The sequence below is a fragment of the Lissotriton helveticus genome, chromosome 7 (genome assembly GCF_964261635.1).
Source record: "Lissotriton helveticus chromosome 7, aLisHel1.1, whole genome shotgun sequence".
NCBI classification, from domain to species: domain Eukaryota; kingdom Metazoa; phylum Chordata; class Amphibia; order Caudata; family Salamandridae; genus Lissotriton; species Lissotriton helveticus.
This window is the reverse complement of record NC_136068.1, coordinates 1,820,672,840-1,820,940,676: the sequence shown is the minus strand read 5'-3', so window position 1 is coordinate 1,820,940,676 and position 267,837 is coordinate 1,820,672,840. Positions and strand designations below refer to the sequence as shown.

The 267,837-nt window shown below is 47.3% G+C and overlaps 1 protein-coding gene across 4 annotated transcripts; it reads right to left on the bottom strand.

Moving 5' to 3' along the window:
* Positions 1–32,172: 32,172 nt before the first annotated feature.
* Positions 32,173–188,720, bottom strand: LOC144770807 (uncharacterized). Of its 4 annotated transcripts, none has more exons than XM_078655573.1 (5): positions 188,595–188,720; positions 76,895–77,018; positions 64,308–64,394; positions 37,729–42,489; positions 32,173–36,300 (listed from the first exon to the last, which is right to left on the bottom strand). In XM_078655573.1, exons 2-5 carry the CDS (start codon positions 76,905–76,907, stop codon positions 36,269–36,271), a joined length of 4,893 nt encoding a protein of 1,630 aa, XP_078511699.1. In that variant the 5' UTR covers positions 76,908–77,018; positions 188,595–188,720; the 3' UTR covers positions 32,173–36,268. The 4 variants fall into 4 exon arrangements, with proteins under 4 accessions (XP_078511699.1, XP_078511700.1, XP_078511698.1 ...); XM_078655574.1 differs by lacking the exon at positions 188,595–188,720 and adding an exon at positions 188,268–188,336; XM_078655572.1 differs by lacking the exon at positions 188,595–188,720 and adding an exon at positions 158,049–158,205.
* Positions 188,721–267,837: the final 79,117 nt, after the last annotated feature.

Here is a 267,837-nt window from a genome sequence, read left to right as displayed (position 1 = left end):
GGAGACTCCCGCGGCTCCTCTAGAATCTTCAAGGTCGTGGAGGACTACGGTGGTGGAGTCAACCAGTGACCGGGCCATTTCTTTATGTTGGGCCCGCTCTTGCCAGGTCGACCGCCATTTTGAGAGTTCGGCAGCTACCGGCGATCGCGGGGTCACATGAGCGGACGGGCTCCACCCTGCCGGGCGAGACGTTGCAGCATGGCCACAGTGGAAGAACCGTTATCTAGGTCGTTCCGAAACTGTGCAGCACTGTAGTTAGGATGCCACCGCCTGGAGCGCTGAGGGTGCAGCTGGGAAGCCTCCACCTGGGGAGGCGGGAGAGGCCTGTTCGCACCGTCTCTCCCTCCCAGTGCACCCCACGGCGTCTCGCTTGAGATTTGTTATGGCCGGACCAGGCGATGAGGACGAGGGGGGGGTCGGAGGCATGTGCAAGACATCCCCCTCCAGTGTTGTCGCAGCCATTATAAAAGAAAGAAGTGTCCCGTCCGTCTTCGGGCCGGGCTTCCGGTGGATGTCGGCCGGACGCCCCTGGCTCTGGCCCCATGAACGGGTTTCTTGGTTTATCGGCTGCAGCCGGATCCCGTCGGCCTCGGCCCCCCGACCGTTGGTGGTCGGACCGGAAGAGCATGTGGCGGGACTACCTGCAACTCTCAAGGGCCACCGCGGCCGGACTGGGAGAGAGAGGGGAGGGTCTAGGAGACATTCCCCCCCCCTGCAACTGTTCAGCGTTGTAAAGGCAATCCCCTGGCCGGGTCCCGCTGGTCTCGGCCTCTCCTCCGGCTACACCCTACGTTAGGATCTCCTGGCCGAGGCGTGGCAGCAGGACCTGCCTTATATGGGCTGCTCCCGGCTGGGCGTAGCCGGAACCCTGCCCCACCTTGGAAGTTTCCAGAGTGGGGGTGGATGTTCTACTGACTTGCATTTTCCCTAGTCTATCGATTTTTTTGGCGTGGCAGGCGGTGGGACAGCGAGGGGTGATTTGGTTTCTCTTACTGTTTTTCTGGTCTCTCACCACTGGCATATTTTAACGTTTTCTTGTTTCTAGGACATTAATAGGTTTTATCATTACGTTATGTTATCGTTTCTTTGTTCGTTGTTTAATAAAAGTTCATGTTCATCAGTGGCCTACTGATTTTCGTTTTCCTATTTTTTTCTTTCCAGGTTGTTTCATGGTAAAGTTTCTGTTAACAGGATACAGTGATCACTTCGTTATTATTGCATATGTCCTTTTCACTAGGGGTGCTCTCTGGTCGGGCCAGATGACGTATCTCTAGTAAATGGTCCGGGTGAAAAAGGTGCATCAATCAGTGGGGAGTAGATAGGCATGACAGATTACAACGGGGGAGAACGGTCCGCATTACGTACCCTTTCACTACTTGCAAAGATTTTCCTACGTTTATTTGCAAACAGGGAATACCTCCAAAAAGAACTAATTCCCAAACAGTCAATGTTCGGACAATCAATCAATCAATGAGGAATGAAATAGGTACGACGTGTTAAAGGCTTGCGTTACCTACCCTTCACTATCTGCAAAGGGAGATAGAATATTCCTATTCTTCCTCGTTTGCAGGTAGAGAAGATCGTTAAGAGAATTAACTTCGAACAATTCAATGCTCGATTGAAACAATCAACAAGGGGTACTGTGAACACAAATGAACGCCGCTTATATACATACGCATTGCTATTTTCAACAGGTTGTTCCTAATGTTTCTATTTTAGCGAGGTCAAAAGAGATCCCATTAGTGGCCTACTGATTTTGCTCGATTCCTTTTGTTTTTTTACACGATTTTTCGCTATCTGCAAAGACTAAACAGAGTATTGCGACTCTGTGCTTGTTTGTAAATAGAGAATGAACCAAAGAGAACAATCAATCAAATGGAGAGAGAAGCAGGCACGACGGATTACAAAGGGGGAAAGGGCTGCGTTAACTACCCTTCACTATCTGCAAAGAGAGAGTACTCCTAATAGAAATGAGGGGTGGGGGGCAGCAATCAAAGCAGATCAGTGTGCATAAACACGAAAAAAAAAATTCTTACCACGTACTTGACATTCGACAGCTTATGATATTTGCTATTAAAAAACCATTGAAATTCACTGAAAAAACCATAGGTTATAGACCATATATAGTTAGGAATTAGCATTTACAAAACCTTGAAAATTCACTGAAAAAACCATAGGTTATAGACCATATATAGTTAGGAATTAGCATTTAAAAAACCTTATTTTACTCACACAAAACCATTGAAATTCCATATATAGTTAGTTGCACTAACTATATATTGCGCACCCGCAATCCACTGCTGATGATGTCACATATTACATCATTCATGACATGGTCAGTGACATCACTGATGACATCACTGATGACATCTCAAATGACATCACTGATGACATCTCACTTGACATCAATGATCACATCACTGATGATATCATTCATGTGACAATACAATGCATCTCCTCACATTTTAATATAACCTCTGTTTCACCCAGTGTTAAAAACAGAGTATAATTTTTGAAACCATTGACACACCAATACTAGTTACTACATACGTACTCACTGATTCCTACGTCTACACACACATTCACTCATTCACCCATACAATCATTCATACATACAATCACTCATGTTTACAACACAATCATATGCACTCATACACCTATACAGACACTCACACTCTGCCACTCATCCATGGAGTTACTCACACACCTAGTCAGTCCTGTAAAGAATCAATCACACTTCCATTTTCTACTCTATACAGTTAAACATAGAGCACCTTACGTTTTCAACCATATACTAACACATACTTACTCTCTTATACAATCATTGATACAAGTACACATTGATCTGTACAGAGTCACACACCTCCCATCCAGCCACACACACACTCAGTCTCCCATGCAAATACTTGGGCAATCAATCAATAACCCATATAGTTACTCATATAGCTACTGATCAACACATGCAGCAGTTTACAGAACAACAGACATAATGATGCACAAATTAAGACAGTTTAGTCACTAACCCATGCACTCAGTGAGACACATTTAATCACTCACTCATACATTCAGTCATGCACCTACTAAATCCTTCGTCCAGACACTTATACATCCACTCATTCTTCAATATGTAAGACATATTTTAACTTTACAGAAACATAGTCACTGGATGTTGTCATCAGTGATGTCATCAGTGATGTCATTTGAGATGTCATCAGTGATGTCATCAGTGATGTCACTGACCATGTCATGAATGATGTAATATGTGACATCATCAGCAGTGGATTGCGGGTGCGCAATATATAGTTAGTGCAACTAACTATATATGGAATTTCAATGGTTTTGTGTGAGTAAAATAAGGTTTTTTAAATGCTAATTCCTAACTATATATGGTCTATAACCTATGGTTTTTTCAGTGAATTTTCAAGGTTTTGTAAATGCTAATTCCTAACTATATATGGTCTATAACCTATGGTTTTTTCAGTGAATATATATATATATATATATATATATATATATATATATATGTGAAACAGTCCCTGCCACTCTCGCCTGGAGCCCAATCCTGGATACCGCAGCGCAGAAGAAGAGAGGAGACCCAAGTGCAGGTGAGCAGTGTATTTTATTTCGTCGGGGAGACGGCACACCTCAGCATGACGTTTCGGCCTTCACAGAGGCCTTGATCACATGACGCATGCTCGGGAGGAGGCAATTTTTAAAGTGCTAGTGCTAATTTGGATGTACACCCATTGGTGAAACATGGTCACGTGTAAAATGAATAATCTCTCATAGACATAGACAACATATCAATGCACAGTTCATCTCGGGATAATCCCGGATGCAAGCCTGTGTGGAAATGTGCAAACAACAGTAAATAAAGTGCTAATGCCATATTTGTCATTTTAAGCCATACACTAAAAGAACCACTGGATAGTCCAAGATTTTAAAGGATACAAAATGCAGTGCAAAATTGGCAATGTGCAACACGTCAATAAAGTGCAAATAGTGTTTTGTAAACCAACGTCATAGTAGTAGATATCAGTAATATACTTGATTTGTAATATCATATTAAAATCAGATGTAAAAAAATATATATGTAGACTATGAGTTATTCATATATAACTATATGTATAAAAACACGAATGTACAAACATATACACAATAAATATATATACACCAAATTTACACTATTTAAGCAGGATGAGAACTCAGGTGATATGGAATCATGGCTGCATGAATGCATTTTAAGCCTATACACCGAGGTCGCAGCATCCTGACTATTTTCAACGCACTAGCCAATCATGTGTCTATGTACTGCCAGAGGGTTGGGAGGAGAGGAGATGCTAACCAACCGATAGGTTTGGAGAACATCGCAGCCTCACCTCCCATACCTCCATACTACAACAAGTGACCATGAATTTAACAACACCATACCAGTGATAGGCATAACAGTGAGCAGTGCAGAAAGAAGTTTATGTGCTCATATTTATGGGTTTTTCTAAGATTTTTCCTTTCTAAAGATCTTTTTATTTTTTATTAAGACATGCTTTATCATTATCGATGTTGTACTTAGCATTTGATACATCGTGCAGCCTAAGCCTAGGCTGCACTGCACTCTGAAACCATCCGCACATCTAGACATGTACTGGTCAATGGATAAAAATTATCAGAAAACCACTGCCAGTTGGAACCTAGACTAAAAACCTGGGTGGATGATATGTTACTAGAAAGTATAGAGCCTCAAGTTACACTTCTGTGAATCATTTAAAGACAAGTGTAAAAGTCTTCTGTGGAATTTAATCCCCCTGGGGCTCGACTATCCATTTCAAGTATGTACCTCGTCTCCAATTTTCTAAGGGCACCATCCCTGTCACCACCTCTTCTTAATGGACCCACACAATCTACAGCATAGTAACGTAGAAGAGTGCTGTCATTGTTGTGGTGCTCCCTAAAATGGCGGGCCACCGGGTATGCCGGGTCGTTGGTGTTTATCGCCCTTATGTGCTGGAGTATCCGCTTGTGCACCTGTAGCTTGGTACTACCCACATACCGCAGGGCACACGGACACTCCAGCACATAGACCACATATTCACTTTTGCAAGTCAGCTGTTTTTTGATCTTGCGCGCACAGGGGGTGAATGGTACTACATATTCGGTTTTGTTCAACCCATGCTGGCATGCCTTACAGGAAGAGCACTTCCTGAAGCCTTTGCTCTTATCCAGCCAATTCTTCCGTGTAGAAACTTCTGGGCTGGATTTCACCAGGGCATTTTGCATAGAATATGCTCTCCTGTAGGTGATTGATGGCCTAGTTGGAATTTTGTCACCTATCACGGGGTCACATTTGATTAGGCCCCAGTGTTTAGAGATGATTTTACCAAGCGCCTCATGCTGCCTATTGTACGCCCAGATCAGTCTCACTGTTTGATCCTGGGAAGCAGCAGGCGCAACCGCGACCTTGCGTTGCAAGGCCTGACTGCGCGACAGGGCATTTGCCTTGGTTATGGCCTTATCAACCACCGCAGCCTTGTACCCTCTTGCCAAAAATCTAGACCTACTAGCTTGCTGAGCTAGATGGCATTGGGCTTCAGTACTGCTCAAACGTCTTATACGCAGCATCTCGCCATACGGGATGCTGCGTATGAGGTGAGCAGGGTGATGACTACTGGCATGAAGCCGTGGGCTTTCGGTACAACCTGGTTTCAAGTTTCTCTCTTCCTGGAGTCACTATCATGTCTAGAAAATGTACCTGGTCTCTACTGATTGTTGAGGTAAACTTCAAGTTGTAATCATTACAATTCAACATATCTACAAATTGTTCAGCTTCTAGACGAGTGCCCTTCCAAATTAGGAACACGTCGTCTATATAACGATACCACCGTGTAATGGACCGCCTTGCAATGTCGGAATGTTCGCCAAAGAGGACCTGTCTCTCCCAATAGCCCATGTGGAGACAGGCATAACTGGGAGAGAAGCAGGCCCCCATGGCTACACCCCTGACTTGCTGGTAGTATCTGTTATTAAACATAAAGAAATTATGGTGTAAACAGAATGAGATCATAGACAGTAACATACGGTTATGGTCAGCCATGATTATTGGTCTCAAACCTAAATAGAATTCTATGGCTCTCAGTCCGTCCTGATGGTTGATACTAGTGTATAAAGACGTAACGTCTAATGTAATGAGCCATGAATCCGAATCCCATTTGATGTCTTCAATTTTCCTCACAAAGTCATTAGAGTCCTGAACGTAGGATGGTAAACTCTGTACGAACTCCTGTAAGAATGAGTCCACATAGACAGTTGTCTTTTCAAGTAAGCCCCCACAAGCTGCTATTATTGGTCTGCCAGGGTTTTTTTTCGGGTTCTTGTGGACCTTCGGGATTAGGTATAGCACAGGCATGACAGGATTGTTATTTTTTAGATACTTAAGCTCATCCATACTCAGCAACCCAAAAGATCTCCACCCCATCAGTAAGGAATAAAAATCTTCTTGGGCTTTCTTAATCAAAGTGATGTCACTGTGTCTATAGCAGTCTGAATCATTCAATTGAGAGAGGGCTTCCTCCAAATATAGTTTCCGCGGCCATAAAACTATATTCCCTCCCTTGTCAGATTGCCTGACAATGACATTCTCATTTGATTGGATCTTATGGATGAGTCGCAGGTACTGATCATTCTGTGTGTATTTCTTCCGTTTAGAACTGAGCACTTTTGAATGCAACAACTTGATGTCTTTAACAGCAGCATCATGAAAGATGTCAAGGTTGTCGTATAGCATCACAGGAGTATAGGTGGAGCGTGGTTTAAACGATGTTAACCCCCCTACCTTATTTGGCTCACATCCTGATGCTTCTTGGGATGTTGATTGTTCCATTCTTAGGGATTCCAAAGCCTCCAGACCAGGAGCATCACGAACTTGCAGCCCCTCATATTATATATATATATATATATATATATATATATATATATATATATATATATATATATATATATATATATATACACATACAAATATATATATATAAATAATCATTACTGTTTGGTTTGTTACGAACATTAACATTTTGATAAAGATACAAATTTAAAATGACATAGCAAATGGGAATACAAGAGGATCTTTGTGCAAGGATAGGCCCACCAACTCGGAGAAAGAAACAATAACAAGAGCCTTTCGGTCATATCAAATTAACACCTGGAATCCATGATGTCATCAGTGATGTCACTAACAATGTCATTGGTGATGTAATATGCGAGGGCAAAAGCAATGCATTGCTGGGGCGTAAGTTATAGCCGAACTATAACGTCCTTGCAACCTTCAGTTTCTTCAGTGTGTGTGTATATATTACATTATACTTACCTGCAAAATACTTACATTTTCGTTTTAAAGGCATGAGTGGTAAAGGCATATTTGTTGTCAAAGTTAGCGTGGTAAAATCATGTGTATTTCCAATCGTGTTATAAAGGCTGTTCTCATTCCCAAGCGTGATGGTTTGAAAAGGGGGAGGGAGGTGATACCACGGTAATCCTATGAGCGATTCAGGAATCACGGTCGGCCCTCTAAACTAAAATTGGCACGGTCTGGGTGGATGTAGCCCTACTATCTCAAGACCTGCAGAATACCAGGCCATACCCACAGGGCCGGACTGGCTACCGGGCAGTTGTGTGCGCTGCCGAGCTAGGGACTAATTTCTCTGTGGTGGGGGCTTATTTAGTTGATGGGGCCTGCGTGCGATTTGAAATAAAAAAAGCAAAGCAGGTCCCCATCAACGAAATTAGCCCCCAGCACGGCAGCACACACAACTGCCCGGTAGCCAGTCCGGCCATGCATACCCACCATCAAGCCTAAGGAGTCAGGATATTCCTACCCTACCTCCTATGTCATTTATTATGCATTTTTGTTAGGACTCAGGACTGAGTCCCAAGTAGGCTGTTAACACTTCCTGGTTGATGTGGTGGCAGCCAATCAAATCTCAGCATGAGATCAGCCATTTTCGTTGATCCTCCGCAGCCTGATGTATACAATTTTTTTAACTTTAATATCTCCAAAACTACTGAACCGATCTACACCGAAACACAAAGCACCCTTTCTGTACCAACATCTTGCTTTCTGCCTAATTTGGTGTAAATCCGTCCCAGCAGTTTTAGGCAGTAATTGATTTAGGACACCCCTTTGTCTTAGTCCCCGCTTGAGTTCAGTAGAGATTCGTCAAACGGCGCCAAAGTTATTAGCAACACAAAAAATCATTCCTTATGAAAACATGATCCTAACTATAACTATCCAGTGGTATACACCTCTATGTAGCTACAAATTCCTCACCTGTTAAATATATTCCAAGGCTTCCGTCTGGATCCAGAAACTTTCATAGCTTTCCCTTGCCAGTAGGAGGTACAGGGTCCCTCTCGGCGACGGAAGCGATACCTTGGCGACATCACTGGAGCCATATACCGGCCACCCCAGTGCACGCACAACAGTTCCCCCATACGTTTTTTTCTGTGTCCGCAGAGGTAGAGATGAGGAATGACATAAGTAGAATGTGGTGCAGCATCTGAATTGTAAACCTTTTATTGTAGCCTCTGACCTTCCTTCAGAATGGGGAGGTGGGTATGATTGGTGAGCATTTTGCAGGTAGAGTATCCAACCAGAAAGAGCTTACCTTAGGTAAGTAGGGGTCCAGCCAATAAAGTCTCTCCTTCTCTAGTTTGGGTTGTGATGGCAGGTAGATGTGAGAATAATGGATTGCCCCAGCTGGTAAGGGGCCATCACCATGGGAATGAAATCCGCTTTAGTTCGAAGAACCAGTTCAAAAAGAAGCATGTGTATAGAGAGCAGACGCTCAGTGACAATCAACTGACAAATTAAAAGACTCAAAGGGAGAATCCATCAGAAAAGTCAAAACAGGGTTCAAGTACCATTGGGGTATGAGAAAAGGATTTTGTGGAAATATATTTGTCAGTCCCTTTAAAAGCCTCATAATGAACAGGGATTTGTACAGGGACGGCTGGTCTGGAAGGCAGACGAAAGCCAGCAGAGTCGCAATGTAACTCTTGATCGTGACTACTAGAACAGCGAAAGCACAAATCGGAAGACCTCAGATAGACGGGCCCTTAAGGGATCCACCTCATTCTCCACATGACACATCAATTTCACCTTCCAGAATAAACTATTCTGTGGAGGGGTGATAAGCAGAAAGGATCACATGACCAACCCCAGTTGGAAGGAGCTCAGATGCCCCCACTCAATCTCCAGGCATGAAGGTGGAGACTCTGGAGACTGAGGCACAGAACCTCTCTCTCTCTGACTGGGAGTGGAGGTCAGCCCAGAGTGGAAGGCAGAGTGGTAGATGCAGGGAGAAGCGCAGAAGGTCTGTGTACAACTCTGTGGCAATAAGGACTCGATCCTAGAGAATCTTACTCTGCACCAAGGAATCAAGGGGATGGGATCTGTACAGTCTGACTGAGAAGGGAGGGGAGAATTCAGCACAAGCCAAATTGCCCACAGTTCGAGCAATTTGGTGTGCAGAACATGCGCTTCTGGATACCAAAGGTATCAGATCTCCAGTCCCTGCAGATAAGCACCCCATCCAAAGTTGGAGGCATCTGTCAGCATTCGCCACCGCCATGGCCATGGCCATGGCTGGCGGGGCATACACGGATATCCCTTGAGATAGGTGTTTCTCCACCTTAAACAGGTGCTGCTGAGAGAGTTCCAGGTGAGACTTGGGTATGTTGGAGAAAACGTTTCGGTTTAAACCGCAGTGACGCTGTTCCTGCAAGTGGTGCTGCACCATCTGTTACACAATAGCTTTGAGCAGCCTGTTGTCTGGGTACAAAAATACTGAGATCCTGCACTTCTTGAGATGAGCCGCAACCACCACCGTCACCTTTGTGAAGTCTCAAGGTGCTGCTTTAAATCCAGATGGTAGAACAGTGCAGAGGTAGAGAGAGCACCCTACACCATGCAGGTACCGCCTGTGTAGCTGCAGAACAGGTATACTGAAATATGCATCCTGCAAGTAAATGCACACCATCCAGTCTTCCACCTTCAGGGCCAGAAGGGAGGAACTGCATTCTAAAATTCTCCTTGCAGAGGTAAAAACTCAAAAGCCAGAGGTCTATAAGAGGACGAATATGGTAATCCTTCTTTGGAACCAGGAAGTACCGAAAGTAGCACCCCCGCTCAATTTCCTGCTCTGGCACCAACTTCATTGCTTCTTTAGGCAGCAGGACTGCCACCACCTCCAGCAGGACTGCCACCACCTCCAGCAGGACTGCCACCCCCCCCCCCCAGCAGGACTGCCACCACCTCCAGCAGGACTGCCACCACCTCCAGCAGGACTGCCACCACCTCCAGCAGGACTGCCACCCCCCCCCAGCAGGACTGCCATCACCTACAGCAGGACTGCCACCAGCTGCAGCAGGACTGAGACCAACTCCAGCAGGACTGCCACCAACTCCAGCAGGCCTGCCACCAACTCCAGCAGGCCTGCCACCACCCGCAGCAGGACTGCCACCACCTCCAGCAGGACTGCCACCACCTCCAGCAGGACTGCCACCACCTCCAGCAGGACTGCCACCAACTCCAGCAGGACTGCCACCACCTCCAGCACCACCTCCAGCACCACCTCCAGCAGCACTGCCACCACCTCCAGCAGGACTGCCACCACCTCCAGCAGGACTGCCACCACCTCCAGCAGGACTGCCACCACCTCCAGCAGGACTGCCACCACCCCCAGCAGGACTGCCACCACCTCCAGCAGGACTGCCACCACCCCCAGCAGGACTGCCACCACCTCCAGCAGGACTGCCACGACCTCCAGCAGGACTGCCACGACCTCCAGCAGGACTGCCACCACCTCCAGCAAGACTGCCACCACCTCCAGCAGGACTGCCACCACCCCCAGCAGGACTGCCACCACCTCCAGCAGGACTGCCACCACCTCCAGCAGGACTGCCACCACCCCCAGCAGGACTGCCACCACCTCCAGCAGGACTGCCATCACCTCCAGCAGGACTGCCACGACCTCCAGCAGGACTGCCACCATCTCCAGCAGGACTGCCATCACCTCCAGCAGGACTGCCACCACCTCCTTTTGTAGTATTCAAAGAAGGTCTTTGACAGAAGGGCCTGCGGGATGGGGGAATGTGGTGAGGGACCTGTTGGAAGGGTTAGTCATACCTCCTTTCTACATTCTCAGTGGACGCATTGGTCTGATGTTATGCTCTCCTGGGTCTATTGAAAGGGGATACCCATCGTCTCACAAGCTGCACAAGCATCTTTCCAGGTGGTGCAGGAGAAGCGGATAAGAAGGAGAAGAGGGCGGGTGTCTGGTGGCCTATGCACGTTTTGCTTCAGGAGAGGTTTCTCTTGCTGGCAGCGCTGAGAAGGCTGATGCTACAATAATTTATGAAACTTGAGAACCCCCAAAATTTGAGACAGTAATGGTAGTCTATCAATGGGAATTGAAGACCTCCAGGGGCTGGTGCGGTGCACCTGGCGATCAAACAATTTACTGCTGGGGCAGACAAGGGCTTTTACCAGTCAGTCATCGCTGGGTCCAGGTGTCCCTCACTGAATGGCAGCAAGATTTCAGAGGTCCTGGCTGAAGATTTAATTGATTTTGATTTTTGGATTCATGGTGTCACGGTGCTGCCTGCAGAAAAGAAGCTGCCAACAGGTGGAACAGTATTGGGAGAGAATATAGCCATGCCTTCAAAATCCTATGGAAAGCCAAGTGAGAAGTTAGGCTAGCAATGTGTGTTCTTCTCATCAAAAAGAGGGAGGTAGAAAGCTGATCCATTCAGTTTCCAAAGTAGAATTCAATAATCAAAAGAGAAAGGATCACTTGTCCTGCACAACCTTAGGTTTCTTGCAAGAGCGGGGGGTGTGTGTGTCCCAAATAGAAGACCCTCATGCACGTGATGGGTAGGGTGGAGTTGGAGCGGTGTATCTTGATTCTCCGCTTTTTTATTCACGTGTGTGCATAATCATCAGGTCGATCAAGTTATGCAACCTCCACCAAGAGGTGTTAACCCAAGGTTGAAACAGTAGTGAGCCAGTGATAAGGGAATATTAAAAAGCCCGGATAACCAGAAAAGGAAATTTTTAATAAGTCTGGGTTCGGGTCTTGTTAACTCTGGTATAGTGCATCATGGGATACTTATTAGGAGTAGTTGATGCACTCAAAGTTTCCTTAAAAACATTGCGTGAAGGGAATAGGTCGACATGTTTCTGCCTTCTGCGCCTTAGTAGGACTTACAGGCATTCATCAGGACCGTTATGTGAAATAACGTGAGGGTAATGTGGACAAAGTGCTCAAAATGGAGTGATAAGAAAAAGGTATAATGACCTGTCTCTTGTTTCAAATGAGGTCGCAATGTACCTGTTGGAGAAAGAATATATACACGTACGTTTTCAACACAAAGGGGAGAGGGTACATGGGGAGACACCAAACAGAAAACTGTATCTCGAGTCTATCATTGATAGACTAAAGCAACAACTAAAAAATGGCAATACTTCATTCATGGCTGCTATCAATGGCAATGTCAACTCTCTCATCAAACTCTCCATGCTCTGACAGAGGGTCATGGCATGCTCAGAGGTGGATACAACATGCAGATAGAATCAGAGTTAATGCCTGTGCAATGTATCAAATTGTAAAACGAGCTTAACGTTATAAGAACCGTGTTGTGCTCGATGATATATCATTGTGAGATATTACACACACTCAGTTCAACATGTAATTCTATGTTTATCCGAAGTTCCAAAAGAAACATGTGTAGTGCCGTGCTTAAACACACGTGTTCTTTTCAAAGCGTGCTTATGGTATCTAACATGCTCGTTGTGGCATACTGGTATATTTACCTCGCGCATGTAAATACAGCGCTCCAGTCAGGTTTAAAAGGCTAGAGGGGGACTAAACAAAGGGGAAAGGTGTTATTTTTAAAAAAGGTTAGCAGCAATACTTGCGGTTGTTGGATTGTCTGGTTACCGTCGCGCTACCTATTTTGTCCTGCCCTGGCGTCTTCTGCGAGCGCGCTGCCTTCGTTAACCCGGAAACTGAACTATCTGTTTCCTGTCTGGTAATGACTATGGGCGTCAAATCTGATTGGTTGTGTAGCGCGTCGCCATGACGACCTGTAGTGACGCGTATGTTGTCCTCAAAATTGTTCGTGTTAGTAAATATTTTTGCGGGTTTGTTAATTTTATCCACAAGCCTGTGGTCGGAGTGGGGGCTCCGTTTACATTTAGGAACTGGTTAAAGAAGAAATGATCTTAGTCTGTGTCCAGAAAGTCGGTCGAGGCAGATACTTCATTATTAAGCCGGCAGCGAGGGAACAATACCTTACAACCAATTAATGGTGATGATATTTGTTTATGTCCCAAAATATGTAAGGGGCAAAGGCTTCATTGTGAGCCAGCATAGAGGAAGAAAAATGGGAGGATCTTAAAGCACGATATATTGATCTTTTTTTATGTCCCGAATGTTGGGTGGAGGCAGAGAATTCATTGTAAACCGCCAGAGAGGTGGAATGGGTTGGGGGAATCACTGAACCTTGTTGAGGTAATGTTCAAATAGGTACTTATTTTATTATCTGTTGAGACTGAGCCAGGGTATATTGTCATTCAGCTCCCGTTCGGTTCCCAGTCGATGTACCCACCTCTGCTCTTTTTCAAAGAGGATTTTTTCAGCGTTCCTGTCTTTCTTAGATAAGGTTTCTAGGATGACCCAGTTGAGATCTTGAGTTGTATGGCCCATCTCAAGGAAATGGTTGGCCATTTTTGTGGTGCTCTTCTTACATTTCACGTTGCTCTTATGTTCGCACAGTCGCTGCTTGGCTTTTCTACATGTCATGCCTATGTATCTGAGGTTACATGGGCAAGTGATCATGTATATCACGTGGGTGGTGTTACAGTTGGTATGATGGCGTATAGTCCATTTGAAATCCGGTAGTAATTGGAGTTCTTTAGTGGGTCTTGTCAAACTGCAAACCGAGCATGAGCCACATGGGTAGTGTCCTGTTACTTGGGGGTTACCCCATGGGTCAACTAATCCTCTTTTGGGTTTAGGTGGAGGTCTGGTATGGACAAGGATGTCTCTCAAATTGCGGCTCCTTTTGTTTGCAAACCTCGGCTTTGGCCATGGGAGATTCCCTGATGTTAAGATGCGCCAGTTTTTGTTAATGATTTTCTTGACACTGTTTGTCACTGGGCTATATGTGGTTACGCAGGTGACTTCTTCCGAGGGTGTTTTTGGTGTGGTCTCAAAAAGTGCTTCCCTATTTTGATTTCTTGCGCGTTTTTTACATTTTTTGATCACTCTTTGTGGGTAATCTCGTGCCTCTAGTTTTTTGCATAGATCATTGGCCTATGACTTATATTCATTGATGTTGCTGCAATTACGTTTAAGCCTGAGAAATTGGCTATATGGCAAGTTCTCCTTCAGAGGGCGAGGGTGGAAGCTTTTTAAAGAGAGTAAGCTGTTTTTAGCAGTTGTCTTGAAGAACGTCCGGGTCTGGAGAGTTCCTTCTGCCGCATAGATTGTTAGGTCCAGAAAGTCTATGCTTTTCCGGTTCATGCAGTAAGTAAATTTTAGACAGTCATCTCTCTGGTTGAGCCAGATGTGGAACTCACTTAGGCTGGTTTCGTCCCCTAGCCAGATGACGAAAATGTCGTCTATATACCGTTTCCAGAACAGTATATGACGATGATAAGGGTTGTTATTCTCATTCAGGATGTGTAGGTCCTCAAAGGTACTGACGTAAAGCCCGGCCACGCTTGGGGCAAAGGTGCTGCCCATTGATGTCCCGTGGCACTGTAGGTATAGGTCGTCTTTGTATTGGAAGAAATTTTCCATGAGCGCCAGCCGGCAGCATTCCAGTACAAAGTGTCTTGGCGTTTTATGATTCCAGGTTGAGTTGAAAAGTATGCTCTCAAGAGTATCCATTGTTTTGTTTTGTGGGAGGCTCGTATACAAGCTCTCAACATCGAATCCGACCAAGAGCATGGTGTCAGGAGAGTATTCAATGTCTTGTAACTTGGTTAATAAGTCTCTTGTGTCTCGTAAATACGTCGGTGTCTTTTGGACCAGAGGTCTAAGGTATTGGTCTGCGAACTGTGACAGGGGTTCTAACAAAGAACCTATACCTGACACAATCGGACGGCCAGGTGGTGGTACTCGTCCTTTGTGTGTTTTCGGTAACAAGTAGAAGTAGGGAGTACGAGGTGTGTGGGTCCTGAGATAGTCCCCTTCTTTTCTTGAGATCCAGTCATTGGTCTCAGCCTCTTCTATCATCATCGCGATGGTTCTCTGTAATCTCGATGTTGGATCTAGGGTCAGAACTTTATAAAATTTCTCATCCTTGAGAAGGTCCAAACATTGTTGGTCATAGCCCTCGGCTGTGAGGAGGACCACTCCTCCGCCTTTATCGGCCGGTTTTATGACTATGTTATGATCATCTCTGAGGGCATTGAGAGCGGTTTGTTCTGTCCTGGAGAGATTTTGAAAGGGTTTTGGAGGTTCGTCTGCTAGTCCATCTATGGCTTTGAAGATGGCCTGCTCGAAGGTCAGTATTTCGACTGGAATTTGAGAATTCAGAGGACAGAAAGATGACTTGTTCTTCAAGGTGGTATCTCCTTCCCTGTTGGGAATTTGGTCTCCTTTGAAAAATGCTTTTAACTTCAATTTGCGGCAGAACTCTGCCACTTCACATTTGGTTTTAAAAAGATCAAGCTTCGGAGTCGGGACATAACCAAGTCCTTTGTTGAGTACGAGTTCTTCATCCTGGGTTAGAACCTTCTCAGTGAGATTCACGATGAGGGATTCGTGGTTGTACCGGTTTTGGCTTTGGTTACACTCCTCGTCTGTACTTGCCTGGATTGGTCGGACCAAGTTACTCCTCTTCGCCGGGTTCTTTGGGGCGCTGGACCATTCCCTAAAAAAGGCATATTTTGTTGGAAATTCTGACCTGTTTGTATTGGTATCTGATGGTTCATTTTCTGGGGGCCTTGGAAATATGGGTTCATCCACCCCTGGAAGTGAGGGTTGAAAGGTTGGAAAGGCATCCCTTGAGGGTTCGTTTGAAAGAATGGGGGCCGCCACGAATTGCGTCCTCGGCGGTTACCTCTCCTATTCTGGAAGTATGTTTTGTTAGGATTGTTGTGTTGGTCTGATCCTTGATCGGAACCTGTGCTAGAAGCACCGCTGTGTGATCCATAATTAGAGGCATTGTCATCTGCATTATAATAGCAATGTGTGTTGGCAGAGAATTTCACAATTTGGCAGCTGCTACTGCAAAGGTGAGCCATTCCATCTCACCTCCTGAAACCTCTTAACAATTACTTTCTTGAAAGAAGGCGACTTCAGCTGCCTGTTAGGCAGATGCCATTGAATGCTAGCTTAAAAGGCGGTGGTCTCTGATGGCACAGTGTCTGATGTGCCTTACACAATGCTTTGAAAGACACCCTCTTACTCACAGGTAGCCAGTCTAGAGAGCGAAAGCTCTCCCTCACTGACTGGTGTTTGGGAATGTTAAAAATCAGACGTGCAGCCGCGTTTTGAATTACGTGAAGTTTATTTAGTGAGGATTTATTGATGTTCAGGTAGAGCGCATTGCCGTTGTCAAGAAGGCAGCAGGACCTAGGTTAAGATAATTGACATGGCTCCAAGAGTTGGGTAAGTTCAAGGATATCAGCAGCCTTCTTGAAATGGAATGAAGCCACATCTGGATGAGGTGGCCCTGGTTGGCAGTCCACTTCTACCTCAGGAGTGGTATTGAGTCCACTAACGTGACCAAGTAGACTGCCATATCAGAAGATAAGCGAGGGGGGTGGAAGCAGATTACCTGCCTTGCTATTATCACCTGTAGCGTCCATCTCTGCCCGGGAGTATGTAAAAGGCTACGCCACACACACAGCTCTAGTTTGCACATCGTTTTTTCTGCAGCATGCAACCGTTAACTGAATGCACTGTGTTACAAACTTAATTAACCGCACCCATCAGATCACATAATACATGTAAGGAGTTTGCAGATGACCACTAGAGAATTCATGCACATCAGCACACAACACATCACCATCCATTAAAGCTGGGGTGGATCAGGCATTTGAATTTGCTCTCAATACAAGCCAAATATATCATGCATTCTTTGCCTGCAGCACTGGCAAATATGGCCACGCTTTTCTTCGTGTCCCTTTCCTGCTCCACGATTAACTCGTTGGGCCTCCCTCCTGGATTTCTGTAGGTGTGACAGAGGCTCAGCTGTTGGGTGCGGTGTGGCTGGTGGCTTCTGAATCAGTGCCAAGGGGTGGTCAACTGGTGAAGGTCTTGACAGCAGGAGAGATCTTGACAAAGTCAGAGATGTTCCATGTGGGGTAGAGGGGACAAATCGTGCCTCCGGAGGGCACACTGGCAGAAATTCAAATGGGCCCACAGGTGCCCCGAGGGGACAATTGCATCTGGGAGAGGAGTTGGCCTAACGGCTAGGGCGCTCGACCTCGGAGATCTGCGTTCGAGTCTCGGTAACGACGCCAAAAACCTCCTGTGATTCTGGGCAAATCACTTAATCTCCCCATGTCCTCATGTAACATAACTGGTGCTATGTAAAGCGCTCTGATACCTGATTCAGTTCTGGTCTAGTTCGCACTATATAAAACTTTGCAAAAAAAAATAAAAAAATATCTAAACAGGTTTTAAGAGCGTACACTGAATGCGACAAAGAACGAGAAGCCCTCCTTAAAATATTAGGATGGCGGGGAGCCTCAAGACTTCCTTATTATTTTGCAGGTAGGCACCACCACGTCTCCTAAAAGGGTCATCAGAACAAAAAAAAACCTAGTTGCAGGTATAAGCAAGTGTGTCTGCTATACTGAGCACCATTGCCATCATTACCAACATATCAAAACCTGCTATGAATCAATAAAGATTCAATAAACCTGCAGTTCCAAAGGGTACAGTGAAAACATGTATTCCCATATATTTGCAAAGGGTCTGGTGGCTTCTTTGTCCCTGGCTAGTCTCAACCCCTCCTACTCTGAGCTCTGCTAAGCAGGCTTCAACAGGTGGAAACTCTGCTGCCTCCTCTCTCTGTACACCTGAAGCTCTGGCTAAACTAACGCTGGTGCTGTACCAGTTCTTCACTCTGTTCTACAGCACCTCCCTTGCTGCACTGAATCAACACTGGTGAAGGACCAGTTTTTTTACACTCTGTACTCCTGGGTCTCCCTTGCTGTGCTGCACTAATGCTGGTGCTGTACCGGTCCTTCTACACTCTGTACTACTACACCTCCCTTGCTGTGCTGCACTAACGCTGGTGCAGTACCAGTTCATTTACAGTGTGTACTCCTGTGCCTCCCTTGCTGCGCTACACTAATGTAAGGACTGTACCAGTCCTTCTTTGTTGGACCCGGCCTCATGGCGTGGTCCTACTCCTTCCGCATGGCGAGCCCAGGACGACATCGGCCCTCCACCCAGCATCGGGCAGCCCTTTTGCCCAACACTGCACGCCCCAACATTGCTGGTCCGGCCACCATCCCGGACCCCCACTGCCGACCTGGCTCCATCGTGGGCCCCTCACGACCTAAGCATGAGGCCGCGCCCGACTCCATCTTGGGCCCACCACGTCACGACCACGTGGCCTCTGCTCCGGCCCAGGCCCCAGCGAAGCCCAGACATCGAGGCACCAAGATCCACCCAGGTGGTTGAGTGGCTACTCGACAGATCCCGGAGAAAAGGGTGTTTCGATGGCCCTCCAGCCGTCCCCGGACGCCTGGTTTCGATCGCCCTCCGGCCTCCCTGGGCGCTGGATCCACCCCCCTGCGGGGTGTCTGGACACCATCATCCTGGCCCTTCTGACCCCCAGGCGCGAGGGTCCGGACATCAAAGGACTCCAGTCCTATATCTGGGCCAGCCCTGGATTAGGACGTCAGTTGTATCCTGGACTGGAAGCCCTGCTGACGCTGTCACGGCCGACAACAGACGAACTCATCTCCGGTAACCTGAACCATCTGAGAGCCTGCTGGCGCTGCCGCGGCCTACCTTGCTGAACCATCTGAGAGCCTGCTGGCGCTGCCTACCTTGCTGAACCATCTGAGAGCCTGCTGGCGCTGCCGCGGCCTACCTTGCTGAACCATCTGAGAGCCTGCTGGCACTGCCGCGGCCTACCTTGCTGAACCATCTGAGAGCCTGCTGGCGCTGCCGCGGCCTACCTTGCTGAACCATCTGAGAGCCTGCTGGCGCTGCCGCGGCCTACCTTGCTGAACCATCTGAGAGCCTGCTGGCGCTGCCGCGGCCTACCTTGCTGAACCATCTGAGAGCCTGCTGGCGCTGCCGCGGCTCGAACCCCTCGGAACCCCCCAGCTCGAGGATTGAGAGCTGTGCGTAGGGTATCCCTTCCTCCACCCAGAGCTAGACTGTCCCGCTACCTACCCCCCTTTCCGAGACTTTACGGATCCTTCGATCCATCTGTATATACTGCCAAGAACCAGCAACCTTTATTACTTATAAAAACTTAAGAACTTGATCTCTTGCGTGGTGTCCGTTTGTAGTGTTGTGATTAATCGGGTCTACGATTCTCGGAGAGGGCCCTCATTCAGGAGGCCCCTCCGTAACGCTCGGCTACTTCTCGAAGGAGAGCTGGACCTAGGGGTGGTCAGTCAGACCTCTTCTGCCTCCCCCGGGGTCGCCTTTCTAACATTGGTGGCAAGCGCCGGGACCCGAGCCCACGCAGATCGTACAGAGAGTAATTCACTCACTACCAAGAAAAACCCACTACGACCATGAGCACAGAATTCCAGAAAGAGAAAATGGAAGACTACAGTCACATGGAGCTAAAGCAATTCTGCAAAGAGCTAGGCATCGCTACCACTGGCTTAAGCACCAAAGAAGACTTTAAATCGGCCCTGCAGGCCTGGGTGGACGCCGGCGAGGCGCCACCCCCGAGTGAAGATAACCCGGGCCCGAACGGAGGCCCGGAGGCCGAGACGAACCCAGCGGGAGGGAGACCCGCAAACCCAGACACGGGCCTCTCCCACGAAGACGCCCGAGAACGAGAGAGGAACCGGCTCCACGAGTTGGCTCTTGCTCGACTCAGACAAGAAGGAGAAATCCAACTGGCAGAAAGGAAGTTAGCCCTCGAGGAGAAAAAACTCATGCTCGAGCACGAGCGCGTCCTCAAAGAAATGGAACTTAAAGCCAAGGCAAACGAGTCTGCCATCGCCGGGGGTAAGACCTCACCCCCGCCGGTGGACACGAAGGTGCACATACCCAAGGATGTCGTCAAAGAGTACTATAAGAACGACGACATCCAACAGTGGTTCAAAGCCTACGAGGTCGCCATGGCCGCCCATCGAGTACCCCTCAAGGACTGGGGCGCCGGCCTGTGGGGGAAGTTTATCAACGAAGGGAGGGACGCCCTGCTGGAGCTCCCTGATACTGAGATGACCTCGTACGAGCACATGAAGACCGCCCTCCTCACTCGCTACGGACTCACCCCCGAGATGTACCGGCAGCGATTCAGAGACTGCAAGAAAATCCCCGGTACCACATGGGTGGAGTACGTGAACTTTTACAGCAGAGCCTTCGAGGGGTGGGTCAGAGGCTGCCAGGCCACCACCTACCAGCAGTTGATCGACCTCATTCTATGGGAACATCTGTCCAATAACTGCTTCATCGAACTTCGGCAACACCTCCTCGACAGCAAATTGACTGAGCCACGAAAACTCGCTGTCGAGGCGGATAGATGGGTGAGCACCCGAGTTCCCCGGAGTCCACTGGGAGACTACGGCCGGGGATCCCCGGGGAACCACCGACCCGGAGGCGGCGGAGTAGGCCCCCAGGGGTCCTCCCCCACCTCCAAGTCGCCATCCCTGGGCCAGAGAGGGGGCCCCCCAGCCAGACCGGGGCCCCGCCCGAACGTTACGTGCCACAGATGTCAGCGACTGGGTCATTATGCGAATGACCCCCTCTGCCCAATGAATCAGCGACCCGGCACCACCGGTCCCCCAACCCGCCAGATCGCAGCCGCTGCCCTGGGTGAAGAAAGGAGTGAGGAGGAGGACGACAACCCCGAGCAAGCCGAGTGGGAGTCCGCCGCCATGACCTTAGCATGCCTGGGTACTCACGACCTGATCCCCCGAGGCCCGATCCCCGGCAACACCCAGAAATACCGCCAGTGGGTCACCATCAATGGACGCAGGACCGAAGCCCTCCGTGACACTGGGGCCAGCGTGACAGCGGTCCGCTGCCATCTAGTGACCCCGGAGCAGATCCTTCCTAACGTCCTGTGTCCAGTCCGGTCCGCAGATAACTCAGAGACTTTGTGCCAGATGGCCCGCATCCCCTTCGAGTGGGGGGGAGTGTCGGGCGTGCTGAAAGTGACTGTCCGCGACGATGCCCCCGTGGACTGCCTCCTTGGGAACGACCTAGAAAGTTCCCCCTGGGCTAACGTCGAACGGAGAGATCACCTGGGGATGCTAGGCCTTCCCGAGTGGGTCTGTGCGACCACCCGCTCCATGACCGCCCGAGCCTCCACCCCAGCGGGGGAAGCTTCCACCGAAGAGCCGGAGTGGCCCGCCCCTCCGCCGCCCATCGTCCCCGAGGACGCCGACCCCGAACACGGCCCCCAAGGGCCCGACCAAGAAGATCTCACCGAGCTCGACCACCTCCCAGAACTCGCCCAATGGCGCCAAGAAGGTGGCCCCACCCGCGAACAATTCCGGCAGGAACAGAAAACCTGCCCCTCCCTCGAAGGGATTCGACAGCAAGCCGCTACCCAAGCAGCTGGAGACCCCGCGGGGTCCCACTGGATCTATTGGGACAACAACCTTCTCTACAGTGAGCAAAAGATTGCTGAACTAGGGGCCGGCCGGGTACTGGTCGTACCCCTCCGATTCAGAGACTTCCTCCTGAACTTAGCACATGATGTGCCCCTCGCCGGGCACCTGGGGCAGGACAAAACTTACAGCCGCCTGGTGACCCATTTCTTCTGGCCAAAAATGAGCACCGATGTGCTTAACCACTGCAGGACCTGCCCGACCTGTCAAGCCAGCGGGAAGAGCGGGGGGAAAGTCAAAGCCCCGCTCCAGCCATTCCCCGTGGTGACTACCCCCTTTGAGCGAGTGGGGATAGACATCGTAGGGCCCCTGGACCCTCGAACCTCGCAGGGGCACCGCTTCATCCTCGTCCTGGTTGACCATGCTACCCGCTATCCCGAAGCCATTCCCCTCCGAACCATCACAGCCCCCGTGGTGGGCCGAGCCCTCATGAGCATCTTCTCCCGAGTCGGCTTCCCCCGAGAAGTCGTGAGTGATCGAGGCTCCAACTTTATCTCGAAGCATATGCGGTCCCTATGGCAACAGTGCGGGGTCGCCTATAAATTCACCACCCCGTACCATCCCCAAGGAAATGGCCTAGTGGAACGATTTAACAGAACATTGAAGGGGATGATCAAGGGCTTAGAAGAACCACTCCGGCGCAAATGGGATATCCTGCTACCTTGCCTCCTGTTCGCCTACCGAGAGGTACCCCAGAAGTCCCTGGGGTTCAGCCCCTTTGAACTCTTGTACGGACACCCGGTCCGAGGCCCCCTCAGCCTGGTCAAGGAAGGCTGGGAGACAGCAGTTCGAGAGGCCCCACCCGATGTCTACCGGTACCTCCTGACCCTCCGCAATCAGACTCGGAAGTTCCGGGAACTTGCCGAGGCCAACCTGGAGGCTAGTCAGGAGGAGATGAAACGCTGGTATGACCAGAACGCCTCGTCCATCGAATTCGAGCCGGGCCAGCAGGTCTGGGTCATGTCCCCGGTCGAACCTTGTGCCCTCCAGGACAAATGGACGGGGCCCTTCAAAGTGGTGGAGCGCAAGAGCCCAGTCACCTATCTGGTGGACATGGAGTCCCCCCGGAACCCCCTCCGGGTTCTGCACGCTAACCGGCTCAAGCCACACTTTGCACGCACTGAACTGAGCCTGCTGCTAGCGACCGATGACGGAGCTGAGGACGACTCCGAACCCCTACCAGATCTCCTCAGCACCACCGAGAAAGACGGCTCCATCGAAGGGGTCACGCTCTCCTCTTCCCTGACCCCAGAGCAGCAACAGGACTGCCGGAAGCTGCTGGGGCAGTTTGCGGATCTGTTTTCCCTCACTCCGGGGGTCACCCGGTGGTGTGTCCACGATGTAGACACAGGAGACAGCCCGCCTGTAAAACACCAAGCTTTTCGAGTGCCCGACCGGGTTCGGGCCTGCATCCAATCCGAAGTGGGCAAGATATTAGCTCTGGGGGTAGTCGAACCCTCCAACAGTCCCTGGGCCAGTCCCGTTGTCCTGGTCCCTAAAGCCGCCCCCCCCCCGGAGCCGCTCCAGAGCTCCGGTTCTGTGTTGACTACAGGGGACTGAATGCCGTCACCAGGACCGACGCCCATCCCATCCCCAGGGCGGATGAATTGATCGATCGCCTAGGGGCCGCCAAATATCTCAGCACCTTCGATCTCACGGCGGGGTATTGGCAGATTGGCCTTACCCCTGGTGCACAGGAGCGATCGGCCTTCTCGACACCAGATGGCCACTATCACTTCAAAGTGATGCCCTTCGGCATGAAGAACGCACCCGCAACCTTCCAGAGACTAGTGAACCAAGTGCTGGCCGGTCTAGAGGAGTACAGCGCCGCCTATCTCGATGACATTGCAGTGTACAGCCTCCACTGGGATGAGCACCTGACCCACCTCTGGACAGTCCTGACGGCCCTTCGGCGGGCCGGACTCACCATCAAAGCCAGTAAGTGCCAGATAGGCCAAGGGTCCGTGACCTATCTGGGACACCAAGTGGGGAGCGGCCAAGTGGCTCCCCTCCAACCAAAGATAGACACCATCCGGGCCTGGGAGCCCCCGGTCACCCAAACCGCCGTCCGCGCCTTCCTGGGGCTCACCGGATATTATCGGCGATTCATAAAGAACTACGGAAGCATTGTGGGGCCCCTCACAGAACTGACCTCAAAGAAACTACCACAGAAGGTGCACTAGACCCCCGAGTGCCAGGCAGCCTTTGAAACTCTGAAGACTGCCATGTGCACCGCCCCTGTGCTCCAGGCCCCCGACTACAGCAGAGAGTTTGTGGTCCAAACCGACGCCTCAGAGCACGGCATCGGGGCGGTCCTGTCCCAAGTTAACTCCGAAGGCATCGACCAGCCTGTGGCCTTCATCAGCCGACGCCTACTGGCAAGAGAGCAGCGATGGAGCACCATCGAGAGGGAAGCCTTCGCCGTGGTGTGGGCCCTCAAGAAGCTCCGGCCCTACCTCTTCGGCACCCACTTCAGAGTACAGACCGACCACCGGCCCCTGCGGTGGTTGATGCAGATGCGGGGAGAAAACCCGAAACTGCTGCGCTGGTCCATTTCGCTGCAGGGGATGGACTTCACTGTGGAGCATCGCCCCAGCAACGACCACGCCAATGCTGACGGTCTGTCCCGATTCTTCCGCCTCGGCGAGGAGAATCCCCACGAAGATGGGTGACTCTCCCCTGCCTTCAGCTGGGGGGGACGCGTGTTGGACCCGGCCTCATGGCGTGGTCCTACTCCTTCCGCATGGCGAGCCCAGGATGACATCGGCCCTCCACCCAGCATCGGGCAGCCCTTTTGCCCGACACTGCACGCCCCAACATTGCTGGTCCGGCCACCATCCCAGACCCCCACTGCCGACCTGGCTCCATCGTGGGCCCCTCACGACCTAAGCATGAGGCCGCGCCCGACTCCATCTTGGGCCCACCACGTCACGACCACGTGGCCTCTGCTCCGGCCCAGGCCCCAGCGAAGCCAAGACATCGAGGCACCAAGATCCACCCAGGTGGTCGAGTGGCCACTCGACAGATCCCGGAGAAAAGGGTGTTTCGATGGCCCTCCAGCCGTCCCCGGACGCCTGGTTTCGATCGCCCTCCGGCCTCCCTGGGCGCTGGCTCCACCCCCCTGCGGGGTGTCTGGACACCATCATCCCGGCCCTTCTGACCCCCAGGAGCGAGGGTCCGAACATCAAAGGACTCCAGTCCTATATCTGGGCCAGCCCTGGATTAGGACGTCAGTTGTATCCTGGACTGGAAGCCCTGCTGACGCTGTCACGGCCGACACCAGACGAACTCATCTCCGGTAACCTGAACCATCTGAGAGCCTGCTGGCGCTGCCGCGGCCTACCTTGCTGAACCATCTGAGAGCCTGCTGGCGCTGCCGCGGCCTACCTTGCTGAACCATCTGAGAGCCTGCTGGCGCTGCCGCGGCCTACCTTGCTGAACCATCTGAGAGCCTGCTGGCGCTGCCGCGGCCTACCTTGCTGAACCATCTGAGAGCCTGCTGGCGCTGCCGCGGCTCGAACCCCTCGGAACCCCCCAGCTCGAGGATTGAGAGCTGTGCGTAGGGTATCCCTTCCTCCGCCCAGAGCTAGACTGTCCCGCTACCTACCCCCCTTTCCGAGACTTTACGGATCTTTCGATCCATCTGTATATACTGCCAAGAACCAGCAACCTTTATTACTTATAAAAGCTTAAGAACTTGATCTCTTGCGTGGTGTCCGTTTGTAGTGTTGTGATTACTCGGCTGTACGATCCTCGGAGAGGGCCCTCATTCAGGAGGCCCCTCCGTAACGCTCGGCTACTTCTCGAAGGAGAGGTGGACCTAGGGGTGGTCAGTCAGACCTCTTCTGCCTCCCCCGGGGTCGCCTTTCTAACATTCTTCACTCTCTACTACTGCGCCTCCCTTGCGGTGCTGTGCCAACGCTGATTCTTTTACACTATTCATGTTCTACTGCCTTCCTGTTGGCCCATTTTGAAGGTTAATCCCCAAACATTTTGCTTCTTCCTCCTATTTTTTCCCGACCTGCTGTTGCTTTAGCACTCTGGGCCCTTTACCACTGCTATTCAGTGCTAAAGTGCATATGCCCTCTGGGAAATGTGTATTATGGATTGGTGTTTCCATGATTGGCCTTTCTGGTTTACTGGTAAGCCCCTAGTAAAGTGCACTGAGTTGCCCCCAGACTGGGCCACACCACTGTGTTGGCCATGTGGGTACTATCTGCCTGTTGGGACACATCTGTGAGCAAAGTAAGTTTAGGTGCTGCACAGATGGGGTTCAAATGTGAGGAGAAGGGTTCCCCATAGGTCAGCTTAGTGGACCCTGAGAGTATGGATAGAGGGATCCACCTAGGTTCAGGAAGGCCTGTTGCGGGCCAGGCTCCATGTTCAATCGCCCGAAGCAGGGAAGCTAATCAAGGTATAGATTGGTCTACCCTAGCTTTAGGCTGGAAAGGGGTTGTGTTGGAGATGGCCCTTTTGCAGAGTTATCCCCAAACCTTTTGCTTATTCCTCCTATTTTTTCCTGACCTGCTGTTGTTGGTTTTAGGACTCTGAGCACTTTGCCACTGCCACTCAGTGCTAAAGTGCATATGCTCTCTGTGACATTTGTATTATGGATTGGTGTTTCCTTGATTGGCATATTTGATTTACTGGTTAGCCCCTAGTAAAGTGCACTGAGTGTGCCAGGGCCTGCAAATCAAATGCTGCTAGTGGGCCTGTGGCACTGATTGTGCTACCCACATGAGTAGCCCTGAAAAGGTAACTCAGACCTGCCACTGCAGAGTTTGCGCGCAGTTTGCAACTGTCATGACGACTTGGCAAGTGCACCCACTTACCAGGCCCTACCCTTCCCTTTTCTTACATATTAGTCACCCCTAAGGTAGGCCCAATGTAACCCTGTGGGCAGGGTGCAGTGTAAGTGAGAGGACATGCCCTGGTGTGTGTGGCATGTCACGATAGTGAAATACTGCCAATTTCGTTTTTCACTATTGCAAGGCTACCTGTTCCCATAGGCTAGAATGGGGAGTTTGTTTATAACATTGTATAAACATAACTACCCCTGGAAACACGGTAGGAAAATAAAGTTTGATATGCCTGAACTCTGGATGTTAAAATGTATCTTTTAGTGAGGGTCATTTTTACATTCTGTGTTTGAAACTACAACTTTTAGAAAGTAGGTATTTTCTTGCTTAGCCATCCAGTATGCCTCTGCCTGGTTTGTGTATTGCATGTCTGGCTTTTGGATGACAGAGGCTGGGAGGAGCAGCGGATCCCGAGAGTCTGATGAGTCAGAGCTGGGCTGAATAGACCTGGGTTACATTTAGAGTAGGGGGAGAAGATTTCCTTTCACCTGAATGGGCCTGGTCTGCCAAGGACAATGCTGTTTCCACCTCCTGCCAGGAATCTGCACCAGAGAGTACAGAACCGGTTTGGATCAAGCACAGAGCTTCTCTGCCACCAGAGAACAAAGGATTTTGTAATATAAATATTGGGGTCCAGACCCAAGAACTCTTTTGGACCAAGAAGACTATCAAGAAGAGCTGGAGAAGCTGTGAGGAGGAACTACCACTTTGCTAAGTGCTTTGCTGCATTGGCCTGCAGTGGCTGCTTCTGCCTTGGGCAGTGAAAGGACTGGACTCAACTTTCTGCACCATCTTTATTGAGTATCTCCAAGGGCCTGAAGTACAGCTTGCCTCCTGTTCTGAAGTCTCAGGGGCGGCAAAGACTTCACAAACCTTTGAGTACTGCTTCTGGAACCGCTGTTTCAGCTGCCACAGAGAAGGGAAACGCAACCGACTTTGTCGCTGGTTCTGTGTCCTGACGGACCCGCGGACCGCATCTCACACCGCAACCCTGGTCTCACCGACGACCGCCACCATTGCCATCAAGCCACTGCTTGCACCGTGACCTGTGGGTACCGTACTCCGCGCCCCCTCGCTTCACTACGCCATCCTGGTCTCACCTACGCCATCTCTGCTGCTGACTAAAACACATGTGACCGAATCGTGGCTGGGGGCACCGCTCGTAAGTTTGACAACGCACTGCCTCGTCCCACATAGCCATCTGGGCCGCCAGATGCCAGCTCCTGCCCTGCAACCTGCCAGAACCGCATCGAGCACCGTCTCGCCCTGCACTGTAAGCCATGGTCTCACCGACGCAGTGTGGACGATCAACATCGAGCCGCTGCCTGCACCGCATCGAGGGGACACCGCACCCTGCACCGCTTCCATTTTGCAATGCAACTGCTGCCACGACCGGTTTGCACCACTGTGCCAGCCGCAACGAGAAAGGTACTGTTACCGAGTCTGTCCATGCTTTCGCTGGCCCGTCCTGATGCGGTCGGCTGGAACTGTTAGACTCTGTTTTCAGCATCGCAGTAGCCCTGGACGGAGCTACCGACTCATACTGTGTTTTTCAAGTATTCTTGCAAAGTGTTCCTTTTTAAGTACTGTATTGTAGATTATTATCGGTTTGGTCTTGTTTTAAGTATATAAAATATTGATTATTTTTCTAAAACTGATGTGGTGTCCTTTTGTAGTGTTTTCAATGTATTACTGTTGTTTATGTGCAAACACTTTACTCACTGCTTCTAAGATAAGACTGACTACTCGTGCCAAGCTACAAAGGGGGTGAGCAAGGGTTATTTTAGGAATGTAACTTCCTTATCCTGACTAGAGGAATGCCCTAGCCAACCAGAAATCCCATTTCTAACACTTCCTCTCTGTGCTGGACTAGAGATGGCTCTCTTACAGTCCTGGGCGTCTGCCACCCACTGCTCTAAGCTGCACGAACGCTGGTTCTGCTACAACCCCCTCTGCTAACTCAGTCTTACTGTGATGCACTATCGCTGGTTCTGCTACAGTCCCCTCTGCTACTTCATGCTCCCTCTGCTGCACTAATGCTTGTTCGGCTACAATCCTGGACCTCTGCTACTTCCTTTTTCAAGCTGCAACAAGGCTGGTTCTATTGCAGTCCGGGGCCTCTACCACTGCACTCTCTGTACTGCACTGTAGAAATTGGGTTACTGGTGGTGGTGTGGGGGTTATTGAAACCCTACTCAAGCAGGAACCACAATCCTTCTCTAGGTGTGGCGCAAGCAAACTGTAAATTAAATTGTGCTCGACCCTCTGGAAGCTTGGCACAGAACAGTCAGGATTACAATGTGTAAAGTATTTATGCAGTACTTAAAACAGTAATAAGGTGAAAACACCACACAGGAAAAATCACACACCAATGTAGAAAAATAGAACAATTGTTAATAAATAAACAAGTCTAAAATGACAAAAATCCAATCAGTAGAACTGGAGATATTCAGGTTTAAGGTAAATATAGTGCCAAAAAAGTACAAAGCACCAACTGTGGATATCTGATTGTGCTGGACCGGGACATCACAAGTTCAAGCTGACTGCAATGGAGCACAGGCCGGCTACAGGGACCCAGTTAGGCCTACTGAACAGAGTACCTTAAATCCTGGGTTGCGGGACCCTCTAGTCCCCGAGCTTTCATCACTCCACTACACATGTTGCACTAATGCTGGCTCTACTATAATCTGACGGTTCTCGTTACTTCCTCTGCCTTAACCTTCATGTTGTAACAGAAGGAAAGTGCTACTTACAGTGTAGGCATCTTTTCATAACATGTAGTGCTGTCAATTTGCACGATCTTCATACCTCTACCATCCAGTTTTTAACTCGGATTTGTGAGAGTTGTTTTTCTTCTAAAAAAAGTCTTTAGAGTAACAAGGTGCAGTGTGACTCCTACCTTAGTTGGCAATGCACATGGGCACCGACTTCATGTTAGACTGTTTCTTGCACAGCGTGTGAGAGTAGTTTGGAGAGGTAAGTAAAGAAAGTATGGTGCACATGTGCACTGGTGAAGGAAGTTAATTAGTAAAGCACCAGATCTGTGACTAGAGCCACCCGCTTCCAGGAGGATGGCGGGCGCATGTGAATCTACAGCACTAGACACTACGACACAGATGCTTACAGGGTAAGTAACATTTTCTGTTTGTAGCATGTGTTGCTGTAGCTACACATGCTTGAAATAGACTGTAAAGTAGTGCCCCTCTACAGGCGGTTGCTAGCGAGTGGATGATGCAGGTGTCTGAAATAAAGTCCTGAGGGCCATTGGGCCAATGGTTGCCTGCCTACAATATCCACATAGTAATGTTTAGTAAAAATGTGAGAGGTTGACCAAGTAGCTGCTTTCCATATGTCAGCAAAAGGAATGTTCCCTAAAAAAGCCACGGTTGCTGCTTTTATGTGTGTAGAATGTGCCCTTGGGGTAACACGAAGGGCTCTTTCAGCTTCAAGATAACACGTCTGGATGCACCTAACTATCCATCTGGCAAAATGCCTGCTTTGGAGATGGGATGGCCCTTGTGCTGTTTTGAAAAATGCTTTGAACAATTGACCAGCTTTGCACAGGAACATGAGAGCCCGTTTTACATCTAGAGTGTGAAAGTAGCTATGGAGTCCGGTTGAGGAAAATAACATCCGGAGCTCTATGGTTTGGTGGTAGTACCGCCATGTTTCTGAAGGCTGTCATGTCTGCTTGGATTAAAGCTACTTTGCCCTGGATGAAGGGACGATAGGCTTTCAGGGCGAGGTGTTAAGCAAGGAGCACAAGGTAGCTGATGCTGTGCCCCTGGTTATGAGGGCCCCATACAGCTTCTATGGTCCTTTGTTCAAGATGCGCTTTTCAGCTGGCTTGGGAGACCTCCATGGTGATGGGGACTTGCGGAATGGGGTCTAGGAAGGGTCCGCCTGCAGCAGATTGGTGCTATTCCAAGCCTGCAGAGAGAACAGGGTGCCATCCTTTACCAGCGATAGATCAGCCGAGTGACCCTCCATTTGTGGCCATTGAGCTAAAAGGCCCTGGTGTAGCGTGTGCACGTGGACCAGGGCATGCGGTATTATAGTGATACAGGAAGCCAGCAAGCGCATAAAGGTTCCGATAATTGACGATTTTGCTGAAAAAGAGGTGTGAGCTGATGGAAGGCCAGCACCCTCTTGGGTAGGCTGTGACTGAGTTTAGCACTGCCCCTAGTAAAGGCTGGATTTGAAGTAGCTGTAGGTGTGATTAGGTGGCATTTATTGTGAGCCTGAGAATGTGCAAGACAGAGATGGAAGCCTGGGTGTCTGTAGGCACTGTTGCGTGCGCTTTACATTGGCCAATCATTGAGGTAAGGAAAAACATTGATACAGCCCTTTTCCGGTATGTGGCTACTGCCGAGCACTTTATGTAAACACTTGGAGCAGTGATGACGCTAAACAGGCACACCTTGATCTAGTAGTGATGATTACTTACCATGAAGCAGAGGTAGCCCCAGCTGGTGGGAAGGATAGTCAGTGTTTGAAGATGGAGGCTCCATGTAGTTGTAATTGTAGACACCCCTTGTGCCACCTACTGGTGGTATGCTTGCTGCTACTGCTAGTGTGAGGGAGTAAGTAGGGTCCAGTGAAGCATCTTTAGAACCATCCCAGTGTAGTTGCCTGTGAAAGGAGCCCATAGGTGGCAGAGTCTGGAGGGCACCCATTGGTGGTGTTCTTGATTTTTTCGAACATCTGATCAACCTGCGAGCAGAACAGATGTTCTCCATCGAAAGCAGGTTGGACAGATGTTGAAGGACCTTTGGTTTAAAGCCTGAAATGGGATGAAGGCTTGGTGTCTTATGTAGACACTGGTGATGACCCACCAAAATACGGTGTCTATAGTCGTGCAACCATAAATACTTGGCATGGTACTGAGGACAGTATTGGAATGGCATCGGTGCCATCACCATGAGTGCTTTCTCTACAGAGAAGCTGTAGAACACAAGGTCAGGTGCCGCCTAAAACAATGCCTGAGACCCTGTAGTCGGGATGGTGACAGTCAATGGCGAAGTCAGTCTCTTGGAGGCTGTCGTCGAAAAGGATGTGGACAACGAAGGTTTTCCAGATGATCGTAATCGAATATCACTCTGTGGGTCTAAGTTGAAGCGTGAAGAAACACAATACACATCAGAACACAATGGCAAAAAAAAAACACAATAGAACAAGGAGTTGGTGCCCATGCTCATTGCCAGCTAAGGGAGGAGTCACACTACATCTTGTAACTCAAAAGTCTTTCTTTAAAGAAAAACAACTGGCAGACATCTGAGCCCAACGCTAGATTGCAGGAGTATGCAGAGCATGTGTATCTATGCCATCATATGCTGCAAACAGGTTTATAATCATGGGAATCAGTTCACTAGCGAGGTAACCAACTAGCAGTTGCTGGGTCTTCCTCCAAGGTCTTTTAAGACACAAATGTACTGGCCTCTCCCAAGAACAGTCCCCCAAATAATACACCAAGGAGCCATTAAATCAGGTTGATTATGGTGTTTATTAATTTTTGGTAACACAATGTAATAATAGTTTATTAGTGAATGGTTAATTACAAGGAATATGCCTGGGGATAACAAACAACAGTAACACAGAATATACACACACCCCTGGGTCAACGCTTGTTTCAGGGTAGAGGGTTTCCTTGGCAGTAAATCATCACAACTTGGATCCACGAAGGGAAGAAAAAACATGGAGGACAATTATTGCAGAGTGAGGAGAGGGGCGTGGATCTTCCTTAATCTGATCAACGTAGGTAAAAGGCTTCCGTGCAGCTAGCAAGACCACAATCTGTTCTTCTAGGACATGTCCAAATGCAGAGGATACATTTGCCATGGAAGATGCAATGCCCAGTGATTAGGAGGGTTCATTTCCTGAGAGGGGAAGTCATCACCGATGAAGCAGATACTTCAAGCTCAGCTACTGACTATGGGAATACGTCCAGCACAGGTCGTAAGCAGAGGTGGTCTCAAGACAGGGAGTTGATAATAGAGAAGGAACCAAGTAATTGTCTGGTGGAAAAGGCTCCTAGACTATTAGATCCTTCGAAGGATAAGTCTATTGCGAGAAAGAACCGATTCCTCTTCTGTTCAGGTGACCCTTTCAACAATGTTCTGAAAGCTGCAGGGGCGCGTTCTACAACTTTCTTCTTGTCAAGTGCAAGAGCTTGCTCGGGGATTTTAGTCAAAAGGTGCACTACTGGAGTGACTGTCCCCTCTTCACTGATGGTTAACTCAGCAGCTGGGACTGTTAGCTGAGTGAACACATTCAACTTCTGCTAGATATTACAGAGGAGAAATTAGAATTGTTGAGATAGCCTTTGCAAATTAGAGTTGAATCTCCAAGAAGGATAACATACATATACAAGTTCTGTTCTTGGGAATATCTTTGCAACAATGGGCTCTCTAAATATCGAACATGTTGGTTAAAATGTTCACAAAGATATTTAACACTTGTATGGAAGACTTCCAGAAAAACTAATAACAGGTTCAATATAAGAAAACTGGTTTGCTAAAAGGAGACGGTCCCATTCACATGTTTCCATACCCTAAGGATCAATCTGAGTTCCAATAATGTCACCCTCCTAGCTCCTAATCACACCAGAAGGAAGGACTTAAGTTTTTCTAGCTAGGGGGAGTTCTAGGGTTTGCACATGCAATCTACCTCCTCTCCAGAACTGCAATCAAAAGAGGTCAAAAGGTGGTAGCTCAACTCTTTCCTAAATTTAATAGGCAATATGGACCTTAAATTTAACATTCTTTCAAAGTCGATGGGAAAACGGGTTTCGGAATTCAGGAGGGTGAAGACTGTGCACAAGGACCGCACCTTTTTCATAAGAATTCTGCTCTCTAACGCCTGCTGATCCACTTCTGTAGGCTGAGTAGGGCTTCCCACGAGAAGTGCTATGGTTAGGCATGGACTGTAGCCTAAGACTTAATGTAGATAAGAGGTATTGGCTGGGTGCGCGTTCCTATCCCTCAATCTCTAGCAGTTGAGAGCCAGGGCTGAATGTGCATGTCTAGCCTAGGATTTCTTGTGGACAAGTGCTTTAAGTTGGGTACTGGCCTCACGGCCTTGGATTATATGTAGCTAACAGTTAGAATGGACATGGATCAGAGGCCTCATCATTCATGTAGATGAGCGGTAGGGTGGCATGTATATTTAAACAAGGGTTTTGGTGTGGATTTCAGCTGTCGTTTTGGTATGGGTCACTAGCCTTACATTTCTTGCAGAGGAACACAAGGGTTGGGCATACAATTCTAATGAGAAGTTAAGAATGGGACAGAACCACCTCTCTTGGACCTCCAGATAATGTTGTCTGCAAGGCAGGGCATGCCCATTGTCAAGAACTTCTAAGGGTTCCTTTTGGTCTCCTGATCACATCCACTTCATAGAAATCATGAGTAGGAAGCCTCTACTCCAGCACTTCCAGGGATGAGGCTGGCTGTGTTAGCATTAATGATTTCTTTGCATGTGTGTGTGGGGATGATATCAATGTGAGAGTGCACATCCTTCCACCAGGTCTTGCATATGATTAATTGATGATTTACCATGCTACCAGACAATTACAAAAGTGAAAGCTAGACTGAAATCTAACTGTAACTTAAGACGATACACGCTCTCAATAACAGAGATCCAGACCTTCTATTGCACGGTCCTTTAAGAGAGGCATCCCTTGTGCCACATATCTTTCTTCCATTGCACTGCGCCGAAAAAGTACTCTAAATTCAATATGCTGAGAATTGCTACACCTCTGCATGTGCTGTCCAGGATCTAGTGTAACAGAGAATATATTTCTTTGCCTACGAGCTATGTCTTTTAGACAAAGGGGCAGCAGCCTTAGTAGGTTCGCAGTCAGGGCTTGAATAATAAAAAATATTTTCTGCCATCCCTCTAACACGTCGGAGCAAAATGTTCAAACCTGAGTTTTCAAAAGAGCAGCCAGGAAATCTTGAACAAACAGGAAAGAAAACAAATAATGAACATCCCCTCTGTGTGCAACTCATAGGCTACTGCTACTCTCAGCTACTAGGAAGAATCAACTAGGAAGATTTACTGAAGGTTTGCTTCTTCCAAGTATGCTGACCACTGATAGCATGTGCCAGTTTGTAGGCATAAAATTAAATACACCAGTGGTCCATTCACTAAAAAGACTCAACTACAAAACTAAGCAGCAACACCCGCAGGCCCCCAAATACCCACCCACATGCAACAAAAGGCATGTAGGAGAGTTTTGAAAAGTTGTAATTGCTTCATCCTCAGAAAGGACTCAGACCCTACACCACTCAATGCATCAAAGTAGGCAGTTCACCACCTGGAAGCATCCGGCCAAAGACTGGATTAACGTGCTCCTATCTACTTGCACCAGACAGACAAAGAAAGGCCATTTCACATACAAAAGCAGTCGAAACACCAGTGCACCCCATTAAGAAGATTTAATTGGGAGCATGATCATCAGTCTATACTCAGCTGGACTACTCAATAAAGTTGTGTTTGCAGAAAACTTAACCAAGGTTTTATCCCTAAAAGCTGTTATCAAAGCCATAACTTCAACAATCAGTCCTCAAGAAAAAACAGCTTTTTTATGACTCATGCCCTGATGGCAGGCTTACTGGTCCAGGTCTCTCTGTTAACACTCCCTCAAGGCTACCTTAGAAGATGTGACCAAAGAAGCATGGATGATGTGAACAAATTAGTGAGTTCAAGATCACTTCATCGAATCAAGCATCTAATTTCAGCGATAAGCGGCTCATCAGAGAACCAGGTTAAATGATGCTTAGAGGATGAACATTGTAAGAAATTTCCAAGATAGCATGATAACGACTGTGGCTTTGTTAACTCTCAAGTTGTCATTCGGAAAGTGGAAGACTCAAGCAACAACAATCCGCGCCACAGGTTCACGGGCCTCGGTCTAACTCTTCTTGGATGGTGGTTAGGTACAACTAGGGCAACCATTATTTGAAGGATGTTCACCACATTAATATATTTTCCTAGTGGGAGGTTACTGATGGACCTACCCAGTATTGCACTCCACTTTCTAATGAATATTTTACAAGCTGTGCTGCAAAGATTTCCTGATCCCACTATCTGTGCATAAGGCCCAGAGTCACTACACCTTGAAGATGTAAACTCATCAAACATCCTAGCTGGAAGATGAGCTGTGGTGCTCTGCAATACCTCAAAGTGGTGTGGGGGAGGAGGTGTGGGCATAGCTTCCTATCAGCTTTCTCCACACCTCTACTTGGGATTCTTACTTAATGAGGGACCACATTGGGCCCACGATCCAGCCCTGCATCAGTCAGTGTGTGCTTTGCAACAAACAGTCCTGGGATACGGGCGGACTCCGTTCCTCATGTGTAGTGGTAGCCTGTGCCCAGGCCCGGGAGAGGTAGAAGACTGACCTTCACCTTAAAGTGTCCTTCAGAATCCTTGATCCAAGCCGTCTCAGCCTGGGAGTTTTCCTTCCCCCGGGCCAAGCAAGTCAGAACGCTACTGAAATGTTCCCACACAGTTGTCCCAACACTGGCACAGGCTCTCGCTCCGGGTGAGCATGCGAGTGGAAGTAGTCCTAGACTCGCTACTGACACGGAAGCTCTGTTCTGTGAGCACCTGTGGATCAGAAAAAAGACATGTTAAGAGTGGGACACATGATGCATGGTAAACAAGGACCTGTTAACATGAATGATAAACAACAGTGCTTCTATCAGCAAATCAGGAAGGCGTACACCTTCTTCCGATTAAGAAAATACCATGTTCGGAGATGACGTCTCCTGCGTCTTACTTCTGCGTCAATATTCCAATCGCTTCCTAACTCAAGAAGGAACTGTATGAAAAGGAAGCCTTCTCGCTTAACACAAATCTGACATCTACAGTAGACAACACTGTGGAAGACACAATTACATTAAAGTAGGATTTTTAGCAATTCAGCAGCATTCGCAGCAGTACATTTAGAAAGCAGCATTGGCAGGGTGATCTAGGCATACTATTGGGAATGTCAAGGGACATCCCTATGGGATCCACTTGTTAAGAGTTCTATCTATATGGCTTAGAATTCATCATGGCGGGAATGTGCAGATTTTTTTTTGCATAGGAGAATAAAAAGCAGCTAACATTTTCCCCATAGAGAAAGCTCTTTCTTGAAACCCTCCACAAATCTGGGGGATGATCCATTGTCCTTCCCATCCTTAAAGGTGGGGACATTTTTGGCCATTTCTAGGGTGGAAAGAGGCCATATTGGAATTTGGTAATGCCCAAAGGCATTTACGTTTGTGGGTATTTCTAAAATTCCAAAACAAACCATGCCTTGGAATGCCCACCCATCAAGTGGGGTTTACTACTGCAGATTTTTCAGCACTTTGGGCAGAGACATCCACAGAGGTAAATGCATTTATGCCCACCAGGAATCCCTATATACATTCCTGGCCAGCATAAACTAAGTATTTTCAGCTCTCAACTTACACTTACAGCTGTAATTTCCTTTGTGAATGGGCCCCTAAATAATTAAACCAAAAATGCAACCCACGAGAAGGCCACCTCCAATTCAAATGTAGCTACCTAATACAGATTTTACATCCATCAGCACAAATCCGATATGTTCAGTGTACAATAAAACTACCCTGATCTCTTCCAGCACCAACACACTGATTTGTGAAGCTCCACTAGGCCCAGAAGAAACTTCTAATTTCCCAAAACAAAAGAGGAAAGCAAGCATGGTAGTCCATGAAGGAACCATCGCTTCAGTTTTCCCCAAAAGAAAGTATGTGATTAAGGCAAAGTATGTTTTGCTATAGTAAACACAAAAAGTGAAGATATTTTAGAGTACAACTTCCTAGTGGAAGAGGTGTGGCGCAGCGGCCAGGGCGACTGACGCTGGGGATCACAGTTCGATCCCCGGCTCTGGCGGCAAGGGTCTGCCCAGCACCATGTGACTCTGGGCAATAGCTCACTTAATCTTCCCGACGGGCCCCAGCGCCTTGACACCATCGGGTAATTGTTTGCGCTTTACAAATACTGAACATTTACATTTACAATGCTTACCACAGGAGGGCTTTAACTTCACATGCTTTCGTGGTCTTCCTCTAGGGCGTCTCTGGTGGGGTAAATGTTGACTGGGTGCCTGTTGCTTGCTGTCTCCAGCAGTCACCTTGTTATTAAGGTCCTGAGCAGAAGGATTATCAGAGTTCACACATGAGGATTCGGATTCTGCAGTGTTCTGTTTGCTACCGGAGGAGCGAGGAGCCTTGTGGCTCTTCATGTGGTAGATGAGGTTAGATTGCTGCCGGAAGCTCCTCTCACACAGCTGGCACTGGTAGGGCATCTCTCCAGTGTGTGTCCGCAGGTGCACCATGAGACTGGTGCGCTGGCTGAACTCCTTGCTGCACTCTTTGCACTGATAGCGCCGATCTCCCGAGTGAATCCGTTGGTGAACAATGAGGTTGGACTCATGGGTGAAAGTCTTGCAACACTCGCTGCACTTGTACTTTGCATCTTCAGTCGGGTCTGCCTCTTCGCTCTTGGCATTTTGCAGTCTTCCTCGCGAACGGGTTTGTCGTGGCTCCACAACAGATGGTGACCCACTTCCACCACAAGCAGCGACTTCTGCCTTCACCTCTGGGTGTGAGGGGGCATCAGGCACCTCATCAGATGCCTCTGACTTGAGCATCTGTTGGGAGCTGCGTCCAGCTCCTGCTTGGCTAGGGAGGTCTTCGCCTTCCTTACAGGCTAGCTTCCCTTGGACTGTGCGGCTTTTTAGGTGGTAAATGAGGTTGGACTGCTGCCGAAAGCATCTCTTGCACTGCATGCATTGGTAGGGCATCTCCCCTGTATGGGTCCGCAGGTGCACCATCAGGCTGGTGCGCTGACTGAAGTGCTTGCCACATTCGTGGCACCGATAAGTCTTGTCTCCAGTGTGAATCCGCTGGTGCACGATGAGGTTGGAGATGTGGTTAAAGGTCTTGAAACACTCGTTGCATTTGAAGGGCCGGTGTTCTACAGCAAATGGAAGCTGGGAGGAAAAGTCTTCCTCAAACTTGATGTTAGTTGTTGTGGTGCCCCCAGCTAAAACTAAACAATTACTTTTTACACTATTGCATTCACTGTCCCTCCCAACATACAAGCCTGTTGTAATGTCTATACCTGAAGGAGTAATTAGTTCTTCCTTGGCAATTTCTGCAAGCTCAGTTAAAGTTATCTGGTACCCATGAAGGGTTCTGTGCTGACCCTTGACTTTTGTAGTCCCTACAGTCAGTAGAGCGTGACTTTTTAGGTGGTGGCTAAGGTTGGACTGCTGGCGGAAGCTTCGTTCGCACTGGTTACAAGGATAGGGCAGCTCCCCTGTATGGATCCGCTGGTGCACGACGAGGTTAGACTTGTGGTTGAACCTCTTGGGACACTTTCTGCATCGGTATGGTCTCTTTGCCATAGGCATCCTCTGGCAGGATAAGGGGTAGCCATGAGTACCAAAGTTCGGCTTGAATTTGAAGTATTTCCTTGGTCGGCCTCTGCCACGTGACCGGTGATACATTAAAAAATCCAACTGTTGACTGGTATTCCTCTCCGACATGACACCTTTAAAAGTTCTCTCCCCCATGTAGGCTTGCATTTTAGTAATGGCCAAGCAACCGTTCACCTGATCAGCCTTGCCCGTATGCTGGGGACCACCAAGATCCGAGCCCTCCACTTTCTGTACCCTGTAGCTCTGCACAGTGTGCGACTTAAGGTGGTAGAGGAGGTTTGACTGCTGCTTGAAGCGCCGGCCACACTGCTTACACCCGAACGGCGTCTCTCCGGTGTGTCCCCTCATGTGAACCATCAGGGTGGTGCGGTGGCCAAACCTCTTCCCGCAAACCTGGCATGGGTGCTTCTTTTCGACCAGGTGAATGCGCTTATGGGCATGTAGCTTGGCCTCATGGGTGAAATGTTTGGGACAATGTTCACATTTGTAAATACTAACAGGAGGCATCAAGCTTTCCAGAAAGTTAGAAGCTCTGTCAAGAACATTTGGTTTCATGTACTTGGGAGGCCTGCCTCTTTTGCGCTTTACGGGTGGGGGCAGTGGCATCAAAAGAAACGGTTTAATAAAGTTGTCTTCTTGTTTCACAGGGCCCATCAAATCTGTCTGTTTGTTGAAATTGTCTTCTTGAGCCACAGAGGTGGATGCAGGAATGCTGCGTGAAGGAAACAATGGAGACTCTCCCTGGGGACTGATCAACATGTCCTCCCCGGGCTCAGGCTTAATATCCATATGGACCGGACTGATGGTCTGGTTTTCCGTGGACTTCGATGCATCCAAGGAAGGGATGAGCAATTCATCAGGGGGCTCAGGCTTAACAGCAACATCTGGATGATGGGTAAGCAGATCCCCAGAGGCTGTGAGACCCCCACTGACCAGCAGCTCCTCAGGGGGCTCTGATTTGACATCCACTAGAGTAGGGCTGCTGAGAAGGCTCTCTGCAGGCTCCGGCCCCCCTTCTACTTGTGACAAACTTATGAGCAAGTCCCCACTCGGCTGGGACTGGAAGTGCGTAAGTGAAGGACCACGTGGAAGCTCCAGGGATGGACTGGATATTACATCTAAGAGGGAGGAACAAACTAGCACTCCCTCGGAAGGCAGAACATCCACAATCGGAGACGAGGATAACTCCTGAGAGGGCTTAGACACTAAATCCATGAGAGGAGGCGTGATCAGGACTCCCTCGGAAGGCTGAGCGTCCACGCAGGAAGGAGAGGTGAGTGGCTCTAGAGAGGACGTAGACATGGACATTGAGTTCACAAGGGATTGAGTAAGTGGTTGGTCCAAGGGCTCTTGTTTAAAGTTCATATGTGGATGACAGGTTGGAAGCCCCTTGGAGGAGTGGGTCTGGTCGTTTATATGCGACTGGATATGCAGTAGTTGCTCATGGGTATGAGGCTTGCCGGTGACATGTGCAGGACAGATGGGTATCTCTTGGGAGGGTGTGGAATCAGAAATTTCATGTGAATGAATATTGAGTGAATACTCAGAAGGCTCTGCCTTTACAGCAACAGGTGAACTCGAGATGGGTATGTTTCCAGATGGTATCAATTTAAGTCCCCCAGATGATGGCCTCCTGAGCAGGTCTTCTGATGGCCTAACCGGCACCTTGATGTGCGAAAAAGTGTTGTGTAAGTCTGCAGAGGTTTCATACTTGATCCTTGGTAGGGGAACAATATTGCGGCCATTCAGCAGTCCAGCACCCAGTGTGCTCTCGGTGCAAGACAGGACTCCCTGCACGCTGTTGGTCTTGAGGTGATAGATAAGATTGGACTGCTGTCTGAAGCTTCTCTTGCACTGTCGGCATTGGTAGGGCATTTCCCCAGTATGTGTCCTAATGTGCACCATCAGACTGGTGCGTCGGCTGAACTCCTTGCCGCACTCGTGACACCTGTAGGTCCTGTCTCCTGTGTGGATCCGCTGGTGGACAATGAGATTCGACTCGTGGGTGAATCTCTTGTAGCAGCTGCTGCAAGTGTAGGGCCTTTTTCCTGCACGGATATCCAGATGGGAAGCCAGATCAAAGGGCAACCTCGAGGTATCTTCCAGGATGGGGGGCTTCCCCCCGAACACTTGCACAGAGTGTGAAATGAAGCGGTCTTTGGGGTCTTGAGTCATTGCAGTGCTCATCTTTGGATTAACGGTCCCAGCGAAGCTCTGACTCCACCGGTGGGGGTACCTTGGCGGATTAGGGTTTAGAACTTGTAGCTCTACCTGGTGGTCGAAGTTCTCCACACCCTTGAGGTAGCTGAGGATGTCCTGAGTGATGTGGCTCTTCAGATGATGGGTGAGATTGGACTTCTGGCGGAAGCTTCGGTTGCACTTGTCGCATGGGTAGGGCATCTCCCCCGTGTGAGTGCGCAGATGTACAGTCAGGCTGGTGCGCTGGTTGAAGGTCTTCTGGCACATATGGCAGCTGAAGGGCTTCTCCCCAGTGTGGATGCGTAGGTGAGTCAGCAGGGACGACTGCTTGCTGAAACTCCGGTCGCATACGATGCACTGGTAGATCTTAGCATCTCCGGGCACCTCCTGACACTCAGCCAGGACCACCTCATGGTCGATGCACTCAAACTGCTCCTCCTGGGTGTGGGATTTCTGGTGTTCTAGGAGCTCTGTTGGGTCTCTGAACGTGCTGGTGCAGAAGGGGCACTGGACCAGGCCCCAGGTTCCCTGCATGAGCTCCTGGTCCGGAATTGCCAACATGTTGTCCTGAATCATTCCATCCTCTAGTATTTCAAGCGATTCCCGCTCCACAGGCAGGAGATTGTTGATGGGCATGGCAGAGGAAGACAAGGAGTGGCAAGCAATTATTCGAGGGAGAGATAAATCTAAATTGCCCTCCATACAATTAGCGGATTGTGCAGCAAAGTACCCTCGTGTCAGCACGTCATCTTGGATCTTCAAGTGATCAGCAAGTTGCAGGTCACTTTTACCAGTGGGCATTGGGAGGGGCTCTACGTATTCTCCGGTGGCCTGGTAATTCTGCTCACTAAGGATATGGGCAGTCCCTTCAATATAGTGCGAGTGGCTTGGAGCTCCACCTCCATCCATCGGAGTCATCCTAACGTATGTAAGGTCCCCTGTCACACCCTCCGCTTCGTTCTGTTGTGTACCAGCCTGCCAAGCCTCACGCTCTCCAAACCCCATAGGCTGGTACTGTCTGGCATACTGGGGAATCATCCCATCGGAGATGGCTGTGTCAGCCTCTTCAAAGGAAGACGCCTTGGTTTCCAAAATATCTTTGGCTTCTGTGTTAATCAGAGTCATCTCCAATGACAATCTTTTCTCTGAAAAGAAAAGAAAAACAGTATTAGATCCTTATTCAAATACAAAAAAATCAAAGAAAAACAATGAAGATAATTCTGAATTTGAAAATACAAGGTGCATGCTCTTTCGCACAGAATCGCTGCAAGCCAGGGAGATGAGAGCTTCGCCTAGAGCACTTTACAGTGGTCATTCATTCTCGAAGCCTGGACCTGGCCCCAATGCAGAGTATTTTGGGTATCAAGACAATGTACGTGTCCAGATTTGCATGGTTATAGTTGGAATCTTAGGTCGTTTACAGGGGCCACACATTAATCATGAGTTGGCGGTGAGGGGAGTTTCAAAAGCACTTCCCCACACCTGCAGGACTAGGAAAATCCAATCCCCAAAAAGCTGACCATAGCATTTGGTCATGCCTACATACAGAGTCCCAAATCTTCACTAAAATAATCTAAAGCTTTGGGGCACACAAAGAACCTCGTCCACTTAAAGGCCTCCCTCTACTTCAGGAAGGTTTACAACATTGGACTTGTGCTGAACAGGGTCTTAATGATGCCCCTGGAAAACATCTCAAGTCACACCTCCACATATGACCCCTACACTCGATTCACAACTTACCACAAAGCTTTTAGAAAGTCTCTCTTCTTCAACTCCTACTAAGACAGTGTTCACATCTACAGATAACCGTGGGCTGGTTGGTGTATGTGCATACCAAACATTGTCTACTAAATAACAAGTGATCCAAAAATCCCATAAAAGGAAAGTATCTCTGCAAGACAAACGTCCATCAAAAGCCTCGTAATGTCTGACAGTGTAGTAGTCCCACACACCAAACCTCTGCACTACTGAGAGTTTTAAGGCACTTGGTTTTTGGAAATCTCACAAAGAAAAGATATAGAGAAATGTACCTGCCTAAAAATAGAATATGATTTTTTCATGCAAGAACAGCTCAGAAATCATCCAAGTGTGTCTGCGGCGATGAGTGAGTCTAAAAGTAATCTTTTAGCCTTCCTTTGAATACAGCTGGGGTTACCTACACGTCCACCACCCAAATCTCCAATAAGTATACAAAACAGTGCAGGATGGAATGCTTAAATTAATTTCACCGACTGGTAATCACTTGAGCCGCATCCCAATCAATCGTTACTCTGCACACCATGTCACCTCCGTTTGAACGCAGCTATATGCAAAATAGTCTGGACTCCGCTCCAATAGGAACGGTCCAGCCCGAACTGCCACGTCTGGTGCTCCCTGAACCAGAACACAAGCAACCCAGGACAGGTCTCGTCCTAGTTATGGGCTCATCAGCCAGGTGCAGAATGGTTTCAGTGACACAGTGTGCACGGGAGCCATGTCTGGGCATACCCGTCCCACTTAAAGCGACGTAATAAGTACACAAAACAATGATGGGTGGAATGCTTGAATTAATCCCAACCACTGGCAATCACTCTGGGCTGCATCCCAATCCATCGTTATTCTGCACATCTTGCAACCTCAGAGTGGACCCAGTCCTATGCAAATCAGTATTGACCCTGCTCCAACAGGAATAGTCCAGTCCGTACTGCCAAGCCAGGTCCTCCATGAACCAGAACCAAAGCAACCCAGGACCGGTTTCTCCTTAGTCATGGGCTCATCAGCCGGGTACAGCTTGGTTCCAGTGACAGTGTGCACATCTGGGCATACCCGTCCCACTTAGTGCGAGACAATAAGTATACAAAACAGTGATGAACCTATGCTTGCTTCCAGTCAGAGGAGGACCTGGCCTGGCAGTTCAGGCTCAACTGTTCCCATGGAGAGCAGGGTCAAGTCTGATTTGCATATGGCTGGGTCCAAACTGGAATGTCATGGTGAGCCAACAAAACGATGGATTTTGGCTCAGATCTCTGTACTGGGCTGATTGTTAGACACTGTTCAGCATTCTGGCCATCAATTGTTCTTTTTGCATTTGTCTTCCTGATAGTGGAACGGGTATGCCCATGGTGTCAAGATATCCTGGTAGATGAGGGGTGATACCCTGAAACCGGTCCTAGGATGCTAGTTTCCAGACAAGGAGTACCTAGCCTAGCAGTTCAGGTTGGACTGTTGCCATGGGGAGCAAGGTCAAGACTGATTTGCATATGGCTGGGTCTAAACTGGAATGGCATGGTGAGCAGCAATACGATGGATTTAGGCCCAGATACTGGGGTGAATGTAAGATATTGTTCAACATTCCGTCCATCAATTGTTCTTTTTGCATTTGTCACCTAAATCTCCAAAGCAGAGACGGGGGAGTGCAATTAACCCTCACACATCTCAGCAGGCAAGCAAAAACCATGGCAAACACAACTGACCCCGAAGCCGATGTAAGTCCTCCATTGCACTTAGCCAACCTTATCCGTGAAGTAAACACTAACTTGCTCTAAAGGAGTGACCTACAAAAGAAAAGCTCTCCACATCATGGTGCACCCAAGAATTAACTGACAGCAAATGAGCCAAAGCAAGAAAAGAAACTGCAAACACCCAAATCTGAAAATGAACTCCCCACACTCCTCACACAGATGCCTCGGCTACACAGCCAAGGCCACCTATAGCCAGCCAACTGCTATGCTGCACCTTTAAGGTCTTCAAGCATTGCCTAATTTTTATTGTGGTTGATACTGTGCTCAAATGTCAAATGTAATACTATCAAACAGCCATACCACAAAGCAAACCGCAATCAAACAGCACCTCAATAGCACCTAGCAATCTCCTGTTGCGTCTCCCATCCCTGTATGCAATATTGTAGACCTCTTCAAAATTGCCTACTATTACAGATCTTGTTCCAGCCTTCTACCCTCAGTTCAGGCATCAATCACACACAGAACAGGCAAGCAAGGCAGCAGCACAATATTCCCTAAAACAGACAGAAAGGGGGCAGGGACTGGAAGGGATCCAACATGGCCATAAATCTCCAGCCCTCTGTGCCGAACCCCCGTTTGCTGAGCCTTGTGGTATTAGGTTGCTGTTTCGCACTGTGATTACGATGATGGTGGCCCTCCACCAGGCAGTTATGGCAGTGTTATGTAGGCAGCGCGGCACTTAAGGAGGCTCTTACCACGACCCAGGCAAAAGATCTGTGTTAGACATGGATGTGCAGTGGCAGAATGTGCCAACAGTGATCTCCACCAACACTACTCCAGCATGTATGAGTCGCTGTAAGAAAAGCACTAGCAATGGGGATGCCCATGACTCCGCAGGAGGCAGAAAGAAGAGGTCAGTTGTCTGCTGGAACTGCTGTGGCTAGATAAGGGGCAAGGGGAGGTGAGAATGGTGGAGTGTAGAAAAGTGGCTCTACATAATCTGGGCCATGGTAAGGTACAGTGTGTCTAGAGTCCACAGTCCCCAGAGGTTTGGCAGAGGCTAAAGTTAGATATAACCTTACTCTCTAAAGTGGTAGTTTGGTCAAGCAGAAAGGCAGTATCAGAGGACAGTGTAAAGCATTTGTTGTACCCACTCAGTCAGCAAATGGTGTCACACACTCAAGGAATGAACTCTAGGCCAATTTTTTTGTATCAAAAGATATAGTTGTTTTATTTTAGAACCAACAAGGTATCAACATATACTTTCTCAGGATGAGTTACTTTAGTTAAATACTTTTCAAATAGACAATAGACTTTTTTTTTTTAACATGTTTTTATTGAGTTGAACATAGTAGGCGATTAGACATACAGTTGATCATCATAGAGCATAAAGAGTAAGTACATCACTTTACAGACAGGTCCAACCAGAATAGCACCCTCAAACAGTAGGAATTGTAGTAGAATGGATGCAGTCATAACACAGCGTACCTGTACATAAATACAATTCTCAATCTAAGGTGACCTCATCCTCGTCCGGCCGTGGGGGTTCGCATATATCACCCCTAAACTTATTCCATGCACCCCATATTTGCTCCCACTTCCCAGGGCATCCACGGTGGACAAATACAGCTTTTTCGGCCACCATAGCTTCGTCCATGTCCCTGCACCAGTTCCTTAGGGATGTATGACGTTACAACGCATACTTTTACAACGCCTACCTTTACATCGCAGTTTTTACAACGCATACCATTACAACGCATAATGCTTTTGGGCGCTGGATAGTGAATAGTTTAATTTACTATTCCAACTCCAGTCCCCGTGGATAGTAGGGAAGGTTATTGCATAGTAAATTAACCTATTCCCTATCCTAGAGCGCCCCCAAGCGCTATGCGTTGTAATAGTTTGCGTTGTAAAAGTTGCATTGTAATGGTAGATCGTTGTAAAAGTTTTGTTGTAAAGGCTGTATACCGTTCCTTAGCGTAGGTGGTACATCAGAACCCCACAGCCTGGCGATATTGCGTTTCGCCATCATCATTCCCAACATGGCCCAATCCTGTTGACGATGAGTTAGATCAGTCGCTTCCCATACATTTAACAAACAGCGCCGGGGATCGGGCAGTAGGGAAACAGTTAGGGTCTGGGAGATGGTGTGCATCACAGCAGTCCAGTACAGCGCCACTCGACTGCAGTCCCATATAGTATGGTAGAATATTCCCTCCTCCCCACATCCACGTAGACAATACACATGTGACGACTTCCCTATCTTGTACAGGGCCGTTCTGGTGTAGTATGTGCGGTGCAATATTTTCAGTTGGACTAATTTGAGCCTAGAGGGGATAGCCGCCTCCCGTGGGGAGGAAAGGGCCTCCTGCCACTCAGAGTCATCGAACTCACCGATATCACGGGACCACTTCAACCTAAGCTTAGATGTCATGTCAGGAAGGTTGTTAACCAGCTTACGATATGTAAAGGATGTCGCTTTGCACGACATATGTTCCGTCAGCAACCTATCCTTGAGAGGGGTGGATTCCTGCAGGTCTGTCCCCGCCGGGATGGCTGTTTGTAATGCCTGTCGAATTTGGATATATCTAAACTGCTCCGTTTGCGCCATATCGTAATTGGTTTGCAGGAAAGAGAAGTCCACCACCTTGGGTTTCTTCCAAAGGTCTCCTACCACTGAAATACCTATGTTATCCCAGGCTTGGAACTCCTTACTGCTGCGTAAAGAATCCAACCTGTGCGAGTCCCACAATGGTGTCATCTGCGTGATAAGACCCGAGCATTGAAGGCGCTTATGTGCTTTGTACCAGAGTTGTACCGAGTGGCGTGTAGGGCCCAAAGGGTCCGAGGGCACACTCCGACTGTAGAGGTTCCCCAACAGTCCTCTGGATTCCAAGCACTGTCTGTCTGCTAAGTATGCCGGTTCAGTCTGCGGGGCGTGCAACCAGGAATTGATTTGTTTGAGGTGGGCAGCCCAGTAGTACAGTTCGATGTTTGGGAGCGCGATGCCTCCGTCGTACCAGTCCTTTACCAGCTTACTTTGTGCAATACGCGCTGGTTTCCCATCCCATAATAAGCTAGAGACTGCAGCCGCGATCGCTGAGAAGTAGGAGGGCTGGACCGGGAACGGAGAATTTTCAAGGAGATACAGGAAGCGAGGGAGAGACATAATTTTGTAAAGGGCTGCTCTGCCCAAGAGGGTGAGGGGGAGGGATCTCCACACCTTCACTTCTCGTTTAAAACGGTCCAGAGGGAGTTTCAAATTCAAAGTGTAGAATTCATCTGGGTTGGATGTAATATAGACACCCAGGTATTTGAACGCGAACCCGGTAGGACGCAAAGGACAGGTCGCAGGGAGCTGAGGCGGGAGGCCGGCAAGAACAAAAAGGACTGATTTAGTCCAATTAATCCTGTATCCCGACACTCTCCCGAATTTTTCACATACATTTAGAAGCTCTAAAATTGATTTTTTGGGGGAAGTGAGGTAAAGAAGTATGTCGTCTGCATATAGGGATATGGATCTTCCCATACAGCAGACCACCGTATGCCTTTGATGGATGGTTCCCACCGGATCCAAATTGCTAACGGTTGAAGGATCAGTGCGAATAACAAGGGTGATAACGGGCATCCCTGCCTCGTTCCACGGCCGAGTGGGAAATCCCTAGAGATGTGTCCATTAGCCGCCACATGGGCCAAGGGTTTGGCATAGAGTAAACGAATCCAGGCACAGAACTTAGGGCCGAAGCCCATGTGCTGGAGCACCGCGAACAGGTAGGGCCGCTCCACTGTATCGAACGCCATAGTAGCGTAGAGGGAGAGAAGGACAGCAGGTTCTCGGCGGGCCATCACCGCCTGCAGGCGGCGCAGGTTGAGCGCCGTACTGCGATGTGGCATAAAACCAGACTGATCTGGGTGCACCAAAGTGGCAAGGTGGGTTGCCAGTCGCAGCGCCAGTAACTTGGCGAGGATCTTTGGTTCCGCATTTATTAAGGAGATAGGGCGGTAGGAAGCACAGGACGTCGCAGTCTTGCCAGATTTATGGATCGGGACAATCGTAGCAAGTTGCTGATCCCTAGGCAGTTCCCCAGCTTCGAGACTATCAGAGAACATATTAAGTAGGAAGGGGGCCGTCGTTTGCAAGGTTTTTTCTATATAATTCCACCGGAAGCCCATTAGGACCCAGCGCCCTGCCAGACGCGAGTGCATAAGTCGCCTCTTGTATTTCATCCGCGGTGATGTCCGCCTCCAGTAGGAGCCTCGCCTCTGGGGAAAGGCGAGGGATCGTCAGGTCTTTGATATAATCTTATGCTTCCTCCACCGTGTAGGGCGCTTAGGGGGCATAAGTGTTTTCAAAATGGTCGGCCAGGAGACCGACTATGGCCCCAGGATCTGAGGTCGTAGACCCCACGGGGGACGTCAGTTGTGCAATAACTCTACCTGCTTTTTCTTTTTTGTCCAACCAGTCGAACATCTTCGCCGCCTTATCCCCTAACTCAAACTCTGTGGCGGGTCGCTTGAAGTGAATTGTTAACCGTTTCCTTCTGATACGTCACCCATGCGGCTCGTTTAATGTGCTGCCCCCAGCGAAGGGCGAGTTTCCTGTTCCAAGACCGCAGCGGCAAGATCCTCCTCAAGGGCGTTTAGTTCCCGCCGCTGTGCTCGCTTATGGCCAGTAATGGAGGCCAATGCCTGCCCGCGCAGGACTACTTCATAGGCCTCCCATAGGGTACTGTGGGAATCCACGGAGCCAGTATTTTCTTTAAAGAACTGTTTGGTGGTTTTGATTAGATCCCGCATTAGGGGGGCTACCTGTAGATATCCCGCGTGAACCGGGAACATTCGTCCCCTATGCATTCGGTGGTTTGTGTACGTGAGTAGCAGAGGGGAGTGATCAGAAATGCCCCTGGGGCGGATATCTGCCCCCTCTATGCCTTGTAGGCCATCTGCAGACATCAGAACATAATCAATCCGGGAGAGACAATTGTGGGCCGCAGAGTAGTATGTGTACTGTCTATCACAAGGGTGGTTGTATCTCCAGGAGTCAGTAAGCCCCAGGGCTTCCAACAGTCCCAGTAGTCACCGCCCCCCTCGTACCACTGTTGTGAGCGGGTATCTATCAATCTCATCATCAATAATATCATTAAAGTCGCCCCCTATCACCAGCGTCACTGCAGGTAGAGCCAGTAGGAATGCCGTGAGGGCAGTGTGTGCCGTAGCCTGTAGAGCCGGGGGGACATATACAGAAACAAAATTAAACAGACGACCCTCCCATTGGCATGTTACAGACGCGAAGCTCTCTAATCTGCTGACACACCAGCGGGAAGTTTTTCCTTACAAGGATCCCTGTCCCTCTAGAACCCGAGGAGAAGTCCGCATGCGCTACAATCCTGTAACCCCATCTATCCATGGCCTTTGAGGCCGAGCGCCCACCAGGGGTGTTTCTTGTAGTATCGCCGGATTGCAGCGCTTCAAATACTGCAGTACCAGACCTCTCTTCACCTTGTCTCCTAATCCCCGGACATTCCATGTCAAAACAGTTAGGGAAGACTGATGGGAGGGATGTGTCTGGAGAGACTCAGGTGTACCAGTCACGTGTATAATCATCTATAGCTGAGAGTAGTGTTGTGCAAATCAAAAGGAAACTGACCTGCGATGTACCTTCATTAAAGCAACATGTCGCCTTCGCCACCATACAAACAGAATGAATAAAATGAAATAACCCAGTTACCTCCTCATCCCGGATCCCTCCCATCCTCCCTGCCTCCCTGCTTAGCGAACCTACAACTGCCCGCCACCCCAACTCAGCAGAGCGCTTTTTCCCCTCCCATAACCCAATACTTGCTTGTCGGGGGAAAGAGTTCACTGAGGCTTCAGCCCTTTAGAGCCCCCAGTCCTGTCCCAGTCCAGAGCCACAAAGCGGCAGAGGCCAGGATTTATACGGGGCCGTCGTGTGCATCAGGAGCCTGCATTGCGAGGACGGTGGTCATTCCTTTTCTTGCAGTGGAGCTTGGCTGGCATCCGGGCTTCCGGAACCAGGAGTTCCTGCAGTATCTTCGTTCTCCCGGTGGCGGTGCGGTCTTGACCTACGATCCGAACGGTCCACAGTGCGCCATCCCTCCAGCCAGTCATGAGCTGCCTCGGGCGTATCAAAGAACCAGGTTCTGTCGTCCGCCACCACTCGAAGCCTTGCGGGGAAGAGCATCGAGTATGGGAGCTCCTGTGCCCTTAGCAACTTTTTAACTTCAAAGAAGCTCCGTCGTCTTCTGGATATGGCCGCCGTGTAGTCCGGGAAGAACGTCACGGCAGAGTTTAGGACTCGGATGGGGGGGGGGGGGAGATTCTTGCTGCTTGTAGAATGGCATCTCTATCCCTAGAGTTGAATAGCCTGGCAAGCACCGGTCTTGGGGGCGCTCCCGGCTTGGGTCTGCCACCGGGCACCCTGTGGGCACGCTCCACCGAGAAAAATTTAGAGAGTCCTTTAGGCTGCAGCCTGGTGGTGATTAGGTCCTCCACGTTTAAGTCCATCGCCCGGGCGCCCTCAGATTCAGGAATGCCAATGATCCACACGTTGTTGCGTCTTGCGCGCCCTTCTTGCTCGTCAATCCTCTCTACAAGTGCTTTGTTTTCCTTTTCTAGCAGGGCGACGGAGGACTGTAGTTCTGAAGTGTCCACAACTAGAGATTTGGCGATTAGCTCTACTTCTTTCACCCTATCCGCCATCTTGTGGAGATCAGATCGCAACAGAGAGACATCCGTAGAGATTGTGCCCACCGCTGTCTGCACATTCGCCAGGGCCCCCCATCACGTCTTCAAGAGTGATCTTTTTCGCCCCTTCACTGTCCGGAGGCGTACCCCGTGGTGGCACCGGAGATGAGCCCTTTTCATATCCGAATTTATCCAGTTTCGCCCGCGCAGTGTGGTGCCTTGGCCCTCTGCCCGCCATGGCGCACCTCTCGTGGAGCAAACAATATCCGAGAACTTGACTGGGCTGAGGGTAGTAGGTAGCAGGAGTTACACAGATGCCTGATAGGGACCCAGTACAGCACGTAGTGCTGAAGGAGCAGGCACAAAACCGGAACTCTCATCGTATACCAACTTGATGACCACAGTCCGCACTTATCCGAGCGAGGGTCAGTGTAGGATATGTTGCAGCCTGTCGACGACTCACTCCAGGGTGCAACCTCCAAACTCTCACTCCACCAGCATCTCAGGTCGGCCACCGCACCGCCCCCACCCAAGCACCAGGAGCACCTCACCAGGTTCCAGGAAGCCCCCCGGGGGGCTATGGCACAATACAGTCCTATGCTGTCAGTAGGCACTCCCTGGGCAACTGTGCACGAGTCCGAGGTGGCGGCCGGGGGAGGAAGCCTCACACACGCCGCAGCTGCAGCCGTCGTAGGTGAGCCGTGCTGTCCCTCGTGGTCAGCAGCGGGAGGAGGGTCTCATAGGCGGCAGTTTCAGGCAGCCGCGTTACAGGGTTGCAGACACCGGCGATGAAATAACTGTCGAATGCGGGCCAACACAGAGGGAGAGCGCACACTTTCTCTAATGTCCGCAGGGGGGGAGAGGGGCAAAGGCACCACCGTCGTGCCCCCAGATAGCAGTGGCGTCTGGCTTTGTCGTGAGGTGAGCTTCGTCTCAGGCGGGATGCGGCACTTTAGCCCCCAGCTCTGGCGGCGGAGGTAGGCTGCAGTGTTGCAGACGGACGCTCGGGCAGAAATCAGTGTCCGATTTCCTCCGGAGGTGTATCGGGCGGCACCGCTTGTGTTCCGGCCGTCAGGGCATCAGAAAGTGCAGGAGAAATATCCGGATTAGTGCCAAGGGCTACTGGGTCCTCGGAGTTCACAGGCTAAGCGGCCATCTTGTTCGGCCGGTAGCCACCCCCCCCCCCCGACAATAGACTTTTTGAATGCAATAATTACAGTTTGTTGCAATAGGCAACACAGTTTCAAACACCATGCAACATTGAGCTTAATGGGAATTTCTAGTTAAATGTAATTAGTTTACTTTGTAGATTACTTTTCTAACCACAGGACTGGACCCTAGATTCAATCCCGGGACATGAGCTGTAAACAGTTAAGTAAAAGCGTTTTGGTTACAGTAGTGATTTTTAAGGAATATTATTGTATTTTAAAAGTTGACAAACTTTTTCAGTTGAAATTACTAATGTTATCCTATGGAAGGAAATTCAAGTTGCAGGTGAGGAAAATGCTACTTACCAGTATGCATCTGTTCTTGGCATGTAGAGCTGCAGAGTCGTACACTTAGCATTAGATCGCCACCTGGTGTTGGGCTCGGATGATTGCAGGTTGTTGTCTTCTAGGAAGAAGTCTTTGTAGTCACGAGATAGGTGACTCCTCCCTTGGACAATACTGCACATGGTCATCGACTCCATCCTCAGATTGTTTTTCGCCATGATGGGAAATGATGGAGTTAGTAGAAGTAAAGAGAAAGGAATTCCATGCGTGTGCATCTAAGTAAGATGAGAACTGGAACGGACACAAGTCCCGGGGAGGCGGGAGGGCGTGTACGACTCTGCAGCTCTACATGCCAAGAACAGATGCATACTGGTAAGTAGCATTTTCCGTTCAAGGCATATGAGCTGCAGAGTGTACACTTAGCATCGATTGTGCAGCAGTGTCTCCCCTAGCGGTGGTCGCTTGATCCGTTGCAGTAGTTTGAAACAGTGTTCTAAGGACAGCTTAGCCCACTGCAGCTTGCTGCTTGGCCTGCACATCAACACAATAGTGTTTAGTGAAGGTGTGTGGTGTAGACCATGTTGCTGCCTTGCATATGTCCTCTAGTGGTATATTTCCTAAGATAGCCATAGAGGCTCCTAGTTTGCGAGTGGAGTGCGCTCTAGGAGGAATTGTTAGTGTACGTTTAGCTTTTTGATAGCATATTTGTATACACTTTACAATCCACCTGGCAATCCCCCCCTTAGAGATGGGGTTGCCTTTGTGTGGAGGACAGAATGATACAAATAATTGTTTTGTCTTTCTAAAGGATTTAGTACTATCTGTATAGTATAACAGAGCTCTTTTAACATCTAAGGTGTGTAAGGCCCTTTCTGCCACAGAGTCTGGGTTTTGGAAAAACACAGGTAGCTATACAGATTGGTTTAGATGAAAAGGAGTGATAACCTTTGGTAGAAATTTAGGATTAGACCTAAGAACCACTTTATTAGGATGTATTTGAAAAAATGGTTCTTGTATTGTGAATGATTGTATTTCACTAACTCTTCTGAGAGAGGTGATGGCAACAAGGAAAGCAGTTTTCCATGTTAGAAATTGCCATTCTAAAGGCTCGAAAGGGGGTCCCATGAGTCTTGTAAGAACAATGTTTAGGTTCCATACAGGAGCAGGTGGTAACCTAGGTGGGATTATTCGTTTCAATCCTTCCATGAATGCTTTGATTGCAGGTACTCTGTAGAGAGATAGATGTTGCCTATTCTGTAAATAGGCTGCAATTGCTGCAAGATGCAGGCGTATGGAAGCATAAGCCAAATTGGACCTTTGTAGATGTAAAAGGTAACAAATGATATTTTGGATGGAAGCATCCAGTAGATCAATGTGATTATTTTTGCAATATATTTAGGCTGTCCTGTTTTCAGTTTCTATTTTTGGTATATTCTGGTGGGTTTTTTTCAGTGTTTTCAATATCTTAAAAAACAGTTGTTATCAGTGGTTACACATTTTCACGCCACTAAAACCAACAGAAAAAGTGTTTTTCCGGTGTTTATGGAACGTTTTGCTTTTATCATTGCTTGCTTTCTGCACTGAAAGAACATGGTATATAGACAGTGTACGTATAGTGTAGATGAGGTCCAAAGAGATTTTTGCAAATTAATCTAATTGTAGTACACCATACAATACTTCTTCAGTGAGTCTTTGGTCATTTGCGCTCGCGCTTTCCTTCCCATGTAAATTTCTGTGAAAAGGCCCTCTCAGCATTCATAGCCCCTTGGGCTGTGAACCGTCAGCTAAGGGGCACAGTTCGGATGACTCTTTCTTTGATGCCACATAAAGCACAAAATGATAAATATTTGTGTTTTAGTTCCTGGGCATAAGAAAACAGTGCACCAGAATGGACTAAAAGTCAATAGCATCCCTCATTAACTCTTTGATTGTAAAGATGCTTTCAGCATACCATCTAACAAGTGGCAAGGATCTCCTACAGGGAATCACTTCAGCTCGGGTATCAATTTTGACAGGTCATCACACAAATTCTTTATATACGTAGCTGAATCACTACAAATACAAACAATATCACTCCAATCTTTGTTGAACTTGGAAAGAACCTTTTGTGCAGAGCATAACAAGTGACACTGCGTTCCATGTTTTCCAAAAGTCTGGTGTCACGTTTTCACCATTTTCCAGATGCTTGATGATATATATACTTGTCACTATACCTTAGATTTAATGTTTAAAGCCTGAGGTGTTGGTAATTCACCTACTATCAATACTGACCCACTAGAAACTATGGTCTGATGTATTAAGGGTTTTTACCCATTCTCTGTGGGCAAATGTGATGACACATATTAGGAAAGATTTTTATGAAACTAGCCATTTTACCTATCAGTGAAAGAATCAAATGCAGCCAAAGTATCAAATGTGAGTTTGATATGTCCTGATTCTCTACAGTTTATAAAATATTTAAACTAAACCTAAAACGTGAAACTAAACCCTGCGTCTTTAGACCAAAGGCCATAAAACTGAAAAAAGTAAAAGAAAGAAGAAACAATATTTTAGTGGCATCCCTAAAGAACAAAACTCAAACAGAATAATGTTAGCCAGTCTTTCTTACTGCTAGCTTGTATAACAAAGTTACATTTTATTGACCCCTTCAGTAAGAACAAAATGACTCTTTCACTTTCTTTTTCCTTTCTTTGAATGGCATTTAGTTTGTAGTTGTGCAGGTGTTTTTTCAGTGTTTATATGTTTTCACCGGTGAGGGCTATTTTTCTTTCAGTGGGGTTTTATCAGTTATTATAGGTTTAAACCTAAAACCCCACAGCCTAAATATATTGCAAATCTCTTCCATTTAGCGGCATAACACGCTCTGGTGGTGGGTTTTCTAGCTTCCTTAATAATGTTCATACAGTCTGGTGGTAGGTTTAAGTAACCAAACTCTAAGACTTCAGGAGCCAGATCGCCAAATTCAGTTGGCTTGGTTCTGGGTGTCTTATTTCTCCATGGTTCTGTGTTAACAGGGAGGGTGTGAGCTGTAACTTTTGATGTGGAACCAGCGAGAGATCTAGTAGTGTGGTGAACCACGACTGGCGTGCCCATGTGGGAGCTACTAGTATTAGTTTGAGAGACTGTTGTCTGAGCGTGCGCACTTCTAGTGGAATGAGTGGGAGAGGCGGAAAAGCGTACGCAAATCTGCCTGATCAATTCATCCATATCGCATTACCTTCGGACCGTGGGTGTGGAAACCTGGCGGCGAAAGTGAGCATTTTGCATTTTCGTGGGTGGCAAACAGATCTATTTGTGGATGCCCCCATATTTGGAAGAATGGCTGAAGAACTTGTGGATGTATTTCCCATTCGTGAATCTGTTGTGACTGCCGACTCAACAGATCTGCTATCTGATTGTGAACTCCCGCAAGGTGTTCTGCTGCCAGATGTATGTTTTGAGGAATGGCAAATGTTCTGTGCGAGCTGGGACAGTTGCAGAGAGTGTGTCCCCCCCCCCCTATTTTTGTATATAGTACATGGCTGTCATATCGTCTGTCCGGATTAAGACAGCTTTGTTTTGTACTTGTAATTGAAACGTCTTGAGTGCTAAGAATATTGCTAACAGCTCTAGATTGTTGATATGGGACCGTTTTTGTTGGTTGTTCCATTGGCCTTGTGTGGTATAATGTAAGAGATGGGCTCCCCATCCTGTGAGGGATGCGTCTGTCGTGAGCACTATTTGTGGAACTGGTTCGAGGAACGGCCGTCCTCTTGTCAAGTTTTTGGTGTTCCACCATTGCAGAGAGCGATACGCACGGCTGTCTACCAACACCAGGTCTGTGAGCTGACCTTGAGCCTGATTCCACTATTGTGCTAGACATGCTTGTAATGGGCGCATTTGCAGTCTTGCATGTGGAACTATGAAGATGCAAGATGCCATCATGCCTATTAGTCTCATGAACACTCTGGCTTGGAGAGACTGCTGGCGTTGAAAAATGGAAACTAAGGCCTGAATGCTGTGTATCCTGGCTGGACTGGGATACGCTAGAGCTGTAGATGTGTTTATGGTAGCTCCTAGATACTGATGAACATGCGAAGGCTGCAGGTGCGACTTGGTGTAGTTTATTGTGAACCGCAAGTTGTGCAACGTTTGAATTGTCTGATTTGTGTGTTGGACACATTGATTGAATGATTTGGCTTTTATGAGCCAATCGTCGAGGTAAGGGAAGACATGTACCTGTTGTCTTCTGAGATGTGCCGCTGCTTCTGCTAAGCACTTTGTGAACACTCGTGGTGCTGTTGTGACCCCAAATGGAAGGACTTTGAACTGGTAGTGCTGTTCTTGTATTACAAACCTTAAATACTTCCTGTGAGCAGGATGTATAGGAATGTGAAAATAGGTGTCCTTTAGGTCTAGTAATGAAAGAAAATCGCCTTGTTGCAGCAGTGGGAGTACTTGTTGCAGAGTGATCATGTGAAAATTATCTGATTGTATGTAATGGTTGAGGGGCCTGAGGTCAAGAATTGGTCTCAGTGTCCTGTCCTTCTTGGGGATTAGAAAGTACAGGGAGTAAACTCCTGTTCCTTGTTTTTCTAAAGGAACCAATTGAATAGCATCCTTTTGTTGAAGCGCTAGAACTTCCTGTTGTAGCAGAGTCAGATGGTCTGTAGACATTGGACGCTGCCTGGGTGGTATTTTTGGGGAGGAGGGGGGTTTGGGGGTTTGCTCTGAGTTCTAGGCAGTAGTCATGTTGGATAATCTGTCTCACCCACCTGTCTGTTGTGATGGAGTTCCAGACAGGTAGGAACTGTGATAATCTGCCCCCCACAGGAGTGGAATGCTGTTGGGGGAGCAGAGGGAAGTCACTGTTTTGGAGTGGAAGAGGAGCGGTTGTTGTTGCTACCTCTACATCTCCCCTTATTATTATTGCCTCTGTACCCTCTTCTAAAGTAGCCTTTGTTAGAGGAGGTTTGTGTGTGCGTCTTGAAAGATGATGTTGTATGTGCGCCGGTCTGCTTGGAGCCTCCTCTATAAAAGGAGCGACGAAAAGAACTTCTAGTCTGTGTGGATTGTAATGCTCCCATAGACTTAGCTGTGTCTGTGTCCTTTTTCATTTTTTCTAGTCTAGTGTCTACTTCCGGCACAAACAATTGGTTCTGATTGACGAAAAGAACTTCTAGTCTGTGTGGATTGTAACGCTCCCATAGACTTAGCTGTGTGTGTGCTTTTTCATTTTTTCTAGTATAGCGTCTAATACTGATTCTGATTGAAAGGCTGGTTTAAGATGGTAGTCTGCACCTCCGTCTTAAACCCGGAAATGCGTAACCACGCATGTCGTCGGAGTACGACACTAGTATTGACTGCTCTGGAGGCTGCGTCAGCTACATCTAGTGCACATTTTATTGAGGCATTGGATATTAATTTGCCTTCTTGTATGAGGTCTGTTGCCTGAACTTTGAATTGATCTGGGAGGGACTCTAATAGTTTTTTCAATTGATCGTAGTGAGCCCTGTTATAGCGTGAGAGAAGGGCTTGTGTATTTGCTATGCGCCATATATTTGTAGCTTGCGCAGCAATTCGGTTACCTGACGCATCAATAACCTTGGATTCTTTGTCAGGTGGGGGCGTGTCACCAGAAGTCTGGGAATTAGCTCTTTTCCGTGCATTGGACACTACTAAAGAGTCTAGTTTCAGATGTCCCTTAATATAGACTGGATCAGATGGTGCTGGTCTATATTTCTTTTCTATTCTTGGATTTAACACTCTACAACGTACAGGGTCTTTAAATATTTCTGGAGCATGTTTAATTACTCCTTTGATCATGGGTAGTATTTGCGTAGACCTTTGTGACTGCTGAAATGTATCTAGTAAAAAATCCTCCTCAATGGCATCAGAGTGTATTGAAACCCCGTGGTAAAGGGCAGCTCTATTTAAGAGGTGATTAAACCCAATACTATCTTCCGGAGGGGAAGGTTTTGTTGGGCAGGACTGAGGATCAGGAATGTCAGGCACATTGTGTGGTGGGAACTCATATATATCGTCATCTGTAGGATATGTATCTGGATTGATATATTCATCTACAGGGTATGCATGTGGGTCTGGTATGTCATCCCCCCACCTAGATCATACTCATCATCAGTGTGGTGTGATGATGCAGGAGATTGAACAGGAGAAACTCTAGGTGAAATGTAAGGAAGGATAGGAGAGGAAGAAGGTAAAGGAGAGGAAGGGTGCATTGGAGAAGTTGCACAATCCTTCTTTTTGGCAGGAACCACAGGTAGAAGTGGTGTTTCTGCTGGTCTCTTCTTGTGAGGAATAGCTTCCACATGTCTAGGTTTTGGGTTGATATAGACCTTCTTTTGTTTAGAATCTGGTCTAAACAGTTCTTCTTCCTCTACAACCTTTGTGTGTTGGTTTTTTCGGTGCCGATACAGGTTTTTTTGTGTCTTTTGCTTTAGGAGGCGTTACAGTGTCCTGTGGCAAATATTTCGGTATCGAAGGTGGTTTTGGTTTATTAGGCTTGTCTGAGGGTTTAGGGGACTCTGAATCAGGCCTTGCAGTGTTCGGTACCAAGGTTGGAGTCCTTGGAGTGGAAGCAGGTCTCGTCGGCTTCGAGGCGTTGGACGCTGATTTTCCATCTTTATTCTTGGAACCGGACGGTTTCGGAGCCGGAGCTTCTTTTGGATCCGGTACAATTTTTGGCTTCGGTACCTGTGCGTCTTTAGGCGTGGGTGCCGAAGGATCTTGGTCTTTTGTACCAAAGGGTGTTTTGGCTTCGGTGTCGAAGAATCCTTTGGTGTCGAAGGATGTTTGTGCTTCGGTGCCGATGGAAGAGGTGAAATTGGCACGTTTGGTTTGCTCGGTGCCGAGGCACCGGAAGGTGTAGTCTTATTCCTCAGAGCCGAGCCCAAAGGCGGGGCGTTTGAGGGACTATTTCGGTCTCGACTGGGACCCTTGGGCGGAGTGCTGACCGTTGCCTTTGGCAGTGTCTGTGGTGCAGGGGCAAGAGTACTCACGGGTTGACGAGATGGAATCGTGTCATCTGAGTCCTCTGCCTCTGATACGATCTGGAGATCAGGCGAATCTTCTACTGGGACGAGTGGAACCTCGTCATCGAAGATGTCCTCCGCTGCTGGGTCGACGGGCCCTCCGATCCCGAATGGTCTTTTTCGATCGGAAGGATGCACAAGCTGTGCAGGTCGACTCGTGATCTGGCGATAGACAAAGTTTGCTGACCTCGTGATGATCGCTATGAGGGAATTTTGCTCGACATACCGGGCATCTCTTGAACGGAGTCCTGTCCATGAGGTGTAGGCCGCACGGCGCCGATAGGCCCAACGGCCCGCGTTGATGCACCGGAATGGAGCTGATGGCATCGAAAGTAGTATATTCGATGTCGATATTGTTTGTATTAAGTTTTTACGCTTCGAAGTTGCTGGAAAAGTTTTTCTAGCTGGAGCGGAGAACTTTCATCCGAACCCAGTGGCGTAAAAAAACAATCTGAGGATGGAGTGGATGACCATGCGCCGTATTGTCCAAGGGAGGAGTCACCTATCTCGTGACTACAAAGACTTCTTCCTAGAAGACAACAACCTGCAATCATCCGAGCCCAACACCAGGTGGCGATCTAATGCTAAGTGTACACTCTGCAGCTCATATGCCTCGAACAGTATGTTTACATTACTTTTCTAATCCAGTGCTGGACTCCTAGGTTCAGCAGTGGGACCTCTATCTAAAACAGGCAAGTAATTACGTTTTTATCGTTGGCACGATTTTTAAAGAATATTTGTACGTTTCAAAATTCGACACCTAGAAACTTTTTCAGCAAAAAACAGGCATTGATATCCTATAGAAGGAAATTCAAGTTACTGGTAAGTACGGTTAGAATTGCTTTTCAGGGTCAGTACTGGGCTCAAAGATGCAGCACTGAGATCTCCCCTGATAACAGGTGAGTAAATCGGAATTCGTTGTTCGGCTGATTTTAGATGAATATTTTAACCCCTTCCACGCGGGGCTAATTACCCGTGGTGCAGGGGGGGAGGGTCCGCGCGCCGTGGTGCCCGTGAAGAGCTCAGCTAGTCATGCTGCACAGTGGAGCTGTGCTCATGGCGAGCTGAGCTCGTCACGACTCCGCCCACAACAATAGAACCCCCACACGGGTGGGAAATTAGCCGCGCGTGGGCCGTGCTCGTCATGAGCACAACTCCACTGTGCCTCATGACGAGCTGAGATCGTCATAAGCAAAGAAGGGGTTAAAGTTCCAAAACTCAACACTTACAAGAATTTCCAAGTGAAACCAGTCAATGTTAGCCTATGGAAGAAAAGTGAGATATCGGCTTTTAGGTAAGCACTCAACTGGCAGAGTTAAGGTTAAGGTTCTGGGCATAGACTCAGGGGTCTCCCAGGGTCAGATAGGTACAGTTGGTACACCCTCAGCGGCACCGGGCAGCCGGGTGCAGAGGTAGTTAGGCCCAATGTTATCCAATGAGAGGCAGGGGGCCTTCGGTTGGTGGCTGCTGGCTAGCAGGCCACACGACTGTGGGAGCTGGGCTCCTGGTTACTTGCTCTGGGCAAATGGGGAAATAGGATAGGGCAAAAGTTGCACTGCCAGGGGCACTCGGGCGGCTGGATGCAGGCAGGGTGCTTTTCAGCCATCGGGCGCTCCATGTTATTCAATGGAGATCTTGAAAAGGGAACAAAGGCTGCAGGCTCGGGGACGGAGATTCTTCAGGAGCGACCAACACTTCGAGGTGTAAGTTGGAATCTTGGAGGATAGGTAGGCACCCCGTAGTTGGGCACAGGAGGCCGGGAGCGCCGGGTGCAGGGGTGTCTTTTGACGTGGGGAAATCTTACCCTCTGCTGGTCGTGGTTGGGGGAGGTCCCTGGTTCTGCGGCTGCAGGAGTCGTTTGGGTCGTTGAGGAAAGTTCTTGGGCACTGGATTCCAGGGCAGAATCACTCGGGGGACGTCTTCAGGGTATTTGTCCACTCAGGCACAGGCCGGGCGGGTGCAGAGTGTGCTGGAGTCGCTGTTCCTGGCTGGCACCAGGGGTATTGCTGTTTGAGCAGAACCACTGCTCATGGGAGTCCCAGTCTCTAAGAGGGTCAAGGCAGGCAGGTCCTCCCGGGTTCTCGAGGTTGCTGTCCGCAGGATACGCTGGGATTTAGCAGGAGCAGGTTCAAGGATTAACAGGCCGGTAGGGCTGGGGACAAGTCAGTTGGTGTTGTCCTCTTGTTAGCAGCTGCACGGCAGGTCTTCTTGGTCTTTTTTCTTGTTTTGAAATCGGGATCTGAGGAAGGAAGGTTCAGGGTGCCCCTAAATACTAAATTTAGGGGCGTTACAGGTAGGGGAAGGGCAGAGACCAATAGGTCCCTGTCCCGGGGTGAGTACATCCCCTATCCTGCTCCTCTCCTGTGGGAGTGGAGCAGGAGCCTATCTCTGATTGGGCAGGGCTCCCCATCCTCAAGATGGCCCGAGCCTGGAGTTGTGCTTCACCTCGACTCTCCCACCTGAGAGGTGGAGTTGGCACAGGCTGGCACAGCCCCTTTCCTCACGTAGGGTTTCCCGCCAGTCTTCCCGCCAGAGTGGGGGTCAGGACCGGTGGGGGACAGTTGCTGAGTACAGCAAGTGGTCTGGAGAAGCTCACAAAGGCGGTATGCCTTTGAAGCTTCCCCTGCCCATCCTGGGGGATGAGACCTAGCACCTCGCCCAGGATGTGCATTGTTACAGGCCCAGGAGAGCGGAGGGCTCTCCACCCAGGGGTCCAGCAACATGTCTGCTGTGTGGCAGCCTAGGCAGCCTCTCAGACAAGACGTGGATTGAAGGTTAGGTTTCAGGGGGCATCTCTAAGATGCCCTCTGTAGTGCATTTTACATTAAATCCCACACTGGCATCAGTGTGGGTTTAAAGTGCTGAGAAGTTAGATATCAAACTTGTCAGTCTTCAGTGTAGCCATTATGGTGCTCTGGAGTTCGTAATGACAACCTTCCAGCACCATATACTCTTAATGGCTTCACTGCACTTACAGTGCCCAGGAATGGCCCTGGGTACTGTAGGGGCACAGGGCTCATGCCCCTGTGCCCACACCACTGGCATAGGGGACCCAGCTAGAGGGGTGACTGATGTATACCAGGGCAGTGTGTTTGTGGGCATGGCACACAGGGATGTGTGCCATGTCGACTCTTTGTTTAGTTCTGCACTGGGACAATCAGCCTGCAAATGTAGTGTGTGTGTGTCAGGGTCTCTAAGGGTGGCACAAGCAGTGCTGCAGACCTTAGGTGTCTTCTCTGGTCTCAATGCCTGCCCTGGGTACCTAGGGTACCATCTACCAGGAGCTGACATGTGGCCAGAGATGCCAATTGGGTTTTAGCTTCAACACAGTTTTAGGGTAGGAACATAGGCCCTGGGCACCTGATTGGCAGGAGCCCAGGGCACAGTCAGTCAAAGCACATCAGCAATTCAGCAAAAAGTGGGGGCATACCAATGCAAGAAAGATGGCACTTTCTCACATGGAGGAGAAGAAGGGGAGACATTGGTCACCTGGGGTTTGTAGGCGCCTGCCTGTTAGACCACTTGAAGCACACACACACAGAGAAGCCCACCACAATTAGACCTACCATGAGGTCACATTCCATGAGCACACGCTCCTGCCGCTCAGTGACTGCTTCCTTGACAGGGTTGTGCTGTTCCCCAATCACTCCAGTAAGAAAAAAGGTTGGGCTTTTAAACAATCTAGGTAAGATTAGATCCTGCAAATAAAGGAAAAACAAAAAGTACCTTCCCAAGATATCTACCCATTAAGCAACAGTCTAGAGTTAACACGGCCTCTTCTTCTCCTCCACTTGACTACGCCAATGGGTTTTGGCATGCCTATTTATAAAACAACTGAGTTTAGATTGGTCAGTATTTTGTCACCAAGCTTTCAAGTGATCTGAAGTAATAATTTCAGTATGCTTGCATTACTCGTTTGGCTTTCTAGAGTGGCAGTCACATTTCCTGCATTATGGGTTTACGCATTATGCGCTCACAAAAATCTGCTGGGAATCCCGCTTACAGATGGACGGGGTGGCTTTCACTGTACTCTAACAGCTACGTGGAACTCTGTTCCCTATGAGCTGTATTTTCGTTTTTACTTATAGATTTATTTGCACAGACCTTTATAATCTTCTTCGGGTAGAGAGGTCAATGGGTGTTGGTGACAGCATGAAAGCAGGGAGAGAGACAAAGGGGTGAGCCAATGCCACAATGACAGCAGCAAAAAGTCCACCAATTAGCTGTTGGTCTGTGTTGTGTTTATATCCTGGACCAGTGTTTTTAGCTATCGCATGCATTGTTTTGCAATTACCTTCTGCACAGGGCTCTTCCGGCTCCATGACGCAGGGTTCTTGCTGGCCAGCTCCCGCAAGGGCATCAGGCTTCGGTATCTGGTGGCCTACAAACGAAGAGAGAATGAAGTCCAGGTTACTCTTTTAGGAAGGGGCTAGATCACTCCAGATGCAAGTGGGAGGCTTTCCTGATGATTTAGAGTTTCCCGCTGTCTGTTCCTTCATTCAATGATCACACTTCATTCATGGCGTACCAGAGATGAAAGGCATGAGCAATACTTCAATGGTACTGATGGCTGAAACGGTCATATGTAAGAGGGAGGGAATTTTGGGAGATGTTCTCTAGTGTGGCCTGGATTAAATGTTAATATTCTGTCCCTAGTATTTTTGAGAACTCAATGGAAGCCAAAGGGAGAGCGGGCACGTTTCTCCATATGATCTTCAGAGAGGAAAGCTAGTGGCGGGGGAATCAAAGACTGGTACAATGTGCCTGGAAGAAAGATGTCAGGTGCTGAGAAGGGCAGAACCTTTAGTCTTTAGGCCTCAGCAGGTAACACTCCCTATAAGCACAGATTTGCAGCAGGAGTTTGGGATGTGGGGATGCAGAGCTTACATAAACTGAAGAATACCCGCAGTGGAAAACATAACACCCTCGGCGAGAGATGCTTGGGATAGGAACACCATGGCCTGGTAAGGACCTCTCTCTTCCCTAGGTTTGCCAATGAATTCTGCAAATGGAAAATGTTTGGTGGTCTAAAGACCTCTCTGTCTCACAGAAAGCAAAATAAACTTGGAAACCAATCACAGCTTAAATGGATTAAGACCAAGTTTATGGAACAAAGATCAACATTACTTGGCAACCATCATTAACAGAAAGTCGAGAAGACACAGTCTGCAGCCCCTTGTTTTTGGATCTGGTTGTCCTTAGCAGAAGGGAATGGCAGGCAACGTCTGGAGTGAGGCTGCTGTGATGAGGAGAGGAGGGCTCTGAGCTACACACCAGAGAAAGACCAGAGCCCCGTCTCAGCCTTCAGGAGACACAGCTCCCTCCAGAAGAAAGTCAAAAACCTTGAGTCTTCTCTCTCAAACCCATCCCACTACAAGACTTCAAACGCACAGGACAGAGCGGCTCACGATGAATAATAATGGAGGAAAACTGCAAGATGTTAGCTTTACTTGAAAGCAGAGGAGTGGCGCTGCTTTAACACGGAGGTAATTTCTCCAGCCATGGACAAAAGTGCTTGAACAAACTTACGCGAGCCAATCATCCTCTCTCCAAACTGGGGACAAAGTGGCGACATCCGCAGACTTCGCCATGAGCCATCCTATTGGTCTGCATCCACTCAAGTAACAACTTAGTAATACAATGTTTTGAAATCCACTATGTGATCAAATTAGGTTTCTTATCAACGTACTTAGAAACTTAAGAGAGATCCCCAAATCTTCCCATTGCCACCAAGTTGACCCCATCCTATGCATAAATAGGTTTGTAGATTGCTGCGCGCAGCTCATGACAGGCTTGAAGCACTGTGTTTCTATCTCACCAACCGGTTGTGTATACTGTGCTTATGGTTTCCTCTGTGACTGCTGATGCAGTGTCTGTATGTTCACTTATCCACCAAGAGGACCCAGATACCAAAGGACCCACTTTCCATAACACTAGGAATATACATCCAGGCTGGTGTCAGATGCAAGAAAATGCATGAACTGTTGAAGTTCACACCAACAGAAACATTGTACTGCTTTGTATTGCATATAATTACAAAAGAAACCCGTAGTTTGCTGTTCACACACAGTTATCACCCAAAGGCACAGGAAATCTTTAGTTGTGTTTTTGTATTCAAACCTGAGACATAAAGGGTGGAATACAGATGTGAGCATCTGTTCAGTAATGTGAGCATTTGATGAAAAGAAATGTGTTTTTCTCATGCTTGAAAAAAAGAGTCAGACAGGTGGTACCTCTTTCAGGTAAGTGGTTTTGGCATGCCCAACCCACCTTTCTAGTAGCTTAATGTATATGTAAACCAAAATAAAATATTCCAAAAAGCAGCTCTGAAGGGCTGATGCAACTGCAACAATGTCAGCTTTGTATCATTCAGATTTGCTACTGGACTGAATCCACTGCAGCTCTGGTGACCTCAAAGTGCTAGCCACAGGGAAAGCAGGACGTTTCCTGCGAGTCAAACACTGTTTCTTTCCGTCAAGAACAACTGACGGACGGAATGCTGAACAATGTCAAACATTCAACCCCAATCACAAAGATCTGTGTTTAATCCATCGTTTTTTTGCTCCCTGTGCCATTCCAGTTTAAACCCAGCTATATGCAAATCAGTCTTGACCATGTTGCTCACGGGAAAAGTCCAGATCGAACTGCCAAGCCATGTCCACCCTGGACCGGGAACAAGCATCCTGGGACCGGTTTCGGGATAACACCCCTCATCAACCAGACTAGCTTGAATCCAGCAACACTGATGATAGGCTCCCAAGACAATCTTTTGTGTCGATACAGTTATTTATAACGCACTGTATACAATTAGTTATGTACGAATTAAGAATGGAGCCCAGTTCCTTTGCAAGGCCAGAAGAGCGAGATAGTGTTAGTAACATGCCAAGTATCACTTAATCATTCCGGATTTGTAATGCGCAGCTTATCACCTGTGAGAGTATCAAGGGATGGGGTGTTGGGGTGAGAGGGACAGGGGTTAATATTGCCGCTGGGCACTGTCAGTCAAACAGCCAGGTCTTAAGGTAATTTCTGAATTCTTGCAGTGTGGGGGGGGGGGGTCCTGAGATGGAGGTGGAAGGGGGGACTGTTACAGGACTTGGCGGCAAGGTAGGAGAAGAAGCGGCCGCCTGTCCTACTTCGGTGATACCGAGAAGTGTGGGACAGGGAGGCGGAATGCAGCAGTCTGGTGGGCTGGTGGAAGCTCAGTCTGGGGTTGAGGTAGGCTGTTCCTAAGTTGTGTAGGGCTTTGTATGCATGAGTCAGCATTTTGAACGGACATCTCTTGTGTATGGGGAGCCAGGGGAGGGATCGGAGGTGCAGAGTGCTACGGGCTCCCCTCGGGAGGTCGAGGTTGAGCCTAGCTGCTGCATTCTGGATAGTTTGTAGCCTGTTTAGAATATGGGTGGTAACACCCACGTAGAGGGTGTTGCCTTAGTCCAGGCAGCTGGTGATGAGGACCTGGGTGAGGGCCTGGGTGACTGTTTATCTGGTACTGATGGGTGTCCACTTGAAGATTTTCCAGTGCATGCATAGAGTGAGGAAGCAAGCTGAGGATACTGAGTGTATCTGTTTTTTTACGTTGAGCCTGTTTTCAAGTATGATGCAGTGGGGGCCGTTGTCCCCAAAGATGAGAACCTCCATTTTAAGTCGGAGGCAGTCGCTTTACATCCAGCTGGTGATGCTGGACATACACTGGTGAAAATTAGCTTTGGTTTTAGTGGGGCAAGCAGATAGGGAGAGTATGAGTTGTGTGAGGTCTGTGTATAGGATGATGCTCATACAGTGGGCTCTGACCAAGGTGGTCAGACGGGCCATGTATGCGTGGGAGAGGGTGAGACTCAGAGGAGAGTTTCGGGGAACTTCGCTGATGATGTTCTTGTGGTCCGAGTTGTAGAGTTGGAGGCGGACGCTCTGTGTTCTTCCAGTGAGGAAAGATGCGATCCATTTAAGGGCATCCCCTCGAATTCCCACCAGGTGGAGTCTATTTAGGAAGCTGTGGAGAGATGCTGCAGAAAGATCGAGCAGGACAAGGGCTGTGGTGTCCCGCTGTTCTAGGAGGGACCTGGTATCATCCGTGGCTGCAACCAGGGTGGTCACCGTACTGCGGTTTGATCGTAATCCAGATTGGTAGGGGTCAACGAGGTTGTGAGTCTCCAGGTGGTCGGTGAGTTGGTGGTTGATTGCTTTTTTCAGAACTTTTGTCGGGAAGGAGATGGCCCAGTAGTTCTTGACTTCTTGTGGGTCTGCAGATGGTTTCTTAAGAAAGGGTTTGGCCTTCACATGTTTCCATTTAGCTGGGTAGGAGGCAGTAGAGATGGAGAGTTGATGATTTAGGTGAGCTCTTTGCTGATGGGTTTGTTCCCCACGTTGAGCATGTGATGGGGACAGGAGTCTCTGGCTGTCCCAGACTGGATGGATCTCATGATTCTACCCTGCTCAGACACTTTTATTTGGTGCATATTACTGTACTTTCAAGATAGTATCCTGATTACATCTTGCAAAGGCACAAACCTTCACCCAAATGCCCCAATGGCTTCACTGTGCTACGAAATAGCATAAAGAATTGTAATTTATTTTTATTTTTAAAGACTGCAAACATTTACCCATTGGGTATCTTGGAGCTCCATGTCTAAGCTACTACTGAAAACAAAAGTATCTTTAAAGCTGGTATGAGTTCAGAAAACATTTTTCAAGGTGAAGTTTAAGAGGAGACTATTTCACAGTCTAGCCGCCCTGTGTTACTTTACAGAAACTGCGGACATTCACCAGGGAAGCTTTCACAGATTGCAAACTCTGTTTTGAGATTTAAAAGGAGAATTTATTTAACAGTGGACTGGGCCTGTCGTAATTTAATGCTTTTGTTAAAAGAAACAAAGTTTGAAACAGACTGTCTGAAAAACTAGGATCCAATGAAGTTTGGCTGACTGAGTGGGTGGGAGGAAATCTGTCTTTCGGATGCATTCTGCAACATTTAAAGTTTTACCAACCTTAATGGAAAAACAAGATAAATGTAATTGCAATTGTCCAGTCTTGCAGAAATAAATGTGTTTATTATCTGTGTATGTTGCTGGTGATCGAAAAGGTAGATAATCTGTATAAGCATCCATAATTGGCATAAAGAGATCTTAGTCACATCTTTACTGTGTCCCTTAATAGTTAGGCCAGAGTCATGCTTTAGGCCTAGGGTTTTTAAATTTGCCACTGGTGTGGGCTGCTGGCCCAAAGATACGGGCCAGAATGCGACCTCCACATAATTGTATGGCAGAAAAGCATGAGACTTTGTCTTTCCTCCATTTAGTTTTAAACGATTTTGAACAATCCACCTTTGAACACAGGTCAGGCAATTTTGTAAATTGGCAGCCCTGAAAACTGGGTCACCATTTATAGCAAACTAAAGTTTAGTATTGTCCACATACATTAAAAATGTTAAGCCAAAATTTCCATCCATTACGCCAAAGGAGTCATATACAGATTGCGTAAAAGAGGAGACTATACCCAACCTTGGGGAACACCAATCAAAGGTAATACCTCTGAAAGATTGGAGCCTAGCTCCACATGTGGTGCCCGATCGGTCAGCAATATTTGAAACCAGTTCAAGGCTGTGTCACCGATACAGCTTTCCACCATGGGTTGAAGTAGCAGCCGGCGGTCTTCGGTATCGAATGTAGCTACAAATCTAATCATATCATGCCGCTGGTACATCACGATCAGAGTAGAGCCATCGGTCCTCTAACACCACTATAACTACACTTTCTGTGCTACATGCAGCACGAAAATCTACTTTGGTTGAGTTACAATTATGAGCAAAAAATGATAACTGATTAAATGCTTCTCACTCCCAAACCTTTGCAATGGTGGGGAGCTACAGCACTGATCTAAAATGATCCAAAGACTCAGGGTCAAGAGTTGGCCAACAGTGGATGATCCTAGCTTTCCTCAGATCCACTGGATCTTAGCCCGAATGGAGAGAAGACTTTACAACTGCTTCCATTACCACTTGAAAGTTAATTAAGAACTCTTTATGTACTTCAACCAGTAGCAGGTCACCCTTTGATTTAGAAGACCTGCTATTTTTTTAATTAAGGTTAAACATTCCGTATAATTCAAATGTTTGAATTGACTTAATTTTACAGGGTTCTCAATGCCATAATTTCTACAATCAATAGGTTCATTAGGAGTTTGATGAGCTGTTAAGTTTATTATTTATTTATTTTAAAGGTTTTATATAGCGCAGGCTAGACCCGTAGGTATCAGAGCGCTTTACATGAGCATCAGATCATAGTAACAGGTTACATCGTTACAAAGGTCACACAGTTATTAGAGCATGGCAACATAGTAACTTGTAAAGACAAGATAAAATAATAAGCACTGATACGCAAGGGGAAAAGAAGGCAAGGGGAAAGATTCAGGGGAGGGGTAATGAGGGGGAAAAGAGAAGAGGAGGGTGACGGACACAGCTTGTAAAGAGGAGGGGAAGGGCAACGGGGACACAAACCAGTAGACGAGTCACAGCAACGTCCAAAGTCCAGTAAGCTGTGATCCCAGGGGAAGTGGTATCACTTCCCTATCTCTGTTGCGAGAGGCTCCCTTTACGCAGTAGACTCTCTCAGAGGGGTCTCTCAGACTCCAAGGCCTACATACTGGATCCTTCCCTAAAAAGGGGAGAGGGGGTGCTTTGGCAAGGGGTGCCATACCATACCTCAGCGGTGAGTGGTTCCCTTGGTGCAGTGGACTCTCTCAGCGGGTTTGCTGAGACTCCAGAGTATAAATATTGGACCTTTCCCCAACAAGGGGAGAAAGAGTGCTTAGTCAAAGGGCACAAAGGACAGGGGGCTAGGCAGACTAGCAGGCAAGGTGAGAGATTCAGGGGAGAGGGGATAGGAGCTAGGGAAGTAGCCAAAGAGAGAAAGAGTACTAAATGGGAACAAATTTAAATTAATGAGTTATTTTATAACGCTGGCTAGACCAAAAGTAAACAGAGCGCTTTACATGAGGAACAATAATGTTGCAATTTACATCAGTTAAAAATTACATAAGTGTCAAGAAAAGCATTTAAAGAACATAAGGGGACAAGGTGAATGGTGCAAGGAAGGGTAAGGGGATAGGGTAAAGGGGTAGGAGGAAGATAGGATGTAGAGACGAGGGAAAGATCTGCCCAAAGTCCAGCTGGGTAGGTAGGCAGGGGGGGAGTCCACAACCCATCTCCTCTTTAGCTATATGGTAGCTCCACCGGGAATCAGCCAAATCACTTGGTCTCTACAGTCTGGGGTAAGTTCCACAGGTTCCAAGTCCTGATATGTAAGCAGGTTAGGGGATAGGTTCAATGTCTTATCAATGTCCAATTGTTGTCCCAGGGAAGTAAAACAACATGAAGGGGACCACTATGGAAGCCATCTTGGGGTCAGGCAGGAGAGTAATGTACAATGGTGGCCAGCATAAGGTCAGGCATCTGGCAGTTAAGAGTCAATTTCCAGGAAAGTGGCTGCCAGAGAAAAAATCGAATCCAGTGTGCACACACCATCACACGCATAGACATGCACAAGCACATACACATGTGGGCACACACTCTCATATGCGCATATGCGCACACACAAAAGCACATAGACACGGACATCCAAAAACACAAGTACACATAAAATCCCATGCTCTAGTACAAAAACACCCAAGTACATGCACACGCAAACATCATCACATGCACAGACATGCACAAGCACACACAAATGCGCTCACACTCTCATACACGCACAGACGCACACACACACACGCAAACATACAGAAACTACTAAAAACACAAGCACACATACAATCACAAGCCCAGAACAAAAATACCCAAGGACGTACACACAGGTACATGACACACCCACCATCACACGCACAGACATGCACAAGCACACACAAATGTGCGAGCACACTCAAACGCGAACAGAGGGCGCGCACAAGCACGCATACAGAAGCATCCACCGGCACAAGCACACATACAATCCCATGCTCTAGTACAAAAACACTCAAGTACATGCACACACCATCACACGCACAGACATAAGCATACAAACAGAAATATCTGCGCGCACCAACACGAGCACACATAGAATCACATGCTCTAGCACAAAAATACCGGAGTACATGTCCACACCATCACACGCCGCCTTTGGGGTTGTGAAGATTCTGAAATTCCCCTCCGATCCCACACGCAGACACTCAGGATACAACATAGCGTATGGAATGTTTTCGGACTGAAGGAATTTTTTAGCAGCACCGAACTCCCGCCGCGTAGATTGGAATGCGACAGTGAAGCCTGGGAAAAAGGACGGTCCTGGGGTCCGTCTCAGCGAGGATTAAGGTACCAGCGGGCCACTAAGTGGTGATCGGTGTGCACGGGCACCAGGCACTCTACCCCCGCTTCCACACACACCTCCGGCAATCAGGAAGCGCATGACCAGGCAAGTACTGAGATATAGGCAGCCCCTCTCCCCTCAATCTGCTCCACAAAGAGGAAGCACGGCTGATCAAGATCATAAACGCCGTCCAATTGCACATAATTAGTGCAGATGGGTCCAGGCTGAATGCCATGTCTCTGATGACGGCTTGTTTCATGGTGGCGCTGTTGTCCATCTGCGGAAAGTCTTCGAACACTTTTCGGAGGCTGGGGGGCGCGCCGCACTTCTCCACTACTATGGATATCAGTTTGCCCACCGAAGTATTTTCCACCGGAGGGTCGAGAAGATCGCTGCACACTCACACGCAGGACGTCAATACGTAAGCATCTGGGGCACCAGTGCGCACACTCACACGCAGGATGTCAATACGTCAGCATCGGGGGCACCAGTGCGCTTGCGCAGTGTAAAATACACACGTAAGAATGTGGTTATAGTGAGATTCGGAAGAGGGTGGCTTTCTTAACATCTCAGGGACTTATTAACCAGTCACATAGAAATAAAACAAGAATGAAAATAAGAAGTGAATTAGCAAGGATCGCCGCCATTTATATGTAGTTTCTGTAATTCTAGGCACGGCGAGCCGGTGGTATCAAGAGTTATTATACTATTCTTTCTATAACTTTTTTTTCAGTGAGCTTGCAGCATTCATTGATTTATGTTTATAATGAATGGTGAGGTCTTATTCTCTCGATCAAACTTGAATTGTTATTGTGATTTCACACGAGACCTCGATATGTGATGACGACCCTTTAAAAATGGCCGTATTTTTTACCGATATGGTTCTTTATTCAGTTCTAGCTAGGCAGCATGTACAATATGTCACGCTTTGAAAGAGTTTTTTAAAAATTAAATGACAACTCACAGATCTTCAAATAGGTCTGGACTACATTCCTCAAGGGTTGATATCCGTATGTACATCTGGTTTGGTTTCCTGTGCCCCTAGAAATGCCCCCACACAGTCCTTACATTCCCGGGGTTCTTTTCTCGGTGACCTGTACGGTTGTTCAGTCAAGCAGACCATGGGACCTTCACTCTACTCCCTGATGTAGAAGATCTATGTGGAGGGGTCAGCAGGGGGCCAGAATTTCCTAACGGACCCGTCCACATTCTTACATAGGATCTGGACCTCTACTCTCTCCCCACCCCCATTAGAGTCTCAGCTGTAGGCCTCCCACCCCCGCTAAATGGGCGTTGATCTATTTATTCTCGACTACTGCTCTTTAAGGTTAGAGCTTTGTTGCTTATTAGTTTACCTCTTATTGTCGGACCCCTGGATGAGTGTAAAGTGTTGCTTAAACAGAGGTTTGCATTAGGTTACTGTTGGTTATATTGCCTTGCATTATGAACTATGTGTACATCCTGTGTTGCATCTTTAAGTGGATCCTGACAAAGCCAATAAAGAATTGAGATACAAAAAAAAAAAATCTTATTCCGCAAATTTCTACTAACATGGAAACAATGAATGGACACAAATCACTTCACACATTTACCTGCAGAAATAAGAAATGGTCAAATCATTTAACCACAGAGCTCGGATTTTGACATGTTGGGATTTATAGTTTTAAATAACAAGCAATGTAGCACTTGACAGGTGGCCAACAAAATACAATATATCTTCCAATCCAGTGCCCTCCTTAGGCCTCTGCGGCAGACCGCTCTCACTTTTCGTAGACAAACATTTCTTCAAATACATTTCATATTCTTGAGTGGGTTTTGGGTCTGTCACTGGGTTCCGATAGATGGCTTTATTTTCCATCTCACTTCCATGCTTCCGATTCAATGGCTTTTCTACCTATTCGTCTAAACCTACATGCATCACCACACCCATATGCCCCATGACTGATTTATGTTTGCATCAAGACAAATGTGTACGCATTAGAGCCCATCTTGCAATGGATTTTTTTTAACAAAGCTAAAGGCAACACTGCTAGTCAAGCATGCGCTATAACATGCATTTGAATGCAAATGGTGGAAAAAAAGTTAAAAAGCATATCCAATTACTTGGTCTTTTAGAGCAGAAAAATACTGGTTTTGCTAATGCTTTTTTTTTTTAATATCATGCAAAATGGTTGCAAATCTAAAGATACTTTAAAAACCCTACTCCACCAGTAGGATGGGGCATCCTGAGCTGAGGCTCAGGGGAAACTCTTCTAGATGTGCAGCAGGGATGCCAAGTGGCCCTAAACCTTTGTCAAACTAAGATTTAGGTGCTTCTGTCTAAAAGTTTAATTTTGGTACAGCTCTGCTTAGGGATTTTGCTGTAATGCAGTTCTCTAGATTCGGTTTTATATGTGCTGCATTACTCATGGCCTGTCTGGTCTGATGCCCCTTGCATTACTTGTTAACTCCTCAGAGAAGGACTGCAACCACACTGAAGTGGTAATGCGTTGATTTCTTACAAGAGATATTCTTCACAAAGTTCAATTCTTCCTGGTCACAGTCCTGTTCTAAAGGGATTGGGGGACATGGTTCTCTTGTTTGGTATGGTCAAGACAATAGTCGGGTGGGGGGGGGGGGGTTCCTTTTATACTGCTCCTTATGAAAGGAAGCTGAAGGATATTTTTGTTAGGGTTTACAGGTGCCAGGGTGCTAATCCGTGGATTGTACAGCGTTAGTGGCAGCAATAGCAAACAAGCATTTGCAATGCAACAGGTCTCGCATTTACACAAGTTTAAACTATTGGCATTGTAAATGACAATGCCTTGCCGTTTATTTAGGTTTTAAAAACAAAAATGAAAGTCATTGCCATTTGCAATGTTAATAGCTCAAACTCGCATAAATGCGAGACCTATTGCATTGCAAATGCTTGTTGTATTCTCTAATGAATGAAAATCAGAGACATTTTGAGTTATCCGATCAATCACACTTGCATGAGCTGGCGGAGCTTGTCTCATATCCTTTGGCTCCTCGGAGAACCAATTCATGGTTTTGTGGTATCCTTGCTTACATGCGTTCTTACTAGGACACCGTCTTTCAGAGAATTGTTAAGAAGGGCATTAATGGTGTAATGAAATACCCAGGGACCCAAAACCCATCACTATCAGTCAACGCCTCCTCAAAGACAAAGGATAGAGGCTCGTTATTTAGAAGCCTCCAATGTGTCAAAAGCTCAGTTGTCTTAGGGATGCGAGAGGCAAATACCCAGCTAACGGGAATAATAGCACATTTAGTCCATGGTGCTTCAAAAGGAGGATGAATAGGGTAAGCCAAATTTGTCACAATAGGCAATATGTAACATATATTTGCCTCTAAGAGTAGGTTGGATCTTAAAATCAAACATCAATAGTAAATTTCTAAACCTCAGTCGATCACTATCAGACGATGCATCCAAATGCATATTAAAATTAGTAAGTGGTATTTCTGGTATTAGGCGAAGAGATGGAACTTAAGTGACAGCTCAATCATTCAAGTGATGTATTAAAATTAACATTTAACCGTCTACAGCAAAATGAAATGTGGCACACAACTTGATCTGGCTAAATACATTTCTGTTAAAGTGTCCAAATTAGCCTGAACATCAAACCTAAATATCTCACATTTTAGGGATTGTTTAATAATCATGGCTAAATTTAAATATGGCTGATCTAAATCTTGTTCAGCAATCAGATTGCTGATTGCTAACCGCTGATAGGGCATTCGACAGGGCTCCTTTAAAGCTGGTTATAACTTTCAGAGTTAGATTCAAGACTACAATAATTATGACTGCATGCTTCCTTATCCAAGAGAGAAACTGAGTGGTTAGTAGAAATGTGTTAATATGCCCAGTTGTCTTAAGAATCTCTGAACAATTGTTTCCCCATTAGCCCAGCTTCAAACCTCGGTCATGGTGCATCTTAGGGATTGATTACCTGATATGATGCTCTCTGCGGAGCAGCGTCTGTGGCTACTGGATGTGGCCTGGGCATGGACGGGTGCAGACAGGCTTGCCTTTCGCACGTCACTGATGTCAATGCAGAAGTGGCATACTTAAATATTAGCTCAGTGAGCAACTAGAGTGTTACGTAAAGTGGCAACTAGAACAATACTTAAGATGGCGGATGATAACATGGAGCAAGCAGGAAGTGACGAGCAGGCAAAACATCATCCAGGAGAAGCATTGAGGATTGAAAACCTCAAAACTCTCTTACATCTTCTGCATCAAACATTTTAATCTTATTTCGCTAAAATCAAAGCAATGCAACACAATAAATCGAACTCCAATTGAATAGGTCTATTTCAGCGCTATGGGTCTTCTGCTACCACGCACCTGAACTTTTACTATATGTACTTTGCCAGACACTCAGACATTGAAATCTGAACAAAAACTGCACCACAGATGCTAAATAAACTGAGGGGTGGAGGGATCCGAGAAGGTCAACACTTCAAGATCAGGTGGTGGGAAAAAAGAAATGCAGAAGCGAGATTCATAAGGACCAAGAAACAATCAGTGAGATTTGCAACTTACCCAAAGACAACATTTTCTCAAAATAATTTGTTGTCACATTCTTGCAGCAATGTTTGAAATACTCCTTCGAGGTTGCACAATCGTCATCAGAGTAAGACAGCTACCTCCTCACGGGCAACAGATCCTGAAAAAGAAACACAACAGGACAATTGTGGTTTGTATTCTATTACCATCCAGGTTTAGCCCATCAATCACACACACTAGAACCATTATTGGCATGATACTAGGGGAGTGGGTTTAGTTTGGTAAAGTCACATAGGGTTGCAAGGTAGAATCTAAATCCAAGGGATGGCAGATAAGTGTGAGTAGGGATAGGGAATTGTGTGCAGAAAGCAGGTCAGAGAGAGGGGATACACCCCGCGTGATGACTTTTAAAGCTGATGAACTACGTTAAAGCAGAGAATCACACCAAGATCGAAGGTCTCGAGCACCTAAGTCCTTCTATCAACAGCAACAAAAACCACATTTGGCTTCAAAGTTTGTACTTTAATCGCATCCTAGAACATCAATATTTGCAGTGATGATTTTAAAAACAGGCGGAATGATACGTTTGTGTTTTCACAAAACTCTACAACAATTTCCCTACTTCTGACCTGAAACTCCAGTTAAGAGTCAGTTTTGATTAATGACTGTTTGGAAATCCATTTAAAACCTAATGGCTAATGGCCTACACAGCAGGACATGGTAGCCACAGAACAAGAATGGTGTGAGGACATCTGGGCAGCATGTGAATTGAGACACGAGGTCTTGGTAATCTATGCTATGGATACAGGTAAGGTGAATTGATTCACCAGAAGACCGTAAGATTGAATATTCATAGGAAGGCATTTAGGATACATTTTAAGTAAGATAGAGAGATAGATCTCAGCTGCTTTTATTACAGAAAATCCAGTAGCATAGAAACCAAACTTTTTAAGGGACCAATAAAATATGTAAAACATTTCACAGGTCCCTGTGAGATGTGTGTTTCACCCACATCATGATAACTCCAAACAAACAATATCTTATCATTCTACTCCTAATGAGTACCTAATGTTGGTTGAACTTTGGAGACAACATCTTCAACAATTTCTTCCTTCTATTGAAATTATCTATTTTTAACAAAACAAATGTTTTTCTCTAAAATGCTGCGCTCAACTAAAAAAAGTAGTATTTCCTGTTCTATTTATTACCCACACCCAAAGAGAACAGTCTAATATCTCACTCAGTTTTCTCAATAAATATTTTTGGGTTTATAGAAAACGCTTTTTTCAAATCAACTTCCCAGTGTCATGGTTATTGTTCCCACCAACATCACTCAATAGCAATACGGGACAGAAATTACACGGTTATGAATTTGGAATCTCTACATGTTATGTTTAACTGATTTCAGTGCGTAATAAGCTGCAGTTTCCAACATTTCATAGAAAGGATTTCAAACCCATGAAATGTTTTCAAAAATTCACGTAAATTTAAAAGATTCTCTTAAATACAAATTTCATCCGATGTGAGGCCTGTCCATATTTCCTGAACACTTGATAATTGGTCTCTGTGAGAAGTTGGCCTGATATATGATGTTTCCAATTCTGGAACCACCTTGTATCAGTCCAAATAACCCCTTATGGTGTCTGGTTGTAAGTCAACCTTGTAGACAAGCTATCTTAATGGTAGCATAGACTAAGCAGCCTTAAAGGCTCAACTCAAGAGGTCGTGTTAAGCGAGCTGTTTTACCAATCACAGTCCTGTAACACCAAATGAAAGGACACCACACAAGTATATATTATAAAAATATATGTATGTATTTCTAAGAATAATCCCCAGTACTCTTTATGAATAAAGGGGCACACACGTTAAATCAAAAGCACAGTATAACATACAAAGTTGCACAATTATGGATGAGGGCGGGTGGCCACTCAAACCATATATTAAGAAAGTGGTATAAGAGATACCAATCGAACAGTGGTTAGGCCTAGGGCCTAGGGAATCGCTGGGAGCAGTCGGGACAAGCAATGCTGAAGTCGGGAAAAGCCTGTGGGATTCGGGTGCAGTGCTTAAAGCACAGGCATGCACCAATGTTAAGTCAATGGTGCGTAAAAGTTACACAAACAGAGTTTTAGGATACTTCCGATGAACCTAGAAAGACAAAACTTTAGACACAGACCCTAGAGGTGTGTACCAGTGTGGGAACACCGGCGTTGCAATGTTACCTCACCCACAGGAAGCGGGTGCATAGGGTCGAAGTGGCGTCGGGTTTCGTCACGCAGGTTCTGGGTGCTTGAAGCTGAAGATGCTGCAGGCGATGTGAAGGAGAAGTGTCCGGTGTGATCCAAGGGTGGATCAGTGTAGAAAAGTACCTGAAAGCAGAGGGGACAGAGTCTGGGTCACTTAGCAGTGACCAGGGTGGAACCAGGACGGAACCAGGCAATGTCGGGCGCAATCAGGTGGTTGTCGAGGAGCTTCTCTCCGCTGCCATGTAGGCTCTCACCGTCGGCGCTGTCGGCTTCAAGATTGGAGCAAACAACACTTGGCAAAAGCAATCCACGCGAAACTGGGAGATTGCTTTTCACTCGGACCAGGAGGGTCAGAGCGGGTGCTCCTTTTCAGGGGAGCGGGTGCAAATCTGGAGCAACCAGAATCACAAGTCATACTTAGGTTTTCGTCTGCACAAGGGCCACAAGCCAGCTGGCAAGTTACCGGGCCAATGCGTTGAGCCAAAGAAAGCAGAAGGGCCCCACGCAGCACTCGTCGAGTGTAGAGGGGTGAACTTCGGTGCAAGAGTGGCTCAGGGTTGGGGCTTCTCAAACCCTGGTGTACAGCTTCGAGGGTCACTCGTGGGCTGCACGGTCAGCGTCTCGTGGTCTTTTCAAGATGGCGTGCCCCACGCTTCCGGTCGCCTCCACGTGTCTCAGCTCTGCAGGGACTGTGGATCGGGCTGTAAGAAGGCAGGCAAGCTTGATCTCGTCGATCTCTGTCGCTCGAGTTCCGGCAGGAACTGCAACAAAGCAGACGTCGAGGTGCTGGATGGTGCCTGTTTGCACAGGGTGGTCACTCCTTGACCACAAGGGAGATTCTTCAGTCTTCTAAGTTGAGTAGGATGTCGAAGGGTCCAGAGTTTCGTTTCTTATGTTTCATCAGGATAATCTGAAGTGCATTGGCACTGCTCCCACTCTTATTCGAATCTAGGGGGCTGGATTACCTTCTAGGTCCCCTCCTATGGGTGGGACCCAGGAAGGGGGTGGATACACCCCTTTCCTTCGATCCAGGCCGCGCTGGGACAGGGGCTGGTGTGCCCCAGAACCGGTTTGGCCGGATTATGCAAGGGGCAGCCTTGTGCGCCCCAAGCAGTGTCTGGTTTCTTTCAAACCTCCCTGCTACAATCCACTATCTCCTGTCTGGGGTGGTGTGACACCTCCCTGCGACAGGAAATCCTTTGTCCAGGCCTCCTTGGCTGAGTTACGGTCAGCAACAGGGGGTCAGACTTGTGTCTGTGGCAGAAGCATCCATTTTGTGGATTGAGGCCCTTTTAAAAATTAACCTCATTTCAGTAAAGTAACATGTCTTCTCCCTCTAGAGGGGTGGAATGATATCCCCGTTGCCAGGACTGGCAAGGGGATAGTATTCCAAATGGTATGACACCTTACACGACATGTTTTGATAAAGCCAAACCAAAGTTGCTATATAACCGCGAGGATTATAATGCACTTAAGAGTATATGGTATGGCATTATCCCGGAACAGCTTAGGGAGTTGTTCCCGACAGCTGCAGACAGGCTCAGCTCATGCTAGAGCTCCATCTCACATTAAACCACGCACTCTGCCTCCAGGATTGATAAGGCCTTCCATAGGAGTGGCTCACAGGTTTATATGTGTCCAGATATAGGTTTAGATATAGGTATACTATATCTAAGCAAGAGGTGATTACACCATCTTGCCCCAGCTGAGTGATCAGCCAGTTGTGTCAATTTAAGAACCAGCCAGGGGTGGCAAAAGATATGCTGCAGCCCCTGGTAGGCCTTGGTGGCACCTATGCCCTGAGCACCTATAGTGCATGGTACAGGGGCTAACAAGGAGTCCATTTCCAATTGTGGTATGTACCTATAGCACATGTATTATGACACTGCAAAAGCACACGAAGAGGCTCACCTGCTTTTCGAGGGTTTCTAGGGCATTTCCGCCCACACGGCTTGCCGCTGCGCACAGGAGTGCGTTTGTCACCAACAGCACCCGGACACTGAACGCGGAGGTAGGGGTGTGAGGAAAGGCGTGGGCTGCGAGTGTGCAGGGACTCCGACATCCAGGAGTCCCTGCGAAGACCACGGATTGAACATCCGGTCCGCTCTCCCCGCCGGCCCGCCCCCCGCCCACCTGTCAGTTTAAAGGGCGCTTTCGCCAGCCATTCTGTGGGACACTGCAAAAGCACACGAAGAGGCTCACCTGCTTTTCGAGGGTTTCTAGGGCATTTCCGCCCACACGGCTTGCCGCTCCCGCTCCGCGGGAGCCGCTGCGCACAGGAGTGCGTTTGTCACCAACAGCACCCGGACACTGAACGCGGAGGTAGGGGTGTGAGGAAAGGCGTGGGCTGCGAGTGTGCAGGGACTCCGACATCCAGGAGTCCCTGCGAAGACCACGGATTGAACATCCGGTCCGCTCTCCCCGCCGGCCCGCCCCCCGCCCACCTGTCAGTTTAAAGGGCGCTTTCGCCAGCCATTCTGTGGGACACTGCAAAAGCACACGAAGAGGCTCACCTGCTTTTCGAGGGTTTCTAGGGCATTTCCGCCCACACGGCTTGCCGCTCCCGCTCCGCGGGAGCCGCTGCGCACAGGAGTGCGTTTGTCACCAACAGCACCCGGACACTGAACGCGGAGGTAGGGGTGTGAGGAAAGGCGTGGGCTGCGAGTGTGCAGGGACTCCGACATCCAGGAGTCCCTGCGAAGACCACGGATTGAACATCCGGTCCGCTCTCCCCGCCGGCCCGCCCCCCGCCCACCTGTCAGTTTAAAGGGCGCTTTCGCCAGCCATTCTGTGGGACACTGCAAAAGCACACGAAGAGGCTCACCTGCTTTTCGAGGGTTTCTAGGGCATTTCCGCCCACACGGCTTGCCGCTCCCGCTCCGCGGGAGCCGCTGCGCACAGGAGTGCGTTTGTCACCAACAGCACCCGGACACTGAACGCGGAGGTAGGGGTGTGAGGAAAGGCGTGGGCTGCGAGTGTGCAGGGACTCCGACATCCAGGAGTCCCTGCGAAGACCACGGATTGAACATCCGGTCCGCTCTCCCCGCCGGCCCGCCCCCCGCCCACCTGTCAGTTTAAAGGGCGCTTTCGCCAGCCATTCTGTGGGACACTGCAAAAGCACACGAAGAGGCTCACCTGCTTTTCGAGGGTTTCTAGGGCATTTCCGCCCACACGGCTTGCCGCTCCCGCTCCGCGGGAGCCGCTGCGCACAGGAGTGCGTTTGTCACCAACAGCACCCGGACACTGAACGCGGAGGTAGGGGTGTGAGGAAAGGCGTGGGCTGCGAGTGTGCAGGGACTCCGACATCCAGGAGTCCCTGCGAAGACCACGGATTGAACATCCGGTCCGCTCTCCCCGCCGGCCCGCCCCCCGACCACCTGTCAGTTTAAAGGGTGCTTTCGCCAGCCATTCTGTGGGACACTGCAAAAGCACACGAAGAGGCTCACCTGCTTTTCGAGGGTTTCTAGGGCATTTCCGCCCACACGGCTTGCCGCTCCCGCTCCGCGGGAGCCGCTGCGCACAGGAGTGCGTTTGTCACCAACAGCACCCGGACACTGAACGCGGAGGTAGGGGTGTGAGGAAAGGCGTGGGCTGCGAGTGTGCAGGGACTCCGACATCCAGGAGTCCCTGCGAAGACCACGGATTGAACATCCGGTCCGCTCTCCCCGCCGGCCCGCCCCCCGCCCACCTGTCAGTTTAAAGGGCGCTTTCGCCAGCCATTCTGTGGGACACTGCAAAAGCACACGAAGAGGCTCACCTGCTTTTCGAGGGTTTCTAGGGCATTTCCGCCCACACGGCTTGCCGCTCCCGCTCCGCGGGAGCCGCTGCGCACAGGAGTGCGTTTGTCACCAACAGCACCCGGACACTGAACGCGGAGGTAGGGGTGTGAGGAAAGGCGTGGGCTGCGAGTGTGCAGGGACTCCGACATCCAGGAGTCCCTGCGAAGACCACGGATTGAACATCCGGTCCGCTCTCCCCGCCGGCCCGCCCCCCGTTTATCCCGCCCAATACGCCCACTATATCTTGGCTTAACACTCCCGCAGCGCGGGACGCAGCACGGGCGAAGACAGGGCAAAGACTGGGCCGTTTGAGGCCGTTCGAGGTCTACGAGGGCTGGGTTGGGCCACCCCCTTTGTTATATCCTAGCATCACTGTCACATCTTACAGTTTTATTGTTGTGTGTATAGCTATTTATTGACTTGTACTCTGTAATATGTGTTCACGGGGTAGCCGGAGTAAAACCCTTATGGCGGCTAGCAACTCCAATAGATCTATAGATGATTTCCTGGTCAAAACCAATTTGGCGATTGACCAGGAAATCACCAAAATGCAGCACAAGGTCTCTCTAGAACTTGATGCTGCACGTAGGTTGTCGGCGCACATTGCCAACGCCAAAAAATCTTCTTTGGGGGAAATTGCATCTGCTCGTTCCCCTGATTGCCCTGCTGCCCTACGCCCCTTGATAACAACGGCAGTTATGCATCCTGTCCCCTCCACTATCCCTCTAGATCCCCCTCCAATTTCCCAACCTGACTCAGTGTTACAGAACACTGCCCCTGCCCCTCTATTTAGTATTGCGGGTTCCTTTCCCTCCCCCAAAATAAGTCACGCTGCCGGTCATTTTGGCGCCAAGAAAGCTGCAGCATATAAAAAGAAATGTCTGGCAAAAACTATACACGCTAGGAAAAAAGCCAGAATAGCAAGGCTAAAGTTTTTTAACAATAGAAGGGTCATGGGTTCCCTTGGGATGAATGACGCTAACCCCAAACTGACCAATACTGTTTTCAACGGGGAAGTTACTACGGAAATAACTAGCCGGGTCGAAGATGATATTCTTATCATCCCTCCTAGTCAGAATAGCATAAATATCCTGGAGGGTCGGGCGAGTGGTTCCGTACAAGATAAGGAGAGTGATAGTGAATTCCTCCAACTAGTCTGGGGTACGTTAAAGCAGTTACTTTCCCCTCTGGAATTGAGGCTTTCTCGCATAGAGAATAACCTCCTTGAAATGGAAAGGACCATAGTCACTCTAGCTAGCTTGAGTCTCAAGGAAATGGACACTAAGCTCACATGTGTAATGGAATCCACTTCACAGCCTAAAGAAACACAATATGTTCAACCTCCCTCACAAAGAGGCCATAGCATCCCTGAGACCCTACCAAAGCCTATTCCAAAACCCCGTACTATTGTTGTAAATACTACTCCCCCTACTCCGAGCTCAGTAACACGTAAACCTCTTTATCCGCAGAAACCAGCACAGAGGCCGAACACACTCTCTAGGGCACCGGTTCACCACCTTCCCAGGCCACTCCCGGTGCAAAACCAAACACGACAGGTTAGTCGTCACAATTTTCGCGGAGGGTTTATTGACCTCCCGCCAGAAGCAGGGTCGTACGTAATTGTTCTAGCGGGTGTTCCAGAGTTAGATCAACAATCACAGGAGAACGATTTTTCCTTAAAAAATAAAGTCATTCACTGGCTTAATTCCAATAAACAACTCCCCGACCATCAAAGAAGTAATATACTTATGGTGCGGAGAGTTCCCTGGATCGGTCGTACGCACAAATCCATACCCGGTGACTGTGTGGTGGTATCGTTTTCTGACCCCCTCACAGCCCGGTGTTTATGTACAGGGCCATCCTTTGAACCCAATCCCACGATTGTGGTTAGGCCACTCACCTTTTTCTATCCTCCCAGGCAACAACATGTGACTGAGGGGTCATGGTCTACTGTTAGAAACCCTGGTCGACCAAAGTATAGTTTAGTCGGACAAAACCAACTCAATTGGTGGCAGGGGGTCTCCACTTCAAACAGGTTCGGCTGCCTGGAGGAGGTGGATTGACTCGGGAGGTCCGGAGATTCATCTCCCTCCAAGATCATTCCCCACCAACGGAGCTCTTCACCCCTCAATTCACCCGATAGAATGAAGGATATTCGGGCATCAACGCTAGACGAACCAATCCAGATGCCAGCTATGGCAAACTCGTCCCCATTGATTGTTTCCAGCCCACTCGGCTCTACACTTCCTCCTCCTAATTTTACGGCCCATCACGAATCCAATGACATGGCTGCGAGCTTGTCCTGTGCTGAAGTACCACACCTAACTATAATTTCATGGAATGTGGCTGGGCTTTCTAGCAAATTAGACTGTCCAGAGTGGGGCGCTTATGTCAGTTCCAAAAACATAATACTATTACAGGAAACCTGGGCGCGAGAACCAGTAGATCTACCCGGCTTTGCTGCTTTCACTAAAATAGCCAAGTGGGAGGGAAAGGGGAGACCCTCTGGGGGACTAATGATAGGGATAGCAACGGATCTAGGCTGTCAGGCCTCCGCTCTGGAGACCGCTTCTGATGATCTGCTGGCCGTCCTATTACAGTGGCCTGGCGCATCAAAGCTTTTAGTTATCAACATCTACTCTAGGCCGACTAAAATGCATAATGAATCCCCCACTATAGACGAGTTAGCCAGGTTTCTTGAGGACATCCCGTGTGACCTCCCCTGTCTAGTGGGTGGTGATTTCAACTCCCACTACGAACCTCTGTCCGGATTACGTGATGGTCCTTCCCTGGACGAAGACTCTAGCTGGCTGATTCCAGAGTCGGCGGCACCACCTCCAAAGACCTGGACCCCCTTGGCCCTACAAATAAATGCCCTCACCCTTAACCTGGCCCTCCGGGCATGTAATGGGCGTTGTAATTCGGATACCCCAAGTAAACCGACTTACAACAAACCCGGTAGTGAATCCCGTCTCGATTACATTATGGTCAAAACCTTCATGTGGCCAGCAATAATTGATTTTAAAGTATGCCCAAGAATGGATAGCGACCATAATTCCCTGGAATTGACTTATTCCCTTCACTGGAACCAGGAACCTTCACAGGGAACTGGTAGTGACAAGTCAGGCCTCCTACTTGAAAACAATCGTAGGAAAGTCAAGTGGGAGATGCTAGTCACTAGCGTAAATAAAATACCGTGCCTCTATGAAAGGCTAATTCCATTTCTAGAGTGTGCCTTTGAGCTAGGTACTAAAGACCTAGATGAAGTATCTAGAGGTGAACTAGCAATAATACACAAAAATATTACAGACTCCCTTCAACATGACTTGTTCACATCCGCCACGAAAAAGAAGGGCATTAAGCCAAAGACCTCGTGGTATAATGCCACGTGCAGGAATGCAAAGGCGCACTTGATAGCTGCTATTAAGGGACGCCTTAGCAGGGAAGAAATTAGTGACAGGAGAAAAAAGTATAAGAGCCATCTGGTGAACGCCAAGGTGGAATGGGATCATGATTACTGGGAGACCCTCACGAAAACACTATCAACCAGAGATTCACGTAAATTCTGGCGGGTAGTAGCGAATGGTACGACCGAGCTATCTACAGCACTTGAGCCAAATATAGCCCCTTCTGCGTGGCAGGCCCACTTTGAAGCATTGTATGCACAGGGTGTTGGGGATCCCAGTAATGAGTGCTTTCTGACTAGACCAACCCCCTCCGGGCCCCCTTTCACAGAGAAAGAAGTGAGGCAGGCCATCAAGAGCTTATCTGCTGGAAAAGCACCGGGATTGGACGGGGTCCCGGGGGACCTGTTCAAACAGGAACCAGGGATTTGGGCACCGTATCTCACACTTGTGTTCAATGCTATTCAGGGTGGAATGACTGTGCCAGATACTTGGATGGGAGCAGAGGTAGTCCCAATCTTTAAAAAGGGATCCCCTCTGCTCCCATCCAACTATCGTCCTATCAGTCTGATAGATATATCCCAAAAACTCTTTGGCAGACTGATCCTAAATCGTTTGCAGGTGTGGATTCAAGAAATGGATATCCTGTCACCATACCAGGCAGGATTTCGGGAGGGTGTATCTACCACTGACCAAATCTTCAGGCTTCAACTGCTCTATTGGAGAACAGCGGTTATCGAGGGCGGCAGTCTATATACCATCTTCGTAGACCTTCGTGCCGCCTTCGATTTGGTTCCCAGAGCAAGGTTGTGGAGCGTCATGAAGGACCTGAACGTCCCAGAGGACATTTTGGCAATCCTGGTGAGACTCCATTCCAACAATTATGCCCGCGTTAGGTGTGGCAAAGGTGGCAAGCTAACCGAAAGGTTCCCCGTTCGCAGAGGTGTAAGACAGGGTTGTGTGCTTGCACCTACCCTGTTTTGTATCTTTGTGAACGGGGTAGTTGCCCACCTCAACAGGATTGCTAACTCTGATGCCCCAAAGTTGACTGGCAACAGGGTGCCCGCAATCATGTTTGCGGACGACACCCTGCTGCTGTCTAAATCCCCGATGGGGATCCAACGTATTTTGGATGGCTTCCTAGACTTCTGCTCTGAGCGGGGATTGGAAATAAACCCCCAAAAAACCAAATTCATGATTTTAAATCCTAGCGCCCGAAATAGAGCCCCTCCCATCTTAGGAACGATCCAGTTAGAACGGGTACATAATATTGAATACTTGGGCATTACGATAAATGAATATTTTGCTTGGTCTTCCCACCAGGCCAAAATGACCATCAAACTGGCACAGTTGGCGGGTGGCACTTTGCGCCTGGCGAATAAATCAAGCTATCGACCACTTGCCCCAATTATTCATATATACAAGATGCAAGCGAGAGCAGGGGTTACTTACGGGGGTGAGCTGTGGGGCCACATTCAACACCCGAAGCTACAGGTCAGCGAGAACAAATTCTTGAGACAGCTAGTCACCCTTCCCCAGAGTACCCCACTACTTCCACTCAGGTTAGATCTGGGTATTACTCCAATAACAGAGGAGCTGGGACTCAAACCCCTAAAATTTTGGAGGCGTTTGTGGTCTAGCCCTGATCTTATAACTTATAGAGAGGAATTACAGGAATTCCTGGAAATAGGGAAGATAAAGAAGATCCCTTGGCTGATTTATGTCAAGGGAAGGTTCGAAGAAATTGGGCTTCCAGAACTATGGACTGACCCTATTAATTCATGCACGAAAACCTCTAAGAAGGCACTTACGAGCGCCTACAACGACATGATGCTTACTAGAGCCTTCAATAATTCCCCTGAGGGGTCCCTGACAAAATCGTTCCTGAAAATTAAAGACACTTACTCTCTTGAAAAGGTTTTGGACAATATTTCCCCCGCATTAACAAGGAAATTGTTCCTCCAGTGGCGCTATGGATGTCTTCCTCTGGCCTCGTACACAGCGTCTTGGACAGCGTGCTCTACGACACCATCGTGCCCGATGTGTGCCTACCTGAAAGAGGATGACATCCACGCGATCTTCTTCTGCAGGGGTTATGACCGAAGTAGAAAATATTGGCTAGTCCCTATGCTCAGGAACCTGGGATTTAGATCTTTCCATACTGCTTATAGAGTCCTAAAATCTGACCTTTCCCCTTATGTAGTTTTTGCACTGTCAAAATTTTTAACTGCATTGTGGGTTACCCGAACTCGCATGCTGAAAAGACTGGTATAACGGACTCTTTCAGCGATTCCCTCGAATGTTTTATTCAATATTTAACGATTTTTATTACTGATCACCCCACGTTTAATAAGTTTTTAAAATGTATGTCCTTGTTGTATCTTTTATGATCCGTGATCGAAATAAAGATTTTTTTGAATTTGAATTTGAATTATGAATTTAGAGAGAGAACAGCAGGCTGGGGGTCTGATTAGCAGGCCCACAGCCTCAGTAAGTCGAAAACCAGTGAAGCAAAAAGCAAAAATTGGGGTGACCATAGGATAGCAGACCCTACTCTCCTACAGTCTCCAAAGCTTACCCGTGTCTTATAGGAAATGACAACCACAAGAAACTAACTCTAGTAAGCTTTTACCGGTATCTGTATATCTTTTGTGAAAGTAAATCAAAACCTGAATATTCTTTGAGTAATTGGGGACAACTGTGCAGCATGGCTGAAAGTTAGAAAAAAACACCCTATGACGCGGCCATCGCTGACCTCAAGGGGCAGTCATCTGTTTGCTTAATATGGTATGATGGTGTGCCGACACAATAAAAACCATTTACTATCTCACGACCAAGCTATGGTTTGCCGTGTTGGCCTTGCATGAAGACAGCACCAGAAAGGCCAAGCAGAGCAGGGAGTGCAGCGCCGCCTGCATCTTTGTAGCATCTTGAAACCTGTTGGCATGACTTTTGATGGCCCTCCAAACATAAAGAAGGGAATAAAACACCTAACGGTGCCCCCAAAACATTTAGGAGCACTAGGGTGATGGCAGGAAAGTGTTTAAGAAAGGGGCGGGGATGTGTCCTGCCTGAGGGGAAACAGCCTTTACCAAGCAGTATCTTTACCAAGCAGCCTTTACCAAGCAGTATCTTTACCGAGCAGTATCTTTACCGAGCAGTATCTTTATGGAGAAATATTTTTACCAAGCAGTATCTTTACCGAGCAGTATCTTTACCGAACAGTATCTTTACCGAGCAGTTTCTTTACCGAGCAGTATCTTTACCGAGCAGTATCTTTACCGAGCAGTGTCTTTACCAGGCAGTATTTTTACCAAGCAGTATCTTTACCAAGCAGTATCTTTACCAAGCAGTATCTTTACCAAGCAGTATCTTTACCAAGCAGTATCTTTACCGAGCAGTATCTTTACCGAGCAGTATCTTTACCGAGCAGTATCTTCACCAAGCAGTTTCTTTACCAAGCAGTATCTTTACCGAGCAGTATCTTTACCGAGCAGTATCTTTACCGAGCAGTATCTTTACCGAGCAATATCTTTACCGAGCAGTATCTTTACCGAGCAGTATCTTTACCAAGCAGTATCTTTACCAAGCAGTATCTTTACCAAGCAGTATCTTTACCAAGCAGTATCTTTACCAAGCAGTATCTTTACCAAGCAGTATCTTTACCAAGCAGTATCTTTACCAAGCAGTATCTTTACCAAGCAGTATCTTTACCAAGCAGTGTCTTTACCAAGCAGTGTCTTTACCAAGCAGTGTCTTTACCAAGCAGTGTCTTTACCAAGCAGTGTCTTTACCAAGCAGTGTCTTTACCAAGCAGAGTCTTTACCAAGCAGAGTCTTTACCAAGCAGAGTCTTTACCAAGCAGAGTCTTTACCAAGCAGAGTCTTTACCAAGCAGAGTCTTTACCAAACAGTCTTTACCAAACAGTCTTTACCAAACAGTCTTTACCAAACAGTCTTTACCAAACAGTCTTTACCAAACAGTCTTCACCAAGCAGTATCTTTACCAAGCAGTATCTTTACCAAGCAGTATCTTTACCAAGCAGGATCTTTACCAAGCAGGATCTTTACCAAGCAGTCTTCACCAAGCAGTCTTCACCAAGCAGTATCTTTACCAAGCAGTTTCTTTACCAAGCAGTATCTTTACCAAGCAGTATCTTTACCAAGCAGTATCTTTACCAAGCAGTTTCTTTACCAAGCAGTATCTTTACCAAGCAGTATCTTAACCAAGCATTATCTTTACCAAGCAGTATCTTTACCAAGCAGTCTTCTCCAAGCGGTATCTTTACCAAGCAGTATCTTTACCAAGCAGTATCTTTACCAAGCAGTATCTTTACCAAGCAGTATCTTTACCAAGCAGTGTCTTTACCAAGCAGTGTCTTTACCAAGCAGTGTCTTTACCAAGCAGTATCTTTACAAAGCAGTTTCTTTACCGAGCAGTCTTTACCGAGCAGTATCTTTACCAAGCAGTATCTTTACCAAGCAGTATCTTTACCAAGCAGTCTTCACCAAGCAGTTTCTTTACCAAGCAGTATCTTTACCAAGCAGTATCTTTACCAAGCAGTATCTTTACCAAGCAGTATCTTTACCAAGCAGTATCTTTACCAAGCAGTCTTCACCAAGCAGTATCTCTACCAAGCAGTATCTTTACCAAGCATTATCTTTACCAAGCAGTATCTTTACCAAGCAGTATCTTTACCAAGCAGTATCTTTACCAAGCAGTCTTCACGAAGCAGTTTCTTTACCGAGCAGTCTTTACCAAGCAGTATCTTTACCAAGCAGTATTTTTACCAAGCAGCCTTCACTATTCAGGTAATTACCACAAGGTATTTGTCCTTTTACCACACTGTACTTTACCCGACCGTACTTTAACGTGCAGGTAGGTATTTTTTCTTTTCTTTCAAATAACAGAGGTAAAGTGAGATGCTGGGGACTTGAAGGTTCAGGGGCGGGTAGAGGGAGGTGGGGTTGGGGGTGACTTGAGGGCTCAGAGGTGGATAGAGGTAAAGAGAGGCAAGGGTGACTTGAGGAGTCAGGGGGAGGGAGTAGAGATGAGGGAGTGTGATTTTAGGCTTCAAGGGTGAGTACAGGTAAAGGGATGTAAAGGTAAATGTAGGGGTTAGGGCTGGTTAGAGGTAAAGGGAGGTAAGGGTTAGGGCTGGTAGAATTAAGGGCGAAACATATACGTTTTGAAATCATTGTGTGTTTAATGAAGATTAAAAAATCATTAAATTTATAAAACTGGTAAACCACAAATGGGTAAATGTGACTAAGCGAGCAACGTTAATTCAGAAAAGCAAGTACTGTATGGCAACAGTCTTAAATGAAAGGAGTCTGATTAGAGCTTTATCATCAATATACGCGACAGGCAGCTGACATGTATGTTTCATAAATTGGTCACATGCCACAAAGTTTTAGTGTTAGTTGTTTGCATTTAGCTCTTGGAAATACCAGAAGTGAAAGCTTCAACTCTGATGGGTTTAAGTTGTCTTGCAAGCAAATGCATAAAAAAGCACCACAATCCGAGCACAAACAGCACAGACCAACACTAATCAAGAAAACAATCAGTACTTGGTAACTTGCGCCCTGGAAGAAAACAAACGTGCGGTAACAAGTGAAGCCGACACGCGCGGACACTCGCTACCAATGAAATCAAAGAAAATAAGAGTGACAATGAAGCAAACTAATGCTAAGCAACGGGCAGGCTAAAAGCCATTTTGAGGGGTTTTTTCTGTTTTTTTTTTTTTAGAAATAATGATCAGCGCAATGTGCTGACTAAGGTGTACCCTAAATACTATAAGGTGAGCCTTTGCCTAGAGTAGTTGAAAAATGATGAGTTGTATTGTCACCCAAGCAGCCGCCAGTGGTTAGAATATCTGTAAGAATTCCCGCCATCAGCGTTTGTGGGTTTCCTCTGGATGGTCTCCACAGGACGTTGCACGTTTAAAAAAAAAAAATTTAAAAAACACAGCAGCACATTGCAGCACTGAGTTTTAGGAACAAGTTAAGGAAAGAGAATGGGGAATATTTTGAGAAAAGTTATTCAGTGCTAGAATAGTCTGATGTTTGGTGAACACAAAGTCCACAAACGCCAGGGAGAGATCTCTCCTAGACGGCAGGAGTTCTGTGAACTCTTAGGCAGGAAAGAGAAAACAAGGATCTTGAAAAACCTGAACACGGACAGGAACAGTGACTTATTGGTGGAAGGTAAACAGGAATAACATATTTGAGAGCTGCAGCAGCAGCAATTCTAGACGTGCAATTTCTGGGCAATAAAGCTATAGCCAGGGCGTGAGAAGCTATAGAAATTACAAATGAGTCACTTTTTCTACCCAATCTTCTCCCTTTTAAAAACAAAAATTCAAAAAGAATTGTATTTTCAATATAGAACATACAACAGAAGCAGAAAGTGTACAGAAAAAAAGGATTGTTCAATCAATTCATACAATAATTGGGTTATAAATAATAATTCAGAATGTAGATTTAAATTGACAAGTAAACATATGCCTTAATAAATAGATTTTTAAAAAGTACATACGTTATGTTATGTTATATAACATTTCTTGAGCGCACTGTCACCGTAAGTTTCCTGGCGCTAATCGGATCCTAAGGTTGAAGAAGAAGAATTAATGCAGATGGGAAAAGAGTAGTGTTTTTAGGGATTTCCTGAAAGAAAGAAGGGAACAGGAGGACTTAAGTGAAAGTGGGAGGGAGTTCCAGAGCTTAGGAGCCAGACAAGAGAAACTGCGACCCCCAGATCTGGTGAGTTTGAAGCAGGGGACAACTAAGAGCCGAAGGTGGGTGGACCTCAAGGTGCGAGAGGGACAGTAAGGAGTGATGAGGGATTTAAGAAAGGCAGGAGAGGGACCAGTAAGAGCCTTGAATACCAGGCAGTGGACCTTGAAGACTATTCTTTCACTGACTGGTAGCCAGTGGAGTTGACGTAAAAGGGGTTTGGCCGACTGCCATCTGGGGATTTTAAAGGCCAGCCTAGCAGCCTGGTTCTGGACAATCTGTAGCCTAGACAGCTGGGATTTGGGGAGGCCGTGGTATATTGAGTTGGAGAAGTCCAGCCGAGACATCACTTGCAGCAAGGCTTCGGGCGTCAGGAGGTGGGCGACTATCCGTATCCTGTATAGCTGGAACATACAGGAGGATGTTACAGCACTCACCTTGGACTTAAGGGTGAGCCCAGAGTCGATGATAATCCCAAGGCTCTTTACACAGCCAGCAGGAGAGGGAGGTGTGCCGAGCTCGATGGGCCAGTACTGGGGGCCCCAATAAGGGGCACTATTCCCAGGAAGTAGGAGCTCAGTTTTGCCTGGGTTGAGCTTTAGTTGGTTTTGATTCATCCAGTGCTGGATGTGCGTCATGGCCGTCCGAAAGTTGGTAACAGCATCAGGGGAGGTGAGGGGGAAAATAATTTGCAGATCATCCGCGTAATTAAACACGGTGACGTCCCACCTGCCTAAGGAGTGAAGGAGGGGTTGGAGGTACAAATTAAAAAGGAGGGGTGACAAGGAGGAACCTTGAGGGACCCCGGAAGATGACGGGACACTGGTAGCGCTGAAAGGACCCAGGCTGACTGCCTGAGACCTCTCCTCTAGGAAGGATGTAATCCAGGACAGAGCGGCCCCACAGACACCGGCGGATCCGACACGATGGATTAAGATGTTATGGTCCACCGTGTTGAATGCCGCCGAGAGGTCAAGTAGGACTAGTGCCTGGGGTAGTCCTTTGTCAGCATTGCTTCTGAGGTTGTCCAGCACGGCCACAATCACAGCCTCGGTGGAGTGAGCCGGTCTAAAGCCGGCTTGGTTGGTCGCTAGAAAATTGGACTCCTCGATGAATTGCGAGAGGCAAGTCGTGACATGAGCCTCCAAGATTTTGGACAGGAAGGACAAGAGGGAGATGGGGCGGTAGTTAGCCAGAACCGCTGGGTCTGCACCGGGTTTCTGCAGCAGGGGTACCAGTACGGCCTCCTTGAATGACCTGGGGACTGTACCAGAGGCAAGGGAGGAATTGAGTAAAGGAAGAATGCAATGTGGAAGAGTATGACAAATATCGCGAAGCACAGAAGGGGGGCAGCAGTCCTTAGGGGAACCAGATTTCACGTGGCTAGACAGCTTAGCGAGAGATTCCGGGTCAAGTGTAGGGAACCGGGACAGGGTGGAGGTATTGGCAGGAGAGGGTACTGTAGTAACTTGGGGGGAGGAATGGGGGATGGAATTTTTAATTGTGATGATCTTGTCTATGAAAAAGGCATTTAGGGCACTACATGACTCTGAGGAAGGAGGCAAAATCGGAAGTGTCCTGGCGTCTGATGTTAATTCGCCAAGGACCTTAAAGATCTCTTTAGGTTTGTTGGGGGCAGTTAAGATTCTGTCGGAAATGAAAGCCGACTTAGCTGTGATGATGGCTTTTTTGTAGGCTATCCGCGCGAACACATACGCTTCCCTGTCAGAGCTGAGATAATGGCGCCGCCATCTGCGCTCCAATTGGCGCAGCTCGAGATGTTGCTGTTTCAGGGCAGGATTGTACCATTTATGGGAGTTGTTAAGACGTGTTCGAGGAAAGCAGGATAGGGGTGCGAATAGGTCGCTAGCTGTCGTGAGCCAGTGGGAGATGTTGGCATCCATGGTGTTGACATCTAGGGTGTCAAGAGTTGAAGGCTGGGTCTCGGCAAGAGAGGAAAGGAAGGCAGATGAATCAAGAGTCTTCCATTTCCGAGCGGCTCCTCCGTGCCGTGAAGAGGGCCTGACCAGTCCCTTTACGAGGATGGAAGATTCGATCATTAAATGATCGGACCAAACGCAGGGGGAGATAGTCAGGCCAGAAAGTGACACCCCCTGTGTCCAGATGTGGTCTAAGATGTTACCCCCGACGTGAGTGGGGGAAGTGACATGCTGAGTCAAGTTGAGGCTAAGAAGAGCCTCGAACAGTTCGGAAGCATGGGGGCCAGCATCAGCATGGTTAAACCAGTAGTTGAAGTCTCCAAACATGGCAATACGGGCTGAGGAGGTCATTAATACGGAGAGCTGCTCACAGAGAGCAGCAGGAAACAAGGGCATAGGGGTGGGGGGACGGTACAGGACAATGAGGGTCAGGGCACCGGCTTCAGTTGGTAGGCTGATCACAAGGTTCTCGACGTCAGAGAGACATAGTGACGAAGACGTGATGAAAGGTAAGTCTTTACGTATGACTGCTGCCACCCCACCGCCACGGCGGCCATTCGGCCGATTGGTGTTCAGTAGGTAATAATTGGGGGGTAGGGCAGCCAGAATGTCAGGGAGAGAAAGATCAGACAGCCAGGTCTCGGTGAGCAGCAAAATGTCTGGGTTCTCGGCCGTGAGCAGAAGGAAGATGTCGACGTGATGTTGAGGGAGAGACCGAGTGTTAAGGTACAGTATATGAATACGAGTCTCAGGCGGGCTGGGGGCAGGCACGGATGCCCGAGTGAGTCTTGGGGAAGGCAAGTCGGCCGAGATACCGAGAGACACCAAGCGGTCCCAGACTGTGGATGGAAGAGCACAGCGAGGACGCTGGAGATTTCTGAGTGAAGCAGAGGTGTAGGTAGTGGGAGGGGCAGCATCTCGGGGCCAAGGGCCCGTCCGGTCGCGGACGGGCGCAGACGGGCTTGCCTTAGGCGCGCCCGCTGCGCCCGTCCTCTGCGCGAACGGGGAAAGCACATTATATATAGGCCGATCAGGGCGTGGCCACAAGGGAGTGGACGTGGCTCAGGGAGCGAGAGGCTGGCCCCGCTGCAGCGTCTACCTCGGCTGCACGGGGGAAACTGAGGCGGGGAGAGGTCCCTACAAAAGTCAGGTAAGTTTTATTTAAAATAATGAGGGCACAAAGTAGAACACAAAAAGGCTAAAAATCGTCTGCTACAGACGAGGGCTCCCGCGGAAGGCAGGGGAGTATCCGATGCCGAGCTAGCAGTCAGCTCTTACCTATGACCTCAAGGTGGGCGTGGCCACAAGGGAGTGGGCGTGGCTCAGGGAGCGAGAGGCTGGCCCCGCTGCAGCGTCTACCTCGGCTGCACGGGGGAAACTGAGGCGGGGAGAGGTCCCTACAAAAGTCAGGTAAGTTTTATTTAAAATAATGAGGGCACAAAGTAGAACACATACAATAAACATACACATACAATAAACACAATCATGGTATTAAATATATTGCAACATCCCTTTAGCGCCAGGACACCTCCGGGTAACTTCGCGCTCTATAAATGTCAAAAATAAATAAATAAATACAAATAGATCATTCCAGCCTCCAACTAGCAACCAATAACTAACACCTCTACCCATAGTTGCCCCTTGTCAAGCTGCCAAATAAAGAACGCCCTAATGGCCAAAATTTCAATACGCACCACAGTAGTCCGAAGTCCCCTAAAATTAATCTCAGTAGTTCAAAATCCCACCTTTGACTACCCATGCAAGGACAGTTAATTCCATCTCTAAATCCCCCAGAGATATCAGAGTCCTAGCAGCTATTCGGTGTATCCAAGTCTGTGTCTGGGGTCAGCAAACAGCCCACAAGGTGTTCCCATTCTCGTGCACTTTCAATCTTTTCCCGCCCTCTCTTCAGTTCTTGAAACAACACAATATTCTCCAATCCAGCCCATTTAACCAGTTCTTTCCACCATCTAATGAATCGGGGTCCACACGCAGACTTTCAATGAATTATCAATTCACGTTTAGCCAGAATCAATGCCAAATCGGTAAATCTAGTAGTGATTTTCTTCTTTTTAGGAAGAGGATATCCCCCCCAAGGAGGCAGGCTATGGGACTACAAGGGATTGCTCGAAAAGTTGCATCATTTATACAACCAATAAGTGAATCCCAGAATCCAGCTTAAACCAGGCAGAACCAAATCATATGGAAGAATTCTGACCCCAATTCTCCACATTTCTGGCACTTCCCAGCAGCAGTCACATAAAACCGATTCTTTCCAGGTGTAAGGTATGCTCTAAGTTAGATGTAAAAATGTATTAATTTAAACCTGGCATTTCGTGAGACATCAGGTATATGTGCTAGAATCCTCTTCCAGTCCAGATCTGCAATCTGGGGTTCTAGGTCTGTCTCCCATTTCATTCTCAATTCAGCAAGAGGCGAAAGGAAATCCGCAGATATTGCACGCTATGAGCACGAAAGCGCTTTTACGCGGCCCGTGGTAGTACAGAATAGTATGGTGTGTTATACGCTCATTCCCTCAATTCTCACAATGACTCAATCGTGGCGATCACAGCTCTTGTAATAAAAATATGCAACCTTCTTGCAAACCATGAATGTTGGAAACATGTGGCACATCTGGTTTTAAATGTGTGCCTAACAAACAACTTAGTTAAACCTTGTAGAAAGTATAAACCTTACGTGGCTTAGCTCCTAGGCGAATGCAATGTTCGATACCTGTGTGGCCCCGAGCATCATGAAATGTCTGTTTGACAGGAGGCTACCAGGACAGGTGAGTGAGGTGCACCTGGGGGGAGGGTGTGCAAGCAATGCATAGAACGTCTCGACTGTCCGTACAATGGCCGCGCCCTTCCTGGTGCTTTTACCAAGGGCACTGCAGAAAGACTGGCAGGGGTGGCATGCCCCTGCGGACAGCAGAAAGATCTGCAAGGGTTGTTCACCCACAAAGACGAGGATAAAATGAGTGATTTCAGAAGAGCTGAAGTAGGGTGTGAGGTGGCAGCGAATATTCAATGCACCTGGATGCAAAGCTATGCATTTGCAGAGAGCTAAGGGAGGAGAAAGGAAAACATGACAGAAAAAGCAATACAAGTCACATGAGAGTGGGACAGGCTGTTATAGGAGATGCGACCTCGCCCCACCAAGAAACCGGAGTCCGTCCTCAACAATTGTAATATGGACTATCCTTGTATACTCCCATCCCTCTTGTATCCAGCACCCCCTTCCCCCTAATTTACAGTACTCTTGTGTTATCCTCCCTATTGTTTGACTCTGTGACTCTGTAAAGCGCTCTGATACCCTAACGGGTCAAGTTCACGCTCTATAAAACACTAAATAAATAAATAAAAAGAAATACCCGCAGCTGCGGTCCACAGCGTCATCAGCTGGAGAGACCCGGGTGTAAAGCTCTTGGGTTTCACCCTGGCTGTCAGGACGTGACAGCGGTTAGGCTTACAAGAAAGGAGTCTGACACTAGAGGCAACGAACTATCAGGCAACTTTAATGTCCACGCGCTATAAAGTGGAAATATCACAGTACGGGTGAATAAAACGTTTATTTTCCCTATATTTATTCCAGACCCGACCATTGCTTTGGGTAATGATGCAAATATGAACCGAGAACAGGCTCAAACATCAAAACTTTTGCTACAAGTTAAGCAAGTGTTCATGTCATCTTGGTAGGAGAAACAAGGAACAGCAACTAAGAATTTAGGCTAGTGCAGCACATCAACGCAGAGGTATTTTTGGAAGGGAAGGGGGTGGGGCGAGTGCAGGGGAGGCAGAGCGGAGACATTATCAAAATAGTAGGAGAATAAAAAAAACACAGGGAGAGCAGTGCAATCTCGGATTAGACTCAATGCCAAGGAAAAGCGGAGTGGGAAAGAGACCCACAGGGCACAGGGCTTTAAAAGTCACTCAATTCCTCACTGGCAGTCAATGGAGAGTCCTCAAGAGTGCAGTGGCGTGGAGTGGAGCAGGGTAGAGTGGAATGGTGTAGAGTGGAATATGCTTGGTGTGGTAGCACACTTCCACTACAGACAACACATCTTCACTTTAAATCACCATCACATTTGCACAGACATGCAGTTTCACAGATAAAAGCATACAGCGCACAAACGGTAATGTGTGGAAATGTCATCACTCAGTGAAATGATTTGCTTTGATAGTTATAAAGTATTTTTTTCCACAATACTTCAGAATTACCAAAAAATGTGTTACATCTGGGCTTTTTTAATTCTGAAATAGCTCCACAGTTCATTTACAGACATTTACATTTTGTTGTGTGTTAGAAAAAATAACAATCATAAGGCCTTCCTCAAGCCCTCCCTGTGGCCAGCATCATTGTCACATAAATCCTCTCACTTTGAAGTCAGAGAAACAAAAGTAAACATCCAGCTGCTTCGGACAACGGAGCATGACATTTGGTCTTTGAATGCACAGCAAATGTGACAAGATAAAAACAAGAATAAAAGGCCTGTTTACAGAACTCGAGCACTGGTGGACGAATACAGTAAATAGGGTTTGGGCAAAGGAAGGGATGAACTCAAGCTTGACAGCCTAATACAAATAATGCCAGCAAACAGAAAGCAAGCAAATGTAAGTTACAAACCACAAAGCCAATGGTAAACACAGGGCAGAGTGCATTCCCAGGGAAACCTTCTGAATGTCCCGAAGATAATGTTAGCTGTTTAGGCTTCAACCTAAAAAATAAAATCTGTAACCTGGGAGGTGACACGAGAGATAGGAAAACACTATAATACTTCCAAGGTGTGGACATGGATTAAGTAGTGAGTATTAGTCAATATATATGAAATTAATACAAAGTACAAAAGTAGAAATGTCTAAAAGTCACATTAATATTTTGCACAAAAAAGTAAATTAAAAAAAACTATTCATCGGTTAAAAAAAAAACATGGAGCCCTAGCTCAGAAGTGGACTACTTTCTAGGTGGGTGTGCACATGCGCAAACTACAATCAACTCAAACTGAACAGAGCCAATGGCTGAAGTGGATTGAACCATTTCCCCTTGCTGTAGGCTGTAGATTGCAGAAGCAATATGTGTATGACACTTGAACAGAGCACTGGATAAAGAGGGATGACAAAGTCTATATAACTGTATGACTTTTTATTATGAATTATTTATAGTATGAGGCTCTGAAAACATTAAAGCCTTCAGTAGGGGGGAATATCCAAGATGGCAAATGAGACGGTGAGTTCCAACCCGCAGCCGCATTTCGACACCAGTAATCCCCGCAGTATCGCTGATCTGAACAGGGGATCATCTTGTCATCTCCTTGGGAGGCAGGTGCGAGTCATCCGACCCCGACGGATAGGTGCTGCCCAAACTGAGACATTGCCGGGCCCTACGCTGCATCGTGAAGGAAGGATGGGAACCTTATGAGAGCAGAGACTTGGGGATCCCTCTGCAGGGCACTAACTCCACTCGGACCCCCTGATTCAGCAACCTGTACTGCTGGCGACCTTTGCCTATGCAGACACCCTGCTGGAATCCAGGGGGACCAAGATCGGGTCCCTGTTTCAAGTTACGGACCACTGCGGCGAAGACCGTGCCTATGCCTGGGACTCACTAACTTGCCAAGTGCCTCATCTTTACGTTTTGGCGTTCAAGGTCAGTCACAGCTCTCAGTTTGAGACTGATGAGAGCAGACCACTCCAGACCTGATCCCGCCCTCTCTAGCAAAGGAACTCGCTAATGCTCTTTCCCCTCTGTGGTTACAAATCATCACATCTTTCCTCCACCAGGGCTGGTACCTGGGATCCCTTAGATGAGCTGATTTCAGCCTATTCCCAAGAAACCTACTGCTGAACATGAAGTGCTGAACAACTATAGATCCATCACTTTGCGAGATCATATGTTGCCAATAAACTTGAGGCTAGGTATACTAACAGGTTCTGCAGATGCAAACACTCCAGCATTTACTGACTCCAAAAATGGGTTTCTGATTGGGTACTGATTCACAATTTGGAAGGAGCAGGTTGTGGGCATCCCTTCCAAATTGTGAATCGGTACCATGAATAAACGGTTGTGACCAGAATTCCAATCCCAAACCATTGAAAAGGTTACCAGCTCCCAAGCTAGAGTGGTATCCTATTCGCAAAAGTGACGTTTTCCTGTTTGGACTCCTCCCCCTTTGTTCATGGACCTTGGTAGTGGTCCAGGGGACCACTGCCAACTATATGAAACGTAACAAAACTTCTGTTAACCCCTTCGCTGCTGCGGCTATTCCGCCGCAGCGCTAAGGGGGAGGCGGGGCCGCGTGGCGCTCCCGTACTCGTGACGGAACCGCTCCGTCACAGCCCTCGGGTGAACTGTGCTTGTGACGGAACGGTTCCGTCACGGCCCCACCCGCTCTTCAGAACGCTCAGCGCAGGCGCGGAATTCGCACCGCGCAGGCGCGGCGAGCGGGCCGTGACGGAACCGTTCCATCACCAGCACAGCCCACCCGAGGCTCGTGACGGAACGGTTCTGTCACGAGCATGCAACGGGTTAAAGCATTCCTGTGCCCTTAAGGAAATCAGGCTGCTTTAAAAATAAATGCTTACTTTATTTAAAATCAGTCACGCACTTGTGGACTGCTGGCCACAAATCCTTTGATTTTGATCAGTCATAGTGAGTCACACTTTGTGATCTATCTGATGTATATTGATTAGGTAGGTCGGATTGCGACTCACTTCAAGTCCTTATTTTGCTAACTGACCTATGAATACATAAATTGGTTTGCAAAAATAGTTTCTGGGCTCAGAAAGACTGGTCGCAAATTGCAACTGCTTTCTGCTCCCAGAATAATAGCAAATCTGGCACTAAAAGACTACACAAGAACCAATCCTCTGTTACATGTCTAATCTGATTAACATTTCTAATCAGATCACAGACTCCTTCCTGCCGATTGATCCATCATGACTCGTCAGTGACTTTTGAATCCGTTGACCATCAGGGGCTCCGAAAACTCCTATGCAACCCAACAGGGCAGTGGAGAAGCAGTACTGCCTGGTTGAGGTCAGAGCTAGCTAACAAAACACAATGCATCAAACTAGAAAGTTGAAATACTACCGCAGCACCATATGAAGGGCTTCAGGGCTCTATCCTCGCTCCTTTACTTTTCAAACTTTTTGTAGACCCACTGGGAGATGCCCAACAAAAAAAATTGTAGCTCTATGCAAGAATACATTAAAATGATATACTCAGCCAGTCTCAAGACCTTAACCTCTTCTCTTAAGGAATTTAAAACAGAATGGCTAATGTGAATTTAACAAATGCAGACAGAATTCCTCCTGCTCCCCCACAACTCCCCACCATAGGAAAAGATCTTCTCTCCAACTGGACAGACCAACTTGGGAAGAGAGTCTTATACTTAGAATGATCAACTCTACAAAATACCATGGCTTCAAATTTGAGAAGCGAGACGGGAGAAATTTGCTGAACCGCTGCAGCGGCGTCAACAGGGTCTTATCACAGTACCCTGAATACTGCTACTTTTTCATCTCCAGAATAGGACGTCAACTCTATTCATTGAATTCTTATTCTCTTTCTTCCATAAATGTAGGGTCTTGGCTAGGATATTACGATGGTTAGCACATCCACATGTTTGATGACCCATACAACACGGACTCTTTGATTTCTTTCAGCATCTAATTTTGTCACACAACTGTATCTTGGAATACAGTCTACACCTACACTTGAGTCAACAATAGTCAAATTGATTAAACCCTGACTGGGGCTTATGTATTTGCGGCTTTGAAATAGACGAGAAATCGGTGCTCGTGTGCCCAGGATCTTCTTGAAAGTCTTAAGCACCTACTTCCAAAACAAAACCAGAAGTTGTCTGTTGAGAGTTAGTGATCTAACAGGAAGTAAGTTAATGCTTTACTGACTGGTTTCACAAACTGTCCCATCAAAGTTGTCCTCTACAAACCAACACTCATGGTCTCCGAACGAACAAAAAGATTAAAGTGCATCACTCATGCTCCCATCGAAAGGTTTGCATTCTTGTCAACATCTTTCAGCGTGTAAAAGAGCATGCATTACCTACAGGATAATCCACCTAATCAAGCTTGAATAACTGTTCCATAAAAACAAAAATATCTAAACATATTCCGAAAAGTTTTTGTGAGCCTTCGAGTGGGGAATCGAACAGACTCACGGACAACGGTGTTTTGGGTAAAGCCGGTTTTATTATTTTGTACAACCGTCTCTTCTGGACCGGCACTCGGTAATAAGGGTGGGGGTTTTCTGTGTCCTCCGTCAGGTGTTTTGCCGCTCTAGGCCGCCGGGGTTCCCGATGTCTTCTGGGAGTTGTAGGCCGTTCTTTCGCCGTTTTCGAATGTGGTCCGGATTACAGCAGCAGGAAAGAAAGAAACCAGTGTTAGCCTGGTGCTTTGCAGGCGTTTAGGGGAAGGGAGTGAGGATACACACGTGCAGTTTGTCTACCCCGGGACAGGTGCCGATGTAGTGAGGGGGGGGGGAAGTGTGGCTGGGCGATGCTCCTTCCCGTAGGCCTCCTGGCTTGTCGCTGCAGTCTCGGCCCCTTCTCCGTTCTCCTCCGATGTTCTGGGCTCCTCCGTCTTCACCTTCTGCCTCCTCCGACCTCCGCTCTTCCTCTCTCGCCTCCTTCGACCTTCGCTCTTCCTCTCTCGCCTCCTCCGACCTCCGCTCTTCCTCTCTCGCCTCCTCCGACCTCCGCTCTTCCTCTCTCGAACTCTGCTCCGCTCAGTCCTCTCGCCGCCACTCTCCTTCTCTACCTCCGGGTGAATAACACACCTGCGGGATATCTGGGCTGGGTTTTACCAGTGGTAGGTGGGCGGGTTCAGGGTCCAGCTCCGCCCAGTTAAAGAAACACTGGTCCTCGGTATTCAGCATTGGGTTGTACACCATGTCCGTCGTCTTCCAGGAGTTGAAGTGCTGTTCAGAAGGAAGGGACATGGGAGCAGGTAAGCCTGGAGGGCCCGAGTCCGGGTCCCCCTCGTCACAGTTTTCACATTTGAAAACTGTGTGGATGGAAACGCTCCATAGATATGAATACTCTCCCGGTACATATCAGGAAGGCACCACCGATTTCCACCTTTAACCGGGACCTCAAACAGCACTTTCTGCTTCACCCATTCCCTAAATTGGACTGTCCATAAGTGCAAGCTGATTGCCTCTTCCATCAGTATGAGCCTGATGATTATACAAACTGCTCCCTCACCACCAGTACTATGCAACACTGTGCTTTTTTGTTAGGACCTCTAATGCAATGTTGATTCTTGAGCCGTGATATCAGGAAATAATACAAGGTCAACTTTTAGCAGCGTAAGTGGCATAATAAGAAATGTAATTAATAAATATATTTCATAACTCTTATGGTAATATGTTCAGTAACTGTAGTAAGTTATAAGTCATTAGTAGTGGTTCTGCATAACATGGAATGTTTCCTAATTCCATAGCACTGGGGTGTACACAGGCAATCAGTGGTGCAAACAAACGTGTCCATAAGCAAGCGAAGCATGTATTGCTGGAGCATGGGATTTTTGGGAAGCACAAGTATCTTGGAGTTCTCCCTCTGATGCCACTGGCAGTCACAGGTACAGGAAGGGGACCACAGAAGTGGCCATGGCAGATAGCCTTTGGAGGCAGTTCAAGTTATTATCAGTACTTGTGCTGCGTGAACCACTTACGAGCCGGCCGCAGCAGCAGCATGAAGTCAAGTGCTGTAATTCCAGACTCAGGCGACCATGGAAGCTCCAGAGGAAACCAGCATGTTCTCAGGCATCTCACAGTTTGCTGATGGGAGTGCTGGGACATAATCAGTGGCTCTATTTAGGTTCAGGAGCTCGCTGCAGGTGATGGGCCACCAATGTAGGGGTATTTGCCTCAATAAGTCATTGTGGGTGAGCGTCCTGGTGAGGGCGCAGTGCTGCACAGTAGTGACGATCCACGCACCCAATGTCCAGCAAGAGTCAAACATACCAACCAGCTGCCTGCATCGCTGTCCGTTCTTCAAGCGCAGCACTCAAGAACATCAGATATTTTGGGTCGGGCTGGGTAGTGATGCAACATCTCGCCTCTTGGTCTGTACCACAGAACAGTACAAGTCAGGACTGTAACTGAGGCTCTGATGGTGCAAAGCCAATACTCATCACTGCAGATAGTCCATTGCCTTCTTCCCAAGGCTCAGTACCATAAATCCTGTCCTTAGTCTCAGGTGTATCCTCCTTGTCCTCCAAAAGAAGACAGCTAAATACTCTGCCACTGGTCCTCGACTTCCTCTAGACAGGTGTGCACAGCTCCTTCAAATGGAAGTTAAACACTGGATGTGTTGCAGGGGTAGCCTATATTTAGTCTTGAGGTAGTTGATCCTAATCTAAATATTCACTCAATTTTTTAAAGTTAGACCCAAATTTTAGGGAGGTCTAATCCAAGAAATATGGAATGTTCTTTCTAGGGGTGCAACAGCTCCATCACAATCACAAGCCATGGGGAACTGGCACACTCGAGCTGAGAACTGCTTCCAGTTGAGTTCTCTGACAAATCTGGTCACTCTTAACACAACATGTCAACCTGCTGGAGAAGCCATGGCCGAGATCCAGTGCAAAATAAAATATATTTCTGCCCCTTTGTCTTGGATGATGGTTCGGGTCATACAGCAGTACTTTACTTTAAAAAAGGTGTCTCAGAGGAGTGGGGAATCAGAGTAGTAGAACAGAGGGCAAACGGGATAACACACCACTGACTAAACCCTATACACAGAGGCGAGTCCCGGGCTCACTGTGCCACTGGAATCAAGCTATACCTGGCTGAAGAGCCCTAATAAGGGCATCTCTGGCCCTGGGTTGCTTCTGTTCCGGTTCTGGGAGGACCTGGCCTGGCAGTTCAAGCTGGACTGTTCCCACAGGGGCAGGGTCCAGAATGATTTGCATATGGCCCTGTCCAAACAGAGGTGGCATGGTAGGCAAAAAAGATGGATTGGGATGCAGCCCCACGCGATTGCCAGTTGCTGAGAATAAATTTAACCATTTCATCCTCGCCTCGTTTTTTTGGCCGACTGGACTAAAAAGGCAGTAGCAGGATTTAAACCTCTTGCACTAAATTGAATACCTGTGGGTGAATAGATGGAACAAGTTTTGAAAATGCAATAGGTCTCGCCTTTGATTAAGTTAAAGCTATTTGCTTTGCTAATGGTATTGTATAGCAAAGCAAATGGCTTTAACTTAATGAAAGGCGAGACCTATTGCATTTTTAATGCTGGTTTTTAATGCAGCCCATTTTCCTCAAAGGAAAACTGGATGCATTTAAAAAAGCAAAATGAAACTTTTCAGTTTCAGATTTTTAAGGGCAGGCAGTGCTCCCTGGGGCCACTGACTACTCTTAAAAAATATTTTCACACCCATTCACAAAAGGGACCCCTTCCGATTTGCGACTGGTTTACCACCTACTTGAGGTAGGTGGTAAACTCCAATTGTTTTATGACCGCAAATGCGGTCGCAAAACAATCATACATTGGTGTTAGACTCGCTATTACGAAGGGAAGTCCTTAGCACACCATTTCCGCACGTCCCTTCCTAATACCGAGTCGCAAACTATATTTTGCGAGTTGCTAATAGGTTAGCGACTCGCAAAATATGGTTTGTGCATGGGGCAGACCAATTTTGCAGTCTCAAACGTGCCGAAATTCCTGTTTGCAACAGCAAAAAACAGTCATACATCTGCCCCTAAATGTATATGCAACTAAGGCTGTGTACACGTTTTAAACATTAGTTGTGTATTTAAGTGCACTGGTGACACACATATGCGGCAAGCCGCCAAGCTAAAGCACGCACACAATGGAAGGAAGGGAGGGAGGGAAATCGAAAGCACCACCAAGCGAAAGTACAAACACATTGGAAGAAGGGGGGGAGGGAGGGAAATCGAAAGCACGCCACCATGCTCGCGCACATGCACATTTTGTCCACCCATACGCGGCAAGCTGCATACGCGAAGCAGCATTTTCGTTGCCATGACAATTAAAGCTTCGCAAGATGCCGTCGGACTGTCCACTGTCCATACGTACACTTTCCACTCTGTGTACTTTTGACTTTTGACTGTGAAAATCGTACCTAGAGCGATGTTTTCGTCTTCCCTCTGACTGGAAAGGGGAGGACACCACTTCCTGTTTGAACTGCTGGCGGTTAGCGCTCTAGCAGTTGAGCGTACCGGGGCTATTTAGGCTGAGCCTGTTCTCACTGACGCTGCGGTAAGGGGTTGTGGCTGGACCTCCTGTCCCGCTAGCTAGCCTGTGATTATTTACTTGAGCCCTGTTCTAATCACTGCACATAGTGCAACGCTGAATTGCTAATTCTATGTTTTAAACTTCTGTGAATAAAACGGAATATTATCTTTTTTTTAAATATCCGCTGATCGCATTCTGGCACACACTTTCCACTCTGTGTACTTTTGACTGTGAAAATCGTACCTAGAGCGATGTTTTCGTCTTCCCTCTGACTGGAAAGGGGAGGACACCACTTCCTGTTTGAACTGCTGGCGGTTAGCGCTCTAGCAGTTGAGCGTACCGGGGCTATTTAGCCCTCGCCCCCTAACGAGCGCGCAGCGGTCGTGCGCAGGGGTGCCGAAGATAACGCCGAAGAGTAGCCAAAGAGTTGCCCGTCTGCGCCCGTCCGCGACAGGACGGGGCTAGGGGCCTCTCTTCTTGCCCTTGCCATCATGGACCGCGTCATACCCACTCCTTGCATCAGGTATGCATCACATACTCTTAGGGCATTACAACCTTTGCAACAATACTGCTGTAAAAACAAAACGGTCTTGTGTCCTGAGGGTCCCTTCTCTTGTATCAAATGCGGTTTTCAAGCCACGCCTTCCCACATCATCTCCGGACGGCCCACAGAGAATACAGACGTTCAGGGAAGCTGGGATAGCTTTTTGCTAAACGTCAGATCACTCCCTAAACACTGTATAGAACTATGGGACACTATCTATAACACTCAACCTAAGATATGTTTCTTAACCGAAACATGGCTGAAACCTCACACTATCCCTACCATTACCCTAGGGATACCTATGGGATACAAAATCCTTCGACTTGACCGCCCTGTGAAGGGGGGAGGTGGAATCGCTATTATATACAGAGACACTCTAAATATTAGAGTCCTAGAACAAGCGATGCTCCCTACTATGGAAGTACTCATTTTTCATTTAAAAATAAATTCAAAAACACAATGGAAAGGAGCCCTAGTCTACCGTCCACCTGGACCCAATGCTGGTTTCTCCCTTGCTCTAACTGAATTACTAGCCCCCCATCTGAAAGTTAATGAAAACTTCATCTTACTTGGAGACTTTAACTTTCATATTGATATTGCTGATCATCAGGATACTAATGCATTCCTCACTGATCTTGCCTTGCTAGGGTTACATCCTAGAAATAGTGGCCCCACTCATTCGGGTGGTCACACTTTGGACCTGATCCTTACTACCCAACCTAATGTCCATTGCTATCCCCCCATACATATTAATTGGTCGGACCATAAACGGATTGATTTCTCCATACCACATCTATCTACTTCCAAGAATTGCCCAGCTTCTCACCCTATTCAACGTAGGCCATGGCACAAAATTACTCTTCCCAAACTCACTCAAACATGGGAACAGCCTCTACTCACCAATTTCGACAACGTCGACTCTGCTCTCTCCACGTTCAACTCCACTCTAATGACAGCTATTGACTCCCTAGCCCCTCAGAAATATGCAAAAAAAAACACCATAGCGAAAAGGGAAACATGGTATACGGAAGGTCTTAAAACAGAAAAGAAGAGATGCAGAAAATTGGAAAAAATTTGGAGACGTACGGGCAATAAGGAAGATAAGAGCCGCTACCTGGAGGCTATGTCCTCCTATTACAAAAATATTAAAAAAGCCAGAAAAGCAAGTCTGACCACTCAAATTGCAGAGGCTGGTAACTCCACAAGAGAGCTATTTAAAATCATTCAAACTTTCACCAGTCCTGTAGTATGTGAATGCCCAGACACCTTCACCCAAGAACTATGTGATGAAATATCCCAGTTCTTTGAGGACAAAATAGAAGGTATATATAAAAAAATCACTACAGTCTCAGACACCTTGGAAACTAAGGTCCCTGATACTTCCCTGCAACCGACTTCTGGAAAAACTCTTTTGGACATTCCAGAAATAACCATTATGGAACTGACCACACTCATCAACCAAACTAAGTCCGGTTCTCCCGCCGATCTAATACCAGCCAAATTCATCTCCCCGCTAATTGAGATACTAGGTCCTCATATTCAGAATCTACTCAACCTGTCCTTTACCAAAGGTCAGCTTCCACTTGCCTGGAAGGAAGCGGTAGTGAACCCCATACGTAAAAATTCCACCCTGCCCTGGTCAGCACTCTCAAACCTTCGCCCGATTTCTCTCCTTCCTTTCATCAGCAAACTGGCAGAGAAGCACGTCAATACCACTCTTTCCAATTTCATCGAAGCGACAGGGGGCCTGGACCAATCCCAATCTGGATTCAGGCCCAACCACAACACTGAATCGGCCCTCCTCTCTGTGACAGATCAGATCAAAATGTCACAAGATAGAGGGGGCTCCATGATTCTTGTGTTGTTGGACCTGTCCGCAGCCTTCGATACCGTGTCTCATAACACCCTGCTGAACCGGTTGCAGGGAGTAGGAATCGGAGGCATAGCACTATCCTGGTTGGAGAGTTTCCTTTCCGGGAGATCGCAATCTATCAGCCTGGGCCCCTTTTGCTCCATCTCAAGGGGGCTCACGAAGGGGGTGCCACAGGGCTCATGCCTTAGCCCTACATTGTTTAATGTCTACGTGGCCCCACTTGCTGAGATTGTGCGGAAATATGGGTTCATACCGGTCTCCTACGCTGACGACACCCAGCTCCTCTACCCTTTCAGCTCCCTTGGCCTCAAAACCAAGGAGAACTTTGCTGAGGGTATGAGAGCGGTGTCACACTGGATGGCGAGGAACTGCCTCCAGTGTAATGTAACAAAAACAGAGGTCTTGCTCTTTGGCAAAGCAAGTATCCTTTGGTCCCCTGATTGGTGGCCACTAGATCTTGGCCCAGTACCTGCACCTAAACCTCACGTTAAAAATCTCGGTGTGAAGCTGGATCAAAAACTGACCCTAAAAGAACACACAAACTACATTGCGGGTCTGTGTTTCCACACCATTGGTCTGCTCAGGCGCGTCTTTCCTTTTCTCCCTGCCACATGTAGAAAGACACTTGTACAGGCCTTGGTAACCAGTCGTCTGGACTACTGCAACGGCCTGCTAACATTAGCTAATGCTGATGCAGTGGGCCGCTTGCAGGTAGTCCAGAATACGGCAGCAAGACTGGTTATGGGTGTACCTGCCAGGACTCCCTCTAAACCCTTGCTGAAAGAACTGCACTGGCTTCCCATACGGCAGCGCATCAATTTTAAGATCTGTTGCACGGTGCACAAATGCCTGTACGGAGCAAGTCCTAAGTACTTAGCCCAGTCTCTGGAACTGTACCAACCCAGCAGGTCTCTCCGCTCATGCAACCAAGCTCTTTTAAAACCTCCCACCACAAAGAAAACTAGACAAGGAGACCGTGCTTTTTCCTCTGTTGGTCCTGCCCTCTGGAACAGTCTTCCCATTGACCTAAGAACTACCATAAATCACCTGTCCTTCAGGAAGGCATTAAAGACCCTTTGCTACCAAGAAGCCTTTCTATCCATATAATCTCCCAGGTCGCTCTATCTGATAATCCCTAAGCTAGCAAAGCGCGGAGATACCCTCTGGGATTGATTCCGGCGCTATAGAAGAAATTAAAATAAAATAAAATACGTAGACGCGCATGCTGTTAACTTTGGACAAATGGCGAGAGCAGCCATCTTTGTCTGTCCCTACGCATGCATGTAAGCCTTTGAGAGAATCGATTGCAAAAGGCACTCGCCATAGCGAGAGCAGCACATGCGCTGCTTTCGCCAGGCGAGACCTAAAAAGGTCAGTTGTTTTGTTTTCTCTTTTTTGCACTTCTTAGTCTGAGGTCAGATGGTGTCCTGGCTGCTGGTGTGCCGAGAACCAGCAGAGCTGGTGAGGTTGTTTGCAGGAGAAGGGAGTGCTGGTCGTGGTGGCTGTGGCTAAGCAAACAGTTCACTGGTGGGACTGGGTCTTTGGGACACACTCCCAAGCCCACAGCTGACCGGAAGTGACACCCAATACCCATATCTGGCTGGGATCTCAGCCCAGGGGGTCTGCGGCTCACTTGGGATGATGAAAGAGCACCCATAGGAGTGCCTCCAGCTGGGATCTCCCACCCAGGCCTATGGCTCGCCAGGGATAATGGGGGTCTCTCCCTGAGGGGGGCACCTCTTTACAGTACAGGGGCTCCCACCCCATGTATGCACATCATTGTTTCAGTGCCCCAGCAAGGTGGTGGGGAGCCTTAGACCAGGGCAGCACCACTTGGCAGGGAGGGAGGTGGCTCTCCCCCTCAGGTGATCCCCTCGGCCGCGTGCCTCAGCTGGAGGGGTCTGTGTGTGAGTGGTCTCCCTGCAGCCCCTGGAGGAGAGCTCACTGCTGCCCTGTAGCTCGAGTGGAGTGGGGTGGGGTGAGTGGCCCAGGTTCCCCACAGTGCAGTGCGCCTTTCCAAACCGGCCAGAGAGCAGCAGCTGCCGTGGCCTTCCTGTCCCAGTGCTTCACGATCTAAAAATACCATGCAAAATAAATAAAGACTGTCTATTTAAAAACATGACAGAGTGAGGGGCCTGTGCCACTGCGAGCTTACAAACTACTGCCCACTCACACACTACACTCTCCTGTGCTTGAGCGGGGGGCTTGTGCCACACCGGGCTTACAGACTACTGCCCACTCTCACACACCACACAGACTGGGCCTGAGCGAGAGGCTGTGCCACAACAAGCTTGCAGTCCAATGCCCACTATCACACACTACACTCTCCCGTGCTTGAGCGAGGGTTCTGTGCCACCGCGAGCTAACAGACTTCTGCCCACTCACACACTACATTCATTGACCTGGGCGAATGAGCTGTGCCACGGCAAGCTTACAGACTATGCCTACTATCACACACTACTGTCACTGGCCTGACCAAGTGGCCTGTGCCACCGCAAGCTTACAGTCTACTGCCCACTATCACACACCACACAGACTGGGCCTGAGCGAGGGGCCTGTGCTACCGCGGGCTTACAGAATACTGCCCACTATCACACATCACGCTCTTGTACCTGAGGGGGGCTGTGCAAGCACACAATAGACTGCCCTTTGTAAGACAACCTCATCCGCATCTGCGAGGAGGACTGCTCTTACAGTATACTGCCTGCTGCCATACATCATCCTCCATCTGCCTGAAGGAGGGGTTGGCCTGGGTCATATCACCCTCTCACTTGCCTGTGCCGCCATATGCTTAGAGCATACCACCCACCGTCACATCGTTACAGGTTGCGCTACAGCACTCTTGCAATATACTGCCCACTGTCATGCATCACCTGATTGAGCAAGTTGGGCTGTGCCACTGAATGCTTGCAGCATACTGCCCACAGCAATCAAGGGGAGTGTGCCACATAGTATTCTGCACATTGGCATACATCACTCTGCCTGTTAGAATGGGCTATATTTAGCATCAGAATCATCCGATTCAACACAGTAGACCACTGGTTACCAAACTGTGGTCTGCGGACCCCTATGAGCCCCTGACACATACCTAGGGGATCCCCAGGCAGCAGTTTCAAAAGAACTGCAAAGTTCCCTTTATACTCAGCAGTTGTCCAGCAAGAATGAAAGTGTCAAGATAACTCTGGTGATTAATGTACCTGCTGGAGTGAAGTGGGAGTTTTGTCCAGTGGTAGCTTTGACTCACCTAAGGTAGTGCAGAGGTTTAATGTGCCTGCTGCAAAGAACGTGTAACATGCATTAAAAAAATAGGAATTAATGTGCATAGCTGCTCAGTAGGTCACTGCTTTTGTCACAGAGATTCTTTTGTTACTGTGCAGTTCATACATTACACTCGTAATCTAGCACAGTGAGCTTTGAACTGCCAAAAAGTTGCATGCAAACTGCATGGTACAAGTTAGTAAGTTATGTTTTTTTCCAATCTTGCATTATCCTGATGCTAAAAAAAGGTTTGTTTGCTCAGAAATAAATTCTTCTTAATAAGTCAATGCTACCCACTGTGTTATATTCTGAATTCTGGGTTTGTGCTTCTACAGATCAAGCACTATTATAAAATGCCTATCAGTATAGATGACATGTGAATCATGCACCTTGTAGACCCCTTTGCCTCATGTAACGTTATCTATACACTGATGTATGATTCATTGTCTCTGTATGTGTGTGATGTAAAGTGCTCCGACACCCTACACAGGTATGAGAGGTGCTATAGACAACAAGGGTTCCATGATACCAAAAACACCAGAAGCAGCAGCCACCTCACAGGAATGACCAGGGACCACATGGATAAACTGGAGGACCTCATTCTAGAAGCTATGAGATGACAGATGTCCGAAGCACAACTGCCACAGGGTCGCCCATGGAAAGCATACTGAAGCTCACACTACTCGCTCCTTCTAAGAGACTAGCTTGTCTTATGAAAGAGAGGTACAGTCCACAACATGTCAATGATCTATGCCCATGTAGAACTACACCCACGATGAATGAAGAGCATACAGAGGACCTTTGAGAAGATTACTGTTAGACCTGGCACCTTGGCGTGAGTTTCCCTTCCACTTTTTGCTGTTGTGCCTCAGATGTTTTTGCTGGTGTCCGCGACTCAGGGCACTGCGCCACGGCCAATCCGTGCCGCAGTGCAAGTGCTCCCTACTGTAAAGTGTACATGTGATTGATATACCTGATTGGTTCATTGGATTTACTGTCAGTCCCCAGTAAAGGGCACCAGGAGTGCCAGGGCTTGTGAATGCCAATACTGCTAGTGGGCCTGCAGCGCTGGTTGCGCCACCCACAGAAGCAGCCTTAAAATGTGTCTAGGGTCTGCCATTGCAGAACCTGCGTGCAGTCTGGTACTGTCACCCTGGCTGGGCAAGTGCACACACTTGCCAGCCCCTAAACCTTCCCTTAACTTCATATTAGTCACCCCTATGGTAGGCCTGAGGGCAGGGTGCATTGTAAGTGTAAGGTAGAACATGCCCTGATGTGTGGGGCATGTTCTAATAGTGAATTACTGCCAAATTCGTTTTTCACTATTGTAAGGCTACCAGTTCCCTTCTAGGCCAGATGGGCTGCTGGAATTATTACACTCTATAATCCCAGCAGGCTCAGGGAACATGGTAGAAATTCATGTTTAGTATGCCTGAACTCAGAATAATAAAATACTTCTTTTAGTAAAGTTTATTTTAATATCCTGTGTTTGCAAATGCTACTTTTAGAAAGTTAGCATTTGCTTGCCTAACCATTTCAGCCCGCCTCTGCTTGGATGTGGATCTGACTGTCTGGTGTGTGTGAGTGACAGGGCTGGGAGTTGACCGGTAGTGATTAGCAGGAGGACCCCTTAATGGGTGGTGGGAGTTTCCCCTGAATGATGCATCAGGCTGTGCTCTGCCTCCACAATGCTGGCTCCGCCCTCCTGGGGAGCGACTGATGACTCAGCCTGCACCTGGCCCAGGAAGGACCGAAGCTTGTCAACAAAGTACTCAGGCCACTCCTGCCCTCTCAATGCCGGCTCCGCCTCCCTGGGGAGCGGCTGATGTGCCTGCCCTCACACTGAATACAGAAGTCATAAGTACCCACAACAAGTACTCAGAGACTGAAGCAGTTATGCAGAGGCCCCCCTGGCCAGTGAGAACAAAAGAAACTGTGTATAAAAGTAGGAGCCCTGCTCCTTGTAAATCAGAATCCTGTTTTACCACGAAGGACCTCTGCCCGACTAGAAGGAGAAGAGACGCTGGGAGAACTGGCCTGCTGCTTACCTTGCTGAGAAAGGAGAGGAAAAAGACTTGATGAGAAAAGACTTTGCTGCTTTGTGCTTAAACATTCTCCAAGGGCTTGACTGAGCTTGCCCCCTGACCTGAGCCACAGGACCATCTGGCTCAACCTGCCTCTGCTCGTCTGCCGGTAATTAACCGGGATATCTACTACTGCCGGAGCTGTGACTTTGGTGCCCCCCAGCCCCTCTCTGAGGCCGTGACCGACTGTGTCTCCTCGTCCCCGCCGAGGAAGAGCTCCGCTCCGTTGAGCCGCTCTCCCCCCGCTGAGGAGATCGCTGTGTTGACCGCCTGGAAGGCTCACTGCTGTGGTGCCCCCCAGCCCCTCCCTGAGGCCGTGACCGACTGTGTCTCCTCGTCCCCGCCGAGGAAGAGCTCCGCTCCGTTGAGCCGCTCTCCCCCCGCTGAGGAGATCGCTGTGTTGACCGCCTAAGAGGGCCCGCTGCTGTGCCTCACCCTCCCGCCAGAAATCCCCACCGGACGCAAACAGACCCAGGGGACAGACCTCCGACCTGGACGGACGCCTCGGGTGCCAGCCCCGCTCTGCCTGAGCCGCTGGGCACCTCGCCTTTGTCCCCGGAGGAAAGCCGCCACCGAGACCGTCAACGGGCTCGGGGCCCGCACCGTTTGTTTCTACCCTTGATTTTAGGGTTGCCAGCCTGCCTGCAAGGGCCCAGGAATTGTGAATATCACCCGCGGTGCGAGCCGCCCCTGTTCCGCTGACTCGCGGCGCTCTGTGTGCCTGCCTGCAGCTCCGCGCTGAGAAGAGCGCTCCAGCCCCTCCCGCTGGAATCCTTTAGCTGTCGGGGAGACGAGGCTGCAACCAGAGCCCCTGACCGAGTGACTGGGGCTGCGCTGGGTCCGTGGGCCTCCCCTCCACCTGGACAGCTCTGAGGTCGGTGTTTCCCCCCCGAGGGGGTCCCGCAGACCAGGAGGGCCATCAGCTGTCAGAGACCCGGCCGGGCCGATCGCGTCTCACGCGGGAAGCGTGAGACTTGGCAGGGCGTCGGGATTTCACCCGTCTAAAGCGCAACCGAGTGCAGAAACAAACAAAGAATCAAGAGAACATTGTGGAATACAACTTAAGAGAAGAACAGTGCATTTTTGAACTATAACTAAAAGAGAGCTTGCCTATTTACAACCTGTGGGCATACAGAACCGTTATTTGATCTTGTGATAAGTCTGACCTAAGAGATATATATATTTTACATAAAGAAGCGTATTTTTATATACTCACAGCCTGGTGTCCATTTGTGGGGGGATTGGTATATTTTACTGTGTGTGTGTCTACAAATGCTTAACTGACTAACGCCTGGAGAATCGCCTTGGCTGCTCACGCCACGCACCTAGAGGGTGAGCAAGGGTAATTCTGAAGGGTCATCCTTTGCCCTGACTTAGAGGAGAGGGTCCCTGCTTGTCACAAGTACCTACTTGCGCCAACCAGAGACCCCCAATTCTAACATTGGTCGCAGCGGTGAGGATTTGCGAATTTGCATTTGTAGTTTACATACAGTGAATTACTGATCACCACATAGGGAGAGCAGATCTATAACGCAGCCACAGGTTTCCAGTTCCTTTTTGCTAGTTTTGTTGAGACATCTGCCATTACTGAAGCCATGCCTGGCTCACTTCCTGCCGGAAGAGCGCTCTCTACCTTCTCTGGAGCAGATGACATAGATTGGAGAGAGGGAGCCTTGAGGAGCTTAACCAATGACCAGCTGAAAGATCTCTGCACAAAATGCAGAATTGCCAAAAGTGGATTGAGCAACAAGACCCAACTCGTGACGGCGCTGAGAGCCTGGAGGGAGTCAAGAGATCCACAGACCCCAGTGGATATCATTCCACCAGATGGCGCTGTAGAGCCCCCCAGAGGCCTGTCACCAGAGGAGCTGGCAGACAGAGCCGCAGACAGGGCACATGCAATGGAGATGGCAAGATTAGCTGGGCAAATGGAAATGGAAAAACAAAAACTGGAAATGGACAAGCAAAGATTGGCCATGGAGGCACAGCAACGCCAGCTGGACCATGACCTGAGAATGAAGGAGTTGGATCAAAGAGGTTTGGGAACAGCTCCTTCTGGTGGCAGCACAACGCCGGTGCAGGTAGAGTCCAAGGTGTACATCCCCAAAGATATAGTTAAAGAATTCTTTAGGGGGGATGACATAGGACAGTGGTTTAGGGCATATGAGGTAGCCATGTCCTCCCACCGGGTCCCTGAGAAAGATTGGGGAGCGGGGTTGTGGGGAAGGTTCCTTAGCGAAGGGCGGGACACCCTGCTAGATTTGCCCACTGCAGAACAGATTTCTTATCCCCACATGAAAGAGGCCTTAATGACCAGGTATGGGCTTACCCCTGAATTATATAGACAGAGGTTCAGGGGGTGTGCAAAGCGTCCTGGGACTACGTATGTGGAGTATGTGAATTTTTTTTGCAGAGCCCTGGATGGTTGGGTGAAGGGTAACAAGGTGAATGATTTTCAAAGTCTCTTTGATTTAATTGCATGGGAGCACTTGTCTGATAACTGTTTTCCTGAGTTACGCCAGCACCTGATTGATAGCAAGCTGTCCAACCCGAGGAAGCTTGCTGAGGAGGCGGACCGCTGGCTCAGCACCAGGGTCCACAAGGGTCCAGTGGGAGACTCCGCCAAGGGTGGGCAGGGTCCCCAGCAGAAGAGTGGGGGGGACAGGGGTAAACAGAAAGGGTTCCCTAAAGGCCCCCAAAGTAATCCCCAAGGGAACCAGCAGAAGGGTTCTCAGCCTCCCCCACCCCCAAAGCAGAATGGGGCCCCGACAGGTAGACCTGTTCCAAAGGGGCCCTTCAATTGTTACAAATGTGGTGACCCGGGGCACATAGCCAGTGACCCCAAGTGTCACCTGTTTGGAAAACCAGCACCCACTGGTGCTCCGCCCCGACAAGTGACCAGTGTTCACTTAGGAGAAGAAGTGATGGTCCCGGGGGGTGGAGATCCTGTTCAGATGACCCTAGTCTCACTAGGAGACAGTGAGATGGTCCCTACCAACTACCTGCCCTCTAACACTAAAAAATATGGGCAGGTGGTTACCATCAATGGTAAGAAAGCTGAGGCTCTTAGAGACACAGGAGCCAGTGTGACTGCAGTGAGGCATCACCTGGTGTCTCAAGAGCAGGTTGTACCCCATGCCTACTGTAGGGTTATCAATGCTGATAATTCAGAGAGTCAGTGTCCGATGGCTCAAGTTCCCTTCGAGTGGGGGGGGGTCTCTGGTACTCTGCAGGTCTGTGTGAGGAACGCCATGCCTGTTGACTGTTTGCTAGGGAATGACTTGGAGGACTCCCCTTGGGAAAAGGTGGAGAAAACGACTCACCTGAAGATGGTGGGTCTACCTGACTGGGCGTGCGTGACCACCCGGTCAATGGCAGCCAGTAGGGGTGATCAAGAAGTCCTGGGACCTGAAGGAGAGGCCCAGGAACCGGCCTTAGGGAGAAGGCGCAGGGGGCGCGGGAAACCGGCCCCTCCTGTTCCCACGGTCCAGGAGGAAGCAGACCTTGAGGGGGATGCCCTGGAGCCTACAGGGGAACAGATTGCTGAACTGGGGGACCTGCCTGAGCTGACCCATTGGCAGCAAGAAGGAGGCCCCTCCAGGGAGGAATTCTGCAAGGAGCAGAAAGAATGCCCTTCTCTCGTGGGTATGCGGCAGCAGGCTGCAGACCAGGCCAATGGTGTTCAGGCCAAAACACATTATGTGTACTGGGAGAATGACCTCCTGTATTCCGAGCCTAAGACTGCTGAACCTGGGTCAGCCCGTGTGCTGGTGGTACCCCAGAAGTTCAGAGCCTTCCTACTGGGACTGGCTCATGATGTGCCGTTAGCAGGACATTTGGGGATGGACAAGACCTATGACAGGCTTGTCACCCACTTTTACTGGCCCCAAATGCACAAGAGCTCAGATGCTCATTGTAGGACCTGTCCAACTTGCCAGGCAAGTGGGAAGAGTGGAGGGAAGAACAAGGCTCCACTCCAACCATTCCCTGTGGTCAGTACTCCATTCCAACGAGTGGGTATTGACATTGTTGGGCCTCTGGACCCCAAGACAGCCATGGGCAACAGGTTCATCCTGGTCTTGGTGGATCATGCCACCCGGTACCCTGAAGCCATCCCTCTGAGGACAGTGACGGCCCCCGTGGTGGGGCGTGCACTAATGGGAATTTTCTCCAGAGTGGGGTTCCCTCTAGAGGTGGTGAGCGACAGAGGGACCAACTTCATATCCAAGTATATGAAGTCCCTTTGGCAAGAGTGTGGTGTGACCTACAAGTTCACCACACCTTACCATCCCCAAGGAAATGGGTTGGTTGAAAGATTCAACCGAACCCTAAAGGGCATGATCATGGGCCTGGAAGGTCCAATGAGGCATAAGTGGGACGTCCTCTTACCATGCCTGCTCTTTGCATACCGCGAGGTGCCACAGAAGTCTCTAGGGTTCAGCCCCTTTGAGCTGCTGTATGGTCACCCCGTGAGAGGACCACTGAGTTTGGTAAAGGAAGGCTGGGAGCAATCTCCCAGGAAACCTCCCCAGAATGTATATAGCTACATGCTGGCCTTCAGAAACCAAACCAGGCGCTTCAGACAACTTGCTGAGGCAAATCTGGAAGCTAGCCAGGAGGAGATGAAGCGGTGGTACGACCAGAATGCCACTCTGGTAGAGCTTCAGCCTGGACAAGAGGTGTATGTCTTGGCCCCAGTGGAACCCTGTGCACTTCAGGATAAGTGGACAGGCCCATTTGAGGTTGTGGAGCGCAAGAGCTCAGTGACATACTTGGTGGACATGAAGACGCCCAGGAATCCTTTAAGGGTCTTACATGTCAACCGCCTCAAGCCCCACTTGAAAAGGTCCGAAGTGGGCATGCTGTTGGCCACTGATGATGGAATGGAAGAGGAGTCTGAGCCTCTTCCTGACCTCTTAGTGGCCTGTGAGAAAGATGGGTCAGTGGATGGAGTTAACCTCTCACCCACCCTGACCCCTGAGCAACAGGAAGACTGCCGCCAGTTGCTGGGGCAGTTTCCAGACCTGTTCTCCCTGGTTCCTAGTGTCACAGACTGGTGCGTCCATGATGTGGACACAGGAGACAGCTTACCTGTGAAGCATAAGGCTTACAGGGTAACTGACAGGGTCCGGGCCTGCATCAAGGAGGAGGTCTCCAAGATGCTTGCTCTTAGGGTGGTTGAGTCTTCCAGCAGTCCTTGGTCCAGCCCCGTGGTCTTGGTCCCAAAGGCTGCTGCGCCGGGAACCACACCTGAACTCCGGTTCTGTGTGGACTACAGAGGACTCAATTCAGTCACCAAGACTGACGCGCACCCTATCCCCAGAGCGGACGAGCTCATTGATCGGCTAGGGGCTGCCCGGTTCCTCAGCACGTTTGATTTAACGTCTGGGTACTGGCAGATCGCCTTGACCGATGGGGCAAAGGAGAGGTCCGCATTCTCCACACCAGATGGGCATTTCCAGTTCCGGGTTATGCCATTTGGGATGAAGAATGCCCCTGCCACCTTTCAGAGGTTGGTCAACCAGGTGTTGGTTGGGCTGGATGAGTTCAGTGCCGCCTACCTGGATGACATCGCAGTGTTCAGTGGCACCTGGCCAGAACACCTGCGGCACCTCTGGGAAGTGTTGATGGCCCTGCGCAAGGCAGGCCTCACAATCAAGGCGAGCAAGTGCCAGATTGGGCAGGGTTCCGTGGTGTACTTGGGACACCAAGTGGGGAGTGGCAAGGTGGCACCCTTGCAACCCAAAATTGAGACCATCCTGGCTTGGGAACCCCCCAAGACCCAGACTGCAGTGAGAGCCTTCCTGGGGCTCACTGGGTATTACAGGAGGTTTGTCAAGGGCTATGGCACTATTGTGACCCCCTTGACAGAGCTGACTTCTAAGAAGCAGCCCAGGAATGTGATTTGGACTGACACCTGTCAGAAGGCTTTTGACACCCTGAAGACTGCCATGTGCACGGCACCCGTGCTCCTGGCTCCTGATTTCTCCAAGGAATTCATAGTGCAAACAGACGCTTCAGAGCATGGTGTAGGGGCTGTTCTCTCACAGATGACTGAGGAGGGCTGGGACCACCCTGTAGCCTTCATCAGTAGGAGGTTACTGCCACGGGAAAGTAGGTGGAGTGCAATAGAGCGTGAAGCATTTGCTGTGGTCTGGGCACTGAAGAAGCTAAGACCCTACTTGTTTGGGTCTCACTTCCGGGTTCAGACAGACCACAGGCCCCTCAGATGGTTGATGCAGATGAGGGGTGAGAACCCAAAACTGTTGAGGTGGTCCATCTCCCTACAGGGTATGGACTTTACGGTGGAACACCGCCCTGGCACAGATCACGCCAACGCTGACGGTCTGTCCAGGTTTTTCCGCCTTAGTGATGTGGAACTCCCTGGGGAAGGGTAGTTCCCCCCACATTTCAGCTGGAGGGGACACGTGTTAGACCTGGCACCTTGGCGTGAGTTTCCCTTCCACTTTTTGCTGTTGTGCCTCAGATGTTTTTGCTGGTGTCCGCGACTCAGGGCACTGCGCCACGGCCAATCCGTGCCGCAGTGCAAGTGCTCCCTACTGTAAAGTGTACATGTGATTGATATACCTGATTGGTTCATTGGATTTACTGTCAGTCCCCAGTAAAGGGCACCAGGAGTGCCAGGGCTTGTGAATGCCAATACTGCTAGTGGGCCTGCAGCGCTGGTTGCGCCACCCACAGAAGCAGCCTTAAAATGTGTCTAGGGTCTGCCATTGCAGAACCTGCGTGCAGTCTGGTACTGTCACCCTGGCTGGGCAAGTGCACACACTTGCCAGCCCCTAAACCTTCCCTTAACTTCATATTAGTCACCCCTATGGTAGGCCTGAGGGCAGGGTGCATTGTAAGTGTAAGGTAGAACATGCCCTGATGTGTGGGGCATGTTCTAATAGTGAATTACTGCCAAATTCGTTTTTCACTATTGTAAGGCTACCAGTTCCCTTCTAGGCCAGATGGGCTGCTGGAATTATTACACTCTATAATCCCAGCAGGCTCAGGGAACATGGTAGAAATTCATGTTTAGTATGCCTGAACTCAGAATAATAAAATACTTCTTTTAGTAAAGTTTATTTTAATATCCTGTGTTTGCAAATGCTACTTTTAGAAAGTTAGCATTTGCTTGCCTAACCATTTCAGCCCGCCTCTGCTTGGATGTGGATCTGACTGTCTGGTGTGTGTGAGTGACAGGGCTGGGAGTTGACCGGTAGTGATTAGCAGGAGGACCCCTTAATGGGTGGTGGGAGTTTCCCCTGAATGATGCATCAGGCTGTGCTCTGCCTCCACAATGCTGGCTCCGCCCTCCTGGGGAGCGACTGATGACTCAGCCTGCACCTGGCCCAGGAAGGACCGAAGCTTGTCAACAAAGTACTCAGGCCACTCCTGCCCTCTCAATGCCGGCTCCGCCTCCCTGGGGAGCGGCTGATGTGCCTGCCCTCACACTGAATACAGAAGTCATAAGTACCCACAACAAGTACTCAGAGACTGAAGCAGTTATGCAGAGGCCCCCCTGGCCAGTGAGAACAAAAGAAACTGTGTATAAAAGTAGGAGCCCTGCTCCTTGTAAATCAGAATCCTGTTTTACCACGAAGGACCTCTGCCCGACTAGAAGGAGAAGAGACGCTGGGAGAACTGGCCTGCTGCTTACCTTGCTGAGAAAGGAGAGGAAAAAGACTTGATGAGAAAAGACTTTGCTGCTTTGTGCTTAAACATTCTCCAAGGGCTTGACTGAGCTTGCCCCCTGACCTGAGCCACAGGACCATCTGGGCTCAACCTGCCTCTGCTCGTCTGCCGGTAATTAACCGGGATATCTACTACTGCCGGAGCTGTGACTTTGGTGCCCCCCAGCCCCTCTCTGAGGCCGTGACCGACTGTGTCTCCTCGTCCCCGCCGAGGAAGAGCTCCGCTCCGTTGAGCCGCTCTCCCCCCGCTGAGGAGATCGCTGTGTTGACCGCCTGGAAGGCTCACTGCTGTGGTGCCCCCCAGCCCCTCCCTGAGGCCGTGACCGACTGTGTCTCCTCGTCCCCGCCGAGGAAGAGCTCCGCTCCGTTGAGCCGCTCTCCCCCCGCTGAGGAGATCGCTGTGTTGACCGCCTAAGAGGGCCCGCTGCTGTGCCTCACCCTCCCGCCAGAAATCCCCACCGGACGCAAACAGACCCAGGGGACAGACCTCCGACCTGGACGGACGCCTCGGGTGCCAGCCCCGCTCTGCCTGAGCCGCTGGGCACCTCGCCTTTGTCCCCGGAGGAAAGCCGCCACCGAGACCGTCAACGGGCTCGGGGCCCGCACCGTTTGTTTCTACCCTTGATTTTAGGGTTGCCAGCCTGCCTGCAAGGGCCCAGGAATTGTGAATATCACCCGCGGTGCGAGCCGCCCCTGTTCCGCTGACTCGCGCCGCTCTGTGTGCCTGCCTGCAGCTCCGCGCTGAGAAGAGCGCTCCAGCCCCTCCCGCTGGAATCCTTTAGCTGTCGGGGAGACGAGGCTGCAACCAGAGCCCCTGACCGAGTGACTGGGGCTGCGCTGGGTCCGTGGGCCTCCCCTCCACCTGGACAGCTCTGAGGTCGGTGTTTCCCCCCCGAGGGGGTCCCGCAGACCAGGAGGGCCATCAGCTGTCAGAGACCCGGCCGGGCCGATCGCGTCTCACGCGGGAAGCGTGAGACTTGGCAGGGCGTCGGGATTTCACCCGTCTAAAGCGCAACCGAGTGCAGAAACAAACAAAGAATCAAGAGAACATTGTGGAATACAACTTAAGAGAAGAACAGTGCATTTTTGAACTATAACTAAAAGAGAGCTTGCCTATTTACAACCTGTGGGCATACAGAACCGTTATTTGATCTTGTGATAAGTCTGACCTAAGAGATATATATATTTTACATAAAGAAGCGTATTTTTATATACTCACAGCCTGGTGTCCATTTGTGGGGGGATTGGTATATTTTACTGTGTGTGTGTCTACAAATGCTTAACTGACTAACGCCTGGAGAATCGCCTTGGCTGCTCACGCCACGCACCTAGAGGGTGAGCAAGGGTAATTCTGAAGGGTCATCCTTTGCCCTGACTTAGAGGAGAGGGTCCCTGCTTGTCACAAGTACCTACTTGCGCCAACCAGAGACCCCCAATTCTAACAATTACCATGAGGATGCTAGTTCCAAGGGGGCGTGGCTTGACTGCCGAGCGGGATGGCTGCCTAAGTGAGTGGCTCCGCCGATCGAGTTGATTAATCCGCCTAATATCCGTCCAAAACTGACTCTGGGGCTCGGGTCTTGTGCCCTTGGTGCAGGCGAGATATATCCGCCTCGAAACAGGAGGGATTGCTTCTACCGTGCCCCGACCTGCGGTGGGAACTGCCTTCCCGAATTGCCGGCGCAGTGAGGCCTGCTGCGGCGTGTGGCGCCGGGAGCTTGCGTGTGAGTTGGCCGGCCGGAAGTGAGTGGAGGCCCGGCTCGGCCCATCCGGAAGGTGCCGCCTGGACTGGAATTTGATCGGCCTGGCCTGATTGCAGAGGACGGAGCCCGGGGCCAAAGGCGTCGCTGCACACACCCACCCTTGCGGCGCAGACATCGGCAACCGAGGAGCCGTTGGAGAGAGGCCGCGCTGCGCTGGATTGAAGGCGCACAGACACGGCGGAGAGACAGCGGGACAACCGGTGAGCTGCTTTAACGTGACTGACCCGCTGGGAGACGGGAGGCCCTGCTGAGCCTGATACTCCTGGACATAATTGCAAGCACACTGCGTAGGCCTGCTAGTGGTGGTTGGCAAGCGCGGACCGCCATTTTGCCCAGTACACTACACACTGCAGCGACTAAAGTTGGAGGCGGACTGACGAATCACCTTCCTCTGGATTGCATGTGATGGGCGCTGATTTTTATGGACACACTGCCCTGGGCGCCCTGCGATTGACAATAACGGTGCCAGGGGGCGAGCTTGAGGTACGGCCGCACATTGGCGAGTGCGGTGGACCACTTCGCCGATCCACGTGGCAGTCACCTGGCGCTGAGGCGAGACACGCTGCTCCCGAAGGCCACAACCGCTGCTATTTTAATTGCCCGGGCTAGGCACACGATACTCCTGGACAGCAAGTAGAGGCGCGTTGGGGCTGGACGACGCCATGGGCAAACCGGACATGCGACAGCCCAAATTTGCTTTTGAAAAAACGACCAAGAAATCGACAGGTAATGAAACGCCAGACCAGGAGTCTTCGGGGGACGCCCGGCCTGTACTCCCGGCAGACGACATCAAGGCAATGTTTCAAGAACTCAAGTCGAGTCTGCAAGGCATAGATGGGAAGATGGACGCTCTGGCCGCTAGGATGGATAGTATGACAAAAAGAATGGATAAGCAGGAGGGAGTTGTCGGAGTGCTGGAAACACGCGTGACGGAAACGGAGGAATGCCAATCGGACCTTGACAAGAAGCTGCGAGGAATGGACAAGGTGCTCTCCCTGATCCAAATGAAGAATGAGGATTTAGAAGCTAGGTCCAGAAGGAACAACGTACGTGTAACGGGCGTGGCGGAATCGACGGACATTGCAAATATGGAACGCTAAGTTGAGCAGATGATGAAAGATCTATTTGGAGAGGAATTGTCCCCCATGTTTCTAGTGGAAAGGGCGCACCGCACGCTAGGACCAGTGCCCAGGCCGGGAGCTCCACCACGGACAATCCTTGCACGCATTCTAAATTATAGGGACAGGGATACGATACTGCGACTGGCGCGCAACCTGGCAGATTTGCAATACAAAGGGAACCGGATTGCTATGTACCCTGACTTCACGCTCCAGGTTCAATCCGCCAGGCGGGAGTTCTTGCCTGCGAAAAAGGTGTTCCAACAAACGGGCACGAAATACTCCTTGATATACCCGGCGAAGCTGAGGGTGCAGGGGCCGGGTAAACCCACCTTCTTCACGGACGCCAAAGCGGCGTTGAAATATGCCAAACAACTAGCTAAGGATCAGAGGAGACAGACGGAGACCGACAATCGTGGGGACACTGACCAGCTAAGTGACGTTGAATGATATCATATGTTATCAATATGGCAATGCTAGGTCACTGACTCGAGGGTGGGACAATGTAAACGAGCCCCCGAGGGGGATGGGGCGCTAACCACCCATGCGGGGAGGGATGGACCTTACTGTTGACCTGTCCAGTTCCTTGTTGCTAGATAATCATTGCTTCGCTTGTCTTGGGGGCACGATGAGCCCTGTAGCGTAGAGAGTCAGAGTTGCACTTGATCGCCCTGTCAAAAGTACAGGGTCCGAAGGTAGGCACCTGTGTACCCCGAGGGATGTATCCCAAACTATGGTTAGACCATCTCTCACTGTTGGTACTTGGTTCAGTTGGGTTGGGGCTGAGGAGGATGACTGCACGACCTGATTGGGGGGTTGGAGCGGGTGGGGCGGGAGGGATGGGACTTGGGTTTGTTTGGTTTGCACTGTTAACCTGTCAAAGCATTGTGTTGAATGTGTCGCTGGAGATATTCCATTTGATGATCACTGGCAAAGTGGCGATAAACTGTGAGCTTTGGAGCCTTGACAAAACTGTATCGAGAGCCCTGCTGAGTCGATTGCACCTTCACACCTTACTGTCACTATGGCCGTTGGTGGGTGCTTGACGACTGGGGAGAATACTGCTCTGGATGTAGAGCCAAGATTGTCGTCCATAACATGTTTGTCTTGGAATGTGAGAGGGATGAATGATAGGAGGAAGGCGAGATTGGTCCATGCTTACTTATCGCGGAAGAATGTGGATATTTGCATGCTCCAAGAAACACACCTCAGTTCCACGGATGCCCCTCAACTTAAACACTCTAGATGGGGAGAAGTGATTCATGCCCCTTATTCGACTTATGCCAGGGGGGTGGCAGTCTTGATCCGACGAGGCCTACACTGGGCAGACCCCCCAGGATATAGCGGCATGGATTCGCAAATTTAGCGGCACAAATATGGAAATTTAGCGGCACAAATATGGAAATTTAGCGGCATTTTAGCGGCACTTTATTTTACTCATAAGCATTCATTTTCAGCCTTAAATCAATGGAAACTGTTTTAGCAGAGTATTCCACTTTGATTAGGTCACCTGGAATATGGAATAGAGGAATCAGTCCACAGGTGATGGATGTTATCCCTTGGAATTGCAATTCTTCATCTGCCAGTAGGGCTAAACAGAAGTGTGAGGTCTAAAATGTTGTGTCACATTTTGTGATGTCAATTCCTGTGAGGTCGTGGGTCTTGATGCCACTTCCTGTAATGCGACGTGCCATGTCGCGCTCAATGATGTCACTCAATGTGATATCACCGCTATGCTGCCTAACTTGGTTAGACCCCCCCCACTTCTGTTTTTTAGGACCTGTGCCCTCCTAAGAAGTGAAATAAAGACAAAACAAGACAACCTCCATCCGTTTACCCATAATCGGGGAGAACATCCCTGTCTCCATCAGGGCCACCCCAGCGCGGATGCAATGCAGGGATTGAGTGACAGGCACTCACCCACACCTGACCCCCCCCGCATGTCTGGTTTCTGCCCCCAAAGCTCTCCTGCCTCTGAAGTCATGGCTCCTGCCTGGGATTCGAGGGGCAGTCGCAGAGTACAAATGATGCGGAAATGAGTCCTGTTCCTAGGGAGGGCCGTGGGCTAAAGAACATGATGGATTCAACCAAGATCTGTGGCTGGGAGTGAGTGTCTGAAAAATGTAGTACTTCGTGTCTCAAATAACGAAGTGCTTCTTGCCAAAATCCACACTTTAGATTTTCACCTCAATCTGCCGTATTTCTTGGAGGGCTCCTACCACTAAAAGGAGAACTCAGGCACATGTAGATCTAATCTCCTCCCTCTCCGGCTCTGCCCGCCTTGGGTTTCCCCTTCAGCCCTCAAACACCGCGATGCCCAGGAGGCAGGAGCTGGTGAGCAGTGAGGCGCTGTAGATACCCCGGTGCAGGAGCGGGTGAGGTGCTCTCTGCTCCAATTATTGTGCCCCCTACTGTTGTCACCTCTGGCCCCACTCGTCTCTATCCATCCTGTGCTCCGATACTGCTTCCGCCCTGTCTACCCAGTCTTCTGTAATTTGTGCTCTCCCTCCCCACCCTTCGTTCACTTCTACCTCTCACTTTTCTGTGCTCTCTGCCCTATCCTGACTTCACACAGTACTCTCGTACTCACTGGCCTTGTGTTACATGCCCTTTATCCTTTGTGCACCCTCTGCTACTTTACTACTGTCACATTCACCCTTACTCCATCTGTCTCCTTCAGTCTCTGCCCTATGCTCACTGCCCGCTCTTCCCTGTTCTACTTGTTTATTCTGCCCTCGGACTCTTTTGCATCTTCTCTCTCTGCTCACTGTGCCTGACCTGTCTGCCCACTCCCTGTCCTCCGTGCTTGTTCTACTGTTGGGGTCTCTTCCACCTCTCCTCTCTGCCTCCACCCTTTATAACCTCAGGGTTCACTGCACTGTCCCTGCAAATGCTCCCTACCTCTAATCACTGTCCCTGTCCTGTCTGCCCTCCCCCTGCACTCCATGCCTGTTGTACCCTTGGGGTCTCTTCCACCTCTCCTCTATGCCCGCAGCACTCTGTCTCTACCCTTTATAACCTCAGTCAGGGTTCACTGTGCACTGTCCCTCACGTGCTCGCTGCCTCTGCTCACTGTCCCTGTCCTGTCTGCCCTCCCCCTGCACTCCATGCCTGTTGTACCCTTGGGGTCTCTTCCACCTCTCCTCTATGCCCGCAGCACTCTGTCTCTGCCCTTTATAACCTCAGTCAGGGTTCATTGTGCACTGTCCCTCACGTGCTCGCTGCCTCTGCTCACTGTCCCTGTCCTGTCTGCCCTCCCCCTGCACTCCATGCCTGTTGTACCCTTGGGGTCTCTGTCACCTCTCCTCTATATGCCCGCAGCACTCTGTCTCTGCCCTTTATACTCTTGGAGTTCACTGTGCACTGTCCTTTCATGTGCTCTCTGCCTCCTGCACTTTCCGTCACATTTACCTGCACGCTGCCCTAGGTTTCTGCTTCTATTCCTCCCTGCTCTCTGCCCCGACCCCTCTCTGGCACCAGTGGCACTTTGGGGCTCCAGTGCATATTGAGGCGATAATTCCTGCCTTTCCTTCATGCGGTGGCGAGAGCGCATTAAGAAATTAAATACCGCCGCCATTCAATTCATATTGCATTTGTTTAAGGGAGGGCCGTGCCAGGGCTTAGAAGCCCCGCTGCGAGTCTAGACAGCCCCGCTAATGGGAGGACACAGGGGGTTGGCTTCTCGTGCAATCATGACACACACTGACCCCAAAACCACCGCAAGCCCCTGACATCTGCCAGAGCCGAGGATAACAGGCGGGGGTGTGAAAAACCAAGCCTAATTAACAAGTGAAAGGTCTTTTGACCTGTGAAGTACTCGGTGTCTGTGTGTGTCCCGGAAGCTGCTGACACACGCGAGTGGGGGGAGGGCGGCGCACAGCCAATAAAAGGCATTGTTGCATGGTTTGTTTTGCTGTCTTCACTTTTTTGTAAATATCGCGGCCAATATGCTTATAATCGCGGCCATCGCGGTAATCTGCCGATTTCGCAATTTTTTCGTGAATCGCGAAATCGCGATAAACTGGAGGGTCTGACTGGGTGACACAGAGGGTGGTGAGTGATGCGGATGGAAGGTACGTCTTGATTTTGGGAATGATGTGCGGAATGCAGGTATTGCTGGTGAATGTCTATGGCCCGAATGATGATAACCCTGCTTTCTACGTGGCTCTGTGGGATAAAATACGTACATTTGGTGCTGCAGCGGTACTATGGGCGGGTGATTTCAACATAGTGCTGTCTGACGCAGTAGATCGACAGGGCACTGCAGGGAACACCACCCAAGGGCAGCAGAGGCACTGGGAGGCATCATTCTAGAATCATCCCTGGTTGACTCTTGGCGACAATTGCACCCTCATGCGCGGGCGGGTACTTGTATTACTGCCCATAGGGCCGCCTGGTCGCGGCTGGACTACTGGTTGCTGTCCAGGGATTCGCATGCCTTGGTGGTGACTGCGGAGCACCTACCGAGATCATTGTCGGACCACGCACCGGTGGTAGTGACGTTGGCCACTCCGGCACAGTACGCACAACCCTTTAGCTGGAGATTTCCGTCTCAGGCCCTACTGGATCAGGTATTCAAGGAAGAGTTGAGGATTAAGCTGGAGGAATTTTTTGAGTTCAATGAAGGCACGGTGGAATCGCCTGGCACGCTATGGGAGGCCTGTAAGGCTGTGACAAGGGGGCACTGCATGGCACTAAAAACGGGGGTGTTACGGTCCATAAGAAACACATTAGATACACTAGAACAAGAATTGGCGGCTCTAGAGGTCGAACTTACTAGATTACCTACCGCTACCACTCAGGCTGCATTCAGGGCGAAACTTACTCAGTACCAGGAGGAAGCTGACAGAGAGGTGAAATTCTTAAATAAATACGCTCAGGTTCGGAGATATGGGGAGGGTGACCGCCCGGGTAGGACACTAGCCGCGATGCTTCGCAAGCCACGGGGTGCGGAATATATATTGGAACTTACGGCTGCGAATGGCGAATCTGTCAGGAAGCCGGATGATATCTTACACGCTATGGCAGACTATTATGAGGACCTGTACGCCTCTAAGCTGCAACCAGAGGACGAGGTAATAACGGAATATCTGGACACAATTGCGCTGGCGTGGTTTAACAATGGGGCACGTGAATATATGGACCTGCCGATCACACAGGATGGCATACGGACGACCATAGCTAGCATGCCATCGGGTAAAGCACCGGGACCGGATGGGCTTACGGCATCCTTCTATAAAGAATACGCTGATATCATTGTCCCCAGGTTACATAAGATGTACATGGAAGCGATCGAAACGGGGATCCTTCCCCCCTCGCTACGTGAAGCCATGATAATCACTCTTTTAAAACCAGATAAAGATCCCGTGAGCCCTGATTCGTACCGCCCGCTCTCGCTAATAAACCTAGATGCCAAGATTTACGCTAAATTATTGGCGGAACGTCTGAAACCGATGCTGCCACAAATAGCGCTGTCGGATCAGTCAGGATTTGTGACAGGTCGATCGACCTCGCACAATCTATGCACATTATTCGGTCTGCTCCACTACTTAGACCCGAGGGTTCAAGCGATAGCTGCCTTACTAGACGCCACCAAGGCGTTTGACTCCCTCGAATGGAAATTTTTACACACGCTGTTCACGAGAATGGGCTTCAGTAGGCTGTTTATTCAAAAAAATTGTATCATATACAATTGCCCAACGGCGAGAGTGAAGGTGAATGGTCAGGTTTCGCATCCAATAAGTATTTCTAGGGGGACCAGGCAAGGCTGCCCCCTATCACCACTGCTATTCGCCATCGCCACGGAACCCCTGGCGGCGCGATTGCGGCAACACCACACCCAGCGCAGTATAGGATTCACTTCCAGAGGGCTATTAGTGTCCCTATATGCCGACGACATGACAATATTTGTGAAGGACCCGGCAGAAAATTTCGCCCCCCTTATGCGTGAATTGGTACGGTATGGTGGTTTGACGGGCATTAACATTAACTGGTCCAAATCTACGATTCTGCCGCTGACAGACGGAACGGTACAATGCCATACCGAGTTCCCCATAACCTGGGTGACGGAAGAGGTGAAATACCTGGGGATCCATATCAGCCGCTCGATACAGGACCTATGGCTTTTGAATTACGGCAAGGCAGTAGACTGGCTCGAGACAAAAGTGAAGAAATGGGTCACGTTGCCGCTGTCAATGACAGGCCGGATAGCCATAACTAAAATGGTTGTACTACCAACATTTTTATATTTATTTGCAAACATACCACTGCCACTTACACTGTCTAGTGTGGGCGGGCAAACAACCCAGAATCCAATGGAAGGTGCTGACGCTTCCCTTTCGTCAGGGGGGTCTGGCGGCTCCAGATTTTGAGCTCTACGCATACTGTGCCCAAGCTCAGTACCTGCATTTTTGGCAGCACCCGACCCCGTATCAACCACATGTGGCGATTGAGACAGATGTATCGTCACCCACTCCCTTAAACACGACGGTCTACCACAAATACAAACGCTCGTCGGAAGACATAAACACAGTGGAGACAGCACGCTGGGCCTGGCAACACATAGCGGAGCGGGCGGGCATTGCTGAACTATATGCTCCGTCCATGCCACTGAGCGGTAATCCGTTACCGAGTCCCTTACAGGATGCGGCGATATCTGAAAGGGCGCGCAAAAGCGGGCTTTTAGTCGCAGGTGATCTATACCCGGACGACGCGTTCATGGAGCTGGGAGACATCTGCAACGCAGAGGTGCCTACGGCATCTGAATTGCTCCTGTACTATCAGCTAAGAGCGGCATGTAAGGCCAGATACCCGATGTTCCCGATGGTGCCGCCAACGCTTTCGGCACTGGAAAACGTGCTAGTGAACAAATCCCCGAATAAATTAATCACCAGGATCTACAAAATAACACAAGACACTGCACCGTGGATAACGCCTGGCTCGAAAGCACAATGGGAAGTGGAGACAGGCCTCAGCATAACGGACAAGCAATGGACGTTTTGCTGCACTCAGTTAGAGCACTTATCCCCCAACTACAGGCTACGGTTAATTCACTTTAATTTTCTACACAGGCTGTACCGCACGCCGATGCAGCTCTTCAAAATAGGATTAATTGCCGATTCTTGATGCTGGCGCTGTGGTGCGCTGGATGCGGATTTTTTCCATCTGACATGGACGTGCAACCCAATACAGCAATATTGGACAGCGGTGTTTTCAAAGTTGGGACAAATACTAGGGGAACAGTTGTCTCCAGATCCCCTGATGGCGCTTCTAGGAATGGTGGCTGATATACCATGTGCGTCGAGAAAACTGATCGCTATGTTGCTGCTACTGGCGAAAAGACAAATTGCACTACATTGGAAACAAAAGGGCGCTCCTGGGGTGACGGGTTGGATTACCTCGGCACTGTATTGTCGAGATCAGCTGACTACTTACTGGGAACTACTACCGCTGAGGTCCAGACCTGCTGATATTTGGCAGCCCCTGGCGAACTTGCTGGCTGACAACATGTTGGATGAGTGAGTATGGACGGTGTGGAGACGTGTACAAGTGGAGATTCTAGTTGGCCGAACTGCGAGGGCCTGGATGTTGTGCCGCCATGACTGAAAGAGGTGGAACCGAGGACGGTGTGTTTGACTGTGAGTGGACGCTAGCTCCATAGCTGCGAATGGCAGGATGGAGGGGCTGACTGATGTGTAGACCTGGCAGGTCACCCCTCCTCCCCTCCCTCCCCCCCCTTGTTCCCTTTCCTTTTCCTTGGACAATGACTTACAGGCCCGCTTCAGAATCAATGACGCGAGGCTCCATATGTCGAAAGGATTGATATACCGAAAACACAGATGCTTTAGGTTTTGTTTACAGGGTTTGTTTCTTTGTTTTTCTTCTCTAGCTCTTTCACATACTAATTGCCTTAGAATGTATGCAAGTATATACGACATGAGACCGGAAGATGTGGTCTAACTGTACCTATTGATGCTGCCTGCCTCCGGGTTGTTGGCTGAATAGCAGTGTGCTAACTTGCAACATTAAATAAAAGTCTTTAACCCCAAAAAAAAAAAAAAAAAAAAAAAAGATGCTAGTTCCAAAAGAGCCTCTATCCGGGCAGTGGAGAAGGAACAAAAAGGCTCACGTCTAGTGTAAAAAAAGGCGCTGACAACAACATCCTAACTGAGATCAAAACGACAAACACTACTTTTCTCCCAAAGAAGTACAGATCAGCCTCAAAATACAGGCGAGAAGATGAGAACTTGATTACCACAAATATTAATCTTGACCTCTCATTCTTCACAGAAAGCATGAGTAAAGCATTCATGCTAGTCTACGATTGACCTCCTATTCCACCAGATTACGCCATCATATAACTCATTCAACTAAAAAAGAGAAAGGTAGAAATTAAAATCACAAACTATACACCATGTGTTAGGGGGGCAGAGCTTGCCGCGTAGAAGAAGAGCTCCGCGAGCCATCAGCGCCACTCTGCTAATATCCTGGCAATCTGAACTCCTGGGCACCCCAAAATACGTCCTCGAGCAGCCACTGGACTCTGGGTGCCGGCGGATACCACTCCGATGAGGTCGGTGACGGTGGGACCCCTGATAGCCGCATTCAGCTCGGGCCGCAGCGTGAGTCTGGGCTGGAGGCCGCGCGCCTGTTCCACAGATACCAGAGGAGTGCCCAAGGCCTACCGGCAACTGCACTCAAATTCCCGCCCGGTAGGCTTGGGAGTTTTCCTGAAGCCGCTGATCATCTCTAGTGCCTGCCTCGGACACCTGCGGATGCCCCGCCGATACCAACCCGGGACCCTGCGCACTTACTGACTGGGCGCACTACGAGGCCTCGCGCCTGTGGAGAGCCTGGCCGGAGCGGTCCTGGGAATTCCAGGGGACGGCGTGGCACCCCTGCCCGATTCCCACTGCCTTGCCCTGAGAATCTCCCGATACCCCGCTGATGGCGTGGAAGAGTCCGAGCTCGAGTCATCACCGTTTGCAGTAAGCGGGCCCCCTGGGAACGCGAGGCTCTTGGGCTGTGTGTGACCCGCCTGTGTGACCCGCCTGTCCATTGGCGATTCCAGTAATACCCTTGCCCCTTGCCAGGTGGGCGCAGTGTGCTGGTGAGACCGAGTGGGGGAGGGGGAAAGTGTGGTGTTGTGCTCGTGGTGCTTTCTCTGGTTACCATAGCATCAGATGATGCACCACATCCACACTCCAGAATGTTAGAGTGACTACTGTTGGTGCACGGTACCTGACTGGGAAGGACGGACCTGCTTGCTCTCTAATAAATTACTTAACTAAATACAGATACCGGATCCCTCGTTCATTACATTTATGGCGACAGAAGACGGGATATACATTTAACCAGCAAGCAGGAAGATTGAGAACCTACGCAAAGATTTTTTTAAAAAATAGATCGTCTTTTATTCCTTTCCTGAATTTAAACACTGAAGTGTTTAAGAATCCTGAGCCCAGGAAACCTCGCACGAACATTTTGTACCGTGAGTACCACTGTCATGGAAGTTTGACTGACGTTTGACTGACTTCGGACGAGAAAGTCTTCCAGTAATTTGATTTCGTCCGAACCGTTACATGAGCACATGTTCAGGAGTGCGTGCGTATTACTATTTTAACAGAAATTGATATTCGATGTGACCTGAAGTTACGAATGCTCCGTTGTTTGATTGGAGGCAACGGCACATTATCAATTTCTTAAATGTAACGGTACCTGCGCATCCTTTGAATTTGTTGAACGTTCTGGAACAAGAGGCATTTTCTGCCGTGGAGCTCTGGGTCCTCTGCGACGTCTCTTCCTGAACCTTGACGCTGTAAACTCACGCCACGCTTGACGTCTTCACGTGATAAAGGTCACGCAACGTGCCTCCATTTTGTTTCAGTATCAGAATTAATTACATTAGTGGTTTCACCGCATATGCCTCCGGTTTCAGTTGGAGCTACCGAAGATTTTAAAACCACTCGTTCTGTTTCTAAACATTCAAGGTACTGTTCTAATCCTTCTCATTGAACGCAAGATACATTTTTTGAAGTATTATTCGGCGGTGATTTGCACACCATTGCTGCATGCTCCTTGAAGATTTCGGTGACATGCACACCTTAAGAATCTATTTCTTATTTTAATTGTATACATTCTGTATTTATGTACTATCATTAACGATTATTTTTTTAGGTTGCCTTCATTTGTTATTTACTAAATGGCATCACAGGGTGGGTTGAATACCCCTGTCCCATTTTTACCTCGACCAGGTGAACCTTCAATTAAATGGTCGGATTGGAAAGTCTATTTTTTAAATTATATAGAGGCCCTAGAAGAAGAACAGGATGATGCTTTTTCTCAAAAGAGAAAAAAGAAAATGCTTTTACATAGTCTGGGGCCAGAGGGCAATAGAATTTTTAACCAAATGGAAAAAAAGGTTAGAGCTGATGACAATACTGTATTCCTAGACACTCTGGAGGATTTGGACACACATTACCATCCTCCAGTTTGTGTAGGGATAAGCAGGTACGAGTTTTTCAAGAGGAAACAAGGGAGGTCGGAATCTGTTGAGGACTATGTTTCTTGTCTAAAGAAATTGGCTATTAATTGCAAATGTAGTACCCTTCATGACAGTTTTGTTAGAGACCAATTAGTCATGCATTGCAACAATACATCTATCCAGGAGAAGCTCTGGACTTGTGGAGATTCTCCACTTAATGAAATTTTCGCAATAGTCAGAAAGGCGGAAATGTCCAAGAGGTGTGCTAAAGTTGCCCTCAAGGACAGTGATAAAGAGGATAGTGTAACTGTGAGTAAAGTAACTAATAACTACCAAAAAAAGAATAGTTATAAATCCTCCTCCTCATATAAAAAAAATATTAATCCTGGTTCATCTTATAAGAAAGAAAGCATTCCCAATTGTTTCAGATCTGGATTTAACAGACATTATGCGAATGATCCGAAATGCCCAGCTTTGAAATCAAAATGTAATTTCTGTAATAAAATTGGACACTTCTCTAAAGTTTGTAAATTTAAATCTGGTAAGGACAAGAAAGTGGTAAAGTGCATTGATTTCTAATGAGCCAAATACAGAAAATTACGATACATCTAGTGATGATAGCATCTTTTGCATCCTTGACTTTTGGGAAGATGACAATGCTGTTTTGAACATAAAATGTAAATCTAAGAAACCCACTTGCAACATCTTAATTGGGGGGTTTTAATTAGCATTGTACCTGATTCTGTCTCCCCCTATACGATTGTTAAACGTGATATTTGGAAAAAGTCATTTGCAAATGTTTTAAAAAAAGAGTTACTTCCACCTGACATCAGACCTGTTACATTTACTGGTGAAAAAATTCCCATGGTGGGGTTTGTTGAGGAGATCTTTGAATTTCAAGGGCGGAAGTGTTTGGGCAAGTTATATGTTGCTGAAGTTGGTCCATCCGTTCTTGGCTGGATTGATCAAGGTGCATTAGGCATCATCCTAAATGCAAGGAATGATGTTCAGGTTTTGATTTTTGATGAAGACAACAAGGAATTCTTAGACAGAGTAACTTTACGATTTCCAAAAGTCTTCTCAGGGGAAATTGGGAAATTGATCGACTTTTCTCATAAGATTATTTTGAAGGATGGTGCCAAACCAGTGTGCCATAAAGCAAGGAATATTCCTTTAAGCATCAGGAGTGATGTCATGAAAGATTTGGACGTCTTAGAAAAGAAGGGAGTTATTGAGCCAATAGAAAGCTCTGAATGGTTGGCGCCATTGGTCGTCGCGAGGAAACCTGATGGCCGTCTACGCTTATGCATAGATTTAAGAGACCTAAATAAAAATATTGTAATTGATAAATTTCCTCTCCCCAGGGTTGATGAACTTTTAGCACAAAGCTGCGGTGTCAAATGGTTCTCTTCCATAGACCTGGTATCAGCGTACCATCAAATTCCCCTACACGAGTCTAGTAGGAAGCTTACAGCATTTATAACTCCCTTCGGATGTTATCAGTTCATAATAATGCCATTTGGACTGGCTTCGGCAGCTGCCGTTTTTCAACGCCTTATGCACAAGTTATTCAAGAGCATGGAATACGTGACCTACTTCCAGGATGACATACTGGTAATGGGCAAATCCAGGATTGACCATGACAAGAGACTGTTTACTGTTTTAAAAACACTTGAATGTAATGGTTTAACAGCCGAGTCAAAGAAATGCAAATTTGGTATGAACTCTTTGACCTATTTAGGACATGAAGTGGGTGAAAAAGGTATTTTCCCAAAAAAGAAGTTGGTTGAGGCAATTGAAAATGCCCCTATTCCCTGTTGTAAAGATGGTCTTAGGTCATTTCTAGGGATGGTTGAGTTTAACTCAAAATTTGTGAAGAGTTTTGCTGACAAAACTTTTAATCTTAGGCAATTACTTAAGTTAAGAACGGAGTTTGTCTGGAATGATATTTTACAAAATGACTTTGACAATATAAGGAAAGAAATAGTTAATGCATTTCCTCTCCAAGCATTTGATCACACCCTGCACAACATAGTCACCACCGACGCAAGTGGTAAGGGATTGGGTGCTGTCTTTTCGCAGTCTAACAGGGATGGAATCGAAGTCACAGTTGCTTTTGCTTCCAGGTCCATAACCACTCTTGAAGGGAAGTTCTCAGTCATTGAGAAAGAGATGCTAGCCGTTGTGTGGAGTGTCGGGAAGTTTAGACAGTTTATCTGGGGCACTAGATTCAAATTACGGACCGATCACAAGCCCCTATTAAAAATCCTTACCTCTGATGGAATGTTGAAGGCCACTCCGAGACTTGCACGGATGAGTCTTAAGTTACTGGGATATGTGTATGATGTTGAATATATTCCTGGCAAAAGGAACATAGTTGCTGATTATTTAAGTCATTCTCCCTTACCGAATTGTGATGATTCTTATGATTCTTTTGAGTCTAATGAAGTTGCCGTTATCCATGATGACTGTCACCAACGGTTAGTGGCTATTTCTAAAAAAAGACTGGGAGGAGTGCTGTGATAAGGATGAGATCTTGAACTCTGTTCGTAATTTTGTTACCAATGGATGGCCTTGTAAATCGAAATTGAGGGAGGAACTGAGACCATTTTGGGAAGTCAGAGATGAACTTTGTATAGATGATGCTGATCACTTGTGTAAAGGTGAAAGAGTTATTGTCCCTTCTTCCTTGAGAGATAAGATTCTATCCATTAATCATGAAGGTCATCTAGGCATCATGAAATTGAAGTCAAGGGTAAAATTATCGTACTGGTAGCCCGGATTGGATAAGGAGGTTGAGAGATTTATTCAAAGGTGTGATACTTGTGCGAATGCTGATAAGTCCTTGCGTGTATTTAAACCCACTCTTGGATTTAGACATATTCCTATGTACCCATGGGAAGATTTAAGCATGGATTGGTTGGGTCCTGTTGAAAATTACGAAGGCAGCATTAAGCATATTCTAGTTGTGATTGACAATTACTCTAGATGGCCTGAAATTGAAATATCTGAAATGTTTGACACTAAAGTTGTTGTTGCTTTTCTCCGAAAGTTGTTTTTACAAGAAGGTATTCCGAGGAATATTTTAACTGATAATGGTCCACAATTTAGATCTGAACTTTTTCTGAAATTCTTAGGTAGGAATGGCATAACCCCTAAAAAGACACCTGTTTACCGTTTACCATCCTGCTGGTAACGGCATTGTTGAGAGGTTCAACAGGGTAATCATGGGGAGTATCCAGGCCTCTATTCGCGCTGATAAAGATTGGGAAAAAGAATTACTGGAAACTATTTGGGCTTATAGAATCACCCCCACCAGTACCAATTATAGCCCTTTCAGGATCCTTAGAGGTAGGGAGCCATTTACTAAGGATAATGTTACTTGGAATTCCAAGAAAATTTGTGGGAAGTGGTCTCCTGCTTTAGTCCGTTCAAGACTAAGGAAGATTCAAGGTTCACACATTAGCGATTTTGGTAGAAAAAATGCCACTAGAGAAGCTGAACTCAGTGTAGGGGATTGGGTCAGAATTAAACTTGACACTAAGGTTAAGAAAAGTCAAAGCAAATTTTCTGATCCTTTGCAGGTTGTGGAGCTGTTCTCGAAGTCTGCCAAGTTAAGTGACAACCAAGTTTGGCATCACAACAGGTTAGCGAAATGCAAAGGGAACTTCTCTTGTGTCAAAACTAATACTGATCCTGCTCCTTCTTTTGAATGGTTGTGGGATGATGTCATGCAAAGTAGTAATGCTGGGAATGAAGTTGTTAAAGCTTCCACTAGTAATATGTCGACATCCTCTCCGCAGTTGTATGATTCGTCCCCCTATCAGTTGCCTTCTTCTGATTTGCCCGCACCAATACTTTCCTCATCTGCTTGTAACCAGCACATCTCACGCACTGGTAGGCAAATCAAAATCCCTGCTCGTTTCAGGAGCTATGTAATGTAACTGATTTTATCTTTACTGTGTTATTCTTTTCTGTTAGTTTTGGAAGAAGGGGGGAGTGGGTTATAGTGGTAACGTAGTAACTTTTTCCTTGTTGCTTCATTCCTAGGTTGAATTTACATGTCTATTCGCAAAGTTATTCTGCATTGTTATTTTGCAACTTGTTTTATTCCTCTGCTATGTTATTTCACATAATTATTATTATGAAGACTAAATGTCCTTTTGTTTTTCTGTTAATGTAAAGAAGGAAGATGTGGTGTTGTGCTCATGGTGCATCCTCTGGTTACCATAGCATCAGATGATGCACCACATCCACACTCCAGAATGTTAGAGTGACTACTGTTGGTGCACGGTACCTGACTGGGAAGGACAGACCTGCTTGCTCTCTAATAAATTACTTAACTAAATACAGATACCGGATCCCTCATTCATTACAGGAAGATACTACAGGAATCCAAGCAACTTCGCCACTTAGGAGGGCGGAGGACGGGACTCAGCACTCTGCCAACTTCCAGTACTGCGTCTGTCTGCGCCCACCACTGACTCTCCTGCTTTGCCTGGCCTGGTGTGAGGGCCCCACGGAGCACACCGGCCGGCGGGGGCTGCTGTAGTTGCTGGGACGCCTGGGTGAAGCGTGTCCTGCCTGGGGTGTGCGGCTTGTATTTTTGTCACTTTTGGATTGTGGCGTGCGCTCACACTGTGGGCCCCCCCCCAGGGGCTTGCTCGTTTAGCCCACGGTCACTCCTGGGAGGGTCTCTACCCCTGGTGCTGTCTAGTTGGTGGCGCCCAGCTTCTTTACGATATATTGGTGGCCTTTCTCCAATTTACTCTTCCACATCAAACCTCCATCAGGGGTAGGGTCGATCGAACACAAACTTGTCTCCCATTTGAAGCAAAAAGCACTATATCTAAAGAGGCGGAGAGGGCGCGCTCAGCAGATTCTGGCGCAGACCACTCGGAAGATGATCCCACCGAGGTCAAACAAATGTTTGCCACTATACAAAAAAGTCTGCCGGCAATGGATGGGAAAATTGACTCTTTGGTGTACTGATTAGGCAGGATGTCGGAGCACCTTGATAAGCAAGCGGAGCGCACAGACATGGCCGAACGCAGGAGTACCGAGGTCGAGGAGGCCCAGACCGAGACAGACCTGGTGCAAAAACAAATGGCTAAAACCCTCGCCATGCTTCAGGATAGGACAGAGGATTTGGAAGCCTGATCCCGCCGCAGTAACATACGTATAACAGGCCTACCAGAGTCCACTCCAATGGGCAACGCTGAACAATTTACCGAAAAACTGCTTATCTCCTTACTAGGCCGCAATACTTTCTCAGAACTCTTTGTGATTGAGAGAGCGCACCGATCGTTGGGCCCGCGTCCCCCTCTGGGCGCTCCACCATGCTTAGTGATAGCAAAGCTTTTGAATTACCAGGAAGATCGAGACTCGGCCCGGAGACGGGCAAGGGAACTGGGGGAGATCCAATATGAAGCCTCAGCTATTTCACTTTACTCCGACTTCACTGCCAAGGTACAGGATGCTCGCCGACTCTTCAATCCCTTCAAGAGAAAACTCCTGGACCATAACATCTCCGACGCTATGCTGTATCCAGAGAAACTAAAGGTGAACCTGGATGGCTCTTCTCGCATCTTCACGGACCCGAAGACTTTGCAAAAATGAAGGACATACTCAAGAAATCTACGCTGGAGGCTGCGCAAGAACACACAACGGAGGAGGTAGAGGGCGCACAAGGTGCTTCCCTCGAGGACAATGACTAGAATAACCGGACTAAGATGTCTCCACTCTGTAAAGTATTGTCTTCTGTATTCTTAATGTCAGTATTCTTTGCTCTGTTGTCATTTGGAGACGGTGGGTCTGTCTCTTCTTTTGTGTAGATGGGTTCCCGGGCTGGTGGCCAGCCAGACTCACACTGTACACTCCAAGTAAGTTACAGATATATGCATGATTCTCTATGTGCTAGCGGAAGTTATTTATGCTCACACGTTGCAGTCTCTTACTTGTTCATGTTTTGATTATATTTTTTCGGTAGAGATAATACATCACTGGGACTGTTGCTTATGGAATTGCAACAGTTTATTCAGCCCAATTGAGTGGCTCCTCACTAATAATTGATTACCTATATACACATAATTCTATATGGCTAGAAGCCGATGGTTGCTCGTAGTGCCTTGGTAACATCCGCCCCTGTGTGTTACGCACTACATGGCTAGTCGCCATCTTTCCCCAGAGTCGGGAGGATGGTGGGTACGATTAGCCCAGATGGCAGCGTGGAGTACTGACAGATAGAGCAGTGCCCCAAGAACCTGAGTTCTAGTCAGGTGAGGAGAAGCACGTTCCTCTTCAAATTAAGGAGGACTGAGAGGATGAATCAGGTGATATCCTTATCATTTTTTTCGTTGTTTCCCCAACATTTATTTTTGAAGCAGTAGCAAAGTTCACAATGGTCCTGATGAAGCAGTAGATACCTTGTGAGGATCATAGAACTGCAGAAACATGTCGACCTAAACATCTAGTCAGTAGTTATTTGTTGAATCCACTGACCCTTTGCACTAACTATGTTTTTATCTATTGAAGTGTACGGCTATAGAATAAAGTGTTTTGTGTGTCCACTCTCCAATTTTAAATGAGCACTTTTTCTCACCACTCACAATTCTTTCATGCACTGCTTCCAGTTACCAATACTTGCCATTCAACAACTTTGTGAGCCCAAACACTTCACAGCCAGACTCTAGTGAAGTGGTTGCAACGTGGACTCTCCACTCTGTGAAGTGGCCCAAATGATGGAAAGGGCTTCACAGGATGGGTAACTGATGGTAACTTTAAATACTGTGGAAGTGTCCTGTTGTATACCATATTGACACACAAGCAGCAAGTCAGGAAACACTTAGGCATACTAGACGGTTGTTTGTTTAGACCCACAGTTACTCTTTTGTAGAGTACGATTAGGCCGTGCCACGATTGGGGTGACATGGCGTGGGAGGGGGGAGGCAGGGTTTGTTGTGAATTATTATTTCTTTTCTTTGGTTTTTCTTATTTCCTGCTTTTGGTATTAGTGTATGAGACACACACACAATGGTATGCATGTCACATCTCCCATAAGGTTTGCTCATTGACCAGATGTCCTTAGGGCACTTTCTGACAGGTTCAACTACACTTCACCACCCTAGGCGATGGAGACTACATTAAGACTTTTGTCCTGGAACGTCAGAGGTCTCAATGATCAACGTAAGACAAGGAAAGTTATGTCACTATAGATATCGCCCTCTTACAGGAAACACATCTCCGGATGACACATCTCCTGCAAACCCGAAGCAAAATCTGTGGCACGATCCACGCTGCAGGCTTCACCTCACATGCCCGGGTAGTCCTTACCTGGATCAACCCCAAATCTTGCCTCACACTCAAGGAACTGTACGCAGACACTAATGGCATGTACGTGGTGTCCAGATGTAGGGGGAGGGGCTTTGATTGCATACTTGTTAATGTGTACAGTCCCAATCACAATTGTCCCCAGTTCTTTCACAACTTGCTCACACTGGCTCGGCGTCTGCCGGACGTCCCACAATTATGGGTGAAGACTTTAACTGCACACTTAACCCTAACCTAGATCGATCGGGCCCAGTAAGGTGCCGTTCATAGACGGCCGAGGCCCTTCAGGCTGCTCTGACGGAATTGCATCTAGTTGATGCTTAGCGCACCCGGTCAGGGGTGACAGGTGGCTTTAGAAATTATTCAGCACCCCTCAATCTCCACCCCCGAATAGATTATTTGTTCCTGGCTGGCTCCTTAGGCAACAAATAAGCGAATGCGAGGTCTTTCCACGTACTTATTTGGACCACTCCCCTTTGTTACTCACACTGGCTACTTCTGCCAGGCGCCCCTCCCCCCCCCGTTTACATGGTGCTCTCCCCCATACGTGTTATTAGATGAGGCCTTTAAGGCGGAAATGGTGGAGGCTATGGAGACCTTTTTTTACAACTAACCTGCGCTCGGTTCCGCACTTTTCTACAAAGTGGGAGACCTTCAAGGTGTATGTCCGTGGGGTAGCCATATCTAAACACTCGGGGTTCTGAAATCGATTAGAGGGCGGTTCACTTTCTTAGAGCAAAAACTCTCGGACATAGAGAGAGACATGCATGACTCCGGCGATCCTTTATTGCAGGTCACACTTAAGGAGACACTTGAGGAATAAGACATGGAGGCAGACAGGGAGGATGGGGAAATACGCAGTGGCGAGGGTGTACGATGAAGGGGAGCGACCTGGTACGACACTAGCGAATCTCATGAGAGGGCGCCCTGACACTACTCAACCCATGAAGCTGGTCACAGAAGAAGGGGAGACAGTTGTAGACTCTGATGGAGGAGCAGAACAATTCCGGCAGCTTCACGCTGATCTATACAAAGCTCGTTCTCACTCAACACCCTCTAATATGCAAGAGTACCTAGAATATATTAAGCTACCCTGTCTGTTGGACTCTCACAGAGAGTACTTGATGCGCCCCCTTGAAGCGTGGGAGATACATTCCGCTCTGTCCACCATGCGCTCAGGCAGCGCGCCGGGGCAAGATGGGCTCACTGTAGGATTCTACAAGGAATTTAAGGAACTAATGACCCCGGACTTACTCACTCTGTTCAAGGAAATGGAGGGAGGCGCTCCTGGTCATTCTATTAAAACCTGGAAAGCCTCCACAACACTGTACCTCTTATCGACCGCTCTCACTTTTGAATGTGGACACAAAGATCTTCGCTAAAATATTAGCTAATAGACTGAGCCCCCTAATGCCGACTCTTGTGGGTGCTGAGCAGGCCGGCTTTATACCAGACGTGCATTCACACACAATCTACATACAGTTTTCGGAACCATTCAACACACTAAAGCAGACCAAGGCCTCCGCGATTTTCCTGGATGCTGAAATAGCATTTGATTCTGTAGAGTGGAACTTTATGTTATTGATCCTGGAGAGAATGGGGATAGGTGGAGTCTTCATACGCCTGATCAACACATTATACACGGACCCGAAGGCCCAAGTGCGGGTGGGAGATGTAGTCACGGCCCCTCTGCAGATATCTCAGGGTACTAGACAGGGATGCCCACTCTCCCTGTTACTATATGCATTGGTGGCGGAAACGCTTGCCTGTGCAATATGTGAATATCAGTCACAGAGGGATTCGGTTCCAAGGGTACAATCTCATTATATTGGCGTATGCAGACAATACCTTGCTCTATATTCGGGACCCTGCTCAAAATGTTTCTCCTATCCTCCGTGAGATAGTGAGATTCGGTGAATGCTCTGGGCTGAAAATTATTTGGGAGAAGTCGGTTATATTTCCTCTCACCCCGGCGACGCTCCCTGACGAATTAGACTGTCCTCTGCAATGGATCACGGTCGCAGTATGCTATTTGGGTATTCAGGTCCACACGGGCCCTGACCAAGTATTCCAAGAAAATGACGGCCATGCCATCATTAAAGCTCGAGGAAGATATTGCAAGGTGGATCAGTCTCCCCCTCTCCCTTCTGGGCAGAATATGCTTCATAAAAATGGTGGTTCTTCCCAGATTTTTATTCCCGTTTCTTAATATTCCGATGGTATTACCTGCACAGTTCTACGAACACTACTGATTAGACTGGCCTGGGCTGACAAACAACCGCGGGCAAGTTGGATGGTCCTCACTTTACCATACTGTATGGGAGGACTTGGTGCTCCTGACCTTGACTTACACTATCAGGCAGCCCAGGCCTCACACACATATTACTAACTACACCAACAGACGTCGCCTCCACATCTGCTCATAGAGCGACTGTCTACAGCACCCGACCATTTGACAAAGGCACTGTTTCATGCACCGCGTCGCACTACAGGGGGTCTTAGACTCGATCAACGCCACTATGAATGCTTGGCATAATCTTCTTTATCGACAAGCGCTTTCAATACCATACTCCCCGGCCGCCCCTATTGCTTGGTGTGAATGGCTCCTGACTATCACCGCACCAGAAATGGTAATTGCATTACACTCCCTGGGTCGAGATACTATTGGTGACTTCTTGGGGGATGGGGTTGGTAGGGATGGAGACAGTTTGTTACAAGTCGAGCCCTCGCCATCTGTTTTAACCACCTTCCATTACTTCCAAGCCCGCAGTGCATTGCAAAAATCGCTCGGAGAGGAATTACAGGAGCCTCAGAAGTACACTCCTTCACAACTTTAATTCGAGCTAGCTCCCCGAAGAGACTGGTATCCCTAATTTACTCTAGACCCATGAAGCTGCGGCGATACACTTACACAAAGGCTAGGTTAGATTGGCAGGCTCACCTAGAGATCACGGTTGAGGATAGCATGTGGACATATTGTTGTGAGGCCACCAAGCGAATCTCTCTCAATGGCCGGCACCGCCTTATACAATTCAAATTCCTTAACAGGATTTATCACACACCTGTGTGGTTATGCAGATCTGGTAGTGCAGTCACACATGAAACCCTCAGTCCTGACCCATTGTTAGCCTTACTTGGCTATTCCAAGAAACTACAGAAGCCTATCAGATGTTTGGTCGATATGCCCATATTAATCGCTAAAAAACGGTGATGGATCAAGCCCTGATCTTTTGACTGGGTAGGAGTGTTCTGCTTAATTCAGATGCTCTGTCCATCACCACCCCCTTTTATGAATCGTTTTGGCCACTATAGGAGTGGAAGGGTAAGCTCAGACAGGAGTCCCTTGCTCACTGCACCATCAGGATTCAAGCAAGCCGGGCCGAAGACGGCTGTAATGCCAGAAACCGGTCCCCGGAAGCTTGTTTCCTTTCCAGTAAAGAATTGGCTTGGTAGTTTGGTCTGCCCTGTTCCCATGATGCACTGGGCCAGGGACAGACTAATTTGCATGTAGCCAGGTTCTGAACTGGGATGGTGCAGTGAGCTAAAAAACGGTGATGGATCAAGCCCTGATCTTTTGACTGGGTAGGAGTGTTCTGCTTAATTCAGATGCTCTGTCCATCAACACCCCCTTTTATGAATCATTTTGGCCACTATAGGAGTGGAAGTGTATGCTCAGACATGAGTCCCTTGCTCACTGCACCATCAGGATTCAAGCAAGCCAGGCCGAAGACGGCTGTAATGCCAGAAACCGGTCCCCGGAAGCTTGTTTCCTTTCCAGTAAAGAATTGGCTTGGTAGTTTGGTCTGCCCTGTTCCCATGATGCACTGGGCCAGGGACAGACTAATTTGCATGTAGCCAGGTTCTGAACTGGGATGGTGCAGTGAGCTAAAAAACGGTGATGGATCAAGCCCTGATCTTTTGACTGGGTAGGAGTGTTCTGCTTAATTCAGATGCTCTGTCTATCACCACCCCCTTTTATGAATCGTTTTGGCCACTATAGGAGTGGAAGGGTATGCTCAGACATGAGTCCCTTGCTCACTGCACCATCAGGATTCAAGCAAGCCGGGCCGAAGACGGCTGTAATGCCAGAAACCGGTCCCAGGAAGCTTGTTTCCTTTCCAGTAAAGAATTGGCTTGGTAGTTTGGTCTGCCCTGTTCCCATGATGCACTGGGCCAGGGACAGACTAATTTGCATGTAGCCAGGTTCTGAACTGGGATGGTGCAGTGAGCTAAAAAACGGTGATGGATCAAGCCCTGAACTTTTGACTGGGTAGGAGTGTTCTGCTTAATTCAGATGCTCTGTCCATCACCACCCCCTTTTATGAATCATATTAATCGCGGAGCGCGTCCTTGCAATACATTGGTCACGCGTTCCCGCTCCCACTTTGGCACAGTGGTCCAGAGACATGTTGTATTGTTACACTCAAACGGAAGTGTATAGTGAATTGTTGCCTCCCAGGAACCGCCCTAAAAACTTTTGGACACTGTACACCACTTACATGGCGTCTCGAGCTCGAGAGTCTCCTCCTCCACCTGCCACTACGGGGTGACTGGTCAGTCAGAATGGCCTTCGCTGGAATCGAAACACCTGGAGTAGGCTTGAGGCCTGGACTTGGGATGATGTGTCCTCAATATTAAAATGTCAAAATATTTTTTTTTCCTTTCTACATTTTTATAGGCCCAGCTATTTGAGACTTTTTATGCTTAATCTTGGATTTTATTCTCATTGTTTATTATTATTTCATCAGATTGGATTTTGCATTGTAGCATTGTATAATTTCATCCTTCATGTCTTGGGAAACATTGTATATGTGTATATGATTTATTTTGGTGTTGTATTAATGAAAAAGCAAAATAAAATCTAAACAATAAAAAAACTATACACCATGTGTCACTGTGATCCAACTTTCACTAAAGAGCTTTGGGCCATATGTATCAAGCAAAATTGTGATCGCAAATGCCGAAATGCGCAGAATTTTGGCGTTTGCGATCGCAATTTTGCTTTCTGGTGTGTATGAGGCAAATCTGCGTGCATTTAAGGAATCGCAAACTTTGCAATTCCTTAAATGCAATGTAAGAAGCGCCAAAAAAGTGCAATTTGGCCTTAAGGAATCGCAAATTACCACCAACTTCAAGTCGGTGCTAATTTGCAATTTCTTTGAAAAATACACTTTTTTGCATTTTTCAAAGTGCAATGTGAAGCACATACATGCCCTTAGGACATGTATGTGCGCCACATGTGCACACATGCTTATTTCACGGGTGCAACAGGGTGTTCTTTTGACACCCTTGCACCCTTGAAATTGCATTCCCAATTTGCGATTCGCTAATGGCTAATCGCAAATTGAGAATGTCTTCCCATTCATTCCTATGGGCCTCTATGCCCATAGGAATGAATGGGGAGGTATTCCTTAATTGCGAATCGCAAATTGAGATTCGCAATTAAGGAATATTGTAGGATTTTCAAAATGTATTGCAAATCCTACATACATAGCATTTTGCGATTCTCAATAGCAATTTGCAAAAAATCGCCATTTGAGAATCGCAAACGCGGATTTTGATACATATGGCCCACTGTATCTATCAACCGCCGGATGTCAATACACACTAGTGGAACAGCTCATTTAATTCATGACTAACAATCAGATTTCACTTGGGAAAAGCAGTTTTCTAGGAGACTTCAACTTGCAATGACTTGAAGGAGGCAGAAGAATCACAACTTTACTTGTTCCCACTAAGTAACAATCTGAAGCATTATACTGCTACCTACACCACATCTTCCATACTTTACCAATAATTGTCACGGAAAGAAAGACTGAAGTGAAGGCACTGATGTCAGTTGGTTGGGAAAACGCCTTATCCTTTCTCACTCCCTTCTTCTACAATAATAACTTACAAGAAATAAACAAGGCGCCAGATGCTTAACAAACATTAATCCTGCCACGTTGGCTGACAACATAGCGACATTTCGGGATACTATACGGCAAGACCATGAAGCGACTCGTCTTTCTTCCCAATATTCTGAGGCACTGGCAGCAATCGGCAATATTATGGCCACCATAAATCTAAAAGAATGACCAATGGTCCTGTAGAGAACCACTGGTTCTCAATTGCTCTCTAAAGAACTGGATGAAGAAAGCAAAGACATTAGATCGACCGAGCATCAACAGCGGCCAACTTCTCCAGAGAAGCGAGGGATTCTTCTACAGAGCTGTCTGATGTCTTCACAGAGAGGATTAGAAGGACCTCTCCATTGCTCCTAAGAATCTTAGTTGATGCCCAAATCCTTCCCCCACCCCCAAAGAACAGTGCAATCTGGAACTAGTTCAAATAAGTCAATGAAGAAAAAATGATCAGAACTGTAGGTAATACAAAACTTGCTGGATGCTCAGTGTGTCTCATTCCCTCTGCCTTAATTATAAAAATAAAAAATTAGCAGAGGCATCTGACTATTCTGGATGCCACAGTAACTCACTGGCCAATGGTGAAGTCACAGGCTGCATGAAAATAGGTCACACCCCTTATGAAGGAAAGAAAAACAAAACAGTTGCAGACCTGAATAATTTCCACTCAGTAACTAACCTCGCGTTGCAGCAATAATTATAGGGTGGTATTTCCCAATTACAACAATACATTGAGAACTATAACCTACTAGACAATTTTCAGTTGTGTTTCAGAACAGGTTATAGAACAGACAGAGCCACTGTTTAGACCATGAACAATTCTCTCTGCTCCTGAATAACGAAGACTCTTGCCTGCTCATACTCCTCGACAAATCCGAGGCATTTCGAGATGGTTAGTCACAAGGTCCTACTATGCACACTCAAAGAAACAAGCATTGGCAAAGCCAATAGGGCTCGCCTATGCAAGAGAAATTGGCTTTGCCAATATGTTTTAGCCATGCTGTACACCAGTGTGGCTGCTGTTCAGCATTCTCTAAAGGTTAATGGGGTAAAAGAGAGTGGCGTGGAGTGGAGATGAGTGCTATGGCTGTGAGAGCTATTAGCTGTGAGGCCTATTGGGTCTGTGAGTGTCTTTTAGCTATGACATGCAGCATCCTGATGATATGGAGCATGGCTAAATAAGAAGAAAAAGAAGCATTTACAATGCAATAGGTCTCGCATTAAGAAGAGTTTAAGCTATTGGCAATGCAGTAGCTTAAACTCTTGCATTTGCGAGACCTATTGCATTGAAAATATGTTTTACAACCGCCCATGCGGCGCTTTCAGACTCATAGTGGCCCCGCCCCTTTCTTTGTACAAACTGTGCCTAAAGAAAGGGGCGTGTCCGAAAATAAAGTGAAACCGCGGCATGGAGGCTTTGACCCCAAAAAAACATACGTTTGTCAAGTTGACAAACAGAGGAGGGTTTTTTTTTTTGAGGTAAAAGCGCCCAAGTCACGCTTTCAATTTAATGTCGGCCGGGTACCATTCTTTAGGCGTGGGTTTGTGTAAAGAAGGGGTGCGGCCTCTATGAATGAATGTGAAAGCACCGCATGGGCGCTAGTAAAAAAAAAAAAAAAAAAACATAAATAGGTAAGCGCGGCCGCTAAATACGAACCGTGCTGCTAAAATTAATTTTTTTTAAACACAGCAGCTATAGTTAAGGTGGACCGCAATTACAAAAAAATTTGAAATAAAAGCGGGTGGTGTGGTGTGAGGTAGTGGGTGGAATAGGGAAAGAGCACTAGTAAAAGGGCCAGTTGTTATGGGAGGTAACAAATGCAGACAAGGCAGTACCAAGGAAGGATTAACAAGCCTAATAACGACTCGGAAACCAGCGTTTACAAAGGACAATGACACAAGCCAATTAAAAATATGGACAGAGAGTGGGCCGGGCTTCAAAGCCATACCCCACTACTGCATGCCTCGCAGCAGGGCATGCACTGCCCAGGCTCGACCTAAACAAGCATTGGCATAGCCAATAGGTCTCGCCTTTGGGACCTTATAAGTGTTTATCCATGCAACAGCTGATGTTGTTGTAGTAAGGATATTGTGGTGCATAACTAAATACTTATAAGGTCCCATGGGCGAGACCTATGGGCTATGCTTGTTCTGTGAGAGCAGCAACTACTCTGGAAAGCTAAAAGGATTAATACAGCTGGTGGAGATCATGCCGAGGACGGGGCAGTGGTTATGTGAGGGCAACACACAGCAGGTGGAGAAGGCATAGGGCACACATATGGTCGGAGATGGATGGGTAGCGGTCCGGGAACCAGCACAAGCCAGCTGGGGATATTGCGCGCTGGGTCAGCGAGACCTAAAAACTATGGTGCCGACTCTTCTTTCTTTTTTTATAATCAGATATGAGAAAAATCACAAAAGCGTTTTTTTAAGTGAAGGTGGGGGAGAAACATGGAGGGAGCAAGTGTGAGGAAGCAACATAAGGGTGGGGAGGAGGAGAAACAGCGAGCGAGACTACAACATGGAGTGTACAGGGGAGAAGCACAAAAGTGAGAAAGTAATGCTGGTGAAGAACAAGAGCAAACGCAACATGGAGAGGGGTTAGGAGAAGCACACAGGTTACAGTGAGCAACACGGAGTGCAAGGGAAGAGAATCACAGTACATGGACAACTGCAAAACACATGCACTTCCACAAAGTGCTTATTCAAAACGAAAAAAAAAAGTAGTGCTTGAAAAGCAGGCTGTGGAAGCATAAAAGCCAGCCAATCAAAAGAAATGGTAAAGCAGATATGCTCTATGGGCGGCACGAACAAGATTGACACGCTGGAACTTGAACAAGAAGCAGACAAGTGAGAGTGACAGGAAGGCCAACCAATGGCAAGCAACAGGCAGTATCCAAGCACCTGTAGGCTCTCGGTAAGCCCACAATATTTCCTTTGCCGCTAGACAGCTGTGCCGTCTTTGGCTCAACCTAAAAAGGAACTTAAGTTTCCGCTTTGGGCAAATAAGCTCTTAAAGGGATTATTTTATTCAGAACGTATTACTCTGAGCATGACCCTCTATTCTACGTCTTCATTACACATACGTTATCATCCATGTAAGACTATTTCATGGTCCTCGGTATGATATTCAGAGTAATCTGCACGCTACTTTCATTTAAACAAATTAGTCGAAATTCTAGACTTCTACACATTGTTCTCAATTGCCCGCTAAAAACTTGTTTGATTGAAAAGTGCTCTGTCATCCTTCGAATCAAGACTGTGCTATTAAAAAAAGCGAATAAATGAAGAGAGGTATGCATCATGTGCGTACTGCAGAGAAGAAAGAAGGAAACATCCCAAAATATAAACTCATTCCAGGGTGATCCCCAACTGCTACTGAGGTGCTGCAAATTGTGTACAAAGGGGAAAGTGTAACTTTCAAACTCCTTTATCATTGGATGCATGGCTGATTAAGGGGGAAAAATTTTAAAGAACTAAAGAAACAAGACATAAAATGTGGAAAAAGGAAAATTAGAAAGGAAAAAATACAGAGGAAGAACAAAAAAATGGGAGGAGTCAAAGAAAAAGAAAAGTAATATTAAAAATAGAGAAGAAATATAGTGATATGAAACGCCAGCCTATGGGCATTGAACTACCAACACCTCAAGGAATTACAGAAAGCAGTCTGTCTTGTCTCGACCACCCAACTTACAGGGCCTTAGGCAAACCAACTTCCGGGGTCGCGGGCCGGACAAGTCCCTTGTGCCTAGACCTAACAGGCTCTGGTTCCCAGACGAACGAACATCATGTACCGTTAAACTCCAGAAGATGAAGTACCAAAATGTAGTGCCTCGCTGGAAAAAACCCAATCGTCATGTTGTCAAAAAAAGGCAAACTTTCAGACTTCATCTTTTACAGACATATCGACCTAATCAACAAAGACTAAAGAAAACAATATGTCACAAAAATCCTCTTCAAGCCAATGAAAGCATGAGTATGAGACGGATCAACTTGAACCCGAAGGAGGCCTGTCCACGGTAGACAAGATCTGGAATATGTTCGACATGATGTAGGAGTCCTCTCTCAAGAAAACGGATCCCCTATTCGCTGCTTTCCTGGATTGCTCAGTCAGATACTACAGGTGAAGCGGGAGTCAATAGAACCCTTCAAAGTATTGTAAAGACCCGCTAGTCCAAGTCAAAGGCCCTAGTCGGAGTTACCTCAACAGAACGAGAAGCAAGCCGCTTGCCACCAATAGACAAGTCAAGCAAGGTGCCACGCTTAATCAGCTTATATATGTATGCCGGCACATTTCAAGTTCCCCAGGGCATCCAAAATATCACGCTACAAAGATACCTCTGATTCTCTGCGCTGACTGTCTAATCTTTTTGACAAGGTCCCAAAACGCACAACAGGCGCAACTCAATTTTTTGTATTACTTGGCCCTTTAAAACCCCTTTCCTGCTCCATTCCTTTCAAGCTCGCAGCACTCTGCCTTCCTAAACTCCTGGCCATCTTTCCTGTAAAGCTTTTGCTGTCGACTGGAGAATCATGTACCCAGCATTACCCTTTATTTGCCCCCCCCCCAAACACATATTCCCTCTCCCCCCCAAAGTCCCCTTCTTAGCTCCTTTCCCTTCTAAATTCTCCACCTTCATCCTTATGAAGAAGTTTTCGGCCTGCAGGAGCACTATATAACTTGTGTTATTTTACATCTCACGTGTACATTTTTATTCTTTACTTCTTTTGTTCATGAAAGTCCACGGACCAAAAGTGTAAAAAAACAAATTAAAAAAAAAACTTGATAAAGATATTGGTGACTGGATGTACCAAACTCCGGTAGCTGAACAAACCAACCCTTCAGTGCCTGGACCAACAAGCTTCAGCCACCGGCACTTGACCCAGCCAGCCTACCTCCAGTGGCTGTAGGATCAGACTTTTATTTGGGGGAGATCCCATTCTAGTGTTGCTCCTGCCTCTCAAAGGGGATTTATACCTGCCCCTCATATTGGCGCCTTTCCCACTGTTTCCAGGCAGTGAACACTCACAATACACACAAGCGTGAGGTATTGACCCACTGTGCAGGGCACTTCTGGTCTGAATCACTCAATTGATGCCTCTGGGAACAGATTTGCTCTCACGAAATATTACACCAAGATGGCTTAATTTCACTTGACACTAAAATAATTTGAGTATAAATTGATATTTTGCCTATACAAAACGTGAATTTATATTTGCATATTATCTGTGCATCTACTCAGAACTTAAGATGTGCAAATGCTTCAGAACCACAAAACATAAATTATACCTTTTTTTAACCTGGTCAATGGTTATAATGAAATTCTGGCATGGATCCGGACTTCATAGACCAGAGAGACAGGCGTTACTACTGCGAGGGATGTTTCCTTGAAACTATAACTCAAATTAAGGCACATCAGAAAATTCTGAACTAAGCTAGGAGGAAAAAGTACATTTTCCCTAATGGTTCTGAGCTGTGGTATGGCCCACCCAGTGTTGTGAATGCGAAAACTAGCAAATGGTAAAAAGCAAAAATAAAAATTTGGGAAAATAACACATGTATGTATATATTTTACTTCCTGCTCAGCTGTGAGCGTGGAGGGGTGGGGCAGCGCCCCTGAATTCTGATCTCTGCTCTCTCACAGTTTCTCTTCTCTTACAAGTGCTTGGTCAGTCGATTTTCCCTGCCGATGTCTTCGGTTCTTTGCGCTTTTACTTTCAGTTTGACTCTCCCCTCGAATCATAACCCCCTCACCCCCCTCCCATGCCCCCCCCCACCAAAAAACTGATATTTCCGAGCAGAAGTATTTTTTCAGAAGTTAATTTTCAGCTTTTTTCTGCTGCGTTGTGTAACTGTCAGTGCTGTAAATCCTATATTGAAAAGGAAACGGTCCAATAGGTTTGTAGTTTGTCCATGTCTTTATATGCTCAAACAATTTTAGTGACCTTGTAAAGGGAAGCTAGCAGAGCATTGTGGTGAAAAACTATGTTTTAAGAAAATGTGCACAACAGTCAACCGTCTATTTTTCAAAGTTTAGTCAGCGGCAGTTGTCGAAAGCCTAAAGAAATAGTTGGGATCCATCAGCCTAAAGGGGACATCATTTGCAAGGCCGCGCCCCACAATATTCCTTTTACCCCCATCCTTACCTGCCTTGCTCCACCCAGTTTTCAGAGCAGTGTCCACGTGCGCTAATAAATGACTTCAGGACCGGGGCATGCCAAGTGTGAATAGAATTAAGGAAAGCAAGCCTTGGCAAAGCCAAGGTGTGTGTTTCATGTGCTAATGCATGGAATGTTAGCACATTGGAGCGAGATACACAGGCGGTAACGTGAGAGAGTTGTAAAGTAGTTCCACCTGCAGTTCAATGTAAGTGTTCAAGCAGAGGCGGAAGGATATACTCAAATGGCCAACAGTATTAGTTGAGAGATCTGTACCGCTGAAGCGGATTGGGTAAATCTCAAGCCAATGGCTGAAAAAGGCTGGTTGTAAAGAAAGCCAACCGCTGAAAGGGGCAGACTGGACGCCACTTCTATGTATTGTTAATAAAAGGCCACTTGACAACTGTGCTGTCAAGACCCAGATGAAAAAAGTCCTAAAAACAGAAGGAACCTGCCCAGAGTTTCCCCGGGAGTCTCTGCGGCCAGCGAACCCCAGCAGCATGGCAGCTCTGGACAGGAGGCATCTTCGAAATCCGTGAGGTGGGGTGACGTGTATTAGGCCCTCAAGATTTATTTACCCACAAAGCACCCGGGGGAGCACCACTGTTAACAATACAGCACCTTCAAGAGCTACTCAAACTTAATGCGGAGAAAGGATGGCGCGTCTGAATCCATGGGTCAGGTACGGATGCAAGAGAAGGGGCAGTTACAGGGAACTTTGAGGAACAGATGGGGCTGACATACAAAAGATGTGGAAGTTTACAGCCGAGGAAAGAAGGAACGGAGAAAGAATGAAAGAAGGTAGAAAATAGATGGCAGGAAAGAGCTGAGGGTAGACTACAGGGAGAAAATAGGACAGGAAGAAAGAAAAGAGATAGGAAATAGGAAGTGAACGGGAGAAGAAAGTGAGAGAAAAAAGAAGGAAGAAAATAAATACATTAAAAAGGAAACAATGGAGCTGAGGCAGATGCAAAGGGAAATGGAGCGGAAGGAAGGGGAGAAGGAAGGAAAAAGAAATACAGGATAATGGAGGAAAAGACCAGAGAAAAGAGGAAAGCAAAGGGAAATGGAGAGGAAGGAAGGGGAGAAGTAAGGAAAAAGAAATACAGGATAATGGAGGAAAAGACAAGAGAACAGAGAAAAGATGAAAGGAAAGAACAAAGGTGGAAGGAAATGAAGGGACGAAAAAGAATGGTGTAAAAGGAGACGATAATAAAGAAGGGAACTTGGGAAAAGGAAGAACAGGGCAAAGGAAACAATAAATAAACAGTAAGAAAGTGGAAAGACGAAAGATGAAATGACGGAGAAGAGGGAGTGAAGAGGAAACAAACGAGAAGGACTATACAAAAGAAGATATAATGAAGAGGGGATGAACATGAAGGATAAGAGCGAGAAAGTAAAAATCGAGCGAGATAAGGACGAAAAACAAGGAACTACGGGTGCGGACAAAAAATAAGAAACCTAGAAAAAAAAGTGAGAAAGAAAAATAAGCTCCCGAAAGATAGATTGAAAAGGGGTGTGTCATGTTTTGTTTTGAAGTCGTGATCAGGGTGACAGAGGGGCTGAGAGGCAGAAGGGGGATTAAGGAAGGGAGCTGGGCCAGCTGGAGAGTAAACCAGGCAGGAGCAAGTATGTCAGAGACTAAAATATACCACTGGAGAGACGGGAACGGATCAGAAAAGGGACAGATAAAGGAAGTATTCGAGAGTCCGAGGGCAGCAGGACTGGGGAGTAAATACCTCAGATTGATGGTGCGTGTAAGGGCAGATGGAGAGGCCAGAGAAGGGCAGGGCAGTTAGAGGAACAGATAAGGGGCAGGAGGGACAGAGAGTGTAAAGAAATGACGCTTAATGGAGTGGGTGAGGGTTGGCAGGGCGGGCTGGGGCAGGTACAGATGCAAGAGAAGGCGCAGTTAGAGGAACAAATGGGGCAGAGAGTGGAGAGACCGAGGTTGGTGTTGATGAGGGCAGGCACTGGAGGGGTCCAGGTCCTGGGGGCTGGGGCAGGTACGGATGCAAGAGAAGGCGCAGTTAGAGGGAACATAAGGAATAGATGGGGCAGAAAGTGATGGAGCACAGAGTAGAGAGAACTGACACTTATATGGGTAGATACGAGCAGGCACTGGAGGGGTCCAGGGCAGAGCGGGGGCTGGGGCAGGTACGGATGCAAGAGAAGGGGCAGTTAGAGGGAACTTTGGGGAACAGATCGGGCAGAGAGTGGGGAGACTGGCACTGGGGTAGATGAGGGCAGGCACTGGCGGAGTCAAGGGCAAAGCGGTGTTTGGGGCAGGTACCGGTGCAAGAGAAGGGGCAGTTAGAATAAACTTAAGGAAGAGATGAGGCAGAAAGTGATGGGACAGAATAGAGAGCACTGACACTCATTGGGGTAGATACGGGCAGGCTCTAGCGGGGTAAGGGCAGACCGTAGTGTTGGGGCAGGTACTGATGCAGGAGAAGGGGCAGTTAGAGGGAACTTTGGGGGGCAGATGGGGCATAGACTGGAGGGAGCTGACACAGGGGTAGATGCGGGCAGGCACAGGCGGAGTCCAGGACAGGCCGGGGAGACACGGAGGGGCAGTTAAAGGGACGCTGGGGTGCAGGGGCGGTCCCAGGGGCAGAGGGATGCGCGGGCCTCCTCCCCCCTCCCTGCTCACCTCGGGGGGGCCGGAGGCTGGGGCGCACCCAGGGGGCGGCAGGACCGCCTCAGCCCCGCCGGGGGGCGGCTAGAGGGGGCTCCGGGCCTCGGCCATGGCGTGGATCCTGCAGCACAGGCTCTTCCATAGGGCTCCACGGGGGGGAGGGGAGCGGGGGAGGGAGGGAGCCTGGCCTTGTACGGTGGCCCCGCTGGCCCAAACCGAGGCAGCATGGCCGCCGGAGAGGGAGGGAGGGGTGGGGGCCGGGGTGCAGCGCCTGCCATGCAGCAGAGCACAGGGCGCGACAGGGGCCGAGCCGCAGCAGGGGCGATGAGAGGGAGAGAGGGAGCCCGGACCCGAGAACAAAGGAGCAGGAGACAGAGCGATGGAGCAGAAATGTAACCTTCAAAGCACCCCCCCCCCCCCCCCCCGACACCCCATCAGAGCCCTACCACCCCCAACACACCCCATCAGAGCCCTGTGACCCCCGAACACAACCCCATCAGAGCCCTGCGACCCCCAGCACACCCCATCAGAGCCCTGCAAACCCCCCCCCACAGGACACCCCATCAGAGCCCTGCCACCCCCCGCAGCACACCCCATCAGAGCCCTGCCACCCCCCGCAGCACACCCCATCAGAGCCCTGCAACCCTACCCCACCCCATCAGAGCCCTGCAAACCCCCCCCCCCCCCCCCAGGACACCCCATCAGAGCCCTGCCACCCCCCGCAGCACACCCCATCAGAGCCCTGCGACCCCCGCAGCACACCCCATCAGAGCCCTGTGACCCCCCCGCAGCACACCCCATCAGAGCCCTGCGACCCCCCAGCAGCACACCCCATCAGAGCCCTGCCACCCCCTCACAGCACACCCCATCAGAGCCCTGCCACCCCCCGCAGCACACCCCATCAGAGCGCTGCCACCCCCTCACAGCACACCCCATCAGAGCCCTGCGACCCCCGCAGCACACCCCATCAGAGCCCTGTGACCCCCGCAGCACACCCCATCAGAGCCCTGTGACCCCTCACAGCACACCCCATCAGAGCCCTGCGACCCCCGCAGCACACCCCATCAGAGCCCTGCGACCCCCTGCATCACACCCCATCAGAGCCCTGCGACCCCCGCAGCACACCCCATCAGAGCCCTGCGACCCCCTGCATCACACCCCATCAGAGCCCTGCGACCCCCTGCATCACACCCCTGCTACCCCTCACAGCACACCCCATCAGAGCCCTGCGACCCCCCGCAGAACACCCCATCAGAGCCCTGCGACCCCCGCAGAACACCCCATCAGAGCCCTGCGACCCCTCACAGCACGCCCCATCAGAGCCCTGCGACCCCCCCCGTAGAACACCCCATCAGAGCCTTGCGACCCCTCATAGCACACCCCATTAGAGCCCTGCGACCCCCAGCACACCCCATCAGAGCCCTGCCACCCCCTCACAGCACACCCCATCAGAGCCCTGCGACCCCCCCAGCACACCCCATCAGAACCCTGCGACCCCACACAGCACACCCCATCAGAGCCCTGTGACCCCTGCAGCACACCCCATCAGAGCCCTGCGACACCCGCAGCACACCCCATCAGAACCCTGCCACCCCCCGCAGCACACCACATCGGAGCCCTGCGACCCCCCGCAGCACACCCCATCGGAGCCATGCGACCCCCCGCAGGAATTCACCCTGGAATTTAGCGATAAACAGATCTCTTTCTTAGATATAGAACTGTACACTGATGACAACAAATTAAAGACACGTCTTTTTAGGAAAAGTACTGCCTGTAATTCCATCTTACACTCAGACAGTTCACACCCTATACACCAAATAAGTGCTATACCATATGGTGAATTTGTTAGGGCCAGACGTAATTGTAGTGATGAGCCTGAATTTCAAGAATGTCTTGAGGATATGAAACAACGCTTCGTAGAACGAGGATATTCCCCTGACATCATACACAAAGCCAAAAAGAGAATTAAAAGAGTCAAGAGGGAAGATACTCTAAGACCCAAACCTACTCTGAATGGGGACAAAAAAGATAATATACGTATGGTCACTGACTTCAATGAATTGAGCCATGTGCTTCGCAGGAGTCTTAAGAGACATTGGAGTATCCTTACAGCTGACAAAACACTGACCAATTACGTGGCCAGACAACCTCAAATTACATTTAGGAGAGGTAGGACTTTACGCAATAGACTCAGTCCCACAGTTCCTAGAACTACTAAAATTGACACATGGCTTAAATCACCCAACAGGGGCTTTTTCAAATGTGGTTTCTGTGGAGTGTGTAGGTGGGCTAAACACAAGACAAAAAATTTTAAAGGTTGTGACAACAAAACCTATGAGATTCGAATGAACATTAACTGTTTAACCAAATTCGTCATATACATTATTGAATGCAAATGTGGACTCCAGTATGTGGGTAGCACCATTAGGTGCTTGAAAGAGAGGATTGGGGAACATGTTAGAGCTCTTTTACAGCAAGATGCTAGATATCCGGTGGCAATTCATGCAAGTATTTGCCACGCACAAGGTCCCAAAAAAGAATTTGTCTTTTTTGGAATTGACCATATCCCTATTGACACTAGAGGTGGCAACAGAGAGCTTCGCCTCAGACGTGCTGAAGCTTTCTGGATTATGAGACTTCATACAGTGGGGCGGGGTCTTAATTGCGACCCTGAGATGCAATTTTTTCTGGGGGACTGATGTACTTTACTCAGAATTTTAGTATAACTTTTCTGATTACACGATAAGACTCCGGTAAGATTTACCCCGCATCCGCTTTTGTTTCTGACATGCAATATTATCCTTCCTGTATGAACGATAATAACTATATATCTTGTTCGGTAAATTTTGACTGAAGGGTGAGTAGGTGCTCTCATTCTTCACCCTCACTTATTTTGGTTTTAATGAATACGTATATTATGTGCATTATCATTAGGGCAAGTAGATGTTGTAATATTCGCATGTACCACTTGCCAGTGGGATTTTTGTTGTCGTGTCATTGCCACATACACACTGTGGCTGATTATCGCATGATCATTGTTATTGACTTTGTGTTCAATTGTACATATCATGTTCCTTTCTCTTACCAATGTAATAATATGTGAGTTCATTTCCGAAAAATTGTTGGAAATGCGATCCTCCTCCTATTGATATGAACAGCAGCTTATCTTACTGCTTATTTCCTTTCCTTTTCCCTCTCCTTTACTTTAAGTAACATATTTCTCCAATTTGGATGCTCGGTTGGTGTCTTTTACATACCTTGGTTGATGTAGGACTAAAGAATTGGGACCTGGAGTTTCCGTAGCATGGACACAGTCCTTTTTCTATTTTGTGAACCATTACGGAGGTTTACGCTCTAGCCTTTTGCTTGCCTCTTGGAAACTATAAGTTTGACCTCCGGGGCGCGTTGTGGTTACTTCCGGGTCGGGGACGCCTGTTACAACGAGGGTGATTGTACCAAGGTAATTACGCCAGACCTTCTAACTTTTCGAGCTTTATATGTAAACGAGCTGACTTTAGACAATATCATGGATTTCCCTCGAGCAACGGGATACTTATGCCTAATTTTATTTCCATATTTCTTGTCTTGTAGAATCTGGAAACCACACGTACCCATGTGGTGTTCCGTCACGAATTTTATCTGAATACATATTTTGGACCCATATACAATTATTCTTTGGATGGCACTGACGTGCATTACCTGGGCGTCCTCTATATAAAGGGCGATTGGATACTTACGGGTAAGAGACTGCCTTCGTGGGTGAAGGTGTGACTGAATTTACTGTTTGTGGTCGCTTAAAACTGATCACTATATTTGTATGTATTGGGCTGTGAGAGTCATATTTATCGTTTTCATGGACACTTGGTTGTGTTAAATTTATGGACTTCGAATACATTGTGGGACTATTTATTTGATTTTGGATAATTTGAAGTTGAAATGCTCATACTTCATTGTGAGTTCTAGTGAGATTTAGTGTTTGGTGAAATTGTTTACTCTGCCATTAGGATTTATCTGTGTCTACATCCTTAAATGTGGATTACAAAATTATATCCTTACAGCATCAATTTGTCGTCTTCGTCAAAATATTGGTTACCCTGCCGGGTTGGAATTATCACCGGACTTGGGGTGAGCAGCTTTTGTTATATTATATACGGATATCCACAATGAGGGTTACGTGTTTTTCTTGACAATCTTTACCAACCAAAATTTGCGCTTTCCTTTCTCTTTCTCTTTTACCTACCTTTACCTAAACAGCCCTTAAAAGATAAAGATTCAGCCATTGAGGTATCGTTGTAAATACTTTGTATTACGCATCACACTGATGGGAGTTGCATGCGGTTGTTTGATATCACGCCTTCATTTACAATGAGAGCAATATATTTTTTGGATCTCATAATTTGTATTTATTCGGAACGTACTCATACATGTTTTCTAACCATACTGTGAATCCTGCTGACAGACTTGGACGTAACCATTACGAATATTAGTATGCTTTTCATTTCTTGTTTGAATTGTTTCACGGGTGTCTGTCCACTTTATAAATATATATATAATAATATATACCTTTTTTTGAGTAATTGACTTGCAAGATTATCCTTTTCCATAACAAGCTTCAATGCTTCTAACCGCGGACTAAGGAGTTTAATGGTACTCTTTCTGTTTGTATTAACCTTATACAATCACTTTCTTTTGGGTTCCTTATGACGGGGTGCATTCTTTGGAATGTAGAGAAATGGCACATTCACTTTTGGTATTTTGTAACATATTATTGTTGTTGCAGACTCACTATAGGTCATTCATTTTTTGTATTTTTCCAGCCCTGAAGAGTTATAGTGTCTATGATTGTATTGACCTATAACGAAACACGTGTCGGCTGGCTGTCAATATCTATTGGTGTGACCATCTAATAAAAGGAGTGACACATCAAAAAATTTAAAGAATCGACGTTGGATTATTGTTTTCGTAAAATACATATATGAGTACTATACTTGTTGAAACTTAAATCTGTGTGCGCGGGACTTTGTTGCATGAATCTTAAGTGTAAAAACCTTTTACATTTAAAATTGAGGGGTTTTGTGTAGGGTCTCCCCTCCCTGCTTGCACCAGTGACTACTGTTTGTTTTCCAATTTTGATATGTACGCAAATTCTGTTTGAGCGCCATTACTTCCCGCATACTTAATACCCTCTTGCTGTTGTTTATAACGACCCCCCGCAGCACACCCCATCAGAGGCTTGCGACCCCTCATAGCACACCCCATCAGTGCCCTGCGACCCCCCGCATCACTCCCCATCAGAGCCCTGCCACACCCGCAGCACACCCCATCAGAGCCCTGCGACCCCCCCACAGCACACCCCATCAGAACCCTGCGACCCCCCGTATCACACCCCATGAGAGCCTTGCGACCCCTCATAGCACACCCCATCAGAGCCCTGCCACCCCCCCGCAGCACACCCCATCAGAGCCCTGCGACCCCCCCGCAGCACACCCCATCAGAGCCCTGTGACCCCCGCAGCACACCCCATCAGAGCCCTGTGACCCCCGCAGCACACCCCATCAGAGCCCTGCGACCCCCGCATCACACCCCATCAGAGCCCTGCGACCCCCTGCAGCACACCCCATCAGAGCCCTGCAACCCCCTGCATCACACCCCATCAGAGCCCTGCAACCCCCCGCATCACACCCCATCAGAGCCCTGCGACCCCCCCGCATCACACCCCATCAGAGCCCTGCCACCCCTCACAGCACACCCCATCAGAGCCCTGCCACCCCCGCAGCACACCCCATCAGAGCCCTGCCACCCCTCACAGCACACCCCATCAGAGCCCTGTGACCCCCCCAGCTGGGCCGCCCCACCTATAGCGGTTAAATACACCCACCGAGCCACCCCACTCCTGGCACACCATGCCTCAAAAACACCCCAGGGACGGACGTCATCTCTGAGTGATGGCGCTCATGAGGGCGGTGGGTGTGAGGGAAGGGTGGCGAGGAGGGAAGAGTGCCACAGGCCCGGACTTTTATACAGAAGCATTGTCCTAGCATGTATATAGCTCTTCCTACCCCCGAAGAGGTACAGACGTCATAGCTGCCAAGTTTCCTAGGCCTATGCCGTGTCTCGGCGGTGGGGATCACACATGGTGCCAGGGCCCTCCTTTCCTCTTTTCTCTCTGATCGCGTCCAATCTGTCTCCTTTGCAAATTCAACTCGCCACCTTTCACTCTGCCTTGTGGTGTCCCCCAGGGATCCTCGCTAAGTCCGACACTTTTTAACATCTATTTGTCTGACTTGGGGAGGGTCATTAAACTCCATCACCTGGCGGTGACATCATACGCGGACGACACTCAAATTGTGCTGGCGATCAATAACAACGGAGATAAAGTGGCCTGCAACTTTCAATTGGGAATGCTCGCAATAAGTGCCTGGATGACAACAAACTGCCTTAAGCTGAACTCCGAAAAAATGGAGGTGATGATTTTCGGCAATCTCTCTCCAGTGTGGTCACTCACATGGTGGCCTGTAACTCTTGGATTTCCACCCTCCCCAGTAGCCAAAGTAAGAAACCTGGGGGTCATGTTGGACAGTAAAATGTCATTCATGCATCACGCAAATGCGGTGGTCTCATCTTCAATCTATACTTTAAGAATGATTAAGAAACTTCTTCCATATCTTCCCATAGATGCAGTTAAGACGTTAGTCAGTACTCTGGTTATGTCTCGCATCGATTATTGCAATGGGCTAATCATTAACGCCCAAGAAAAAATTTTGAATAAACTACAGTTGGTGCAGAATGCTGCCGCCAGACTGATCACAGGGACCCCAAAATTCAAACCCATCTCCAATACCATCAAACAGCTTCACTGGCCATCAGTAAGAAATAGAACCAACTTCAAGGCTTTATGTATTGCCTATAAGGCACTTCATGCATCAGGACCTATTTTCCTAAAAGATTCTTTTTGTCCTTACATTCCGCCAAGATCTCTCCGCTCTTCCACTGCAAGTCTATTGAAGGTCCCAAGAACAAAAAGAGTCTCATGGGGTGACAGGTCTTTCACAGTAACGACCATCAAACTTTGGAACAGCCTCCCATCCCAAATCAAGACTAGTACATCCTTACTATCCTTTCCCAAGCAAATAAAAACTTGGCTTTTTAATCAATAATTCTGCACAGCCTAGAGGACCCAAAGCGCCGAGACACCTACGGGTAGTTGTGCGCTCAATACATTTCCTAAATAAATAAAATAATTAATAAATGCGTGATGTGCTGACCCAGCCCAAGTTTTACCATTGAATTCTGGGACTTGTAGTCCCGATTTATGGTGGCATAAACAGGAATGCAAGTCCCAGAATGTACTACAAATCACCTGGACTAGAGCAGAACATCATCAATGGACCTGGGAAACTTGACAAGGCTGTGCTGAAGAGCTGTGTGGACAGGTAGCAAGCGTGTATAGATACTTAATACACCAGAGACTTGTTTGTATTTCTCATGCTGTTTATCACACACTTGTCACTATGGTTTAAGGAGGCCTGCCAGGCAAAATGATATTCCATAAGTGTAGGATCCTGCTTAAAATGCAGTTTTCACACAGTCTGCAAGTCGCCAGAACCTGCCACACAATCAGTTGCATACATTGGAGAGGCTTGAAATGCTGAAGACTTTGCCATGCATTAGAGTTACAATCTGTAATACTAATTGCTACACATTTGCAGACGGTTAACAAGTCTGCCAAGCAGTCTGTTGTGTGATCAATTTCCTAAAGTTGTCAACATGTGTTCATGCATCCTATCATGCAGGCTGTTGGGGGTGTGACTTTGCAAGTGCTGTTGCGGGAGGTCATGCAATGGTCGTGCATTGCATGGTTGACAATTCACAAGATACCGGTTGGGCTGGTTTATAGAAATATTTTTTTGCATTTCAGTACTAATAGGTCATGCTCTAGTGGGATGGTCATGGCAGCGTCATAATCTTTGACTTATTCTGCATTCTCACTTGTTCATATTTACGTCAGACCATGCTGATAGTTCAGTGGTTCTCAGACCCACCCCTAGAAACAACCATCATGGATGAAAGGGTGTGGCCAGGAAGTCAGAGGAGCAGAGAGGCAAAAGAGGAAGAATTAAAGGGGGGTCTCTGCAGGGGCACATGGAGGGTAAACCAGGCAGAAGATAATAAAGACCACTAACAAGCATTGGCATAGCCAATAGGTCTCACCTTTGGTACCTTATAGGTGTTTAGCCATGCAACAGTTGATGTTGTTGCACCAAGGATACTGTGCTGGATAACTAAACACTTACAAGGTCCCAAAGGCGAGACCTATTGACTATTGGCCTATTGTTTCAAGTTCTGGAAATGTGAGATTGGCATGGCCCACCTGCTGCTGGATAAAAGGTCAGCAAAAAACTTGGGCGTCTGGTTTGAAGAGGACTTACGGTTTTCGGTGCAAATTAAGAAACTCACTGGAGTTTGTTTTGCCACCCTTAAGTCACTGAGAAGGTTCTTCCCCATGCTTCCAAGGTCGGCCAATGAAATGGTCGTTCGTGCTCTTATTCTCTCCCGCATTGATTATGCCAATGCTCTGTATGTGGGAATCCCTGGATACTTACAAAAAAAAACTTCAGACCATACAGAATGCCACGTCTAGACTTCTGTGTAACATCTCAGGAAGATCTAGCGTAAGACAGCATTTACACGAGCTGCATTGACTGCCTGTGGCTCAGAGAGTGCAACTTAAGGTACTTACTTTGGCTCACAGAGCTCTGCACGATCTTGGACCAATGTACATTAGGAAGCGTTTTGCTTTCTATGTCCCTAACAGATCGCTGCGCTCAGCCACCCTTCGACGGATGGTGATCCCACGTTTCCGCAGAATGCGGCTGGGGGGGGCAGTCTTGGTCTGTTAAAGCAGCTATTGCTTGGAACTCCCTGTCCCTGGAATTACAGTACATTCAGGACCTCAGACTTTTTAAAAAGCAACTGAAACCTTCCTTTTCAAGCAGTTGTGCTAAAGTTTTCGCTCCATCGGGTCACTGTTATTTTGCGCGCCAGGACACACTCGAGTATTTGTGCACGGTATAAATTCATTATAACATAACATTGCTCCTCATTCACTGTCCATTCTCCCCAACCCTCCTTTACGGTGTGTTCAAGGAGTAACGTGAACTTTTGTGCTGGAGCACCTTAGTGCTGTAGGGAAGAATCACTCGAGCAGGCCGCACTCTGCAGTGATGAGTCCTGACAGAACTGGACCTGGCTGGGAGTGTGAAGGGTCAAGGATGCTCCTGGCTCCCAGAGTGGAAGTGATAACGGATGCTGCACTCAACAACCAGGAAGAGCTCGGCGGGGCTCCAGCGGGCCCAGACATCGGAAGTACTGTGCATTATCACAGCGGGCCTTCATTACCACAGCCTGGCATCCACGAAAGGGGGCGCGCATGGGCGCGCTCCCAGTGGGCACTCCTTCCTAGTTAACGTCCGTCACTCCGCAGAACGCCCGAGCTCACAGCTGGGGTCATGGGAAGCCCTTGCTGCTCCATCAGTGAAGTCCAAATTTATCTCCGTGAATTAATAACCGAATGGTTTGCAAATAGAGAAGCTTTGAGAAACCAGCAGCAGACTGTGTGAGATGGACAAGGCTGCAATTTTCCAGAGCCTGTTCTGCTACAGACAGTCAGGACACTGCTTTGGGAATTCATACTTCTGCACACCAGTATCAAGGTTTTCAGCTGATGATTGCCAGACAGCACATTTAAATCCTAAAATATAAGGCCCAATTGACCCCCTTGGAAGACTTCCCTTAAAAGATGAACTGTCTGACGCAGAATTGGGCTCAGTAGTAGCAGAAAATGTAAAAAAGAATCAAGCCAATTACACATTTATTAGCAGTGGACTAGGCGCAATGGGATACAGAGAGCTTTTACATCGGCAGGTTTTAGGTCAAAGCGTTCTTTAGGGAACATCGATACCCTGTTGTGGACCAGTAGTGAGTGATACTTTCTGGGAAAGAAAACAAGCATTTACAATGCAACGGTTTCGCCTTTGCAAAAGTTAGAGCTATTGGCATTGTAAATGACAACATTTTTATTTATGTGTTGGTTTTGAAAACAGATAAATAAATGGCATTGTCATTTACAATGTCAATAGCTTAATCTCTCGCAAATGCCACACACACACACACACACCCACCCACAGAACGCCAGGCGAAACCTAAAAAACATTCCTAATTGTGTGCATGCTTGCTTACCTCTACCGGCCATGTTGCAAGTTTGGAAACAAACGTTCACAAAAACAACAACTCTATGCCTCATCATAAAAGGCGACAGTAGGCTTTGTTGACTGTCATGCACACGTTTAAAAACCGGTAACATGGCAACTTATAGGTGTTGTGGTGACACGTTCACGGTTGGGGGGCAGGTATAGTTGTGCACGTGGGAAGCGCAGCAGAAAAATAGGACATACTGACATTTGCACATTCATGACAGTAGCATGTACACATGTAGGATCAGGTGACCAGCACGGATACAGCAGTGTGGCTGACAGGTACATGCAAAGAGACTGTGCCCTACTCTTATGCAAAGACACTAGACTCTGACGTGTAAATATTTAGGAGCCAGTGGCGTGTCATCTGGTAGCACGGGTGGTGAAAGAAGAAATAAGAGGCATTTCCATGCGCACAGGAGATGCAGGTACACGCAGATGTAAAGAATATGTTGATGAATCGGCATGTATCTAGCTGGCAGAGAACAGTACACATAAAGGAGAGGCGGCCTGCACATATATGCACGTGCCCGTTCAGTAGACCTAGGTGAAGGGAGGCTGCATGCAGACACGTGGGGATCTGTGAGACAATGACGTGTGCACACACAGGTCAGAGAGTGCCAGCACTCACAGAGGAGACAGTGACATGTGTCCACTTATGCCTCTGGGAGATGGTTACCTATGCACACGAAACAAAGATAAATGAGCATCTATAAGAAGGAAACGTATACCTGTGGCAGGTGCACACTTATGACATACGATTCACTAGCATGCACAGACATAGTAGCAAAGGAAGTAGTGGAGTGCCGTGTGCATGCATAGGAACATCTGAAACAGTGACATGAACAGGAAATGGTCAGGGGCGTGGCTATGGATGGTGCAGCAGGTGCAGTGGCACCGAGGCGCGTAGGTGTTATGGGTCCACCGCTCCCCAATTATACTAGTTTTTAATACCAGACCAAGGAAGAGGGGATACATTTACTTTTTGTATTATGGGTCATATCAACGCTCTGCGCGACAAAGTGTGTACATATGTAGGACAGTAGCATATGAACATACAGAAATATAAAAGACGGTACACGTGCGCTCAGGAGTAAGTAACATGTCCACATACAGGAGACACTGATATGCGCATGTATAGTGGGAAGTGTGCTCATATAGCGGTTCGCGTAAAGGTGAGGTATACACAGAAGGATATAAGAGGTGCACACATGAGAGCATAGGAAGTGTTGACGTGCACATACAGGAGTGTAGAAGTTAATGACGTGTACATTTGGGAGTATAGGGCGTGGTGAAGAGAGCACAGAGAAATACAGTAATCAGGAGCATGTATAGACGTAGGAGGCAGTGGTATGTGAACGTGTACGCATGAAAAAAGCGGTCCGACGTGCAAAAAGTAGAAAGGCGCGCGCACACAATACGAGTATGAGAAAAGCGACGTGCACATATCGGGAAACAGACAGGAGCACACACGACAGTCGTGAGCAAATGAATCTTTTGGGGGTGTTTCAGACAGAATGTAGCGCACAGCTCCTGGAGGGGGACAGGCTTTGGCACAGACCAAGCACAGGTCCCTCGCATGTGCACACACACAAACACGTCCTTCTAGTGTTTATAGTGCAATGAAATCCATTCACACACATTGCAGGCCAAGTATAAAGTCATAAGAAGTTTTTATGTTTGTCAATGTACCCATGTCAAATCGTTCTCCTTCATAACTACTCATCAATCCATCTATCCATTCACCCGTCCCTGCTTTTATCCCCCCATCTATCTATCTCTCTCTTAAGCCCGAAGTGAACGTACTCCCCGTGAGACCGCGGCGGGAGGGAGGAGGCACGGACAGTGGGCGGGCGGGAGGGAGAAGGCACGGACAACGGGAGGGAGGGCGGGTAATAAACAAAGGCTGGACAGCATCGAACACGGACAGTGGGCGGGCGGGAGGGAGGAGGCACGGACAGTGGGCGGGCGGGCGGGAGGGAGAAGGCACGGACAACGGGAGGGAGGGCGGGGAATAAACAAAGGTTGGACAGCATCGAACACGGACAGTGGGCAGGCGGGAGGGAGGAGGCACGGACAGTGGGCGGGCGGGAGGGAGGGAGAAGGCACGGACAACGGGAGGGAGGGCAGGGAATAAACAAAGATTGGACAGCATCGAACACGGACAGTGGACGGGCAGGAGGGAGGAGGCACGGACAGTGGGCGGGCGGGAGAACTTCGAGAAGGCAGGGACAACGGGACGGCGAGAGGGAGGGTGTGGGGGGCGGGACTTAAAAAAAGACCCAGAAACGCCCCCGAATCGCGTTTTTACGGGGAAAGCGTGATTGACATCCAATCTCTTCCAATGGCTAGCCTCCATTTATGGAGCTAGCCAATGGAAGACAGAGGCGGGACCAAAGCCCCATATGTAGGACATAAGATTTCGCCCTGGGCGGAGAAGTTGCTACGGCCAGGGCGAAACCTAAAAACACACACATGTGCACAACACACACAGACCCGGTGCAAACAAACCTTGTGCACACACACCACACCCCACGCAAACACACCACACATTTGGGTCGTGGAATTCGAGAAGGAGTTATCTGCAGAACTCTGGAGGAAGAAACATTTGCATAGACAGCGCGTCTTACAGAGTCTCAGGTAGAGTATTAGCTGCAGCTGGATGGCCGCGAGTTTACCCAATTTAAAGCAGGGACCTGTGCTTTGGATTAACATAATGGGCTGGAAAAGTGTCTACCTCTGTGGTGGCACACTACCAGAATCACCAGTAAGCGCCGCTCTTCAGGGAGGTGTGAGCGATGTAATTTCAGGTGTCTATGATAAAAAAAAAACACTGGGCAGTGGTGGAAGTAAAAATAACAAGCCACGGCATCGCTCTGGTTGATGTTTGGGAGGTGGGAGGGTTGCTCTGTGCAGAAAGGCATTACAGTGGTGGTGGTGGCTTTAGTCTTGTGACGGGGTCATGCTGCAAATAACATTAACATGGCACTTGTTGTAAAATTGGCACAGCATGGATTTATCTTTGAGCATTTTTAGGTGGAACAGCAATAGTGAAAAAAGCGCAGCGACCGCAAATAAAATTAAAGGGCGGCGCTTTGAAGCTGCAAATAACAAAGCATGGCGCTTGTAAAATCGGCGCCGCAATGAAGAGTAACTGTACCATTTGCGAGTCTATGTAACAATGTAAGTTGATATTTTAAAGATATATGTACTGAAACCAGTACTCGTATGAATCGGGTTCCGGCAGCCACACAACTTGTTCTGGTGTTGTGGACTGCTGATGAGCTGCTGCAGGGGAGGACGGGAGGCGGGCAGGTTGGAGCTAGGCACAGCGGCTGATTATTATGGCTTGAAAAGGCTTTTGCCGCTGGTGAAGATGTGGGAAGAGCGTCAAATGGGCAGCCAAGTTTTGGTGGCTGGAAGGTGAGCAGATGAAGCTGCAAATATAATTAAAGTGCTGGGCTATTAAAATCAGCGCCACACTAATGTAAATTTGAGCATTTTTTAAAAATGGAGGTTGGCGAGCAATAGTGAAAAAAGTGCAGCACCCGCAAATAAAATTAAAGTGCAGCACTTTGAAGCTGCAAATAACAAAGCATGGCGCTCGTAAAATAGGCACTGTATTGATTTACATTTGAACATTTTTAGGTGGAACAGCAATCTTAAACAAGCACGGCCCGTGGCCGCGAAAGTTAAAGCACGTGCAGCATTTACCTTGCGGGAGTGATAGCGATAATTGCTAACAGATGGCGCTGCTGCTCGCTCTCGCAAGGGAAACGTGAAACGTGCACGATTGGCAATTGAAACCAATGCAAAATATACACGAGTTTCAAGCAAAGTCCTGAGCGAATGCTAAAGGACTTCTCCTAAGCAACGCTTCCGTGCTGCGTAGGCGAGACCTAAAAATGTCCTAAACTGAAATAATCTTCTTGCATTATATTTTCCATATACATACACATTACAAACCTCTATGGATGTTTAGATTGTTGATAACTGGATAAACTGAAACCTCGTCATTTACAAAGATATAAATTAATTTTTTTGCAGGGACCTGCGTCAATATAGAAATATAATTACTTTTCGTTGTGTGATTTTTCTGAAAAGGTGCTCTGTGTAATGTGTTTCCATTACAAGCCGAAGATTAATTGGTCAATGAAACCAGGCATACAAAAGTCACAATTGAAACAATAATGCAGTAATGACTTTAAATGGGAGCTACGTTTTTCAGAATCATGTCATTTTCTTTTTGAAGAAATGTGACCTTTTATGTAGCATTGTGTTCTTCTAGCATACCTCAACAATACCAGATAACGCCGTTTTGAGTCCTAAAGAGACTCTGTCTGAGACGTCTGAATATGAAAGGGTGGTGGTACAAAACATGCCAGATCCCACATGAGCGGATAAGTAGGAAGGCTACAGTTACTTACTGGTTAACTAAATTACTCCTACTCCGCCTCTCGCTTTGATTAATTACATTATGAGGCTGTCTCCTAACGTAATTAAGCAAAGCGAGAGGGGCATGGTGGTAAGAGACAATTAAATTGTCCCGTCAGGAACTTTGCATCCCTCGCCTGGCTGCAGTGTACACTGTGCCTTACTAGCTCGTTGCTGCTTACCGGGCTCCACCAAGGGGTGGTTATAAATATGGTGCTGGCTGTAAAAGTCTTGAGGCTTGTAAACTGACACGAAAGAAGACGTCCTGGAATATTTTAGATGCTACTTTAACCATTTTATAGCTCGCACATACATCAGAGCTTCGTGTTTTCCTGTCAGATGGGTCTTAAGTTGCCCCTCTCCTGAGACAGCAAGGCGTGGTGCCCTGTCCGCTGGTAATGCCCCTGCAGTCTGAGCCTCCCATCGGCCGGCTCGCTGACTCGCTTCACTGTTTTTTTTCCTCAGTTTGTCGCACAGCCTAAATATGATAATCGTGACCAGTAGGGAACCAACATGGGCCCCTGCGGCGCAGGGGTGTGTGGGAGTGGGCCCACTTGCAGGCACAGGTCGATAGATATCTGTGAGACACAGGAGACTGGAGGGGCCCTAGTCATATTCTGCATGGGGGGGTCATCATTTTACGTTACGCCGCTGATGGCAAGGCAGCGTTTAAGAGCTGAGAGTAGTCAAAGGCCTGTGCCATCAATCAAAGAAGAAATCATTTTCTGATGGGAATTAGAAGGGAGACGTTTAGGTGCGGCTTTGTGTGCCTCCTGTCAGCCATAGTGTCATAAAATAAATACCCGCCATACCATGCAGCAGTAAAGGTCAGCTTCACGAGCAGCTGCGAGGATGAATAAAAACACAGACCGTGAGAGCCGGGCTGAGGTGTCGGGTGACCTACCCGGAGATGACATCCAGCGTTTACAAGCTGGTAAAGCCATGTTGGCGCTTTGACTGTGTTCATGAGGTTTGCGCGCAGGGCTGGCCGATGAAAGAAAAGGGCTCATATTCTTCCAGGAAACCGCCCGGACACCGGCCGTGATGACACAACCTGGCATCGGGACGTGCATGTCTCCTCTACAGATCGCCTTGCTCTGCTGGCATCAAGGTCAGCATTATCAGTGCAGCAGGTCCAGTTACGCTGGACTTGGGGCGCGAGTGACTCACTGCACCCCAATTAAGGCTGCTCTCTACTGCCCAACTGGGAGGCGGGGCAGAAGGTCTGGGGAACACTTACTTCTTGCTTTACGGCCCGTGGCACCTCTGTCACATGTCCAGACCCGGGGACAGTGCCCTGGTCAAACAGACATGCTGCTGCTGCTGAATACGGTGAGGTGTGGGGTGCATGTGCTAATTACAATAGTGACTGGCTTCTGAACACCTTCACTCATGCGCCCCAACTCACCTGAAACACCCATTAACAAGTCACGGCATCGCTCTAGTTGATGTTTGGGAGGTGGGAGGGCTGTTCTGTGCAGAAAGGCATTATGGCGCTCTAGTAAATAAATAAATAAAACAAGCGTGGTCCGTGAAAGCAACTGCGTTTGGAGCAAGAGTGCACGCTGTGCTTAATGAGCCATGACAAGGGAGGAAAGCCGCTGCTTGCTCCCGAGCTCCATAGGCCAGGGGAGAGAGAAGGCGGGACATGCACTCGTGTTTGGCCAATTGTGCGCTTTCTTAGAAAGACGCACGCAAAGGCCAATAACAGGTGAGCAAAAATAAAAGCACATGCAAAAGCGTGTGGTCCAAGTTAAAAGTGCTTACTAGAAGCCTTGCAGAGCAACGCATGCGCGCTGGCTCAGGCGAGACCTAAAAAGGGGGCATAAGAGGGGACAGTACTACAAGCTCTAAAGGAGTGAAAAATAACTCTGGCCAGCAGATTAGAAAGAAGTCTGCCATTAGGGTGTTGTAGCCCTGCGTCAATACCAAATTCTACCTAACAAGTAGTGCTCCTTGCCGCCGTGGCGGCTTGTGCTTTAGGGCTGTGGGGCACTGCCCTTCTGATCTGCAGGCCTCACCCAATACATTTTTTCAGTCTTTTAAATTCAATATTCCACAATACATAAACGACTGGCCGTTTGACCATTGTGCTGTGGTCTGATTGAGGGTCTTGCAGGCAGGCACTCACATGCCAATCATTCCTGCACAGGTGCTCGTGAAGGGTTGCACTTTGGTATGGGGACGACCCCATTACGCTGGGCTTTCCATTTTACAACCCTTGATTCCCACACATGGGAGGCCGTGACATACTGGTAAGTGACATCAAAAAAATGAAGCATGATCAGGCATTGCACCTTGAATCCCTGTGCGTTAGACCCTGTAAGAAATGGGATTTTTAGCAGGTTAGGGCATCCACCACTCTAGTCAGGATAAGGGAGTTACACTCTTAAAATAACCCCTGCTCACACCCTTGGTAGCTTGGCACGAGCAGTCCGGCTTATCTTAGAGGCAGTGTGTAAAGCATTTGCACATAACTAACAGTATGTAACCGGGAGGAGGGGCGCCCCCCCCTGCGCCCCGGTCTGAGCCCATAACCTGTGACCCCCCCCTCTTCTCTCAACAGGTGTCAGAGACCTCAGGATGGACCCCAGGAGCCGTCCAGTATAGCTGCGACGAGGAGGAATACGAGCACGGTCCCTTTAACTGGCCCAGCGCGGAGGAAGAGGAGGAGGGGCTGGTCTTCCCTACAAGAGACGCCCAGAACCCGGATCAGGTGTGTCTATTCACCGGAGGAGCGGTCAGAGAGGAAGAGAGTGGCGGAGTGGCGTGGAGCAGCGGAATCGAAGAGAAGAGGAGAGCGGAGCAAGAGGGAATCGTGGAGTGGAGAGAAGGAGAAGACCGGAAGAGAGGACAGGCTTGTAGAGCGGGAGAGGAGCGGAGCGGCGGATCAGCTGGGACCTCGGACAGAGCTGGGATCGGGAACGGACCAGAGGAAGCGGTAAAGCACCAGGGCGGCGGCGCCTCAGGACGGAGAGTATCCGGAGGAAAGGAGGAGGAGACGGGAAGCATACGGCGAGGAGCTGCTTGGAGACCTGCGGCAGCGACGGACCCAGGAGGGCAACCCACGCTTCGCCCAGCCACTCCCCCGGAGGGGCGTGGCTAACAGAGGTACGGGGTCGGGTTACTGGGTGGTTGCGGTTTGGGAAGGGAGGACCCGCTGTCCCTTAGGGTAACGTAATCCCTGCACTCACCTCACGGAGTGAAACAGCCTGGTAGCACGGTGTATCCCTCACCCCCCTTCCCTGTTACTGTCTGTAGGAATTGACGTGATACTAAGACCTCCTCTGTGTTTTTTGTCACCCCCCTTCGGTGGAGTCTGGGCAAGACGGAGCCCGAAGAGCCCGGGAGAAGGAGTCCGATCCGGCGGCGAGAGCAGGACGGCACCCGAAAGACAAGGAGGGAGAGAAGCCGGTCACCCCGTCCTGTACGCGTTCGTACTACTTGTACCGACAGACTGTTCCACTCAATAAAACCTTCTTTGAATCCCACCAAGACTCGTCTATTGCCTATTCCCACCGAACCGGCCACACAGTAATACAGTGTAAGCACTACAAAAGGACACCACACCATTTCGGAAAAATATCCAATATTTTTATATACTTAAAACAAGACCAAAAACGATAGAAATCCACAATACAGTGCTTCAAAAATTTCACTTATCAAAATATGCTTTAAAAATAGTTCCTTGATGTCGATAGCTCCGGCTGGGGCTATCACGGCGCCGTGAGCAAACAAATGAAATGCAGGGCATCGGCGACCTCTCGTTAAGCTTCCGAAAGCACGGTGTCCACAGGCGTCGGTTCCTGAGGTCGGCTCGGTGGCAGTGTCAGATGGCGTCATCGGTGAGACCAGGGTCGCGGTGCGAGATGAAGGCGGTGCGCGTCACAGTGCTGGCAGGTCACGGTGCAAGCAGTGGCGTCGTCATTGCTGAAGCGCTGTCATCGGCTGACGAACTGGAGTCGATGGTGCCGGCGTCAGTAGGCCATGGCTGCGGTGTGGAATGAGGGCAGTGCGTCTCGTAACTTTACGAGCGGTGCCCGTAAACCACGGTGCAAGCAGCAGCGCTGATTTCGGTGTGGAACGTCGTCGTCCGGGAGACCAATGAGTCGTCGTGTAGCGGGGGGGAGTGTAGTGCGGTGCCCACAGGTCGCGGTGCGAGCAACGGCTCGGTGACTGCATCAGCAGGCATCGTCGGTGAGACCAGGGTCGCGTTGTGGCAGTGCTCTCTGTGGTGCCCAGGCTTCGGCGTGAAGCGAGGCGGTGCGGTGCTCACAGGTTGCGGTGCGAACAGCAGCTCGATGGCGGCATCAGTAGGCGTCGTCGCTGAGACCAGGGTTGCGTTGCGGCGGTGCCCTCTGTGGTGCCGTCAGGACACGGAAACTGCAGCAGCGTCGTAGACATCATCTAATTATTTTTCCTCTGTTGCAGCACAAAACACACAGTCCCCAGTGCTGCGGGCAGAAGAGCTTTGTTGTTCCTGAGACTTCTTGAACAGGGAGCAAGCTCTACCTCAAGCCCTTGGAGAAACTCCCAAAGTAGATTGCAGAAAGTTCAGTCCAGTCCTTTCACTGCCCAAGACAGAAGCAGCCACTGCAGGCCAACACAGCAAAGTGGTAGTCCCTCCTCACAGCTTCTCCAGCTCTTCTTCTTGGCAGTCTTCTTGATCCAAAAGAGTTCTAAAGTTCAGGGGTTCGGGCCCCAGTATTTGGATCCAAAAATCCTTTTATCTTCTAGGCAGAGGGTGTCTGTGCCCAGCCAGAACCAGTTCTGCCTTCTCTGGTGTGATTTCCTGGCAGGGGGTGGAGAAGGCCTAGTCAGAGGCAGACCAGGCCCTTTGAGGTGCAAGGAAATCTCCTCCCTCTCCCCCCCCCCCCCCATCGCAGCCCAGGTCTATTCAGCCTTTTCCTGACCTACCTAGACTATCGGGAGCCACCCTTGCTTCCTAGCCGTCTGTCGTCCAAAACCCAGACAGGCAATCTACATTCCAGCAGAGGCACACGGGATGACTGAGCAAGAAAATACCTACTTCCTAAAAGTGGTATTTTCAAACACAGAATGTAAAAATCACCTTTACTAAAAGATGCATCGTTAGATTCTGAGTTCAGGCAGACTACGTTTTATTTTCCCACCTAGTTCCCAGGGTCAGTTATGTTTATAAGATGTTATAAACAAACTGCCCATTCTGTCCTATGGTAGCCTTGCAATAGTGAAAAACGAAATGGGCTGTAATTAACTATCAGGACATGCCACACACATCAGGGCATGTCCTACCTTTCACATACACTGCACCCTGCCCACAAGGGTACTTTGGGCCTACTTTAGGGGTGCCTGACATGTAAGAAAAGGGAAGGTTAGGGACTGGCAAGTGTGTGCACTGGCCAAGTCGACATGGCAGTTACAAACTGCGTGCAGACTCCGCAATGGCAGGTCTGAGTTACCTTTTTAGGACTACTCACGTGGGTGGCACAATCAGTGCTGTAGGCCCACTAGTAGCATTTGATTTGATTTATTGGCCCTGGCACACTCTGTGCACTTTACTAGGGACTAACAAGTAAATCAAATACCAATCCTGGAAACACCAATCCATAACACAGTTTACACAGAGAGCATATGCACATTAGCACTGATTAGCAGTTGTAAAGTGCCCAGAGTCCTAAAACCAAAACAAACAGGTCAGGAAAAAATAGGAGGAAGAAGCAAAAAAAAGTTTGGGGATAACTCTGCAACAAGGGCCATTTCCAACAGACCCCCACACCAAGAGTACTTTACACTGCTTATCACAGAGACTTTTCTTTCTAACAGGAGTCTGCCCTCTTGTTACTGTGTTTGACAGGCTGCAGCCAATCAGGAACAGTGAGTGCCTTTTACCAAACTGCTGTACCATTAGAGAAGAAATATAGCCTCAGACAGGTGATACTGCCTAATTCATCTCAACCCTGCTGATGTGACGTGTGTACACGGACTTTGGATATCCTAGGTACGGTTTTCAGCAGGCTCCGGCCAGGGAAGGGGGGGGGGGTCATAAAGCAGCAATGATTAACCTATTTCAGGAGCAGTGCCTTAGGTCTGATCTTTATTTGCCTTTGTGTTAACAATTGCATCTTTGCGGCATCGTTCTTAAAGCTACACAGTTTCCACGTTTTAGGCCCTCGTGAAGTTCTGCCCCCAAAATGGCATCTTTCACTAAGGGACCACTCAGTCCGATCCATTCTTGCATCATGACATAGATGCACAGCTGTCTAGTAGCCCTATGCATTGAGTGACACTTTGCATGCTTGGAATTGTGAACCCCATACTTGTAAAATTCAAAAGCGAAACTACTATTCCCAGAATGCAACCTCTTTGTAGATTAAAACCCAGGACTGGTTAAAGGTGGCAGCTGTGCACGAGACACATGAAACCAGCTCCTGGTCATCATTTGCTAAATGAGGAGAAAAGAACATCTGGAAAAATGGCATGTCACTTCGACTAAAGGATGTGCCCCACCACTGCATTCAAGTTACCATCTTCTTAAAAACAGCAGCTAGATGTCAACATTCACAAATGAGCCGTGCTTTATGTAAAAATCTGCATCCTGTCATAAGCGGCTTGCAGAAGTTCACACTGTTTGCAGAAATCCAGATGCCATCTGCCAGAGAGTTTGCACTATGGGTTTGCACTATTGTAGTAAGAAACCTTTCAGTCAGATGGCAGCTGGAAAAACTGTTAGCACAACACATGGTAATGATGTACTTTCAGCACTACAAATATCTCATTATTGACAGGTGAAGTGCATTTCAATTTTCATAGTTTTAAAAGCCAAGTGCATATGTTTTACTTTTCCTAGAAAATGTTAGCATTGATTGTTTAGTGAGCTGGACCTTCACTGCTTACATTGGGTGTGTCTGGGCGGTCAAGGTTTGGAATCAAGCATTTCATCAGCCTTAGTTTAATTCATGTTGAGTATATAATACTTTGGAAGGGGTGTGGAATTTAATAAAATATCTACTTGTCCATGGGACAGGTAGCTTCATAAATCTACTTGTCCTGTAACGAAATCCACGTGTTCCTTTGGTGCCATGTAGTGCACCGTCAAATAATGGCACCACTCTCATCATAAAAGAGCTCGGATAATAGCCTCTCTGGTAATGTTAGGCTCATAATATAGAAGGTTACGAATACTAGTGATTTCTTTATTTTGCCTCTTTTTTTCAGATCTACCCATTCATCCTTTCATTCACCCACTGATATATAGCATTTCACCTATACATTGGCATCCATTCATTCTTTCATCAGACATTCTGTTTGTCCTTCCATCCATCCGCCCATCCATATTTAAACCTACCCATCTATCCCCAACCATATCCATCCATCCATCCATCTCAGCCATTGGTCCATCCTTTCGCTCATCCATCCTGCTCATCCATCAATGTACCTTTTCACTCATCCATCCTACCACTCATCCATCATTTTACCCTTTCACTCATCCATCCTTTAGCTTACTAATCAATCCACCCTGCAACCCATCTATCATTTCACCCTTTCCTTCATCAAGACATCCATCATCCATCCACCATCCCGTCACTCATCCATCCTTTCACTCATTCATCCATCTAGCAAACTATGCTTACACTCACATCTATCCACCCTTTCACCCACACATCCATCGATCCTTTCACTCATTCACTGTTACACGTTAATTATGGGCCTTTGACTGCTGGATGCAGACAGATGAGGCCCATCAAGCGCTCCATCCCCGCTGTAGCTGCTAAAGAGGGGGGTTCACGATGCCCCTTTCCAAACCTAACCTTCCAGCTCTAAATCTATCATTCAGACTCATCCATCCCTCCTTCCTTCCACTCATCCATCCATCCTTTCGCTCATCCATCCATCCAATTTCACCTCCTCCATCCACCCTTTCACTCATACCCACCCTTTCACTCATCCCTTCATCCATCCTTTTGCTCTTCTATCTTTGACCCCTCCATCTTTCTTTTCCCTCATATCCATTTGCCTTTTTACTCGTCCCTCCATCCATCCTTTTGCTCTTCCATCTTTCACCCCACCCCACCATGCAACTTTTTACTCAATCCGTCTACCCTTTCATGCATACCTCATTCACCGTTTCACTCAATTATCCACCCTTCTACCCATCAATCTATCCATCCTTCTACCCAGCCGTCCATCCACCCACTTCACCATCCATTCATCCACTCTCATATCCACTCTCTCATCCATCAATCCACCTTTTCAGTCAACCATTCATCCATTCACTCATCCATCCATTCTTTCACTCATTCATCCTTACATCCATCCTTTCACTCATTCATCCATGTATATATCCTTTCACGTCAATTATGAACCTTTGTCTGGACCTGCAGAAAGAAGAGGCCCATCAAGAACTCTACAGCTGCTGTAGCGTGTTCAGATGCCCCTGGTGAACACATGACGTGAGACGAGAGGCCCAGTGCAAGGACAGACATGAGTGTGCCCGGGGACTGCATGAATTCCCTATTGGGAAACTATTGAGTGCAAAGGAGGGTTGTGCAAAAGCTGCATGAGAAGGGAAAGCATGGCGCTTTACTGTAGGCCGAGGAGTTGGGGCTGATTGAGGCCCAAGGGTGAAGCACAGAATAAAAAGCAGGAGGTCACAAGGTTCAAGTCAGAGCAGGAGCCAAGCGGCTGATAACATTACATTCCAGTGATGTGATTGTTCTGAAGCTGAAGAAGCTCCATATTCGTTTCGTGCTCGAAGAAAATGAAAGAACATGGGGAGGGCCTGGAAGCCACACATGAGCCTCGGGGAGAAAGCAAAAAGACTCCAGTGCTGTGAATGTTTTATACAGAGGTGCAGCTTTGAGCTCAGCTCCATCATGTTGTTCCTATGCTCTTGGGAAATTAAAGTGCAGGACCCAGCTTTTGTATTGACCCTTTCACTGCCAATCAACTTTGCAGAGCTACTTATTAACTGGCTATTACCAACAGGGTTGAACAGCTATGTATCAGATTACCGTAAGACTGTCTACTTGTCCTTTGGCCAACATAGAAATTAAAACCTCTTGCCCTCTAGATGTCTTGAGCATCGGGAGATAGGAATTCCCCACCCCTGCTTTGGTATTAGTCTTTTTTTTTTTTTTTTTAGAATTTACTGATATGAAATATCCTGCATACCATGTCCAGGGATAGCAGAGAAATACTCAGTGCTTGATCGATGCAACACTAAGTTGTTTCTGCCCCGCGACGTTAAAATGTCACCAGCGGCCACGTCTCATTGGTAGGCCTGGGTGGTGAACTTCGCTCAGTTTGCGGAGTTAGCAGAGTTCTCCGCACTCGAATGCAGAAAACTCAGTTTCGCGATGTGACGCAGAGTTTTTTTCCGGCTCGCTATCACGAACAGGAGTTCGCGAGCCCAAAAGGTACATTTGCGAGCACGAGCTGCCGCTCGCATAGAATTTCTACCCGAGCGACAGGAATACCAGCGCAAACTGCAGTTCGCACTGCACTCCGCCACTCGTGGAACTTTGCAGAGTTTATTTGTAACTTTGCAGAGTTCCACATAGTAAAACTCAGCGAACTACACCCAGGCCTCCTTCATTGGGCCATCGCTCACCATACAGGTCACCCCATAAGATGGATTCCTCAATAATAATTCTATATCCCAGTCCAGAGAACTTTCATTGTGCTGGGGCCCTTTAGTCACCAGCAATCTGCACTACTTGTCCGTCAAAATACAGGATCCTACGTACGTGCTTCCACTGCCCTTTTTGGGAGTTTTCTGTACATCCTGATCCGGTTCTAATGAAACAAGGCTGTCGGATCACGATCAAGTGTTTTGTGGGAAAAGCTGTGATTTGCAAAATAGAAGCACAAATATCCAGGGACAAAACCATTTAAGGTTGTGCTAATATTGCACTTGAAAATAATCGTACACTCCTGAAATTACAGGTGCAGAATCGCCACATCGGGTTTCACATGAGGCTTATAATGAGCCCCTAAAACTTTGGTAAACTTGGCAGATATCTGTAATGATCCATTGTGTACAACCGTATTATGTACATTTAATAAGTGGATCACACATCTAGGCCTAGGTATAGAGAACTTGCCTCACTGCACAGATTTAACTCCTTCTGCTCTGGCTAAACAAGTTTATGTATAACTAATTTACATAAAAGAACAGAGTGGCATAACACATACATGCAGATCTTCTACGCCCAATATGCTGTTTATTACAATTGTTGAGGGAGTGGAGGTGCATGTTAAGCATGTCACATATTACTCCTCTGTTTCTACATCACAGTTGAAATCAGGGACAGATGATTTTGAAGGTGTTAGACTTGGCACCTTTTGGCGTGTTTCCCCTGAGTTTTTACTTTCTGCCCTCCCGGTTTTGACTCTGGATTGGCTGGTATAATGTTTCTGCGCGCTTTTCGCACGACTGATCAGTGGTAAAGCGCTGGTGCTCCTGTGGTAAACTGTGTTATGATTGGATGTACGACTTACTCGTCAGCTCCCAGTATTGGGCACTGCAAGTGCCGGGGCTTGTGAGTCCACCGCTGCTCTTGGGCCTGCAGCACCGATTGTACCACCCACATACGTAGCCCAAAAAAGGTATAGGTGAATGAAGTTTGGTATGCCTGAACTCAGCGTCTAAAGATGCAGCCTTTAGCAAGGGTGTCCTTTTCATTCTTAGTTCATAAAGGCCACTTTTAGAAAGTGGGTATTATTTTGCTCGGTCATCTCATGTGCCTCTGCTGGAATGTGGATTGCCGGTCTGGTTTTTGGGACGACAGATGGCTGGGGAGCGGGGTGGCTTCCGATAGTCTAGGTAGGTCAGAAAAGGGCTAAATAGTCCTTGGTTACGATGGGGAAAGAGGGGGGGGGAATCTGCTTGCACATCAAAGGGCCTGGTCTGCCTCTGACAAAGCCGTCTCCACCTCCTGCCAGGAATTCACGCCAGAGAAGGTCCAACTTGTTTTGGCCGGACACAGACACCCTCTGCCTGAATGATCAAAGGATTTTTAGATACAAATGCTGGGTCCCAGACCCTTGAACTTTAGAACTCATCTGGATCAAGAAGACTGCCAAGAAGGAGTGCCGGAGAAACTGCGAAAAGGAACGACTGCTTTGATGGGCTGACCTGCAGTGGCTGCTTCTTGGGCAGTGAAAGGCCTGGACTGGACTTTCTGCAACCTAATTTGTTAGTGTCTTCAAGGGCTTGATGTAGAGCTTGCCCCCTGTTCCTGAAGTCTCAGGAACACCAAAGACTTCAAGTTCTTCAACCCGCAGCACTGGGGACTGTGTGTCTTGTGCTGCAACCCGAAGAACACCAATGCAACAACGTCTACGACGCCACTGCCGACTCCGTGTCACCGCAGAGAGCACTGCCGCAAAACCACACCGCAATCCTGGTCTCACCGACGACGCCTGTTGATGCCGCCACCAAGGTGCTGCTTACGACGCGACCTGTGGGCACCGCACCGCCTCGCGCCGAAGCTTTGGAACCGCTGCAACGCCGCACCGCGACCCTGATCTCACCGACTACGCCTGTTGACACCGCCACCGAGCTGCTGCTCGCACTGCGACCTGTGGACTCCACACCGCCTTGCTTCACGAGGACGCCTTGGCTGGCCTGACGCCGCCACTTCCCGCCGAAATCCACGCCGCTGCTTTCACCGTGGTTCAAGGGCACCACTCGTAAGTTACACGATGAACCGCCTTCATCTTGCACCGCAGGCTTGGACTCCAGTTCGTCAGCCGACGACAGCGCTTCAGTAACAACAACTCCGCTGCTTGCACTGTGACCTGCTAGCACCATGACGAGCACCGCCTCCATCTCGCACCGCGACCCTGGTCTCACCGACGCCGCCATCTGACGCCGCCACCGAGCCGCTGCTCGCACCGCGACCTGGGTGCACCGCACGCAGCACCGCTTCACACCAGCAGCACCCGACGCGCTCCGGATCCCATTAGAAAGGAGCTCAACCTGCAATGCTAGTGACTTCAAGGGCCCCATCGCTCTGCATCTCTGAAAGGTACTGAATGTGGGTCTTACCGACACCGTAGTTGGCCTGCGACCCCGTGGTCAGCCAGAACTGTTTTTGGATTTGTTGTTTATGATGCCGTGATAGCCCCGGAAGGAGCTATCGACATATTTTTAAAAGCATATTTTGATAAGTGAAGATACTGAAGTATAGTATTGTTGATTTTGATCGCATTTGGTCTTGTCTTAAGTATATAAAAATTGGATATTTTTCTAAACTGGTGTGGTGTCCTTTTGTAGTGCGTACACTGTATTACTGTTGGTTATGTGCAAATGCTTTACACACTGCCTCTAAGATAAGTCTGGCAGCTTGTGCCAAGCTACCAAGGGGGTGAGCAGGGGTTATTTTGGAAGTGTAACTCCTTTATCCAGACTAGAGTGGTGGTTTCTGCCTCACTTTGACGCAAGTCTCAGCTAGCCAGAAATCCCATGTCTAACAGAGGGCCTCACAAAACATCAAATTATAGAAGGGTAAAAAGTGAATTACTGGGATGTTTTTCACCTTGGGGTTCTGAGTGACATAATAGACACATCGAAATTAGCTTTTGTTGTTCATTTTTATCTCACCGAGAACCTCTCGTGAAAAACCTACCTGTAATAAACTGTTACCCATCCATGTGTAGTAGAGTGCAAATGACAATAAAATCTAACAAATTGCTGTAAAAAATAGAAAGCTAATAAAAAAAATCTAATAATTCACATACAGACCGTGTGTTGAACATATCAGGACTTGATATTCTACTTAGAGGCGATCCTGCATTTTAAACCATAGGTGCCAGGATTTTCATGGCAAGTAGAATGAATCAGAGAACAGCTGCTGCTTACATTTTCATATTAACAATAACATACAGTTTTCCAAAAAAGGGCTGAACTGTCTGTTTTTGAAGGTCAAATGCTAGTGTTTTTGTTGCATGAGTCTATGGCGTACTATATCCAGGAGTATAGTCCGTGCATTATTTGAGCTGGTGGTTCCCGGTGCTCGGCACCAGCACTTAGTTGCAAATGCCTACACTTAATACAATCTGCCACATGATGGCGTTGTTTGTGTAATCTAGACAGCTCCACAACAACAGTTGTTTATTAACTTAATATGCCTTAAAATTTATTAATACATGTCACCTAAGCCACTCTTCTAGGTTTGGGAGCCTAAAATAGTCTAAAACGTCACAATTATAGGTGTATGATGGTTAGTAGTTGTGTTGCTACTGTCATTGGTGGTGCTGGCAGAGCCAATGGGAAGTGCAAGCTCCAGTTGCCTCCTGACAAGGGTCCTGACATTTATTCACAAACTAAGAACTGGGTGTGACACGAGCCACAGCCATTAACCCTTTAAATGCGCCCGAAATGTTCACACAATGCGGAAAAATTTCACGCGTGCGCAAATCGGACGGCTCCCGGACGTCCGACACACACGCCACCCGTGACGTCAGACGGCCGGGGCCGTCGGACACATCCAAAGGGTTAAGAGATAGTCATGGCTCCATATTACTTCTGTGGAAATTAATAGGCAATGTGATGGTCACAGGTTCAAACCTCATTGCGGCCAATATTGCTTTTCATGCTTCTAAGTTTGAAAAACAAGTACATTTGAGGAGCTTTGTGAGTTAACAGCAATACAGTAATAACAAGTGCCTTGTAAAAGAAGCATTGGCAAAGCCAATATGTGCCGCCTTTAAAACGTGAGTGTAATCCTATTGGATTTGCCAATACTTTATAGAGTTTTATATAGCGCGAAGACCTTTTGGGTGACAGAGCGTTTTATAAGAATAATGAAGAATGGTATGTTGCGAAATAGTAGGCAGTACACAAAGGCATAGTATTAACTATGTGGACAAAATTTACATAAGCAAATGGTGAGAAGCACACACACTCTGAATAATGAACATCATTTAGGGGCCACAATTGCGACCCCTGGTTCTCACTGTCCTAAGAGGAGGGCAGGCCAGTGTTAGAAACAGAAGTTAAACAAGGCTTCAATGAGACTTGTTTACTTAGTCTCTCAGCTACATTGTGTACGTGAGAAGGCATGAAAACTATCAGCAGCAGATGGATCTAAACATAGCAACACACTTTCAAAACAATTTAGTGTTGTTTGAAGAGGAGAGGACACCTTTAAAAGGCATTTCTGTGCTTCCTGCTGCTACTGAGAATGTCAAGGGAGTACCACATACAGGAGACAGAGTGGGGCATGGGGTAGAGTGGAACGACTAAGAGGGGTAATTAACGAAAGGAAGTAAGAGAGGTGGGAAACAGGTGAGACAAAGACGAAAAAGAGACAGGTGAGAGAGGAGTATGTAGGAGATATTAAAAGGAGATCGGTGATATAGCGGAGGAGACAGGAAGGGTAAGAGACAGGAACTGTTGAGAAAGAGGGGAAAGGTAATAAAACAAACAGACAGTTGAGAAACTGCTGCAGGGAGGGTGGCAGAAGATCAAATGGAATATGACATCACTTCCTGTGATGTTATTGATGTGAAATGACCTGTGATGGTCACATCCGCTACCCCTCAGATTTTGGTTTATCCATGCCCAAAGTATTGGAATTGTATACAAGAGGTCTTCAGACAAGGTATAAAATAGGTACAAATGTGTCATGCATGTACTAGAGATGTAATTTGCATTTGAGGATGTGTGCTAGAAAGGTGCTTAACCTTTCACATGAGCAGGCTGAAAGTCTGCATTTTGAAGGTGGTATCAAAACAGCAAATATTCACTATGTCAATGCGTTAGGTGCCAAATGCATTATTCTCAGCCCTCATTACGAGGGGTCACCCTACTGGACTCATCTTCACTCTCCAACCAGTGAAATGCCTCCCATAGACTTCAACAAGATTGCCTGCTCGTAAAACGTTCTCACGCTCCACAACGTTCTCCCCATCGCTTGATTTCACCCTCCCTGGAGACCCGAACAGTTGAGAGCGATGGCTAATGGCCCAGGATAAGAGTGAAGTACATACCTGTCAACATTTGGAAATAGGTAAGTGGAAGAATTCGAAAAAAAACAGAAACATTGAATTCCACAATTAACTTGCATCGATCTGCTCAAAGTTTCAGGCAAGAACAAAGCTAAATAAAATAATTTTTAGCATAGACAAGCCGTCTACCGAAATCAGGCGTTAGGATAAATTGCTGAATAAACGTTTAAACGTATATTGCTTGCTGAATTCACTTGCTCTCCGTGCAATGGAAGGCTGTTTGTGAATGTGTTAAGATCAGTCAGGGAATGAAATCCCGTGTATGGTGTCCCGACTCGGTGCATGTCCAGGAACAGTACTCACAAGTACCTGACTCTCCCCCCTCCCCAGTCTGGACCAGTGTAAGTGCGAGTCTAGAGTCATTGACACAGTGCACTTAAAGATATTATCCATGTTCAGGTGCAGAACCTGGGAACACAAGCTTTTTTGTTCACTTTCACACAAACTGCGCTCAGAAATGTGTATTCATAATTTTTAAGGGGAGTACAACATGAAAAAGAAAGGCTGCGTTCTCAGTTTTCGAGTGCCTTTTCACTATTAATATACGTACAAGCCATCATGCAGGTCCAAAAAGTGGGAGATGTATCAAAAGAACCAGGGACTATAACGTCCCCGCATATGTTGCATTGGAGGGTATGTTAAGAGGGAGAATGCTAAAATAAAGTTGTTGTTTTTTAAATTAAAAGTGGGGGTTCCCGGCCTCCATCAAGAGTGAGCAAGACTAGTCCTTGAGGCATTGCCAGTGCACCGGGGCGGGCACGAAGAGGAGCTGGCCCCACGCAGGGGTCCGGCACCGGCCGGGGGTGGGTATGGTTAAAGCACCCGCACTTCACTTCCAGAGACAGTGAGGTTTCTAGGAAACAACCACCCCACTCACTCTATAGGGTCCAAGTCGCCATCACAAGCAGGCGAGCAACCGCCCCTGACGTCATCAACACGCGCCGCGCGGGGTTCTTCCGGGCTGAAGGCTATTGCCTGACTTCCTCCACCGTAACTCTTTCCGTAACGTAGGCAGAGTGCGACAAACTAAAAATAAAATCGCCCCCTCGCCTTTCTATGATTATTCTTACTTATGCTATTTACTTTTATCCCGTCTTCCGTGTTTCCATTCGTTGTTCCCGCCAAGCCTCTTTTTATTTTTACAGTTTTTTCTTTCTACTTTCTATACGCCTTCCTTTCTCATTTTTATTCTTTTAACTTGCTCTTGTGCCCTTTCCATTTCTTTATTGCGCGTTCGACTTTTCGCTTTTATTTTCACGCACCTAATTGTTGTGACTGTAATTTGCTGTCCCGAAATCACACTTTTTTGAAATTCATTTGTGTTGTCATATTTAATGCGATCCCTAGTTGTCACCAAATACTTGTCAGATGTGAGTAAGGGCCAAAGTTAGTTGCTTGCATATATTCCACGTGGCACAGAGACAGTGCCCCCTGATAGCGATTTAGTGAGCTTCCGATTCCACCAGTGCAGTGCTCTCCGTACCCTCGTTAAGCTCAAAATACTGTAGGACAGCTGACTCCAGGGATGCCCGGTGTAGCATCCAGCTACAATAAACACAACACTTAATTATGATATTCACAGGAGCTTTATTCTATGTATCTCACTCCTACCTTGTCCCTACTCTAACTGACCCCTTCCTGTGTTCACTCCTCCTCTTCCTCTCGCCCCCCTAGCTCCTCCCACTCCCAGCTACTGGTGTGCTAACTTTATAACATCTCCCCCCTTTGTAACAAAACAAACAGAGCATACTGACTTCTTAGTCCATCTCCTCAATCAGTCTCTTGGGTGGACGTATGTCACGCTGAGGTCTTGGCGACCTGGCCCTCAGACCATCAGTATTCAATGTCTCAGGGATCGGAGCAATGTTCTCACAACCACTTGACTGTGGTTCTTCAACTAGGGGATTATGTGTGTCACTCACCATGGTTCTTGAGGTATCAGTTGGCAATTTCTTGAAGTGCGAGATGTTTCTCGTAACTCGCCGCTGCTCGGACTCCGCAGTTACCATAGTCCCTTGCCTTCTGGTGACCACCAGTGGTTCATCCTTGAATGTACAGTCAGTCTTTTTCTGCATATCTTGCTTGACGATGACACTGTCCCCTTCATTTAATGATAATGACCGCGCTCTCCTCCGGTTGTCGGCATAGGCCTTCATTTTTCTTTTGTTGCGGTCATCAGTGGCTCTCATTTCCCGCGAGTCCTTCTCAGATGATGATACTTCCAGGGCTCCATCCCACGTGGGAATGCGATTCCTCATGGGACGTCCCAGCATGAGAGTCGCCGGGCATTTGCCAGTCGTAGCATGAGGAGTTGTACGATAAGCTCGAAGAACTTCATTGAGTGCTGTTTGTAAGTCTTTCCCTTCCACGGTAGCATGCTGGAAGGTCTTCTTGAGGGTGGCCATGAACCTCTCAATTGTCCCATTCGCCTGTGGCCAGAGAGGCGTGATCCTGCGGTGATGAAAGTCAAGGTGTTTCGCAAAAGCAGCAAAGTCATTTCCGTTGAATGGAGGTCCGTTGTCCGATTTAACGATCTTGGGAACTCCCCACGCTGCAAAGACTTCATCGAGGACCTTGAGGGTACTGGCAGTGTTCGTAGATGATACAAAACAGGCAAAGGGATACCTGGAATACTCATCAATGATGGCCAGCACATATTTGCCCGATGACAGGGGTCCATAAAAGTCTATGGCGATTTCTTGCCACACACCACTGGGCAGGCTGGTCATATGTAAAGGAGCTGGAGGGTCACCCTTGCTGGTGAGTTGGCAGAGATGGCAATCTTTTAAGGTGACTTCCACTAGTTGATCAAGGAACGGAAACCACACTCGTTCCCTTAGTGCTCGTTTGGTCGACACTATTCCTCGATGTCCTTCATGTGCAAGAGCAACCACTCCCTGTCTCAGTTGTGTAGGGATTACAATCCTCTGATCACGCAACAATATGCCATCAGTCGTGACAGAAAGTTCACCACTCACATGCCGGAAGGCTTGTAGTTCACGTTGAGTCAAAGAATCAGCTTCATCGTCTTGAGGATCATGCCTCCATCTATTGTTGCGGATTTTGTGAAGAACTCTCTGCAAGATGACATCCTGTGCCGTCATCTCCCGAATAGTCTCCAGAGGGATAGCTGGGGGAAGAGCTTGATCCGTTACAAAATGAAGGTACTCTTCCGCAATGGAAGTTCGGGAAGCTGATGATGGGAGAGGATGCCGGGACATGTAGTCCGCAGGATTTTCAGATTTCCCAGGTTTGTGAAGTATAGTGAAGGTATATTCTTGTAATCGTAGGCCCCACCTTTCGATCCTCAGTGGCATCTTGGATCTTGGATTTCCGTAGATGGTGATGAGGGCTTGATGATCTGTGATCAGGGTGAAATGCTTTCCGTAAATAAAGACATGAAAGTGTTCACAGGCCCATACCACGGCCAAGCTTTCCTTTTCAGGTTGGGAGTAGGCTCGTTCCGGCTCAGTCAGACTACGACTCGCGTAGGCAATGATGCGGCGTTGATCTGTGTCATTTTCATATTGTGCCAGGATCGCTCCCAGACCTACTGGACTAGCGTCTACAGTTATTTCGGTTTTTCGTTTTGGGTTGAAATATGACAAGTGATTCGCTGATTCCACCGCCTTCTTTATTTCTTTGAATGCCTGCTCACATTGGGGAGTCCATTCAAACGGCTGACCCTGCTTGGTTAGCATGCGGAGGGGGTGGCTGATTGTAGCGTAGTCTTTAATGTAGCGAGCACAATAGCTGGCCATTCCCAGGAACGACCTGAGGTCGCCAACCTCCCGGGGACTCTTGGTGTTGTTCAATGTCATGATTTTGTCGGGATCAGGTTTCATGCCAGCACCAGAAAAGATGTGACCGAAAAACTTCAGCGTGTTCTGGTGAAACTCGCATTTCTCCTTGTTCAAAGTCAAATTGGCTGCCAATAGGGCATGGCAGACACGATTGAGCGCAATGTCGTGCTCTCTGACATCAGAACCATAGACAAGGATGTCATCGCTATAGTTGAGCGTGTTTGGAATATTTTGAATGACCTGTCGGATCATTTCCTGAAATATCTCGGCCGCCGAGGACACACCGAAACTCAGTCTTTTATATCTGAACAACCCCAGGTGAGTTGCAAAAGTAGTGATATATCTGGACCCTGCTTCCAATTCCAATTGATGGTAACCTTTATTTAAATCCAATTTGGAAAACACAGTGGCTCCGTTGAGTGCGGCGATCATGTCGCTCAAGTGTGGCCCCGGGTGCCGCTCTCGTTCTATCGCAGTGTTGGGCAAGCGCATGTCCACACAGAGTCTGACTTTGTTGGCCGTGCCCTTTTTGGGAACAATGACGACCGGTGAAACCCATGGGGTCGGGCCATCAGTGCGTTCAATGATGTCCGCAGTCAACAAATCTTGGAGCTCTTCCTCAACAGCGGCCTGTAGGTGAAATGGTACTCGCCTAGGGTGTTGGGCGACAGGCCTGACTTGTTCATTGATGTGCAATCGCACTTGACAGTTTTTCAATTTGCCCAGGCCTTGAAACAACTTGGGAAACAGGCGAGTCACGTCTCGGATGTCGCTCACTCTGAAGAGAATTTCCACCAGGTGGAGTCGTTCAGCAGTTGGTAGGCTCAAAAGACAGTCTGCTTCAGGGCCCTTGATAACATGGATGACTGCTGAAATGGTTGTGTCGTCGTGTGTAAGTGTCGTCGAGAATTTCCCTAGGCAGGGAAGAGGCTTCTTAGCCATCCACGTGAAGACTCTTACAGGTGCGAATATCAGGGGAGGTCGTGGATTCATCCTTTCATATTCAGTCACTGGAATGTAATTCAAAGAGGCACCAGAGTCTAATACAAACTTTGATTCGTGATTTCCAACTTTGATGTCCAGCCGAGGGTATCTCTTAAGCTGGTCCGGGTCTGCTGCCAAATTCAGATATTCAATGGTGTAAACAGAGTCACGGGACGAAGGTCTGGATTCTCTGGAAGGTGACCTCCTTTCCCACCGAGACCGACGTGACTCTCTGCTCGAATGTGACGATACAGGGGACCGCTCCGTCTGATCTTGGACAGCTCGCGCATGGTGTCTTCGAGTGTCGGACCGCGACACTCTTGTAGCTCTGCTTCGTGTGTCATATCGTGTGGTACCTGAGGGGCCACTTCGCTTCTCTTTGTTGTAGTCCCCGCACATCGCTTCAAAGTGGTTAGTGCGACCACACTTTCGACATCTCTGGCCCATGGCCGGGCAGCTGTCCACGTGAGGGTAATCATACCCGCATCGGTAGCACTTTCTCACTCTTTCTTGTCGTCTCTCCTTCCTCCATGGTTCTCGACGTTGATAGCCTGATTGCTCTTGACGGGAGGATGTGTGTGATCTCCCTTGTTTATCTTTGGAGCTTCTTCGACTGTCACTTCTGGCGTGCACGCGTCGCGCCTGTTCGTGACTCCCTTTATGTTCCGTTTCCATGACGGCGGCGTACTTCTCCGCCTGATCATACGCTCGTGTCATCTCCTCTATTTCATCCAATCCATGCGGTTTCCTCAGTAGTCGTCTCCTTAGTTGATCCGAATGACATCCGTCTATTATCTGGGATTTGATGGCAGCGTCAGTAGAGAAAGAATCGAATTCACAGTACTTGGCTAGTCTCCGCAGACGCACCATGAAGGCACTCATGGGCTCATCCTTCCCTTGCCTGGCAGAGTGAAATGTGTGTCGTTCATAGTCCACATTTCTCTTATGAAGAAACTTCTTGTTCAGGACCTCACACGCTTTAACATAAGTATCGACGTCAGCAGCGGGCAGGTCTTTGAGTATCTTGACTATTTCTCGCCCCGCCAGGTTGCGCAGAGCAATCAGTTTCTTTTTTTCATCAGTGATGTCTGAACCTTCAACATAATCTTCAAACTCTTCCAACCACTCTTGCCATTTGGGGCCCATGCTTCCTTCCGTTGTTACCTTGATAGGAGCGGGTGCTCGCAACAGCGATCCACTGGGTGGAGGTTGAGCATCTTCTTCGGACATTCTGCAACGATCTCACTTGTCTTTGCCAATGCTTATTTGATATGCCACCGCTTGTTTCTTTCAGTTGCCAATGTTTGTTTTATTTTGCCAATGCTTGTTTTCTTGTAGTCGCCAATGCTTGTTTTCTTGTAGTCGCCAATGCTTGTTTGCTTTACCAATGCTTGTTTCTTTCAGTCGCCAATGCTTGTTTATCTTGCCAATGCTTATTTGCTCCAGCGCCTGACTTCAAAATGGCCGCCGTTGCCTTGTATAGGGTTGTCCTTACTATCTTCACTCCAGCGCCTGACTTCAAGATGGCCGCCGTCCTTGCAGGCACACACGAGGCTGGCTCTCCAGGCTCATTCACTCGGGGGCACTCAGCACTCACCGGCGGTCGGCTTTTGGGGCAGTCCACGCCAGGATTTACTTCTCCACCAACACCATGGACATCAGGTGAGATCGGGGTGGGCTCCCGACTTGCCTCCGCAGTTCCCGCGTTCTTCCGCCGATGGCCTCCTAAACCTCACGCATCGGGCGTGAGGTTTTCCGACGTCCAATCTCGCTTGGACACAGATCTTAGCGCTCGCAGCAGCGCTTACTGGCGGTACGTCGTGGGCGTCTTCCACACCTCTGGGGCACTCCACAGGGTCGGAGTGGGCTCCCGATTCCTGCTTTCTTCTAGGCTTGCACTCTGGACACACGCTTCCAGTGTGCAGTGCGTTTGCAGCGCGACAGCTGCTAGGGACAAGGCGTTCGAGGCTCTGCACAGTGGGGTTTGCTCAATCCCACCCCTCGTCGCCAGTTGTAGCATCCAGCTACAATAAACACAACACTTAATTATGATATTCACAGGAGCTTTATTCTATGTATCTCACTCCTACCTTGTCCCTACTCTAACTGACCCCTTCCTGTGTTCACTCCTCCTCTTCCTCTCGCCCCCCTAGCTCCTCCCACTCCCAGCTACTGGTGTGCTAACTTTATAACACCCGGAATTCTGGATCTTCCAGTGCGGATGGCTGGAGGCGCCAGGTGGGTATGGGAGGGCGATCCAGTTCCCAATTTAGCTGTAGCCTTAAGGGGTTGTGGTCGGAATGTGTCTGCCCCAGGTATTCCGCCAGCTCAACCAGGTGGAGTAGCGACTGTGAGCCCACCACCCTATCCAACCCTATCTAATGCCGATGACTGCAACCCTCAGTGGGAGGTACGCTTGATGGGCGAAGTTTGAAGGACGCAGGGGCTGCCTCTGGTTGAGGATAGTCTCGGGGGGGCCCCTGTAGCGGCAAGACACCGGGGGCGGCCCCCGTCACAATCTGCCTTCCCACGCCTGCCTGACCTTAAAATGGCGGCCGGGTGTTACATGCAACTATCGGTCGGCGCTGTGTTGGGATGTTACTGTGGCTTTAATGATGTCTCCACGAGAGCGCTTGTTGCTGTGTTCTGCGTGGAACTCCTGGGACAGCAGTTGCTGCCGGGAGAGCTGTCGTCTGGACGGAATAAAGGAAGCCTTTACAAAGTGGTGAAAATCATCTTCCTTTCACGCCTCTACTTGACCATCTGGCCCCAGCGCTTACTGCCTCTCTCATAGGCGACCCAAGCTCTCTCTGTGGCTCATACCTGAGGGGGTGAGCCCTCCTCAAGGATCCTTGGCGGTGACCCTCGCCTGCATCTACCTCTGCATCCACGATCTACCGGACATTTGCAGTGCCTTATTGTGAGGTGCCCACCCTGACGACAACAACTCGGGAGGTAGGGTCGCTGGCTGCTCGCTGATTCCTAGCGGAGCCTCCCGCTAACATATCGCACCAACAGCGTCAACATGGCCTCACCACCTGGCGCAAGCTCACCCCCACGGAGCCGGCTGACCGCAAGCTCTCCAAGATGGCGACGCGCCTGCGGCTGGCCTCCAGTGTCATCTTCCACCTGGACTCCCACCTTCTCACCTGGACTTCTTGACTTCTTGTTCCGTCCTGGCCGACACCTTGCTGCTGTTTTCAGACAGTTTTTTCTGGACTCTAGCCCTCCTTCCTTTCCGTAGCCCTTTAACCCCTTATCCCCGTGGTTGATTCTGCTTTCCCTTCTCTCCTTACCCTTGCATCCCTCCCACCCTCCCTTTGTGCCTTAGAGTATATCCAGTCATATCCCTCCCTATGTATATAGAGATAACTCTAATGACTAGTCTCCTATGTGACTTTTAGAGTATATCCATGTGTATCCCCTCCCTATGTATATAGAGATAACTCTAATCACTAGTATATGCCGTAGACCAGTGGTTCCCAAACTTTTGACTCCTGAGGACCCCCACTGAATCACTACTGGAAGCCGGGGACCCCCAAGCAATTTGTACAATTTCAAGTTCAAAAAATTAAAACAGTAATTCGCAAAAAATACACAAACAAGTACACACCAAACAAATACATGCATTAATAAAGCTTTTATTATTTTATATTGAAAAATATGCAAAAAGCAAAACATTTTAATGGGAAGGATGGTGCTGCATCTCGGCTACTAACTTTTCAATGTTTGGTTTATTTCAAAACCCTCTCACCCTCACAACCCTCTCACCCTCACACCCCCTCACCCTCACACCCCCTCACCCTCACACCCCCTCACCCTCACCCTCACACCCCCTCACCCTCACACCCCCACTCCCTCACCCTCACACTCCCTCACTCACCCTCACACTCCCTCACTCACCCTCACACACCCTCTCACACCCTCTCACCCTCACAAACCCTCTCACCCTCACACACCCTCTCACCCTCACACCTTCTCACCCTCACACCTTCTCACCCTCACACCTTCTCACCCTCACACCTTCTCACCCTCACACCTTCTCACCCTCACACCCTCACACTGCTGCACGCCACACACTGCTGCACGCCTCACACTGCTGAACACTGCTGCATTACTCATACTACTGCATGCTGCACACTGCTGCCCGCTGCACACTGCTGCCCGCCTCACACTGCTGCCCGCCTCACACTGCTGCCCGCCTCACACTGCTGCCCGCCTCACACTGCTGCCCGCCTCACACTGCTGCACGCTGCACACTGCTGCATTACTCACACTGCTGCATGCCACACTCAGGGGCATCACTCAGGGGCACCACCACATCACTCAGGGGCACCACCACATCACTCACTGGCACCACCACATCACTCACTGGCACCACCACATCACTCACGGGCACCACCACATCACTCACGGGCAGCACCACATCACTCACGGGCACCACCACATCACTCTGGGACACCACCACATCACTCTGGGACACCACCACATCACTCTGGGACACCACCACATCACTCAGAAACACCACCACATCACTCAGGAACACCACCACATCACTCAGGGACACCACCACATCACTCATGGGCACCACCACATCACTCTGGGGCACCACCACATCACTCTGGGGCACCACCACATCACTCAGCCCAACCACCACATCACTTAGCACCACAACAGCACTGTCCTTGCTTGCTACCAACATGCATTGCCATAGCCAATAGGACTCGCATTAGGAAAGTGTAAGCTATTGGCTTTGTAAATAAAATTGCTATTAATTTATATATTTTTAAAGCCAACACACATAAAATTGTCATTTACAATACCAATAGCTCACACTTTCCTAATGCGAGACCTATTGCATTGCCAATGCTCGTTTAAAAATACAAGCTTGCCTTTGTCTCCACTCATGGTGTATGGCAGGTACCACTAGTCAGAGTGCCCACTGCAATGTTAGCACGCTGGATTGTCCAATTCATGAATTCTCTCTGCACGCTGTGCGGGCATCTTGGTCCAAGCACTGCACTTCTGTAATGGGCTCACAGGCCATAATGAATGTTAGAAGGGTTATGCATGTAACAAAGGGCACAACCTATGTTAGGGGGTTTGTGGGGGGGGGAAACAGGAAGAAGTCGAGAGACTAAAGCAAACCTTTCTGCTACAGTGGAAATGCTATTTCAAAGAGGTAGGTGATCATCGAATTGAAAACTGTGGTAATAATCACACAATCCTACTATTTTTCAAAGTTGTAAGTCAGCAAAAACATAAATCTTAACAGTGCCCTGTGTTAAAACGTTTCCTTCATAAACTTCAATGGTGGGGGCTAGCATGTAATGTTGGTGAGCCAGAGGCTGTGGTCAAAGCAACAGGCTTAAGTATTGCGCCTTCTGATAAGACTGGAAAAACCACTGCAAAGAACTCGAGTGGAACACTTTTTTTGTAAAGGTCAACTGGAAAATAAAGAAATAAATATAGTCCTGAGTGGATGCGTCACAGATTTTGGACTGCTTTCTTAAATGCAATTACAAAACAAAACAAAACAAACAAATCTACACACAAACACGCACACACAAATGAAATACATGCAGTTCCAGAAGAAGAGCCCTCCTGCCCATTCAACGTGCTCCAGCGCTCTTCAATCTCGCCACGCAGTTGCTTTCAGGGCAAATGGGGACAGATAGGAAAATGCCCGGGGCCTGGTCACAAACAGAACAGGAACCACACGCACTGCTGTGCGAGCTCGAGGTCGGGTGAAGGGCAGATTGAATAGCACAATATATAAGGGCAATCACCCTTCAGCTTGCACCTACAGCTGAATGGTGATTGGCCCGATTTCATTGCAGTCTTGCCGCCCCAGCGGCAATGACATTCACACCTCTCCTGTGTGGGGAGCCTGAGGGGCAGATTGAATGGCAGTCTTGGCGCCCCGGCGCTAAGTATATTCACACCTCCTTATGTGCTGTGAGGGCTCATGAGTGTTTAGTTTTTTTATACCAAGTTAGGCACTCAAGTCCTGCGGACCCCCTGGGAATGTGTCACGGACCCCTGGGGGTCCGCGGACCACACTTTGGGAAACGCTGCCGTAGACCGTTGTGCTCTCTTCCATTTCTAGGTGACTCTTAGAGTATATCCATGTGTATCCCCTCCCTATGTATATAGAGATAACTCTAACGACTAGTTGCCTATGTTTCTGTTAGAATATATCCATGTGTATCCCTTCCCTATGTATATAGAGATAGCTCTAATCACTAGAATATGTAGTAGTCCGCGTTGCTCTCTGCCCTTCCTATGTGACTTTTAGAGTATATCCAGTCTTACCCCTTCCCTATGTATATAGAGATAACTCTAATCACTAGTTTATGCAAGAGTCCGCTGTGCTTTCTACCATTCCTATGTGACTCTTAGAGTATATCCATGTGTATCCCCTCCCTAAGTAGATAGAGATATCACTAGTATATGCCTAGATTTTATCCATTTGTTTCTCCTCGTGTGACTCTATCTCTTGTACATTTGAAATTTTTTCTATCTGTACCCTTTTATAACGCATGTAATCCTAAGTCTTTTTATAACGCATGTAACCCTCAATCCATATGTTTCAACTGGTTCTTATGTAAGTCAACAATTTGCAAATTATTTTTGTACCGTCAGTCCTTATGTTTGAAACTGGGTCCTATGTAAAGCGCTCTGACACCTTCGGGTAAAGTTCGCGCTATATAAAATCGCATAAATAAAATAAATAATCGCACCTGCAAGTCATGTATTGCGGAGTAATAGGAGTAGATACGGTCTGTAGGATGTAGGACGTGCCATAAGTCCAGTACTGCCCAGTGTGATTGCCAGTCTGTGAGCATCTGCGCATTCAACACCGCTGTCATTGTCCGGAGGGGCGGGAAGGATCTGTCTGTCGGCACATCGATTACTGAGTTAAAATCCCCACCCAGTAGCCAGGGGAGCCCAACGTAAGGGGTCAGTATTACGGACAACCGTGCCAGGAACGAGGGTTGATCCATGTTCGAGCTTATATTGAGCCTAGCAAAATCTGTTGTCCATTAAGTGACCCCCTCACTAAGGTGTATCTGCCTTCTGGGTCTGTCACCGTGTACGCACAAATGAACGGGGTGCCCGCTTTCACCCAGATTAATGTGCCCCTCGCGTGTGCCGAGTATGTTGAGCCGTTTATTTGTCGCCTCCAGCACCTGCACAATCTATCCAGCTCCGGCTGGGTCATATGTATTTCCTGTAGTAGGGCGATTGCAACCGAGTGGCTCTGTAGGTACGCAAATATGGAGTAGCGGCACGGAGGTGTGTACATGCCACGGATGTTCCATGTGATTATGTCAACTCGTGTAATTTCTGATGGTGTTAATTGACAGGGGTGCCAAGGACAAGCGCCTCGCAGGGCGCGGAGGCCAGGGGCTTGTATGAGTGTGTCGGAGTGCTGCATCGTAAACAATAATAATAAACAAACTATGAACATCATAACATCTTGGACGGGCATTTCGCAATGGCCGTCCAAACCTCTGTAACATTTGATTATTTCAAACTAGGTTAATGTGTTGCCTATTGGGGTGTGCGGGTTAGTGTTGTTATATTATAGCAATCCCTTTATTTCCAGTGTGCATAGTGTGCCATCAATGTAATCGCCAGAGTTGTCCTGCGGGGCCAGCGGTTCGCGGGCCTGGGTGCCAAAGCAGGTGTGTATGTGCCTCTTGATAACATCCATGTTGTGGACAGTGGCGGGCATATTGCTACTGTACCGATTCAGTGTGAGGCGTGTGTGATGTTTAACCCCGAGTGGCACACCCCCCAACTCAGCAGCAGGCAAGTATATAGACTTCAGCAAATCGTGTTCTACTTGCGGGAGCTGCTTATGTTAGAGTGCATTTCGTCGGCGCTCCGTCATATAATGCCATCAGCAGTTTGTGGGGTAATCACTGGTAAGCCAAGATCTTCAGAGATTTTTGTGGATGGTGACGAGGAGACACTGGTCACCAGCGTGTCTCGTGTGTAAAAGTCCGATCGTTCATTGAGATGCGGAAATCCAAGGGTCGTAACTGCTTCCAAGGCGTCTTGTCTTTCCTTCCTTATGTTCTTCAGGGTCGGTGCTGCAGTTCCTAGGTCCGCGTTCCTAATGGAACCCCGTCGCCGTCGTCATCCAGTACTCCTGCTCGATGAGTTTTCGCCGCCTGGGCCCGAGGGTCGCACGCCCGTCCACAACCCCGACTCCTCCACCCAGTCCCATGGCTCTTCAGGAGAGTCAAGGAAGCAGGTCCCGCCTTTCGTGACCACTCGCAATCGGGCGGGGAACAGCAACGAATATGGTAGTTCCAGGGTTCTGAGTTGGCGCTTCACAGCTGTATAGGTGCTCCTGCGTCTCTGCACCAGAGCGGTGTAGTCTGGGAAGAGCATAACTTGGCTGCTGCTCACCTTGAGGCAGTCCAACTTGCTTGTTTCACTGAGCACTGCATCTCTGTCCCTGTAGTTGAGTCTGTCATGTTCCGAGGCGCCGAACGATTACGGCCGCCTCGAACTACACTTCCCGAGGCGCCGGACGATTACGGCCGCCTCGAACTACATTTCCCGGCATGCTGTGCGTACGCCACGCACGAACGTGAGCGGCGCGCGCATGCCAGGAAATAAAGGGCTGAGTCTGACGGCGGTTAGACGCCGATAATTCCGTCTACGTGTTGGCGTGTTCCTGGATTACAAGGCTGGTAGCGGTAAGGGTGGCGGATGTTCACTGAAGCGCCAGAACTGTGAGTAATCAAGAGCTGTGAGGTGTGGGGCGTTGGTAGTGTCGATCCCAACAACACACCCACAGTTTGCCTGGTTCCTGGGAGTATCACTCGGAGGAGTGTTGCTAGGAAGTTCACGAACTTCAAGACAGTGTTTGAACTAGGGGGATTTCGGTGTGGTCGATCCGGAAATAAGTCCTGAGACTTGTTTAGCCCCACGGAAACCCCTAGTCAACTATTGTACATATTGTATATAAGCGCCTTCAGGCACAGTAACGATAGGACTCACGTGAACCCTATTGAGCCTCGTTACTAGTAGCCCTCACATAAACTGTACTTCCTATATGTGGGGAGTGTTTACCAAGGAAGAGAGAGTCACAGAGTGTGTTAACACTGTGACCCAGTTACGAAGATTGTTCTGCCAGTGTGCAGAGTTCATACTTGTTTTCTTTATCCCGCTATAACAGGAGACAGGAGGGGTAGTGGACGCAAATAAAGGGAACTGTGGTATCCTATGTAAAGACTTTCAAGCATTGTTCAGGGTAGGTGTGTAACCTCTATAGCGCACAAACCACGAATCTGTACAAGCACACTGAACCAGTGAGATTGAATCTTGTGTATGTTTGTTTTCACAGTTGGGCACAGTTCTGCAATTCATACCCTACCCCTGTCTCCATTGGATTAAGGCATTGTGTATTTTCCTTTACAGGTAATGAGTAGGGGCAGTGGAAGGGAAGTGGGTGGAGAAAAGTAGAACACTGGTGTAGGTCAGGGAGGTAGGGTGTTATAATAGCGTGTTCTTTGTCGTTACAGATCTCCCTCCCTGCTGTTCCCTTCCTTTCCCGCGCCCCGCTGTATCACCTTAGTCGTTCGTGTTTTATCTCGGAGCACTGGGGTTGTTCAGTGGGGCCGGAATTAGGACTCTCATCACAGCCCCGAGGAAGAAGAGAGCCGAGCTTGATAGAGTCATTTGAAAAAGAACGGACGTGGCCTGGCTCCTGGCTGGGGTTTCTGTGCCGGTATGCGGTGAGCACGTTCAACTGCAAATTGCATGGACAATGCTCCTTGGAGCAGAAGATCACGTAGCCACCGTTCTGTGAATTGTTCCGGGTTTCTTCCCACTTCGCCTTCCGGCAGGCCCAGCATACGAATGTTGTTGCGGGAGGGCGCTCACGCCTCATCTTCTTCTCTGTCTTCCAGGATGTGAACGTGGCCTATCAAGTCTTGTAGTGCAGCAGTATGGCTTTGCGTCACAGGTTGGAGCTCCTTCAGTGTTTGAACTTGTGTAGTGACTTTGTCCACCAGCTTTCGGTGGTCTGCGTGGAGCAAGGTGAAGTCTGAGGTGACTTTATCAATCCGGGTCTCTAGGGAGGTCCTGGTGTGGTCCAGCGAAGCGCCGATCCGCTCCACTGCTGCGAGGATGGAGTCCATTTTGGCCGCCAGGGCAGTGGTCGTTGGTTCCGTCATCCCCCCAGTATTCGTGTGTATAGGGTCCAGGCAGGTTGCTCCTAGGGGACCCTGCTGTGTCTTGGCTCTCATCCGGCCCATTACAAGCTGCTACGCCGTGGGCATTCGCGAGTAGTGAGTAGAAGGGGCGATGCGCCGGCAGCGATATCACTATTAGAGAGGTCCGCTTCCGAGAGGGTCGCCCAGGAGGTGACATCAGGCGGGGATTGTTTGTGGCAGCCTTGCCACCCTGCGTGGAGTATCACTTGCGCTGACCCGTGGGATCCGTGGGTCATCCCCGCCTGGATTATTTGTTGGTGGGAGGATACGCCACGTCACGTCTTCCAGCAATGTTTACGCACCCGGACCCAGCAGTGCACTTATGGCAAAATGAGGGCCGTCGGGTGTCACAGTTGCATGGCGGCTCAGCCAATACCAAGCCTTCCGGGGGCAATTACTCTCCAGCGGCTGTGTTCTACGGATATGGGAACGGGGAATAACAGCAGTCTCATGCCTTCAATGTCTCTACCATGTACCTTTCCGCTGATGCAATAGTTGTTTGTCCCTCAGTTCCAGCTGGGGGTTTTGGAGTCCTGTAATTATCGTGGCTGCTCGCCAGCACCAGTCTAGTTCTTCTCAGACCTCCCTCGGTAAGCGCCGACCATGCGTCCACTACTGCCTCCTCACCAGTGTACAATGTGTCGCCTCCTCCGGTGCCGCTTAATCCAGTCACCTGTACACCACAGACCACTCCAGTATGGGGTCGCGTCAACTGCCACCTTGCGCCGTCATCACCTTAGCAGTGGTCTAGGCCCAGGCCTTTCTCACCGGGACCCCTTAGATCTGCCGCCTCACCGCCAGGCACGCCCTGCAATAGCGGTGTTGCTCCAGGGGCTCCGACTAACCGTGGCCGACTTCGCCGAGACCAGTGGGGGTGTTCGGTATGTTCCGCTGTATCTCCTTTCACCTCGGGGGGTCCCGTGAGGATCCCAACCCTCACTCACGCCGCTCTCAGAGTCCCAGGCTGTTGTTCCTCGAACGGCCGACGTCACCACACAGACCCCAACTCATGGGCTCCTAGTTGGGGGCAATCGGTGTGTTCCGTTGTGCCTTTTTTTTGCCTCGGGGGACCCGTGAGAGTACCAGTCCTCACTCCCGATGCCTGCCCAGTCCCTGACAGATTATCCTCACTCGCCCGCCAACACCGCGCAGCTCCTCAGCACACGGGCCCCTAGGTGGCGTGTCTGCAGCACTTGCTGTCCTGGGCGGCATGGGAATGTGATTGGAGGTGCTCGGCGGTCACCGCAGCATCTCTATTTTCAGGCGTATTTAACTCCGTCATGGGGGTTTTTACCACTCTCTTCAACCGCCACCCACCATGGACAAATTCTCCTTACGTCTGATGGGCCTCCGCCTTCCGCCCCACGGCAGTGGTAGCCCCGAGAGACGAAGCAGCATGGTTCCGGTCCTCCGCGTGTGCAGTGGCGTTCCCGCTGCCCGGCCCCGCCTGTGTCTAGTTCAGGTGAGGTTCCGCTGGACATTACGGAGCACTAGGGATTTGCGTCCGCCATGTTGGCAGGCTAGCCACAGCACCCCCTTTGTTTTGTTCTTTCTTTACACTGATTCTTAACCTGAGGTCCATGGACCCCTTTTTTGGGGAGGAAGGGGGCTGTGACTCCTACTCAGTGGGTCCAGAGCTATTTAGAAATTTACATAATTTAAAAAGATTTATTAAGTATATATACCAACAAAAAAGAACTGAATATTTCAAAGCACTCTAAATATAAAGGACTCTTGAAATTCGAGGCTAAAAATTAAGTTGGTATCCTTAGCTTGAATTATGGGCGCAGCAATCAGAATCTAGCAATATATCGGGGAGCAATAAGTTATTACAAAATCTTATCATAGCCTTATGAAATACAATAATCACTACTTTTTCACAGTTGTTCATACTATACATTCATTGATTATTATTCTACATAGATATAAACAGACAATTATCTATTAGACAAATTCATTAAGTATATATAGTGAAAAAAATATATTTTTGAAGTTTCAATTTAAATTCAGTGCTGTAAATAGGTTTTCTTAAACTTGAGTCCAGCCAAAGTCCATTTCCAATAGAAACACATTCTTATAAACGAAGACTCAGATTTTATGACGGGAATAACTCATTTATAGTTTTGTGAGACATGAACGAAGTCAGAGCCTAGCCAACATGTGCTTCGGGGCAACCTAATGCGTCTTCCTTGCTCTTGTTCATTTATTTGTCTTATGATATGTATTTGTCAATACAGGTTCAAATGATCTCTGCTCAATTAGAAGAAAATGTGTCCTCCTCAATATGACTTTCTTCCTAGAGTAATAGCCACAAGAGAAACGCCACATGGTGTTGTATAGCGTTTTAGGACCCTTGTGTAATTTTCCCGATTCATGCCCTTATATAGGTATAAAATATCATATCCTAATATAGGCATAGGAATCATAACCATATTAAGACATAGCTCAAGTAGTCTTAATACGGCTTGGCTACTTCCACTAGTTCCGAAAATCTACAACGATTTCTTGGAAAAACTGCCTTCAGCACTCAGGGACTTCCCCCTGCATGAATATTAATTTATCCAAGAACTCATGGAGTTTTCAGAGAATCAAGTCTCTAATGACGTTATTATGTCCAATCTTACGTCAAACTCTGCACCTTCAAGGTATAAATATGCCCACACTTGTCCAAACAAACACACGGTGGTTTGGAGCAGTTCGACTATCTACTTGCCCGACGCCCTGCTGCAGCAAGTGCCGAAGGAAGCCGACCCTCCAGCTGACGCACTGAGAGACGCTGTACTTTCTCCAGCCGAGAAATCCAGCTCCAGTGTTTCCAGGCTACCCTTGCGGGTTGCTGGGAAATCGAGTCCTGAGAGAAAGATACAAGACCTCCTTCATTCTAAACCAAGGTACGGAGCTGATTAGACCCTAAGAGAATTCTTGGAATAGATTCTTGGCAAAAGAATACTAAACTTAAGCTACACCTCACTTACTTCTTCCCTTGTACTAGACCTAGGTTAGATACAACGGGGTAGGCATATTTTAGAAGCACCAGATGAGCATTTTTAGTCATTATTTATCACTGTATGTATTTTATGCATCGTAGGTATTTTATGGTTTAGAAACCATATCATGCTTTTACAATATTAGTTTATAATACTCTTCGTACTGTCCGCTTTGTACTTTACCACAAGTATTACAATTGCAGTAGTTAATTTCTTATGCTTGAGAAAGAAGACTGGTCAATAAAAACCTTTTATTGAAAACGCCCGTCTCTCTATTTCTCTGCACCTCTGGTGAAACGAAGCATGCCCGATTGACTAAGTGAAATAACTATCTATTGTTTCCGCGACTCTAGATATTGATTTCTTATTCTTGGGAAACAAAGGTGTCATGTTTAAAGCGGTTGTCAGAAACTAATCCATGTTGCCAGGAAAAGCCTATCTGGTTAGTGTGTCGGCCAGGGTCACTTGTGGTATGCAAGTATTGTATCCAAAAAGTGATACAGACAGGGAGTCGGCGTTATGGCCTTCACTGAATATCTCTTCTATACGAATTGATACTTTAAGCAGAATGAAAGCCATTTTTGCAAAAAACTGTGCCACTGAGCTCGTCTAGAGAAACGTATGATCTGCAAGTTGCAAGGACTTCTGTAGAGATTCATGCATTATTATCAACAAACTGCCCAGGACATTTCGCAGAAATGTTAGGTCAAATCTTAAACATGTCTGATACCAGTGGCATTGCACAAGTATTTAAGACGATCTTTTCAGGACTGTTAACACCATTTGAAGCAGTCCTCGGCATTTTTCCAAATTTCGTGCACTCCGTGTTCGGCGGCCTGCCTCTCATTTTGGGACTCGTAGCAGGAATTCTATTTTTGTTCCTTCTGCTCCGATATGGCAAGTCCAGTCACCAACGATACCCAGACTACCATTGAACAAGCCCTCCTAGCCATGCGGTATCGTGAAAGAATTACACAGATTCTTGGCTTGGCTCGTTAAGAGATCTGAATACCACTTGGTTCCTTTCATTCAGACCAATCTGGCAAGATTGCATCTTACCTGTTCTGCGATGCCTGCTTTGCGGAGAAAAATGCGTGTTGGACATCTGTCTTACACTTCCATCAGCACTGCCAACGGATGTTGACACCTTGCTGGGCCTGTAATGACTCACACATCGTGTTGCCCCCAACGACTGCCAATCCTGATGATGGCATTCATTGAGATCTCACCAGCGAATCCAGCTATTGGCGAGGTACGTGGAACAACAGGCACACAGGTACCATCAACATCGAACATTGCTAATGCGAATGACGCTGACGGCGATGTTTCACATCTATGCACATTTGATCTACTTGATGAAGTAGTTCCACTTTCACCAACTGTGGTAGACAGTTTCTTTGCCAGCTTAGATGATTTGATGTTTTCTCCCGACACCGAGAATAACTTTTGAAAGTGCACACAGCGTTACATGAACTCTGAAATCCGGCCTTCGGTTTTTCAAAACAAACCCTCTAACTTGGGAACTGTATGTTCCGGCAATCTACTTTTGAATTTTTTTCTCTATTTTTCCTTTTTCAGAATAGAACCTTTTTCCCTTGGCACAAAGTAATCTGCTTAAAGTAGAACTATTCTTAGAGAACAAGAAATTCATTTGACACTTCCTATAGACAAATATTTGGCATTATCTCATGAAAATAATAACAGTTTATATATCATGCTATGGAATGGTCTCGACTTTTTTCTTCTGTAAATTTAGAGCCATTTCATAACTATCATTTTATGTTTTGTTTAGATAGCGTTTTTAATAACAGCTATTGCTTGTAAAATGCATGCAGGACAGATACTCATGTATGTGTATGAACCATGTTTAGTGCATTTCATGTATTTTGGGTGGGACTATGAACACATGCTTTATTTATGTTTTTATGCTTATAGATTGAGTAATATTAGACATAATACGTGGAGTGGGTGTTGTATAGCGTTTTAGGACCCTAGTGTAATTTTCCCGATTCATGCCCTTATATAGGTATAAAATATCATATCCTAATATAGGCATATGAATCATAACCATATTAAGACATAGCCCAAGTAGTCCTAATACGGCTTGGCTACTTCCACTAGTTCTGAAAATCTACAACGATTTCTTGGAAAAACCCGCCTTCAGCAGTCAGGGACTTCCCCCTCCATGAATATTAATTTTTTCAAGAACTCATGGAGTTTTCAGAGAATCAAGTCTCTAATGACGTTATTATGTCCAATCTTATGTCAAACCCGGCACCTTCAAGGTATAAATATGCCCACACTTGTCCAAACAAACACACGGTGGTTTGGAGCAGTTCCACTATCTACTTGCCGGATGCCCTGCTGCAGCAAGTGCCGAAGGAAGCCGACCCTCCAGCTGATGCACTGAGAGACGCTGTACTTTCTCCAGCCGAGAAATCCAGCTCCAGTGTTTCCAGGCAACCCTTGCGAGTTGCTGGGAAATCGAGTTCTGAGAGAGATACAAGACCTCCTTCATTCTAAACCAAGGTACGGAGCTGATTAGACCCTAAGAGAATTCTTGGAATAGATTCTTGGCAAAAGAATACTAAACTTAAGCTACACCTCACTTACATCTTCCCTTGTACTAGATCTAGGTTAGGTACACCGAGGTAGGCATATTTTAGAAGCACCAGTTGAGCATTTTTAGTCATTATTTATCACTGTATGTATTTTATGATTCTTAGGTATTTTATGGCTTAGAAACCATATCATGCTTTTACAATATTATTTTATAATACTCTTTGTACTGTACGCTTTGTACTTTACCACAAGTATTACGATTGCAGCAGTTCATTTCTTATGCTTGAGAAAGAAGACTGTTCAATAAAAACCTTTTATTGAAAACGCCCGTCTCTCTATTTCTCTGCACCTCTGGTGAAACGAAGCATGCACGATTGACTGAGTGAAATAACTATCTATTGTTTCCGCGACTCTAGAGATTGATTTCTTATTCTTGGGAAACAAAGTTGTCATGTTTAAAGCGGTTGTCAGAAACTAATCCCTTCTTGTTCAGTCTAGAAAGTTTCTAGTGACCTCTGAGCTAGCTGGCACACCCATAATTAAGTCTGGTATATTCGGTAGAGACCTAGTCGATTTCAGTCCTACGTCTAAACTACAGGATATACTATTCCAATGCGCAGATCCTATTGGGAATATAGGAACTACACTACAATGGCATCCCACATCATTGTAACATCATTCTGAATGCCTGGTGATTTTGAGCAGGATGCCTTTACTTCTATTTGAGGAGAGACCATTTGAAACTTAATGTATGAGGATATATTGCTTCAAGATGTGAACCTGTTAAGAGGACAGGAAGTGTAGGATGCGTATTAACTGTAACAATTACCGACTATTATATTGAAAATACACATTGAAAAAAGCTCCAACCTTCCTGTTAAAATTAAAATTAAAATTTCAGTATTTGTTTTGTTAGTGAATAAATAAAAAATTTGGTTATTTGTGTGTTTGTTTGATGTTTACTTGTTTTATTATTTTTGCATGTTATTTTAAGTGTCAAATCATAGAAGTTGAGTAGGCTGGGTCTCTGGATTCCAGTGGTGATTCAGTTGGAGATGCACAGAAGTCAAAAGCTTAAGAACCGCTATCTTGGATTTAAACCCCGAGAACAGTAGAAGTTGAAGGTTGGTCATGTTTTTATCACATAATATGAGAAAATTATGGTCTGAGAATTCCTTTAAACAATGGTCCATTTAGAACAGTGCTTCTTATTGGTGGGAAAAAGATCATAGTTTGACTCGTTTACAAAGGTGTGGCTTAGTGAGAATCAAGGGATGTGAGTCTGAGATGTCCTCTCAAGCACTGTGGCGTAGCCAGCTACAAAAGGTGTATCAAAAGTGTGGTTTGAGGGCTACTATTGAGAGGATAGGAGGTGCTTGAGGTGCTAGTCGGAGATTTGAACACAATTCTGAAAAGTAAACAATATTCTAGAAACATTTCAAATCTGTCCAAGCCTCGAGGTATCTGTGTGTTGTATAAAAGGAGCTCGAGAAAGCTACAAATTATCAATGAGTTGGTCAGACGCATCTTAATAAGTGTCACTTGCAGGATAACAGATCCAACCGAGCGGAAAGCTGGGGAGTCTGTGTGTCTACTGCAGTATACTGAACTCCTCATATAATCTGCAGGTCACAAGTTCTGATGCTATTAAGGTAATTTAGTGGGTTAATGCAACTGCTGCATAAATGTGTGTAGTTCCTCAAGTCTATTACTCTTTTTTTATGCTTTTGTGTTAATCTAACCGTCTCTTCTTTTCCCTGCAACTTTTTGAGAGATCAGGAGTGGGAATTAACACCCAAGAATGGATATTTGTTTTTTTGTTAAGCCTTATTTCGTGAACACACCACAAGTGTCAGGGACTGTCCGGGACTATGTGGGGAACACAGTCAGGGACTTGGACAAGGACTGGGAACTGGGTAGAAGACGTACACAGAAAGGAGGAGTACAGTGCTGCCCAGGTTCATACAGGGAGTCAGAGGAGAAAAAGGGATCCAAAAAGGAAGCCTGTACAAGTGAACAAGATGGGTAAGACTCAGAAAAGAAGGACACTCACAAGGCAATTTAGCATTCAGACTAACTACACCCAGGACGGACGTGCAAGACATATATATATAATACAACATTACCTATAAAGGGGGATGTGGGGTAAAGCACTCCGGAGCTCCATATGGTACTACTGAAGCTCAGTAAGTTTCTTACCCGCAATTGTTGTTACAGATACTGATTGCAAATACCCACATGTTGGATATGCATGCAAAGGCAGGGTCTGTGGAGCTTATACGTATAGTGATGATATAAATGTAACTCAAAGACAAAACTCACAGTGAACAAGAAACACCACCTAGGTAGTCAGCTGAGCCCACGGATCCTGGCGATCAAACAGGAACGCGCAAGGCAGTAACAGCAAAGGGGTAGAACTAAACACAAGCACAATAGACAAGGAGCTAGCAAGGAGGAGTGCTTAACAGGAAAGGAAGGAAATGACAGGGCACACTTGGCAGAAAACAAACATACAAGGTAACAGAAGTAAGACAGCAGAATAGAAAGGCAGCAAACTAGAACTGGAACCAAGGAAATGGGAAGCAAGGCAGGGACTGGAAACGGATATACAGAAGGGGAGGCTACAAGGGTATACTAGAATAGTGCAGGTTAAGGAATCAAGAAAACAAAGTAGCATAGAAGGCAGTGCTGGGGCAGGAACAAGAAGTGAGCAAAGGTTCAGGAGTCAAGGCAGCACTGCAGACAGTGCTGGTTCAGGAACAGGGAACTACAAAGCTTCAGGAATCAAGGTAGCACGGCAGGCAGTGCTAGTTCAGGAACAGGGAAATTACTAGAGCTCAGGAGTCAAGGTAGCACTGCAGGCAATACTGGTTCAAGGAAATAGGACATAGCTACAGCTCAGGAAACAAGGAGTCAAGAGAGCACTGCAAGCAGTGCAAATCAGGAACAAGAAATAGCTAAGCCCAGGAACAAAGGATAACTATAGCTCAGGATCTCAGGAAACAAGGTAGCACTGCAGGCAGTGCTAATTCAGGTACAAGGAATAGCTATAGCTCAGGAACTCAGGTAACAAGGTAGCACTGCAAGCAGTGCTAATTCAGGAGAAGGGAAACTGCTGCAATTCAGGAACAAGGAATACTAAGGCTATGGAGTCAGGGTAGCATTGCAGGCAGTGCTAATTCAGGAACAGGGAAAACAGCAGCAGGTCAGGAACAAGGCATAATTAAAGCTCAGGAAACACTGGAAACAAGAATAGCAAAAGCTTAGGGAACTCTGGAAACAAGGATTGGTCTCACTGGTAAACAGCTACAATGACCAACCTTTGCCTGAAGGGAGCTGGGGCTTAACACCTTGAATGCTATGGGGATTTTTCTCCTGTGCTGGAACTCCATGAACCCCATTATTCATGACGAGCTGGGCTCGTCATCAGCGTAGCAGGAGGCTACTGCATGACGAGCCCAGCTCGTCATGAGCGTGGAAGGGGTTAAAAGAGCTCACAGTAATCACATGCAGCTGGTGTGAGCAGGCTAGCAGCAGCCAGCCACAGGTGTGCTTAATTCCTCCACCCATCCTTGGCCTGCAGTGGTGGAGACAAAGCAGTGAGGAGGGAATTCTGGGTAATGGAGTTTCAGACATGAGTAGGCTGGCTTTAAGTCTAAGCAGGCTGGCGGAAGCCGGGAGAATCTGCTCGCTGTTTTAAAAAAAATTGAAATTGTATTCTGTGTGTTTTTAACTCACCCTTCACCGATTCTGAGCACCTTCCCCCTGGTAGCAGCTGGAGAATCACTCGCACAGCGGACCTTAGCGCTGTTGCAGGTGGGGAACCGCGCTGCCGCCATCGCGCGCTCGAATCTCGGGCCACGCCCACTTTTGAGGCCATGCCTCCCACCTTTCTACATAAATGTGCTTTTCCCGGACGCGCAGCGGACGAGCGCAGCGGGTGCGCCGTCATCGTGCCAAAGTCAAGCCCGTCTGCGCCCATCCGCGAACGTGCGCGGTCCAGGGCCAGACCCTATGTCCTTCGGGTGGGACACATACGGTGGAGCAGGCAGGAGCTGTTGGCTTTCCGCAATACCATTGCCAACACATGCTCGCATACAATGCGAGTGGAGGATAATATTGCCTGTGAACATTGCCACTTCTCCTATGATCTAGGTAGAAAGGTGGCATCGGGAGACCTTACCCTGGCCTGTGGTCTGCTCAACGTACGTTCCCTGCGGAAGCACAGACTAGACCTTTACGACCTACTCACTGACAAACAGTGGGATCTTTTGTTTCTCACTGAGACATGGCTGGATGAAGGCTCTACCCCTGATGCTTTAGAAGCACTACCGGAGGGCTATACTATGCTTAGGCAGGATAGACCCACTGGTAGAGGAGGGGGTATAGATATTATAGCTAAACAAAGCCTACTATGTCAACTGGATATTTCCCCCATTTTAGATAGTGAGGCGGGGAACTTCACCATCAACGTAAAAGAAGGCTGTATGCTGAAGGGCTTCCTTATCTACAGACCACCAGGTCCTATGGCCCGGTTTGGGGAGAGTCTGGTAGAAGGCATTATGGAGGCTGCGCTGCGTAGAGATACATTCTTGGTACTGGGGGATCTTAATCTACATCTGATTAACCCCACAGACAATGCTACCAAGGACCTCTGCCAGGCGCTAGGAACCCTCCAACTGAATCAGATAGTAGGTGGTCCCACTCACCAGCTGGGACAATTGTTAGACCCCATATTTGTTAACTGGGGGGATGTAGAAGCTATGACTCCCATCCCTATCCCATGGTCGGACCACTACCTGGTACCATTCTCCATACGTATTCCCGGGACAAGAGCATTGGTGCCAGCACCACTATACCACTCTAGGCGGAGATGGGTAAACTTCTCCCAGGCAAAGTTCTGTGCGGCACTCATCAAAGGAGGGAGTCCTGGGGGGGGATGATGCGGACACTGCTAACTCCAACCTCTGCAAACCTATCACTGAGGCGCTTGACTGCACGGCCCCACTCTCTCGTGCTAAATTAGGTGGCCGCACTCAGAAAACAGCCCCGTGGTACAGTGATGAGCTGCGGGTTGCAAAAGCAGCACTGAAGCGAGTAGAAAGGCAATGGCGAGCGGCCTTTTCAACGGAAACTAGGGAGATTTACCTAACTAAGAGGCGACTCTATCATGGACTAATTAGGAAGTCCAAAGCTGTACACTATGCCACCAGAATTAGTGAAGCTGGCAACTCCACGAGGGAGCTTTTTCTGCTTTATAAATCTCTCTCGTGTGGGAAACCAGCTACTGCCCCAGATGACTGTTCGGCGGAATCTTGTGATAAGATCGCAAATTTTTTCGCCGAGAAGGTAACTAAAATCTGCTCGGCATTTCCTAGTCACCCCATGGCAGGGACTGAGTACGTGGAAATCTCGAGGGATTGGGGGATAGACACATATTGACCAACTTTGTCACCCCGACCCCGGAGGACCTCCTAAAGATTTGCAGATCTATCAAGTCTGGATCCCCTCGGGACCCTACCACGCCTAAACGGCTAGCCGACAGCTTGCCAGTATTGGAACCCTACATCAGGCACCTGCTAGACTTGTCATTTGAGACTGGGACAGTGCCTAGAGACTGGAAGCAGGTGGTGGTTCTACCCCTTAGGAAGAAATCCAACATCAGTTTTGAAAAACCAGAGAACCTCCGACCTATCTCTGCCCTACTTGGCTAAAGTGGCTGAAAAAACGATTAACGCCCAACTGATGGATTTCGTGGAGGAGGCTGTCCTCCTGCATGACACCCAGTTTGGTTTCCGCCCCCACCACTCAACTGAATCGGCGCTCCTGATGGCGGTGGAGACCCTACGCCAGGGGGTGGATGAAGGGCAGACCATGGCCCTCATCCTACTGGACCTAAGTGCAGCATTCGACACTGTAGCTCATACCACCTTGCTACAGTGTCTGAATAATGGAGGAATATCGGGTACTGCACTTAAATGGTTCCAGTCCTTCCTGACAGGGAGAGGCTTTCAAGTCCGCCAGGGCGAATGCTATTCCGGGGAGATCTGTTTGGGACAGGGCGTGCCCCAGGGCTCGTCCCTAAGCCCCACCCTATTTAACTAGTATGTCTCCCCAGTTGCCTCTATTGTGGAGGGTCATGGCCTGCACATAGTATCCTACGCCGACGATACACAGCTGGTTATCTCCCTATCGCGCGCGCCCGGTCTTGCGGTGGACCGATTCAGAACCTGTATGCAGGAGCTGGCAACCTGGATGTCCACCAATTGCCTCAAATTAAATGGCAATAAGACCGAGGTGCTCGTGGTGGGGGGGAGCCCATCTGTGTGGTCATCGGCGTGGTGGCCCTCTTGCCTAGGCGAGGCTCCGACCCCCTGTCGGGAAGCCAAGAATCTTGGAGTTTGGCTTGATGCTGATTTGTCCTTTGGACCTCAGATAGGCCGTGTGGTGGGTGTCTGCTTCAGCGTCCTAAAAAGTCTGCGGAAGGTTTTAGATCTCCTTCCCATGTCTGCCCGTAGGACGCTGGTGCATGCCCTCGTCACATCGCGCCTGGACTACGGCAACCTACTGTACCTAGGAGCAACCAGTAAGGTATTAAATCATCTCCAGGTACTGCAGAATGCAGCAGCTCACCTCATTCTGAAGTTCCCTAAAATATCGGCCTCCAAAGTAGCCCTTCAGACCCTTCACTGGCTTCCAGTGAAGAGCAGGGTCGAGTTTAAGGCCCTCTGCACTTGCCATCGAATCCTTAATGAGAGGGCACCAGTACCACTCCAGAGTCTGGTTTCCAGATACGAACCTATGCGAGCTCTGCGCTCCTCCCATGGTGGCCTATTAAAGGTCCCTAGGACAAGAAAGGCTCGCATGGGAGGCAGATCCTTTCGCTACTTGGTGGCGAAAGGTTGGAACGCCTTACCTTTGGGCCTTCGCCTAGAATCGTCTGAAGTCAGCTTCAGGAAGAAGCTAAAAACACATCTCTACACACAGTAACTCGAGCTGACTCTGCGGCCTGCTTGCATGAGTTTTTTCTGTCTTAGCGCGGGGACACGCTATTTAAGCGTAACCGGGCGCTTTATAAAACTCCCTTATTATTATTATTATTTCACAAAACCCGGCATGGATTGGGAATGGATGTCAATTCCCAAATAGCGTCCACATGGCTGGAAGTCAAGATATGCATGCAGGGGAGTGTCAGGAAGCATATTAAGAACATTGGAGAGTCTCACAGTTCAGCCCCCTAGTGGTGGACACGAGAACACAGGGAGCGAATCGTGACAACAAGGACAGTGAATGTGAACGTGCCACAATCACATTCCGTAGCTACTTTGTAAGAAAATAGTTATTTTTATTTTATGTTATATATTTGATATAAAATGAGTGTTATTATAGAAGATGCAATGTGATTTACAGAGAAGAATTTTACGCCAGAAAGACCATCTCAACAATGAGGTGCTGTGCATAGAAAAATATTACGTTTATTGTGTCGGGTTGAAATCACAATACAACAAAAGCAAATTGTGAGAAATGGCAAAATCCAAAGCTCATAAGGTTGCACACCAAAAAACACAGAAATCCACATTATAGGAAAGTGCCTCTTTTGACATGGTTACCCCCCTACTTTTTGCCTGATGCCTTATGGGATTTCAATCAATCAGGGATTAATATAGCAGGCTACTCACCCGTAAGGGTCTCAAGGTGCTGCTGCGGGGGGTGGGCAGGGTGGTGGTTGTGGCAGCTCCGAGGTCATCCAAAGTGCCATGTCTTGAGGTCTTTTCTGAAGGCTTATGGTGTAGGGCTTCGCCTTATGCTGAGGAGGAGTTAGTACCAGGTCTTGTCCACGAGGTAGGAGAAGGATCTGCCCCCCCATTCTGGCTCCGGATGTTGGCAAAGGTTAGGTTGGCAGAGTGGAGGATTCTCTTGGAGGTGTGGAATTAGATTCTTTTGTTGAGGTATTGGGGTCTGGCGTTGTTGAGGGCTTTGTAGGCATGTGTGAGCAGCTTGAAGGTAACTCTCTTTTTGACAGGGAGCCAGTGGAGGTCGTGGAGGTGCGAGGTGATGTGGTCGTGTCGTGGTATGCTGAGGACGAGTCTGGCTGTGGTGTTCTGGATGTTCTGGAGTTTGCAAAGGAGTGATTTGTTGATTCCGGCGTAGAGAGAGTTTCCGTAGTCCAGCCTGCTGGTGATGAGTGCGTGGGTGAAGGTCTTTTGGAGTCTGGGGGGATCCATTCAAAGGTCTTGCGGAGGGTGTTGAAGTGTGTGGAGGACACGGTATTGATCTGTCGGTTCATGGAGAGTGAGGAGTCGAGTATGATGCTGAGTTGCGGGCGTGGTCTGTGGGGGTGGGAGGGTTCAACAGGTTTCATACCATGCCCTGGGGGTGGATCCGAGCATGAGGACTTCTGTTTTCTCCAAGTTGAGATTCAGGCAGCTGCTGCTCATCCAGGATGCAACGTCCTTCATTCCTTCCTAGAAACTGTGCTTGGTGATGTCTGGGTCCTTAGTGAGGGAGAGGATGAGCTGTGTGTCGTCGGTGTAGGATAGTGTACTGAGTTCGTGTTTTCTGATGATGGCTGCAAGAGGGGCCATGTAGATGTGGAAAACCTTGAGGCTGAGGGAGGATCCTTGGGGTACTCCACATCTGATCTCTGTGGGTTCGGAGAGGAAGGGCGGGAGACTTATTCTTTGTGCTCTGCTGGAGAGGAAAGGCAGCTCCTTGTATGCCGGGGTTGTGGAGACTGGCGGCTAGTGTGCAGTGGGAGACGGTGTCGAGGGCTGCGGAGAGGTCTAGTAAAATGAGGGCTGCAGTGTGGCCTTGATTGAAGAGGGTTTGGATGTTGTCAGTGGGGGTTAGGAGGGCGGTCTCAGTGCTGTGGTTGCTGCCGAATACAGATTGAGATGAGTTGAAGATGTTGTTAGTTTCTATGAAGTGCGTCAGCTGGGTGTTGACGATTTTCTTGACGACTTTGCCGCTGAAGGGGAGGAGAGAGATTGGCCTGTAGTTCTTGAAGTCCGTCGGGTCTGTGGAGGGCCTCTTGAGGAGGGGATTAGACTGTCTAAAGCAAATGCTGTAAATGTAAATGAACTGTAAATGCACTGGGTCCCTGCCAACGAGGTTCCCAGTGGCAGATCTCTTCCCAAAACTGTACAACAATTAGCACAACTTCAGCCACCCCTGTTAATCCCTAATAAATGTTACTCTGGTACCCAGAGCATGGGTATGGAAGAGTTTTCACTGGGGTTGCAGCACAAAGAGTGCCAACCCAGAGACCCCTCACCAATATCATGCAAACTGCTACTACAGGCTGCGTGTCTTTGCGCAGAGAAAAACGAAGACTCGACCTGGCTGAACGCATTGGTTCCATTTGGATTGGAGATGAAGGTTTTTCATCAAGGTAACTTCTCGAAGGTGGACCGTTTCTACACATGATGCATTGTGTCTTTTCCAAAGCACATGTGTTTTTATTTTATTTTTAGAATTATTGCGGTCCTCCACAGATTTTTATCACTCCAGTCAACAATTGAAAAGAAATGAATAGCGTTACTTTGTTTCATTAATACAAAATGGTTTTGTGACATTTCCTCCCCCTTCGTTGTTTTTTACAGTGGCCCCTGAAAGAGGGATTGTGTTCCCGAAATGCATTGGGCAACAGATACCTGATCGCACATGTAACTTTGTTTTGTCAAATAGGCTATTCTTTAGACATTCAGCAAGTGTAAAACAAACACAAAATACTGATGTATATTTTGAAACCAGTAAACTAATGTCGCCAATATGATGTACTGTTCAATTAAATAAAACAGACTGAAAAGAACAGTGAAGTTGGTTACAATAACAGTGTTTGAATTTGTGAAAAAGAATCCTTGATAAATTCTTTAGCTTTGTGCTCATGTTGCAAGTGTTCAGTGACACTTGCGATACAGTTACATTTAACACGTGTTAGGCAGTGACACGTTCCTATTCAGCATGCAAAACAATGTATTTTAAAATGTGAGTTTTCCCACAGAGAACACATAAACAGATGTGCACAATACACATACATTTACACAGCCCTGTGGGCCATGCCCCCATACACTGCATGAGGTACAGGTAAGTCACCCCCTACTGCAGGACTTACAATCCTAAGGCAGGGTGCACTATATCCCATGTGTGGACATATCTGCATAAGCAGATATGACCATATAATAACTAAGTCCATTCTTGGATATTGGAAGTGGACAGGGAAGCCATAGAAAGTACATGGACTGGGTAATTGTCATTACGAGTTTCCTAGCTCCATGATTGCTTCACTGTAACCTAAGATGTTTGGTACCAAATCATACTGATAAGTTCAAGGGAAGAGATGCACTCCTTGTCATCCCACATGTACTCTTTTCTTTGCCATAGTTATTTTAACGGCGTGCAATAACCTGCTTTGCGCTTCGTCTCAATGCGCTGTGACAATATAACGTTTCCACAGGGAACCCCTTAGTGATTCCACCAGGGTGCACTGCCTCACTTGTGAGTTTGAATCAAATGAATCAATTTTTCTACTTTACTCATATTTTTTTCTTCATTATTTACTCCTTCATTGTAGTCCTTTACTCTTAATTTGTATTCAATTCATTTTACTCAATCTTGTTGGAGGCGTGTATGTTACACAAAGCTCAGGAGTTCATATTGGGTTCCACATACCATGACATTTATTAAGACGACCCAATGCATTTCGGCAAGTAAATTCCCTTCAGGGGCATCTACAAATGCAGACATGAAATTTTTTAGCTATCATGTTCAACTGCTAGCAACACTTCATTACATTTAAGAGACCAAATTCATCTGTTATACAACGTAAACAAATTCAAGAACCATTTATGCAGCATTTTAACCCATATTTGGAAATGATTTCATTCTCTCCTCGGTCTCGCTAATTATATTCAGTACCTTATACTTTTCCCTCCTCTGTGTGCGACAACGCTACAAATTATCCTTGGCGTACAAACATATAATCCTGTGCATTTACCATGGCTAGCGAGTCCCCATATTAGTTAAAATAAACAAGACATTCCTTCCTTCCGTCCCAGCGTGTAAAAACACTTCTGGTGCAGGTGTTTTTTCAAACTGCCAAAAACTTCCCTTCTTATTCCCGCCCATACTCAACGTCAGCAGTTAATTCCCTACACATGGGTGCCTCAATAAACTGTGCGCGAACATTGACAAAGGATTGCCCTAATTCTAGATCATCAGACACTACAACTCCCATAATGCCGTATAAATCCCCCTCCATGTCCTTTTTGAGTGCGGTACTCACGTTGGTATGTTTACGTTCCTTTACGGATAAGTCTATTCATGACCTTTATATAAAACTGTTATTTTTTTCCTCTTTTTGATTGTTTAAATAAAATGAAGTGCTTCTCTCAATCTGATAATCCAACATGGGAGAGAACCCGGGTCCTGTGCTTTTCGCCGTTTGTACCGTTTACTTTTAATCATTTTCTTTATGTTCCTCGTGTTTTCTTGTTTTCACTGTTGTAATCATGGGTGCAATCTCAGTGTGAGACGAAAATAATCATACTGATAAGTTCAAGGGAACAGATGCCCTCCTTGTCATCCCAAATGTACTCTTTTCTTTGCCATAGTGTTTTTAACGTCGTGCAATAATCTGATTGATTGATGGTATGTGGAACCCAATATGGACTCCTGAGATTTGTGTAACATGCACGCCTACAACGAGATTGAGTAAAATGAATTGTTTACAAATTAAGAGTAAAGGACTACAATGAAGGAGTAAATAATGAAGAAAAAAAGAAAACATATGAGTAAAGTAGACAAATTGATTCAAACTCACAAGTGTGGCAGTGCAGCCTGGTGGAATCACTAAGGGGTTCCCTGTGGAAACGTGGTACCAAATCATCTCATCTTAATACATCCACACTGATGTCAGAGTTGGATTTAATAATAACTGCACACAGGAAACCCTTTAGAGAGTCCCCTGAAAACCTACCAAGCACTGGTGTGGTCCTTGACTAGTTGTAGCCAGCCTGCCACCACCAGACATGTTTCTGACCTCCTGGGTGAGGGCCAGCTCTCTCAGGGGCCATGAACATAACCTGCTCTGCTGAGATTAAGTGCTTCACACCTCCCCCAGGACAGGTTGGCCATCCGAGGCAGGATGCTTCAAAGGCTAAGCCGCCTTTGAAATGAAACCCAGGCATCTCCAGATAGTGGAATATGCCAAGCCCCCTTTTCTGCTCCACTTGTGACAGGAGGAAGGGTGGCAAAATTAGTTAGATGAAGAGGTGTGCCCACATGCCCTAAGGCGTGGCAGGCGATGTGGAGCCCACTTTTGCAAATCTGCCATCTTGAAATGATAGGAAAACAGCTTATCAGGGCTAGGGTATTGCCCCCTCCAACAGGAAGTGGTCATTTAGAGGGTGTAGACACCCTAATGGTAGGTAGGCTATTGACAATTACCTGTCTCCTCTTTTAATGCCCCTAAATTCAGTATTTAGGTAGCATCCCTTGACCTTTTGTCAAGAGACACGAGGAAGAAAAGGACAAAGAAGAGCTGCTGACCAGAGGACTGAAGCCCTGCTGCAGAAAATTGGTGCTAAATCCTTCTTGCTGCCTAAAGGACTCTACAATTGTGGTGCAACTGTGAGGCCTCCAGGAACCTTCCACAAATTGCCAAAGAACCTCCCTAGAGTAGAGGCGCAACAGCAGGCACGAACTACAGACTCCAGTTTCACCAACTTGCTGCTCCCCAGTGTCTCCGTTGCAGCACCCGGACTAAAAGTGGTACACCAGCTCTGAAGGGTTAGATCTATGCCCCCACCAAGTTTGGAGACACCAGGACCTACTGGAGCTGTGCTGCACTAACACCCGGGGTACTGGACCATCTATAGCATTCACCCAGATGAAGAGTCCCCTCCGGAATACAGTTGTCCAGGAAGCAAGCACCTGTCGAAGGATGTTACACCCCCTGAGAACCACTTTGTGAGTGGCCCAGCTGTCCTAAGATTGCCGCTCCAAGCTGCCTGCTCATGACCGCATCGACATCTTGACGCACGCAGCCCGTCTGACCTATCTGCTCTGCACTCTGCCCAACCGGCCTTGATAATGATGATCCTCTTGTGGTCCTGTGGCCCTTGCGACCTGCTCCTCCAAGTGGGACCCATAGACTTACATTTAAGTCACCTTGTGCAGTGTGTTTTCAAATGCCCCCCACCTTCGTAATGCACCAGATACTAACAACTTCAGCACCTTGCTCGACTATGGGATGTTCCTGAGAATCCGCTGCTGGAACATTAGACCGGGCATGGCTAAATACCGAAATCCAAGAGGTGAATCTTGAAAGTCGACAGTATGATTTTATATACATATTTGTCTTTTCCCTATTGGCTTCAATGGTGCGTAATTGTGCACAAAAGTACCAATTCATTTTTAATGTACTTACTGTAGAACAAAAATCTGGGTCAGGAAAAGTTATATAAAAATCAATATTATTTTTGGGATTTGGTCTCAGATTTATTCATGAGTGTGTGCCTCATTTATTGTCTCTATGAGTACAACAAATGCTTAGCACTGCCCTTTGATAAGCCTAACTGCTCACAAACACCACCACAAATAGAGCGTTAGTATTATCTCCTTTTGCGTCTGTAAACAAATCTGGGTCTACAAAGCGATACAAAAGGGGATGATGTACGGAGCGTCTCCCTGGACTCTCTGCACAGTGTACTTAATTTTTCGTTTAGATAACTTTATTTCGGTCAATTGACCATAAAAGTGTACATAAAATCAGGACATATCACTGGAGGTTAAAACAATAAATTACACATACAATAAAAACTTGAAGATAAAATTAGATTAAACCAAATAGTTATCAAACGGTACAGTAAAATACGTGTACACAAGGTTATAGGAAACTTCTCCGTCTACGCCACATACTCAACAAGAATCGTGATACAGCAAAGACAATAGGGGGGTGTGTATCATAACGAAGAACCCTGCAAGCATGGGCACACTGGGTGAAACCTAAGTTCCTACAAAGTGGAATCAGCCAGCATTTCCTTATCGTTCGGTAGGCAGGGCAAAAAAAACAGAACATGGAAAATATCTTCTTGTTTATAGTTACAAGCTGGGCAACCAATGTTCACAATATTGGCCCATTTACCAGTGAATACCCTAAGTGGGAGGCTGCCAATCCTAAGCTGTATGTAGAGTTTCCTTGCAAGAGCAGGATAGATTAAATCCAAAAAATTCTCCATGCTCGGTTCAACTTTCACTTGAAGGAACTCCACCGTCAATCTACCCAGAGTTGGGCACCTCTGGATAGATAATAGGCTATAATTTCTGACATAGCTCAACAGCTCAGCTTTCGTTATCCTTGGGCAGCTATCTGCAGGATTCTCCCACAACTCTGGCAAACCAATTTGTCCACAAAGTGCCCTCACATGCGCAAGCCATGGAATATTCCTATTTTTTTAAAACAGCCCATACCTCAGTAAACTCCTCGTTGTAGGATATTAGTTCAGGCACGGACCAGAGCCTCTTCCAATACATCAATGGCCGAGCGGCTGCTACCTCCTCTATGGGTTCTAACCCCAAGTCCATACGCAGCGGAGTTAATGGTGTACTAGCTGGTAAACCCAATAGGTTCCTCATAAAACCATATTCTACCCTCGCAAGATTAATTAATCGTTTATGGCCCCAAAGTTCTGCACCATACGTAGAGGCCGCTCTGGCCTGAAGTTTGTAGATTTCTATGACCGGTGCAGCAGGCTTGAAGACCGAAGATTTATGAACTTTGCTGATTCCCCCCGCTACCTGGGACAGCCTGAGGGCCACCTTTGCTGTCTGAGGCCCCCAGTCAAAATTTTCCATTAAGGTAATGCCCAAGTAATCGAAGGTCTTGGCTCTTTCTAGGCGTACACCATTTAACAGAGGGTTCGGGCGAGTTTTCCGCGGGGGATTAAAAATCATAAACTTGATCTTATCCAAGTTAATCTCTAACCCACGCAGTTTACAAAAAACTGCGAAGCCATCCACGATACGCTGCATCCCCGTTGATGTTTTTGATAACATCAGAGTGTCATCTGCAAACATCAAAGCGGGGACGTGCCCGGTCGCCAGCCCAGGGGCATCATTGTCTTTTACATGCAGCAGATGGTCAACTAGCCCGTTCAGATAAAGACAGAATAAAGTTGGGGCCAGGACACACCCCTGGGTACCCCTTTTTTCACAGGGAAGCGATCCGACAATTCCCCATGTCGTCCACACCTAACTTGAGCATAATTGTTCGCATGGAGTCTAATCAGGATATCCAACAGTTGGACAGGAAGACCCATACCCAGCAATACAGCCCACAATTTTTCTATCGGGACTAGATCAAATGCGGCCCGCAGGTCCACGAATATGAGGTAGAGGCTGCCACCCTCCACACATACCGTTTTCCAGAATAGTACCTGCAGCCTAAAAATTTGATCTATTGTGGAAATGCCCGTCCAGAACCCGGCTTGGAATATAGACAAGGTCCCATTTTCCTCTATCCACCCCTGGATTCTGTCTAAAATAATCCTGCCCATCAGCTTTTGTGTGGTGTCTATCAGGCTGATGGGCCTATAATTGGACGGGGTTAATAGACAGCCTTTTTCGTGAATTTGGACAATTTCTGCTCCTAGCCAGGTGTCTGGCGGGAGACTCCCCTTGAGTATTGCATTAAATAGGACAACCAAATATGGTGCCCAAATTTTAGGTTGTGCTCGAAATAGGTCACCAGGAAGCTTGTCCAAGCCAGGGGCCTTGTTGGGTAGAAGTTTGGTTATTGCTGTCTCAACCTCCACAAGTGAGATATCTTCAGCCCCACCCATACGGTGCTCACCAAAGGAAACCACTGTCCCTCGCCCTGTTCGATACTCAAGTGCCCCACCAATGGATACTCATGTAGGGGTCCTAGAGTAGAGAGCTGGCGAACCTCTTCTACGTCCCCCATCACAGGAACCAACAGCGCCTCCAAACTATGCTCGTAGGAGGGTCAAGGGGTGGCAAGCGATAGTGACTCTTCGTCTGTGTTGGTATATAAAGCCCAAAAATGAGCTTCCCATGCTGCCGGTGCTATATTCGCTAGGGTTAGTGGTCTACCCCCAGAATTGACAATAGACCAAAATGATTTAGAATCTTTGGTCAAGAGAGCTAATCTTAATTCTTCCCACCTATTCTCCTCCCAGTTCTTCTTCTCACTGTTAACAACCTGCTTATACCTATGCCGGCACTGCTTGATAGTAGCCCTGTCCTCATTTTTTATAGCAGCTAAGAGGTCCTTTTTTGCTTTCCGACAGGATGCGTCATACCAAGGGTGGTTTTGGTGTGTGGTAACCTTCACACTTCCACAAGGGAAGAAAACATCCAATAGATTTACAATCAGTTGTTTATGGATTTCTACAGCCCTGGTCCGTGCCTCTGGATCAGAGTCCTTTTTTCCTACCTCACCCATTTCTAACAGCTGTGGTAGTGCGAGCTGATATATCCCTGCAAGTTTAGACGGTGAATCCTGAATTTTCAACCACTTAATTCATCGCCGATTATTAGAAAGGAGAAAGGGTGGTTGTGCAGAATTAGGCTCAAAGGCTGGGCTGGACAAACCAAAACTCCCAGATTTCAGAGTCAGCACAAGAGCGTTATGGTTGCTATCGCTCGGTTGGTGAACCCTGAAATCAAAAACCCTATTCCAGTGTCTGGCTTCAACTAGTACATAATCAATGTTGGAATTTTGCCCTAATCTGTTAAAAGTAGATGAGCCCGGTCTATCTGGATCCACCCTCCCATTACACGCCCGCAGAGACGCTGTAAGGGATAGTGATTTAATTTGTAGGACCAGTGGTGTCCAGGCTTTAACAGGGGCTATCCGCGGTTCAGGGATGGGCCAGTATTGGTCCTCATCCACTAAGTCAGCCATATCTGAGCCAGCAAGAGGTTCGTACTGGCAGTTGAAGTCGCCTCCGACTAATAGGGCTATTTCTGGGTCAAGGGAAGAGATACAACCGCCCTAATATATCGATAGTGCCAAATTCCTGGCCGCCCTGCGAAGGCCTTGAGTACACATTAAGAAGGGCAACCTGGGTAGAGTCAGGCAGTGTCAGGAGAACACATTGGACGTCAAGTGAGTTGGTTGGGACATGGGCTACCTTCGCACCCAAGTGTGTGCCAACCCATATCGCCAAGCCACCTGAGGGTCTGCCCCTACCCCTGGAAGTTGCCAAGATTTTAATTGTTGCGAAACCATCCCATACGGTCTCTTCCAGGGCCCATGTCTCCTGAATGAAATAAATGTCATGCTTTTCAATAAATTGGCCCCACTCAGGAGTAGATAATTTATTTCTCAGTTGGGCCAGATTCCAGGACAGGACTTTAATCTTACCGTCTTTAGCCCCAGAACTATTTGGACCTAGAACTTCTGTAGGGCCATAAACACCAAGTGCTGCACCACTAGGACACAGCATCCTCCTAGTCACTTGGATTTGTTCTACTGCTTCACCCGATCGTGGCTCAGCGGCCGACCCCGAAGCACCCTCCTGTGTCACAAGGGAAAGTGCATCAGAATCTACAACCTGGCAGACCCTCTCCCTCTGACCTCCTACTTCATTTTTAGTACACTATATAGAGAGCCAGAGTCCTACACATGTCAACCATGGCTCATAAATGAGTAGTTAGGCAGGCCCTAAGACCCTGCCCAAGACCGCTAAGTGACAGATCACAGGTGGGGTAGCACATAGCCAGCAGACAAACATGCGAACAGGAAATCCCAGATCAAACACAGATAGGCGCAGCAACACCACAGTAGTCCTTGGAGATTGGCCCCAATAAAGCGCACATGCGTTCCCAAAACACCATAAAGTCAGATGCTACAAAAAGTTAGGAACACTTAGCCAATCAGGACACAGCACATGCAGTGATCAATCATGCACCCTATGCCTGTGACTGAGATCCCAGCCACACTGTTTAATTAAACAAACTGTTCCTGTTTTGCCAAACACCCCTTGTCTCTTGTTTTTTAAAGGTATTTCATGTTCAAGCAACAGATTTAATAGCTCATCGGGTTGTCGATCCATTATATTTTTCAGTTACTCTGCTACTATTTCAGTTAATCTACAGGTTTACAATTGCATCACTTTTTGTGTTAATACTGCATATAATCAAGTCTCATCAGAAAACTCTGGTCACTACACACAGGCAGACATTTTCCAATTTCAATTTACTGCACATGTATTATGCATATTCTGTATTATTCACAGCCCTACCTAGTATGCCATCTCACGCCAAGATCCAACAACAGAAAAAAAGAGTCTTTTATCATTGGGTGGAATTGATTTTTCAGAAGAGAAAATAAGTGAATAATATACACATTCACCCAATATAGGCCTGAAAATAAGGACTGTTTTGGTAAAGAGGTGCATCTGGGAAGGAAAAATGCACAGAATAACATCACCAGATGCCTTCATGTCTCCAAAAACAAATTGGTCGAGGCCTTGGCTTTTCTTGCAGAAAACATTGTTTTCAAGTGTGTTAGTTGCACTGAATCAACTGGATGGAAGCAAGGCTACAGCTCTAAAAATGCATGAGTTTGTTACAAGAAAATCCATTAACGTCTATTATAAAAGAAACCGCTCTTAACACATTACAGATTTGCCTTTATTAAAGAGACGAACAGGTAGGAACGTGGTGTATGTTTGCCCTGCTCCTCCATTCCGCCCTCCTTCCATCCATCTCCAGAGCCTCGGGGATTGACACATGGGCAGATTTAAGGTTTTAGATCATTCCAAAAGTCCCATAAAAGTGTCCAAAGTGATCTTGGGGCTCTCTGAAAATTGGCCATAAGTCTACATCTTGCATGTCAGGCAGGCGTTATTACCTTGGTCTAAGGGAGGGTAATGGGGCTTTAAAATAGATAGCAATCCCTAGCCTTTTTGAAAAGGTGGTACATTATAAGTATTTTTAGGAAATGAAGTGAGCCTGTTTTTATTCAGGTGCCCTAATGGTATCCTGGAACCTACTTATGTTTGCATGATGGATGCAAGCCTGTAGCCCACTTCCTATGCACACTCACTGTTAATGTTCCAGGAGACCTGCAGCCCCCTTTATAAATGTTTTTCTCAGTGTTGCAACTCTTGCAGTGATTTTCACAAAGGGACCTTGTAGGAAGCTGGCTTTGTATATACCATACCCAAATGAGGTATAATGTGCACAGAGTCCAGTGGAACCCCAAAGGTAGGCAGATGTAAAGTAGATAGCACCTTACTCTTTATTTGTGGTAGTGTATGCGAGCAGTAAGGCTTTATCAGAGGGTAGTGTTAAGCATTTGTTGTACACACTTAATCAGCAAATGATGTCGCACCTTTCAAAGACTGAACTCAGAACAATTTTGTTTGTTTAAAAATATTATTAAGTTATTTTATTTCTAGAACCAAGCCAAGTCTGGCACATGTAAGTGAAATAAATGCTTTGCAAAATACTATGCAGTTTTTAGAAGTGAATGCAAGTTCATATGCAGGGTTTTGAAATACAGGTTAGCCAAGGTTTTGAAATTCCTGTACAAATTACTTTTCCATTACTTTTTAAATTACTTTTCAAGTAACTTTTTCTACTCCGTGTGATATGCCTAGATCTCACAATGGGATATTTCCTAGCGAAAAGGTAAGTAAAATCAGTGTTGCACAACTGTAATTTTTCAGGTTTCCATACAACTCAACTCCAAACTTCAAACATTTTCAGAGAAAAACAGTCAATAGGTTCCTATGGAGAGAAATTAAGTTAATGCTTACCGGGTAAGTACTCGGTCTTTGGGGTTGAGTTTCTGGGGTAAGAACAAGGGTTTTCCATGGGTCAAGGATGCACTCTTGCTACACCCTCAGCGGCACTAGGGCAGCCGGGTGCAGAGTGCTGAGGTCCAATGTTATCCAATGGGGGGAAGGGGCCTCCGGTTGGCAGCTGCTTAGGAGCAGGCCACTCGGTTGTGGAAGCACAGCTCCTGGTGTTCGGTTCAGGGCAAAAGGGGATCTGGGTTAGCACCCAAAGTGCACCTGCAGCGGCTGGGTGCGGCTGGGTTCAGGGTGCTGGTTTATGTCGGGTCCCCTCTTGATTGTAATGGGGACTCTCCGGTTTCAACAAAGACTGCAGACTCTGGGACAAAGATCTTCTGGAGATGATCACCAGTTGGAGAGGTAAGTTGGGATGCCTGGGGATGCTGGGACACTGTCAGATGGGCCACCCTAGGCCATGGCGCTTCGGGTGCAGGGGTGTTTTTGGGCATCAGGTTTTTCTTCCCAGTTCTGGCGCGGTCGAGGGATCCTTCAGAATGAGGCTGTAGGCTTCGCTGGGGGATTCGAGGCAGGTCAGAGATCACCAGATCTCGGGTCAGAATTACTGGGGAGACCTCCTTGTGGTGTTGGGCCACTCAAAACTTGGGCCATGGGGGATGGGTGCAGAGGGGTGCAGACTCATGGATTTGGCCGGAGCAAGAGTCTGTGGGTGAACAAATCCGGTGTTCACAGGAGACAAAGTCTTTTCTTTGGAAGGCAGGGCAGGTCCTTAGGGTTCTTGAAGTTGCTGGCTGCAGGACCCACTGGCTGGGGCCAAGTCAGTCGGCGTCCTCCTCTTCTTAGCTTGAGCACGGCTATTCAGTCCTTCTTCTTTTATTCTTGGTAATTTCTTGTCTGAAGAGGCAAGGTTCAGGGGTGCCCCCAAAAGCTAGATTTAGAGGCATTAGAGGTAAGTAAAGGTTAGGACCAATGGGTCCATTCCTTGGGGTGGGCACACCCCCTATTATGCCACCCTCTAGTGGGAGGGGGGAATATACCTCACTCTGGTTGGCTGGGTCCCCCCATCTGCAAGATGGCGGGGACTGAGAACTGTGCTTCACTTTGCCTCCCCCACCTGACGGGTGGGGTTGTCATATAGCTACTGTATATCTTTATAATGCGTTAAGTTAGCATAGGCACATTACATGTTTAAACGCCATTTTTCCTTTTGCTGCTTCTGCACACGACACTTAATTGTTGATTTAGCTTTCAACCTAGTAGTTCGTTGTGGTTTACATGAGAATGATATGTTATTACTCTGATATCAGCTTTGCTTAATAAACTATGTCTGTACAGAGAGTGCTGAAGCTTCAGGAACAAGATACTGAATTGTTATGAGGTCTGATCTTCGCGCCTTCATAGACATAACATAAGTGCAGCTTCTGCCAATTTTGGCTTTTAGGCGGGTTTTATATTGCTTTGCTGCTCACACAAATACACACTTGATGCTGTTCGCATGCAGAGAGAGCTGGTGTATGCTGATGTGATCCCTTCATTCTAGGATCCTGAGGTATGGGCCCGCCCTAATTCAACCCAAAGAGACCTTCTTAGATATTAATATAATATGCGAGTTAGGGAGGGTGAGAAATAAGGGTTGTTAACCCTTATTAATTTACAGCATGGTAACATGCTGTCACCGTTCGCTTTCTATGGACTAGTAACTATGCTTGTAGCTTTGTTGTTGATAATATGTTTACTTGTATTATCTAAGATACTGCGCCTGAGAAGACGGCATTAGTAAATAAACATTTCAAATGCTCACGTGTTCTTCTTTACTCCATGTTCTGGTTTGAAATGATTGTATAACGAAAGAGTGCTCATGTGTTCCACGTAACCTGAGGTTGGTGAGTTCATGTTCTGGTTTGTCTAAACATTGGGAGTTGGTTATGACCAATGAGACACTGTAGCTAGCTCGGTAAGGGGTTTGTTGGGTACTAAGGTGAGTTTTGGGTCACCCTAATTCGCTGAGGTTCCAATCCTCTGTGCACAGTTCTGTGGGAGAACAGAAACCCTGCTACATGGCGCCCAACGTGGGGCCTTATATCATGACACTCGAGTAGTATATCATTCACACCTTAACCCCTTCACTATCGTTTCCGGAAAACGGTGGTGTCGGTGAAACCTACCTATTTTTTGAAATAGGTCTTTTCAAGCTTGAATCTATCTAAAACGGTTTCCTTGACTTACTACCCAGTTGTGCTACAAAGTTGACTTTGTTTTTCTGTGGTTCCGGTGAAATCATGGCTGTGGCAATTGCGCAGCATAGTCGCATTGCGGTGCGCAACCATTTACAAACTTACCAAGTCCCTTTGGAAGGCATGGCTGTGATTTTGGTGGTGTGTGCAGATCCGGCGTACCCTTTCGAGCTCTTTTACTCGTGGGTCACATTTCCAGAGGTGGACGCGAATTCTCAAGTGTTCCTCCACTACACACCCTCCCCTGTACCGGCTGAGTATACACCGTACAGGGCACTGGAAATACCTATTGATCATTGGCAGCATCGCGTTTGGTTTGATGGCGCCCTCCCCCACTCTTTGTCAGCTGCGAGGTTAGGTCCACTTTCCATTCCAGGTACAAATTGGCCTGCTTTGGGTGGATTTACCCCGCACCCGAATCACGGCGCTTGTCCCCTTGCTGATATTCGCAGACTACACGTTGTCTCGATTGCTGTGATTCGTGCATTAGTGCAATACATAGGTCGTCATCTCCCGGGTGGTCCACCCGGGGGTGCGGCCGTTCAAACGGAACGTGGCGGTTTACGCCTGAATCCGGTTATGGTAAATTCGGTTTTTGGTCAGCGTCCCGTTGATAACGATGACTTCCCTTTCTGGATAGCCGAGAAGTTTGACCAACTGGAGGCTGTGTTTCCGAATTCTACTCCTGCTGATAAACATAGAATGTTGACGATTACTTTACCAAAGGATTTAACTCCTGAGCTCGTTGACTGTGAAAGCTGGGGAAAAACTTTTGCGGCCGTTTATACGAGGTGTTTCGGCACCCCGTCTATGACCGCACTGCCTGAGATCGTTAAACGTGTTCAGGATGATCACGGACCGGAGGCAGCGGTTGAATTGGGTATGCGCCTGTGTGGTTCGTTTGAGATAGTAAGTGATCTCATACTCTCCAATATTAAAGGAGATGCGGTGAACTTTCAGGTGTCGAATGCTTTGGCTGCTCTACCCGATGCCGATAAACCCGACAGTTAGCGAAGATAGTTGTGGCCGCCTATAAGACGATTGGCCGCACAAGTAGAGGTCTGAAATATTTTCCTGTCAAGGAGAAAAAACAACCAAAAGGACATTCTGCTGCGGCAGATGTCCAGCCCAAGTCCAAAAAACAAAATTGGCCTAAAAAACAGACACAGGGGAAGCAACAAAAGCAGATTCAGGATTCTTTTCCTGCAACACAGGTTCCTGCGCCGACTGAAAAAGTTTATGATTTGCGCGATCGCGCGATGATTAAATCGCCTGATCGTTTTCAGGTTTCTGATCAACGCTCTCCTCGTTCCTTTCAGGACTCATCGGCCCCGAAAACCGGTGGAGGAGGAGGCGGTAGGGGACGTGGTGGCCAACAGGGACGTGGCCAGTCCCGCCCGACAGACGGCGCGGCGAAGCAGGAGGATTCTACGCCTAAAAGACCACAGTTTGCAAAAAAGAAAGTCGCGGCCTTAACAGCGCATAGATATGCCACAGATAGTGAGAACGCGGCTTCGGAATCTGACGTGGGCTCTGACCTTGCTGGACAGCGCGGCGGAGATTACCATAGTCAGAGAGGTGCTGCGTCCACTACTGAGGGTGACAGCGACTGATGTCTACGTTGTAATAGAAACAGCAGATACGAGACTTGCTCCCCCTGAAAGACTTTATGAAATTGTCCTGTTAATTGAAGGTGACATACAGCGTACCGTTAAAGGGGTATTTTGGGAAAATCTGTCTTCTACGTATGATATTTTGCTTTCGGAGGCTGACTGGCCCCCACCTTTTGTGCTCGCGGCGCCGCGAGGGGAGGAGATAATCCTCCCCAGTTTCGCGAACACTGTCTCGAAAGAGTATGCGCAGCATCTTGCAGAAGAGTGGGCTCGGGCTCTCGCACCGGCTCTGTACCGTAACCAATGTGGTTGGGATAAATTGTCGCCTTGCCACGAAATTCCGTTGCGGTCTCAGCCGCAGCCTCAACCTCAATATCCCATTCGGCGTGAAGCCAAAACTTCCGTCGCGGAAATCCTTGAACAATTAGAATATCAGGGAGTTATTGAAACTTGTGTGTCACCAATGAATAATCCTCTTTTTACTGTGACCAAGCCTGACGGATCATATCGTTTGGTATTGGATTACCGGCATTTGAACTCGCATTGCCGTAACTGTGCAGTACAGAATACTCACGGCTCTGCCCTTGTGGATAGTCTCGTGCGTAAGCGTTTTAAGACAACGCTTGACATATCCAACGGTTTTTATGCCCACAGATTGGACAGCTTTAGCTCCCAATGGACCAGTTTTACGTGCGCTGGGGTCCAAAAACAATTCCGGCGTCTCCCAATGGGCTATAAGAATAGTCCTGGTATATTTACCGCTCGCATTGTCTCTATTCTGGAGGCACTCGACCCAGATGCTTGTTCGTATGTGGATGACATATATCTCACAGACGACGATATTTGGGAGCATCTGTGTCGTGTAAATTCTGTTATTTGTTACTTTGCAGACATGGGTTACAAATTTAACTTTGCAAAATCGCACATTGCTGAGCACACAGTGTTGTTTTTGGGCTATGAGCTCAACAATGAAGGTAGAAGTTTGGCTCCTCACTTCTTGGAGAAGTGCGCACAGTTGCGCGCTCCTACTACACTGAAAAAATTACAGTCTTTGCTGGGTTTCTTAAATTTCGGAAGAACATACATTCCGGAATATGCCCAGCGTATCAACCCGTTGTATGCTTTGATACAACCAACTTTTTCGAAATCAAGCTGGCTGCCTGAGCATTCAGCCATTTTGCAATCCTTGCAGGCTGATTTGCTCGCTTCTAAGTTCTTACTGACTTGTGACAACCATACCAACCTGGTGATAAGAATAATACCAGGGACAGTGGGTTTCACGTACCTCACTTTTAATGAAGGAGACACAGTACCTATTGCTTACAAGTCACACTTGTACACTTCGGCTGAGATGCGGTTTCCCACTGTGGAAAAGGTTTTAACAGCTGTACAGATGGCTATTCTTAAAGAACGGGCTCTGTCACAAGGGAAACGCATGTTGGTTGTAACACCCTGTCCTCATTTGGAGGCAGTCATGAAAGCCAGTGTACCAAATTCAAAAGCTTTGCAATTGGCAGAGCTTCGTGCTCTCTTACTAGCGTTGGAGTACGCAGATCCTAGTGTTGCTACTCTTGTTGTAAGTGATTCTTTCTACTGTCTCCAGTCTTACAATGAAAACTTGTTCTTTTGGATTCAGAATGACTTTCGTGATTCCAAGGGTAGCACAATAAAACATAAATTGATCTGGGTTCGAGTGGCAGAGCTTAAGGCTTCGTTGCCGCTCGTTTTTGTAATTCATACGCTTGGCCATCAGCGTGTGGGAGTCCACGCTGTCGGTAACTCGCTTGCTGATGAAGCAGCGAAATCAGCAGTGTCTACATACTTAGTTGCAGCAGTTACACGGTCCAAAAGTAAGATTGATAGTGACATCTTGGCGGCTGTTGCTGCCACTGAGAAGGGAGGTAAACATCCTACGGGGTTCCCTTCGAAGTACACATACCACTTAAGTCCCGAAAAGGTTCCTTTTGTGAAAATACCTGATGTTGGTGAACGTTTGATTCCCAACGCGGATCGCAGGGCAGACTTGATTACTGCGGCTCATGAAGGTGTGGCGTCTGCGCATGCGGGCGTCTCAGCCACTGTAACTCAATTACAACAACGTTTCTGGTGGCGGGGACTGTACAAACAGACGCGTGATTATGTCCTTCTTTGTGACATATGTCAGCAGATTAAACCTTCGACTGCTGCGCGTCCGCCACAGACTCAGTTGTACATTTCTAATAAACCACTAGGTTGTGTTTATTTGGATCACTGCGGTCCTTTTTCATCTGATACTGCGTATAAGTACATCTTAGTTGCAGTTGATTCATGCACACGCTTTGTGTGGGTCTGGCCCCATCGCAGCGCTGATTCACGGACTGTCATTAGAGATTTGCGCATCTTTGTAGGGATTTTTGCCTGTGGTACCTTCCATTCGGATCAGGGTCCGGCTTTCGCCTCTAAGGCGTATAAGGATGCCATGAATTCAATGGGGGTCCAAGTCAAGTTTTCGTCTCCCTACAGACCTGAGGGTAACAGTGTAGTGGAGCGAATGAACCGTGATTTAAAGCAATCTTTGACAGCTCGAGTTATAGGCACTGGCAGAAACTGGCTAGCCCACCTTTATGGCATGCAGCGTGCTCTTAATAATCTCCCTAGAAGGTCTCTGGGTGGGCGGACCCCATACGAAATGCTCTTTGGCATCAAGATGTACGTCCCTGACCTTGACGGTCTAGACTGTGTGGTTCGCGCCACTTCCTTTGACGCAGATGAACATTGCAATGTTTTACAGAATCTACAAAAGACCAGAGACGGTCTTGCAAAGGAACATTTGCCCTCCACGTCGGATGTTGCGTTGCAGATCCCGGTAGTCGGCTGGCTACCACAAGTTGGAGAACTGGTTCGTGAGAAGATCGATAACAAAAAAGAATTTGGTCCGTCCTATCGAGCTCCGGTTCCAGTCCTTGGAGTGAAGGGCACGAGAACAGTCATTTTGCCACCGCTTCCTGGTCGTAAGGAAAACAGGTTTATTTCAATTGACAATGTCAAGATACACAGAGTGGCCGATTCTTCTTAGTATGACACCAGCTGTTTCCTGTCCTTCCATTGTGAGACATTCGGTTGTGCCCACTGCTTTTAATGATGAATCAGAAGTGGCCATTGAATTACCTGCAATTTCCAGTCCTTTATTGAGTACTTTGCCAGGTGCGGATCTAAATGAAATAGACTATGCATATCCCACTGATTTGTCCATGCCTGACCTGCAAGCACGTTTAGCCACGGAATCCAGGTTTTCATTTGACTCTGTTTCCCTTGCCTCGAAGAAACCCTCTCGTTTTGCAGTTTATGCTACCTTATTCAAAAAACATTTTTTGATTCCCCCTTGGACATATATCTGGCTGGTGCTTTTTTCGATATATCTTTTTATGTCAATTGGTTTTGTGTTTTATTTTTTCCGGTTGGTGAATGGACATTATGTCGAGGAAAGAACATGCGTTCGCCATCTCAATGGAACTTTGGCCCCCCTTTCCTCATCGCATTCTGCACATAGACTGAGAAGAGACTTAACATTTGTTAACATCACTGCTTGGCCTGTCCTTGATGGGATCGTGTGGGATGCCGTTCGATTTCAAATTCATGGCCCTACGGAAGTTGTTAATGTCCCTAACGTGCTTAGAGTTAATATGGGGGATGTGGTGAAACAAAACATACGTTCTGATGATTGGATGTTCAGGCCGTAGAGTCTTTATTTTCTGATTTGAAATATTATGCTGCCTTTGATGCTGAAGATTTATATTTAGAATCTGCTAATTATGGTGATTTATTTTGCTTTCAACATTTTGGCAATCACTTCTTACATAAAACGACATCCAGAAGGAATACTGTGAATTATACACAATGGGAGCATTGCCCAGCTCCTATACAAGGCAGTTCTAGTACTTTTTTGAAAAAATACACTTATTTTACTGACTTCAATCAGTCTAATCCCGAGTCCTTTTATTTTAAAATGACACAGAAGCCTATGTCCAAGGTTAGACTTACCGATACCAAATTATTGTATTCAAAGTCCTTTCTAGATCAGCTGTCTATTGGCGGTTATGAAGTCTGGAAGGAAATAATTGACCTAAAATCAGTTTGGGGTTCTAAGGACTGGCTGGTACAAGGCGCTGAGGCTTTGCACCGTGCATGTCTCATCCCTAATCAGATTTTGTTTTTGAATTCTACTATTTCACAAACGACATGCTTTGGATTGGCTACTGCTAAAAAACAAAATTTTCCTTCTATCCCCGAGTTAGAGGAATATTCAGGCTGGAGTCATTATACTCAATTTTCGATTAGGGATTTACAGACCCTATTGCTGAATTCTTCCTTTAACATATCCAGTATAGACCCTAAAGGTTGGCTAGTGTGGCACAAGAGTGCTGATTCTTGCCAGCGCCGTTTTCTAGGTTTGTCTGACGGCTTTGCTCAGGTTAAACCTGATTCACGTTTTGAAACTGAGCATTCTATCACAACTTACTCTGTGGGTAAATTATGTCAAACTTGGCTGAAACATTCTAAATTATCTGCAGTTAAATTACATCTGGCAAAACTAGATGATGATGTAGATTTAAATGATTTCATAAAAGGCCCGGCTAGTGGTAGGTCAAAAAGATGGATATATGCTGTCTACAATTAAATCTGGAAAACATCACAGATTGAGGCAGCAACACGACTTAGGGCTATAGATCAAGCAAATCTAGAGAAAGTCCTTGCAGTGGTAGACAATAGTATTAACATGCTTTCTTCACGCATTTACACTTTAGATAACATTGTGTCTTCTGTAGTGGATATTGTGCATGATGAGGTATCTGTTTTGTACCATGGTCAGAATCAATTACGTTCTATCATGCAATTTGCATGGACCCTGCAGACGCTTAAATCTGGCAAGGTGCCATGGGGCTACACGAACGTGTCCTCTCTCTTTGCACCTTTTAATTTGACTGACAAACAACGCTTGCTTTCTATGCGAGATGCTTCTTTTTCTATGTTACATATTGAGAAATTGGAATCCTTGCCTTTTTCTGTGGCAGAAGCCTCAGCTGCAACGTGGCTTATCCACGGTCTCTTAACATTACCTTTTGCCTTGTATAAATTTACTAACTGTATGAAATATGTTGCCATAGGTCGCTATGAGCCTTTGGGTAGTGGTTTTCTCCATGAAGTATGGTCCCTTCCTTTCACTTATAGATGTTTGAGAGACGGCCAAGAAGTTTATCTAAATGGGGAGGAATGTACAGAAACTCCAGATCATTCGTTAATGTGTAGACACATACAATTACACGGTTCTTGCAATCAGGACCGACCAAACTTGGCCTGTGTTTTAAAAGGCACTCCTGTACCAGCAATTACCCCGACTTTTACCTTGTTAGGGAATGGAAGTTATTTACTTTTGAATAATGAGGATTGTTGCGGGTTAATTAAAGGTGTAGCTTATGTGGTAACAGTAAGTGAACGTGTCATTTGCTGCAGAAATGTCCTGTACCCACCCACACATGAAAATAGGGAGGTTTCCATTTGGCCACGCATACCAACCTTGAAGGCAGAGTTCAACGGCATGACTAGACTGAGGGCTCTATTGTCCCAGAAAGAAGTGGCCTTAAGTTCGGCTCGGGAAACTTTCGTGCTTCACATAGCTAACACCCGGACCGAGGTTCAGGCCCTTTTAAATATTGATTTACCGTTGCATTTTGGCGAAATGATACATTCTATCTTTAACGCGTCCTCGACATCTGGGATAGCGCATTTTTTTAAAACAGTTAGCAGCGGCCTTGTGACTTCATTTGAAAAAATATTTGGAGTAATCCCTAGTTTCTTTCATTCCATTTTCTCGAGTCTGTTTGGTGGATTCCCGGTTTTACTGGCACTAGCGGCAGACGTCCTAGTTGTTCTCTGCTTCCTTAAATATGGATGCCCCACATGTGGAAGAAGCGGCCCAGCCTCTGCTGCCGCTGTTTCGCAACCGAATGCTTGAATATTTTGGCACGCTGCCGCTTGCGATTTTAAGCACGGCATATGGATTATCGTTTCGATTTTCCTACTTCACCTGTGTCCAGTCTGTGTTTCACTGCCTAAGCTGTGATTTTGATTGGGCCATTGATTTGTGTCTCTGCGGGCCGATTTCTCCTGGCGTCGATTTTAATCAGCTGATGAGTCCTATCACTACTCACGAGTTGGTTTGTTGTGACGAGAGGATTATGGCAATAGCAGCGGTGCATGGACTAATGGGTCCCTGGGATATATTCACGGCAGCGCAGGATTTCTTGGAACTGAGCTTTCTGGAGAACCCACCGAGTTGTCCTCTGATGGTAATAGAGGCTCCGATACTTGGGGAACACGTATGTTCTTTTCCACTTTTGAATTGGATGGCTGAACTGTTTTCTGATGAAGACGGTGATTTCATGCTGGAGGCTGTTGCTGCATATTTTGCTTATACGGTCTTGTCCTAAACACTTTTCCATGATTTCTTTCCGGACATTTGACTTTCAGCTTGCATATTTTGCGATTTTTTCGTACATTGATCAATTTCCCAGACCTATTGACTTGAGCAAAATATTAAATTTTTTACAGTTCATTCATGGCTCACAGTTCTTGAACTCTGCTTTCATGAAGTTGCCCTTATCTTATCTTATCTTATCCGTCCTCGGATCATGGGGGGGTGTCATATAGCTACTGTATATCTTTATAATGCGTTAAGTTAGCATAGGCACATTACATGTTTAAACGCCATTTTTCCTTTTGCTGCTTCTGCACACGAGACTTAATTGTTGATTTAGCTTTCAACCTAGTAGTTCGTTGTGGTTTACATGAGAATAATATGTTATTACTCTGATATCAGCTTTGCTTAATAAACTATGTCTGTACAGGGAGTGCTGAAGCTTCAGGAACAACAAGATACTGAATTGTTATGAGGTCTGATCTTCGCGCCTTCATAGACATAACATAAGTGCAGCTTCTGCCAATTTTGGCTTTTAGGCGGGTTTTATATTGCTTTGCTGCTCACACAAATACACACTTGATGCTGTTCGCATGCAGAGAGAGCTGGTGTATGCTGATGTGATCCCTTCATTCTAGGATCCTGAGGTATGGGCCCGCCCTAATTCAACCCAAAGAGACCTTCTTAGATATTAATATAATATGTGAGTTAGGGAGGGTGAGAAATAAGGGTTGTTAACCCTTATTAATTTACAGCATGGTAACATGCTGTCACCGTTCGCTTTCTATGGACTAGTAACTATGCTTGTAGCTTTGTTGTTGATAATATGTTTACTTGTATTATCTAAGATACTGCGCCTGAGAAGACGGCATTAGTAAATAAACATTTCAAATGCTCACGTGTTCTTCTTTACTCCATGTTCTGGTTTGAAATGATTGTATAACGAAAGAGTGCTCATGTGTTCCACGTAACCTGAGGTTGGTGAGTTCATGTTCTGGTTTGTCTAAACATTGGGAGTTGGTTATGACCAATGAGACACTGTAGCTAGCTCGGTAAGGGGTTTGTTGGGTACTAAGGTGAGTTTTGGGTCACCCTAATTCGCTGAGGTTCCAATCCTCTGTGCACAGTTCTGTGGGAGAACAGAAACCCTGCTACAGGGTTGGCAAAGGTGGGCACACCTCCCTTCCTAATTTGGTTTCCCACTGGTTCTTCCGCCCAAAGTGGGGACCAGTTGCTGGAAGCAGCCAGTGGCCTGGGGAAGCTCACAAAGGCAGCAAGCCTTTGAAGCTTCCCCTTTGTGGACCCTGCCCATCTTGGGGGAGGAGGCGTGACACCTCGTCCCAGGATGTGCATTGTTTCAGACCCCAAAGAGCAGCAGGCTCTCGACGTAGAGGTCCAGAAACATGTCTGGTGGTGGCAGCTGGTGAGTCGCCACTCAGCCTGGACACTAGTGTTTAATGTGCTGAGAAGTTTGATACCAAACTTCTCAGTTTTCAGTAAAGCCATTATGGTACTGTGGAGTTCATAATTAGGCCTGGGCGGTAAATTCCGTTCCGCTCGCGGAATTTTCGGAATTCAGATAATTTTGCATTCCACGGAGAACGTGGAATTGCCTATTTCTTCCCGAGCACACATACAGCGTTCGCGAACAGGAAAAAAGCATCCCGAACTGGTGGAACAAGCAATTCCACGTGTTCGCAGAACTTTTTCATGCTCGCGGAGATTTTTTACCGTTTCGCGGAGCTTTGCGTAGCGCGATTACGCAAATTCTGCCCACCCCTATTCGCAATGACAAAATCCCAGCACCATATATTCTTAATGGCATTACTGCACTTGCAATGTTAAGAATTGGCTTAGACACTGTAGGAGAACAGGGCTCATGCACCTGTACCCTCACTACTGGTATAGTGCAGCCAGCTAGAGGGGTGGCTGATCTAGGCCAGGGCAGTGGGTTGTAGGTATGGCATGTCGACTCTTCACTTTGTTCTGCACCAAAATACACAGCCTGCAAAGGCAGTGTGTGTGTGCAAAAGTACAGGGCTTCTAAGGGTGGCACAGTAAGTGCTGCAGCCTTAGAGGCCTTCCCTGGTCACAGTGACCTGGGTTCCTGTGGTACCATTTATGAGGGGCTGACCTGTGGCCAGCGAGTGCCAATTGGATTTTGTTTTTAATGCAGTTTTAGGGAAAGAACATAGGCCATGGTGACCTGTTTGGCAGGAGCCTAGGGCTCACTCAGTCAAAGTACAGCAGCAGTTCAGTAAAAAGTGGGGGCAACCATGCAAAAAAAGGGGACTTTCTTACACACCTCATTAATAATTGTTGGTACCCCGATTTCATTGTAAAGCACCTTTGATTTTGTGATCCATGTAAAAAGAAAACCACTGCTTTTCGCTGGGAATTTGTAATTTTAAACATCTATTTAGAATGACTACATCGGTATAATCCATAGATGTCACTGCATTACTATAATCAATAATTATCACTGTGATCCATAGTAAGCTGCAAACTCTAGAGGAAAAGGTAGACCACATTCAGTCACACTATTCAACAAAGACATAACTATGTGGGATGAGTTGAAGACAAGATTTATGGATTTAAATGACAAAGATGAATTTGAATTAGCACATGCATATCTTTAGTACTCCACAATACATTTTCTCGATTACTTCCCCCTGGGTCGGAGGTAGCATTCCAGATAAATGGTTACTTAGTGTCTACTTACGCTTCCTAAATGTTTGTTTCCCTAACGACCCTTTTTGAAAAGGTGGTACATTATAAGTATTTTTAGGAAATGAAGTGAGCCTGTTTTTATCCAGGTAGACCTAATGGTATCCTGGAACCTACTTATGTTTGCATGATGGATGTAAGCCTGTACCTACTTCCTATGCACACTCACACCAGGGAGATGTACCTTTTATAGGAGTGGCCTTCTTGGATCCTAATATTTCCAATGATAATGCTCACCCTCTCCCTCAAAACAGAGATACATTTAGCTCTTTACTGATCAAACTGGTGTGTTGAGAGTAGCAATACCTTCCACCAGTGGTGCTGGAACAATTTTCAGAGTGTTGGTGCTCCCAATAATGTTACATCACTAAAGTCATAGCAATTGTGAAAATTCCAAGCGTCACACAAAGAACAAGTGTAGCAAATGTACCAAGTCATTGCAGAAGGAGAGAGGTACGGGTGTGGTATGTAGTAGATGGTGGATTCTGGAGCACTGGTGTGGTTGTGCACTGTCATTTACAGACAGCACATTTTCCGTTGAAATGGGCAGTAAAACAAACTGTTAAGTATCTACGGGGTTACCCGAAATGCTACCTGGCCCAGGTCAAAACTGCACTACGATAAACATTTGATCACAGTAGCAACACTTTAAAGTACGAAAGAGATGGTGGCCTTCACAACACCAATATTTACAAAATTTGCAATGGATGCAATTTATTTTCAAAGCATTAATCACTTCTTATAGACAACACAGTTGTTCATAACTGTGGAACATTTATTTATTTAAGCAATGTATTGAGCGAGCAAATACCTGTGGGTGTCTCGAAGCTGTGGACTGAAAGAGGAAGTAGTCAAATGGTATGCTGCCCATTGGTTGAAAAGCCAGGTTTTAATAAGTTTCCTGAAAGCAAATAGCATTGGGCAGGATTTGATTTGCTGAGGGAGGGTGTTCCACGGTTTGGCAGTGGCGACAGTGAATCTTTTGTCACCCCAGGAAACCTTGTTTGTGCGGGGAACCATCAGGAGGTTGGCAGTTGAGGAGCGTAAGGTTCTGCTAGGCACGTGAGCACAGAAAGCTTTCATTAGGAAGTCCAGTCCGGTATTACGAATAGCCTTGAAGGCAATGCCGAGGGCCCTAAATTTGATGCAGCTTATTATTGGTAGCCTGTGCAAGTTCCGAACCACCAGGGAAATGGAATTATACTTGGGGGTACCTGTTATTAATGTGGCAGGGGCATTCTGCACCATCTGTAATTTGTTGGTGATCTTTTTCTGGGCGTTCATGGGCAGGGTGTTACAGTAGTCAATTTTGGACATGACTATGGTGCTGACCAGGGTTTTTCCTGCACTTGACGGGAGGAAGGGTAAGAGTTTTTTTATCATTCTGAGTGTGTAAAAGGATGACGGTGTTGGTGTGAGCTGAGAATGTTAGATTGTCGTCAAACATGATGCCCAGGTTTCTTACTTTCGATACTGGTGGGGGTGGACGGCCCAGGGTGGTGGGCGACCATGCTGGGTGTAAATTACCGAAAATCATAACATGATTATATTTGCAACAATGGTCCTCCAGTGCGGGGGAGGAGGGGTAGAGGTGTTCTATATCAAAGTGAGTGAGTGGCGGTAATTGATAGGGGAGAGGTAATGTGACATATATACATCAAATTTACATAGTGAAACCTGTCCGGCACATAACAGGCCAAATATTTCAGTAAATACACATGCCACTATAGAGACACTGATAATGAATTTCAATCATCAGAGCTTTTATAATGGTATGTAGGAGTGATGGAGCAAGGTTTCATATGCACAGAAACTTGCTCGGTTTCAATCCTCTCGAAAAAACATGTAACAAATTAATCAACATGTTTTATGAATACTAATAAGTGCGTTACACGACATTTTAGTATCTAGAGGAAGATTGCTGTGTTTTACTAACCAGTAATCTGAGTGTCCTAAAATGGCCACTGAAATCGCAGGAACCCTTTTGCGCATGCGTCTACTGCATTTACGTAGTATGACGTCCTTTTGCTGGGAATTCTTGCAGTTGCGCAGTAGTGCCTAAAATGGCTGCTTCAACCCTCACATGATAATGCACATGCTTATGCTTGACGTAAACCTTGTGTGTTCTGCTTAACTACTAATGCTATAGTTAAATAAAATAATGGGATTAGAGTAGAAATAAGTGGTATACAGTGCATTCATTTATTTCTGTATTTTAATGTGTTTTTCTTTGACTTTATTGATAGCTCGTATTTGGGCCTGAAAGGTGCCGCAAACCTCCATCTTGAACTCCGTGCGCCTGCGCCTCCAAGCGCTGAAATCCTTGAAGCTCTTTCATTGACAAGCAGCCAAGACCCATCTTACCCACGATGTGTATGGGAACCTCACCCCGTGACCCAGAGGAAAGAAGAAACTGAATGAAAAACATTACATTGTATATGAAATGAAAAAATATAATGCTGGGTGAAATAAAATGCATGGGAAAGTAAAATATGGCAGGGAACATTGATCAATTACATTGAATGAAAATGACTTCATACTAGTATGATGTGATGACCTCTCCCGGTCTTTCTGACCATTTGTGTTGGCTGTTTTTGGTTCCTGCTATTGTTGTATTGGTATCTATCAAATTACCCTTGGTTAATATCTTCTCCCGGTCCATGAGTAAGGTTGTAGGAATTGTTTCTTTTTTGGAGATGTCGCTCATAATAAGACTGTGAACTTGCAATGACATAATCAATACGGTGGTGTACAATTTTAAGATCACCAGTATGAGAACACCTGTAGAAGTAACTGTCTGATAAGAATAGCACAAACGCACACTTCAAATGGATCACAATTGTCTCCCCGGCTACTTCTGTTGTAAATGTGATAGTTGTGACTTTTTATGTTTTGAGATACAGTTTGTCTTTTAATGCACTTGTTTCAAATGTAGTTATCAAAATAAAGCAAGTGAAAGGAGTTTGAAAGTTGTCTTTCATAGTGTGATGTTCTTTCTCTGTTTTGCTGATAACTGTAGGAGTCCATTTTGCTCTCTTGTTTTAAGGTTTTATACGTCTATCGTCTGTGGCTATTTTCTGAAGATACTCAAGATAGACTCTCCATCTACATTTCAGAGTGCATATTTTTTGTCTTTTGCTTGCCTTCCAAAAAAGGCCACAACAAAAATGTAGTAAGTTTGCCACTGGGGCCAAGAGATGTTAGGAGTTAAGTCAGGTGTACACAAAGACTCATCTCAGTTAAACCTTGCCTGTTAATACACCTGCTGATAAGGTTACTACTGCATGGCTGTATGTCATCAGTACACAATACTCCTCTCTTGCAGTTTTATTTTAGCACTCATTGTTTTCAAGTGTATGAGGTCAACTCCTTGAACTGAGGTGATTAAGACTTCAACTCTCAGAATGAATTAAGACTGTAAACTAAATCTATGGAGGTGAAGCTTGTGTCCATACATGCCAAAAGTCTGTGACCAAAAAGAGATAGGTTGATCTTAATGTTTCAAAACCACCAATTACCAAATTATGTCTTCTCCAAAATCAAGCTTGTGACATGAAATCAGATAACACTAGACCTTCATCTCAGAAAATGATAATATGGTTTAAGTCCCAGACGACATTTGAAAAATCAATGACACACATGACAGACTGAGTACTGTGACCAGCCTTAATTTGACTTACACACATCTTCACCTACAAACACATCAATGCGCTGCGTGGTTATCTGTCAATAACTCCTGTAGCTCCTGATTTGGTAGTGATCAGTTGATTTAGTTATTTTTTTTAAATACATTTCTAAAGCGCAAACAAATAGATGTCAAGGCACAAGGTCTGTTAAGTGGGCATAGGAATTGTCCTTGTTTGGAGTAAAGCCAGGTGTCCTTCCTAAAGGATAGCAGGTTATGCCTGGTTCTAATGTGAACAGGAAGTTGGTTCTATTCTTTTGAAGGGGAGGTCACAAAACCTCTTCCTCCAAAGGTGGCTCGTTTGACCCTGGGAATCACAAGTTTCATGGCACCTGAGGAGCGCAAGTTACTCCCTGGGATATACCAATCGAAGGTTTGTTTCAGAAAATCCAGGCCTACACCATGGAGAGCATTATATGCAAGACAGAAGGCTTTAAACTTTATTCGATGCCTGTTGGGAAGCCTATGAAACGTTCTGATAGCTTGAGAAGCAGATTTCTATTTGGGACTTCCAGCCAGTAATCTGGCTGCCGCATTCTGCAGGGCTTGTAGCATGTTAAGATGTTTAAGTTGCATATTTAGGTCCAAGCCATTGCAGTAGTCTATCTTTAATAGTACTTATGCCGTTATCACTGTCTTTTAGGTAGCCAAAGGGATGAAAGGGAGAAACTTTTTTAACATCCTCAGGATGAAGAAAACAGAAGTGGTGACTGCTTTCACCTGCTGGCAAAATGTAAGTTTGTTATCTATGACCACTCCCAAATGTCTAGGTGTCGCCTAGGCAGGGGATGCGCTGACGAGACATAATGTATCCAGAATAATAAATTGTTTCTCTCAAGTACTTGCCTAATTGAATGATTACCAGTTGAGACATTGTCATTTTGTTAAATATATTTACCCAGGTCTTCAACTTGGTTTATTGGTTTTCTCCTGTTTTTGTTCTTAGTATCCAGAATATTGGCTTAACACTCTGCCCATGTTTTTAATTGGCTATTTTGACTGTTGTTCCCAAATGATTTTTTTCCTTGGTTAAGCTGTTTATTAGTCCCTCCTTTTATAGTGTTGTAACCTCCCATGAGGACGGCCCCTGCTACATGTGATCTTACTCTGTATGTTTTTTACAGTTTCTAAGCACTCTTGTTTTTTACTGTTTTTATGGAGCTCAAGTTGAAACGACAATCGCAACAGACTTCCATGACTATAATGCATTTTTTGGTATGGTTATACAAACTACTGTGATTAGAGCACAAACCTTCAGGCTGCTGGAGCTGAATAATGCTGTTTTCTCTTTGGGCTCAGGATACACAACCCAAGGTCTATACTTTTTTTTACACTAGGCTTCCTGTCCTCCCCTAGCCCCTCCACCGCACCCAGAATGTCCTTGGCCAAGACCTCTGCGACTCCCTCGCCTCGTTCTTCCACTGCAAGATCGCCGACATCCACAACAGCTTCGGCGCCCCACCCACGCACCCAACCGTCGAACCAACGCCCCCCACCGCCACCCTTCGCACCTGGACCACGATGACCACCGAAGACACAGCCCGCACGATGAACACCATCCACTCCGGATCACCGACCGACCCCTGCCCACACCACGTCTTCAACAAGGCCGACTCCACCATCGCACCCCAACTCCGGAACATCATCAACGCCTCCTTCAACACCGCCACCTTCCCAGAGAGCTGGAAGCACGCCGAGATCAGCGCCATCCTGAAGAAACCTACAGCGGACCCCACCGATCTCAAAAACTTCCGCCCCATCTCGCTCCTCCCTTTTCCTGCTAAAGTCATCGAGAAGATCGTCAACAGACAGCTGACCGCCTTCCTCGAGACGAACGGATCCCTCGACCCCTCGCAGTCCGGCTTCAGAGCCAACCACAGCACCGAGACCGCCCTCATCGCAGCCACCGACGACATCCGGACCCTGCTCGACAAGGGGGAAACAGTGGCCCTCATCCTCCTGGACTTCTCCGCTGCGTTCGACACGGTCTGCCACCGCACCCTAGTCCAGCGCCTCAGCAACATCGGTATCCAAGAGAAGGCACTGGAGTGGATCATCTCGTTCCTCGCCGGAAGAACACAAAGAGTCCGCCTCCCCCCGTTTCGCTCCGAGGCCACCAAAGTCATCTGCGGCGTCCCGCAAGGATCTTCACTCAGTCCCACCCTCTTCAACATCTACATGAAACCTCTCGCAGCCATCGCACGCCAGCACAACCTCAACATCATCTCTTATGCCGACGACACCCAGCTGATCCTCTCCCTCACCAGAGACCCCGACACCGCCAGAATCTGCCTACACGAAGGGATGAAAGACGTCGCCGAGTGGATGAAGGACAGCCGCCTGAAACTGAACTCGGACAAGACGGAAGTCCTCATCCTGGGATCTTCGCCCTCCGCCTGGGACGACTCCTGGTGGCCCCCAGCCCTGGGCACCGCACCCAAGCCAACCGACCACGCACGCAACCTGGGCTTCATCCTGGACCCCTCCCTCTCGATGACCAGACAAGTCAACGCCGTCTCCTCATCGTGCTTCAACACCCTGCGTATGCTTCGCAAGATCTTCCGCTGGATCCCGACCGAGACCAGGAAGACTGTCACCCAGGCACTCGTCACCAGCCGACTGGACTACGGAAACGCCCTCTACGCCGGAACCACAGCCAAGCTACAGAAAAGACTCCAGCGCATCCAGAACGCCTCCGCCCGACTCATCCTGGATGTCCCCCGACGGAGCCACATCTCCAGCCACCTGAGGAACCTGCACTGGCACCCCGTCGACAAGAGGATCACGTTCCGGCTCCTCACCCACGCACACAAGTCTCTCCACGACCTGGGCCCCAAGTACCTCAACGACCGCCTGACCTTCTACACGCCCACCCGCCAGCTACGGTCCACCAGCCTCGCCCTCGCAGCCGTACCACGCATCCGAAGAGCCACCGCCGGAGGAAGATCCTTCTCTTACCTGGCTGCCAAGACTTGGAACTCCCTCCCCATCCACCTTCGGCTGACCCAGGACCATCTCGCCTTCAGGAAACAACTCAAGACCTGGCTGTTCGAGCAGTAGCATACCCCTCCCACCAAGCGCCTTGAGACCCTCCGGGGTGAGTAGTGCGCTATACAAATGGCATGATTGATTGATTGATTGATTGATAGGTAGCAATTACCAACAATATCCTGCCATATGCGCTACACTCAGCGACAGACTGAAAAGGACCCGACCAACCTTGGCCACGATAGGGTTCAACTTCTTTTGAACAATGCTGTATCTTTAATAACAACACTTGTTTGGTTACTTGTTTCCTTTATTTTATCAGCTTGGTATGCTTGGTTTTGATTCCAGTTTAAAGCGCTTCAGTTTATGTTTTCATTTGGAAGCGTTCCTGTTCCCACGCTCATTGTTGTTACGCTCGCTAATGGAGCAGCACTCTCCTGCCCTTTCAAACTTTCACTCGAGTGCCACAGCAACAACGAGCACGGAGGGGGTGCAGCGCTGCCTATAGGAACTGCTGTTATTTAAATAAAGTCAGAGAGGCTTGTAGTATGTATCGTATTTATTTTACTTGTTTCCTTTAAGGAATGTTAAATGAGTGTTCTTATTGAATGTTCTCAGAATGCCTTGTTTCCTATGTTACAACCATTACGAGCCTGTTACTCATCTGTACCGGTCGTGGGTTTACTTACTCTTGGAATAAAACCTACTTTGAAAATCAACACCTCGGATTTCATCTTTAATAATACTAACAAACATACTACAATTATTGGCGACGTTTTGAAGCTTGTTGATATCAAACCCACCGACGTGAGCAGATCGACTTTTGGACCTTAAAACCACAGCGACGGAGCCTATTGAAACGGTTTGAATTTTAACGTTTAGAGCAATCGCCTCGGTTTAATGGGACTACAACAAAAATAGTGAGTTTTTCAAGTCTTTTCATTTTACCTTAAGGCGCTCTTCAAAGGGTTTGGCTCTGCATCAACGTTATTTCAAACGCGAGCGGTGTTCTGAGCTCGCGAACCAAGCCGACTTGCAGCTTGTACACGCGCCGCCTGTACACGCGCGTGAGTATGAAAGGGGTTAGCCCTTAAAACTCAGGACCTGGGTCAGTTGGTCAGTACAAATAAGAATGGTCTGAGTGTAACAAATGTAATATGCATATATATACAAATTCAAAATAGAACCATGTTCACCTAGAAAGTTTTAACCAATCAAAAGAAACAATTTAATTTTTTGTATTTCTTTCCGGCGTTTTATTCAATCATAGCCAAAGTTGTGTTGAGCAATTTATGTTAAAGACATGTAATTGTTTCGTCATTACATTCTGTATTCGGAATCGGTGCTCTCAGTGAAAAGGGAAGGGTAGGTGAGTACGTGAGGGGGACAGAGTAAAGGTGTTGTGACATAAATAGTTGCATCCAAGTTAAAAATGAAAAAACCTCTACAACCAAGCTAATGGGCAAAGGTTCCCAGTTTTGCATCACACATAGATTTATGAGAATATATCTCTTAATTGGCTCCTATGGTGTGTCAAGGAAAAACGGCGTATTTCTACGTTTCGACCCCTGATACGCAAGAAGGGTGATTCACAGCCTCATGTTGGGGTCTTCGTCAGGAAGAGGAAAGAGAGCCTATGGGGTAAGTAAATACATAAATCAGAATTTCGCAAGCGTGAACAGGCATGGTGATAATTATCAAAGTGGTGATGTGGGTGGTTACCTACATCAGCCGACGGTCATTGAATGTGCCGTCTGCAGGAGGGGCTTTCAAATGCTCCGGTAGAGCTGAAATATAATAAAGCAGGTGCCATCAGGGCCCTATGTTTTGCTAAATCAAAAGTAATATCGGGGGCAGGTAAATAGAGGAACTTACTTGATGTGCCGGCGGAAACTAGGCACAGGTAGATCTGTCCTCGATAGGGGTAGTTTGTCTGAAACCAGAAGGGGAGGCTATTTAAAAACATGGAGTTGCCGTGATGGTAAATCAGGACTGCAGCTAATTTGCACTAGAAATTGGTAATACAACAATTACCTTTCAGGGTTGGATTGTCACTTCCACCCTGCTCTCCCAAACGCGTGTTCACTCGCGGTGGGGGTCTCAGTGCCGGTACGTTTTACTGAAAATAAAGCGGAACTAGATTAAGTTTACTCGATCCGCTAGTCCGGAAATTACAATGAGTGTAGCCAGCCTAGCAGTGTGGACTGTACATACCTTCTTGAGTACGAGCGCGCGTCAGCGCTGTTACTTCACGGCAGCCTGCATCCGAAGAGACTCGCGGTGCAGGCGCTCAATGCCAGTGAAGGCTAGATGCAGAGGGGGCTCGGCCCGGCGGTCCAATGGGATCAGGGCTGGGTTCGCGCGTTCACTGAGGCTCGCTTAAAGGGATAGTGTCCCTTTCTGGAGGCGAGGGCCGGCTGTTAGTCGTCGGATCGAAGGCGATCATCACAGGGGAATCTCAAATGGTGTCGCAGGGTAATGCCTGGCATATGGGGGTGTAAGGCAGTGACTCGGGCATGCTGTCTGTGCGGGCCGTACTACATTGGTATTGACCAGTCACGGGGCATGCCGACTGCAATAACAGCGTCTGATGTTTAAACAATGGATCTCCAAGCATTAGCTCCACCAAATTAACATGTCTAAGACCAGACATTATGTATACAGATATTACTGGTTGGAAGGCATCTATACCTATACTTTATGGACCCCTCCCCGGGTCAGGGAGAAGCCGGTGGTAATACAATGTAATACATTTCCAAATTAACATGTCTAAGACCAGACATTATGTACACAGATGGCATCTATACATATACTTTCTGGACCCCTCCCCGGGTCAGGGAGAAGCCGGTGGTAATACAATGTGATACATTTCCACAGATTCATAGCAGCATATCAAGAAGAATGCATCTGGACGCTGATGTTTGACAAATTACGGCATATGGTATACATTCCTCATGGATGCTCTCAGAGCTATTCTGTGTAATGTCATGTGTTATACTAAAGGTGTACTACATAGTATGGGTTCAAGGGAGACAAAAGGCATTATTCCCAGGGTCTATTCGGGATTTAGTCCCGCCATCTGCGAGAAACTGGCCTCCAGTTCATTAAGTCCCTTGGCAATGGTTTGAAACTTCTGCATCCATTTGCATTCCCTTGTGTCCAGTGCGGCCGCCAGATTGCCACCCCGGGGGCCGAGGGTGATCTTTTCAATTATCAGCCAGCGAATGGATTCTGGGGGATGGTTTTTCTCAGTGAAGTGCTCAACCAAAGGGGCCCCTAAGGTTGCACAGCGAATCCTGCTGCAGTGTTGGAAGATGCGGTTCTTTGCTTTTTGCTGCGTTTGTCCAATGTACATCAGGTTGCATGGGCAAAGAATCGCATAGATCACTCCGCTTGTGTTGCAGTTGGTCATCGATTTGAGGTCTACTGTCTGGTCGTTGTAACGTATTTGCTTGGTTTCCAAGCACAGTGGGCAGGCCTTGCATTTGGTACATTTGAAATGGCCTAACAAATCCGGTAAGTTCCATAGGTTCCGAATTGTCGGTGCCGGTGGGGTTTCTAGTAGAGATCTCACCACCGAGTCCCTTACGTTCCGTGATCTCTTGAAAGCGTGCATAGGGGGTTCAGGCACTTGCAAAACTTCTCCTACCAGGTCCCAGTGTTGGTTCACAATTTTTCGGATGGCGTTGCTCTCGGTGCAGAAGGTGGTGACGCATATCATCCGCTCTTGCGATGTTTTTCTCATCTTTGGTTCCAATAGAGTTGCCCTATCTTGAAACCACGCCCTTTTCCTGGATCTCTTCACTAGGCGTTTGGGATAGCCTCTGTCAGTGAGACGGGTGATCAGATCATCCGATTCCCTGAAGAAATCTTCTTTCAGGGAACAGTTTCTCCGAAGGCGGAGAAACTGCCCGAATGGAAGGTTGTCTCTCAAGCCCCTGGTGTGGTGGCTGGTGTATCTTAGCAGGGAATTTCTTTCAGACGGCTTTCGGTATAGGGTAGTGTAGAGGTATCCTTCCTTTTCCTTTATACTGATGTCCAGGAAGTCAATCGATTCTGTGTTGGATTGCATGGTAAACTTGATATCCGGCGACTGGTTGTTCAGCCATGCCAGGAAGGCCTGGAGAGATTCAAGTTGGCCAGTCCATATCATCAAGACATCATCGATGTATCGATGCCATGATGTAATCATCGCTCTGTAGGGGTTGTTGTGTGAGAGGATGGTATCCTTTTCCAGTTCGGACATAAACAGAATAGCTAAGTCTGGAGCAAAGGCCGCACCCATCGCTACTCCTTTGCTTTGTTCGTAGAAATTATTTAGGAAAACAAAGAAGTTCCTAGTCATTGCAATGTCCAGTAGGGCCACTATGAATTCTGTTGGGACTGGGGTAGGTTGCACCCGTCCGTCCAGCATTCTCCTCATACAGTCCAATGCTGGTCTCTGGGGGATGCTGGTGTAGAGGGAGACGATGTCCATCGTTACTAAAATCTGTTCCTCTTTGTTAAATGGCCTTTGGTCAATGTAATTGATGACTTGCATTGTGTCTCTAAGATAGGTAGGGGTGGCCTCTGCTAATGGCTTCAGGAACACGTCAATATACTTGCAAAGGGGCTCCAGCAGAGAGCCGCACCCCGAAATGATGGGTCTTCCCGGTGGTTTAGCTGGATCCTTGTGCACTTTGGGTAGGACATAGATGGTCGGTGTCCTCGGTTGGTCTACATTTAGATATTCGAACTCCTTCTTGGAGAGAAAACCCATTTCCAATGCCTTAGTTGTTATGGCAGTGATGTCCGTGCGTATTTCCTTAGTTGGGTCACGTCTTAGAAGTCTATAACTTATACCGTCTGATAGTTGGGATAGAATCTCCGCCTTGTAGTCTTCTACGTCCAGTACCACTATGGATCCGCCCTTGTCTGCTGGCTTAATCACTATTGCCTTGTTGTTCCTCAGTGATTCCAGAGCGGACCTCTCTCCACTGGTGATGTTGTGTCTCACATAGTGTTTTTGGTCAATGGTTCTGAGGACATCTCTCATGACGACACTTTCATATGTCAAAATTTCGTGGGTCACTGAGGATGCGGTGGGCATAAACGTGGATGGTGGTCTTAGATTGGTGAAGGCAGTCATTGCCGACGTTGGTTTATTCCTAAAGAAATATCTCAGCCTTAGTTTTCTGAAAAACCGTGTCAGTTCAGACTGGACGTTGAATTTATTCGGGTATGCAGTAGGTACATAGGATAGACCTTTACAGAGAATGTTACTTTCGTTCGAGGACAGTGTATGTTTGGATAGGTTGATGATTGGGTTGGTCCTGTTCGCCATATTGTTCACCATCTGTATGTCTTCCTCCTGGTGCTCCTCTCCCCGTGGTCTTCCTGCTGGAAGCGTACTTGCTTGGGGGTATTGCCTTGTGGTCTCCCGTTGTCCCAATTCTGTTGGTTGTGTCCTCGGTTCGAGCGGTTGTTCCATGCCCCTCCCCGGCCGCGTCCTCGCGGGGGTCTCCACTGGTTGTCCCCTAAAAAAGGCGGTTGTTGTTCGTGTGGTTGGTACCACTGGTCTTGCTGTTGGTAGCTAGTGCTGGGAGTGGGGTGACCGTTCTCGCTGTCACCACTGTATGATGAATCCGAAAAATTCGTATATCTTCTATTGCCTCTATAGCCTCCCCTGCCTCGGTTGGAAAAACGGCCCTGGTTGTCTTGTCTGTAGTATTCAGGCTGAAGGTACGGGTAGGTCTTTTTGCGGTCGTAATATTGAATATCTTTGGCGAGTTTCTCCAATTTTTTATTCTGGGTTTCCACGTCAAAGTCTTTCAAACTCTTCTTTAATCTGTCAAGAGTATCTTTAGCATCGGAAAAGGCTGAGTGGTTGGCTATCTCGGCCTTGAGGTCATCAATTTCCTTAGTTAGTTGTTCCACTTGGTCTCTGGCGGTCTCAACTCCAAGCACCATCCAGTGCCTGGAGCAGTTATTAGCCACAAAACTGAACCCTTCTTTGAATTTAGGATTATCAACAAAAATGGCGGGTTCGTTTCGGACTTGTAGTCCAGTTGGGATGATATTGGCCTTGAGGTAGCCAGTCAGTAAATGGCCATGGAGTTTGGTACGGACCAGTTTTTTCTCCAACCGCTCAAGTTTGTTGATCTTTTCGTTGAGAGAATGATCTACACTGGCGTTGGTTGAGCTTAAGAAAGCAGTCCCTGTTTCACCCCCGATAAGGTTCTTAATATAATCCTCTGTATAGGATAGGGTCTCAAGTTCCATATTGATGTTTCCCTATCTATACACAAATTGTGATTAAATCAAAATTAATTAAGTATAAAGAAAAAACCCTCGCAAGGGAAACCTTGCTCTGAGAGTGTGAGTATGAAAGGGGTTAGCCCTTAAAACTCAGGACCTGGGTCAGTTGGTCAGTACAAATAAGAATGGTCTGAGTGTAACAAATGTAATATGCATATATATACAAATTCAAAATAGAACCATGTTCACCTAGAAAGTTTTAACCAATCAAAAGAAACAATTTAATTTTTTGTATTTCTTTCCGGCGTTTTATTCAATCATAGCCAAAGTTGTGTTGAGCAATTTATGTTAAAGACATGTAATTGTTTCGTCATTACATTCTGTATTCGGAATCGGTGCTCTCAGTGAAAAGGGAAGGGTAGGTGAGTACGTGAGGGGGACAGAGTAAAGGTGTTGTGACATAAATAGTTGCATCCAAGTTAAAAATGAAAAAACCTCTACAACCAAGCTAATGGGCAAAGGTTCCCAGTTTTGCATCACACATAGATTTATGAGAATATATCTCTTAATTGGCTCCTATGGTGTGTCAAGGAAAAACGGCGTATTTCTACGTTTCGACCCCTGATACGCAAGAAGGGTGATTCACAGCCTCATGTTGGGGTCTTCGTCAGGAAGAGGAAAGAGAGCCTATGGGGTAAGTAAATACATAAATCAGAATTTCGCAAGCGTGAACAGGCATGGTGATAATTATCAAAGTGGTGATGTGGGTGGTTACCTACATCAGCCGACGGTCATTGAATGTGCCGTCTGCAGGAGGGGCTTTCAAATGCTCCGGTAGAGCTGAAATATAATAAAGCAGGTGCCATCAGGGCCCTATGTTTTGCTAAATCAAAAGTAATATCGGGGGCAGGTAAATAGAGGAACTTACTTGATGTGCCGGCGGAAACTAGGCACAGGTAGATCTGTCCTCGATAGGGGTAGTTTGTCTGAAACCAGAAGGGGAGGCTATTTAAAAACATGGAGTTGCCGTGATGGTAAATCAGGACTGCAGCTAATTTGCACTAGAAATTGGTAATACAACAATTACCTTTCAGGGTTGGATTGTCACTTCCACCCTGCTCTCCCAAACGCGTGTTCACTCGCGGTGGGGGTCTCAGTGCCGGTACGTTTTACTGAAAATAAAGCGGAACTAGATTAAGTTTACTCGATCCGCTAGTCCGGAAATTACAATGAGTGTAGCCAGCCTAGCAGTGTGGACTGTACATACCTTCTTGAGTACGAGCGCGCGTCAGCGCTGTTACTTCACGGCAGCCTGCATCCGAAGAGACTCGCGGTGCAGGCGCTCAATGCCAGTGAAGGCTAGATGCAGAGGGGGCTCGGCCCGGCGGTCCAATGGGATCAGGGCTGGGTTCGCGCGTTCACTGAGGCTCGCTTAAAGGGATAGTGTCCCTTTCTGGAGGCGAGGGCCGGCTGTTAGTCGTCGGATCGAAGGCGATCATCACAGGGGAATCTGTCGATTGATAAGACGTCACTGCAGTATGCGCTCCATAGCAACGCGCATTGTTTACTAATCAACGCACTCTGCGCGCAGTGTCACCAAGTTAATCACGTCGACCACCATTTCCTCAAGTTAACGGTGAATGCCGTGTCAGTTCTACGCGACTATTAAAAATCATAGTCGGATTTTAACTGAACTAGAAAATTCAGTAAACAAACAATTCTAAAATCGGCTGACAAGTAAGAATTTATTTAAAATTGTTGTTTTTATTTTCATTCTTAATGGCAACTTCTGGTAATAACAACAATGGGATTGTAGCACCTCCTTCATTTTAATTGCTCCTGGCAAGCCTCCAACACCATGGCACAAATGGTTACGAGTATTCACAAATTATTTGGAAGCTATAGACGCTTTGGATTATTCTGCCTCAAGAAAAAGAGCTATTCTTTTTAACCATCTGGGAGACGCAGGTCAACAATTATTTGATAATTTATCAATTGTTCAAGCTCCACCTGATGATGACACTTGGAATGTTTATACTGAGGCATTAACGCGCCTTGGCAAACAGTTTAAAGAAGATCCATCTGTCATGGTTGAGAGACATGTTTTCTTCAAAAGGAAACAATTACAAGAAGAGTCCATAGAAGACTATTTGGCAACTTTACGTGTACTTGCCTCAAAATGCGAGTTTGGTACTTATCTTGAAACTGCTCTGCGTGATCAGTTAGTCTTTAATTGTTTCAACAAAAAGATCCAGGAGCGGATTTTGACATGTAAAAATCCAACATTGGATGAAGTTATTGTAATTGCGAAAAGCATCGAGTGTTCCGTAGTTTCCTCAAAGATTTTAGCTGAACATGCCTCTTCTTCAAATGTTTGTAATGTTTCACAGGCATCTAGCGATAATAGTAATATTAATGTTGTTTCTAACCGCAATAGTGCCAAAAAAGTGAATGAACAAAAATCCAATGTATTTTGTTACAAGTGCGGTTCAAAATTTCACGTGGTAAACAACCCTAAGTGTCCAGCACAAGGTAAAAGGTGTTCAAATTGTAAACGTGTAGGTCATTTTGCTGCATCATGTCGTTTACCTAAAGATAAAACTAAAGTTAATATGGTTTATTCTGAAGAAGAAATTTGTGATGCGTTAAATGTGTCTTCTATATCCTTTATTCAGATTAATGCTCTCTGTAACTTCAGTGTCAAAGGTCCTATTTGTAAAATTTCTATTGGGGTGCATACTATACAAGTTATGGCGGATTCAGGATCTCCCATTACCATTTTAGATGAAAGTACTTTTCAGTGTTCTTGGAACGACAAAAAATTACTTACTACAGATGTAAATCCCAAAGCTTTTGGGGGTTTTGATATAACCATGCGTGGTTATTTCCCTGATAACATTGATTTTAAAGGGAGAGTAATATATACCAAAATTTATGTTGCACTAAATGGCAGGGATATTTTGGGTTGGCAAGATCAAGCTAGGCTCGGTATTATTTTAAAGCCTGGTCATCCCGAACCTGTTGCCTTGGGAGATCTACCTATTCTATCCGTCTTTGATTTTTGTGATGATCCTATTCTTTGCAATGTTTTAGAAAAATACAAAGATGTTTTTGAAGACAGAATTGGTTTAGTAAAGAATTTTGAGCATAATATTAAATTAAAAGACAAGGTTTGTCCTGTTGTCCAGAAGGTACGTCCTGTGCCTCTATCTGTTAAACAAGATTTAAGGAAGCACATTGAATCTCTTATTGCTCAAGATATTATTTGTCCCATTGATTCATCAGAATGGGTTTCTGCTGCCGTCGTAGCACGAAAACCTTCTGGTGAAATTCGTTTATGTGCAGACCTTCGTGTACTTAATCGTAACATTGTAATTGATGTGCATCCTTTGCCAAAAATTCATGATATGCTGGCCAACATTGGTAGTAGCAAATATTTTTCTACTATTGATTTGCGCTCAGCATATCATCAAATTCCGTTATCTAAAGAATCTCAACCTCTTACAACATTTGTAACACCTTTTGGAGTGTATATGTATAAAAGGCTACCTTTCGGGCTTGCTTCAGCAGCCAGTATATTTCAAAGGTTAATGGATACCATTTTTAATAATTGTCCGGGAATTCAAGCGTTCCAAGATGACATTTTGGTACATTCTGAATCCCTGGATCAACATTATATCTTGATGGAATATGTTTTAAAATCTTTACAAAGTCATGGTCTTACAGTCAACAAAAAGAAGTGTAAATTCTTAGCAAATGAAGTTGATTATTTAGGACACAATCTCTCGAAAGAGGGAATTAAACCCAAATCTTCTCTGTTAGAAGCTATTAAAAATGCTCCCGCTCCTTTAGATAAAGACTCCTTGAGGGCATTTTTGGGATTAAGTGAATATTACGCTCGTTTTGTCAGAGGCTACGCACTAGTTGTCCAACCACTTAGAGATCTTTTGAAAAAGCATGCCAAATATATATGGTCTACTGACTCTCAAGCCGCTTTTGACTCCATCAAAAATATGATTCTTTCTGCCCCTGCCATCAAGCCTTATTCCCATGGCGTTCAGAGCATCATTACAGTGGATGCTAGTTCCCGGGGATTAGGTGCTGTCCTTAGTCAAATGATTAATGGAGAAGAATGCACCATTGCATTTGCTTCACGTTCATTGACTTCGGCTGAACTCAATTATAGTACTATCGAGCGAGAAGCTTTAGCATGTTCATGGTCAGTGGAAAAATTTAGAATGTATATTTGGGGAACTAGATTCCTTTTGTACACAGACCATAAGCCTTTAATTTATATGCTAGGTGAAAGTTCCTCTAATAGAGCTTCTTCTCGTTTAGTTAGAATATTGGCACGACTCCAAGAATTCAATTTTGAGATAAAATATTTGCCAGGTGGTAAAAACATCCGTGCGGATTGTTTATCACGCATTCCTTTATCCACACATGGGTCAATAAATTCTGATCTGGAGTGTGTTTTTGCAATTGATGATGCTCTTCAAGATAGTAAGATCACTAAACAAGATTGGTTAAATGCCATGGATAATGATTCATGCCTACTGAATGTTAAGAGATTTTTGATTAAAGGTTGGCCTATGGATAGAAGCATGTCCATGGAGGAGAAACATTATGCACAAGTTGCATCCGAGTTGTCTGTTTCAGGTGACATTCTATTTAGGCAAGACAAATTTGTCCCACCTGCTGGCATTAGACAATCTATTATTTCTGTGGCACATGAGAGTCATCCCGGTATTACTGGTACCACAAATAAAATTAAAACCACTTATTGGTGGCCTGGTATTGACAATCAGGTCAAATTGTTTGTCAACCAATGTCCACAATGTTTATGCTCAGATAAACATTGGAAGTTGTCCAATTCACCACTTATACCAGTAGAATGGCCTGAAGCTCCTTGGCAAAAGCCCTGGATTTTTCTGGTCCATTTTCTATTTTTAATGATGAGTGTAAATTCTTGATTGTGGCTATTGATTACTTTTCAAAATGGATTTATTTTTCTTTTGTTAAGAATCCGAATTCTGGTGCAGTGATTTCATTTTTAAAGCGTTTATTTGTCATTGACGGTACTCCACATGAGATCGTTTCCGACAATGGTTCACATTTTGTTTCACAGGAAGTGAATGTGTTTTTAAACAATTTAGAGGTCAAGCATACTTTGGTTCCTCTTTACAGTCCTGCATCAAATGGTCTTGTGGAAAGGGCTAACCGTTTGTTGAAGGAAGCTGTTCAAACAGCTTGTGCTAATAAACTTGATATTTCAGAATTTCTTTGTGAGAAAATATGGAACTATAATTGTACCCCGCACAGTACCACAGGAGTTTCTCCTTTTGTTTTACTTCGTGGTAGGATTCCAACTTCTAAATTGAATCCTTCTTGGTTAATGAAAAGTTCTCTTGTCAATGTCGATTTAGCTAAAATTCGTGAACGTGTTAAAATGAAACAGGAGTGTTACAAAGGTAATTACGACAAACGTATGCATGTTGCAGAAAAGCCTCTTGTTACGGGTGATTGGGTTATCATTAAGAAACCTGTTAAAATCACTAAGGGTCAATCCAAATTTTCTGCTCCTGTGAAAGTACTAAAAGTCTCTCGAACTGCAGCTCTTTTATTTGAAAGAGGTTGGTGGAACAAGAATGCTCTCATTAAGATTTCTGATCAGCAAGCTAGGATAATTTCCTCTAACAAGCAGACTTCGGATTTATCCGATAGTTCGAATGCTGATTGGTTTGGGGTTGGAGAAGCTTCAATGATTCCATCTGTTTCATCTGTTCCTGGCAATCGTTCTGCAAATGTGGTTCCTGATTCTTCATTTTTAGCTCATGGTGATTCAAATAATGTTACTCCTCTCCCTACTTTACAACCTATTTCAAATACCATTGGTGCGGGGGATGGTAAGGGGGTTGGTCGCAGAATCAGAGCTATTCCTGTGAGACTTAATGATTATGTTTTGAATTAGTTCTTTTTACATATGTAAGTACATTTTATCTTTAGCTTAAGTTTATTTATTAGGGGAAGGATGTGTAGTATGTATCGTATTTATTTTACTTGTTTCCTTTAAGGAATGTTAAATGAGTGTTCTTATTGAATGTTCTCAGAATGCCTTGTTTCCTATGTTACAACCATTACGAGCCTGTTACTCATCTGTACCGGTCGTGGGTTTACTTACTCTTGGAATAAAACCTACTTTGAAAATCAACACCTCGGATTTCATCTTTAATAATACTAACACACATACTACAAGGCTGCAGGAGCTGAACTGCAGTCATTTTCTTTATGAACCCGGGGTTTGTGTTTTTTCCAATTTCAAAATAACCTGATTGGGAGGACAAGACTAATAATAGAAATGATTGTGAGGGTGAAAAATAAGGATCTTCACGTTGCATCAAAAGAATAATGGAGGAGAGGAGATAAGTAAGTTTTTCCGATTTAAAGAGAAAGGAAAACAAAAGAAGCAGAAAGGACCATTTATTTAGTATACCCCAGCTTTGATAAACTGAGGGCTGTCCTGACGGTAAGTGGACAATAAAGAGAATAATAGGTATATCCTGCCTAGAATAATTGAGATTGCGATTGAAGATTAGAACAACAGGGATCTTAAAAGTACAGGATTTCTTGTTGAAGATAAAAATAGTAAAACTCGTACACATCAGATGTGTTAAGCAGAAAGATTAAGAGGATTGTGAAAACCCCCCAGGTTTTAAGATAAAATCTTTGTTTTCAAATAATCTTAAATCCTGAAGAAGGTGGGGTGACCCAATTTAAACCTTAAACACAGCGTCAACAACTCAGGATAAGATTAATATTGTTTGTAAAATTTTGGTTTAGCTAATCGTGTGCTTATAAATTAGAAGCCATTTCTTTATAGAGCAAACAAATGTGGTTGATACAATTTAGACAAACTTGTGATGTTATTTTGGATTTGATATGAATATTGTTTTTTAAAACAATTTTTAATTATTGCAATGAAATATTATATACAGTATTTTAAACATGGTTTGTGTGTTGGTTTATAATTTTTTAATAAATAAGATTTTTTTGCATAAAACATTGTTCAGTGTTAAGGCAGTGGAGTATATATAAATAGAAGGGTGAATTGGTGTTTGTCTTATAGAAGATATATAGTGATGAATGGTATAAAAGGCAAGGAGTGAGTGACACAAAAGGGATTCTTTTCTCGTTGTAATCTACTTTTGAGCCTATCCCTTTTGATTAGAAGGGTACCTCTCCCAAATTGGTGTGTTTTTTGTACACCAGCCCTCCTCCTCCTCAGCGCCCCTGTTACTGTTAGCATTTGGAAGTGCTCTGGTTTCCCCTAATGGAGCAGCGCTCTCCCGCCCTTAGTAGCTTTCACTCTAATGCCTCAGCAACAACCAGCGTGGAGGGGGTCATGCACTCCTTAAAGGAACTGCTATTATCAACAAGCATTGGCATAGCCAATAGGTGTCGCCTTTGGCACCTTATAAGTGATTAGCCAGATTTTGGTTTGGCCTTTGCTTTAAGCTATGTTGTAGAGCAGTGTGGCTGCTGTGCAGCTGTGTTGCTTTGTAATGTTGAGCTGGCTTTGTGTTGATGTTGTTTTAGTTTATGCTGATATAGTGCATCACTTATGTTGAAGTTGTGCTTTGTTGGTGCAGAATTGCTGCTGTTGTATGGCTGTGTTGCTGCTGATGTGGGGCTGCACTGCTGGTGTTGTAGTGATGCTGATGTGGAGCAGCGCTGATGCTGAGGTGGTGCAGCACTGTTGCTGAAGTGGTGTTGGTCCGGATTTGCTTTTGAATTTTGGCTGCGTTGGTGTTGGTGCATGGATGCTGGGTGGAGCTGCTCTGATGCTGAGATGGTGCTGAGTTGATGTTGAGGTGTTGGTGCACTGGAGCTGAGGTGGCGCTGTACTTTTGCCGTTTTGTTGCTGCACTGTTAGTAGTGCATAAAGGATGTTGTGCTGTGTTGGTGCTTATGTGGTGCTGTGGTGGTGTTTATTTGCTGCTGCGCTGGTACCGATGTGTTGCAGAGTGATGCAGAGGTTTAGTGATGTTGAGGTGTTGCTGAGTGATCCTGTGGTGCTGTTTATTGATACTGACGTGTGAGAGTGATGCTGATGTTATTCTGTGTGATCCTTTGGTGTTGTGTTGGTATTTAGGTGGTGCTGAGTGGTACAGAATCACACAACTTTGAGCAGAAGCCAGGGTGTTGTCCCGATTCAAAGTCAGCAGCGCTTACCACTATGCTACATCCCTTTCACATCTACTGCATGCTGACTGATGCACAAAACGAACATGTGGCATGCAAAAATTGGTATAACCAGTACAAGGGGTCGTGTTATCCCATTATGTTTGCAGATATCCAAAAACTAAATTAGTATTATCAAAGAAAAAATAAACTTTGTTTGCAATACGATTCGAACTATGTTTTTTTAAAAACAAAAACATTGTTTTTATGCTGGTTTGTGTAGCTGTGTGAATAAATCCCACTGTATTTGTGTGTGTGTGTATTTGTATTTTGTGGAAAAAAGGAGCCTGAGAGTCTGTGGTAGTGTGAAACATTAGCATGTTCCCTACAGCTGTGAAAGGAAACCAAGACGAGCTAATTGAGTGTAAATAAGAATCATTGTAAAGATCCTAATCTTTTTGTCTGCAGCATTTGTGAGATGCAGATCAGTAACTTAAAAACAACGTGCAAAAACAACTGTAGGTTACAGCTAAAATGTACAAAAAACAAGAAATGCGACACACACATAAAAGGATTTTAAAATGTGCATTCGATTTTATGGATGCCACACCACAGGCCCTAAAGTAATTGGGACTACATTTATGTTATAAACACGTTTCAGTATGTTTATAGAAAACCAGGATTGAATCCAGATTCCAGGCATTCATATTATGTAGTGGTATTTTACATATAGGAAGAGCGCAATGGTAAATATAAGCCAATATTTCGGGTGCTTAGCACTAGCACCTTATAATCAACAGAACAGCTTCTGCTCCAGTCCCGAGCACATGTATTTTTAGTGCATGTTACAAATTTAAAGTATGTGCCCAAAATCACATGTTTTAGTGCAAATTTTAAAACTGGAACGTGAGTTCCAAGGTGGTACAGAATCACGCAACTTTGAGCAGAAGCCAGGATGTTGTCCCAGTTCAAAGTCAGCAGCGCTTACCACTAGGCCACATCCATTTCGCAGTGACTGCATGCTGGCTGATACACAAAACAAACATGTGGCATGCAAAACGTGGGTATATCGTGTGTGCAGTCTACCAAGATTACTGCAAAGTGACTGGTACAAGGGGCCGTCTGAAGAACAGAATGGAGTGCATCGCCTGGTTACTGCAGGTCGAGTAGTACACCAACATCACAGATGTACATTGCAGACGTGTGTGCGTAGGCATTGTTCTGTTATTACTGCATGCTGATTGGTGGAGAAAAATTAAAACATGCAATGCAGAAACTGTTCACATGTCTGCTTTACTTTTAGCACAGCATTCTGGCTGGCACACTGCATTTTGTTTCCAAGGGTAGAGCGCTGTGAATTGTAAGGTTTATTTCCGTATGCCCAGTGACACGAAAGCAAACGCGAATCCCTAAAGCTGCCGCCTGATAAGATTCCCGGAACACTATTTGTTACCAATTCAACACTAAAAGCTCATAAGGCACCAACAGAAGGAGCTGCCTTGATTTGAGATACCGTGGGCCTGTTTCCCTTAATCTGTTTGTGGAGAGCATGTGGGGACAGAATACAGTGCTAAAATCATCGCAACACAAATGCAAACATTAAAACTCACGGCCAGCCCAAAAAAAAAAATTCCATGCACGTGCAAAATAAGAAAGACATCAATACCAAAAACAAAGCCAAATACTTCACCACACTAGTGGTATGATAAAAACAAAATATGCTCCCTAAAGCTGACGCCTAATAAGATTCACAGAACATTATTTATTACAAATTATACACTAAAAGCTCACAGGTCACCAACATGAAGGAGCTGCCTTGCTACTCCCGTGCAGCGTGATCACTAACGAGGCCCCCTCTTTTGGTGACAACAACAACCTGTACCTGCACGGAAGGGATTTGCGGTACCGGGGGCTTGTTTCTCTTAAACTGATTGTGGAAAGCATGTGGGGGCATATGCTAATCAGTGCTAAAATCATCGCAACACAAATGCAAACATTAAAACTCACCGTGCACGGAAGGGATTTGTGGTACTGGGGGCCTGTTTCCCTTAAACTGATTATGGCGAGCATGTGGGGGCATAATGCTAATCAGTGCTAAAATCATCGCAACACAAATGCAAACATTAAAACTACTGTTCACCCCCAAAAAAATACCATGCATGAACAAATTAAGAACGACACAAAAACGAAAAATAGTTCCAAGACAAATACTTCAGCACACACTGGTGGCAGGTTTACAGTAGTTAGGCGGTACTGCATAGGCGTTCCCAAACAAATAAAGGAGGAACTAAAAGAAAGATTAGCCGGTTAAAAGCAAAAGATTTAAGCTGTCAAGCGACCAAGCCAATAAAAAGGCAATAGGTGGAGTTTCACCACTGATACGGATTACTGGATGTCCCGAAGAGACAGCCCATGTGCGCTGCCTAGGCGAGACCTAAAAACTGTTTTTGTAGCTACAGGAGCAGAACTGCAGAAAATTGTATTGAGTGTCGGTACACCAGCCCTCCCAACTTCTTCCTACTCCTCAGCACACCAGTTCCCGTTTCCATTTGGAAATGGTCTGGTTACTTTCTATTTGAAATTGTAAGTAGTGGCGTCACCCTAACATATGGTGATTTTGGACTATTTACACTATTTAAGCCACATTCACTATTTAGATTCAGGGACTGTAAAACTAAAAGCCAACCTCTCTTTCCACGGAAAAGGCAGACAGGGTTTAACACTAGGTGGGGATGGTGTTGTTTTATTACATTGTTGTGCAAAGCAGATATTATGGAGCATGTGAAAGAGCAGCTGAATTTAGCCTAATATTAGGTTTTCTATAATTCTGCCAGCAGCATTATTTTCATTAAATTTACATTAATTCTCTCTTTTGTGCCTGAAACCAGATATTTTTAACATTAGTACACGCTGTATTGTTTCTAAATTGGATACTTTGATAGTATTGTGGAAACACATACTTATTACCTTTATGAAAAATGTTGGAAATATAACTGTGCTTCTTTTGGAGGCTGGGCACTGCAATATATTTGACACTAGCACACAAGCTTCATTAATATGTAAATAAGCCTTAGCGTGCATACAATTATATTTATAATAAATTTGTACACAATATTAACATATTGCTAGCAGGACGCTACATTTGTTTATGTTGTGTCCCCGTTACTTATGTACAAATTATTTCTTTATTTAGCAAATTGGAGGGGTATGGAGGAACACACATAAAAGGAAGACATCCAATGGAAAACATTGCCCCTGTGATGTTTTTCAGTGGCATAGTAAAGCTGAGCAAGTAATATTGGACTCGCCTGTATAATAAGTTTTGCAAAGTGCGTAATATCCATTAACATTAATTTTGGAACAATTATTGTGTTTCTGGGTAATGTACTTTGTGTTTTAGTAAAGTGCATATATTCCTTCCTGTTGAGGTCATGCTATATAAATCTTCAGGAAAGTAAACATTTACTTTTGTGATTTGGTTCCAAAAACAAAGGGTTACCCAGCTTCATCCGTACCACGAATGTTTTTGCTATTCAATGTTCCTAAAAATCCCTATATAAATTGTCAGCATGCACTTCATATTTGCTTAACAACGTGTTATTTTGGCCAAATCACTTTTCTCTTCAAGCATCCCTCCTTGCATTTCCTTTCTCTATTAAAATCTAACCAGCAAGAAGGCAATCACATTATAACAATATACTAACGACCTATGCCAATTGTGTCTTACCCTGCAACAATATTAATGATTGTATACAGTATATAAAAATACATTTAAAAAACAAATGAAGAAAAAAGGGAAAATGTGTTACATTGTTTCACAAGTTGTTATTTAAGATTTACCATAACATCTGTTGGTCCGGGGCTATTTACACTGTTTAGGACACATTTACTGTCTAGAGTTCAGGGCCTGTAGAAGTAAAGGAGAAGTTCTCTTCTCGTGGAACATACAGACAGCTTTTAACACCATGCGGGGATGCTGGCTCTTTTTTTTACATTGTTGTAAAAAACACATTCTGCGGCATGTGAAGGAGCAGGTGAGTTTGGCTTAGTATTACATTTTCTTTAATTGTGGCAATAGCCTTTAATATAATTTGCTTCTCTCTTTTGTGCCCAAAACTATCCGCTCACACCCCACACTCACACTACGTATAACCTAATCTAAACTACCTACTAACACATACTAACTCCCTTTACATCCTCATACTGATTAGAACTACACCTCACACCTCCCCATGTAACTATCCCACAAGTCCCGCTTGCTCTCTCATTATTTCTCACAACACTATTTTGCTCTCTCACACACTAATACAACAATTATAATTACTTCATGTGGTATCTTACTACACACTTTCAAACCCGTAATAACAACAAATACACAATATTATCCTCTTATTTCACTATCTTCTACATACACAACCACAGCCTCTTTATACATCTATAACATTGTCACCCCTTCTATCTCTTTCTCACACACTATTTATACTACTTACTCTACAATTCATGCACCACTTCATACACAAACTACCCATCCGTCACATTCTTACTTTCTTTCCATATTATACATCTCTCACCTCTATCTATTCACCAAGCCACATATTTACAATGCACAAGTACACTACAAAACACACAATTCCGAATCACACTATTCCACAACTACCATTTTACAAACTACATAATTCCTCTACAAACAGCATACCTCCACTGCACTACAAACAACTCAACATAAATAAAAAACAAAAAACATTTATAACACCACAAACTCAAACCTTCACAAATGCGAGACCGATTGCATTGTTTGTTTACCTTTCTCACTGTGATGGGCAGGGTTCCCAGTTCCTCCGGCCACCATGAAGGGAACCATAGAGAGGGATTATTCCCAAAGAGGATAGCCACTGTTTTACCAGAGTTCAACTTCAAGCAATTTGTATTCATTCAGTTTCCAATAGTCTCCATACAGTTGTGAAAGATCAAACCTGTGCTGTTGTCAGTTGTCAGGAGATGACAACGCAACGCCGATTTGGGGTCGTCTGCGTAGGTCGCAAGGTCAAACCCAAATGACCTGATCAAGGCTGCCAGAGGCTTCACGTACACTAAGCGGAACTGGGGAAGATCCCTGTGCAACCTCAAAAGGCAGAAAAAAAGGATCGGATAAAAATTCATCCAGTGCTACTGATTGCTTTTTCTCTGAGAGAAAGGATTTTAAAAGAGCAAGAACTGACCACTCAATACTGACATCCTGGAAATGGTCGACCAAGATCTAATGATCGGCCGTATCAAAGACTGCTGATAAATCGAGGTGTACAAGCGAAGCACTGCTGTCGCCATTGAGAATCATTCTCACCTCTTCAGTTGTCTTACGGAGAGCTGTTTCAGTACTATAACCTCTCCTAAATCCGTACTGGGTCGTGTCTAGCAGTTGATTGTCCTGTAAGACCAGTGCCAGGTGCTGATTCATGGCCTTTTCTACAACCTTCGCTGGCAGAGGAAGGGGAGCAATAGGCCGGTAAATATTTAAGTCCTTTGGGCTCAGATTGGTTTTTTTTTTACGAGGGGGAGAATGGCTGCTTCTTGCCAAAGAGTAGGAATGATTCTGGATTCGAAAGTGGAGTTGAAAATGCTTGATGTAAGTGCCACGGTTAC

Bases quoted from the DNA above. Each gene is read 5' to 3' on its own strand.
- LOC144770807 (XM_078655573.1), bottom strand. The intron at 42,490-64,307 runs GTAATTGCAAAA...TTTTCTTTTCAG, and splicing joins GGAAGAGCCCTGTGCAGAAG to AGAAAAGATTGTCATTGGAG. The intron at 36,301-37,728 runs GTAAGCATTGTA...TCTGATCCACAG, and splicing joins GAAGTTAAAGCCCTCCTGTG to GTGCTCACAGAACAGAGCTT.